Source organism: Gopherus evgoodei, chromosome 10 (genome assembly GCF_007399415.2).
Source record: "Gopherus evgoodei ecotype Sinaloan lineage chromosome 10, rGopEvg1_v1.p, whole genome shotgun sequence".
NCBI classification, from domain to species: Eukaryota; Metazoa; Chordata; order Testudines; family Testudinidae; genus Gopherus; species Gopherus evgoodei.
In genome coordinates this window covers 22,472,849-22,723,043 of record NC_044331.1, presented here as the reverse complement: position 1 = coordinate 22,723,043, position 250,195 = coordinate 22,472,849, and the positions used below count along the sequence as shown (strand labels likewise).

At 41.7% G+C, this 250,195-nt stretch overlaps 2 protein-coding genes and 1 long non-coding RNA gene across 10 annotated transcripts; 2 read left to right on the top strand and 1 right to left on the bottom strand.

The window, feature by feature from the left end:
- Nucleotides 1-37,218: 37,218 nt before the first annotated feature.
- Nucleotides 37,219-79,780, top strand: GLDN (gliomedin). Of its 2 annotated transcripts, none has more exons than XM_030576942.1 (10): nt 37,219-37,291; nt 46,745-46,796; nt 49,449-49,466; nt 54,188-54,295; nt 58,285-58,440; nt 59,506-59,625; nt 68,279-68,362; nt 68,451-68,576; nt 69,775-69,925; nt 75,607-79,780. In XM_030576942.1, the coding sequence occupies exons 2-10, from the start codon at nt 46,754-46,756 to the stop codon at nt 76,064-76,066; spliced, it is 1,266 nt and encodes a 421-aa protein (XP_030432802.1). In that variant the 5' UTR covers nt 37,219-37,291; nt 46,745-46,753; the 3' UTR covers nt 76,067-79,780. The 2 variants fall into 2 exon arrangements, with proteins under 2 accessions (XP_030432802.1, XP_030432801.1); XM_030576941.1 differs by lacking the exon at nt 37,219-37,291 and adding an exon at nt 40,734-41,054.
- DMXL2 (Dmx like 2) lies at nt 44,405-199,284 on the bottom strand. 7 transcript variants are annotated; one of them, XM_030576933.1, is made up of 45 exons: nt 198,978-199,284; nt 182,173-182,298; nt 175,529-175,600; nt 174,775-174,853; nt 173,580-173,742; nt 170,486-170,552; nt 161,994-162,172; nt 160,066-160,249; nt 158,072-158,246; nt 155,825-156,064; nt 147,129-147,406; nt 146,230-146,926; nt 143,273-143,394; nt 140,660-140,749; nt 138,704-138,821; nt 133,828-133,947; nt 132,857-133,084; nt 130,579-132,261; nt 130,120-130,230; nt 128,613-128,782; nt 121,009-121,106; nt 119,063-119,228; nt 118,225-118,489; nt 116,113-117,221; nt 114,738-114,929; nt 113,225-113,301; nt 111,535-111,665; nt 109,978-110,226; nt 105,194-105,375; nt 104,567-104,697; nt 103,399-103,484; nt 102,754-102,955; nt 97,258-97,375; nt 96,344-96,406; nt 95,862-95,948; nt 95,633-95,754; nt 94,163-94,301; nt 93,386-93,446; nt 93,131-93,258; nt 87,915-87,992; nt 87,117-87,208; nt 85,749-85,801; nt 82,877-83,094; nt 81,683-81,872; nt 44,405-44,609 (listed from the first exon to the last, which is right to left on the bottom strand). In XM_030576933.1, the coding sequence occupies exons 1-45, from the start codon at nt 199,062-199,064 to the stop codon at nt 44,500-44,502; spliced, it is 9,336 nt and encodes a 3,111-aa protein (XP_030432793.1). In that variant the 5' UTR covers nt 199,065-199,284; the 3' UTR covers nt 44,405-44,499. The 7 variants fall into 7 exon arrangements, with proteins under 7 accessions (XP_030432793.1, XP_030432794.1, XP_030432800.1 ...); XM_030576934.1 differs by lacking the exon at nt 96,344-96,406; XM_030576935.1 differs by lacking the exon at nt 44,405-44,609 and having other exon boundaries at nt 80,425-81,872.
- Nucleotides 199,285-201,565: 2,281 nt separating this feature from the next.
- On the top strand, nt 201,566-202,644 carry LOC115658292. Its single transcript, XR_004002231.1, has 2 exons — nt 201,566-201,606; nt 202,591-202,644. It is a non-coding gene; the product is annotated as an uncharacterized LOC115658292 (long non-coding RNA).
- Nucleotides 202,645-250,195: the final 47,551 nt, after the last annotated feature.

The window sequence follows — 250,195 nt, the reverse complement described above, 5'->3', positions numbered from 1 at the left end:
TTCCTCACACTGAGATGTATTAAGCAATCAAATAATTTCCTGCATAAATGCGAAGAAATGGAAGCTGCAGTACTTTGGATATTTAAAACTGGAATGGACAAGACAATATAAAATGTGTTGTATGGAGCAATCCTGAACTGGCAGTTGGATAACTAATGGGTCTTTTAAAGATCTATCCTGTTTCTGACTGTACACAGATACAATACACATAACAACACACACGGGTTACGCTGTCATAATGATTCTTTTGAGGAATTGCATACACTGCTTGTTTCTTTTAACTTCTGTTTTATAGTGCTCCTAGTTACCTGTATAGCTACGGCCAACTTTGTAACTCTAATTTACCCTATGGAAATACAAATGAGTTATTTTGCAGTTGCTTAAGATGTTGCTACAAGACACATAGAATGCCCAATTTGCTTTGGAAAAAGATTTGCAGCTTTGTTAGAGGGCAAGATTAAAAATAATACCTGAGGATAATATACCTACAGCAATTAATTATTCTCAAATCCAACGCAGAGGTCATCCTCCCAACTTCTACTCAGACTGTATAAGAATGGCAAATCCTTAGTCAATTAGTGGCAGCTGCCAGTAATCTATATAAGAAGACTCCAGGATTGTCACTTTGTGTAGTTTATCACTATGAAGCCTAGAGTGTCTGTATAGTCAGTGTGAAGTAATGGAAACAACTACAAGCATGATTCTTTTTGTTCAAAATATCACCAGGTTCAATCATCACTGGGATTTGTGCTCTGTGACTGCCCAGTCTTTGCTGTGAGCCATTTTCAACTCATTGGTTTTTCTTATTACTGACAAGGGGACTGAAGCCAGCAAGATGGCAGCCATTTCCCTATAGTCTATCTCCATGTAGAAGTGAGGCTGCCCTTAATAAAGTTGGCTGCCACCTCCCACTGTTTTCAGTAAGATTGAAGCCGTGCCCACTGTCCTGTTATGGTTCAGGGATCTAGACAGAACACAGGGACTTGATGAGCAGCAGCGACACTGTGAAAGGTGGAAGAGTGAGGGGGAGCAGACAGTGGAGGGAGCAGAAGACAGATTTAGGGGCTGGAGGGGGACGTGGGGAACAAGGGGAGCCTGAGGAAGGAGGGAGGTTTTGGGAATGTGGGAGCAGGAATCCGAGTTAGGAGTTCCAGGGAGTTATGGGGGCAGGGGAGGCTGAAAGCTAGGAAGGAGGCTGGGGGAGTACAGGGAGATAAGGGAGCAAGGGAGAGGCTGAGGTGGGTGCAGATGATGTGGGGACAGGAGGGAGGCTGAGGGGGATGCAGAGGACAGTTATGGGGGTAGGATGTGGAGGGAATAAAATGGCAGCTCCCCCCAGCCTGGGTAAGGGGAGTCAGCACGAAACAGCTACAGGAATCAGTGTTGCCAGCTCTCATAAGCTGATCATAAGTGGTGGGATTTTGGTGTCTTCAGGGGGGAGCTGTTTGATGATGCAAGAAGTGCCTTCAAACTCACGAGATTCAGAGCTGTGTGAGAGAGCGTCAGGGCTGAGGACCTAGATCTGCCCTGCTACTGCTCCCTCCCTTCATCCGTGACCCTATAACAGAGAGAGGGTCCTGGGGCAGTGGGAAGCAGGGGAGGGTGAATATGGGGAAGTGGGATCCAGGCAGAAGAGAAGTCCTTGGGCAGCAGGAGGTAGGTGAGTTGGGGAGTGGGGCTGCTAGGTATCGGGCAGAGAAGTGCTGAGGCGGTAAAAAGTAGGCAAGTGTTTCTGCTGAGTCAAGACTGTAATAGGTAGTTTCCCTATCACTGGGGTGAGGGAGAGGGTAAGTAAAGTCTCCAGGGAGAGGCATGCACTTTTTGTGTGCATTAAAGGTTGACATTTCAACCTGAAATTATCACACATACATTCAGAGAGGAATAGAGGGCAGTTAAAAATAGGGTGAACAGACAGTAAGTGTGAAAAATCGGGATGGGGATGGGGGGTAATAGGATCCTATATAAGAAAAAGACCCCAAAAACGGGACTATCCCTATAAGATTGAGACATCTGGTCACCCTAGTTAAAAAGTCCAGAGACAGGCGATGGTGAAAACATACTTGAGTACGTCATCAGTACAGTGGTATACTAAGACTGGCAAAATGTACCTTGGTAATAAATACATTTCATATTCAAATCAAAGAACTGGGAGGAGGGTGGGCCTGTTTTGGGTTAGGTTGTATGAAATAATGTTGTCACATGTACATTGCAATTTGACAATGTGCATATTTTCTTTCTGTTTGTTGCATAATATTTTCTTCCAGCAGACACTGTTGCTTCACATGACTTGGCTTTCAGCCAGTTTACCTATAACCTCTCCAGATTAATTTAGAGCAGGTTAGACAAACACCTGTTAGGGATGGTCTAGATAATACTTAGTCCTGCCTTGAGTGCAGGGGGCTGGACTAGATGACTTCTCGCGGTCCCTTTCAGTCCTACTATGTTATTACATACAATGGGCCAATTTACTCTGTTCCACAGTGGGAGCTTCTAGTGTTCAAAACCTCTGAAAATCAAGCCACTAGAGCCCATTTTCAGATGTGCTGGGTGTCTCCAGTTGGATCAATGAAGGGCAAGTGTGTTTGGCAACTTAGAGTCAGGCTATAAACATCATAGGTTGGACACCTAAACATGGTGACACCCAAAGTAAGGCCAATTTTGAAAATGCAGCCCTTAAACTTTCTCCACCTAGTTTTATCCATCTAGGAAGATATGAAAACATAACCATCTTTATAATGCTGTTTCAGAACATAAGAACTTCAACATTGGTCACAACCGATGGTCCATCTAGCCCAGTATCCTGTCTCTGACAGTGGCCAGTACCAGAGCTTCAGGGGGAGCGTGTAGAACAGGACATTTAGAATACCACAGTTGTCTTCCTCTCCCAGTGTCTGGCAGTTGGAGGCTTGGGGTCACCCTGAGCAAGTGGTTGTGTCCCTGACCACCTTGGCTAATAGCCATTGATAGACCTATCCTCCATGAATTTATCTATTTTTTTTCATCCAGTTATATGTCTGGCCATCACAACATCCCAAAGCAATAAATTCCGCAGGTGAATTATACTCTGGGTGAAAAGGTACTTCCTCTTCTTTGTATTAAACCTACTGCCTATTAATTTCATCAGGTGACTCCCCGATATTTGTATTGTGGGAAAAAGTAAATAATGTTTCTCTATTCACTTTTTCCACACCATTTGTGATTTTATAGATCTCCATCATATCCCCCCTTTGTAATTTCTTTTCTAAGATGAACAGCCCTAATCTTTTTAATCTTCCTTGTATGGAAGCTGTTTCGTAACCTTGATCTTCTTAGTTTCCCTTCTGCGAACCTTTTCCAGTTCTACTATACCTTTTCAGAGAAGAGGCAACCACAGTGTTCAAAATATGGGATTACTATGGTTTATGTAGTGACATTATGATATTTTCTGTCTTATTTTCTGTCCCTTTACTTATAGTTCCTAACATTCTGTTAGCCTTTTTGATCGCTGCTGTGCAGTGAGTGGAAGTTTTCAGAGAACTATCCATGGTGATTCCAAGATCTTTTTCTTAAATGGTAACAGCTAATTTAGAAACCATCACTGTATTTGTGTAGTTGATATTATTTTTTTCCAATGTGCATTACTTTGCACTTATCAGTGTTGAATCTCTTCTGCCATTTTGTTGCTCAGTCACCCTTGAGATCTCCCTTGTAACTCTTCTCAGTCAGCTTTGGACTTAACTATCTTGAATAATAATCATCTGCAAACTTTGCCACTGCTGTTCATGCCACTTTACAGGATGCTCCATTTTCCAGATCATTAATGAATAAAGTAGAACCTCAGAATTATGAACACCAGAGTTATGAAGTGATCAATCAACCACCCACCTCATTTGGAACTGGAAGTATGCAATCAGGCAGCAGCAGAGACCAAAAAGCAAATACAATGCAGTACTGTATTAAATGTAAACTACTACAAAAATGAAGGGAAAACAGCATTTTTCTTCTGCATAGCAAAGTTTCAAAGCTGTATTAAGTCAATGTTCAGTTAAAAGAACAACCGTAACATTTTGTTCAGAGTTATGAATGTTTCAGAGTTATGAACAACCTCCATTGTTGTGGTTCTACTGTATGTTGAACACCACTGATACCAGTGCAGATCCCTGAAGGACCCTGCTGTTTTACCTCTCTCCATTGTGAAAGCTGATCATTTATTCCTACCCTTTGTTTCCTATCTTTTAACCAGTTACCAGTCCATCAGAGGACCTTCCCTGTTATTCCATGACTATTCCGTTTCCTGAACAGTGTTTGCTGAGGGACCTTGTCAAAGGCCTTTTGAAAATCCAGGTGCACTATATCAACTGGATTACCCTTATCCAATTGCTTGTTGACACCTGCAAATAATTTTAATTGACTAATGAGGCATGGTAGTACTAGTTTCTACCAGCTTGCCCGGTACTGAATTTAGGTTCACTGCCCTGAAATTGCCAGGATTACCCCAGAGTCCTTTTTAAAAACTAACGGTCTGTTAGCTACTTTACAGTCATCTGGTACAGAGGCTTGTTTCAGCAACAGTTACATATGACAGTTAGTAGTTCTTCAATTTTTTAGTTGAGTTCCTTTCAGAACTCTTGGTGAATACCATCTGATGCTGAGGACTTATTATAGTTTAATTTATCAATTTGTTCTAAAAACCCTTTTCTACTGACATATCAATGTGGTACAGTACTTCAGCTCTGTTGCCTACATCAGAGCTATCTTTTTTGGGCATCTCTCCCACATCCCCTGAAGTGAAGACTGATACAAGGAATTCATTTAGCTTCTCTGCAATAGCATTGTCTGCCTTGAGTTCTCCTTTAAAACATTTGTCATCTAGTGCCCCCACTGCCTGTCTGGCAGGCTTTCTGCTTCAGATTCTTGGAAAGAAGTGGGCATCTATATGCAGAATATCATTACAGTTATAAACCAGCTTCTAAAAATAAGGGTAGAACTATGTTCCTTATACTGTGATGGGTAAAGGGGGAAATTGTCAGGGGCCCGGGTGATTTAAAAGGGCCTGGTGGCTGGGAACCCCAGGCCCTTTTAAATTGCTCAATTGGGCCACAGGGCCCACTCTGCAGAAACAGCAGGCTGAGGATGTCGGTAGCTGCCCCAGCCCTGCAAGGAAACACCTCCTCCAGTGCCAGGCAGGTAGCGATGGGTGGGGCCCTGGGGGATGGGACTGCTCTTTGCTCCCAAGCTTCAGCTGTTCTGCCCCTTAGGACTGTGCTGGGAGGGGGGATCCCTGCTCTGCGCTGGCTCAGCAGGGCCGGTGAGTGCAGCCGGGGGGCAAGGCATGGGGGAATGGGTTTGTGTGTTTGGGGGTGCTGGGCTGTGAGGCGGTGGGGGCTCTGGGCAGTGCGGGAGGTTTGTGTGTTGGGGTGCTGGGCAGTGGGGGGGTCCATGTGGAGTGCTGTGTAGTTGTAGTGGTGGGGCTTTGGGGAAGGGCATTGGGTAGTGCAGGGTGGGGGAGATCTGTGTGTGTTGGGTGCTGGGCAGTGGGGGGTCTGTGTGGAGTGCTATGTAGTGGTAGTGGTGGGGCTGTGAGTGGGGGGAGTGCTGGGCAGGGATGGTGATGTGTAGGGTGCTGGGCAGTTGTGGTGGGGTTGTGAGCAGGGGGGCACTCAGCATAGCAGGTCTGGGGGCGACTGGGCATAGGGAGTTGGGGGGTGTTGGGTGGGGAGGCTGTGTGGTGTGGCATGGGCCACCCCAGAGGGCAAGGGGCATGCTGGCAGCACACATCTAGGTGGGCCTGCGTGCATCTGGTGGCTGCCAGTTTATAAACAGTGCCCTTGCACTGGGCTGGGCACAGCAGAGTGCCCCCTCCATGCCATGCCCCATTGCCCCTTAGTGGCTCCTCGCTCCGGGTACTGATCTCCCCGCACCATGCTCAATTGCCCCTAGGGGGGCCCACAAAATGTTTGGCGCCAGGCCCAGAAAAGGTTAATCCGGCCCTGGCTCCTAGGCACATATGGGGTGGTACCGGCAGCGAAGGCAGCCGAATGGACACATACCTTTCTAGGGGGCCAGTGCTTGTTCTGCCCTGGGGCCTGGAATTGTTGTCAGCAGGACTATGTAGTTTTAATATATTTTATCTTGGACTTTGTCAGCTGCTAGTTCTCTCTTTTTCCATTTTCTTCTTCTTCTCTGAATGTTCCATATGTCATAATCACCATGAAAAAGTCACCATTTGCTGATAGGTAATACACATTTATTATGGTTATTTTCTATTCTGAGTGTAGGGGGAAATTACATGATCTCAGATACCATTGTGTGGTTACTATTGGCAATTGCTGACTTTTTAAGAGTGACTACATTATTTTATCGATCCTGGAGCAATCTCTAATATTTTGTAAGTATAATAGTACTTATTAGAAAGGGGAACACTGTGAAGTATCAGCTTCTCTATTGTTGAATCTTAGGGTACGACTTCACTACCCGCTGTATCGGCGGGTAGCAATCAATTGCTCGGGGATCAATATATCGCGTCTAGATGAGACGCGATATAATCGATCCCCTAACGCGCTTATATCCATTCCGTAACTCCACCAACCCGAACGGAGTTGCGGAATCAACAGGGGGAGCCACGGACATTGATGGACGGTGACATGAGGACGATGAGTAATTCAATCTTAGATACTTCGACTTCAGCTACGTTATTCACGTAGCTGAAGTTGCGTATCTAAGATCGATTTTCCCCCGTAGTGTAGACCAGCCCTTAAAAGACACCATGATTGTCTTAACATACAAACAAGTATAATAATAGTAATAATGGATGGGGTTTTAACTTCCAGTATACCAGAATGGTAAGCATTTGGAAATAAGCTACTTAGCTATTCTTGCTACATGAACAACATCAAAATGAAAAGCTATTGGGCCAAATCCAGAGGTGAATGCAAGAGAGACTAAACTGGTGGCGTTCCCCCTTCTTTTGTTCCCCTCGGCATATAATTTACACCCATAGCGAGTTCCAGAGACTATGATTCAATTACACATCAACAAGTGGGTATGAGTGTAAATGAAACCTCTTAAAACTCACCTCAGTTTTCCCCACTGAATCTAAGGGACTTTCCCTTGGTATAAGTATATTTCAAGGGAGCAGAAGTAGAAGAGTGTAATAGGAAAAGCAAATGTTGTACATTGGGGAACAGGACTAGTTAGTACACAGTTGGCTCAGGATTAGGGAAATCCAAGAGTAACTCCAAGTCACTTTTGCATACATGCAGACCTATCTGATTTTTAAGTGCCCTATGGCCACATCTCTTCCTAAACATACTCCCAGGCACAACCCTGCAGCTGCTTTTATGCATAACACTTACATGAACTAGCCTATTATCTTCATGTGCCCTCTTGGGACTTGAGTTTGAAAAGGCTGCTAAAAATGACAATGTCTTTCAGGCTGTGGCAGAATCCATGAATACTGCTAAGAACACATTACTGTCATCTTGAGTAAGTGAATATCAATAGTGATTTACTGAGAATTGCTTGATTGAAAGGATAGTGTCACAGATGTCAAATTATTTTCTAAAAATGGACAGTCCAACAGTCTTTTAAACAGGACATAGAACTTTTTGGTGACATAAATAATGTTGATTTTTCTTTCCATATTATCTGAGCCCTGTATTTACTAATTGATGAAAAGTATTTTATATATGAACTGTGATGACACAGGGGACAAGAACCGCTATGAATTAGTTGTAAAAGGTCAGCATAGAAGAGGTTAAATAATGTGAAAATACATGTTTCTTAATGCAACTAGGTTTAGGCAAGAGTTACTTGTGTGGGATATATCTTGAAATCAAATGTTGTTACGATGTGCAAGAGAAAATGTATTGTAGCTCTTTCATGCCAAAGAATTCCGGGAACTTTGTATAATGCAACCAGAATAATTGGACTTGTTGTTCACTACAAAACTCTCTGGCTGAACACTAAAAATTCTTCAGCCTGAGTAGGCATTCAGTGAATTAACAAAGTTCTTTTTATAACATTAAAAATAATGCAGATCACTTCTAAATATTTGACAATAGACTTTTGTGAAAACAAGATGCAAAAGGTTTTCTGTAATTGTAGCAGGAGGACATTTTCCTCCCTGACAGTATGCCTCAAAATAATGATAAAATAGAAACCTAACTTTTGATGCACGGGGGTTTGTTTTAACAGCAGAGTCCTAGTTTTCATCTCACTCCAGTGTAGATCAGGAGTAACTTGATTCAAATCAGTGGAGTTAAAACTCCTGCGGATTAGACTCATTAGTGTGAGATTAGAACCCAGCGTTGATGTTTTATGGACCTGATACAAAGTTCATTGAGGTCAATAGGAGTCTTTCTTTTGATGCATTGTCCTCTTTGCCCCATGCTTTTCTAGAGTGGAATCTTCTAGAGCTGAGATAGCTCTATGGTGTAACCATTGCTTGACCGAGCATCTCCTATTCTTCTCTCCATGTCTACATTCACTTTAGCCTGCTTCTTTCACGCACCTTTTGGTAAGAAGCATTATGTCTTTGATCAGGTGTTCAATCACTTCATTTCTGCTTCTTTATCTTGGAGGTACCTGGCTGTGATAGTCCCTCACTGACTGATCCTACAAAATCTTAATCACACAAGTAGTCACATTGGCGTCAGTTTGAAGTTCCTTTTATGAGGAATGTTTTGCAAAATCAGGGCCTAACTGTATATGACAGAACTCCAGGGAGAGTATCTTAAATACAAAGAAAGTTTATTTGAGGAAAATATAAAATTAGAGGCAGCTAAATAAAAAATAATATTGCTAGGCAGAAAGTATTGGGTGAAATCCTGAACCCACTGAAGTCAATGGCAAAACTCCCACTAACTTCAGTACGTCAGACTTTCACCTGCTATTTCTGGTGTGTCTGGAAAAAAGTACCTTAAGTTACTCAGCTCAACAGCTGTCTCTCTATTCCAACTGTGTTCCTCTGAAAGCTTCTGCCAGGGTGCATCTCTGAGCTTTATAGGACAATCAAGTTTCTTGTTCTCTTGAAAGCACTCTGTCTTGTATCAATGGAGTCCAGTTACTCATGGAGGACCTAATGCAAAGCCCAATGCAATGTCTAATACAAGTTTAAGACATTTATGTCCAGATGGAGCCATCAGTGTGTGTAAAATAAGCCCCACTGCCATCCTATTTTAAGTGAGATAGGCCCCATCTATAACATACAGTATGTATAAGGGATGGAATTAGCAAAGAACCTTCATACCTTCTTCAAAAAGGAGATATTATTCATGTACTATTCAGCCTAAAAACTAGCCTCAGACATCTTATAAAAGATATGAGGAAAGCACCTCAGTGCTAAGAGCTGTGGAAATGAATTCAGTGAAATTGGCCTTCTAGATAATTTTTTCACATATATCAAAATCAAACATTTCCTTTAAATTACTTTCAGCAGTAAAATGAATAAATTATACCATTATTGACTTCCATCTCAAATGTCTGGGACCGATATTTTACTGTTACGCTAAAGTTATTAGGTGTCAGATACCATTAGAAAAATGTAAACTGCTTCTCGTATCTCTATGCTTAAATACTGTCTGTTTTGTAATTTAACAGTAAATTTATATTGCTCATGGAAAGTGCCAACACTTGGAAATAAAGTTCTCTATTTATCCATTCGTGAGGTACAACACTCAGATAAAAGCTCCATTGTTGTAATCTGTAGCATATGCAATTTCCTTACAGTTATTCTAAGAGCACCACTTATGTGAAGATGTCTTCTTCTGACTCCAAGCCATATACAATAAATCCAGTTTAGCGTTTGCAGAAAATCCACTTGTACCCATCTCCTCCCATCTTTATTCAATACTTGGGATGGATATCTTTCATATGGCTTCTATTTTGCATAAAATCAGCCTTTCTGGTTCCTGAGTGCTAGTTCTGAACAACTATTTTAATTCGGTATCCATTATGTTTTTCAACCTGCACTGTTTCCTCTTTCCAGTAAGTCTTTACACCTCCACCTCACTTTTTTAAATGATTAGCATGTGCATGCACTGTCAGACATTTAGGGTGACCAGATGTCCTGATTTTATAGGGACAGTCCCAATTTTTGGGTCTTTTTCTTATATAGGCTCCTATTACACCCCCACCCCCTGTCTCGATTTTTCACATTTGCTGTCTGGCCACCATACGGACATTTATACTCCAGAAGAGTAATCTGCAAATATCTGTTTTCTCAGACAAAATTTCAGAAGTATTTTGGTGGACTTTTCTTGCTTTGACTTGTCCAAGATGGTAGTTGCAAGGACAAAGATCTAAACATTGGGTCTGAAATAACTAAAGCTTAGTCCTTGGATGAAGAAGTGAGACACTTTTCTGCCTTCCCGGTCCTGGAGTTTGCTAGGAGCCAAACTGTCTATGGGCACAAGTTAGAGCAATTTAAGATCTATGTCAGTTTGTAATGGCCCCAAGGGGTGATAAGGATTGGCTGGAGTGCATTACACTCTGGCATCTCAGCCTCCTGCCCTCCTTTTCAATGAGAAAACTCTGTTTGGTTTTCAGACAATCTATGAACATAAACAGGGCAACATTTGTGTCAAATTATTTATTCTATTTCACATGTGAGTTATAGTTGTTATGAAATCTTGCCTCCCTAAATCTACACAATATCTTCCTTGTCTCTAATGTACTTCTCAGTATTTCAGAACAAATTACAGCTCACTTCCAGATTAGATATCTTCTTCTGAATTTATATACAAACAGCTTAGAAAATAGACGAACCCTCAAAAGATAAAAGAAAATTCAGAGCCTCCTCTTTCCCCATAAAACAAGAACAACTTAGGAAGCAGCTGTGTAAATTTGCCTGCACCACTCTTCCGATCTACCTCAATTCTGATGTGGAAAGACAACCTGCAGGGGAGAGAAGGCAGGATTTTGACTCTGTGCCTATTCATTCCTTGGTTTCTCTGGTGAAACTGCCAACAGAGATGCTAATCAGTGCCAATTACAGTAGTGCATTTTGTCATGTGGACACCTGTCTATTGAACTGGACTGGAGCTGCCAACTCATTTTACATAGGTCGCTGAACAAATGTTAGGCTGTAAGAACTTTTGGCCTCAGTCTAAGCTGCACCAGCTCTACAGTCATGACCTAGAAGTGACAGGTTCTGTATCCCATTGTCATCCCCTGAACCATCATCCAGTTCTCTTCTCATCCAAGAATCTTGACATTTTGATTTTTCATCTCCTGCTTTTGTCTCCTCCATGCTTAATTGACTTGTAGATAGAATTTCATTATAGTTATTTCAATGCAACTTCAAAGTCTAGTTATTAAGTATGTCCTTGCAGTTTCTTTTCTTTTTTCTAAACAAAAGAGAAATTGAATTCAGAAAAAGAAAAGATGTCAATGCAACAGAAGTGGTGCACGTTTAAAATAAGAAAAAGTCAGGAAGTGCAAAGGTTAAGTCCTGCTGCAATGTTAACTTGATCACTCAAATTTAAGTTGAAATGTAGGGTATTCTAGACCAGTGAGTCCCAAACTTGTTTTGCCACTTGTGCAGGGAAAGCCGATTGCGGCTCCCAGCGGCCGAGGTTTGCTGCTCCAGGCCAATGGGAGGCTCTCATTGGAGCAGCGAACCATGGCCACTGGGAGCTGCAATTGGCCGAACCTGCGGACGTGGCAGGTAAACAAACCGGCCCAGCCCGCCAGGGGCTTTCCCTGCACAAGCGATAGAACAAGTTTGGGAACCACTGGTCAGACTAGAGGTTCTGCTCTCATTTTAACTCAAGTTATCTGATTGCTGTTTAACATGAGTTAGTGAACAGGTTTGTAAATGCTCATTAGACACCCTCCACTCATTTATCCCAGCGCACAAATGTGTGTGGTTTTCCTAGGGTTCAGCCTGGAACAAATGTTTGTGGAGCGTCTAGTGGCTTGTCTTCATTGCAACAGCTAGCTCAAGTACGGCCACACCGTGAAGCATTTCAGATACACACAGAGATTGGCTTGGCAAAGTGATTAGCTAAGTAGCTGATGAGTTGTGCTGACTCAAACTGTAGTCTGTAACTGCAGCCCCACTGCACTATTAGCTTGAGGATCGGCAGCTCTCAAGCTTCAACACACGTCCCCTGATGGGAAAATTAGCTTGAGTTTAAAGCACCACTTTACCTAAGCTAGATATTGTAGTGTTATAGACAAGTCAGGTTAGGGGCCATACTCAAGTTCTACCTTGGGCTAACAATGCAATGAAGACAAGCCTTAGGCCGGAACAAAGAACACAGGCCATTCTTACCAGATGGGGAACTCTATCCTAGAAAGCAGTGAATCTAAATAAGCTTGGGGGTCATAGTGGATACTCAGCTGAATATGAGCTACCACTATGATGTGGTGGCCAAAAGAGTTAATGTGATCCTGGCATGCATGAGCAAGGAAATCTTGAGTAGGAGTAGAGAGGTTATTTTACTGATGTGTCCAGTTCTGGTGTCCATAATTCAAGAAGGATGTTGATAATTTGGAGAGGTTTCATAGAAGCATCACGAGAATGTTTAAAAGATTAGAAAACATGCCTTATAGTGATAGATTCAAAGAGCTCAATTTATTTAGCTTAACAAAGAGAAGATTAAGCGGTGACTTGATTATTGTGTATAGGTATCTACACAGGGAACAAATATTTAATAGTGAGCTCTTCAATCTAGCAGAGAATGGTATAACATGATGCAGGGGCTGTAAATGGAAGCTAGAAAAATCCAGACTTGAAACAAGGTGTACATTTTTAATGGTAAGAGTCATTAACCATTGGAAAAAATTACCAAGGGTCATGGTGGTTTCTCCATCACTGACAATTTTTAACTCAAGATTGGATGTTTTTATAAAAATCTGATCTAGGAATTAATTTGGGGAATTTCTTTGGCCTGTGTCCCACAGAAGGTCAGACTAGAATGGCAGTGGTCTCTTCTGGCCTTAAAATCTATGAATCAGCATTCACCAAAATGTTCACTAACTCGTGTTAACTGGCAACCAACTAACTCAAGTTAAAACACTGGTTAGAAACTCTAGTCCAGACATACCCTAAAAGAGAAATGTTTCCTGAAATGAAGACAAAAGGAATGAGTGAACAATGCAAACTCATGTCAAAATCTGATTGAATATATGAGAAAAAAATGCCATTGTGACACAATATAAGGGTCACAATGCAAAGGAATTATGATTTTTAAATTTTGTGATTAGCAATGCTTTATGCAATCATATCTGCAACTTCTATGACTAACATTCATTACAAGTATCCTTATATTTTGTTTAAAATATTAGTTAAATCTTCATGTGAAGTCTGCTTAGCATTCAGTCAGTTGTATAAATGTGATACTTGAAAAACTTGTTAAATTCATTCTAGCTGAGCAGTGGAAGAGCTGTCATCCTTTTACACCAAGAGTTGTGTTTCATTTTAACAGCAATTTTATTACTTATAGCTATCAACAGCTGGCACTCGAGTGTATGTATTAGTGTCTCTCCGGGAAATGTGATCAGGGCATGATGTACTTGTATGGAAGAGAACATGGGGCACAATTAGAAACCATTGCATTTAATCCCAGCCTAATCTAAAATGATTATGGGCATTATTGCTCAGGAATTACTTTATAGAATTGACTCTCAGGAAACTTTAAATCAGTTAGAAATTTTGTCTTTCTCAAGCATCATTGACTTGGCAATCACTGTCATGACATTGTACCCAGCTTCAGAGTACAAAATACCTTTGGAATGCTAAATTGTCACTACTGTTAATGTAGCCATTTAGGTGCGTAGGAGTGCGCCCCACGCCTTCCTCTATGTGGCTGCATTAGTGCCCCTGTGGAGTGCAAATCTTGCTTTCTTCTAGGTAAGAGGTGAGAGAATGGAGCCATGACTCTACCTTCTCATCTTCACCAGCTACCAGAACTGAGTGTGAAGGAAACTGCTCCCTTTTCAGAACTGTAATAAATTATATCCTGCACCTGTTCTAGACAGGGCTGGCTCCAGGCACCAGTTTAGCAAGCAGCGGCTTGGGGCGGCCACTCTGGAGTGGGGTGGCACGTTCAGGTATTCTGCGGCAATTTGGCGGAGGGTCCCTCACTCCCACTCAGAGAGAAGTACTTGCTGCAGATCAGGATCACAGCTTTTTTTTTTTTTTTTTTTTTGGCTGCTTGGGGCGGCAAAACCCCTGGAGCCGGCCCTGGCTCTAGAGCAAGAGGGGAGCAGGGGAGGAATTGTGACTCTCTGAATCAAGATCCTTCCTGGGGCGGTTCAACTCTGCACTAGTCCATTCTCAGAGCTGAGTTTAAAGGCTCATTCTGGGCATTCATAACAAAACCTACCAGTATAGTATGTGAAGTTCTTTTTTGAGTGACTTGCATATATTTGGAATATAAACCAACGGCTTAGTAGGTTTCTGTAATTCTCTTGGGGAAAATCTACATTGGGTATAAGGCACTAGCTAATTAGAAATTAAAAATACATAGGAACATCATAGTCCCTTATGAAAAATAACAGGCATTTATTTTAGATGTTTTACATGTGGACTAAGACAATATGTACAACTATCAGAATCTGACTCTTAATGCTCTGTTTCTTTAAACATGTTTCTTGCAGTGACTGAAGGAGCCTTTCTTTTGCCAATGTTACACTCTTCGGCAGATAAAACTTACTGAGTGAAACAAGATGTCTTCCCATGTGACTAAATTGACCCATAAGAAATTAGTAATTTCAAATTACCCTCTGTTTAGGACAACATATATCTGTTCAAAATAAAACAAATCACTTTTACAAGTGTAAGAGGTGCTAGTTTGTTAGAACATGATCCAAAAGAAAGAGGGTTTTCAAATAGATTTTATATCTAGTTATATATTTAAGACTAGCAAGATAGACAGTTCAGTGTAGCAGCTAGTTTTAATGGTAATGAGAGATGCACAGTTAGGTTAATTAGCTATCACCCTGGCTTACTTCATACAAGGAAATCTACCTCAGCTAAGCAGATCCAAAGAGAAAAGAAAGATTTCATTTAGCTCAATAGACACAGAAAAGTAAGGAGCTTTCAGTAGCTAAGTATCAGTCATCCCATCCAGCTGTCCAGCAACCTTTACTCTGCTGCTGGATTGTAATATATTCTTCTTCCGGGGAATCAGGTGACTGTTACAAATTTAGGGTCCAGTCCTGCAAATAATTTTTTCCCAGGTAAAATACTTATTTCTGTAAGTAGTACCCTTATTTGTCCGCAGCAGTAAGCATTTCAGGCCATATTTTTTTAAAAGGTATTTATATGCCTAAACATACAGCTTGGTGCCTAGTGAAGGGAGTAGACTCCCTGAAGGGAGTTAAATACCTAGGCATTTTTGAAAATCCCCCAAGACACCTAATGTTTGTTAAAGGTTGGGATCTCTCTGCCTCCCTAGTGCCCCAACATGGAGTCTGTCTCACAAAATGGAGAGAGTGAATTCTCTACTAATGAGTTTTACCCTTGCAATTGCCCCTGACTTTCCATTTGACCTTGAGAAATCACAACACCTCTGTATGCCACTTACCCAATGTACCTAATACAAATTTATTATTCCATAATGGACCTTTGTGTTATGAGGTTTAATTAGCGCTTGCAGTGTGCTTTGAGATCCTTCAAGCAAAGCCAAAATACTGCAAATTATTTATTTCAGGGCTTTGGTGCAAAGCCCAGAGCTGGAGTGCAGAGCAGTAGGTTTTTGCCTGGAGCTGGAGCAGAGACGAAGTGGAGCAATTCAAACATTTGATTGCTCCAAATCCCTGATTTATTTAATTATTCGTTTTATTGCTGCCTTAGAGACTGACATTTGTTTACGGGCATTATGCAATAAAATTGCCTCTGAAGGATAACTTCACAAGTCAGGGATTGTAAAATAAGGCATGTCTTTCTGATGATTTAAAGGAAGAAACCTCACTTCACATTGCACCTGCTAGATTAGAGAAAAATGGGATTTTTTTTTTTTTAAAATGCAAACAGTGAAATGCAAAAAGCAGTATCTGGAGCTGGCAATCTGGATATTTTTCCTTCTGCTAGGCTGCTTGTACAAGTTTAGCTTTTCCGACCATTTCAACTGACTACACACAGTAACTCAAGAGCAGTGTTTATTTCAGAGTTGGGGACAGGGTGTTCTTTTGGAGAGCTGAATCACATGTGTGCCGCACAACAGGGACAGGCTATGTATATTGTACAAAACAAATTCCATCCTGCCTATCTAGTGTTGGATTTGTGAGACTGAGCTGGTAAATGAAGGAAACTGTTAATATGCAAAACGGATCCAATGTATTGTAGCAAGGCAAAAGATGGGGGTGGGGGAAATCTGGAATAGGTTTGACTCTGTCTTACCGAGCGCATAGGAAGTATGCAGACTTCTGAGCCTCTTTAATTAAATGCCTTACAATATAATTAGTCTGGGCATTATTTCTACCCAAGTTACACATTTAATATCTTTAATATCTCACTTATTGGCCCTTTTGTCTATTCTATCAAGATTATCCTGTAAAAGAGTTGCATTTCACTGGAGCTGCCAGTATGAAGAAGCCTTTTTGAGGTAGCATTCATCTCCCAATTGCCCCTCTAAAGATCTCCAGGTTACTCAGGCTAATAGCTGGAGACAGTTGGGGGGCTTTTATGAAATGCTTTGATGTCTAAAATCAGCCTATATTGTTAGAATGCTAGATAGTAGCCCACCAAGACATCTCAGGGTCTCATGGAACAACATGTAATCTTGCACAGCTTTATTTTACACAATGATTGTAAATAGGAAGAGAAAACATTTATTCTGACAGTGCAGATACAGAGACTGGGGGGTACACTTCATTGAGTCAAACCTACAAATTAATTTTCATTCTCTCAAATTAATGCATGCACTCCACAAGCATTGTATATTATGTTATTCAAAAGAAGCTAACATATTGAATATTCTATCCAACTAGGGTGACCAGATGTCCCGATTTTATAGGGACAGTCCTGATTTTTGGATCTTTTTCTTTTATAGGCTCCTATTACTCCCCACCCCCTGTCCCGATTTTTCACATTTGCTGTCTTGTCACCCTATATCCAACTGATTCAGTGTCCAAGTTGCCTGTTTTTCATTACAGCTATGACATACTTGTGAGCAATTCACTCCATTTTTTCCTAAACAACTAACCCGTTTAATCTTTTATGGAGCACAGGAATCTTTTAAGCTCGTGTCGTTGTGTTACAAAGGTTTTATGTATACAGATGCAAAATGCAACCTTGTTCAGAATCTCCGCTTCTTGCTTTCAAGGTTTTCTGTGACTCTTTTCCTTTAAAAAAATCTTTTTTTCCCTATGGAATGTAGTGCATCTCTTTAAACAAGGGTGATATCTTTCTCTGATACATTTTCAGATTTATGCTTTGAATTATCCACCTCTCATTTGCAAAACATTATGAAGGATCTATTCCACCAGAAAATGCAGACCCCTTGCACAATCCAGCTCCATCCACTTTTCCCCTGATTCATTCACTGCACAGATTCACTTTTCCAGTGGCAGCTGACCCCACCCCCTTTCATACATGTACAGAGGCACCCTTCTGTGTGCTGATCAAGCATTCCTTGTACTGTTGTGCTTGAAATGTTAAATCATATTTGTTCACCCAATAATATTTGAATAAAGTCATGCAGGGCAAGATTTTGAAAACTGCACACACACAAGTGTGAAAATATTTGCTCGCCTGCATTAGCAATTGCATACATATGCTCATTAGGCATACAAATGCATGGTGTTTGCAGTGGCCATACTCAGTTCTATTTTGCCCAAACTCAATCAGCCATAACACTCTATTAACGAAAAGTGAGCTATGTCTACTCAACATCAGAAATACCTTTCAGAGCAGCAGTTTTTAAAAGAGCCAGTGCAACTCCCATATAAATAACTATTTGCTTAATAGTATGCAGGGTGGGGCAGCTACTTGGAATCCTTTCTAATCCCCTCCAGTACAAATGTTAGGTACCTGATAAGTAAGTGTATTAGCAGCACTGATGACAACCACCAACACAATTTGAAATGTCTCAGAAGAAGAGATCTGTGCTTGATACGTCCTATCTATTAAGGAACACTACTTGTCTTGAACATGGCAGGAAGGTGGTTGATGCTGCTTCTGGATTGAGGCCTTGTTTTCACGGCTAAAAAGGTGCATTTTTCCTTGGGATCATCAACGAGTGAGCTGTTCTGAGGTAAATACACAGTGACATCTAGTTGACCTTGCCTTGTTGAGGTCAACACTGATCTCACCTAGTTGACCTCACCTAATTTACCACACAGGAAAATTAAAGTGCCTTGTCTTCACTGTTTTTTGGTTTTGTTTTTTTGGTCTTATGATAGCTCTTATGTTAATTACTCCAAGGTAAAAAAATGTACTTTTTTCAGCAGTAAAGACAAGGCCTACAAATGATAGACACAATAGTTTGATGTGTTGTAAGGCAGGGGTTCTCAACCTTTCTTTCCGAGGCCTTCAATGTGCTATAAAAATTTCTCAGCCCACCTGTGCCACAACAAATGTTTTTCTGCATATCCAGGAGCTTAAAAGCCAGGGCTGGCATTAGGGGATAGCAAGCAGGGCCAGGGGCGGCTCTAGGCATTTTGCTGCCCCAAGCACAGCAGGCAGGCTGCCTTCAGTGGCTTGCCTGCAGAGGGTCCGCTGATCCCGCAGCTTTGGCGGTGTGCCTGCGGGAGGTCCTCCGAAGCCGCGGGACCAGCGGACCCTCCTCAGGCATGCTGCCTAAGGCAGCCTGCCTGCCGCCCTCGTGGCGATCAGCAGAGCACCCCCCGCGGCTTGCCGCCCCAAGCATGCACTGGGCGTGCTGGGGCCTGGAACCGCCCCTCAGCAGGGCAGTTGTCCAGGGCCCCACCCCACAGGGTGCCCTGTGACACTTTGTTGCTCAGGCTGTGGCTTCAGCCCCATATGGTGGAGTTTGGTTTTCAGCTTTCTGCCCCGGGCCTCATCGAGTCCAGCGCTGGCCCGGCTCTCTGGTTTATTTTGGCAGGCCCTCTGAAACCTGCTCTCAGCCCCCAGGGGACCCTGGACCTCTGATTAAGAACCACTGTTGTAAGGGTCACAATAGCAAAAATGAGAGACTTTGTAGTCACTATGGAATCCTGCCTTGACTTGGACTCAGGGAAGAGAGTAAAACTTTGCAACAACAGATAAAGCAATCTTCATGTCATTTGCTCAAAACAGTGGCAAAGTTACAAAAATAGTAACAAATCAGGTATCTGATTTGTTACTATTAGGACAAATAGCTATTGTAATAGTGGCCAGAACCAAGCTGAACAGGTGCCTCCAATCCCCACCTAATTCCCAGGGGCAAAGCTCTTTTGTTTAGTCTTTGCTTGTAAGATCAAGATTTGATTGCTGTTTTTATCTGCCTGTGTGATGGTTTCACCTGATTGTTATGTAAACAGAAAAGTAGAGCTAGTTGAAAAACTTACAATCTTTTCTATAGAAAAGTAAATCTGAGATTCCAGTGCATATAAATTCCAGGGTTGGAAAGGAGTGATTTTTAAATGGGTTGTGTATGCTTTTGACCAATATAAGTAAAATATGCACGACTCAAATTAGGGAGTTAGGGCACATGGATACATTATAATAAAATGAAAATGTAAACAACTTTTACCAATTGTTTTAATCCTCCTAATGCAGGAGTGGGCAAACTTTTTGGCCTGAGGGCCACATCTGAGTATGGAAATTGTATGGCGGGCTCTGTGGGTCCAGAAATGAGTAATTCTCTGTGCAGGAAGGGGCTCTGGGCTGGGGCACAGGGTTGGGACGCAGGGCAGGAGGGGAAGGGAGAGGTATGTGAGGGCTCTGGCTGGGGAAATGGGCTCTGGGGATGGGTATTTGGGGTGCAGAAGAGTGCTCTGGGCTGGGACCAAAGAGGTTCGGAGGGCTGGAGGAGGATCAGGGCTGGGGCAGGAGGTTGGGGCATGGGAGGGCGTCAGGGGTTCAGGCTTCAAGTGGCGCTTACCTCAAGCAGCTTCCAGAAGCAGCGGCATGTCCCTCTCCGGCTCCTCTGCAGAGGCATGGGCAGGCAGCTCTGCATGCTGCCCCGTCAGCAGGCGCTGCCCATACAGCTCCTATTAGGCATGGTTCCCTGCTAATGGGAGCTGTGGGGGTGTGCTTGGGGCGGGAGCAGCGTGCGGAGCCTCTTGGCTGCCCCTACATGTAGGAGCCGGAAGGGGGACATATTACTGCTTCCAGGAGCCACATGGAGCAACAATACGCATGAAGCAGGGCAAGCCCCCGACCACACTCCCCGACTGGAGCGCCGGAGTGGGGCAAGCCCCGGACCCTGCTTCCTGGTGGGTGCTCGAGGGTCGTATTAAAATGTCTGAAGGGCCGGATGCGGCCCCCGGACTGTAGTTTGCCCACCACTGTCCTAATGGGTTTTTAGAGTAATGCTAGTAGTGATGTATCTGTCTGTTATATACAGCAGCCATGGCTGCATAAGTCTGAAGTGGGACAAAGTTCAGGAGAACTTCTCTAGATTTGCTTTCTTATTACAGTGAAGCCTGAAGGCAGAGTGGGTCTACAAAAGCATTTTCTGAACTTAAGACTGACTGATCATAATAACCTCATTTATAATGTCAGATTTACATTATAAAAATGTGTCTGTGTGTCAATCAAGTTTGTAAAGTATTCGGCTACATAGCAGTTTTCTTAAAATAAATAAATAATTACAGATTTTTATGGTTCAGACAAATACAAGAAACAAGTACTCTCGGAGGCAGCCCTAAATAAATAAACCCATAAACCACAATAAATCTAAATTAGATTAATTTAAGATGGAAATACCACCACAAAATAATTTGCTTGTGCACTTTTAGATATTAGGAATGGCAATATAGAAACCTATAGGAGAACACTTCAACCTCCCTGGACACACAATAGCAGATTTAAAGGTAGCCATCTTACAGCAAAAAAACTTCAGGACCAGACTTTGAAGAGAAACTGCTGAGCTTCAGTTCATTTTCAGATCTGACACCATCAGCTCAGGATTAAACAAAGACTGTGACTGGCTAGCCAACTACAAAAGCAGTTTCTCCTCCCTTGGTGTTCAGACCCCAGCTGCTAGAAGAGGGCCTCATCCTTCCTGATTGAACTAACCTTGTTATCTCTGGTCTGATTCTTGCCTGCATATTTATACCTGCCTCTGGAAATTTCCATTACATGCGTCTGACGAAGTGGGTATTCACCCATGAAAGCTTATGCTCCAGTACATCTGTTAGCAGGGCCGGCTCTAGCCGTTTCGCCGCCCCAAGTACGGCGGCACTCCGTGGGGGGCGCTCTGCCGCTCACCGGTGCCATGGCTCTGGTGGACCTCCCGCAGGCATCTTTGTGGAGGGTCCGCTGGTCCCGCGGTTCCGGTGGACCTCCCACAGGGATGCCTGCGGGAGGTCCACTGGAGCCGCGGGACCAGTGGACCCTCCACAGGTACGGCTGCGGGAGGTCCACCGGAGCCATCTGCCACCCTCCCAGCAACCGGCAGAGCGCCCCCTGCGGCATGCCACCCCGAGCACGCGCTTGGTGTGCTGTGGCCTGGAGCCGGCCCTGTCTGTTAGTCTATAAGGTGCCACAGGACTCTGTTGCTTTTTACATATCCAGACTAACACGGCTACCCCTCTGATACCAAAAATTTCAGGTTGTCTACTATTCACTAGAGGTGTAATCCAGGCTGCACTGAAGTTGACAGACTCCCACTGGCTTCAGTTAGGTCAGGATTTGACTGTAAATGCATATGTGTTATCTAATTTACCAGGTACAGGTTTCATTATTCCTCCCATGTACATTTTCAATGGAATGTTGGTACCACTTGAAACTGTACCACATTCTATAATTTCACCATCTCTGCAGCAGAAGCCAATGGCAGAAGCAAATGGTTCAGATCATACATTTAACAGTCACATTTGGTGAGGGGTTCAAATCAAAACTCCTGGTGTGAACAACCCCAGACTTTGAGGGAAGTCAGAATCTGAACCTAGATCCAGTCCAGTTCTCAATTTTGTATCTGGCAAAAAGGTATTTTTGATATCAAGGTACTATGAAATAAGCATGCATAAGGAAATGTGAAGCCAGCAATGCTGAGTTTACCACATGCAGAACTGGGTCCTTTGAAATGAACCACAGAAAGGTCAGACTTCAGCATGAGCTACCAACAGATCAGATTTTGGCATAATCTGCACAGGTCGAACTTCATTCTGTCAGATGCAGCCAGGTCTATCAGTTTCTCTTGCAATGGAACAGACATTTTGCCTGCAAACAGAACCATACACATTTGCTGTAAAAAGATCAAGAAGCCAGTCGCTGCAAGTTAAATCCAGATTTGAGAAGTGGTGCTGAAATTTCGGTCTGTGATGGCAACGCTGTCTAATAAATAATCTCTAGAAGATCCCTCCCACTGTATCCTCTTCCAAAATTCAGAGGAATGGAAACATTTTGGTTGATTTTAATGTCCATTTTATATCATTACAGTTTTCAGATCTATAACCTTTAGGACCATTTCTGTGGAATTCAGAATGGTGTTATTATGATCATTCTGTGGTAACAGTAGTACTGATTTGCACAGGATTAGAGTGCGGAGCGCTCTCAACACCCATTGTACTCAATACCTTACAGGATCCAATTCCAAATCATGCCAAACCAACCTAATTCCCTTCTTTTACAGGTTGACTGGCCTAGTGGATAAAAGGAGGATGCAATAGACATGATACATCTTCATTTTTAATATGATTTTTGACACAGTCTTACAAGGCATCCTCATAAAATTGAAATGAATATAAGGTGGGTGCACAACTGGTTGAAAGATCGTACCCAAAGAGTAGTTATCAGTGGTTTGCTGTCAAATTGGGAGGGCATATCTAGTGGAGACCCACAGGAGTCTGTTCTGGGTCTGGTACTGTTCTATATTTTCATTAAAAGATTGGATAGTGGAGTGGAGAGTATGCTTATAAAATTTGCAGATGAAACAAGCTGGGAGGGGTTGCAAGCACTTTGAAGGACAGGATTAGAATTCAAAAGGACCTGGACAAACTGGAGAATTGTTCTGAATTCAACAAGATGAAATTCAGTAAAGATAAGTGTAAAATACTTCACTTAATTAGGATAGGTGGCAGAACAGCTGAAAAGAGTCTGAGGGTTATAGAGGATCACAAATTGAATATGAGTCAACAATGTGATGAAGTTGTAAATAAGGCCAATATTCTGCAGTATGTTAACAGGAGTGTTGTACGTAAGATGCAGGCGGTAATTGTCTTGCTCTGCTTGGCACTGGTGAGGCCTCCTCTGGAGTACTGTGTCCAGTTCTGGGTGCCACATTTGAGGAAAGATGTGGAGAGCGTCCAGTGGAGAGCGAAAAAATGATAAAAGATTTAGAAAACCTGACCTGTGAGGAAAGACTAAGAAACCCCGTCTTGTTTGGTCTCGAGAAAAGAAGGCCGGGAGGGGAGGGACGCAGAAAGAACCTGATAATAGGCAGTTAAGGGCTGTTATAAAGAGGACTGTGCTCAGTTGTTCTCCAGGTCCATTGAAGGTAGGACAGGAAGAGTGGGCTTAATCTGAAAGAAGGGAGATTTAGGTTAGACATTGGGAAAATTTTTCTAACTGTAAGGTTGCTTAAGCACGGGAATAGGCTTCAAAGGAAGGTTGTGGAATCCTCATCATTGGAGATTTTTAAGACCAGGTTGGACAACCACCTGTCGGGTATGGTCTAGGTTTACTTGGTCATGCCTCAGCACAGGGGCTGGTCCCTTGCAGCCCTACATTTCTATGATTCTATTAAATTCTTTGTTACTCACTACATAGCCAAGGCTTCTGCATCAGGACCCAGATTCTCAGCCGATATAAATCAGCATAGCTCAAATGATGTCAGTAGATCTATGCCGATTTAAGCCAGCTGAAAATCTGACCACAGGTGTCTGTTTTAATAGTATCATGCTGTTCTATACTTCAATCTCTCGGCCCACAAAGCACTGGGGAATACTTTGTCCTGAGCATTAAGCGGATGTGAATCAGAAAATTTATGGCTATATAGAGTTGTTAATTTCCTGCAGAATTCCCATTGATATAAATTGGAGCGCTGTGTATGGATTGAGATATTTGAAATGATTCTTGAATGGAGAGGGAGTTATAGTTTTGTATTTCAACTCCTGTCACCACCACTTCAGAAGACTGTCCGCTATGATTAATCATAGGGGAAAAAATAAAGTGACTGCTGGCTTCACAATCCAAGATGAAAGGTTTGTCTGAGTGATAAAGATAAAATCAAAGCACCTGAATGGTTTCTCTCGTCAACTTAAATTACATTTTGTTTACCAGCTTGTGAGCCTAAAACTTGCCAAACATTATTTTTAATCAATAAGGCCTACTTACCAGATGGATTTTACTACCTTCCTCCACATTTCACTATGGTATGAGGCATACCATAGTTAATGCAGCAGCTGATGGTTCAAGGCAATGAATATAAGGCATTAAATTCTGAAATGTATGTTGCACATTGAATTGTATCTAAGTTGGATTTCTGTGGAGTCGTAGTAGGAAAGTAAAAGAACCAAATGACTGACTGAAGGTATGAGTGGAATCAGGGTTATTAATGGTTCTAGCTTATTAATTGTTTTCATAAGCAAGTACATCTGGATCATTATATATAGTCTCTGTTGCTTTTGCTCCATATGAAATTGATAAGTTTAGTAACTCTGTTCTTGGGTTGGGAGCAGGCTCCCTGCTTAACTATAATAGACTCTGATCTAGTTCTCTAAATAAAGTCGGCCACGCACACAAGAGCATTCCATTTAAAATTAATATTTAATAAAGTAAAACACAGAGCTCCTCATAGTCAATTTACTGGTTTTTAAAAAACCTTCCTAATTGGGTCATTTAAAGGAATATAAAGATACCATAAGGCCACTGACTACAACAGACCTCTGTTGGGATGGTGATGTATCATTAGGATCAGTCTGGCAGAGCTGAACAAACAAGGATTCCCAAACAGCCCATTTGCTTGCTCCACTAAAATTTTTCTATGCTACTAACCTCCCCTTTCTTCCACCGTCCCCCATTAAACTATACATTTATTTAGGGAAAAAAATAGAAGCAAATACTTAATCACCCGAACAAATCAGTTAATCTAATTGATGCAAATGTTAGACTCATATCAACATAATAACAGTTCTAAACAGTTGAAATCATGTATCTGAGAGGGAAGAACCCATTAGCGATCACTACATTCTGATTCTCTTACTGGTGATAAAACTCCAGCATAGTAAGAACTTTCAAAAAAAATTCATGAAAAAAGAGAAAGGTGTTGCAATAGGTAACAAGAAAAATAAAGATTTCACTAAAACAAATGAGAAAAGAGCCTAGAAAACACTATCTGTCTCTGTGTCACTGATTCCCCCATATACCTAACACAGGTAAAACTTCCATTTCCTTCAACTATAGCCAAACAAGTTGGTAGGGTGCAGGGAAAAAGCTGCATGCCCTATGGGGGAGCAGCTCCAAGGCAGAGGGCAGGAGCAGCACATGGCAGTGTGGGGAGGGACAGCTGAACTGCTGGCAATTGATAGCCTGCTGGACGGTTGCTGCACAGGGATCTTAGGGGAGCAGGGAGCTGATGGGGGCTGCCAGTCCACCCTGATTCCAAGCCCCCACCAGCCAGCTCCCAAGGGCTGCTCTTCCTGCAAGCAGTTGATAATCAGGCGGCTGCCAAACAACGTTATAAGGGAGCATTGCACAACTTTAAACGAGCATGTTCCCTAATTGATCACCAGCAAAACAATGTTAACCAGGACGACTTTAAGTGAGGAGTTACTGTATAATGCAGAACCTCCTACCGGTCTGTTGATATCTATCAACTTACTTACACCACGACGTTTGCTTTTAAGAACTGCTGACCTCAAAAAGGGCATGTGACTTGAAAAAATAGGGATTGAGTCAAAGCTAAATGAGTACATTTGCTATCCTGGAAATATGTCAAATTACTATAGAAAAATGCCAAATTTCATAATGCCATTGTAGAAATCAAAGGTATGTGCTTATCTGGAATATTGTGTTCAGTTCCAATTAACCTATTTCAAAAAATATAAAGAGAGATTGAGGGCTCAGAGGTAAGTGCCCAACATAATTAGAGGCTTGGAAGGATTTCCATAGGAAGAGTGACTGAAAAGATTGGGCCTGTTTTGTTTAGAAGGGAGATGAACTGGAGAGGACATAAGAGGTATTCAAAATAACAGTTTAGAGAAGGGAAATCATACACTTCTGTTTTCCATTTCTCATAACACAAGAACAAGAGGCCACTCAATGAAACTCAAAGGCAGCATATTTGAAACTGGTAAAAGAAAATACCTTTTTCATAGAGCATCATTAGCCCATGGACCTTATTGCCACAAGGTATCACTGAAGCTGAGAACTTGGCAGAGGAACTGGGCATTTAAATCAGTAAAGAGAACAATCCACAGTTACATTAGATAGGACTGAAGAAATTAGAAGGGAAAAAAGCGCGTGAGCTAAAGCCTATTGAATTCATTGGGAAGACTTCTGTCAATTTAAATGAGCTTTGGATCAGTCCCTACACCAGGGTAGGCAAACTATGGCACACATGCCGAAGGTGGCACGCAAGCTGATTTTCAGTGGCACTCATGCTGCCTGGGTCCTGGCTACCGGTGCGGGGGGCTCTGTATTTTAATTTAATTTTAAATGAAGCTTCTTAAACATTTTAAAAACCTAATTTACTTTACATACAACAATAGTTTAGCTATATATTATAGACTTAGAGAAAGAGACCTTCTAAAAACATTAAAATGTCTGACTGGCACATGAAACCTTAAATTAGAGTGACTAAATGAAGACTTGGCACACCACTTCTGAAAGGTTGCCGACTCCTGCCTAAACCCTCATTCTTCAGGGCATAAGCCAACAACTAATTGTAGGGAGCTAAGCTTAAACTTTCCATGTGGGAAGGTTATTCTATAGTTTTCCTCTGTGGTGTTTCTTACACCTTCCCCATTCCTTGAATCCGTAACAGGGTACTTAACTAAATGACTCCTTGTGTGATCCAAAATTGCAATCTCTGGGTTTCTGTTAATGCTGCTTTGACCAGAAAGAACATGCTCTGGGTAAAAAAACTGCACTTTGGTGCAGCAACATGTAAATTTTATGGCTGATGTTTAAGCACATAGGAATCATCTGCCAAAAAGGACTGTTAACAAAAATGAGATTTAATCAGGTCGTGTGAGTGCAGTAAATCACATAAAAGGAGTAATAAATCTAGTAGTAATAAGAACAGAAGCAAATAAACAGAAATAAGGAATTTCATATAAACCTTCCTACGTTGTTGGAATATTATCACAAACGATGAAGGCTGAATAAGAATAAAGGTGCCAAATTTCATAAGCCCTATTATGAGGCCATACACAAAAGATATTTTACGGTGGCTATTTCTTGTACAGATCCAGTTCCTTTAATTGACAGACTAGGAAATTACAAAATCTGCTGTCAGGATTAAATATCTTTTTAGAATTGAGACCAAAAAAAGGAAACAAAAATGAAAAACAAAACCAATCAAGAATCAGATATTAGATTGCATCAACAATACAGAATTGTATGTAATTAGAGGCAGAAATCTGTAAAGAGAAAAAGGCATGAGATCATATATATCCGAGAATCATAGAAGTAATCTGCCTTTAACAATGTTCTCTGTTAAACATGTGATTTGAATGTCTTACATTTAACTTATCCAAATATTAACATTTGGAAAGAGTAGTGGGTAGGTAGAAATCATCTTAATTCATCTTGTTGCTGTGTCACCAGCTGTGTATATTTCTCCTGTGATGTTCTTCTTGATTACACCTTTTTGAAAATTTTAAATGTATCCATTTAAAATTTTGGTTGCTGGGATACCAGACTGAAGTTGGCAACGGTGCGGATCGACACTTCACATTTTGTGAAAACTTGCAGGGGATTGAATAGACATGGAATAAGTCTAAGTATATATCCAGATATCTGTGGAATAAAGGGAGTAATCAACAGTGATTACAATTGTTCCAAAATAATTGGGTGCAGCATCTTCCAGAAAGTGATTGTCACGTTGAAAGTTGGATGCCCTCTTCCTCTTGCACTGGCAGAAGAGAGCTAACACCTGCAGAACTAGGTAGTGAAGCATGGAAGTGGGGATCCATAGCTCATATGAATGCTTCCCCTGGAGCCTGCTGAAGTTCCTTCTCTGTACTGAATAGTTGGGCCTGTGTGGATCAGAAGGGGCATGTCTAGGTGAGGAAAGGTGGCACTAGATCTGCATGTGGCATACTCCCTTCTGACTGCAATTCCCCATCACACTATGCTTTTGGAGAGAGAGGGGGCTTAGGTGCAAGAGGAGGGGATAGTCAAAGATAGCCTGGACTCCTGAGGGTGATGTAGTGACAGCCTCCATGGGAACTCTGAGGTTCAAGCCAAGTATCTCTGCAGATAGGCCATATCTCCCTCTACTCCCATCCTTTTCCCCCCCTTGCAAGGTTAGAAATTCCTCCCTCCTGAGGGGAGAATGGGAAGGAAACTGGGAATTAAACCTTTTTGCCTGTGTAAAGACTGCAGGCAGGGCCTATTGTTGGTAAAGTGCATATTGCATATGAAAGGTGCTACAAAATTGATATTCCAATACACATCTCTACATTTTCAAAAGAGGAAGGTGTCACAAGTCAGGAAGCCAGAAATGTGTTTTTACCATGTGTGACAAAGTTCCTCCTTTACCTTGGTGGGTCCTGCGCTTATTGGCGGATTTGCTCACCTCAGTGATCTTCCCCTCTGGTGGAACCCACAGTCTGGGTCAACTCCTCCTGTGTCTGATCAGGAGTTGTGAGGTTTGGGGGGAACCCGGGCCCACCCTCTACTCCGGGTTCCAGCCCAGGGCACTGTAGATTGCAGCTGTCTATAGTGCCTCCTGTAACAGCTGCTTGACAGCTACAACCCCTGGGCTACTTCCCCATGACCTCCTCCAAACACCTTCTTTATCCTCACCACAGGACCTTCCTCCTGGTGTCTGACAATGCTTGATTGTCTGATAATTCCTCAATCCTCCAGCAGCACACCCTCTCAGTCTCAGCTCCTTGCGCCTCTTGCTCCCAGCTCCTCACACGCGCTTCCTCTCCTCTGGCTCCTCCCCGCCTGGCTGGAGTGACCTCCTTTTTAAACCCAGGTGCCCTGATTAGCCTGCCTTGATTGGCTGCAGGTGTTCTATTAATGTAGCTATCTCCATTGCCTTCTAGAAAGATCTTAATTGGCCCCAGGTGCCTTGATTAACCTGGAGCAACTGCCATTTGGTTACCATGGTACTAGGGATTTGTTTAGCCTGGGGCTAACATACCTGTTCCTCAGTACTTTACTGTAGCCATCTGGCCTTGCCCCATCACACATGTTACAGAAAGTTAGGGTATGTCCAGACTAGTGATTGATTTTTCGGGGATCAATATGTTGTGTCTCATATAGACTGTCGACTCTGGAACTCCGCCGGAGCGAGCGGCGGTAGCGGAGTCGACATGGGGAGCTGCAGACATTGATCCTGCGCCGTGAGGACCCGAGGTAAATCGATCTGAGATACTTCGACTTCAGCTACGCTATTCACGTAGCTGAAGTTGCATATCTTAGATCGATACCCCCCCCCAGTGTAGACCAGCCCTCAGTCAGGAATAATTGAGGTGTCCTTGCGTAAGAAAAGAAGTGGTTGCCAAATGGAGGACATAAAGGAGGAATAAAATGTAAAAGGAAATAAATAACAGATTGTTTGTTTGTAGGGCAGCATTACCTTGATACCATACACAAGGAGGGGGTTAGGATTCAGGACTGTGATATGGTTCACTGAGTAGTATTGATTAATCACCTTTGTTTCCAAAGATGTTACATTAATAGCAGCCAAAACACCACACAGCATTAATGCTGCCTTTTAAAGAAAATGTTTGTGACACAGTGCACACTTCCAGATTGAGGCTAGCATGGACTGAAACTTTCTTACATAAAAAATTACCACTGCAAAAATGTTTTATTTGTCTTTCTATAGTACTCCACACCACCATATCTGAGCATCTCCAAACATTAATGAATGTAACCTCACAGCACTCTGCAAGATAGGGAAGTGGTGAGCTATATATTTTCTTAAAGCATCTAGAAGCCTTCAGGCATGTGCATCCATACATTAGCATTTATTTATAATAGTGTTTTTAAAATTTCCTCCTTAGTGTTTGAGTACTCACATTCTTTAGCATGCGGATAAGAGACCAAGTCATAGGAGCATTTTGAGAAATGCTATGACTTAGGTATTTGGGGTTTGTATACGCTCTGTAGTAGACATAATACTTCAGTTGTATGAACATCGAGGTTATTGTTGCAGAAATGTCTTAACCTTTGCTGCTGTCAAAAACCATCCAGACTTGGGTGCTGTTTTAAGGAAATGTTTTCAGAAATGCTGAGCACCTGCATCTCCAAATAAAGTCAGTGAAAGTCATGGGTGCTCAGGACTTTTGATAAACAGACCCATTGTGGTTATAATTTCTGGTTCCTGGCGCGTACATCTTCTTATGACTCTCTCCACAGTCACACACACTAGCTCTTTGTAAGTCTTTTTGAACTGTGGTGAAAGTAAATCAATTTGCTTACAAAACCAATAGTATTCAAATCATGATTCATGACATTTCTTTTCCCTCTTAGGGCTCCTTCAGATCCCTTTTTTCATGTAGGCAAGGAACAGAAACACTGACAACATAGCTCTGAAACAGTGCTTTCCAGAGTTGGAATATGCCAAATTATTCACTGTTGATGTGGGCAGTATCCACAGTGCCTGGATGGGAATTGAATATTCTGCCAAAGGTGGCCCCCTACATCCTGTATTCCCAGAAGATTTTGAATGTTGTGTCCTACCCATGTGCCATTTTGAGATCTGCACAGATGTGTCTACTTCCTCATCTGAAAATGAAGACGTGACCAAGAAACAAATTTTTTTCCCCTAAAACATTTACTTAATACAGCACCCAAGTCGTGACTTTTTCAGGGATACTCAGTAGAGAATCCTGGCTCTTTAAAAGTAATGTTAGGAATGTGCTTTCTTTGGTGGAGAAACCCAAGAGGCAGGTTTGCCTACAAATTTTGCACACATCTGCTCTATGCAAAAACATATTGAAATGACCATTATCCTCCCACCCCTCCATGCCGGTTTATTTGCTTCACCCACCTGTTGCATCTTATCTTAAACGAAGACTGTAAGCTCTTTGGAGCAGAGACTGTCTTGTATTTTATGTGTCTGTACAGTGTCTAGTTCAATGGGGATTGGTTAGGGGCTATGTAGTAGTAATATTAACAACAAGTTATATTATTAGCAATCTGGTGATATAATTTTCTGGTCTGGTGATTCCAAGAGGCACGTTAGTAGTGATCTGTTAACAAGCACTGTGGATACATCCAATTATATACCAGCTCAAGTCTACCATTCAGTTAATGTAGCATACAAGTCCATGATGACTTTACCCTGAATGTGACTACATTAGCTGTCAACTATTATTTGATTGGTTATCAAAGAAAACTATAACTTTTCTGAGGATATGAAAAGATCAACTTCCAGGGTATTCAAAATAGATATTGAAGACAAAAACAGGACCGGTTCATCAAGAAGCTCTTTAGATTGTTCTTAAATGGATCTTCTCAATTTAGGATATTACTATTGTCTTTAATAATATTACCAGCATTATAGTCTGTCTGTCCTCCAATTATATTTTTGCATCATTATCCTTCATTTTATTTGGATGGTGCTTTTTATTATGAAATAACTTCATAGGATATCTACTGAGGTCAAACTTGAGCTGATTGAATTATCTGGCATATATTATAACAATAAAATAATTTGTCTAATGACACTATTTTTCTCTTTGTGGACATTCTATGATCAAACTGCAATTTTCACTTATTTATACATCATCTTAATTTAACTGACTCACTTCTTTTGCAATTTTTTTAAGGCTCTGTATTGATTGTGATCAGTTCACTTTCTAGTACTTAGTACTCAATGAACTCCTAGCGTTGTGCTAGTAAAATTTTACTGCTTGAATGTCCGGGAAAAGTGAACACACAGCAACTCTCTGATTGATGGAAATACCTTGATTGTTGCCAAACCATACCTCTGGAATGAAAACTGGGTATAATTCATTATTTGTTGATTTGTTTAGTACCTGCTTGATTAAATAGTTATAAGGGCCAAAATCCTGGGCTGCATTCAAGGTGGGTTCTGCACAGCTCAAAGAGTACTTAATACCCAAGTGCCTATTGCTGCAAGGGACTCTCCTGATAGTTTGGGATCTATGGGGCATAGAGATGTTCTGGCCACAGCCCCTTTCCTTTCGTCATATCCTTACACTGGTGTCTAGTAGAATTGACACAGTGGTTTTACACCACTAAGGAATTTTCCTATGCTGCAGGAATCCTCCACTGTCAAAACTAGCTTTAAGGCTGCTTTATGCCACCTTCCACACATCAGAGAATCTGGGCCAGTATTAATTAAAAATATTAAATATTTATTCCTGCCTTGTGGTTTTGATAAGGATTCTCCCAGAATCTCCTAACACCTTCTGAACTCCTAATTGCAAGGATACGTCGTAAGAAGCAGTGACCTTTCTTGATAGTTGTTATAAAACTCACATCTTTGACATTGTTTTTTTCAGTTGTTAATGCTATTATAATGATGTGGTGAGGTAATCTTGGCAGATTTATCATGTGTCATAGGCTTTTATCAATTGCTTTTATTTCCCTGGCCTGGATTATGAATAGGCTGTTACAGGGATTCTGTTTGAATTGGTTTTGTTTTTATTTTTCCCTTTGGATCAGCTTTCCTCTCTGATTCATCTTTGCTTTTACTAACAAGTGTGTGTTTGGGGGAATTCTGTGTAATCTTCTGGGAAAGTATCCTTTAGCTGCCAGTGTACTGATTCTGTTTTTCAGTGATTCTTAGCCATGGTCCTCATCAAACATCATTTAATGACTTGGTTAGGACAGTGAGACATGGGGATGGTGTTGAGTAATTTTCTTTGTGCAGTGTAAGTTGTGCCTGTTTATAGACATTAAGCATTTTTATTTTAGAAGAAGCTGTTTATCACTCTGGTTATTAATTTATGACCTACCATTAAAACCAGCTATTCCAAAATAGCATATGGATGAGCCTTTACTCTGTATTAATTTACTCTTGCAACTCTTACATTAGGTAGGACTCACTTTACTTCAATGGAATTACATTATAGCAAGGGTCGGCAACCTTTCAGAAGTGCTGTGCCGAGTCTTCATTTATTCACTCTAAATGTATTACCGGCACGCGAAACCTTAAATTAAACATTTTTAGAAGGTCTCTTTCTATAAGTCTATAATATATAACTAAACTATTGTTGTATATAAAGCAAATAAGGTTTTAAAAATGTTTAAGAAGCTTCATTTAAAATTAAATTAAAATGCAGAGCCCTCCAGACCGGTGGCCAGGACCTGCGCAGTGTGACTGCCACTTAAAATCAGCTTGTGTGCTGCCTTCAGCACACATGCCATAGGTTGCTTACCCCTGCATTACAGGAATCCCTAGCTGTTTTTTTAAGGTAGCTTTTAAGTCCACTTATGCTGCTGTAGTGGCACAAAGGGAACTTTAGAGAGGCCAAGGATCTGGCCCCTTGTTTTTACCTACAACTTGCTTAGCTAAAGAATTACTTCATGTTCTGTAGGCAAATTTTAGTTTTTTCCCACAGCAGGTTTATCTTTATGTAAAAATTGCTGCTTTTTAGATGTTATCCTATATAGTGAAACATTTGGATGTTTGTTCCTGCCATGTCCTTCTGTACTTTATTTCACTTATCCCAGTAATGTGTAATGTACAATTTGTGATACTGATTTCTTTGTTTTCTGTTGGTTGCTGTTTTGGTAAAAGTATGCATTTCTTATGTTTCTATTGACATAGTTTCATTTGAATTGAATTTCTTATTGTTTGAGTCTTTTTGCCAACATGTCTGGATATTTATTTCACTGCTCTCTCCAGTAACCACCTTCCCACTAAAGTCTTGTATCATGGGATACATATTTATAAATACTAATCTTATGAATCTTTCTAGTGTATTTTAAATGGCTATGTGTGGTTTCTTCCCATGAAAAGACTGATCTCTCCTGAATGTAAACAAGACCAAAATTGTCCTTTTTCTGTCTATAATTTAAACAGCTCAGTTCCAATATGCAGAAATGGAATGGGCCAGATTCTGACATCAGTTTTATTCATTGATATAAACTCTGGAATTACTTCATATTTGTGTAGGTTTGTACAGAATTTGATGCATTTATTGCTGGAGCTGTCCCATAAAAATTGCAAAGACATTTCAAACATGCATGAGCGATTCTTTCTAAGGTGAATAGAACAGGACTTAATATGATTCAAAACTCAGAATCTCCTTCTCATATGCTGAAGGGGGTCTTTTAACATTTTAAAATAAAGTAACAGCCACAGTAAGACAATGATGGTATCAGACCAGTAGTCTATCTAGTCTAGTGTCCTGTCACCAACAATAGCCAGGACCAGATTCTCCAAAGAAAAGTACAAGAAACCATGCTTCAAGCAGTGTTTGGTGAGGTGCTGATCCATCTGGCTGAACAGTTCATCTGTTCTTCACCATCTGTCAGAATCCAAAGGATGTTCTTGTCTAATCCACATAAACAGCTTCCAGCCGGTGGTAGAATCCTAAAATAGGTATGTTCAATCCACATGTTGAATCCCCATCTTGGCAGAGAATAATATAGTCAAATCTATTGGTTTTCACGGAAGGACACAGCAGTCTTTTTTTCTTTCCCTTAATGAGTACAGTGAAAAGGTCTATATTCTATATTTCTAAGAATTCACACAGAGAGCAACATTTGATTAGCTTAAAAATCAGGCTCATTTTTCCCTTTAATAACATCATGAGAGGAAGATTGATCCTTTATCTTACACACAGCTCATCCTCAGTTGTCTCAGCACTCAATTCAGCTTTCAGCATTGTTTATGTCAGACAAAGCCTGCTCCATTTTTCCAGTGTATGCCACTGAGAGTAGAATGAATTGAAATATACAATTACATTTTCGCACAATAATTTTAAAAAATCTGTATGAGAGGATTATTTAAGCAAGATGGTGTGCCTTGCTCTGTCTGCATCCATCCTCTGCCTCAATAACTGAGCAATCAAGAGTATTTTTGAGGGGAATAGGATAGCCTGGGAATGATCATTAGGATACTGAGGCTTTCATCTCGTTGCTGTTAGTTTGAACTATGGCTGCACTGGAAGATTTTGACCAGATACGACAGCTGATCTGTGGCTTGTATGAATTAAATTGACCGTCTCAACCTAATTTTCCATTGCAATCAATCTACCATGGATTAAGTTAGTTACATTTTAAAAAGCTGTTTACAGATGTTGCAATACAGTGGGCCAATTTTTGTTCCTATTCCCCAAGCTTTCTTTAGATTATCAACTCTTCAGACCAGGATTGTTTCTTTTCTGTTTGTACATCACCCAGCATGATGGGGCCACAGTCCTGATCCATGCACTATCGTAATATAAATATTTACTACTATTGGTGGAAAGGCTATGGGAATCCGTGCAGAGGTTTCATACTCTTCTATGTGCTGTAGCTTTGTGTTCTGTAGGGGCTCCTTGCACTCCACCAGGTGAGGTTTCTAGGCAAGGTGTAGCAACTGTATCCATGACAATGCAAGTCCCCTGTGATGTGAGTGGTACAGCAACCACTGAGGCCTTTGCAAATTCCATGTTATGCTGGCAGCTGTGGAACAGATCCAATGCAGCCTTGTGGCCTGGGACTGAAGGGGAAGATTCAGCACCTCTGACAACCAAGGAATTTCCTTGCTCATAGCCTTACTTGGGATGTTCACAGGGAGCAGGATGTATCCCAGTGTTTAACTATAATTAAGATAAAACCCAAATTCCCTTCAAGATTGGACAGATGGATAAACAGAATGCTGTATCACTTCCACTATTCCCCAAATAGTGGCTCATGATTATTATGCTCTTCAGTCAGTCACTGTACTCTGAAATGGACAATAAAAGATGAAGAATCATTGTATGTTACATTATACAATCTGTGGAGTGCAGTTCCACGTAGGGCCATTTATGGCCTTAAAAGGAGACAAGTTCTAATTGGTTTGCTGTTATGATGGATGTTTAGTGGTTTTATTGCATCAATGTAATTATAAATTATGTTTCTTTAGGACAGGGTCTGTTTTATGTATTTTCATTCATGGTTGTATTGTCTTTTTCACAAGGCTAATGCCATAAGCAAAATAAAGCTCAACTGTACATTTTTATAATCGGTGAGGCTATCAGTTGACAGAGTAAACAAGTCTACTTGCTATCTTCATTATCACAAAAAACTATTCAAATGTAAATAAAATTTTATGATAATTTCAGTGTAGTTAATTCAAGTTGAATGGCTTCATTTAGGTTTTTTTTGTCACGATTGCCGTGAATGTTACTATTTTACATTCTATCATCAGAAGACACTCTGAGATCCCATTCATTCATTCCACAAAAAGATATCTGCTGCACATGACATTATCTGTACAATGACATCATTAATGGTTTATCTGCGGTGGCCTTGCGGGAGCTCAGACAATACTGTATCATAACGTGATCAAAATTTTAATGATTGTCCTTATTGTTATGTCTTTTGTTCACGTTTCTACTGCCACTTTCCCCCATAGAGGTGTGAAGAGATTTAGCATCTGTGGTTGCAGTTTTCCTTCTATCCTGACATTTTGCACAGTTTACTGTATACTGTTCATGTGGGTTCTCTTAAAAAATAAAATCAGCTAATTTGAGGTGTGTGGAGTCCTGATACATTTAAGGGCTCCAAAAAAAAAAAAGGGATTTAATGTGGTTGTCTGACACATCATGAGCACAACTGAAGGATTTGTGATAGTGTAACTGGTCCACAATCCATAAAGTAGAAGGGATTTATACAATATATTGAAACAGATTTTCCAAATCTACTTTCTAAACAGGCATAAACAGCATTTTTCAAACTATCAGAAATATGTCTGAGCTACTTGCAAGACTGCCTCCCTCTTCATGATCACAGCATCCTACAACAGCTGTGTTCCATGGAACAACAGAATTGTCAAGCACAAGAATGGATTTGTAAACTTGGGATATGGAGCCTGCTTGGCATCAGGTCCTTGTCTATGGAATTCACTCATGAAAGAGAACAGTATGATCCTGAATCTCTCTGCCTTCAAAATGAAATGTAAGTCTCATTCTTTGTCTTAGCTTTCACTTAGAGATGGGTGTGGAATGAGGAGGGAGAGAGAAGGTGGCAAACTCCTGCTAATTGAGAAAGGTGAGGAAGAGAAACAGAAGACCTCATTTTTAAGTACTTTTTTGAAAGCTGCCTGGACACTGTGGATGTGACCCTGGTGTAGACAGATGGATATTCAGATAGATATAATAAGCCACTATTACTAATGTAAATTCTAAACTAGTCTACTGTAGCTAACTTAGAAGAAACAACAGTTGTATAAAAGAGCCACATTAAAAAGTCATTCTAATGGTCAAGTAAACAAGGCCCAGGATCTATCCCTGCTCCCACCGAAGCCAATGGAAATTTTATCACTCAGGGCCTCAGTTAAGTTCCTTTGCCCCCATCCTGCCTACAGGGTTCCTATACTCACATATGTGAACAATGAATTTAGGAAATTATCCCTGCTTTTGTATTCTTTAACTTAACTTTTGAAGTGACCAACTGTTTTTCATGTTGGGTCTTTTTATACATAATGAGGCTTTAGTACGGTGGAGCTGTATTTTTGTGTCCCCTCTCCCCAACTTGGCTCCTTTACAATATGTGAAATGTTTTGGATCAGAACTGCCTTTAGCAGAGAGAAGCCAAAATCAGAAGCATTTGAGGGTTGTTTCAAATTCTAGGTCAGATCTGAAGCTGCAGCTTTCTGGTTCTGGTTGAGAGGTGGCTGAAATTTCTAGAAAATGGCCATTCTGGTAAGATTTCTGCCCAAGAATATGGAACCCCTCTTGTAAGGTTTCTCCCATTTAAAATGGTGGAAAGTTCTTAAGATCAATTGATTTAAAGAACAGCTTATAGATTTCAGCATCATCAAACCCTAAACCCTGATTTGGTTTTGAACCAAACATTCCAGCTCTGGATCCATAACCTCACCTCTGACCATTTCCAAGCTGTAACCTAATATATAATCAGTTAACTTTATTTAATATTCCTGCATGGCAAGATTATCCACACAATACTAGCTAAACTTCCAGTGCGCTGGCAAAGCAAGCACAAGGCTTGGTATAAAATCTGGGGTGAATGCTCTGGATAGTCTCTGCTATGGTTCTCTAATCAGAAAGTGGGAGGGGAAATTTTTCCAGCCCATCAGTTATGACTATAAATTAACATTTTATAACCATCCATTAATAATTTTAATCTCTTTGTGTTGTGTGTGTGTGATATAGCCAAATTCAGCTTGCAGGTACATTGATGTAAATTTGGAGTAATGCCACTGAAATCAATGGAGTGTAAATGAAAGTAAATTCGGCCTGTAAATTGTCTTACAAACCTCCAAAAGCTATCAAACTCTTAAGAAGGGTTAACCTGCATAATTGTTACATGGGAAAAAGCAGTGGTTTTGGCACTGACCTTGAATTTGTGTGTGTGCTCTCGTGTATTTATACATATACACATTTCTCTTTAGTAATTAGATGTTTTAACCCTTCTTTCAAGGGTTAAAGTCTTTTGGAGATTTGTATGAAAATTGTAACATTTATGGGCCAAATTCTGCTCTGATTTACACCGTTGATAAATTCTGAGTAACTCCATTGATTTCTATGGAGATACCCTGGGATTTAGATTGATAACTGGGAGCAGAATTTGGTTCATATCTCCCACACAGCACATTGGGGTAAAATAATTCATTTATGATCATAAAAAGTGAATTCTCATAAGGCTTTTGGAGGTGTGCCCAGTTCTACAGCCATAACACTATTTAAATGGTTATTAGTGAATTAAATGGTACCTTTTTGAAAACATCAAGTTGCTTTTCTAAATTACAAAATTATATTGTAGATATACAAAAATCATTTTAACAAGCAGCAAAATGGGATGTCATACAGCTATCCTTATAATATGGCCAGAAGCACAATAGTACTGTGTCCAATAGACAGTGGAAGTAGTGATGTCTACTTAAGCACCTAAATGTCTATCATTGTTGGAGGCAACAAGGAGTAAAGGTTGTCTTCCCCCTTGGCTGTCCTGCAATTTCCCATAACAATATCCTGAGTAATTTCAATTTTCAGGGGCAAAGGTCAAGGCAAACAATTTCAAAGTGGATGCTTAACTTTAGGTACCTAAACAAATCAATGTAAATAGGGATTTTGGGTTCATAATTTTACATGCCCACTATGAATATTTCAGCCAGAGGCTGTAATGAGTGTCATAACCTATATCTTCTGCCCCTCTTTCCCTATCCCTTGGCACTGTGCCCATCTTCCACATCTTTTTCCATCATCCTCATTCCCTTGACTTTTCCCATGCTGCTGCTCCCTGCCCCAATCTCTGATTGTATTTGTCCTAAGCCTCTGTCCCATACTCTGGTACCTGTTCTCCTTCATCTCCCAACTGCATCCACCCTTCTCTGTACCCCGTACCCCTAACCCCTGTGCCTGATTCACTGACCCTTGTCAACTCAGCTGTATCCCGGACACCGTCCTCTTTCGACCCTTATACTCACTTCTCAGTCGCTGACCCTCCACTCCTGTGTGCCTGTACTTGCCCTATCCTCTGGGCCTTGGATCCTAGTGTGCCTAGAACTGCTCTTTCGGATCCTGTGTCCTGATCCCATATGTGCCAGAAACATGTCCCTCCTCTTTGTCCCCTGCCTAGTCCATATACCAGATCTCCTGCGTCCTTGTCCCCCCCACCTCGTGTCCCTACCCCTGCACTCCCGGTGCCAGGTCCCCCATGTCCCTCACCCCAGTGCCAGGTCCTCTATGTCCCTGCCCCAGTGCCAGGTCTCCTGTGTCCCTGCCCTGCCCAGGGCAAGGTCCCCCGTGTCCCTGCCCCCATGTCCCCTGCCCTGCCCTGGGGCCAGGTCTCCCATGTCCCTGTCCCCATGTCCCCCGCTCTGCCTCGGGGCCAGGTCTCCTGTGTCCTTGCCCCCGTGTCTCCCACCCTGCCCTGGGGCCAGGTCCCCTGTGTCCCTGCCCCCATGTCCCCGCCCTGCCCCAGGGCTGGGTCCCCTGTGTCTCTGCCCTTTCCTGAGCCAGGTCCCCCATGTCTCTGCCCTCTTGTCCCCTGCCCTGCCCCAGGTCCCCTGTGTCCCTGCTCACATGTCCCCGCCCTGCCTCGGGGCCAGGTCCCCGTGTCCTCTGTCCTGCCCAGGTCCAGGTCCCCCGCGTCTCTGCTCCCTTGTCCCCCGCCCTGCCCCGGGCCAGGCCCCCCGTGTCCCTCCCCCGTGCCCGTTGCTGCCCGTCCCGCGGTGCCAGCCTCTCCCATTCATTCCGCCTCGTCATCCCGGTGGCTCTGTGGCTGGCGGTGGGAGCAGCCCACGATGCCCGGGGCCATAAAGCCAGTCCCGGAGCCGCAGGCAGCGAGTCCCCTGGCCACAGCGCCGCTCCGCCCCCGCCTGCCCGCTAGCACTGGGGAGCCGCAGCCGCTCGGCCTCGCAGGATCCGGGCCGGGGATGCCGGGGGACGGCGGCTGGGCGCTGCGCTGCTCGCTGGCCGCGGTGGGGCTGCTCTCGGCGCTCAGCGCCGCGGGGACGCTCTTCCTGCTGGGCCAGTGGAGGGAGCTGAGCGCGGCGCTGCGGGAGCTGGAGGCTGCGCGGCCGCAGGGGGGAGACACTGACAGCATCCTGCGGTCCCTCCTGGGCCCCACCGCCCCGGGGGCAGCGGCCCCGGGGGCCGCCCGGCACAAGAGGAGCCACCGCAGAGCGCGCGCCAGGGGCCACGTTCGGGCCGAGAACGAGGAGTTGCTGATGATGATGACCTACTCCATGGTGCCGGTAGGGTGCGCCCTAGGGGAAGGGGCTGGGCCCTGAAAGCATCTCCAAGGAGCTGGGGTCCATAAGAGGGTCCCCCAAGAGCCAGAGCCTGTGGCGCACGCTGGAGTCCCAAGGACATGTCTGTTTCCCTCCCACAAGGGAACGGCTGAGTCACCAGCACCTGGGTCAAGTGCTCGCCTGGGCAGGCACTGCCCGGAGAACTTTACTGGTGAAATTCGCCAGCGTACTGGAGGGTGTTTTGAGAAATAAATGTTAACATGAAACTTAAATGAAGAGTGGTGGGACTTTCTCACGTCTCAGGAAAAGTGTCCGTTTGTGCATGTGAGTGAGGAGAAACAGTGACCCCTGCACTAGGGCCAGATCACACAGGTAGCCTAAGCCACCCTACCTCGAGCACCTATGGCCTTTGTAGTAGTTGGTTTCATGTTCCTTTAATGATCCCTCTAATATTCCACTGCCTTTTGCGGGTCCCTTGGACAGTCCTTTAAAATCTTTCTCCATCTTTGTTCCCAAATCTGAAAAAGCAGGTAAAATTTACAGAATTGCAGAGCAAATCTCATCTGTTTCCCATATCAGGGAAGTCAGAGATGAGAAAAGACTGTTTGGTCAGCCCCTGCCCTTGCAGGGATTGTGTTCCCTACGGGATATTTCCCAATGTTTTGTTCAGTCTAGTTTCCATGAAAAACTAACACTGGTTATAGGCTTCAAATATTAAGGCAGAGAAATCCATAAAACAGACTATATTGTTTTACAGATTGTAACTAAAGTTTTTTGAGATGATTATTTTGCAGACAAAATAAGAGCAACAGCTCTTAACAGGATCTGAAAGGATTCCCAATTTTTCCTGAAAGAGGCGGCTATTTTAATTATTTATTTAAAAAGTGCAATATTGGATTTAGTTAAACTACTACAAGAAGCTGTCAAACTAGTTATAAAAAAGAGACCTTAACAAATAAATTAAAATAAAATGACGATTTTCAGGAATTTAAAATTCTAAATACTCCCCTGTATTACACCACTAGTTTGAATCTCATTGTATAATTCAGAACAATTAACTACAGTCACATACATTTCTACTTTTTTACTATTAGGCATATTAGTCATCCCTTTAGCAGCCCATTCCTTCAAAACCTTATTCACTGAGCAAGCTTTAAAATCAGTGGGATTAGTGATATGAGTAAGGAAAGCAGGATTTAGCCCTTTGTTACTGTTGGGCCAGATTCTGAAGTCTTTTCTCAGGCAAAATGGCACTGAATTTCTCACACTTTAATGGGAATTTTTCCTGAATATGGGGTTCCATTCATGTGCATGAGTGTTTCTAGGAAAGGGGCTCTAGGGCCTGATTCTACTGTATCTACTCAGTAAAAAATCCCATCAACGTGTGGGAAACTCATTGTAAGTTTTGCCTGAGTAAGGACTGTAGGCCCTGGCTCAAAAATAACAAGAACACGCAAATCTGAGACCCCCTCTCACTTACTGATGTAAATACTCCCAATGACTTTAAGGATTACTTGTGGAAGTAAGGTTTTTCAGTATTGCCACACTAAATGAGGTCACTGTTATGCTTAATAAACTATTGGTCTTTGTATATATGTATATGTTATCACTATAACAACTGAATTTAATGAGATTACTTGCATAAAGTGATTTGTGTGTAATTATGATAATATTGAAGTTTATTGGCTTGACATTTTAAACAGAAGTACTTTTGATGTTTCTTTTGCATCAGAAAGTTGTGTGGCAAGTTCTTGATTAAAAGTCCAAAACACAAAGACTTGCACAGTTAAGCAGCTTATGTTTTATTTTCTCATATTTCAGAACAAATGTTAGGAAGATCAGGTTTGCATACATTGTTTTCAACTCCTTTTATTGAAGAAGAAATCCTTTTCATAAGATCATATGGTTTTTACTAGAACATTTTACTTTCTGTAGCCTTAAAACCATTTTGGAAATATCTTATATTGTTATTTAGTGATGTACAAATGAAAGAATTGAATGAATCTACTTTGCATGTTTGCCAGTTAAGAACATTTTTGTTCTGTCTGGTCTGAAATGCAGCTTGGAATCTGAAAGATCCTCAGAAAAAATTAACGCATGCTAATTGTCAACACAGGTCTACAAGAGGGCCTGATCCTGCTAGGTGTTGAGCACCCACTGATGTTAGTGGAATTTTAAGGTGTTTTGATCCTTGCAAAAGTACTCAGCACCTTGCAGGATTGGCCTTCAGAAAGCCCCTTTCTTATTTAAAAAATAAACAAAGAACTCAAAATCTGCATACCTGTTAGATAGCTGTAAATAAATACACTACAACTAAGCATCACATAATACATGAATCATTAGAACACATATACTCAGAAGGATCTTTTGATTTGTTTCTCTGGGATCCATTCTTGCAAAATTTCCACTGTCCCCACTCCCCCATCTCGAAGTACTGAAGCATGCATAGTCCCATTTACTCAGGGCAGACAGTCCTTATGAAGAGTTCTCCAGCAAAGACAAGGAAGTTGAAATCTGATATTTCTAGGTAAAAACAATCAAGAAAAATACTTTAAAAGATGTTTGAGTCATATGCTTAAAGTTAAACATGTACTTTAGGGCCTGATCCAAAGCCCATTGAAGTCATTAGAAGGATTTCCATTAACTTAAATAGACTTTGGAACAAGCCCTTAGTACTTTGCTGAATCAGAGCCTCTACTGGAAATTTTGTCTCAGTAGAAAGTGTCATATGATGTTGTACACCTGGTGTTTGTTGGCACTTCAGGCAGTTGTGCCCTTTGCCTTGATTGTGTGAGTAACAGTGGCAATATCAAGTAGATAGACCAGTGGTTCTCAAACCCTTTTTTGCAGACCACTTGAAAATTGCTGAGGGTCTTAGTAGACCACTAAATGATCATTCCAAATGTTGTTTGTACTGTTAGCTAACTATTGTAAAGCACTTTGGATAAAAGCACTATATATATAAAAACCTTTTTTTGTCCTACAAATAAAAGCACACAACTCATATTTTAATAGCCTTACCTTTGTAATGCCCTCTCTCCGTGCCATGGCAGCCCCTGGGATGGGGCTGGGAAAGAGGTGAGGTCTCTCCCTCTCTCCCTCACCACGGCAGCCCCCATGCTGGGGCTGGGGAGGAGGAGGGTCTCCCCCTCTTTCCCCCGCCACAGTAGCCATAGAGCTGAGGCTGGGAAGGAGGCCATCTCTCCCCGGCAGCTTAAGCCCTGGAGCTGGGGAAAGTCATCTATTCCTCTGGCTGCTGCAGCCCTGCACATCCCAAATTCCTCCCACCCCCTCTTCTCACTCCACCATCCTCTCCCACCTGTCCCCTACTCCTCCCAAGGCCACCACCTCACCTTACATGTGCGTCTTCTCCAGGGTCCAGGCACCTAATTAGAGGAACCATGCCTGCACCTTTGTTCTCTCGTGTGCGGCTGTGCAGGTGTGCACCTTAGAGGGAACTATCCGCGGACCACCTGAATGGACCTTGCAGTCCACTGGTGGGCCACGGACCACCGTTTGAGAACCTCTGAGATAGACCATCACCTTGAGCAGCAACATCTATGGGGCAGTAAAACGTTCAGTTAGTGTTCTGTGTGGATGACAGAGAGCTAGTAGGGTTGGTGTTTTACTAGTTTGAATCCCTAGACCTGCTCCAGTGACAAAAAATCAGAAGGCAGTGGTTCTGATAGGTGAATAGCATAGCAAAAGAAAAGAAAAAACAAAACAAACACAAAAAAACCACACCACCAAACCACCTTTGTGTCCCAGATTGTTTTGTTTTTGTAGCCTGAATTTTTATTTTAAATTATTTATAAAGACAGCCTCAGACTTTTTTTTTTAAAATTGACTTGACTTATCTTTTTTACATTAGAAATATCAGGTCTTGATTTCCTTGTTTTTGTTGAAGAACTCTTTGAAGCCTGGTATCTCTCTCACTTTCTGTGTTTGGCGTTCTCTTCTTTTTCTTTTTAAACCAAGTTTAAAGTGAGCCTAGAGCTGATGAAAAGGGTTGTATTGACAGCCATGGCGACAGAAATTCTCCATCCACAGCAGAAGTTCAGCAGGGAAGATGGTGGTATAAACTTCTCCATGCTCCTCAGCTAAAAAGAGCTTTGACTCTGACTTATTGGTGGTATGAGGAAATTTACTCTCCATAGCCATTGAATTCTTGGTCTCCTTGCTTGAGTTTACCAACAAAGATTCTGATAAACAATAAATTTATTGGTTGTTTTTTATAACCTGGACAGCTGTCTAGTAGGCGCTACATGGAGGCCACCAATCACACAAGACTCAGAACTGTCGCCAAGTAGCAACAGCTTTTAGTCAATATCATTGTGGGCTGGATTTGAAACAATAACCAACAGAACAAAAGCTGCAGTAAATATCCCATTACTGATCCCAAGACACATGCATTTTCTACCCCCTAACTTCAGTAACTTTTGAGATTGAAGAAGAGATTAAATGACAGTTGGTTGACAATGGGTTTTTCAGGTGCAAATGATAAACGTTGCATGTCCTCAGATTATTTAAAGGACACACACAAGGTTATGCAAAAACAAATGCATGCACGTGTGCTGAGTGGAGGCACAGTTTTACTCAAGCACAATTGAAGGCTGGAAATTTGATCCTTTGTATCTTTTGATTTATAAAAATAAACTTAGCTACAACAGCGACAATGTATACTTAAAAGAGAATGCCGTGGTTTTTATATTACCCTGAAAAGATACTTGTGACATCTGAAGATAGATGTTGTGTAAGTATAGTGAATGATGAGATAAAGCATATTTTAGATCAGAAATCTTGGCTAGCACTTACATAAGGACTCTTTGATTCTGCAAGGCACTGAACATTGCCAGCTGCCATTCAAATCCCTGGGAGTTGAGAGTACTCATCATCTCATAGTGCTGAGCCCTGTATTAGTACAATGTTCACTCTTAGGAAGTAAATAAAAAATAAAGAAATGTAGACAAAAATACAGTACCAGAATTTATCGGTAGGCATACCTACTACAACTTAAGGACATTGTTATAAAGATGGTCTTGTTGAGATGGTGAATTGTGGCTCTCTCAATTACAAGTATCAGAACAAATGCCCCAGTTATTGTAGTGCCACAAATGGATGAGGTTCCAATAATCTAATTTCAAATTCACATGCTGCTCTGTACTATGTCAAGTAAAGAAATTAGTAGGGATCACCTTATATATCCGGGAAGCAAGTTGAGTTATGTTGCATGATAGAAAATGACCCATAAATGGACATATGTATGAGTTAAACACTGATCATATTTGGCTGCTGCCGGCCTTGATAATCTTTGATAACCTATCTCAGATAGAGAGCCATGAAAACCTAAGTGAACTAAGGTGTAAGTCTTTCTACTTTGACTGCATCCAGAGATGTGCCCATGCAGTATTTTAAAAAATGTTGTTTAAAATGTTATAGTGCACAGATTCCTAAAGATAGAATCATTTACAAATACATATGCTGGTCTTCAGAAGGCCAAAATTAAGGCCTAAATAGTTTGCTCACATTCTACTAGGTGGTGTGGTTGTAAAAGAGAGAATTTTCCCAACTGCTTTTTGCACAGCAATCACACAGAAGAATAAAGTGAACCAGAGAGAGGTTTTATTTGTCCTTTCTGTAGAAACTGAAACTCAGAGCATTGTTGTGAATTTTACATTCTTTTGTGATGTTAGGTCCGTGTGATGGTGGATTTATGTAACAGCACAAAAGGGATATGCTTAACAGGTATGTTTTCAAATACTACTATCGCATTATGCTGAATGCTGTATGGTTGGTGATGAAATAATTTTTGGAGGAAAAATTGGCTTGAGATAATTATAGGCTGTAGGACTATAATTTTTATGGGACTGATACTATTGATCTGATTAAAAATGTACAGTATCATTGGTTTATGTTCCTTTGAAAAAAGTAAAGATGCAATCCTGTAGTAGTAATACCAAGCCTATTCTAATAATACAAGAATATACAAAGTCTCCAGAATAACATTGTTACCTGGGGATGTTTATTCCCACATAGTTTTCTTATACAGGAGTCCATCCTTGCAGAGCTCATTACAGAATTGGAATCTTTATAATGGTACTTAATAGCTCTTGGTATCTTCAGGGTGCCATACAACCATTAAAGACTGGAGCTCAGCCTCTTGATTCTAGATCAGCATGGCATGGACAACCCAACAGGAGGGCAGGCCTTGTATCGCTGTAGAAAATGCCATGGCTAAAGTAGGAGTGGAGGTAGTGGACTCTGAAGGATGATGATGGTCATAGCATGAGACTCTCAGGTTGGTTTCTCAGAAATCCAAAGGAATTTCAAAATACTTGATGGCTGGGGCAGGCTGAAGGCATGAAAAGTTTGCATGTGATCTGGGAAAACCAGAAAATGTAAAGCTTTAGCTACTCCAAGGGCTCTTTCTTGGCTTTGCTAGCCAAAGTATATAGTAGACTGAGCTGCTGGAGCTGAGATACATACTTGAAATGAGGTAAACCACTTAGTTTTGGAAACCAGTTCACTAAAACAGTTCAGGCCATTTGCAGTTGATATGAACTACTGATCCAACAGGGTTTAATGTTAGTTTAACTGACCTGAATTCAAAATGAGTTAGAATTTTGTGGGATATTTCCCCTGTATGGATCCAGCTTTGATATATTGGAGACAAAACACAAAAACTCCTTTTGAAAGCACAGGTGAAATTTGACTGAAACAAAGACAGCTCCACTGTCAAGTACAGCTTAAAGTACAGCTTGTGTTGGGTTCCAGAGTTCTGACTTCACGCTACTCCATGCCTGCTAAATCCCTTTCTGTGCACTCCCTGAATCTTCATCTCGGTTAAGCCCCACTCCAACGGTGGCTTTAACAATAGCTCATTATACAATAGACATTAGTTGTCTTCCTTACATTTGCTACATTTCAAGTACTTTTCCTATTTATCTATGTGATAAAAGGACATCTAGCATATTCAGTGAGTTCAGGATGACAAAGTAATTGAGAGTACTAAATAAATAATATGTCCATTGTGAAAAAATCAGGCATTTCTTGGAAAATTAACTGAAAAAAGTATTAACTGGCAGTGCAGGTTTAGAGCTGTTCCAAACTGTGCTTCACTTTTCCTGTAATGAATGCCTTAAATTGTCAGGTTTAGTGTCAGAGATCTGTTTATTTCTTTAATTTCTAAGTAAAGTTGTATATTTTAAAATTTTCTTTGTAGCCCTGGTAAAAATGTTAGTACAGAGAATTCAGTTTTTTAATCTCAGCAGTAATCTCTCTTCTTATCTTCCAGCTTTCCCCAGTTTTTGCCAATAGTATGTTTTACCAGAAGTTGCATAGAACAGATAATTTGCCACTTCTTATTATGCCCCATATTAATTATTTACTTCTGCCTCATAAGAATTATAGGCATGGAAGTCATGTACGGTATGGCCTCTTTATATTACTCTGGCAGGGCAAAGGGGTCTTAGCATACATCGTAAAAGCTACCCTAATTTATGGGCTTTAAGATTATCTTCCATGGAAAATGAATGATAATATTTTGCATACACTAATGGAGGTTTGTTTTCAATGTAGTTGAAGTCACATACAGAATAGACTTTGACAGCTTCCACTGGAATGTCCTATATTACACATATCCCTTGAATTACTAGAGTGAATCCAATTTCTAGTGTTACCACATAATGAACTTTCACAGGCACCCAGATCCAATCCCGAACAGAGAACAATTACAAGTAAAAGTTATTTAGCCGTAGTTACTGAGGATTAGAAAAAAAGAAAATATTTAACCATCCTATTTCAAACCTCTGAATTCTTGCTGATTACCCAGGAAGGTGTGTATTTTGGAATGGATATTCACTAAAACACTTTCTCATGACATTTGCAATGTTTAACCTGAGACATTGTAGACCTGTTCTTCCATTACCACAACCAAGACTTTAGAGAACTCCTTATAAGGCACTAAGTAATGTAAACATAATAATTAATGGATGACTTAGGTGCATATTAGTGAAAAGGCACATAAACACCTGTCTCCTGATTAATTCATTCAATAGCATTGAGAATTCAGAGGCCATTCTTTCTCAAATTGTTATCAGTGGAAATTAAGAATGACTGGGCTTGACACATAAAGTGGGTGTTTTGAAAGATTATCCTCACAAGCAATTAATTATACAGCAAGTCTGGCTGGATCTGCACTAATGCTTCAGTACTTACTTTTAATACAAAATAGTTAACCCATTAGTGCCTCTGCAGAAGTTTGAAAGTTCTTTTCTGTCTTGTTTTGGTCTAATGCTAATCAGCTGAGTTTAGTGTTGATTTTATGTGCGCTGCCAAGTTACATTCACCATTTTTTTCTCTTTGTTTCCCGTGTTCTTTTGCTTGTTTTTGGTTTAGGCCCTCCAGGCTCCCCAGGTAAGATACCTTTTCAGTTTTAATACTGTAGGTATGATGTTGATTCACTTGGTGGTTTAAAAAATATTTGTATAAAGACATACCCCTGACAAAGCGATCTCCAGGTTAGTGTGAGAGAGGGGTGAACCAAAAAACATGTTTCCTGAAGAGTAGCCCTGATTCTATGAACCAATGTTTCCTAGGACTAATAAGGAAATATTTGGATGCTGAACATCTAGAAGTGCTTGTAGCCTGACTGTATTATGTGACCTGGGGTGTAATTCTTATGCCAAAGAGAAAAAAAGACTTTGCTCTCCTCTCTGCCTATTATGATATTTCTGTTCCGCATCTAATCATTCCCATTCATTCTTGTTTTGGCTGAGTGTGGTGAGCTCATGGTAAACAGGCCTGCCTACCAATCCACTGCTACCCATCTGTTAGCTGTTCCAGGAGAATGAAAATAAGAGTAATGTTAGCAGTTCTACAGCATCTATAAGAAGATCTCAAAATGCTTTGCAAACATTCACAACTTTAGCTTCTCAATGATCATGTGAGGTATATAGTGTCGTTATCCTTCCAGTGATCAGATAGCCTGTTGTTGTACTCCCTCCCCCAGACAGTCCCAATTTTCAGTAAAATTCAGCCTGTCCTCAACATTTTGAGTTTTAAAATGAAACACCTATGCTATTGTATAGTTAGACTTGAAGGATTTGATTTTTATTGGTAAATGTTAGTAAACGTTGATTTCACCATAATAAACACGCAATGACAAAAAATATTTCCATCAGTGATAATATAAATTTACAGATAGAGAAAGTAAGAAAAATGCAGCTTCAGAACTTATTAGAGTTTGACTTAAAGATATTTACACTTTGATATATTGGACATATATTGACAATTTATGCTTTAGTGGTTTTAAAACTTTAATTTTTTGAATTTCAGCATCTACTGTTATAAATAATTATTGTCTGAACCCTGCATTGGTTATCCGCCAATAATTTCCTGCAACTCTGAAAAATTAACAAGATAAAATAGGAAAATGCTTAAAAATAACATCAATATTGTCTGTTGAAATGATAACAAATGGAATTCTGCCCAAACCAATTTTTGATCAACAGCAGCATTCACCATTCCTTCCCAGCAGGGGGTGCCGCTGTAGGCTCGGCAAAGCCATTCTCGCCCCTGGGGAAAACCGCCACAGTAGCACTTCTGAAAGGAAGCTGATGGTAGAATTGCGGGGTGCCACTCCCTCACTGCTATAAGTGGAGCCTGGTGGATTGTTTCAGCACCACCAGATGTAGGTCCCAGCCCAGGAGCTGTGGGAAGGGGGTCAGTGAGAGAACAGGCTTATCGTTGGGGAAAGAGTGTCAGGTATAATTTTCATTTTGATGATCTGGTCACCTCAGTTGTCTCCATTGTACAGATAAGAACGCTGGGGAACACCAGGCTTAAGGTCACACGCAGTCTGTGGCAGAGCCATGAAGAATCAGAGAATATCCTGGTTGGAAGGAACCTCAGGAAGTCATCTAGTCCAACCCCAAGCTCAAAGCAGGACCAATCCCCAGACAGATTTTTACCCCAGTTCCCTAAATGGTCCCCTCAAGGATTAACCTCACAAGCCTGGGTTTAGCAGGCCAGTGCTCAAACCACTGAGCTATCCCTCCCCAGATATCTTGATTTTCAATGCTATACTTGAACTACAGGATTGCTTTTCTTCCTTTGCTTTGCTACAACCATCCAGAGTTACCGGTGTCCCTGTTGTGACTGTCTCAGAGTAGCAAGAAGGATTATAAATCTGAGATCGTCTCCCCTGCCTGCCTAGCTACACTTGTGCTGCTACAGCTGTCTCTCATTCCTGTCCTATTAGGCCAGGTTCCCCAGGAAGTTCCATCTGCTTTGTTCCATTTTGGTGATGCAAAGCAGCTGTAAACCCAACTTAACTGGCTAACTAAAATAAGTTTATGGCAGGTTAGCATCACCAGAGTGTCACAAAGCTGCTGGAGCATGCTGGTGTCTCTGGCTCTTTAAATTTATTATACCATTTTCTTTATATGAATGTTTCTGAATAGGATCCACATTGCAGAATCTTCCAAACTTTATTAGCAAACTGACCCACATTAAATCAGGAAACTAATTCCATAATATCTGTTTTCCATCATGAGCATTTTTTCTGCATACAATGATCTTTCCCTTCATAAGGCATCAATTGAATACTAAAGATTATGAAACACATAGTGTAAACAATAGCTGCATTGTGTGTTTTCACACAACAATTAATACATATGCATGTTTATTTAATAATTTTAATATTTGCCTGATGCCTTATTACTTTCAGATCATATTTTTGCACTGAATTGATCTCATAAATCAGTGTTTCCCAAACTTGGGACGCCGCTTGTGTAGGGAAAGCCCCTGGGAGGCTGGGCTGGTTTGTTTACCTGCCACGTCCGGCGGTTCGGCCGATTGCGGCTCCACTGGCAGCAGTTCGCTGCTCCAGGCCAATGGGAGCTGCTGGAAGTGGCGGCCAGTACGTCCCTCGGCCCATGCTGCTTCCAGCAGCTCCCCACTTTTCTGGACCAGTGAACCGTGGCCAGTGGGAGCTGCGATCTGCTGAATCTGTGGATGTGGCAGGTAAACAAATCGTCCTGGCCTGGCAGGGGCTTTCCCTAAACAAGCGGCATCCAAGTTTGGAAACACTGTAATAAATAAACAAACATGTAACATGCTGTAGTGCATGTGTCATGTAGTCAGATCAAATGGCTGAATGTATTTCGATCATACATCTCCTTTGGCTCCTAGCACTGAGCTATCCCTTTACACAGTGAGTGGTGCTGAGGAGCCTTAGTTTGTAGGACAAGCAGTTTATAAAGAAACTGCAGCCGTTACAGTCTCACCAGTTCCAAAGTTTAGGCTCAAACTGCACACACTTACATACGTGAGGATCTCATGTAAATTAAACATCTTTGCAGGATTGAGGCCTGGGAAAGTACTCAAAAAACGTAGCTTTTAGAACAAATTTGAAATCTTTGACATTCACATTCTGTTTGGCTCCATCCAAGTACAAGTCGTGCACTGCTACATGTTTTCCATTTTATTCCTCTGCTGGTCCTACAGGCAGGGATGATTTTCAGCGTAGTGTGGTTATTAATTGCGTAGTGCAGGCTTCCATTTATCTGGAAATACATGACGTATAATTCAATTTCCTTTTTAAACAATGGTTTAAATTGACAAGGACAATATTTTGTGAAAGTTGGAGAAGTTTCATAAAATCCTAAATGTAATGAAAAGTAGTAAAGTTTCACAAACTGCTGGGGTCTTGCTTTCCTAGTTAAAAGCCAAATGCTGATCTTCACACCAAATTAGATTAAATGGGGCTTGGGCATGGGAACAACGCAGTGTTTGCTGTATGGAATCTTTTAACTCCAACGCAGTAATATGGCAGTGGATACTTGAACAGATGCATCTATGTCCCTCGGACTGTAGTAGTGATCATAGCCCCCGTTGCTGCATGTGCCCCATGCAGGGTTTTTGGCTGGTGGGATTTGACCCACTGGCCACTCCTCTAGCCTCAAATCCCCTGCCCTATGTGTGCACTGTCCTATGCCACGTAAGGGTTACGCAGTTGTGTTTGTGCTTCATCCACCACTCAGCAGAACTGTACTAATTTGATTGTATTTTGGGTCTTGTACGTCCATATAAGGGGATGGTTCAGATTTAGCCCTTAAATGCTATCACTAAGCACTTATTAAACACATGAAATAGACAGGGTTTAAGCAGTGTTTGCTTAAGGAGATAAGCATGTAGAACTGAACTGCTCTGTTTTAATTGTCCACATTGAAAATTTTTCCTTTTTAAAATTTTGGCTGGTGATTTTTGTGTTTATATTTTTCCTTGTCCTTATCTCTACTCATTTTATTTCTGATTTCTTTCCCCCTCAAGCGGCTGCCAGGCTGCAAGAATGATTACTTGCTTCTTTCCCTGCTTTTGTAACTGCAGTTTTTCCTAGAAGTATTTTCTGCTAAGTATCTGGCTCTCTTCCCTCCTGTGTAAGGGGTCCAAAGGCTGATGGAGGGGGGACAGACCACTCTTCGTGCTCTCCCATCATTACATCAGGCAACCACAGTCTGGCATTACTTAATCCTTACAGTAGGTAGGCAAGTGTTATTTTTATTTGACAGGTAGGCTGAGAGGTTATGGTTACAACACACATGACTTGTCTAAGATCGCACAGTCAGGAGAGAGCAGACAGTAGAACTCTTAGTCCCTTCTTAGTGGTTCTCAACTTTTCCATTAATGACCCCAGAAAAAACAACAGAAAAAAGGTTTGGGGACCCCCTTCCATAACGTTGGTTTCATTGTCCCAGCTAGCCATAGAGAAAGGGAGTGTGGTCATGATCCCATTGGGCCTCTTCAGGACCCTCATTTTAAAAGCTCATGAACAAGACCCAAACTGCTTCTCTGTACTGGTCTGGAGGCAAAAGGTGCAGCACCAACTGTCGTCAGTCACAGTTTTGCTCAAAGAGCATGAGGAAAATATTACCCTTTACTTTTAAGCTAGGACTCATGCTTGGTTATCAGAAATTGAAGGCCATTGCACTGGAATGTAGGACATGCTACAGTCTGAATCCAAATAATTGCAGGTTCTGAGAACTGCGGATATACAGTAAATGTAGTGGATTTGAGAATGAAGTGTAAATAGTATTTGGTTAATGTAAATTCCACTTTCCTGTTGGTTTGTTCAGGGCCTCCTGGACTTGATGGATTACCTGGCTACAATGGATCAGATGGCATCCCTGGCATTCCAGGGCCAAAGGGGGAACCAGGAGTAAATGGAAGAAGAGGAAAAATAGGTATTTTCTAGATATATCCTATTTTACCCAAGTGTTCATTAATATTATACACGAGTACAGTTACTTATAGACTCTGAGCAGAGGAAATAAGTTTCAGTAAATGTATTATTATTGCCAGCCCCGTCTTTTCAGGAAACCAGGAAAGGTTTACACGTTATAGACTCCCAGTAAGACATATAGTACCCAGTTCTGCTCTCTCTTCTACAGGCATAACTCCTGTTGACTTCACCAGCTTTAGGCCAGTGTCACTCCATTGACTTCTATGGATTTACTCCTGATTTACCCTATACTGAGAGGAGAATTTGGCCATAGCAGATATGCTCTAGAGATTATAGTACGCTCCTAATTAGAGAGAGATCTAATGCAGTTTAATTAAATCTTAGTATTTTCCACATGCAAATAACTATTATTAATGGGAGTTGTGTTCTGTCAATGTAAGAGTTTCTCATTCCCCCACCAGTCTATGGCCCTGAGACCCCAGCTAGCCTTTGAAAAGGTTTCAGCAATTTGAGGAGACCCTGTCTTTATTATATATCACTGTGACCACAGGCAGGTGTGCACTCAATGTGTGAGTGGAATGGAGTGGTGGAAAGAATGCTGCTTTACTTCCACTCTTTCTGTCATGCGTATTTATACTGTAAGTTCTTTGGGTCAGTGACTGTCTCTTACTAGGTGGGGGGTTACAGTGCCTAACACAGTGGGTCCAGAGCTTGGTTGGGGCCTCTGGGCACGAATACAAACACTTTGAAAACTTGGGGCTGGCCATAATAATAATACTTTGCACTACTGTAGAATCCCAGAATGCCTCACAAAACAGATGTGTTCTTAAACACACAGGATAGAAGCTAGATTCACAAAGGAACATAGGCATGGCAACACTCAGTGTCACCACACCTGCCTTCTAGGTGCTTAGGAAATCATTGAGATTCACAGCCTAGCATGCTGGCTTTTGTGAATCCCATTCTCAGGCACCTATCTCTCCCCAATCATTATATAAGGAGCCTAGGCTCCTGAGAATGGAATTCACAAAAACCAACATGCTAGGCTGCTCTGTGCTAAGCTAGGTAATGGGAAATGCTGAGTAGAGGAGTGTATCCTAAGCCCTGCCCTTCTCAGGGAGTTCAGCGCCAATGCCATTTGTGCAAGGAGGAGGAGGACCTCCCTCATAACTTTTAGTACAGTGGGTAGGGAATATATGAGACTGCATGGGCAAGAGAGGGAAAGAGAGAATAAAGCTGTGTAGCCTGGTGGTTGGAGCACCCACTTTGGAGGTGGGGGATCAAGGATCCAGTCCCCATGCTCCAATGACTTTCAGTTATTTAGCCACAGTGGAAAAGCTCCAACTGGAGACACTGAAAGAGTCACAGATCAGAATATCCCATAGCCCCATCGTTAGGATCTCTGTTCAAACCCTTTCTCCCCCTCAGGTGGAAGAGGGACTTGAACCTGGGTCTCCCATATCCCAGGTGAGTGCCTAAACCAGCAGGCTAAAAGTTATTAGAGAGGTTGGAGTCCTTCTTTCCTCAGTTCTTTTGTGTGAGGTTGCCAGAGGGGGCCTGATCCAGTAGGCAAGCGTGCTTACTGGATTGGGCCTAGCAGGCAAGTTAGATGGTGGAATGCCTGGATTCCCCCCTGTCCGTGCATCATGCTGGGGTTGAGGCATCCAGACACTTAGAGTGAGGCAGCATTGCGCACATGCAAAGGCACAAACATAGATGCCTAGGGAACTTTTACTGCAAACATTTAGGCGCCAGGTGAGTTTAGGCATTTACAAGGTTTGGCGGTAGTTGTGCGGGGATTTTGTGCATTCCAGTGGGCCCTGATTCTGTGGTTTAGGCTCCAAAAGTGGCAGGTAGACACCAAGTCCTTTTGTGACTCTAACCCTGACTGACTTGCTCAAGGTCACACCCATGTCTGTGGCAGAGCTGGAATAGAGCCCAAGAGTCCCAGTCAGTTCTGTGACCGCTGGACACGTTGGCCTTGATTCTCCATTATGGCAACTGGCACAAGTCTAGATGGTGGGCTGCAAAGGTGGCTGAAAATCATGCTGTGCCCACCTGAGGGAGTGTTAAAGAGTGGCTGTTATCAGCCTGCCTCCTGCCCACTCACTGCAGCAGTGTCTACTGTTAGAAGGCCAGTTTTTGGTTTTTAATCTCAGTTAGCAGCATCGGCATGTGACTGGCAACACTTGAGATGTGAGTTAAAAATTGTGACAGCAACCAAGGGGTGCATTCCTCAGCAACCATGTGTCTCATTCACAAACAGTACCAAGGGAGCTGGCACGACTGCCTTCCTTGTTGGCAGTTTCTGCGAAGTGGACGTTGATTGAATAGGCATGGAGGCTGAAGTGTCTTTGTTCTCCACCCCTTAGAAGCTATTGTTAGGTTGGTATGGGGAAGCTTGCCCTGACACTGCCTGTGTGTTACCAGTTCCATGGATAAGCAGAAGACTTCAGTCTCCAGGGCTGAGATTTTAGCACTTTTCATCAACACATTTTGCAAGTTAGAAACCAGGGGTGAAATCTGGGCCCCATTGTATCCAGGGGTAGTTTTACTATTGACTTCAGTGGAGGCAGGAACTTTAAGTATATTCCCCATTTCACTGAATCATTTTAAAAAGTAGAGTTACATGTAAAAAACCCGAGGTTCTCTACAATCAGTAGCCACCACCAACCCACATGATCCATTTCCAACTGATGGTGATTTACACATTTACAGCTCCAGTGCTAGTACAGTTGTTAGCTCTTCTGCGGGTGCTAATGTCTTCATTCTTTGGGTAAGAGGAAGAGAAGCAGACAGGACAAAATTTTGGCACATGAATTGTACAAACCCATCTTGTTCGTTTTCCCCCCCTTACTGCAAAACATGCTGATGAGGTTGCTGGTAGTCATAAGACTCAACAATACAATGTGTTGTTGAATATTTTACTCAGTGGTAATCAGCTGCATAAAGTATGTGGACTGATCATGCTTGTAGCTAGTGTGGAGGCAGGATGAGGAGGCAGCATGAGGACATTACTAGGAAATGAAGGCTGTGCTCTGTCTTGATGTCAGATAAATAAAATGTGAAGAACACAATAAAGGCAATTTTAGTAGAAAGGGAGAGGTTTTGTTTTTGTTGGCACAAGTTATTCCACCAACGAGTGCAGTGTTGTGTTAAAAGAAAGGCAAGCAGAGCTGTGTAGATGACTGTTTAATGCCCTACAAATCATGGTCAACATATGTGAGATAAAAGAAGCATTCGGATAAGTTGTTTTCCTAAATGCTAGAAAAAAGTTAGGGATCAGGAAGGCTTCATTGGCTGACTAGCAAAGAGAAATGAAAGACTGAAAACATAGTTGTGTGTGTGTGTGTGTGCGCGTGCGTGTATACATATATCCATATAGGAAATGTGTACTAAAAATAATGATGAAAGAAGGAACTGTGGACTAGGGGCTAGAGCAGCCAGTTAGAGGTTAGTACTCCTGGGTTATATTCCAGTTCTGAGTGGGTTTTTTGTCAAGAGATTTCCCTCTTTCCTCCCCGATAACAAACTTATGCTAGTGGACTTCAAGATAAAATAATACTTTTTTTTTTTTTTTTTTACCGAACCACTCCCTCCTCACTCAGACACACTCAGGTCAGTGAGTGCTGTGGATGCTTAGCACTTCAGAAAATCAGAACTGTGGTATCCCAAGCCAGGCATGCAATATTAGTGAACACTTCTGAAAAATGTAACCTTTGGGCTTTATGCATCGTACAACATGTATCCTAACATGTTTTATGGATAGTGTATTATTGGCTACAAAGCTATGTTAAATCATAAAGAATGGCTCAAAGCCACACAACAGGAAATTCAGAGTGAGAAAACAACTGGGCTGGTACGGCATAAATAATACATGATGTGAGTTTCAAAAATAAACAACAGAGAGAAAGGTACATTGACCTTAGGAATGATAGTCTTATAAATGTATGTATTCACAGTCACGGCTAACAAGCTTCTCATGCCTAGGTTTACCAGGACCAAAAGGCGATCCAGGAGAGAAAGGAGAAAAAGGAGACCCTGGTGAACTGGGCTTACCTGGCAAAGATGGGATGCCAGGAGGGAAAGGGTCAAGAGGAGCAAAGGGGGACAAAGGGGATGCAAACAATGACGTGATATCAGAAGGTAGGAGGAAGCACCCTTAAGATCTCTCCTACAGGACAGAAATATACAACACAGTAAAATAGACTGCCCTTCTCTAGTGCTGTGGTGTTCTGCAGGCCAGTGCCACACACTACCATGCAGTGCTACCACAGTATTTTTACAGTAACTGCATTTGCGCTTTTGTTGTCTCAAACATGGTCATCACATGCAGTGACATTCCCACAGGCCTGCTGGGGCTTCAGGAGGTTCCCAGTAAAGAGGAACTATGACAGTTCTGCTGCACGGGGAATGGCAAGCAGGTGCACAGGGAGACTCTGCACACACTGTGTTCAGCAGGGCGGGGCTGCATCCCACCTCTGGACAGCCCAGCGTGTAGGAGGGTTTTGAAGCAGGCTGATAGAGCTGTCCATGGGATTATGCTCCCCAGCCTAGTGTAGTTCCCCACAAAAACCTTTTTACTCAGGCTTTGGGCTGAGAGATGTGTCAATTTCATCCTTGTCCAGTACATTTTCACATGGTAAATTTCCTCCTACTCTCTCACAGTGCAGTTTTTTCCTTTTAGACTATGACAGGCAGATTTCCTCCCAGGAATGCATACAGGAAGCCCATTGGCAGCCACAAAGAAATGCTGCCTAAAATGATAGCGCTGTAGCCTCTGATGCTGAGAGCTCAGAAAACAGTGATGTAAGGCAGTTCTGCTTTAAATTAAAGCTCAGTGTTCTCTTGCTTGTTGCTGTGCCCCAGACACTGAAAGGACCTGGAAACCCAGTTTATTTGTGACAGTGGGACAAGCACCAGTCTTCTTTAAAAAACTGGGTGCTATTAAAATCAGTGTCTGTCCAGAGCGGACAGGACACGTAATGCTGCTCTGTCACTGCAAAGCCGTTTGCTCCCTTGTAAACACAAACGGGAGGAGGTCTCTGTTTGGGAATAGACAAGCTGGGGTCATTTCCAGGCACGGGTAGGAGCTTTAGTTCCTGCAAGCCTCTCTCAATACATCAGATCCAATGCATACAGTGCCCCCTGCTGAGAGGAGGTCTATTCACCTGCAGCTAACTGTAATCCTCTATTCTGCTTTCTACCTAGGTGCAAAGGGGGAGCCAGGGGCCCCAGGACCCCCAGGGCCACAAGGTCCTCCCGGGCCACCAGGGAAGCGCAAAGCAAAATCCCAGGTTCAGGAGAATATGCATAGCAGCAAGTGCACAGGTCAGTGTTGGTGTCCAGGGTATCCTCCATTATTCTCATGCTTTCTGTTATAGCAGGTGCAGGGTTACACCTGTTATAGGGATCCATTTCCACTAAGCACTTAAGCACGTGCTTAACTCTGCTATCTCCAGTGAGACTACACACATGCTTAAAGTTAAGAAAATACTTAAGTGCCCTGGCCAAAATGAGGTTGTAATCAGTCTCTCTGACCACCCCCTACTTTCTCATGCTCACTCCTTTCTCGCTGTGGGGCTACACATTTCCATATGGTGTTCTCTGCTGGATGGAATAAGGGTGGAAAGTAAGTGATATCTCCGCATTACAAGAGCATGTGGATTCAAGAGTTACCCCCCTTGGACAATATGGGAACTACTTTCCATCCTCACCCCCATGGGAGCTAATTCAAAAAAACCCATGTGAAATATCAATAGTGTGTGCTCTGGAAAGGAAAGGCCCTCGGAAAACTGGCTGAAAAAAACAGTAAAATTATGCAAATATTTAAAAAAAAAATTTATTGTTTCTTTTGTAATTTGCAATTTTTTGCAAAATTGGCATTTAAAAGACAAACAATCTTAAATATTCACGTGGTGAATGTATATGTGCAGATATTAACTGTGTAGTGAAATGCCTACTCAGCTGCTGAATTGAGTTAGACTTGAAGGACTTTTGATATTGGAGGAGAAGAAGGTAGTGTTTGTAATTCTTTAAAGCTTGCAAAAAGCAGTGTATAAATGAGAAATGTGTGACAATGGTACTTCGTGCTGTTCGTTTATGTAATACACTCCTGGCCATTGTTCTCTGTCCTTAGTCACAGTAGCATATGGTAAACAAAGCATTTATCCATAACTCTTTTCTTAATCAAAATAGATTGAAATTATGCCTCATAGCTGAAGTATTTTGAAATCTCTGGAAAAGTTCCTCTTCACTATGTTAGAGCAGTGTCTTATCAATTAGCATTCTTCCATTTATCCTCTTCTCCACCAGAAGACTAATGGTAAACAACTTGCTCTCTACACAGCAGGAGTATTTCATAAGAAAGCTGATGCTGAGCATCTTGCCTTCCCACCAGAGTTTAATTCAGGAATAAGATGATATTTCAGCTAAACACTTTTGTGGGAAGGAAGGGTTGGTGTAAACATGTTATGAAAGAATGTATTACTCCATGTCTAAACTAATGCTTCCTTCTGTGCTTGGCATTTTCTATGCTTGATTTTTAAACTGGCTTTCTGGGTATATTTGAGTGTCTTCTTTTTGTATATTAGGAAGGGGATGGTTTTTAATAAACAGAATGAGGGGTTTATTGGGTCTTAGCATTTTCCGTGGGCCTTGGAAAATAATCACTGTTTAAGTACTGAGTGTTGTTGTATTGAGGGACCAAAGTTTTTTCAAAAGTGACTACTGATTTTAGATATTTCAATTTTTGGGTGCCCAACTTGAGACATGGAAAAGGAGCATGTTGCTCAGAAAGTCCTAAACACCCACCCTCTGGAAATCAGGCCTTTTAAGGTGTCTCCAGTTGCAATCACTCATTATTTTTTAAAATCTCAGCCAGGATCATCACAGGACCCTCCTGTGGAAAAAGTGGCAGAAAATGAAATTTTTAGGGCCCAGTCCTAGTCATTTCCATGAACCAGTTTTTGCCAGTGGAGAGTTGGCACAATTAGAAGAGCTGGAGCTGGTGACTAGGAGACTCAAGCAGATGGGTGCTGGAAGCAAGACAATGTACTGTGATAATCCTAAAAGATCTCAGCTCAGACTAGCAGCAGGATAAGGAAAGCAGAGAGAATATGCTACAAAACCATCACATTTGTCTTGTTAGTTGCTTTTGGGAATGCAAGCAAACTTTTTCTCTTGGATCCTCATAATGAATCCTACCCTGCTGTCCTGTTTTCCGTACATGCATGGAAACCAATGAATATTTCAGGCTTATAGTGGCTTCCTAGTGGATCTGGGAACAATTTTGCTGAGCAGATGACGTCCCTGTTTAACAAGGTCAAAGTAGTCCAACCCAAAGTCCATCCGAAGATAAATGCTGTAATTGCTATGTGGAGATGCAGAAGAAGGTGAACTGAGTAATGACTAATGGAAATAATCTGAGAACATACTTAGTAAAGTGGGTTTTCTTTTGTAGTTTTGTAGTTTAGCTCAAAGGTGAATGTCACAATAACTTGATGCTGTCGTTAATGTTGAAGCATGTGGAGTTATCATTAGATCTCACCATTAATACTGGATTTCACATTCTAGTAATTAGTGTTGCAGTGGGAACATGGTGTTTTTTCAGCATTCAGGACAGAGCTCTTGATAGTTGCTGGGAGTTATGCTCTCAGTTTCATCTTGTGCCATTTCAGCTGCTGTAGCCCTTTACCTTGCTTTGTCTGCTGTGTCTAGCATATAATTTATCTAGCAAAAGGAAGATAACTGGGGAAGTGGATATTAACAGCCGTCAGCAATGTTAGCCTTAGGTTAAAGGACCTTAGGTGAACCAAGGCTAGTGTTTGCTTTAGAAATATATATGTAGTTTTTCTCACTGTGATTCTGCAGCGTTTGCTAGGATGAAAATGCAGTTCTTATTACGAGCTCTCCCTGTAAGTAGTTAATGGAGTTAGTACCAAACAGAGTATGTTTCAATCTCTTCTTTTCTTTTTTCTTTATTATCCATGTTCTGATAGTACCCATCAAGGAGTAGAGTCCCATTGTGCTAGGCATTGTACCGAGAAATGACAAAGACAGTCCCTGCCTCTAATAACTTCAGGTATAGGTATCAAACAGGAGACAACAGGTGGACTATACAGACAGATGGGATCGGAGGATTAGGTAACAATAAGATGAACAGTTTAGCAGAAGTCTGATTCTACTTGAAATATAGAAACACAGGTATAAAAAGATCAGAATAATGGGCAGTCTAATCTGGTATCCTGTCACCAAACTGATGCTCAATCCAGGGTCCTTTGGAGAAAGGTGTAATACCGTCCCAATGTGCAGTTTTGCAGTGTCATGCGTACAGAGTTTATTTTTAACCATGGTAATTAATGGTTAGTTTATGTCCTGAAACATCAGGGTTATATCAAGATACTAAACATTTTTATTCTAGCTAATGAATATTTTTTAATCTGTCCATTCTTTTTTGAATCCTTAACAGCTCTTGGCCTCTATAATATCTTGTGGCAGTGAGTTCCACATATTAATTCTGCATTTTTATATACAGTGTAAGCATTACTTCACTAACTCTTGACACAATAATCACAGATTCCCTGTCTTGTTTTTATTAGCACAATGTGAATACAACATTGCAATTTAGAGAAACTGCCACCTTTCAATCCACACAGTGTTTCTGGTAGAACACTGATAGTTTTGATCAATTTTGCAAAACACTTCATGTTAGATGAGGTAGGATCTGAGTTACTACAGAGAATTCTTTCTTGGGTGTCTGGTTGGTGAGTCTTGCCCACATGCTCAGGTTTTAGCTGATCACCATATTTGGGGTTGGGAAGGAATTTTCCTCCAGAGCAGATTGGCAGAGGCCCTGAAGGATTTTTGCCTCCCTCATCAGTGGGGGGCACGGGTCACTTGCTGGAGGATTCTCTGCACCTTGAAGTCTTTAAACCATGATTTGAGGACTTTAGTAGCTCAGACATAGGTTAGGGGTTTATTACAGGAGTGGGTGGGTGAGATTCTGTGGCCTGCATTGTGCAGGAGATTAGACTAGATCATAATGGTCCCTTCTGACCTTAAAGTCTTAACGTCTATGACTCTATGACTATCACTAGCTGTCCACAGGTCTCTTACCCTGCCAGCACATCTGTCTAGTAAACATATATGTGTGCTAATTTAATAGTTTAACTAACTAAACTAACTTGTTACACTTACTTTCCCAAAAAGGAACCAAAAAAAGACAACTTGAAATGCATCTCCTAGCATGTTTTGTATTAATAGTGCTGCTGTCATTAACTGTTTTTTTTTAAAAACAAACACCAAACGCACAACTCCCCACACTCCAAAAACAGTGGTTTTAGTGTCATATAAACTTTATTAACATTAGACAGAATATTTTATGTCAGAATATACAGGCTGCTAATCTTTTTTGGACAAGGTAAGCAATGAAAATTCCATATGGCAGATTCTTAAGCTGTGGTTTATCTCAAAGTGAAAAATATCTTTAAGTCTTAGCTGCTTTTGGTTTCTTTCAGCTAAAAGTTCATGGAGAATATTATAGCTATTCTCAAACCCAAATACTGCACTCAACTTCATCAGGAACACTGACCTGGTCCTTGACTGTTCCAGTCACAGATAAACTGCCGTCTAGGAGAGCTGCTAGTACAGTTAACTACATTAATTAGAATTAGTCTGGGAAGCATAAACTTCAGGGGTATAATTTCTTAGCTCTGGGGAGTTTTTGCTATGAGAATTTCAAAAGATGATCAAATCCTATGTATCTGGCTCTCAGTGACTGGCAAATATAAGATACAATATTATTCAAAACTAGCCATTCTGCTTCTTGCGAAGGGTTCAGCAAAGACAAACATCTGTGTTGAGATCTTAAAACTCTTTATTAGAATATTCAAGACATGGAGGAGGCTGAGATGTTGTGCTGTCCTGGTTAATATGGTAGCGTAGGAGACAGAAATGTTCTATTCTCACTTTTCTACTGATTTTCTGTATGATCTTGGCCAAGTCATTGAACCTCTATCTTAGGGGTGGGCAAACTATGGCTCAGGGGCCACACCCGGCCCTTCAGATGTTTTAATCTGGTCCTCGAGCTCCCGCCAGGGAGCGGGGTCTGGGACTTGCCCCGCTTCAGTGCTTCAGCCGGAGAGCAGGGTTAGGGTCTTGCCCCTGCTCGGCACATGCCGTGGCTACGTGTGGCTCCAGGAAGCAGCAGCATATTCCCCCTCCGACTCCTATGCATAGGGGCAGCCAGGGGGCTCCACACGCTGCCCCCGCCCCAAGTGCCGCCTCCACAGCTCCTATTGGCTGGGAACCATGGCCAACGGGAGCTGCAGGGTTGGCGCATGTGGACAGGGAAGCACACAGAGCCACCTGGCCACGCCTCCACATAGGAGACGGAGGGGGGACATGCCGCTGCTTCCAGGAGCTGCTTGAGGTAAGCGCCATCTGGCGCCTCCACCCCTGAGCCCCTCCCATGCCCTAACCCCTGTCCCAGCCCTGATCCCCCTCCTGTTCTCTGAACCCCTCTTCCCAGCCTGGACCCCTCACACACAGGACCCCTCTGGACCCAAGAGCCTACACTCCCAGCTGGAGCCCTCACACACCCACACCCCAATCCACTGCCCCAGCCCAGAACCCCTTCCCATATCCTGAACTCCTCATTTCTGGCCCCACCCCAGAGTCTGCACTCCCAGCCGGAGCCCTCACTTCCTCCTGCACTCCAACACCCAGTTTCATGAGCATTCATGGCCCCACATACAATTTTCAGACTCAGATGTGTCCCTCAGGCAAAAAGTTTGCCTGCCCTGCTCTATCCTTCCTCCCTCTCTACAATGAAGGTAACTCTAGTTACCCTTTTTGCCACAGGACTTTGACATCGTGGGATGAAAAGGGCTGTAGAAGGATTACTAGAGTCTGGCTGTGGACACCAATTTCCAAAAGTCACATCCGGATTGTGGTGTTGGATCTTTTTTGAGATGGGATGTCTGTGCATCTGCTCTCAGGTGGGGGCGGCTCTAGCTTTTTTGCCACCCCAAGCACGGCAGGCAGGCTGCCTTCGGTGGCTTGCCTGTGAGAGGTCCCCGGTCCCGCAGATTCGGCAGCTTGCCTGTGGGAGGTCCGCCGGTCCTGCAGCTTCGGCATATCCGTTGCCGAAGTGCCACCGAATCTGCGGGACTGGCAGACCTCCCATAAGCAAGCTGACGAAGGCTGCCTGACTGCTGCCCTCGCAGGGACCAGCAGGGCGCCCCCGCGGCTTGCTGCCCCAGGCACGCGCTTGGAGCACTGGTGCCTGGAGCCGCTGCTGCTCTCAAGGGTGGACAGCTCAGACCTCATGACCCAAAACCAGAATTCCTATGCCCTTTTTTAAAAGGGATGGGGTAAAGTATGATTTCATTTGCTCATTTTGTATCGGAAATCCTCCATTTTGTGCTGCACAAGAGGTGGGATTAAGGGGTATGCCAGAGGAAAGAGGGAGCAGGACTGCAGGAGATTGGATCAGTTAATCTATTTCTTCCTTTCTGAGCATCAAGCTGCAGTTCAGTGCAGTTCAGCAACTGTTTTAATGTCATTTAATATTTGTATTGCCTTAAAGCCTAGGAACCTCGATCAAGGCCCATTGTGCTGGGTACTGTATGAACAACTAACAAAAAAGACTGTCCCTCCCCCAAAGAGCTTGCAGCTGACACATCAGACAGGATAAAAGAGGTGGACTAAACAGATCAACAGGATGGCGTGGGTTAGGAGAATGGCGTTACGAAAAGCTTTGGTTACCTCCAGCCACGCTAAAGTAAAAACAGAACTGAGAACTGTTCCTTGGAGAGGCTCTCTGTAAGTGAATCAAAAATGGATCATAAATTGCTGCTGAAAAGGCTGCTGTGGCTTTCAGAGAATAAGTAAAGGTGCCTAAATAGTTTAGGGAATGTTACAAAAGAATGTTTAAAAACAACAACAAAAAATTTCTTTCAAATAGGAAATGTTTCCAGCTTTGTCTCTATTGTTTTCTTTCCATGAACTGCTTTCCAGAGGGGCAAGATACAGTGCATAAGTTCCCTTCCTCTTCCACATTGTTTACAATTAAAAAAAGAAGCAGTGTAAGACAGCTGCCCTGTGTTCTGTCAGCATGAAGCCAAGCTCTGGTGTGCATTAGTAGAGGTACAGTAAAGGCAGGAGTGGGACTGCACCCACTACCCGCTGAGAATACCCCCTCTTGTGGGTTGTAGGAGTTTTACACATGAGTTTCAGTCGTTTATCTGCCTCTAGTGTTCCCAAACAAACATTCTTCATCGTATCAAAGGACAAGTTGGACAGCTGTCTGCCATCTGATCTGCCTCACGTGTTAAGAAAAGGTGCCGCACGTGCTCCCTAGCAACTCACAGCAAGGCATTTCTGTTTCTGTTGTTTAACAAAATTACTTAGTCCCAAAGTAGACTGATAGTCTGAAAACTTTAAGGAGGGAAACAAAACCAGCCCAGCCTTCATATCAGGATAACGAAGAAAATAAAGGCTGCGGTGGTAGTGAACACTCATATGAGTTCCTAGATAAGTCAAGATGTATATTTCACTGCATAGTCCAAGGCAGACAGAAAGGTAGAGTGTGAAGGTTTTAGAAATAGAACCCTCCTCTTCTTCCGTAGGGAGTGGAATCCGCACTTCTCCCTCAGAATTCTATTCCTTTTCACTCCAAATCCAGAGATTTTCCACTATAGGGACAGATCTGGCTCAGAGAGACCAATCAATATAAACAAATGCGGTAGGAACTGGCTCAGAAGTGTATGGCTTCAAAGTGCTACACAAACACGTTATATCCACTCCATGAGCTAGATAAGGCGGAGACCATTATCTTGTTCTTTGATTCCCGTCTGTCAGCTCAGTAGAGACAATGGGACTGAATGAAGTCTTTCCACCACTTTCTGTCTTGTGCCAGGGTCACTGCTTCATCTGGAGACAGCTGTAGAGAAGCCAAGTAACTTAGACAAGGCCATCGAGTGAACCAGTGGCAGAAAGAGGATTAGAATTCATGGATTCCTAGCGCCAGTCCTATGCTCAGTCTACTAGATTGTGCTGCTTCTCATTACACTACCCTAGTGTCAGCAAGATTATAATTCTATGTGGAGGAAGAGTTTGGGACTCTCTTTGGGTTTGTCTACATGGTGCTTTAGTCTGCCCCAGAAAGGTGTAAATTTTAGTCTGCACTAGTATGTTTCTCTCTAACTGGCCCATGTAGACCATGCTGGCATCCACGAAAAGTTCCGTAGTGTGTGTTAATGTAGTCCTGTTTCAATCGGTACTATGTTAGCATGCATTAGTGAACGTTTAGTGTGCGTCAGCAGGGTCCACACGGGCCAGTTAGTGCGTGACATGCTAGCATGGACTAAAATTTACACCCCTCTGGTGTGCACTAAAGCATAGTGCAGACAAGCCCTCTGACTCCGGGCTCCCACGAAGGCTGAGGAAGACTTTCTCATTTGTAAAAGGGAGAGACTGCATATAAAATGTTGCTGCATGAGATATGAGACTTTCCCCATGTCTGGCCTCTACGCCTGTTTTATTATTGGATGCATTACTAGCCACTTATGTGCATTTTTAAATGTAAAGATTTATTTGACAAGTGCAAAAAGTATTTTAATTTGGTTAACTGACATGTTTAGCTTAAAGAAAACCAGAATTATTGTTTCAAAGTGTGATAAACATGGAAGCCACACCGCATATGTTAGTTTTGTTATCCCCATACTTGCCTTTATAGCCAACTTTATAAAATTGCAATTCTGAATTTTGACACAACCTTAACTGGTGACAGATGCATATGCTGAACAATGTTGGATAAGTATTAAAGTGAATTATCTGTATTTCATAAGAAACACGAGGGCAGCTGGTATAAATTGTCACAGTCCATGCACTTCAGTGGAGCAGTTTACATCAACTGACAATGTGCCCCAGATCTGTGAAACATATTCAAAAGTTTTGTTTTCTGTCCCCCCAATTTTAGGTGAGACATGTGTCATACCAAATGATGACACGCTGGTAGGAAAAGCTGATGAGAAAACCAATGGATACCATCCAAAAAAAGCTGGTAACTTATTTTAAATATGATGCATTATTAAAGTGTTTACTTGTGGAGGTCGGGGATGATGCAAATTTGTTTCTCTCTTTGCTATTAGAATGCATCATTAAATCAATAGGAATTCCCACTGAGATGGGTAAGATACAGCAAACATTTGGAACATGGATGAGGGAACCTGCAAACAGAAGTGATGAAAGAATTTGGCTTACGATGCATTTTTCAGGTACTGTGGATATAATTGTGGCTAGGTTGATCCTATATTGCTTTTTCATTTTTTCAACCAAATCAGTGTTGTTAGAAATATAGTGTGTAAAATACTGTGATGAGTGAAAGTGAGCTTTAGTCGGGAGGTCTGTTGCCCCACAGGTTGAAAAGCCAGGGGCAGTATTGCACAGTGGAGGTTATTTTTAAACCCAGGTAGCATCATTTTTTCTTCTTATAAACTAGAACTGGAACAGTCCACATTGTCTCCCTAATAAGTTATTATTATAACCTTTTAAAAGGCCTTTGTGCCTTAAATCTGCCACAGCATCAATGACCTTTTCCTGTGACTTCTCTACTTTGGCTCACAGGGTCATGTGACCCTGCCTTAGCCAACAGAAGAATTCTGGAAGAATAGCAACAAACTTGAATCAATGTAAGTGGAGGGAGGCCTCAGTTTTTCCAGGTCTCAGTCACATTTATTTGAAAACTTCATCTACTTTCATAATATATCTGGACATACCTCTTGAAGCCTCGGAGAAGATATTAACTAGTGCTGCTTGGAAAATGTGGAAGGGGTTTCTGAAGAAAATTTCAACTTTACAGTGGAAAGCTGAAAAATTTTGGCTGCAAACCAAACCTTTTCAGCTGAAGTGCTTTTGGGTTTTGACCAAAGAAAATTTCACCAAAAAAAAAAATGTGGAAAGAAAACACATTTTGGAAAACAATTCCTTTATTTGAAAAATCCAGTTTTCTGTCAAAAGTTTCAGAGGAAAGTTTTCAGACAAGCCTAATTTTAAAGTGTCTTATTTATGTTCATTTTTACATCAATCCTACCATTTCCCTGTGACTTCAGTTTCCTGAACCGTGGCTCGCAAGTTTAAGAGTTTAGAAAAATGGGGGGGGGGAACGCGGGGAGAGCGAGAACAGGAAAAACGTGGAAATGGGCTGGATTCTGGGTGACTTGGGCCCAGTCCCCTGTTGGAGAATCTAGATGCTACCAAAATACAAACATTGAATAATAAAGACAATAATTTGGGCTTAGCTGGAGCTTTGTCTCTTGGTTTTTATGTTCCAGCACTCTGAGAAATGTTAAAAAATGTGGCTATGATTGGCAGGAAGTTGATTCTGATAGAATTGTATCTGGATGAGAGTAGAGATGTCAGATAGTTCAGTAAACCAACTGGCGTGATTTTCTTTCACGTTTTCTCTCCCCTAAGGGAACTTCATAAAAGAATATGAGAATGCAAATGCATTGCTGAATGACAGCTACAGGATCATTAACCTCACGGGGATCTTTTATGGATGTGGCCATGTGATATACAACAACTGTCTATACTATCAAAAAGGAGGAACCAGTATCATTGTGAAGTAAGTCAAAAATTAGCCTGATGGCGGCTTTGCACTCCACTGGGTGGAAGGCACAAGAAGTAATGAGAACAGGGAACATGAATGGAGGTTAAAAGGGCAAATATGAACTTCACTGGGAAGACCTCCAACATTTTTGGTAATACACTCTGTTCTCTGTGTCTACATGTTCTGTAGTATCTTTGGGTTTCTTTGGGGATTGCGGGTGGAAAGAGAGGGTGGACAGGAATGGTAGGTGATTGGATAGTGGTATCTAACTCCATGGATAACTAGTTCTCCATTAGGTGCTACTTGAAATGGCCACCAAATGCAGAGGTGGAGTCCACAACATGCGACAGGCGAATCAGTTGTCAACAGGCTCACATCTTATAACTTGTGTTGTTCTGACAAATTTAGGCCCTGATCTTGCCTGGGTAGAATCCCGGTGAAGTTAATGGTGCTCTAACTGGGGTGGGGAGGTCTAATGGTGGGATCAGGGCAGAAAAAGCATGTGAGAAACAAAGAAAGGAAATGAATCAGTCTTTACAAATATTAACTATTTTGAGCTAGCTATATCTTCATCCCAGGGGAAAACCCTGCTGCTTCAGCAGTGCAGAAATGTATCAAAGCTGTGTGCTGAAGGCAGAGCCAGAGTGCTGTGTGCTCTGGTGATCCTGGGCCAGTGGAATGGCTCTTCCAGCCATGTAAATTAGAGCAATCATATGGAAACCCTATCTTACGCTAGGAACTGGTTCAGCTCCAGGACTGGGGAGGTGGAAAGGTAGCTTACAGCCACCCCTTCCTACTCAGCTGGCACCGAGAAAGTTCAGCCCACTGTATTGATCGTCTGTTGTTTCAGAAACCTCCCTGGATCATCAGTCATGCCACGTAATTATGAAAGGTAGGATACAGTGGAACTTGCCTTTGGCACAGGAGCTTCTTGGCATGCCAGGCCTTCTTGCTGAGCTGGCATGCATGTATCAGTCACAAAGTCACATGTAATCTAGTGCTGCTAGTAGTGGTCTCTAACTTGTGCTGTGCATGGACTGCAATATACCAGTACTCAGGCATCAGGTGATTACAAGGCAACGTGGTGAGCCTGCAGGCTCCCTTGTAGAGTGCCAACTTCACAATATGATTGCACATAACTAGACATTTCCTATGGCTTTCCCACCCCGCATCTGCTGGGTCTGAACCTGGAACTGCTCATGCCACCACATCTGTATCTTGTTAGCTTTTACTGAGGAGTCGGGCAGACAGTGTTAATCAAAAACAAAATTCAGCTTTGTGAGAAGAGCCAAGCAAATGGACTTCAAGGACAAGTTAAAGATTCCAACTGCTTTCAAGTTTCCAGCTGCATCTCTGACATCTGAGCCAAGAACACCATTGTGTTTTGAAGTTTCTCCCCAGGCAGGTATGCATCTCTGGCACCCAAAGGCAGTGAGAAAAGAATGTGAGCTCGTTGCTGGGATCTCGTTGCTGGGATCATACACTGTTTGTTCTACCAAAGACCCTTCCAATTCCTTGCACCTTAAATGTTCTCAGACTTTGAACCACCTTGACTTATCTTGACAATGTAATATGATAGGGTACCTATTGCTAAGAGGTGGCCTTTTTATTGTCAACCGCACTTTTCAGTTATTAATACCTCAGGCAGAAATTCTATTTCCATGCAGAATAGATTGGCAGTCTTCAGTGGACTTCATAGAGTCTCTAGCTCATCTCCCTTTTGGGTTATCGAAAGTTCTACTTGGGGAGTTATAGTTGTTTTATGTGAAGGACTCAGTATAGGGGGAGCTGGCTGGTGGATGTTGTAAATGTTGCTTTGTTGAAAAAACTTTTATCAAAGAACAAGGTTTTGCAGCATTTCCAAAAGTTATCAGACTCTGGATTTGTCTGATCTCCCCAGGAAGCCTTCTCCAGGGGCAGATCTCCTCTAATGAGAACGCTTTGCCCCTTTCTCTCATGTGCTTCGTTCAATAAAAGATCTGCAGTTTGATCTTCCTTCTCTCACACTAGTGAAATAGTTCACTATGCCATACCCAAAGCAGCTGTTGGTGGTGGTGAGTGAAGGAACTATCTTGGTTGTATCTGGTTACTCTAGAGTAGATCACTCCCAACAAGGACCAAGCCCAGGTTTTCTTTCATCATGCTGTGTGGGTGGTGTGCAGGTAGGAGGCAGGAAAGGGAAGAGGCTCAGCCCTGCAGAATACACGTATCTTAGATCAGTAGAGGTTGGCTGTTTTCATATTCTTTGTATCTCCCTCAGCCCTCTATGGATACACAACTCCTGCAGAACTGCGCTTCCCGGGGGCTATCCCCTTACAGGCCTGTCCCCTTCCTCCCTCCCCCAGAGGTAAGGCTGTTTATACAGAGGAGGAGAGTAAGTTGATGTTGACTGGCTCAGCATCAGTGAAGCCTTCTCCTGCCATGAAGCTGTTGCTCTGTGGAGCTCTCACATTGGTGGAGTAAGGAGATGCTGCAGAGGTACTGCTGCACCTCCACTCCAGATTGACATGGTGGGTGGGTGAGCCACGCTTGCTGCTGCTGCTGGAGCGGCCCCAGGGTCAGCCACACCGGCCACTGCTTGATCGGCCCCAGGCAGCTGGCCCCGAGGGCTGCCGTAGCAGCAGCGGTCTGGGTGCTGCCCCAGAGTAGCGGTCCTGGAACAGCAGTGGTGGCCCTGGCCGCCTCTCTCCCCGCGAGCAGCAGCAGCATCCAGGTGCCCCCCCGGAGCAGCAGTGGCACCTGGAAGCCCCCAGAGCACCTAAGTTTTAGTCCGGGGTATTTTTAGTACAAGTCATGGACAGGTCACGGGCCGTGAATTTTTGTTTATTGCCTGTCACCAGTCCATGGCTTTTACTAAAAATACCCAGAAGTAAATCTTAGCCTTACTGATGGGCCCACCTCTTTTCCTTAGAGCTCGTGGATCTGCTGCAGGTTTTTGTGTTGAATGTGCTTTCCTCCTGGGTCTTGGGAGACTTGGTGGGTGGCATTCTTAGGTAATAGCCAGCCCACCAAATATGCTCCTATTATGTGAATTTATCAATCCAAAGGATAAAGCGTGCTCTCTCCAAAACACTGCATCATTCAGTGGTTATATACAAACTAAAAATATGCCTGAGTAGTAGCTGATTAGCCTCTTGAACTAGCAGAGAAACTTGCATTTAGTAGCTTGCTGAGCACTGTTGTTCTCAGATTATCATTCTATCATCTAGGAATTTCAAGGAATAAAAACACTTTTATATTTCAGATGAGACATTCAGACTTCCTTTACGGAGGCCAATGTGAGGTCAGAATGTTGGCAGGATGTTTTTATTTGGTATTTGAATGGCTTTTAGAAGTATCTCTGATTAATTAATGTGTTGTGGAGCTATATAACTAGGTGAACAGGCCCAAACTCAGCCCACAAAATTTCCTCTTCTCTTCAATTTGCTGCTTCTCCCAGTGTTACTTGCAGGAGCTTGAAAAATGGAACCATCATTTCATTCCTTCTGCAAACCCATTCCTCCCCTTAGTTGACTGACCTTCTCCTAGTGACGAGAGATTTCATAGGCTAAATATAGTGAAACCCACCAAGATTATTTGGTTTTTTTTGGATCTGGATATTTTCTTTGCGCCTACTGTCCGAGTAGGTAGTCCAAAAGTGTGGAACTTGCTCCCAGAGGACATTAGAATGACTGCTAATCTCACACAACCCTCAGCCAAGCTTCCCCTCAATAACCACACTCTCACTGTTGCTGTCATATTTTCCTCCACTGTGAGGATGCAGAGGAGGAGAAAGTAGGGCTAGAGCCACAAAGGGAATGAAGGCTCAGCATTGCAATGCCCTAGCTGTAGGCGCCTTGCCACCTAGTGGAATCCTTGGCCCTGAGTTAGACGCCTGGGCTCCCTGTACAATGCATGGGGAAAGGTAAGTGCCTAAGAATCAAGTTTACAGAAGCCAGCACGATGAGAGAGGAGCTCTCCAAGTAGCCAGTAGGAAATGCCAAAAGCGGGGGGTTTAACCCCTGCCCCTCAGAGGGAGTCAGGTGCCTATCCTCTGGGCCAGAGCGAGTCACCTCCCTCCATTTGAGATTCACAGTCATGAACCTAGCTCAGGTCAGTCCTTTCTCACAAAAGAAGGTGATGGTGCTGCTGCCTCCCTAACACCTCAGTGGTCTCCCAGATGTCCCACTAAGCAGAGGGCTACAGAGGATTCTATAGGGCAGGAGTAGGCAACCTATGGCATGTGTGCCAAAGGCGGCACACAACCTGATTTTCAGCGGCGCTCACACTGCCCGGGTCCTGGCCTCCGTTCCGGAGGGGCTCTGCATTTTAATTTAATTTTAAATTAAGCTTCTTAAACATTTAAAAAAACCTTATTTACTTTACATACAACTATAGTTTAGTTATATATTATAGACTTATAGAAAGAGACCTAAAAACGTTAAAATGTATTACTGGCACACGGAACCTTAAATGAGAGTGACTAAATGAAGACTTGGCACACCACTTCTGAAAGGTTGCTAACCTCTTCTATAGGGGATATGTGTGTGTGTGTGTGTGTATCGGGGGGTGTGTGGTTCTCTCATTCTCTCCTGTTGAAGCTGTTCCATTTTGAATGAAATACTTAAATCTTCATTAGACCATTAGAGGAATGAGTGAGTCTATAGCCTAGGGCATTCACCTGGGAGGTAGGAGACCTGGGCTCAGATCATTGCTCTGAATCTGGCAGAGTGGGCATTTGAAACCAGGTCTCCTGCAACCTGGGTGAGTGCTCTAACCACCGGACTGTTGGGCACAAGTGGGGCACCTCCTCAGGCAATCTGGTAGGCATTCTTTTAGGCAGCTTCTGGAAACACCTACTGAATTATCAGAGGTGAGATAGGTAGGGAACACCTAGTTTGTGAATCCCACTGAGGCTTAGACATTAAGGTGGTTGGCAGCACCAGAACTTCAGTGGCCTTGTGCATGACCACCAGTGGCAATGTAGGTGCTTAGGGATTTTAGGTGCCTATAGGGCTAGGTGGGTTTTGAGGATCTAAATTTTGATCTCAGGTATCAAAATCCCTTTTTTGAATCTAGCCCTGAGAGCCTGAATATTTGTAAACTGCTCAGTTAATATGGTGATGATTTTGGTACAAAGCCTAGATAGCTAGAGACTCATTCATTGGGTACCTGGGGCCAGATTTGAATGGTCTTTAGAAGCTTATTGAGCTTTTCAAAAGCACCTTAGGCTTTTCAAAATCTGGTGCAAGGTCTAGTTGACCTCACTTTAACCACCATATTCACCTCCCCCAGAAAAGGTGAAAGACCAAACCAGAACTGGGGGCGGCAGCTCACGGGGCACAAATCTAAAGGACAGAGATGGGAGTTTTGGATGCCTGGTTTGTTACGATGCTCTTACAAGACATATCTCCATGGAAGACAGATGAAGGATTATTGACTGTTTCGATGGAATTATCATAGTATTTTTTTAAACACGGAGAGGCTGCTTTCCCCCTAGCAAGCACAAGCAATGTGACACAAACACACATGATTATTTTTGTCAGGAAATCCTAAACCCTCCGAGTAAAGGTTTTGTCCTGTTTTTAAAAAATTGTAAAGGCAAGACAATCCTTCCTGAGAGACCTCTTCATTACTAAGAATTTACCCAAATTATGTATGTATGAAAAGCAAATTCTTAAACCAGCATTTTAAATATTTATCTTGTTTCCTTTCAGATTTGAGCTTGATACAGCATCATTCAGAACCCTGACAATTGAAAATGCCTTACACGATGGTCGCCACTACCTCTTTTCTAACGCCAAGACGTACTTCAACGTGGCAGTGGATGAAAAGGGTCTTTGGATTATCTATGCCTCAAGTATTGATGAAAATATCAATGTAGCACATATTGACGAAGAGACATTTTCAGTCGTTCAACATATCAACACTACATACCCCAAGTCCAAAGCTGGCAATGCATTCATAGCATGTGGAGTGCTATATGTTACTGATACTAAGGATATGAGGGTAACTTTTGCTTTTGATTTGCTGAGAGAAAAGCAAATTGATGCAAGCTTTGAGTTAAGATCGGCACACTCTGTTCTTGCTATGCTTTCATATAGTCTAAGAGATAGAGACTTGTATACATGGGAAAATGGCTATTTAATGCAATACTCTGTACATTTTGACAGCTGAATGCTATTTTAAAATGACACATCCTGCTGGCTTTATTGGGCTAAGTAGGTTATTTAAAGCTATGTCCTATACATCTCCTCCCTGCAGTATACACACACATTTTCTGTTGAAGGTTAGTGGTTGTTTGTGTGTGCATAAAGGGGAGACCAGACTCCTTTGTGTCATTTAAATATACTTAAATTCTGTAGGCAATTCTTAGCTTTATAGAGAAAGAGCTGTGTGTTAGAAACTTATTTTTGTTTTTTCCCTACCATGCAGGCCATAATTATATCTACTGTATACTGATTATTCTACAATACTATGTTCAATAGGGTCTGTTTTTACTCTTAATTGCAGACAGTAATTGCAAATTATCTTCTAGTCAGTGATTATAGCTTAGTATAAATGTCTAAACAGTGTCTACAAATAAGCTTCTTTGTATCATTTCCATTTAATTCTTTGCATCAACTCTGAATTCTGCTGAGTTGTGATATTTTTTTAAAAATTGATGATCAGGGAGAGTAATTTTTGTACTAAAGTAAATACCGTAAAGACCAAAGTAATAGTTTATTAAAAACTCATTCTATGTTTATAAGTCAAAATAGAATAGAAAAAAGCAAGAATCCTGAAATTTGAAAAATCTGGCTAGCTACTAAATAACCAAAAAGCAAATAGAGAGGTGATGCTAGTGAAATGTGAACTTAGGTACTCAGGGGGAGGAGGCGTTACAACAGGAAATGTAGTCAGAGCAGGTGAAGCTCCTTTTAGTTAACATTTTTTTTGATTGCTTATCTTGAGCTAACCTCATCTTTCTCACATTTTAATGGAAGTGTAAATTGGGCCCAAATTTACACAAAACTCCTAGTCACAAATGAAGACTGTACTGTCATATTATTAAAAAAACCCAACAACCTACAACTTTGAATGAGAGTGGAATGTACTGGTCAAAGCGCTTGATGATGAAATTGGTTTCCTGCTTGACTTTAGTCTTGGATTACATGTGTTGTGGAAAATTGACCACACTGTTGATTTTGGATCAGACAGCCTGAGGCTCCTTTATTTCATACAAGCATATATGCAGGGAAAGTCAGCATGGCCTCGTGCAAGAAGCGAACTGCTCTGCTCTCCACAAATTTTACCAAGCTTATAAGGCTAAAAACTTGCAAGTATGTAACACGCTCGATACATTTTCAATTGCCTTATTTGGAATACAACTTAATCAAGAGCAAGCTTAATAATTAGTTTTCCATATACGTTTTTCCTGTTATTGTTATCCCTAGCCAAGTTTTGGTTTGCCTGTTCTAACATCTTTTCTGTAGTCCTGAAAGCAAGCTCAGCTGTTGTAACTTAACAGGTCTTCTGGTTCCCCTTTATCCAATTCCAGTTCCTCTTTTTGGGGCCCTGACCACATCTTTCTGCCCCCGCATGCCCTTTGTACAGAAAAGCAAGCCTAGCTGAAGCTCTTAAGTTTCATAGCCTTGTAAAAAGGCCTAAAGCATTGGAGGGGGGAGGGTCATCACTTTTCCCTAACACATGATAGTTGCAGCTAAGAAAATACAGCCAGGAACTTTTGATCTCGATCACTAGGAAAAATGACATTTTAGAGGCGTGACGGGATTAAGTTTGTTTGGCCTTCAAGAATAACATATTTAGTAGTTTGCCTACTAGCAACTAGGCCATGTAGCTTTTTGTTTAAATTGCTAGGTTTGAAACTCTGCTCCATTTCATATTGCTTGAGCCTGATTTGTCACGGGCTTGAGACCTGCATAGTCATGTAGTTGCACTTGCACAAAGCAGGTGTAATATGTTACCAGTTAGAAAGGTAGCATTTAACACCTACTTTTAAATGGGTGTATATGACAGCACAATGCAGAGGCGAATCAGGCCTTTGTGTTTAAGGCAAATAGGCCGGAGTTTCAACATCCATGTGTTCAACAGCACTGTGTGAAGGAATTTAATTAACTTCAGATCCATTGGTATCTTTACAAGCTGATAAAAACAAATCAACAGTTCCGAGGAATGGCTGTAACGGCCAGCTGCTAGTGCATATCTCATTTGAAAAAAGAAAAACACATAGTATAGGTCTGATAATCATATCCAACGTTAAACTGAGAGTTTGGCCTAAAAAGCATCACAGGATGGAAACCTCCCCCATCAATGCAGGGCTAACACTAGCAATTTGCCCCTGCCCATCTCAAGGCCCACAAGAAGTCAGCACCATCCTTTCAAATTAAACACCAGGCAAAGGAACATTGTTGAATGGGTTATGTTCTCAGTGTCATTCATATTTTTTAAAGTTGTCACAAAATAGTGATGTGCCATCTACAATGTATCTTACTGTCTATAGAAAAAGGTAGGGTATTTATGAGAAACAGCTTTTTGTGATGATTTGGGAAATTTTCTGTGGACAACAAATGAATTCTGTTGAAATTATGGACATCTATATCAGCCTGGAGCTGCCATGCTGAATGTGGGAGTTGGCTACCTTCTCTGATGGTTTACCTCTTGGAGAACCACCAAGGGGGGTAGTAGCACAGGGCTAACAATGTAAAGTTGTTAAATCTTGATAGTTCTCTAGTCAAATAGGAGGCTCCTAAACAAAAGGCTGACTTCTCCCAGAAGTTAGTTTATCAGGGGAATCACCTGGTGAGAGGGCTGTGTTCACCTGTTGTGGATGATCAGGTGGTCACATGACAGAGGAGACTGGTAGTTTATAAAAGGACAGGAGGGCAGTCCTCTGGTTTTTTGGTCATTTTTCATCACCTCAAGCTGTTGGAAGCTGTTTCAGGAGCTTGAGGAGGACAAGGCTTACTGATCACAGTTGAACCCCACCAAAGACTTCCAAGGTAAGGATGAACTAGAGCGAAAGGCACTGCAGGTGAAGTACTTGTTTTCTCTGTGTGATCCTCTACTTTGTCTCTTAAGAACTGAATTGTGACTATGTAAACAACTGACTTATTTTAAAAGGGAGCATAAAAATATATAGAAGTAGGCAGAGTAATGAGCATTCCTACTCACAAATAACACCCTCAATTCCATATAAGTACATTCTTCCCATTTCTAATCTATTATATTAGCATGGCTACCACAATGCTTCCTCCTTAACTGCATCAATGACTGATTTCCAAATGGTGGGAGGAACAGAGCTCTATAGTTTAAAGCACATTTTAAGCTTTTTGAATGAACTCTATATATACTGTGTGTGTACGTGTATATACATATGTTAATAAACTTCTGAACCCAAGTTCCTTTGCCTTTATGGGTTTCAGCTGAAAGTTCATCTTCACATAACCATAGTAAAAATCATTATCCAGACAAAGCATGGGGGGATCTTACATATAACATCTCTCCCTCCATCCCAACAAAAAGAAGTGCTCTCTTAATGGGAAGGTTGCTCAATGATTTGCTGTAAACATAATCACTAAAACAGGCAGTGAAAACAAAAAAAAGTAGGTGTACTAAGGATGCATTTCTGCCTGAAGTTTGCTTTTCCTTGATAATTATAAGTTGAAGTCAGATTCTTTAATAGTGTTTGAACGTGTTCTTTGTGTAACAAGTGCCCGGGTACATAACAACCCTACTTTGAGTTATGTTAAAGCTTTTCAAAATATGCAGTGGTTAGATGAAGCAGGAACTGCTGCCAGTAACCAATATCAGAAGCATTAAATATCATTGTCATTTGCTGCACTATATTTTAAGTCATTTTTGTGAGTAACATCCTCAAGTTGCAAGTTCAATATATTAAAAGAATCACATATACTGAATCTACTTAATTTAGCTTTAGGATGTTAAACTAGAAATAATTTAGAATGTTTTTGTTTTGCTCATTTTGACTACATAAAATACGGGTACTCATTTTAAATTTCACATTTTAGAGCTGGATATTTATTACTGCTATTACTGTAATTAAACTGACTGAGGACACTCTGGCTAGGAAAAATAGCAGTAGGATTTGGAAACCTTTCACCTTTAGGGCAAATTTAATGCAGGCTGGAAAGGGAAACTTTTCTGATGTGATGCATGTCAAATGAACTAGTGGTCTCGGACCAATTACTGTTTCCATCAAATTGACACCACTGTGGGTAACCTTATCAGCGAGTCCAAGGACTGAACAAGCAGGAGGGAGAATGAATTCACCCAAGTGAACTATACTGGCAGGATGGTGTAAGCTGCCTGTGCTGTAGAAAGTGAACATCAGTTCTGTTAATCTTGCACCCCTTGGGAGCAGTGAAAAACACAAGAGTTAAGTCCGGCTGCAAACCTCTTTTCTTGCCAGTGACAATTTTAGCTCTAATGGTAACTACAGAGCTAATCGTGATACTGAAGTTTCAACAAGCCTGTTTAAGTGCAAGACAAAAGACTGCAGAGGAGCTAACCTGTTCCATGAAATAAAAGGAATTTATTTAACTTACAAAGGTAAAACTAACAAATGACACTTCCTTTTCTTTCATATCCATACTTCACAACCTTTGGAGAAAGGTGCATTTTATCCCATTATATTTTACATTGCTGCACAGACACCAAAATTCTCATTGAAGAAGTAGGACAACTAGTTAACATTTAAATACACAGACATCCATTCCAATATCTTATTAAGAACATGGTTTTTGTTTACACAGAAAAATACACCTAAATATGACAACAGTGGCTAGTATATTACAAGCAAACAATATTGAACTCTGTATAGTTAGTTTATACAATATGCTCTGGTAATAACTTAAATTACCATTACTATTTATTAGCTGGCCACATAAAGCCTGACATTCATCTGAAATGTGGCATTGTATGTTACATTGATATTCTCTTACATAGCTTCATTTAAGGAAGTCTTACTTTTCCCTGGACAAAACATAAGAGTTTCAAAACTAAAAGCTAACTAAAAACAGGTTTCTCTTTACTACAAACATTTTAAGGTTCACACTACATTCCTAATGTAAAGGCAGATCTCCAAAATATAAAACACAGCCATCAAAGAAAAAGTAATGTGCAAATTAAGAAAACACCGCATTTTAAAAATGTGTTCATGTACAATGTATAGTATCAATGGTGTATTAATACTACTTGGTAAAAATATCAGCATAAAATGATACATGTTTCTCATAGAACATTCTTCATTGCACATTATTCCACAGCTTTTGCATCTATTACACTTTCCTGGCCTACAAATTCTTCCATACACTGAATACCCTTCATTACAACAGTCTATTTTTTTTTACATGAATAGTTGTAGACATGCTTCAATTAGTAGCAAGAACTGGAAGAGAAAAAAAACCCTGAATCACATTACAAACTGCTTATTGACTTTATTTAGCACCATGGTGCTTGTATATGTCTATGGCTACTGTTAGAATCTGTGTAATATGCTTGCTGTAGGTTGAGCAAGAAGGCTTGCTGTAGGTTGAGCACTAACCTACCTATGACTTTAATGGGTTTTATTCTACAATGCACTACATGCATTTCCATTCCCACCAATCTATGTACGCAGTGCTCAAGAACCCTGCTTTAAAAGTCAGTCTTTTTTCTGTTTGCAATGTACGATAATTCCTTTCATGAATGCATTACTGCATTGTAGCTATTTAAACAGAACTGTATAGAAACAGGACTAAACAGCATAAAGCTATAGAATGTGAAAAATACCTGTAGGGATGCTGAAAGCATTAGGTAGAACTCTCATTTTCAGTGTGCCATCTGCTCCACAGGAGAAGATGCGATTGTCTTGCACAGTTTCAATCTGCAAGACTCCAGCACCAATATTTCTGAATATGGACTGTTTGGCATGTTCGTTTTTAAAGGAATGAATTAAACCGTAGCCTGCCAGTCCCCAGACCTATATTAAGAGAATGACACACAAGACAAAATGAGGTTAAAACGTGCCCTTTCTATTGAGAATCTGGACCAAACCTTTCCTGCATCAAGACCCATTCAGCACAGAAGAAGGGAGAGAAAATATGGATGGTCAGAGAGGAAGTTGTACAGCTCCAGGATTCTCAAGATGCTCTTTTACTGGTATAAGTTAGAGCAGCCTAGGGGCTGCTTTAATGGATGACAGCTGGCCAGTCTCTTAAGCGACCATACACCAGCTGTGAATTCATATAGTGAAGCTGTGTTCCTCTTCACCTCATCCTGGCCTTCTCTGTTACCTGCATGCCCCCACTCCTGACTTATCCCATAAGATGGGGGTGGCAGCTGGCATACAAACTGCTTTTATGCCAGGTAAGAATCCCCCTCTGCTGGAACACGGGCAGAGAATCTGGCTCAAATTTCATTAACACTGGTGCATAATGAGAGTTTCTGACTTGGGACTCAGTTCTCGGAAGTGTGGAGAGTCCTTAAGCTCAGTGATGTAGGTCCAGGCCATTAGGAGGCTGGGGTTCTCCTATCTGACTATAAAACATACTGCACCTCTATAGCATGGTTTAGCTAAGGGCAAAACGTCTGTGCTCTCTCTGTCTTTTGCCTTTACCTGTTGTCTTTCCTCTTGTATTCAGATTGCAAACACTGTGGGACAGGGAGTGTGCTTTTTCAATATCTAAGCAAAGTTGGGTACTGGCCCATGATTGGAGTTCCTAGACACTACCCCAATACAACTAGTTAAAATTCTTATTTAGAATTTGATATCATACAGTTACTGAGACTACCCTATAGATAAACTGGCTATCTATTTATTTTAATAATTACTTTAGCACTGCTGCAGGAAAATGAAATACAAAGGAAAACAAGAACATATTCAGAAAGAGACAGTAATAAATTAAGATAAATAATTCAGCATAATGCACTGTGCTTTCTCCATGTAAAATTCATATCACAACTCAGTCACTTCAATAATCTTACCTTCATGTTACCTTCTGCTGAGCCTGTTGCAAAGTATTCTTCAGAAGGATCCAGTGAAAGAGCCTTAATAGCAGAGTCATGCGCTTGGAAGGTATGAAGGATTTGTCTCTGTCTGATGTCAAAGATGCAGACACATCCTTTCCTGCCTCCAGAAATCAACAGTTGCTGCTTAGGTGCATACTGAAGTACTGTGGCACCATGATCGTGACAAGTGAAGGCTGAGAGACATATTGTAAGATTGTTACAGATTTGTAGTCTTGTGTAGTTTTCAAAGTACAGTTCTATTCTGAAAGGTGACTTGCACTTTTTTACTCCATAGATATGCTCCCTTGGAGTGTATACAGTCATATCCGCTACATAAATGACACACTTTTTTGTATTACTCTTTACACTCCTTAGAGCTGCCAAACCAGCAGAAGTAAGGTGAGATGGATTCTATTATTCCTTTAATCAGTTAATTTTGATTTATAGTTTAAGCACACATCTCCGCTTGAAATTTTTAAAATTGAGAAAATATAAAAATCATTCTGAATGTTAAATTACATTAAAAACTATAATAAAAGAATATGAAAGTTTTAAAGTTGAGCACTCAAAAATTAGAAAATGCCAAAAATAAGGTTGTGCAAACTTAATTTGGCCATCTTGTATGTACGCATTATGGTGATGGTCAGTTATGTGATCAAATTCTATTTTCTCCTCAGGACCTCTGCTTCATTCATTTTTCTCTTAAAACTGAGATCCCATACTACTGTGACATCGTAAAGAAACTAACTATATTCTACAGCCCATATTTTTAAAAATGTGCATACAAAAATTTGCCTATAACTAGAGTAACCATATGTCCCATTTTGGCTGGGAGAGTCCCTTTTTTAAGCCCTGTCCCAGCCATCCTGACTTTTTCCCAAAAGGAGGCATTTGTCCCATTTGCCCTTGATGACTTGATCAGAAGAGCAAACAGGACAAATGCCCACTTTTGGGGAAAAAAGTGTGGTGTGGTGTGGTGAGTGTGAGCAGAGATGCCAGACCCCCACAGGGGGGAGGCAGGGCTATGGGGGAAGCAGCGTTCCAGCATGTGTGGGGGACCCTTCATTGTGTAGGGGGGCCCTTCAAGGTTCCAGCGACTGGACAACAGCCTGGCATGTGGCTGGTGGGGGAGGGGAAGGGGACAGTATTATAGCAACAGGCAACAGCCTGGGGGTGCCCTCGGGCAAGCAACGGGGTATCCTGTTTTTTCTTTAGGAAATATGGTCACCCTACCTGTAACGTGCATGTATAGTTGCTACAGTTGCTTGAGCAAATGCAGTGATTACTAGCTACATGCATACTTTTAAAACAATTAATTTTATGACAAGAAAATTCAAGCACAAACTCAATTCTGAGTTGTTGAAGTAAAAGATGAAAGTACTGGACAGAGGCAAATACGTTCATGAAACAAACAAAAACCATCTGTTAAAAAACAGTTAACCGCAAATGCTAAATTAGAATTGCTTTGTTTAGATAATCAGGAGTGGGGCAATTTGTTGTACTAATATACACTCAGTAATCTCAGGAATGCTTCATGATATTCTGAGATGGCAGTCTAGGAGCACAATACTCAGAGCTGTCCTTCACAATCACAGCTGGCTTGCTTATGTGGCACCAGAAGGTGACTCTACAGTGTCTGGCAGCCAATAACATAATTCCTTTCTAAGAGGTCCCTTCTTGACTAACCTTGGACCCAACCTGGGTTATAAGATGGCTAAGCACTCACCATATCAGGCACAGTCAGGTGTATCCACCTCTTTCTACTGTATGTGGCATATAAAAAGACTCCAGCCCCAAAGGTCTTCATTCCTCAACAAGCAGAATAAAGAAAAGGTGGCGAGTCCAAGGCTGCCTAGTTTCCTTGTCTTTACTGGTCATGTGGATAAGAACACCAATGGAGGAGCTAATGATGGTCTAAAACAAGGTGCCACTCTGAGCCCTTCGCTCTCCAGCTGATCAACATCAAGCAGCACAGGGAGCAATATCCTGACATTATCAGAGTCTGAGTTTTGAAAGGGGACAATTACATTTTCTCTTGGCTGTGTCTCCTTCCCTCACACTGCTCCTTTCCCACAATCACAACTCCTCTGTTGCTGGACTTCCCCACCCTCCCTTCTCACCTTAATCACTTCATCTAATCTTTCTCAGCCGTGCAGCTTCTCTCACTCCCAAGACCTCAAATAAATCATCCTCCGTCACAATTTTTATTAACATGAAGAGGAAAAAATCCATCATTGAACATTCTATACCATCAAGATAGATGCACACACAACCTCCCCACCACACCATCTTTTTCCTGTAACCCTTGTGTCTACCCTCGACCTTGTTTGTTAAACTTAAGTGGGCATCATGCTTGAATTAGAATGCAAAGCTCTTTGGGACAGGCCCTGTATCTTCTTAGTCACAACCCCCAACATACCACTCCCCTGTTCCAAGGCAGTGCTGAAAGCTGTAATTAAGTGCCAGTTTCAGGAGAGGTCTACATGCAGACTTATGGACCTGTTACTAATGATGACTAAAAAGTTTAGACATACGGTGTCAAAACCAAACCGCTATATTTGAATATTTAACCCTTTATAAACACCTTCACAAGACAGCCCTGCATGTGACCTTTTCTGATGTTCCTTTTTTTTACATTTTGGTATGTACAAAAGTAGACTGTCATGTTGGAGGCCATAAAATCTACTGTTTCAAGACACTCATTAGTACTGGTAATGCACTGATTAACTTGTAATACAGATGTTTAGCCTAGCCCCACCTGAACTTTTTCCTCTCAAAATCCATGCACAAATCCCACTTGATTCTTTAACCATTAAGAAACTGAAATGTGTTTTACTGCAGTACTTACTGTGAATGAGACTGTTACCGGGGGATACCAAAGTGTCCCACAAGCATACGTTTCTGGTGGAAAAACAAAACAAGTCATGATGGCAATTTGCTAAATGATTCCTGGGATAATATGGGTCACTTACAATCAGCCAGTACGTCTGTTCAGTGCTGCAGGCCAATGGGAGCTGCTGGAAGTGGTGGCCAGTACGTCCCTCGGCCTGTGCCGCTTCCAGCAGCTCCCATTGGCCTGGAGCAGCGAACCGCGGCCAGTGGTAGCTGCGATTGGCTGGACTTGCAGACGCGGCAGGTAAACAAACTGACCCGGCCCGCCACGGGCTTTCCCTGTACAACCAGTGGAACAAGTTTGGCAAACACTGACTTAGAAGATGAGGAGGGCTTGTGCAGGACCTTTGCAGTCACGGGGAAGACATGTAAAAGCACAAATGACAGTTAAGAGCCTAACTCCAGTTGATTCAGTCATTCAAGACTTTGAAAAACTTTGAAGTCCCCAGTGGGGACTATGTTTGACTCTGCTTCCTTGAAGGCTAAGGGCTTGTCTACACAGTGCTTTAGTCTGCACAGGAGAGGTTTAAATTTTAGTTAACATTACCGTGTTGTGCACTAACTGGCCCATGTGGATCCTGATCCTCCACACTAAAAGTTCCCTAGTGCACATCAACATAGTACAGTGTGAAACAGCCAAGACTACATTAATATGCAACAGGGAACTTTTAGTGTGAACCAGTTGTTCGTGTACAACATGCTAGTGTGGACTAAAGCACATGTAGACTAGTCCTTGATGTTAGCCTTACAGGAAGGCTGGGAAACATACACTCCATTCAATAGAACAACCAGGATCACCGCCAGCATTTACTAAATAAGCTCCTCCCCAACCCAGTACAAATATATCATCAGAACAAGTTGCGGTTGGGATGTCTGGAAACCACTGAGTAATAATAAAGACAGCCACATTAGAAACGAAGAACACTACCAAAGTGAAATAATTTTAAAACCAGAAGAGATAATAAAACAGAGGTGCTTAGTCAAAAACCCTTGATTCCAGGCTGTCAGACCATAATAATTCATATTTAATTAAATAAAGGGGGAAAAGGATAATTTAGCACTTAATGATAAGGAGCTTTGAGAAGCCAACAGAATACAGGGAACTAGTCTGCAGAAAGAAAGTTACTGAAGGAGTGACACATAAGCAGGCAGCCATGCACATACAGCTGGTAGGGGAATTCAACAGCTTTTAGAACATTGGGCTTCAAAATTCTGGCTTCAAGATCCAAAGATCTGTTACGACAGGTAGCTTTGGTGAAAGCCTTTAACCTCTCAGCCTAGATATTTTTATCTATTTTTGACTGCACACACTCTTTTACCACACCTGTTATCGTTGGACTGCCCGGATGTAGCCACTAGACTTGAAGAGGTAATGAATGCAAAGTCACTTGTGGTTTTACTGTGACATTGCCAACTCTATAAAATGAAACAAAAACCATCACCAAGATGCAATCTTATCACCTATACGTCAAAGTTTCTAATAACTTAAAATATATTTAGTCATATGTATTTCTACTAATGGCATATCACATGTAAGGACTTTAAACACAAACCCTGTTTACTTTGATTCATTACTAAAATCCCTATAGGAAGCGACACTGAAAGTGCAGAGAACAAAAAGATAAATTAACTATTTTTATTAGAAATTCTAGTATTAAGAAAAATCCCCAAACAATTTACTATATAATTAAACTGTGACAAATACAAAGTATAGTATGTTTTATCAATTTGAATTCACAATTAAGTGCTGGCTTTGTGTGCTATATAATTAACAGCAAAGAATTGAGAGGAGTGAAGTTATTTATTTTTTTTGAAAAAGCTTGTCGTACACTACAATAGATTTCAGTCAAAGTAAATTCAAGGACAATGCTTAGGTTATATCTGTAATCACATTACAGCTTGTTATTTACTCTGAAATGAATTCTTCAAAGCTGTGTCCATCAAACGCTATAATTGTTTGATAAAGTCTGCCAATTAGCACAGCAGAGAAAAACATTAATCAAGAATTCACATTATCTGAACCTGCTCTTGACCTGTTTGAAACTTTGTAAAGTAAGAGACACTCAAGTCTTGGTTCCTAAACATTTCTCCCATAAAAAGAGAGAATGATTTTGTTACATACCAGATACGGTTTAGGATTAGATACAATTTGGTTGACTTGCCAAATACTTAAAAATCCCTCTCCATCAGCCACGCCACACTGCAAGAAACAAAATTCCATTTATTCTGTAAACCGCTGAAAAGGTCTCCAGTGGTCAGTCTTATCTTTTCTTCACTTTTGTTATATTTAACAAGAAGCTGACAGAGCTGCATGTGTATTAAATACAATGGGTAAAAATCTGAAGGGCACCTACGTGATTCAAGAGTCTAAGTTCCATTTTCAAAAGTGACGGCATTTAGGCCTAAAGCCACAAAAGGATTTAAGTGTCTAAGCCCAAAATTTAGAACCTCAAAAACTCTGTTCAGCTGGTGCCTAACCTTCCATCAGTGAGCATGCACAAAGCCAATTACATCCTCATGATGCTGAGTGGCTCAATGCTTAAATCCTAGAGGGATCCGTAAACTAGGCTTTTCTTCCCCGCCACCCAATCCAGGTTCAAATCCTCGCTCTGCCTGATTTGACGTAGGGATTTGAACCCAGATTTCCAATCGCTCAGATGAATGCCCTGCCACTGAGCTAGAGGACATTCTGGATAACCCTGTCCCTCAATCTCTCCTTTTGAAGCTGTTCCACTTTGTATAAACACTTACATAGTCATTGGGCCAGAGTGAGTGTGAAAATAAGGCTATAGCCAAGTCATTAGCACATTCACTGGGAATCTGGTTCGAGTCCCAGCGCTAGCCAAAGCACTCTATGGAGCTACTAGTGTGTGGTGGCAAGGTCCACGCAGCCATTTACTGCGCAGCAGGCTAGAGCTCTATACGTCCAAATTCCGGCTTGCCACACGCCACCAGGCAAGCCCTAAGCCTCTTTGAAATGCCCCTACACGATGAAGCCCTCTTTTGGAACTGGGACTCGCATGCTTTTGAAAATACTGTCCTATAAATTTGAAGTAGATTTTATTTTTAAATGTTTAATTTGAAATACCTAAGCTTATGTTAGACCTGATACCCCACACTAATGAAACAAGTTTAATTAAAAAACCAAACACACATGATGTCCTATAAAAATGACTTAGGAATGATTATGGAATAACTGCATTGTATTATGATGTGTGGCAAAGCCACAGGAAGCTCTGCAGATCAACACAAATGAGTAGCAATTAACCCTTTAGACCACACTCAGGTATGCTGTATATGCTATGTGCTTCACAGACAACATATTTTAAACGTTCTTTAAAACACTTCACTGATACTATTCAAATCCCTGTACCTGTAAAGTCAGGCTTCAGTAGTTCCATGATGTGGTTTAATGTTTCCAGCTGTCCCTAAATGGGGGGGATTGTCCGGGATTCTGGGATGACCCTTTTTGTTGTCCTGTAACTGGCTTAGAGGGATGTCAAAACATCTCTAACTCACAGCAAGTCACTTTTATTCCCTTAAGATTGTAATGTTAATCAAAATCAAACAAAATTAGTTTGTATATTTTACTGTGTATGTGAAGATAGAACCAGTCCTGAAAAATCAGATGATATGGCTATTGAGGGAAACAAAACTGAGGGGTTGGCAAATTCCTCCTCATAACTGGGCATCTGTTTCCTGCTGAGTCACTCCCTCCCTCCTGAGCTGAATCCTCTGGAGCCTCTCCACTCCCACAGACTTGCTTCCAGGGGAGCTCCATTTACATTGCTCTCCTCCCATCCCTTCCCCTGTTCCTCATTGTATGGTGGGGCCAGACAGGACTCCTATTCCCTGAATGGCTCCACAGTGGGCTCAACCCCAAGCATATTCCTCCTTTGAAAAGGAGGGTTTAATACATTTGTTAGGTATTATGGGTGCTTCAAAGCCTTAAGCACATCCAGGAAGCAGAGCAGGAGATGCCAGATGGCAATTACTCTAGTCTGAATCAATCCCACTTCTGCAAGATGGCTGGCAGGAAAGAATCAGTGGATGAACACTTACTCTTTTTTAAACCTTACATTAAAATGATGGCAAAAAGGAATCCACCTACTCCAGAACGGGGAGACAGGCAGAAATTGATGTGTGTAATAAACATAAATGGGTCAGATAAATGAAGAATTATGGCTGAATTTTGGAGGTTGCTCAAAAGAAATACGCAGGACTTCTAATCTAGCCCTATGCTCATGGGGAGATCACACAAGCTGGAGGGACTCCAGTGAGGTCCATTTTCAGGCAGGGGATTCTTTGGCCAGACTTAGTCCTGGCTAAGGGGAAGGAGCTCTAGCTATTCACTAGCATCAACATCTTTCCAGCTGTCCCTCTGCCATTCCAGCTGTCCAACCAGGACCAAATATAAATCTACAGTTCTCTCCATTAACCTAACCCCCACACTGGGCACGATTGTGGTCATTCACCCACATAGTCCTTGTCCTAAAATCTGCCACCATCTGTCACTGGTTCAAGACTGGGTGCTGCTATCTTGCATGTTAACCCAATTAAATTTTAGAACAATAGAATGATTCTGCTTTTGAGATGAAGAAAAGGAAATGTCTCTGTCTGTCGAGTGGCTTAAAAGAATGACTGCTTTTTTGAAGTTGCTTACAGATTTGCAATGGAACTGGTAGTCCCAGTGGCAATGGATTTGTGGGAAGAATATACAGATGAGGCAGTCAAGAGTGCACAACAACTATCCCACCTGCATATCATTATCACTTCAGAGTAGAGTTGACTATGACTTTGACTAAATGGGGCTGTGTTTTATTTTTTATGGAAAATGCCAAGTTCTTGACACTTTTTGCAGGAACATGTCAGTTTTGGGAAGGCGTCTAAGGTCCAGAATGGAATTTCTGGTCAGAACCAGAGAGACACCCACTCCAGAACAGCCAATAGAATGGTATTTAGGACACTCACCTGGGTTGTGAGAGACCAGGTTCAAGTTGGGGCAAGTCTGTTTCAGAGCAGGGACTTTCAACTGGGTCTCCCACATCCATGCTAAGTGCCCTAACAATGAGGCTACTGGCTGTTCTGGGTTGGGTGTCACTGGTGTGTGAGTGTGAGAGAGAGAGCTGTTTTGTCCTGATACACAATGGGAAAATTTGAGATTTCAAAACATTTTTATGGGACATTTTCTCAATGAGCTCTACTTGGGTGTATAATCAGTTACCATCACTTTGTAGTTTCTATTAAATGATTCCTTAGGATCATTGTCACCTCAAAGGAAAAACTTTCAAAACCAGTTCTGTTAGTACAGTATATCTCCTGTTTTCTCTTCCCTTTTTTTATTAGTACAGATATTTGAATGAAAACCAGAATGTGTCTTCTGTCTAGAGGCTCCTCTGCTCTTTATGTTCTTTCCCTACCTGAAGTACTAATCCTCTGTCTGTATCATCATCTCTTCCACAACAATCAATTGCAATGGCACAAAGGGGGGATTATTTCTTTGTGTGAGGACAAACAGAAGACACATTCTTCAATAAAATCCTGTTTTTATTCTTACCTATGAAACACACGGGAAGAGAGTACAGAAGCTATAAGATATATAAACAGAATTGATTTCTATTAATTTCTCTAGCTTTATGCCAGTATGATTCCACAGGAATCAATGGCATTACATGGTCAGAAATAAATAAACCAGAGAGGAGAATCCGTCTCAATGTTTATTCAAAGTCTTCTATAAAGAACAAAAATTAGTTGCTCTGGTAATGGTTAGGTCAGCAAAAGCACTTTGACTTGAAGCAGTAAGACACAGCAGATGAACACTTCAGAAACAAATCATGTACCAGATTCACTGGCACACTACAGCTACCTTGCACTGCAGATGCAAATCTAATTTAAATAAATAGCTAGGTAAGTGTGGTTTACAGCTGTTTTACATTGTCAGGGTGCCACAAAGCAAGTGGAGAGTATGAATAAATCTGGGCCCTAGTTTTCACAAAAATGTCTATTAGTAAGAATGAAGGGAAAATCCAGAAATTATATAATGATTTCAAAACTGAAGGCCAGATTTCTTGGTCCAGACTCAGTGCAAGACCAGTGGGAGTGACAAGGAAGTGGGGGAGGAGGAGACTTTAAAGCCACTGTTATGCTCCCTATTTCTTGGGCTGTCTGGGCAGGACTGAGTCCACCAATATAAGTTACAGCAGCCTGAAGTCTGCTCTAAGTAATGTCTGGTGGCTCATGGGACCCACAGAGCCATTCTGGTAGCTGGGCAGCCTAACACCACATACCAGTACAGGAAATAAAGTATGTGTCACAATGGTGGCTCTGTGCATTGTAGGAGGAGAACTAAAGGATGTTTACAACTTTTGTTCCACTGGTGCAGCACAAAGCAGCCAGATAGCACTAGATGATTTTCAAAGTTTGAGCCATCTGCATCTCTATCACAGAAATAACAAAAATATATTTATAATCATACTCCAGCTTTTCTGCTGAGGCTTTTGCAAAATGTACTCACTATAAAAAGAAAATACAAATCTAGTATTGTATTTATGCCACTCACCTAAAATATCTTATTCTAAATTGAACACTTTAATATTAGTGCTAATATCTCTCTGCACTTAAACTGCAAGGTGGAATATCCTCAATATTGAGCTTGACTGTACAGTGGAGGTATAAATCAGATAATTTTTTTGTACAACCAGTTTCTGCACAGTACTATGAGGATATATGCTGCCATAATATTCCATGTTTGTCAATGATTGAGTACTACAAAACAATGTAGCCATCTCCCAGGTTGGTTGCCCTTCATCAAAATCCTATTTAAAGTCAAAATGTTGAACCCATTACTCATTTTTATATTTAGATGAGTAATTGTTCACCACTGAGAGCAAGGGGTTGACAACCTGGCTCCAGCTAAATGAGGCTTTATGCAATCAAAATAAGGGCCTGTTTCTGCAAAAAATGACCACTGACTCCAGTCAGCTCCACTGACTTAAAGTTGGATTACTCATGGAAATAACTGTTTCCAGGACTAGTCATAATGTAGGTAGTCTCTACAGTGATCATTAATATGAATATTGAAAGTTGCTTATTCAATACAAGAGCAGATGTAGATTTGAAGAGTGTCTGAATTTAAATATCCACATGTAGCTTTAACAATCTGTTTGCTAGATTGTATTCTTTGTTTTATATGTGTTGGAACAAATCACGTCTACATTCTAACACATTCTAGATATTTTTGTGCTCCCCTAGATAAAAGCTGGCTAAGGTGTCCACAGTACAATCAAATGTTCATTTAAAAAGAAGAGGCAGAAAAACCCGTATTTTGGGAGCACTAACCTTATTGCCCTGGGAATTGAAATACATTCTAGTAACCCTTGCGTTGCCAGCTTGTCGGAAGCATATCAGCTGCTGTGGCCTTGTCCATTCAAACATTCGAACGCTACCATCTTGGGCTCCTGTGAGATCTGGGGAAAACGGAAAATATAGTTGATTTATTAATCAACAGGAAAATATCATAACATTTGTTCTATATTACGTTTTGAAAAACAAATACATTTTTCACGTTCACATTGTTAAATAGAAATTACTTACAATACTGATGGACTGGATGTGAAGCCATTCTCTTGACATTATTCAGATTTCTTTTAATGAGCTTCATATAAAAGAAATATCGTATTCAATTTGTGAACTTCAAAGATTTCCAAACTTGTTCAAAAGTAGTTAAACATTATTGAACTCAGGATATTGTATATATTACTACACAATGAACTGTCTTTTTCGTCCCCTACCTATAGATTGTTAATTGTTAACCATATTCTGATCCCATTACTTTTAGTTGCAACACAACAACTAAGGCCTGAATTCAGGAAAGGATTCCTAGTCAGGACAGCACTTAAGTATGTGCTCACCTTTAGGCATGTCCCATTGAAGGACACTGTACTTAAATGCTTTTCAGATTTGGGGTCTGAAACAAAAAGTTACGTATTACCTTTCAATTGGCATTTAAAAAAAAGAAATCTGTCATGGAGAAAGATAATAATGGTAGGGTATTAACTTAAACAATCAAAATAAATTTAGGAATACAGTACATCAATCAACTGTGTAAGAAAAAAAATCTTTTGGAGATTTATTTTCTAATAAGTGTTGGGAACACAGTTTATACTATTCACTGATTGATGGAACAAGTTAATTATAGGCATGCCAATCCAAAATTATTCATGTAAGAGAATATTTAATTAGTGTGGCATTTTTTGCCAGCTGATAGTTATCCTATGACCATCCAAATGTAATAAAATGAAAGCATGCTTCTGAGTGTAGATCTTTTGTATTAACTAACTATATAAATAGCAAACAAAACAAACTGCATACCACACCAGCTCCAGTGCTAGTTTGTCCACTACCTAACCATGGCATAGGTGAAGATGGCTGCATCTGATTCACTCCAAATGATGGTGCACTTGACTGAGTGAGTGTTGTGGTAGAACCACGAAAGTCAAGGTCATCTGAACTGTAAAAACATACCAGTGTAACGCTTTATTACTGTTACATTTTGCTGTTCATCTTTTTTTTTTTTTTTTTTTTAAGTAATAGTGGCTGTGACAGATTGCAACTGCACGCTATGTCTTTGGAGATCATATTACATTAAGTTTACGAATGGCTTATGTATCATTGTGGGCCAGGGATCGTATGCCACTCCAGAGGGGAGGGGTACCACAGTGCCTCTAGGGTATGGTGGGGAGGGAGGTGGTGATTAATCATTCAGGTTGTAAACTCATCCAGAGAGGCTTGCGTATACTGGTTCAAATGGGATTTTCAGAGATCAGCAGTCAAAGAAAGCCTTTTGGTGTAAAAAGGCTGAGTTTAAATTGTCATAGGGCCTTCATTTTGATTCAGCAAATGGACAGACCTTCTGTCCAAAGGGGGCCCCAAAGAGTTGGAAGGACTTCAGCTTACTAAGACCCCTAAAGCCTGATAGGTGACCATTGGTAGACATTTAGCACGTGTATAGGAACTTATTGTGTTTAGATGTTTTCTCTGTAAGGCTTTTACCCTAAAAATAAATGTATTTTGCTTTAAGGGTAGTTGGTAATTGATGTACACCACTGTAACCCCTGGAAAAAAGTTAACCATAGATGCTGGGCCCTAGTCAAGCCTGCTGGGGAAATCACATGCCACAAGGGACTGCAAGCTTAAATACTCTGTTTGGAAGGGGAGAGATGTAGGTCACCACTATGTGTTGATGTGACAGATGGCACCCTGAAATCATGAGTGCCCTCCAGGAAGACCAAGAGTGGGGAAGTCCAAAGGTGTAGTTAATCTTGACACTGTGACAGCCAATTCCAGGCCTCAGAGCCAGCGCTGTCCCTATGGGGGTGCAGGGCCCGGGGCGGATGTGATGCATCTGTCATGGGATCGACTGTGCTGGCCAATTGTGCTGGGCCTCCCCAAAGTGTGGGGCCCAGAGCAGTAGCATGCGCCTAGAAGCCCTGTGGCCTGCCCAGGCAATTTAAAAGGGCCCAGGGCTTCTGGCCGACATGGGACCCTGGGCCTTTTTAAATTGCCTGCCCCCTTTGCCCGTCAGCAGGCCTGCTGCTGACCTTCTGTGACCAAACTCTGTGATCTTAGGCAAGTCACTCAAAACTTTGTGTCTCCATTTCCCCATCTGTAAAATGAGGATAATGATACTTAACTGCTTTTGTAAAGTGCTTTGAGATCTATGGAAGAAGAATGTATATGTTTTATTATTAACAACAACAAAAATGTGAACTATCTGCATATGTCTGTACTTTCAAAGTAAAAAGTTACCTTAAATACAATTACAAAGAAAGAAAAACTAACCTTTTAGATTCTCTGTCATATTCTTCCCCAATCCATATAAATGACTGAGCAGCCAATAGAGCTGAAACATCAAGTTCTTGCACATCGTGTGTAGACGCTAAAACAATTTCACTGCTGTTTGCCTGCAGAGTACAAACAGATAACTTACGCTAGTTTTAATTAAGACCTTAGAGCAACACAAACACAACAATTTAATAACACAATTAGTAATAATGTTGTTGGCTTTTACCTTATTAACTGCAAATGCCATTATCATATCAGACTCTTTGTGAATTATTTTTGCTTTTCCCCCTGGGTAGCCGAGATCTGCTTCAACCTACAAAACATTTACAGGTAATTTTAATTGGTATATAAATTTTTTTTTTTGTAGTGGTATGGACAGACTGCAATATCTATAGAAATTCATGCAAGAAAAGTTCAGTGGCCTCAGCATTGGTTAGGAAGCTAAACTTCAGACTTTTTGCATTCACTAAAAGCCAAAAATTGTATGTTTGAAAGTTTAAAAAACCCCCACAAGTTGTGTGAGTAACACAATTTACAAGGTGTTCACTTATCCCAATCATAGGACATCCAAAGTAAATGCACTGATTAAGAGTCTGTCACACAGAGACTACATAGAACATTTAGCTTCTGTCAGTCATATTAGAAAAGAAAAGCCAGTCCCACAGAACTTTTAAGAATGTGCTAAAGGTTTGGGAGAACGGATACTACCTTGTTTTTGTGATCTTCTGCTACGCAGTTTTGTTTGACCTGCTCCACACGATCTTCTACAGACTACATAACACCACACAGTCACAAACACAAAACACATGCACAAACAAATATAAAAAAAGAATGAAACATTCCAAACTAGATTTAAAAGGCCTCCCCTCTCAGTAAATGACGACAAATGTTCGTAATTTTTTTTTATAAAAGGCACAGAAATTAAGACAAGAATCTAAACAAACTCACTTAAAATGTAATGCCTCCTAGATGAACACAAAATGTATGGTATAAAAAGTACTTGTCCCACAATTTTATTAGACTTGCAAATAAAATTTAGATATCCTTTTCTTTTTAAATGTGTGACATAATAAATAAAAGAAGGAGCAACACACACACAAACTTCATACTTACAGAAAGTTTTAAGATAGTAAGTAGTACGCTTGTTTCCAGTTCGTTACACAAAGTTTAAATTTAATTGCAACTCATTTCAGTTGTAATTATGATAGCCATAAAAATCAGTATTATATATATCACTATATATAATATGTATATGTATATATTACACATGCATATATACATATATTTAAACAAAGTAATTCTCATTTCAATATATTATATAGGACAAGCCATAGAGATTCAAGAATATTCAATTAATTTATGACCATTATCCTATGTAAAATGTTTTTAAATATATATACTGCATTTTAAACTCAGCTATGCCTTGTCTAAGAATACACATTTTAGTTTGATATGTACTTTAATAAACAGCATGCTATCATGTTGATTTTAAAACACTACTGAAGTGAAAAACAGGAAACTGAAATGCCAGCCAAAATGAAAATATTAAAACAAAATTAGAATGGAGACACTTAAAGATTGAGGAAATGTAAAAAAGCCTCTTAATTATTAGTTTTGTTTACCTCACTTTGCTTTCTTTTCTTAGTGAATATATATCTTATGAAGGTCTCCTGAAGAAGTTCTTGTTTCACAAGAAAATGCCATAGTCTTTTAACTGGAAGTGCTGAATAATCCCTTGATCTGAAAGAAAAAGTGTGTGTTTTACATAATTTTCAATATAAAATTAATCATGGTCATAATACAGTTAAATGTGGACAAATAAATGTGAACAGACTCCAAACCATTTTAGATGCAATTCAGCGTGAAACAAAATGATGGATTTGTATGCTCTGTGTTCTATCCAAGAGACGTCATAAGGAATAAAAGCTTTCCTGGACTTCCTCTGTGATACCACTTACAGAGTTACTGAATTCAAAGTGATTGTGGGCCACAACTTGTTTCCTTGATTCACATACACTAATATATTTAGAGTGTGCTGAAGTTACTCTCATATTACAATTATGGCATCAGAATTACACATATAAACCATATAAAATGCTTTTACATTTTTCTGCTAATATTCAAAAGGTGTTTGGCAATTCTCCAAAACGGGCCATATTTTTGGAGTGTAATGTACCCACCCTCTGCACGTGCACACACATACACATCATATATCATTTGAAACCTTACTTTTATGTACATTTAGATGAGGTACACTGTGGAGCTGTTAAGTGGTGCTATAAGACTGTACATAAGCCTGTGAAACTACAGTACCCAAAATGAGTTTGTGGATGACACAAAGCTGGGAGGTATTGCTAACACAGAGAAGGACCTGGATATCATACAGGAAGATCTGAATGACCTTGTAAACTGGAGTAATAGTAATAGGATGAAATTTAATAGTAAAAAGTGGGGATTAATAACAAGAATTTTGGTTATAAATTGGGGACACATCAGTTGGATGTAACAGAGGAGGAGAAGGACCCTGACCCTGGAGTACTGGTTGATCACAGGATGACTATGAGCCGCCAATGTGATATGGCCATTAAAAAAGCTAATGCGGTTTTAGGATGCATCAGGTGAGGCACGTCCAGTAAAAATTAGGAGGTGTTAGTATCGTTATACAAGGCACTGGTGAGACCTCATCTGGAATACTGTGTGCAGTTCTGGTCTCCCATGTTTAAGAAGGATGAAGTCAAACTGGAACAGGTACAGAGAAGGGCTACTAAGATGATCCGAGGAATGGAAAACCTGTTTTATGAAAGGAGACTGAAAAAGCTCAGCTTGTTTAGCCTAACCAAAAGAAGGCTGAGGGGAGATATGATTGCTCTTTATAAATATATCAGAGGGATAAATATTAGGGACGGAGAGGAATTATTTAAGCTTAGTACCAATGTGGACACAAGAGCAAATGGATATAAACTGGATAGTAGGAAGTTTAGACTTGAAATTAGACAAAGGTTTCTAACCATTAGAGGAGTGAAGTTCTGGAACAGCCTTCCAAGGGGAGTAGTGGGGGCATAAAACATATCTGGCTTCAAGACTAAGCTTGATAAGTTTATGGATGGGATGGTATGATGGGACAGCCTAATTTTGGCAATTAATTCATCTCTGATTATTAGCAAGTAAATATGCCCAATGGTCTGTGATGAGATGTAAGATGGGGTGGGATCTGAGTTACTACAGATAATTCTTTCCTGAGTGCTCGCTGGTGAGTCTTGCCCACATGCTCAGGGTTTCACTGATCGCCATATTTGGGGTTGGGAAGGAATTTTCCCCCAGGGAAGATTGGCAGACCCTGGAGGTTTTTCGCCTTCCTCTGCAGCATGGGGCACGGGTCACTTGCTGGAGGATTCTCTGCATTATGAGGTCTTTAAACCACAATTTGAGGACTTCAATAACTCAGACATAGGTTAGGGGTTTGTTACAGGAGTCGGTGGGTGAGACTCTGTGGCCTGCATTGTGCAGGAGGTCAGACTAGATGACCATAATGGTCCCTTCTGACCTTAAGTCTATGAAATAATTTTTCCCTGACCACCAGATTAGCCTAGGTGGAGTAGGAGGCTAGAGTTTGTCTTCCCCACAGTGGGTTCAGGGAGAACTTTTTTACGGCAATACTCTCTCTCAGGGATTGCTTCCAGAAATACCCAAGTTGAATTTGGGACATGTCAGGAAAGAAAACAGAAACTGAATCTGATCAAAGTGCATCATGTTCACCTCCTATAGCTACCAGAGCAAGCATATCTTCTAGAGCTGGTCCCACTGATTTTGTTTGCTTGAGAAAAACATAAGAGACTAGAAACTTCATAAAATAGAAACATTTGAGAGAGCAAGCAATCTAAATGAGGCAGCACTTCAAGGAGATGACATGTTGCGCAGAATATTTGTGAAAGACTTGATTGCTAAGGATGAAGTTTATCATTCAACATACCTTTCTCCCTACTTGAGTAAAATGAATTTTAAAGCAAAACCACTTAGTTACACTGCAACAGTCACCTTACAACATCACATTTTATCAGCTGATTGAAGAGACAATGACCTAATGCAAAGATATAAAGCTCTACTTACCCCAGATGTAGAAACTATAAACTATTCCTGGCAAGATTAGAAAAATGCTATGGTTCTGCAATTTCATTCCATGCAGGGCATGGACAAGGAAAGCCTACCATCGTTGTATGCAGTGCAATAACAATAGCTGATGCTATCCAAACTGCTAGTAATCTGTGGCAGGAATTTAAGTCATCTAAATGTTTTGTGGATCTACTTCTCGAGTGAGCCTGATTAAATGCTTTCAAATGAACATTGTATAATGCTGCTTCAATCCTTTGCCAAAATAAAAGCCTCAGGTTATTATCCAAAGCAAGGTGATTGTAGTTTACAGAGGTCAGCTACTTCTGTGCCTTAAATGGTGCAGGAGTTTGTCCTTTCCTTGATACATAAAGAAGCATACTCATTGCTGGCTGAATTGTATCATCATTCAGAACATATTCAAAGAAGGTGCCTCTCGATTGTGGAGTGAATAGTATTAAACAGTTCCAAAATGATTATACCACCACACAAGCTTTGCTGCACAGCTATACCTTGATTTTTGTGTCTCACAATTTAGTTGACATACTAAACCTTCATGGATTCTGCATTAATTTTGATGAGCTGGGGGGATTCATCACTAGTGCTGCAAAAACTGAAGTAGAAATACTCCAGGGAGGTGTGTTCATTCCAGTTTTGAAGAGCATGTCAAGAGCATCTTGGCAAACAAATATTTGGATGTCTTCATTCATAGGTAAACAGGATATTGGATCGCTATTGCAATACGGACGTAAAACTGCGCATGATGAACCACTTGCTTTATTTTTCAAGGGCGCCCAGTGTCGTCTGAACTTCTACAAGACCTTTTTTGTGCCTGTTCCAGTAGGAGTCACTGAATAATCAACTGTCTGTAGTCAGAACAATCTTCTCTGCACAGAACTGTCATGGCAATGAAGATTGTGGTAATTCACACACTCTTCACTGAGATCATAATGATGAACAAGACTACGATAACGATATTGACTAGAAGTGTCATCAGTGCTATTACATTTTAGTGATATCTATACAAATTTATTATTAGATTGTTGTTGTGATGCTTTCAGGTCACAAAGAAATTCAATTTTATGTCTTGAAAGAAGACACAGAAATGTATTAAACTAACAGAAATGAATGCAAATATTTCCTAGTGGTCCATGCACCATGTTGATGGTATCGCTGTTTATCCCCATTTCTATGGTAATGGCATCACTTGACAGTTCCACATCAAACTTTGACTTGAAGTACACACAATAAGCCTTCAAATGAGCATGTGTGTAGAGAAGGTACATTAAGTTGACCAAATTGGTGGGTCTGCTGCTTGTCTATAACAGTTTAATTAGATCACATAAGAACCGAAATGAAATACAGTGCATCACATTTCTGAACAAGTGTCACTTAATGCATGTTTGTAATCGTAGAAAGGAAATTGTGAACAAAAATCTGTAGCAGTATCAACTACACAATTGTTCTACTAAATGGTGCATGAAAAAGCAGACAAACAAAATGTGTAGAATAAAAATGCAAGTAAAACTGTGGGAAGAAGTTATCCAAAGATTAATAAAAGGATTTAATCACCTGAATACCACTTAAAGCACCTAAATCCCAGAATCAGGAGTTTACAAAACCACTGCTCAGCTGCCCTGAACCATTTAGGTACTGGGCTCTGGGATACTCTGATGTGGGGCTCCCTCAGTCTTTGCTGAAGCTGTTCCACTTTGGATAAACAGTGAAAGAATCATTGGCCTAGTGAGAGAGAGTGCGCACAAACATGAATGACTTCATAGCTTGATGGTTGGAGCACTCACCTGAGAGTTGAGAGACCCAGGATCCTGCTCCAATGACTTTTTTTTTTTTATTATCCACAGATGATAAACTGGCAGTTAACTGGCAGTTCAAATCCTCTCTCCTCCTCAGGTGTAGGGCAGACTTGAATTAGGGTACTCACCTGGGATGTAGGATACCTTAACTATTGGCCTACAAGTTATGAGGGAGAGCCTTCCACTTTCTCTCACCCCCTGGCTTCTTGCTAAAAAAGTGCAGTTGCCTAATGCCAAGGGAGGGCTGGCAGCTGAGAACCAAGCTGAGGGAATGACCTCTTGCCAGCCTCAATGCAGGCACCTATCTTTGAGAAGGGCAAGGCTTAGCACACACCCTTTGGTTTGGCATCTCCCAGTGGGTAGCTTAGGCAAGGAGCCACCTAGTGTGCTTACTTTTATGAATCTCATTCTGAGGCATTGCTATCTCTCCATTCATTGCATAGGGCGCCTAGGCACTGAACTCAGGCTTTGTGAAGCCAGCGATTTTCTAGGCACCTACAATTTATGCAATGGCAATGCTCAGCGTCACTGTGTACAAGTTTCTTTGTGACTCTAGCCTGGAAGGGTATAAAATATTTCCCAGACTGAAAATGAAAGTTACTATTGCAATTCATTTTTGAAAAAATAGGGTAAAAAATAAAATGAACTGCCAGAATGAACTGGGAACAAAAACCTGTAGCAGCATCAACTATGCAAATCATGGGCAAACGAGTGGATAAACCATATATCAGTTTTGCAAACTTCTCAAACTCTCTTAAGTTCATTAATTTACACCCAGATCCTGCAAACACTTATTTAACTAGCTTAACTTTAAGCACATGACTAGGTTAGTTAGCAAGATCTAAGCCTTAAGTAAGCATTAACAGTTCAAAGGGACTTCAATTCTCATCCCAACCTCTCCTTATTTTTTCCCCTTTGCTTCTCATTAACTGGCACTAATAAATTTTAGTTAATTTTGTCATTTTTATTTATTTGTAATAATTAAACATAAGCATCAGTAAAAATAGGCACTGTATTATGCTGCATTCATTAAGGTTCAACTGTAAAGCCACTGTAGGTTAGGTTTTATTTGGCTTAGCTACCTCACTGTTTTCTTTTAACTAAAATCCACTAGATAATTATGACCATTTCTGCCCTAAATGTGCATTTGCCAAGTTATAATAGTCTGGATAGCCGTTTCCTGAAAGCTTTTCTTACTTGAATGGTGTGTTTTCAGGTTCAAGCATTGCTTTGTTGCGGAGAACAGCTGATCCAGCTCCCACTCCAAGGTCACTGGGATAAGTATTGATGTAGTTCGGTGGTGGGCCTTCAAACTGATCCATTCTTTCTTGAAGGATCTGTTCCCAGTTTTCCAAATTTTTAATCACAGCAATACCCAATGGTGATGTTACAGGCAGATCTAAAGTGGAACACAAAGGTTTAATACCAATATAAAACCCCTATACTATTAATAGCAATAAATGAGTCCTGCAGTAAAGTGCAGAGACAATATTATGAAGAAATTTTTTTTGATAGTAACAGCTCAGGGCAGATTTTATTCAGATACCAAAAACAACTAAGTAAACTAAAAACAAAACAAAAATCCACAACCATAGTCTGACATTGTATTCTACTGTTTATGTTTAATAAGCATAGGGAAGGGTTGTGTGTGTGTGCTTCCACAGAACTTACAGAAAAAATTAAAAAAAAAAAAATTGGATGGGTGCATTTAAAAAAACCTGAAATAAAACACACAATTCCATCTGTTAACAATTGGGCAAAACAACTTTTCATATATAAATGCCAATACTTCTCTAACTTATATCTAGAGCAAGGTAAAACAGAATTCAGAATTTAACTCACCAAAGAATTCCAAACCAGCAATGGGAAAAAAGTTCTTAATGTTGTACAGAGCTAGTTTTACTATCGCCAAATGTATAAGAGCCCAGCTGTAGAAAAAGAACAGTTTTGTTTTCATTTTGTAAAGTACAATTTAAATTCAGTTACCTGCAGGACACAATTTAGTTTCTCTCACCAAACCATGTAGATATATGAGAAAAGCATTTATAACAAATAATGAATAGTGCTTACTTAGTGAGTTTTGAGGGTCCATAGGAACCCCCTACTGCAAAGCAAGGTAAGATCTTTGTATCTTAAACATGTTAAGTCTCTCTCCTTGGAGCCCAGAAGATTTCCTTCCCTCTTTTCCAAACCCCAAATCATCCTCTTCCCTCTAGCAGAGGGCACCTGGACATAGTTCCCTGTATGTGTACGAGGGAAGCATATGTAAAGTCAGAGATCCAGTATTAATCTCATGGCAATGCCAATGAAAGTCCACATTTCAGAACTTTCCATGACATCAAAATGAATGGAAAGAAACCAGTGGTATGGTATAAATCAAAGATTTTTTTCCCCACTCTCTCATATAGTACAAAGCCATAGTTCCATTTATAGTCTACTGGATTTGAAAAGACTTGATACAATGTAGATGGAAGACATTTAATTTTCATCCACTTTCATGATGGATGTGACTCATTCATTTATGCCATCCTATGCTTGTGACACTTTTTAAAGTGTTTTTTCTAACCCACACAAAAATGGAAATTAACATAGAAAAATCAAATTACACTTAAAAGTGGTCTCTACTCTGAAAAGTACTACTAAACCTGGCATCAAGGGATGTTCATTGTGTCTCAGTGACTGAAATCAAATGTGCCCAGTTTATTTCCTCAGGTGACTGCAGAAGGGAAAAAAACGTAGGTACTTGCAAACTCAATCAGAACTGAAAATCAAGGTGAATTCTTTCCTTTTTGCACATTAGTGTCAGTAATTAAGATTATTCAGGCCAGTTTCTTATCTCAGTAATGCCTCTGTAAACCCATGGCGTTGAATAAATAGATACTGTAAAACATGCTTCACAACAGAAAAGAGGCCCAATTATATCATCTTTTGCTTTGGACGAAAAGCTGAACACACAACACTTTCATAAGGATTTTTTTTTGTTTTAAATTATTGTACAGTTTCCACTAACCTGTAAGAACTGGCATCTTTGTGTTCCTGGATCTGTATGTCAGAAAGGAAAGCACTATCATCCTCTTCATCACTGTGAATGCTTTCATCAGAATCATATATAACACCACTATCTGATAAAGGAAGAAATGGCTGCAATGTAAGATAAAAACCTGTTGTTATAATAACTTTTCAGAGCTGTCACCATTTTAAATATTTAATGTTCTCCTAGTTATTTAGATGTCACTTAAATAACTTAGTAGTGAAACAGGGCATCTTGATACGTAAATCTATTAATATACCTAAATTGTAAGTTAGATGCTGCCTTCAAAAATAAGTGTGTAGCAAGGATACAAATGCTCATTTTTTGCTTGCAGAAGAGTGCTAGACTGATAAGTAGATTGATATTTTGGAAGTTATATAGTAGATATATAACTTCTTCATCTTTTCTGTGGGGAAAGCAACCTGCAAACATTTTTTTACAGGTTGTGAGGCACATTAATGAAAACACTTCTTGAAATGTTTTTGCCCTTTAAAATAGGGGGAGAAAGGTGCAAGTCTTCTCTACAAAGTATTTAATTTTATATTTTCAATTTTTAAAAGTCAGACAATCTTGTGATACCAGTATGTTCAACACAGAATGCCCTACCTTTGCCATAAAATAGTCCCACATGCTGAGTTCTGGAGGAATGAATTTTTCTTTGTAAGAAGGCCTTTCTGCAGGCACAGGTGGAGGTACAACACTATCTTTTACTGGTCTCCCTGGTACAAGCATTCTCATATTAAATCGACGACGATGCTTATCCATTTCTTCTGAAGGAACGGGAGGTGCTAAATTGAAAGAATTTAGATAGCTAAAATCATAGTAAGAAACAAATGCTATCCATAGTTTATTTTTAGAAACAGATTAATTTTAGAATTTAAATGAAGTTACCAAAACCATGAATTTTGGTTAAAGTGTTTAGATAACAAAATCTGATAGGTTTAAAACAAAATCAAAGCTAAACTACTTTTCTGGTACTATTTCTTAAATATGTCTCTAAATAAAGTAAGTGTAATCATATAAATAGTCCAACCACAATAAATCCAAGCAGAGTTACCATGCATTAGGAAAACAAATTGTAATAAATTTTCAGGAGCTATGGGTTTTAAAATAGGTTTTAGACCAATTCCTGCTTGAACCCATATAGAGAAGGATTTTTCTAAAGGAGAAAACAATGAATATAATTTCACTACTGATACATTATTGATATAAACTGGGACCATACAGAACATGGGTTGCAACCAAAGTCCTGTAGTGGCACCAGATCTTATGTAAACAGGGTCATGTAAGGTGTCTAAGACCAGGTTATGGGTTGCTGGTTATGATTATGCTGTCTGTATGTCTCTATCATTTTGCAGTTGAAGTTATAAGTACTGGCTGTATGCTGTCTATATTTCAAACTTGTGCTGTGTTACTGGGAAAGATCCCAGACAAGTGGGTGTTAGCTCTGCTTAACCTGCTTGATGGCCCATTAAGGACCATCAGCTACACAACTGACTCATTAAGAGGAGGCAGATATACCTTGTGACTCAGCAGGTGTGCAGAAACTGGCCCACGTGACTGCAGACTCCATTTTGCTGTAATTTTCCACAGTAAGAACAAAGAAGTGTTCTTACACCTGGAAGTGCCTATATAAGGCTGATGCCTCATCTCCATCTTGTCTTCAATCCTGCTTCTTACCTCTGGAGGGACTTTGCTACAAACAGAAGCTCTGCACAAAGGACTGAATGACCCATCCCAGATGGGGATGTTCTCCAGAGACTTGATTTGAACTTGTAGTTTACTCCATCACTGCTACAAGCCTGAACTAAGAACTTTGCCATTACTGTATGTAATTGATTCCATTTAACCAATTCTAGCTCTCATCTCTATCTTTTTCCCTTTATGAATAAACCTTTAGATTTTAGATTCTAAAGGATTGGCAACAGCGTGATTTGTGGGCTGTGACTGCCCTGTTTGAGCAATTGGTCCTGAATTGGCACTCTCAGTTGGGTCCCGCCTACGCCACTGTGATGATGCGGTTCTGGCGAGACCCAGCTGAGAGTGCCAATTCAGGACCAATTGCTCAAACAGGGCAGTCACAGCCCAAGGCTGGGGTTTTTCCACCTCTAAGGCAAACCAAACCAGCCAAACAACAATGACTTCAGTTTCACCCCACTGGCTAACCACAAGTCACACAAGCAATTTCCTTAGACACTCCAGTCTCCCAGTGTCACTACCAGTGCCACCCGTCCTGGGGATGAATGATTATGAAAACCAACACCCCAGTAAAAGAAAAAGGTTCTCTCGATCCCAAAGGACCAAGTCCCAGACCCAGGTCAATATACACATCAGATCTTACCCACAAATCACGCTGTTGCCCTGCTCTGGGAGAGTTTGCGGTTCTCAGTGGCCCTGAAGGACAAGCTTCGCTGGCTTTTGCAAAAGTTGGGGGCTGGGCCTTTCTGTACCACACGGCGTGTTTGAGTGGGGAATTTCCCTAGTCTGGGGCAGAAAAATTCCTCAGCGAACAATGGTTCTTGGGCTGTGAATGACCCTTCTTTACACAGGTTTTGGATTCCGAATTTCCTGATTTCATGAAGCTCTCCGGGCTGAGATCTTCCTTCGCTCACCAAGTTTTCCGGGCTGAGAATTCCCTTGGTTTACACAGATCTGAGGCTGAACATTTCCTTCCTTCACAAAAGTTTTTTTTGGGCTGAAAATGATCCTTGTTTACACGGGTTTGAGGCTGCGAATTAATTAGTTTGCACAGGAAAATACCCTTAATTCACAAAGTGTTTTGGTCTGAAAATGTCCTTAATTGACAAAAAAAAAAAAAGTGTACTAAGACGGGAAAAAAAAAAAAATCACAGCCAGCAGCAATGCATGGCTATTTGGTGCGATGAGTGGTGACTTGTTAAAAGTATTACATTCTCTGTCTTGCTGTCTGAGCATTTTGTTCTACCAGAATTAGGTTGAGTAGGAGACTGATTATTCATTGCCTGTTCCAGTGTACTTTTAGAGTGATTTTCAAGGAAAAGTGCATCTTTTTGAGAGGATAATTACACGTATGTATCCAAAGTACATCATCAAAAGCGATCACCTTTAGGGCTCCAGTAGAGTTCGGCTCCAACTCTAGTAGTTCTTGTTATATTTTACCAATAGTAAAATATCTATCAGTTGACAGGTGACATTTTAAGTTACATTGTTGATTTCCATGATTTATTAAGAACCTAACTTGTGTCATATAAAACATTTTTAAAATTCAACTACAAAAGCTTCAAAACTGGGGTTCCATCTTAACTAAAGGACTCTCTTCTTTTAAACATGTTGAATTCAGTACAGCATAAAAATAAAAATTAAATGTGTAGACTTCCAGATTCCGCTTGCCAATATCCTCAAACTGGGTTTATTTGCTGTAGATGTCCATTGTGCCATTAAAATTTTATAAAGCTAGATTTGTTTAACGTTTACATAATTATACCAGAGCAGTTCTAAAATTGATGTCACACACAAAATGACTTCCTGCTTAATTCAACACCAGTTAAATACATTTTTCATTCCTCTGATTTTTCTCAAAATGAATTTGCAATTAATTAAAAGCTGGAGAAGAGCATAGATGAGTAAGGGGCAGTGTTTGCCAAAATAAAACTAACAACACTTCCCCACTTACTAGCTGAGACACAAAATCACAAATTCATTGGAATGGTATATATACTATAGCACATGTCACCTCTCATACCTGGTACTGATGTCTACAATCTACTTAAACTGTATGATCGTGAGGTAGGTACTGACTTGTCATAATAATTACGTGCAGTGTTTAGCACAATGTGGCCCAACAGTATTTCCACAACACATAAATTAATAACTATCTTTCAGAGCTCCAACAAATGGAAACTATCCATGTTACAGCTCAGAGTAGTCAGAACCTTTATGAACGATAAATTGTGTTCTCTTCCTGTTCAAAAATCAGATTAAGAGTCTGCTTCTGAATCCATCATACATGCAGGGCAGAGACTGGGGAGCAAGAGGATTATTAGGACAAGGGTAGTGTCTGAGTTAACGCTAAAAGAGTGTGTCTACCCTTCAGGACCAGTGCTAGTGTTTTTAGCGCCCTAGGCGCACAGCCATTTCGCCGCCCCGCGCGCTGGTCCCGCGGCTCCAGTGGATCTGCCACAGTCGTGCCTGCGGAGGGTCCCCTGGTCTGTGGCTCCGGTGGAGCTGCCGCAGGCGTGCCTGCGGGAGATCCACCGGAGCTGTGGGACCAGGGGATCCTCCGCAGGCACGACTGCGGCAGATCCACCGAGGTCGCCTGCTGCCGCCCCCCCAATAATCCTGGTGCCCTAGGCGATTGCCTATGCGGCCTAAATGGAAGCACCGGCCCTGCTGCCCTTTGTCAAAACCAGTATCTCATACTCTATACAAAGATTTCGGACACTCCAAAAAGAAAGCGCTATGTAGAATCAAATTATATTCTACAGCTGAGAACTGCTTCATTCATGAGCATACATAATTGCTTATTTCGCTCATTCTTTCTTGCTTAGCTCTAAATGAAGGAAAACTGGATCGCTGTTCTATTTTAAATCAATGATGAGGTGTCCATACTTAAGCTAAGCAGACACAACATAACATACGTAACAATTAGAAAACTGATCAGACTAGGACACACACCTGATGATCAGTAATGATGGAAAACAGAGCGGCAGATACTGGTGAGCCTTTAATATGTACTAAACTAGCAGTGATAACTGGTTGAAAACCATTAGCCAAGAATTACTCTTCCACTGCAAAATGTACTTTTCCCTAGAAGGCTGTATTAGGAGTCCTGTAAGTCCACAGATAAATTCATCTAGAAGAATTAAAATTAAGTTTTGGGAGATCCAAAACCCCATGTCTCATCAAACTTACTATTTTTCATGAAAACAAAAGGATAAAAAAAGCCAGAGAGCAGTAAAGAACTTAGACTTTACTATGCCAGTTGCTCAACTGCTTTTTTCATTAAGTCAATAACTAATATTTGTGTCATATTTTAGGACCCACAATGTGATATGTGGAATATATGAAGACAATGCCAACCTCCAAGAGCTAACCATCTTTTCCCTCCCCTCTTCTAAATGAAATAACCTTGGCTAAAAGTTGTATTCTTGCCAATCCATACCAATCAAGAATTCTAAGATTCTCATTAATTCCTTCAGTATGATTATGTAGTCTTAAAAATACCTTTACCTCGGAGGAGGTTAAGAACTGATGATATCAGACACATACTATCAAACATTATGAATTTTAAAGTTCATTTTTAAACCATGTGCCTGGAACCTTAAAAAAAAGGAAATTAAACTCTACTCTTTCCCCAAAATTATACGAATGCACATTATTGGTCTGAAATTTAATCAACACAAATAAAGTACCTGGAATATTTTCAGATTGTCTTCGGGGTTTCATAACAAGTTTCACACCTCCCCCAAAGACAGCAGCCCACATTCGGCTGTTCAGAGGATGGGCTGCTAGCCGAAACAATTCATTGCAAGAATTAGTAGCAAGGGCATGTATCAGGAGACTTAGGTAAACAGCTATGACAGCTTCACAAAGTAAAATGTTTAACTTTGGTTGGTCCTCATCCTGGGCTGAATTTAAGAGATTTATAAGTGAGCTCACACCTGCACGAATAAAAAAGAAAAGATGTAACTTAAAGAAGTTTGTAGAAGTACAAAAAACAAGTCAGTATTTTTCTTATATTCATTTCATGCTAAACAAAGAATTCTGAGTGGCCATTTAGTACTTTGATCTAAACTAAGTTTATTACCCCTATCTCTGAATAGATTATAAAATTTGTTTCCTGATGATTTTCCTTTCCAAGACAGATCTTTGCCCGAGAGCATTTTCTGTATCAGGTGTATGGCTGGATGGTTCTTGCTCAGATATTCAAGGTTTAACTGAGCTCCATATGTGGGGTCAGGAAGAAATCTTTCCCCAGGTCAGCTTGGCCTGGGGTTTTTTCCATCTTCCTCTGTAGCATGTGACTGTGGGTCACTTGCCAGAATTATCTGGGTATATCTCACTTAAGCATATCTCTGCTATTGCAGTGGCCTGGGGCACTAGTGCACCTCGGTCCCTCCTCTCTGCTTGTGGCAGATAATAGTCTAATCTCCAGTAGGCTGTAATACTTTGGTCTAATTTAATTTGTTGAGTTTAGTGTGTGGATGCTGGAGGAGTTGGTGGCCTGTGATCTACAGGAGGTCAGATTAGATGGATGTTGCGGTCACTTCTGGCGTTAAACTCTATGGCATTATAACACCATCTGAGACTTTTTTGCAACTGTGCCTCTTTTCCTGCAAATACTACAGGCAGTTCAGATTTATCCATGAGGCTCTAGGAGCAGGTCTCATCCCCTTTACTCTTGAACCATATCAGTATTTTCAAAATTGTATGTAAACACTAAATTCTTAATAGATTCATTGTAATGCCTTGTGCAACTTTACAAAATACAAACATAAAACCTAAGGAGGCCATGGCCAAAATACCTGAAGAACTTCTCTTGGATGAGACAGTTTAGGGGAATGGTTATTCTCAGAAAAGAAATAATCAGGGAACCAAGTTTACATTCTGGAGCCTGATCTTTCTCTCATTGAAGATATCTGGGGCACAGTGAGCATCTTTTTGTTCCCATAGGGGAGCCATAAGTTAAGTGCTGATGGAATTCACCCACGAGTTGAAAAGAAGCAAGAATGCAAAATATATTTTTTAATAAGGGAAGCACAGCTGATAATAGCTGCATCTTCAGACTAATGTATGCTATCAAGATTCTTGTTGGCTTGAACACTAAGCCCGGTGTGCATTTGTAGATGTCCCTGCATGTTCTGAGTCACAAGAAAAATCAAGACATTAAGTGAGAAACAGCTTAGAGTGGGGCACAGATGAAAAAGTGGTGTTGGCATGCTGTTGTGAAAAATAACTTTTTTTCTCACCTGGCCATTGAGCAGGAGTTGAATTTGGTGTTGCATGTTCTTCGATGCTTTCTGTCCTCAGTCTGCGTCGATCACTCAAAAGCAGTCCTTGATAAACCATTCCTGTAAACTGATTTGTTTCTGTTTGACTGCTAAACACAAATCAATTTTTTCTAATGAGAAAGGATTTTAGAATATTCTTGTAATGAAGTATAACGCATATATGGCAAGTCATTTTCATTTTAATCTTTAATTTTCCAGAAAATAACATTTGAAATTCTGTATAGCATGTAGGAGCAGTTTTAGAAGACCGAATAAAGTAATATTTTTGCAATGTAAATAATAGTTAACTTTTAGTGCTAAAAATCTTAGGCCTTGTCTACACTACAAAGTTGCAGCGCTGGTGAGGGGGTTACAGTGCTGCAACTTAGGATGTGTACACACCTGCAGGGCATTACCAGCGCTGCAACTCCCTGTTTGCAGCGCTGGCCGTACACCCGGTCGTGCCTCGGGTGTAGAGGATCCAGCGCTGGATCACCAGCGCTGGTCATCAGGTGTAGACACTCACCAGCGTTTTTGTTGACCTCCGTGGAATAAGCAGGTATCCCAGCATACCTGAGGAAGCCTCTCTGGTAATTAAGCAAACTCCACTGCCCTCCAAGCAGATCTCCTTCCCCGCGGTGTGCTCTGGCGTTCCCCGACCCCCCCTCCAAGCAGGTCTCCTTCCCCGCGGTGTGCTCTGGCGTTCCCCGACCCCCCCTCCAAGCAGGTCTCCTTCCCCGCGGTGTGCTCTGGCGTTCCCTGACCCCCCTGCAAGCAGGTCTCCTTCCCCGCGGCGTGCTCTGGCGTTCCCCGACCCCCACTCCAAGCAGGTCTCCTTCCCCGCGGTGTGCAACAGCGCTGCAGCGTGGCCACATCTAACACCACTTGCAGCGCTGGTTGCTGTAAGTGTGGCCACTCTGCAGCGCTGGCCCTATACAGCTGTACTAACACAGCTGTAACAACCAGCGCTGCAAAATTGTAGATGTAGACATACCCTTAGTCTGCATGCAATGTTTTACATTTCAGTCTCTCTGTCTGTATGTTTGGGCATGAGAAAAAGATTCATTTTCAAAGATTTTAGTAATCAGAAAAAGTGTTGTGAAAAGTGCAAAATGCCCTCGCATCTGTAGGTGAATTTATTCTTTACTCTTTGCCAAGATGGCCATATAATTATCTGAAACTTGTTCATCTGTCAGGTATAAGAAGAAATTGCTCCTATGCATCAATGTGTCCACTGTGGAAAATTGCCTTTTAAGAATTCTCCTTCTAACAGAGCCTCAAACATAGACTGAGTGCCTAGATATTTTTATTCTTTATTCCGTGCTATAAAATCTACTAAGCAATTTTTGGTATTAAATTTAATTCATCTAAAATTGTCTGGGCAAAGGCACCTATATAGTTTATCTTGAAAATGTTACAAGAATGTAATAAAAACTGTGGCTTCATTCACACCACAATTTCTTCATAATGTATTAACTGCACTATATACATGTGTGCACAAAGTCTTGCACATTGAACTTAGGCCTGGTTGTGTATACACACGAGTATATACATGCCTAATTCACATTTTTAAATAAATGCATAAAGAATCAACATTTTGAAAGTTTACTCTTACATGAAAACCAAAAACACATTTTAAACGTAACTGTAAGAAGAGCTCAATTTTTACCTATAGCTGTGGCTGTCACATAAAGCTTGGTAAATAGATGCAGAAAGTGAAGCTGCTAACGAATGAAGTGTATGCACCTAAAAAAAAATCATCCAATAATAAATTTTATATGAAAAGTTGTAAAACTGCAATTTTTTTCTTAAAATCACAATTAACAAATTAAGTGAGATGGACTACTGAGAAAATCTGAATGTTAAACACAAATATTGAGTTAACTAGTTATACATCGCATGAAGAAAGGAATTGTTAACTATGATTTATTTTATTCATACAATCTACTAATTTAAAAATTACATCCCAACTGTTTTAACTAAATTAAAATTTAGCTAGACACATGATTCTGTTGCATTTAATGCTGCAATCAAAACCCTTCTCCCCAACATGCCCAAGATTGATGCTCTATTTATATAAATGTCAAAATAATTTAGATTACACTGAAATAGAATTACCACCATCAGTGAGTGCAGATTAAATAACTACAATTTTCTGTTATGCAATATCCTTCCCATTCTGATTGGTTCTAGGCATCTTATCTACATAATCAATCATATACAGTCATTTCTCAATATTCTGATATGCTAACTGGCTAGTATGAAGAGCTGTATAATCACCATATGGTTATTTTGCTATTCTGCAATAATTGTACTGTGTATATGTACTTCTCTACTCACAACTATAATCATCCTTCTCTAACAGTTCTCTTGCATAATTTTCTAGTAGTCTGCCAGCAAGGACAATACTTGAGCTTCTCGTTGCCTTCAATCGAGGCAGAAATCTTCCAATATTTACAGAAATGAATTAAAAATGGAGTCCAAAAAGCAAAGAAAATGGTGCTGTTAAAGCACCGGAGATTTTATTTTATTTTATTTTTTTTTTAAAAATCCTTTAACTTATTTCCATCTCCCCTTCCATCATTCCTCTTGGTCAGCAAGGTGCTTGTCCTCAGAATAACTGTTGTAGCCAGATTTTCAGTGGGTATAAGTCAACACAGCTTCATTAAAACCAACAATTTATGGCAATTTTATTAGGGCCAGGGTTTATACTTGGGTTAAGAGGATTCACTTCTAAGTCAGAATACATAATTGTTGTTTAATTCCACTCCAGGCATTGGTGGTGGTCAGTTCTGCAACAATGTATTTCATTGATCAACATAAACACTGGGATTCAATGATGCAGCGAAGGCTCAGATTTGGGACTGGCTTTTTGGTCACTCATGCTCTGGGTTAAAAGGCTTTTGTACTAGTCAATGGATGGAAGGAAACAGCTAAGTGCCAAGATATCAAGATTTATCCAGATTATGGGAGAACAGATATATTGCCACAAAGTCTGAAAGAGTGAGTTTGATTTTTCTTGAGACTACCTGTATTGCTCAATTTAAAAGTCATCACTTGTGAGCAATGTGGCCATCTGAAACGCATATTCCATGCTGTCACACATTCCCTTCTCACCATATATAAACATACAAATAGCTATATCTCATTTTCAAATTCAGAGAGAACTTCTTTTGCCTTACCTTTACATCTTCGATATTAGGATGGGGTGGAAATTTCATCTGTACTATGGTGTAAAGAATGTCATGGATGTGGTTATTTAAGTACAGCACAGGGTTGGCTATTACAGTTTTTGTTGAAGCAATACTTGCAGAAAGCAGTGGAAGTGTTGTGGGTAATGGAAGAGGAGACTGAAGTTGCTTTACTGTAGTTTCCTGTTAAAAAGAAAATACAGTAGGTAAGGTGGTCACATAGCTGAGAACAGAAGTACAGCATATAGTTACAATCTTAACAATTAAACAGAATAATCTTCCTTCATCTCTATCTACACAATATGGATGTGATTTTATGCACACTGAGGTCAATGGCAAATCTCTCATTGACTTTAAGGGTCCAGGACCAGAGACTAACATACACCCAACTTTTCTAGAATACTTTTTGATTCCTAGAAGGAAAATAAAACCACTAGCCCTAAGTAACAAGTGTTAGAACTATTTAATACCAAACATTACTATAATAAAAAATTCATTAGCACTAACATGAGCTGAGCTCCTAGGCTACTCAGTAGTCTGAGTTTAATAACAAGTAAAATATTCACATATACAGTATCTTCTATGTGAGGAACTCAAAAGTATTTTACAAACATATTAAAACACCACACTCATGTAATCTTAGTTTTATTCCTATGTTAAATGTAGAAAAAACTGAAGCAAAGTTATTAAAATGACTTGTTCATCATCACACAAGATCTCCACTGCTAAACAGGAAATAAATCCCACTTGCAGTCCTCTGATTTAGTTCTAGATACTTTCTCTAGCATGAAATAAATACAGAGGATGCCAGACAGTGCTTGGGGACACTATATTGTTTGATTTTGTCTTTTGGATCACACACAAATTAAGCCCAATCACTTGTAGTTCCATGGCATTATTCGCAAGAATTGGTGATATTAGGGCCTTTCAAATTCCAGTTGGAACAATATAGGTGGACAAGGTGTAATTACCAAAAATGGAATGTGCATAGAATACTGAGTCTTAACACTCAGATACCAGCTTAACTTGAAAATAGTGAAATAGGATCTTTAATAATCAAATCTGGATCCTGGCCATCTAAGATTTATGCAAAAGCAGCATCCCAAAATACCAGACTGTGCCCCCTAATTCCACCTGGGGAGTTAGAACTCTATAAACTTAGAGGGAAGAGTACCACGTACTGACTTACCAACCCGACTGCAGTACCCTAGAAATGTCTGATCTAAGTACTACTCTGGCCTGACCTTGTTAAGATGAGTGATTTGACAAAAATCACAGTCTGAGCTGTGGTTGCAAGACAACGACAAATTCCTAAACTACTTAAAATGAACTAAACTCAATTTAAAGTGATTTAAAAGATTCTTACCTGCTGTGACTCTTGCAACAAAAACTTGAGTTCCATTCTTACAGACGCTAGACCACCACCTTGTGCCCCATGAAGGCTACAGTAACTTAGGAAAACTCTCAGGAGAGCTTGATTCTTTTGCAGCCACCACTTTCGTCTTTCAGCATGCTCTCGTTTCGCCTGCAACCTACGTCTTTCTATCTGGTGACGTTCATATGAGCCAATATCTGGCTTATCCACAATTTCTTCATGATCAAGTAGGTCACCATCTACTTTAGTATATGTTTCACAATAGTCTTTGCTACCTGCTTCATGGTTACATATTTCGTGCATAGCAGCAATTTCTTTTTCCAGCCAATTGTACAGTTGAAATCTAAGCTTCCCTCCATCTACCTCATACCCCGTAGCCAAAGTCCGAAGTTCGGTCATGAGGATCTTCAAACAGGCTCTGAACTTGAGTTGTTCAGCAATTACATCAACCTCAGTGTCACCTCCATCAGAATCCTCCCCTTGAGGTGTCTGTAGTACATCAGTGTGCATACTCTTCTCATCTAGTTTTCCATTTTTAGAGTCCAATTTTGAACCTTTCATTGTTAAACCAACATCATCTTTCTCTTCCTCTGAGCCATCTTTGTCTTCACCCCAGTCAAGAGTAAGAGACTCTTCACTGAATTTTACTGCTGGCTGACTCCAGTCAAATTGTGCTGAAGAACCAGTGCTACTTTCCACAGCAGATGAAGCTGAAAATGGCTTTGACCAGTCTAGATTACTACTTTCAACACCAATACTCACAGAGTTTGACTCTAGAATCACATCAGTTTTTCTAGTGGGACTTAAACTGGATTGATCTTTTTTGGTAGAAGTGCTGGACGACTTACTTATTTTTGGAATTTTGGAAAGAACTTCAAGAGCCAAAACAGGGCATCCCACTTTAAAATGAGCATTTGCAGTGGTGAAGAATAATTTTCTCTCTACAAGATTAATTTTATCAACAAAACTTTTCTCAGTTTTTATACCTAAAGTGGCCAGAGTCCCTTCTGGTGAGCTGAAATGTCTTCGGAGGAGCAAAGGGTGAGTCCGAAGGTAGTTGTAAAAACTAAACACCACAGGATTGCAGGACTTGATGATAACTAGAGGAATTAAACAAATATAACCTCTACTGAAACACATATACAAATGAATATTATTTTAAGGTTGTTTTGCAAACCTATATTTGCCACTTTACAAAACCTTACCAAAACAGTCTAGCATATTTGCAGAAATAAAAAATAATCACATATTCCACAAGAAAAGTGATAACATGAACTGATTATGGAAAGAATAAAAAGTTGTCAGATACTGACACCCTGTTCCTTCTGCTTTATGGCACTCAGGCAACTCAAATAAAGTGGAAAGCTGGCTTGGTCGGTCAGCTTGGATTGCCACAGTATAGGGGAATTCCTTGGTGGCATAAAATCAGCCTAGCTCACTGTCACCCAGCAGTTGGCCCTGGTCTAGCATCTTTTTCAGGTAATGGCTAGGCTAGGGGATCTGGCTGCATCACTGCTGAGCTCTGGTAATCTCTGGTACAGAAACGGCTGCCTGAAGGTTACTACAGCTGGGCACAAATTAGAGCAGTCTCAAGGATGCTATAACCAGCAATGTAGATTGAGCCTGCCCCCAGGATAAGGGAAGAGGATGTAAAGTGGCACCTTTGTTTCCACCCTTTCTGGTCTTACAAAGATTGGCTTGTGGATCCAGGAATGAGCCCAACATTTATTAATAGAAAAAACATAAATTGAGTTATATACATTACTCTTACACGTTTTTAAAAATCAGCTCTCTTTTATTAAAAAGACATACTCCTAAAAAACAGATAACGTAATGATACCAGGCAACTACTCCTTAGTTCCCCATTTTGTTTAAAACTATTAAAAAATCACTCTCTACATATCCCTTCCACCTCCAGAGAGCCCGTTCCTGAAGTTTCCAATCAAGAACTATAGGATTTGGAGTGAGGAATCCAATCAGTGACTCCCACAGGACAACATGGATTACAAATTCTTCCTAAAAGTTGAATTGAAATGTTTGTTTAGAAATAAACATCCTTTTTTTTTTAACCAGAATAAACTACAACACTGATATTTCTCCTACCTGGATTTTCATCATCTTCCTTAGGTGTTTGTTCCAATAAAGTGTCAAGTGCTCTAGTGTAGTCTTTCGTTATCCAATAGGCAAGATTTCGCAGGAAGGGATCAGGATGTAATTTAGTACATCTGAATCCAGTTCCATCTTTCTGGCAACCCAAAATTTTTTCATAAAGAATGGATGTATAGGTGAGGGAGGTCTCAAATTCTGATTCATATAAACGAGCAATAACCATGGCCAGCTGAATATCATCCATTTTTTCAAGACACACCTGTGCATAAAGCGTGAAAAGCAAGCTGCTGCATTAGGGTAGCCTAGCTCTCATAAAGAAAGAATGAATTAAATAACCACCTACATTTAGAAAAAAGAGTAATTTTCCCATCATGTAAAACGTTTAAAAGGTACATCAAACTTCGGGGGCAGAAACTTGGATCCAAGTATATTTTTTTCCCCTCTGTTTGGTCCGAAGTGTGCTGATTTTTTTTTTTCAGATTTTTATAAAATTCTGGTTTATTTAGTAGTGTATCAATGGATCAATAATCTAATAGACTTTTTTCCTTCAGGCTTAAGCACAAATTTTCAGCCTTAATTACATGAACATTAGTTTTTTAGGAGGGGTTGGTACTGAACCATATGCAGAATTATAGCCGACATCCTGTAATAAAGACTCCTGTAATATGTACACATACAGAGGCAGCATTAATGTTGCATAACCCTGACTTTTCATTGCTCCACTGTATAATTTTCTCCTGCCATAGCTTTTGTGAAAAGATTAACAAACAACAATGTTCATCGCAGTGTAATTCTCAAGTTCAGTTATGAAATTCCACAGTACTTTATATACCTCTATAGCATCTTTCAGGGAACCAGCTAGTAAGAAAAAAGCAGCAGACTGTTCAAAGCGTTGTTTCCCCAACAAAGCAAAAGCATTCTTCAAAGCTGCTTTGCGCCACCTATCTTCACTGAAATTATGGCTGAAAAATGTGGTCATCTTTTCATTGTACTGAGACCTGTGTTAAAAACAAACAAACAAACTCAACACATACAGTACTTAGTTATAACTTGGGGCTGTCAAGCGATTAAAAAAGTAATTGTGATTAATCACGCTGTTAAACAACAATTGAATATCATTATTTTAAGTATTTTTGGATGTTTACTACTTTTTCAAATATATTGATTTCAATTACAACATAGAATACAAAGTACAGTGCTCACTTTATACTTATATTTTATTACAAATATTTGCGTTGTAAAACAAAAAAAATGTATTTTTCAATTCACCTCATACAAGTATTGTAGTGCAATCTCTATCATGAATGTTGAACTTACAAATGTAGAATTATGTACAAAAAAAGCATTAAAAAATAAACAATGTAAAACTTTAGAGTCTACATGTCCACTCAGTTCTACTTCTTGGTTAGCCTATGACTCAGACAAACAAGGTTGGTTACAATTTGCAGGAGATAATGCTGCCTGCTTCTTGTTTACAATGTCACCTGAAAGTCAGAACAGGTGTTTGCACGGCACTGTTGTAGCTGGCATTGCAAGATATTTATGTGCCAAATGCACTAAAAAGTCATGTGTCCCTTCATGCTTTAACCACCATTCCAGAGGACATGCATCCATGCTGCTGACGGGTTCTGCTCAATAACTATCCAAAGCACTGCGGACTGACGCATGTTCATTTTCATCATCTGAGTCAGATGCCACCAGCAGAAGGTTGATTTTCTTTTGTTGGTTTGGGTTCTATAGTTTCCACGTCAGAGTGTTGCTCTTTTAAGATTTCTGAAAGCATGTTCCACACCTCGTCTCTCTCAGATTTTGGACAGCACTTCAGATTTTTAAACTGTAGTGCTGTAGCTATTTTTAGAAATCTCACGTCGGTACCTTCTTTGCATTTTGCCAAATCTGCTGTGAAAGTGTTCTTAAAACAAACATGAGCTGGGTCATCATCAGAAACTGCTATAACATGAAATATATGCATAATGCGGGTAAAACAGAGCAGGAGACATACAATTCTTCCCACAAGGAGTACAGTCACAAAGTTAATTGATGCATTTTTTTTTTTTAAACGAGCATCATCAGCATGGAAGCATGTCCTCTGGAATGGTGGCCAAAGCATGAAGGAGCATACCAATGTTTAGCATATCTGGCATATTCTTCCATGTAAATACTAATGCTAGCTACAAAAGTGCCATGCAAATGACTGTTCTCACTTTCAGATGACATTGTAAATAAGAAGCAGGCAGCAGTATCTCCTGTCAATGTAAACAAACTTATTTGTCTTAGCAATTGGCAGAATAAGCTGTAGGACTGAGTGGACTTGTAGTCTCTAAAGTTTTACACAGTTTTGGTTTTGAGTGCAGTTATGTAACCAAAAAAAACCTGCAATTGTAAATTGCAATTTCATGATAGAGATTGTACTTCAGTATTTGTATGAGGTGAATTGAAAAATACTATTTTTTGTTTCATATTTTTGTAATAAAATATAATATAAAGTGAGCACTGTGCACTTTGTATTCTGTGTTGTAACTGAAATCAATACTGAAAAGTAGAAAAAATCCATAAATATTTAATAAATTTCAATTAGTATTCTATTGTTTAAGCGTGATTAAGCGTGATTAATTTTTTTGAGTTAACTGTGAGTTAACTGCGATTGACAGCCCTACTTAAATTATATCTTTTAATCTTTTGATCCAAGATCAGCTAAAATGAATTTCTAATCTGAAAGAGTTCTTTACACTATTAGTTTTATACTTACTTTTAAAGTCAAAGGCTAATGGAACTCACCTAAACAGACCCCACACCACTGCTTTTTTCTTCATAGCAAGGTAAAAAATTGCAGCATCCAAGGCATCATTGTTCCTCTGAAAAGCAGCTTTTGCAACCTACAGTAGTATATGGAGAGCAAATAGAATTATTTCAAAAAAGCAGCTTTCAGCTAAAAAATGCACAAACTCTGCTGGGAAGGATAGCATGGAGTTTGTGTGTGTTTCTATAAAGCTATATAACTGGTTTCTAAATATTTTGCAGAAGACACTTTTTATACAGTTTGAGCAGATTACACTGTAAATGCAAATAAAAATCTTTCATTCCTCAAACCTGATGAGGTACTCTTCACCTGGCAACACATATTGTTGTGGTATTCCCTCGCACTGAGATTACCTCTCTGGGGGAGGGAACTCCAGTTATTAGGAAGACACAGGTATTAGTAATGGGAGAGTCGATCACTAGAAACATAGATAGCTGGGTTTGCAATGACTGGGAGAACTGCATGGTGACGTGCCTGTCTGGTGCAGATCTCTCAAGACATCTAGACAGATTTATGTGTAGTGCTGGGCAGGAGACAGTGGTTGTAGTACACATAGGTACCAATGACATAGGGAAGGGTAGGTGAGAGATCCTGGAGGACAGATGTAGACTGCTAGGTAAGAGACTGAAGTCCAGGACCTCTATAGTAGCATTTTCTGAAATTTTTCCAGTTCCACGTGCAGGACCACGTGCAGAGAGACAGGCAGAACAGCAGGGTCTTAATGCATGGATGAGACAATGGTGTAGGGAGGAGGGGTTGAGATTTATTAGGAACTGGGAAAACTTTTGGTAAAAGGGGAGCTTATACAAGAAAGATGGGGTCCACCTAAATCAAAATGGAACCAGATTTCTGGCACTAAACATTAAAAAGGTTGTAGAGCAGTTTTTAAACTAAGGGCTGGGGGAGAGCCAACAGGTGCAGAGGAACATGTGGTTCGGACAGAGACATCCCTTAGGGGAGGATCTACTAATGGAGATTCTCTATGTCCTAGTAAGGAGGAGAGGATGGAAGATGCTAAAATACAGGTAGGATCTGATGAAAAACAATGAAATGAAAAAAGTCCCATTCAATTACATCATGGAATGGCAGACAGCTAAAAAGTGACAATTTTTTAAATTGCTTAAATACAAATGTTAGAAGTCTAAATAATAAGATAGGTGAACAAGAGTGCCTTGTATTAAAATGAGGATATTGATATAATAGGTGTGACGTTGCACCCCATAATGCTTTATAGAAATATACTTATGAGTGTAAATAGGACATAACTGGAATGTGTTTTATGCTAGATATGCCATGTAACATATCTTTGCAAAGGGTATGATCTACTGAATATATTCACCCTATTTGTATGCATGTATCATTTTTATATCTGAAGTTATGAGCGTTGGCTCTGTTTGTGTTTAAAGTGTTTGATGTAAGAAGCACATAAGGCCGACTTGTTCAACGTAGTGTGAAGGGTTTATTCAAGTAACTGGGAGAACTTAACTAACAATGGACTTTGGGAGGTGCCAATCCACATCTGAGCTTTCCTGGGAATGTTCAAACTAACATGTAAACAATGGCGTCAGCCTGCAAAAAGCTGAATCATCCATAGACATGTGACTTGCCCAGGTGGCTACAGACTCCATCTTGAAATTGCATAGGAGAACAAAGGCGTTTCCACCCATAAGAGAGAATATAAAAGGACCTGGAAACCCTTCTATTTTGTTTTCAGCTGGCTCAAAAGATAGCCTCTCCACCCCCAAAGACATGCTTAAAAACAAATGACAGTAACTACGAGGGTGTGAGTGATTGCTGGGTCCAGACTAGGAAGGAGTCTAGTTTGTGAAAGAAGCTTATTGGAACATCTCTGAGGGTGAGATTTACTTGCATTTTGTTTCCTACTGTATTAGGCTTAGACTTGTATGTTTTTGTTTTATTTTGCTTGGTAATTTACGTTTTTCTGTCTATTACTTGGAGCCACTTAAATCCTACTTTTTATATTTAATAAAATCACTTTTTACTTATTAATTAATCCAGAGCAAGTAATTAATACCTGGGGGAGCAAACAGCTGTGCAAATCTCTCTATCAGTGTTACAGAGGACAAACAATTTGAGTTTACCCTGTACAGTAACTCCTCACTTAACGTTGTAGTTATGTTCCTGAAAAATGCGACTTTAAGTGAAACAATGTTAAGCGAATCCAATTTCCCCCATAAGAGTTAATGTAAATAGAGGAGGTTAGGTTCCAGGGCAGCTTCCCCTACTCTGCAAGCAGCAGAGGTGGGGGGTTCAACCTTCAGCCCGCCCATTCCACTCCTTCCCCCCCACCGCCTCCCCTTTTACTTCTCTTGCAGCATCCTGGCTCCTCCCCTCTCCCTCCCCTCCCTTCTAAATGCCAAGCCAGCTGATTGCTGCCAGCAGAAGAGGGAGTGGAAGTGCACCAAGTCCTCACTCCTCCCTCATCCCTTCTGCCCAGGGCAATGAGCGACTTGTGGCGTTTTGGAAGCAGGAGGGAGGGGGAAGGAGCAAGGACTTGGCATGCAGCTCCCCCTCCCTCCCGAACGTGGCAAGCCAGCTGACTGCCCCGGGCAGAAGGGAGGGGGGAGGAGTGAGGACTCGGCGCACTTCCTCTCCCTCCCCTGCCTCCTGCCAGTGGCAATTAGCTGGCTTGCGGTGTTTTGGAGGCAGGAGGGAGGGGGAGAAGCGAGGACTGGCACGCCCCCCCCCCCTCCGTCCACTGCCTCCTGAACACCACAAGCCAACTGATTGCTGCCGGCAGGAGGGAGGGGGAGCCTGCGTGCCGAGTCCTCACTCCTCTCCCCTCCCTCCCGCCGGCGGCAATCAGCTGGCTTGCGGCATTTGGGAGGCAGCGGACGGAGGGGGAGGCATGCCAGTCCTCGCTCCTCCCCGCTCCCTTCTGCCTCCAAAACACCACAAGCCAGCTGATTGCTATGGGGAGGGGGAAGGAGGGGGAAGGCACTGATCCACAGGGTCTGCTGGCAGGTGGGAAGCACTGGGGGAGGGGCATAGGGAGGCTGCCAACTGTGGAAAAAGCAGGCAGCCAAACAACGTAAGAGTGCAGCATTGCACAACTATAAATGAGTATGCTCTAATTGATCAGCAACGAAACAACGTTAAGCGGGACGACTTTAAGTGAGGAGTCACTGTATAAGCTTTATACAGAGTAAAATGGATTTATTTGGGATTTGGATCCCATAGGGAACTGGGTATCTGGGTGCTAGAGCCAGGAGCACTTCTTAAGCTGTTTTCAGTTAAGTCTGCAGCTTGTGGGGGATGTGGTTCAGATCTGAGTCTGTGTTTGTAGCAGGCTAGCATGTCTGACTCAACAAGACAGGGTACTGAAGTCCCAAGCTGCCAGGGAAAACTGGCTCAGAAATAGTCTCAGCACATCAGGTGGCAGTCCCAAGGGGGTTTCTGTAACCCAACCCATCACAATAGGCACCACAGAAATTCTGTGGAATTAGGATAATTAATGGGACACAGTAATACCGGGTGTAAAATATATGGGAAAGACAGAACAAGTCGTGCTGGTGGGGGAGTGGCACTATATGTGAAAGAAAGCAGAGAGTCAAATGAAGTAAAAATTTTAAATGAACCAAACCGTACCACAGAATCTTTATGGATAGTAATTCCTTGCTTGAATAATAAGAATATAGCAGTAGGGATATATTACCAACCACGTGACCAGGATGGTGATAATGAACTTTGAAATGTTCAGGAAGATTAGAGAGGCTATAAAAATAAAAAACTCAGTAATAATGGGGGACTTCAACTATTCCCATATTGACTGGGTATATGTCAAGTCAGGACGAGATGCAGAGAGAGTTTCTTGACACCTTAAATGACTGCTTCTTGGAGCAGCTAGTCCTGGAACCCACAAGAGGAGAGGCAATTCTTGATTTGGCCCTAAGCGGAGCACAGGATCAGGCCCAAGAGGTAAATATAGCTGGACCGCTTGGTAACAGTGACCACAATATAATTAAATTATAACATCCTTGTGGTGGGGAAAACTCAAGAGCAACCCAACATTGTAGCATTTAATTTCAGAAAGGGGGACTACACAAAAACGAATAAGTTAGTGAAACAGAAATCAAAAGATATAATGACAAAAGTGAAATCCCTGCAAGCTACATGGAAACTTTTTAAAGACATCATTGTAGAGGCTCAACTTAAACATATATCCCAATTAAAAAACATATGAAGAGAACCAAAAAACATAAGAAGAGAACCACCGTGGCTAAACAACAAAGTAAAAGAAGCAGAGAGAGGTAGAAAGGAATCCTTTAAAAGGTAGAAGTTAAACCCTTGTGAGGAAAATAGAAAGGAGCATAAACTCTGGCAAATGAAGAATAAAAATATAATTAGGAAGGCCAAAACATAATTTGAGAAACAGCTAGCCAAAGACTCAAAAAGTAATAGCAATTTTTTTTTAAAGTACATCAGAAGCAGGAAACCTGCTAAACAACCAGTGGGGCCACTGGATGATCAAGATGCTAAAGGAGCACTCAAGGAAGATAAGGCCATTGCAGAGAAACTAAATTGAATTCTCTACATCAATCTTCACTGTTGAGGATGTGAAGGACATCCCCAAAGCTGAGCCGTTCTTTTTTAGGTGACAAATCTGAGGAACTGTCCTAGATTGAGGTGTCATTAGAGGAGGTTTTGGAACAAATTGATAAACTAAACAGTAATAAATCACCAGGACCAGACAGCATTCACCCAAGAGTTCTGAAGGAACTCAAATGTGAAATTGCAGAACTACTAACTGTAGTCTGCAACCTATCATTTAAATCAGCTTCTGTAACAAATGACTGGAGGATAGCTAATGTGATGCCAATTCTTAAAAAGGACTCCAGAGGTGATCCGCGCAATTACAGGCTGGTAAGCCTGACTTCAGTTAAGGGCAAACTGGTTGAAACTACAGTATTGAACAAAATCATCTGGCACCTAGATGAACATAATTTGTTGGAGAAGAGTGAATATGTTTTTTTGTAAAGGGAAATCATGCCTTACCAGACTACGACAATTCTTTGAAGGAGTCAACAAGCATGTGGACAAGGGGATCCAGTGGATATAGTGTACTCAAATATTCAGAAAGCCTTTGACAAGCCTCATCAAAAGCTCTTAAACAAAGTAAGCTTTAATAGGATAAGAGGGAGGTCCTCTTAGGATGGGTAACTGGTTAAAAGATAGGCAACAAAGTAGGAAAAAATGGTCAGCTTTCAGAATGGAGAGAGGTAAATAGTGGTGTCCCCCAGGCGTCTGCACTGGCCCAGTCCTATTCAACATATACATAAATGTTCTGGAAAAAGGGGGTAAACAATGAGATGGCAAATTTTGCAGATTTTACAAAATTACTCAAGATAGTCAAGTCCCAGGCAGACTGTGAAGAGCTGTGAAAGGATCTCTCAAAACTGGGTGACTGGGCAACAAAATGGCAGATGAAATTCAGTGTTGATATACGCAAAGTAATGCACATTGGAAAACAATCCTAACTATACATATAAAATGATGGGGTCTAAATTAGCTGTTACCACTTAAGAAAGAGATCTTGGAGTCATTGTGGATTGTTCTCTGAAAACACCCACTCAATGTGCACCGGCAGTCAAAAAAGCAAACAATGTTGAGAATCATTAAGAAAGGGATAGATAAGACAAAATATCATATTGCCTCTATAAATCCATGGTACACCCACATCTTGAACTGCATGCAGATGTGGCCACCCCATCTCAAAAAAGGTGTATTGAAATTGGAAAAGGTTCAGAAAAGGCTATGGAATGGGTATGGAATGGCTGCCACATGAGAGAATAATAAGACTGGGACTTTTCAGCTTGGAAAAGGGATGACTAAGGGGGGATATGATAGAGGTCTATAAAATCATGACTGGTGTGGAGAAAGTAAATAAGGAAGTGTTTTTACTCCTCCTTGTAACACAAGAATTAGGTGTCACCAAACAGAATTAATAGGCAGTAGATTTAAAACAAACAAAAGGAAGTGTTTTTTTTTTTCTTCACACAACGCACAGTCAACCTGTGGAACTCCTTGCCAGGGCATGTTGTAAAGACCAAGACTATAACGGAGGTCATAAAAGAACTAGATAAGTTCATGGAGGCTAGGTCCATCAATAGCTATTAGCCAGGTGTAGCAGGGTGATCACTCCCTCCTGCCCTGAGAGGTTTAAAAACAGCCCGGGGACAGGGCTTTGGCAGGGGAAAAGCTACCAGGCTGATTGGGGAAGCAGCTGCAGCTGGGCCACGCCGTAATCAGACCTCAGCTGGCCCTAAATAAGAGGCTGGGAGCCAGGAGCCCAGCAGTCTCTCTAGCTGTAGAGGGAGACAGGTCTGGCTGCAGAGAGCTAGAGACAGGGTACCTGAGTGGAGCAGGGCTGGGGAAAGGCAGAGGAGCCGGGGAGCTCCAGCCTGGAAAGCCCCAGGCTGCAGTCTAGCATAAGGCAAACAGGTACTGAGGGTTGCAGAGGGCAGACCAGGGGTAGGCAAAGGCAGCAGGTCTAAACCCAACCTTGCTGATGATGAGTAGGCTGATATTGCTGTCTGACCTAGGGCGTGGGGGCTAGACAATGACTGGCAGTAGCCTTATACTGAGGTGAGGTGGCAATAATGGGTGGGGGTTCCCCTGGGTGGGGAGGCCCAGAGAAACAGTGGGGGTACTGTCAGGGGGCAACACCCAGTGAAAGGGTCATCCAGGGTCCGGGAGGGACACGGAGCAGGGTGAGACATCGGCCGACAGAGGGTGCTCCAGAGGCAGGAGGCTAATTCCCTGAGACGACCAGCAGGAGGTGCCGCCAGGTGAGTCTGCACATGGTTACTCCAGGATGGACAGAGATGGTGGCCCTAGCCTCTGTTTGCCAGAGGCTGGAAATGGTCAACAGAGGATGGATCACTTGATTACCTGTTCTGTTCATTCCCTCTGGGACACTTAGCATTGGCTACTGTCAGAAGACAGGATACTGGGCTAGATGGACCTTTGGTCTGACCCAGTATGGCTATTTTATGTTGTCATGAGGTCCCTATCAGCCTTACACTTCTATGAATCTATGAACTTGGGCTCCACTGGTGCTCCATTACAATTCACAACCATTTGCTCACTACCATATCACATACTATTTAAAATAAGAGTGTTAGAATGTTGGGAGTGGGTTTTCATTTAGATCCAAAGATCTGTCCACATGGATCTAATTCTAGGATCAGGGACTTAAGTTACAAAGCTGGGAGATTCAATGGGTAAAATTCTGATCCCACTGAAGTCAATGCAAGTTTTGTCATTTGTTTGAGATGAGAAAAATCAGTATTTAATAGACTTAAGAAAAAGATTAAGAAAAAAGTATTTCCTAAAATGAGAAAATCAGCAACTTCTTTTAACTTATTGTTGACCTTAAAGTACTTTTTAAATCCATCTTTTGAGTTACTGACAAGAGATGTAATACATGCTGCAGATCTTAACACTAATCTTCATCATGGATTTCTGTTATGAATGGCATATCTAATACATATCTTGCTATAATTTATTTATTAAATTATACAAAACAGAGCAAAGTTTTAATGTAAGTGATTCAAACTACCTTCTCAATGCATCTTCGGAGTGTGTTAATATTCCTGACCCACCAACCTATACCCATTGCTCTTAGTTCCGACCACTGTGGATCTCCTCTCTGGATAGCAGGAATCATGTTGATCAACTCTTCCTCAGCCTCAGAATGAAAAGCCCAGGCAAAATGGCAGGTAGATACACCTAAATAGTGGCATGGGACAATTAATCTTCAGAAAATAAAAGGTTGTTAATAAACAAACGAAAAATAGGAGGAAGACTGCATATGGGCCATATCGCATGAATTTATCATTTTGATTCTAATTTTTTACTTATAATAAAGTGTTTATAATGTTGCATCGTGGGGCAAATTTTTTCTTTTTTAAATCACGAATGCTAATTAGCAGAACAGAGGTAGGACTCCCAGCCGAAGAGTGGGGTTCTCTTAGATGCATCATTCCCAACAGAAGGAAGTGGTGCTGCTAACCAGGTTACTAATGGTGGTGCACCCTCCATGTAGAGAGCATCCTGCTTTGAACACACATTGCTATGTGTGTACAAAATTTTATTATGTCACTACATGTAGTGATTGTAGACTGCAATTATTTCAGTAAATCCCCAAAAGATTCTAACTAGTATCTTTCTTTAAAGGTTTAATTCATAATCTAAATCCTATTTCAGACTTTGCCTGAACTTTCTGGATGAAGCAGGGATTTGAAGGGTAGCAATGTGATGCAGGACTGCAAAGCAACGCCCAGGGAGCAAACAGGTAGTGGACTCATCTCTGCTGGGAACTCACCTGAGATGAGGCATTTTTTCTGCCCTTCTTTCTCCCCCCCACCCAAAGCTCTTGAAATGACTGATGGCAAACTGTGTACAAAACAGCATTCCTTCCTACTCTTGCCTCTAATTGCAGCCTGAAGATTTTGGTGCTCAGTGGAGCAGCTTTAGTGCTTTCAACATTCCTTTCCCACACATGCTGTAATACTATGGTGAGAAACAGAGGCAAAGGGAAAATACCCTGTTATCACAAGTCCCTTCAGAGGATGGGAATCTGTCCACTCCTCAGGTGCTGCCTGCTCTCCTACCCCAGATTTCAGAGCAGCAGCACTCAGCCCCTGCTTCAACCAGGAAGCAGATAGCTGGGATAAAAATTACAAAGTTATAGCTTAGGAAAAACAAAGTCTTATTTTTTTTCTTCTGCAAAGCAGATTTAAAAAAAAAAAACAAACTTATTTTGTTGGGGAAAATATCCAAACTTCAAACTGACAAGCCATAATCTCTTTACCACACTTTCCAACTCATGACTTTTCTATAGCTCTCCTTCCATTACCCTGGTCATAGACTGTATCAAAGAACTTATGAAGCCAATGGTCCTATTCACAGTGGATGAAGGTAAACATACGCGTAAGTCTTTGCATGATCATGGCTTAAATGAACACGTATCATAAAAGTTCCTAAATGGGATAATACAAATATTGAAGATAATGCTGAAACATTTTCTGTCTGCGCATGCAAACATAAAACATTGCAAGGCTTACCTTGATGAAGCAGCTGACCTCGATATAAAGGTGGGAGTGATGTCAGAAGGCATGTATGCAAGCGCATAGCCAACAAATACCGCAAGCCACATTCATCTAATGTGTCTCTCCCTGCAAAATAAAAAATTGATTTGAGTACTTGTGAACACATACGATTTACACCCCATTGATATTTTCATACGGGAGGACAAGAATTCAACAGATATGGAGACTGAATTCATCCCTCTACTTACTAACAGATCAGGACTGGGGCACACTCAGCATGAGGGGAAAGCCTACCCTACCATTTCTTCTGCTGTATCTTGTCTGAATCAATGGCTTTAGATACCAGCTCTGTCAATCCAACACCTTTTTATGAGTACTAAATTCACCTAAACACTATGATTAGTCATTATGCACAATTCTATTTTTATCAGTTGAAATACATGGGTGTTAATAGAATTCACACTCACTACTAACCTGAGTAAGTCTTATCTCTGTTCTCATCAAGTTCAGTGCTTGTTGTAGCCACAGTGTCTGCCAAAGCAACCAGGAACATCTGCTCCAAACGAGTGAGGCCTGGCAAACTTGAGTGCATAAGATGACTTGAGAGGACACTAGCGTGTTCTCGGCCAAAGTAGGATGGCCCATACTGAGATAGGTTAATTACTTTGGATTTACTCTCTCTCTTTTCCATCTCAAAATCAATGAAGTCATCAGTTGTAACAGGCTGCATCTGGAATAAATTTGAGTATTGATCCTCTGTTTTTCTTTTAGTGTGATCTTCAAACCCCTTAGGTACTTTAGAAGTTTCTTCAGAAATTTTGTATGTGGTATCTTGATCTGCAGCAAGCAATGCATACAATGGCAGTGGTGGAATAGAATCTATCTCAGTATAGTCTCGAGTACCATCTTTTCCAGCAGTGATTGTGTCCTTTGCGGTACTACCGCTTACACTAATGGTACGAGAAAGATGACGTTTAGGTCCACCACATTCCCCAGCCTCTGCATCTCTAACTATTGCAACTTCTCCTGCAATACATTTAACTAAATGGGACAGAATGGCTTTAGCTCGGCGAACTTTACCTAAGTCCATCAATTCTAATAGCTGGGTTGGATGATACTGTGGAAGAGTAGGGGAAAGCACATGAGCAGCTTCAAAAAGGCCTCCATCTTGAATTACAGTTGGAGTGCCAAATACATCATCTACGATACCTGCTCCATCAATTACACTGGTCTTCTTTGCTAGCAAACTTGTTTTTAGTAGATCTTGAGTTATTGAGTCTTCAGTAGTAAAAACATCACTTTTGCCATCACCAAATTTAACAGCATGTTTCCATTGTGCATACACATGCATTTCACAGTCCATTCCCACTACCAGTATACCATCTCGTACCCAAGACAGAGAAACTGGCAATGAAGGAGTGCCATCTACAGAGGACACCAAATCAATAGATCTCAGCAGTACCCATTTGGACTTTATACCTTGTTTTATGCTACCACCTAGTGGTAAAGTAATAATAGCTACTCCATCCTTACTGCTTGTTTGCTCTGTTAGAATTCCTGATAGTCGTCCATACATAAATATATTGGCACCCACTCCAACTGTAAGTATATGTGAGCCATCTTCTTTTGATACCCAGTCCAAATGTACCAAATGCTTGATATTGGGCATAAGGTATTTGTCTTTGTTTAAAAATACATCTGATTTACTATATACAAACAAATTACTATCTACACTGACCCTTGAATCAAGTACACTCCCAACCTTAACTAAGTCATCCAGATGAACTGTCTGTTCCAAAACCCATTCCGATCCTCCTGTAGACTCACATTCAAATATACAAACATGCATAGAAAATTCTTTGGAAACAAAACCGTTATTCTGTACAGGTTGTTTGTATGCCACAGCAAGACGTCCTGTGTAAGAACAGCTAACAGCAACTGGCCTTCCTATTACGTGTACTGTACTGCTGTTGTCCTCCCCCTCATCATTCATTAAAGGCCATTTTCTCCAATGATACGTCTCCCTCACTTCATTTCCATTACTTAGATCCGTCTCTACAGTGCATTTCCAGAACCGCACTGTGTTGTCTGAACAGGACGTTACTATCAAATAAGGCGCAAGGCAGACTGGGTATATTGATGATGAGCTCAGGTGACCTGAAGTAAGATCAAACAGAATTCACTATTAGTAATATAAAATATATCATCATTTGCTGTGGTTTAGGTTAGGAATATTAAAACAGATTTTCAAATTATTGGGATTTTCTTAACTTGATTAAACATGGGGTGAAATGATACCAAAGCAATTACGGGGCTTAGGCATTATGTTAGACTACTAGACAGTTTTTTCCTCATTCTTTCAGAAATACACACAGCATGTACTATTCCAGTCTTCTGAAGGTCCCAGCGAACATTTGAAACTATCAGCGTGGGGAAAGTGTTTGGGTAAAGTTGGCAATTTGACCTACTGACTAACCCAACTTTATCAAATAGTTTTATAAATCAGCATTAAAGGAGTCATAAAAACTAGTGTAGTCTTTTGAAAAAGTCAACTGCCACTCTTTCTAATCTACTGGGGTTAAGAGACCTAGAGTGCAGCTCCTCAAATTCAGAACATAATTTATCATGGAAGGACATAAATGTCAGTTAGCCAGAACTTCGGCAGAATGGAGTTGTACAACACAGTACTACTAACTAGAAGTCAATTTGTTGCCAAAAACTTGGTAGACTGCATAGAGCAGTATTATTTTACCTGCTGAAGGGGTTGCTCTTATTACTTCTACACCAGTTGGAAGATCTAGTGGATAGCTATATACAAGTCTAGAACTCAAAATGAGTTTACTGGCAGTCTGAAGATTAGCAATTGATGAAGAACGTGGCATAGGAGTTGAGCCAGGTGAGGTATCCGGAGAAGACTCCACAGTCTTTTGTTCAGGTACACAAAGTTGATTCTCTGATGAAGTAACTTCAGGTTTTTTTGCTTGAAAGAAGCATTAGAAACAGTATTATAAATAATTGTGTGTACAGCCAAAGTTTAGATATCCTATAGACAAAGAATTGTTTTCTTAGGAGTGCATTAGTCACACAGAACAGGCACATAGCATACTTCTGGGTTGCTCTTGTTCTACTTGGAAATAGTTTAGATTATTAGTTCTTGTTTTCACATGATCATAACTTTCTCAAACATTTACATTTTAAGATAAAACACGCTTGAAAACGTCACTTGTCCCTGTAGCAATAATGCTATTTTATGACTGGCACAGAGTGGATTTAATTTTCCTCAAAACTTTGATAAGCAGCCATCATTCAGCTGCATCAAACTTTTCCATTGATCTTACAAGTTAGTCTAAAATTTCCAGTGTTCTGTTTGTAGTAGAATTCAACCATCTGATCAACACTGTGATATAACTGAAACTGAGCTGTGCAAGTATAGTGGTCTTCTATGTTTTGTACATTTATATATTTTTATATATATATATAAAAATTGAAGTTATTGTGTAACAGAAATAGTCATGTGATAACTTCCACTAATGTTACTTAAATGTCCCCCAGTATTTAAAGTGAAAATCTAAAAATGTAGTAAAACTGAATTGATTGCTTGGATGCTGCTCATCTGTTTACTAATGAGGAAATCTATTTTTAAAAAAAAACTAACTAGCTTAAAATCAACCGTGCAACATTTAAGGTAAATACATATTCATCTCTGAGAAAATACTCACTCACCTAAAAATGCTTGCACAGATTTAAGATGAAGATGCCACATATGAAGAACTGAGCAGCCATTCCTATCTTTTTCAATTACTACAAGATAGAATTTTTCTGAGAAAGGTGGTGGACGATAACCTGTTGTTTAAACCAAACACATAATTAGGAAGTTAATGGTTCAATAAAAATGGTTTAAATAATAAATATAATTTTTTGTGAAAATCTCTGATACCTAAAAAATTATGTAGTTGGTGGGGTGTGTGTTTCGTTTTCCAAAATGTTGCTTTGGTTGATTATTAATTTATACAAATACAAAAACTAAATACAAACACACCACACAAAAAAGTGTTTTTTAGTAAGGTTACATAGTCTACCCTCGTTTAATGTAAGAAATACATTCTTCTTAGTTTGAAGTGTATGTCAGGGTGACAATATCAAAGATTACTGAAAAACATTAAAGTTGATGCCACTGAAGTTGGGAGAGCAGTGGGGAAGTGATGAGCAAGAGGTCATCACTTCTTCCCAAAGGGTCTTCTGATTCTCTGCCCAAGCCCCACCCAAGCACAAATTAAAGAAGCATGGGGGTTACTCTAACTTTCACCAGCTGGTTATGTTCACCAAAGGTCCATACACCAGCTGGGGAAAGGAGGAGCAGAATGCATTCCATCCATTTCAGCTCCCCACTCCTTCCCCTGTATCATGATCAGCGACAAGGGAGGCATAGGAGGTACACGTGCCAACTGTTCACCGCCAGGGGACTCGCCAGGGCTTGCACATGGCTTCTGCTCCATTTGTACTACCTGAGAGGCACAAAGGGAACAAAACCAAGGCAAAGAGCTGCCCAATGTACTGATTGTGGCCCTGGGACCTTTCTGAAACATTGCGTGAAACATTGGAGTCAATAGCAAAATTCCCATTCACTTCAGTGGGGCCTCTAGGAGGACACTGATGTCAAGGTTGGACCACTGTTTTTGGTTTTACTTATACATATCAGAAATGCTTAACCATTCCAGTTTTGTGATCAAAAAGTCTGACTGTAGGAGAATTTTATTTTTATTAAAGAAATGAATGCGCTGCAATGTACATTTTCCTGCAGTTTTATTTTTGTGTCCTTGTGGCAAAACAGCTGTTGCACCACACCCCTGGTGACTGTTTGTGACATTGTGATAGCTGTACCTCAGCTTCCCCCAGGCCTTCCCTGGCCTGTTTCAGCCTCCAGCCATGGCAGGTAACAGAATCCCATCATTCTGCAGAACCTCGAAGTCCTGCTCTTAAAGTCCAACAGAAAATAGCAAAAGAAGAGAATTTTCAGGCCGGATGGGCTCAGTTGGTAGCCGCTGCTTTTGCAGACTAGCCCCAGCTTCAAATCATCCCAATACCAACCCAAGCTCCTAAGTTTCTCTCCCACTGTTTAGTGACTGTCCTATTCCCTCTAACCAGGGTTTCAGGCCAGCTGCAGTCCCTGGCTAGCCCATCTCCAGTCAGACTTCCAGCTCAAGGCTCAGACTCCCAGGTTTCTTTCAGCCCTCAGCTCAAGAAAGCAAACTCCCAGCTACCTCTCTCCTGGGTGTCCTCCCTAGGCCCTCCCACAGCAGCCCTTTGCACCTTCCTTAATAAAGACCCAGCCCCTTCCTAGCTGGATTTGATCACAGTTATGCCTAACGCCCCTCCAGGAGAAGCCCAATAGTTTAACTAGCTTCTCAAGCCACTTTAACCCTTCCATCATCTGTGGGGAGTATACACCCCATCACATACCCTCCCACTCAAGACAGTATCCCACTCAGTTGCTAGGGTCTTGCCACAGTGGGGGCAGGAAGGTGTTGACCTTGTCCAGCTTCTCACCCTTGTTATATCGTAATGTTAATAATCTCTCTTTCCCCAGCCCAGAGGGCTCCCAGCCAGCTGTCCAATGAACTTCTCATATCATCTAGGTCAGGAGCTTCATCTGGCATTCTACCCCCCTTTTTCTTTTTCTAGGTTTGTCTATTCTCAATAGGTCTCCTGCAAAGTCTGATTCATCTTCATCAGCTTTTCTTGCAGCCTTGCTGCTGTTACCGTTTACTCCATTTGCTGCTGCTCCACTGCAGAGGGGGGAGGGAGAGGATGGTCTGCATCTCCACAGTATATTGTTCTGGCTCAACTTCGGGCCCTTGTTTTGTGGAATTTTTTGCCACCTGAAGCATAGACAGTTCTGTTGCTTTTCTGTTCCAATTCCACTTTTATCTGGACCCTGTCCTGTTCTAACTTTTCTACCCATCTTAAAATTTTCTACTGGGAAGTATTTACTTCTGCCAAGTCCCACTGAGCTTCCTGTAATTATTCCTGCAAGCTGTGAAGCTGTCTCATTTTCCTCTTTAGTTCTGTCAGTGGTCTCCAGATCTAACAAGTACTTCCAATCCTCTTATGTGTGCCCATAAGGCCCAAGCAACCCTGAGTGTAGTTCTGGAACATGGGTAGGGTTCTCTGGTACTGGCTTAGGCACTGTCCCATACCCCATCAGGGCTGTGAAACTTTGTCAGCCTCTGTCCAGGATCACAGGCAACAGAAGGTGCCTCAACACTCCGACTCTCACTTGGCCACATTGGCTCTGTATCTCTAACTCCACCAATGCCATTGGGAATATTCTATTCTCTCCATGCAAACAAGATATGTGCACCGGAATGTGCTGGTCTATCTTGCCAGATAGACGTCTGTTTCCCCTAATAAGAATTTGCCTGCAAACTTGAGTCCATCAGGCCCTTCTCTCCCTATTTCCCTTACTTGATGGACACCACATATGGTGGCATCTGATTCCGGCATAAGGAGCCACCCAAACCACAACTTTTATATCATCTCAGGTTGTCACACTCCATCAGGAACGGCCATAACTAAAACACATGTCTGGGTTTCCCTGGCTATCGCCCAGGGTATTCCTCTTGATCTGCGGAAATGACTGGAGAGGGGATTGAATGTGAACGTAGGTCTGCCCAGACCTCTTCCTCCTAGTGTGTTTTCTCCAACCTCTGAAGATCGGGGTTTGACTTCTTCCCACCTTTCTTTTCTTGGGTGGTGATCTTGACCTGGCCCACTGTTCAGATCATCTGCTTCCAAAGAGGTCTCTCTTCTTTCCACTGCACTGCTGCTGTAAACTGGATGAAATTGCCACACCCAACTTTGGGCCCCAGCTGGTAGAACCTGCAGACATTGTTCTAAGATGATCTGTTCCAAAATTCTCTCTATAGACCTCATCTCTGGACACAGGATGATGCCATGTCTCAGAACTACTGAACCAGGCCTGGGCCATGCTTCTTGGGCGAACTGTTCCATTGTAAAACAATATCAATAGTCTTCAGGTGTCAGCCCCATGAGATACAATTTTGCTTGTTCATTAGATAGGGCCCTGTGTGCTACTTGGGCCTCTCCTGACAGAAATGAGGTCACTCAGAATGATTGTCCATCCTGCTTAAAAGTACATAAAAGAGCCTCTGGGTCATTGTCTGGCCCCCACTTTCTAAAGCCTGGGACTGACCTGCTGGGACCTTCTTCCCCAAGAGATGCTTGATTCCCTGAAGTTCATTTCTCCACCCACTACAGCAAAAGCTCCTGCTGCAGCTGAAGGGTTTCGTATTGAATCTGCTGTTCTTGCAGCAGCTGCAGGAAGACAGACTGGGTCTGATCCTTCTGTTCCCACCAACATGTGAACTACTGCCACCATTTTGCAGCTTTTCTGTTATTCCTCCCTTTTCAGAGGGAGTAGCTGTAGATCCTGGATGAGCTCCCATGTGGCAAACCCCTGGCAGCTGTTGTGGCCACATAAAGCTGTGCTTCAGTTTTCCCGTGCCTTCTTTGGCCATTGGCATGATCTGGCTCTCCAGCCAAGCCAGGTACAGCCCAATAGGTTAACTGGCTTTTCAGGCCACTTTACTCCTTTCAGGGCCTGTGTGGGATACATACGCCATCATAGTGCTCTATTGTGAATCTGTGTCAAACACTGTTCCCCATATTTAGGTTTTGGTAGCTTGAAAGTTATTTTCCACTAAAATTCTCTTTGACAATCCAAAGGACAAAACACTTGGCCTTTCTGTGCTTTATCAAACTGTGAAAGAAGGACATGTAAGTAGTACCCATGCCATCTCCACCAACAACAGAGGCTATAATTTTTAAAATTTCACAGTCAATTCTCATGATTTTAAAACTTTTTATACCTTAAAGAGGTTATAAAGAATTGATTTTTTACTGAGAATACTGTTAGGTATTGAACACCCAAAGGGGATTTTCAGAATATTTCAGTATTGTACTTGTTTTACTTCTATACCTGAGTACAAGGAGATGGAGTGATCTGAATGCACCCCAAAGCACAACCAGTAAGTCTAATTTTCAGGCTTTTTTGTCTTCACAGTATCTCTTTAAAAAGCTCCGCTGAGTCTTATATTCTATTCTCTCCCCCCCATCCCCCCCTTTTTTTTTTACTAGCAAACTCTTAAGTCATGTTCTAGTGAAATAGCTGGCAAGTCAGAAACACTCACCCTATGGGCCAGACCTAATTATTGCTAATTCTTAGATTTTTACCATTCCACTTTACAAATTAAATACAAAATGTACCCGTAAAATTTTCTATACAAACAAGTTCATATATGACATCAGAACCTGTTCTATTTTTCATACAAATGATAAAAAATTGAACAAATGAACTGGAGTGTATAGCTCATTATGCAAATTGGAAATGGTTCTACTTTGTGCAAATTACAGCACATTTAATGTTACTATAGTAAAAATGTTTAAAATATACCTATATTGCATTTCACCTTAAAGAGCCTATATTTAAAACTGTTCAATTTATGCCTGAGAGGTTTCAGTGTTCTTCATGAACACTTTAGACACCTATTTCATATTGCTTACTATTTTTATACTATACCTTGTGATGGTTTGAAAAATGTTTCTGTTTCCTTCCCTTCCACATCTTCCTTATGTGGTTTGTATCCCAAAATGAAATCTTCTTGAAAGACATGAAGCAACTGTGTATTTGAGCCACACTGGAAACATTGTAGAACAGTAGTTACAATTTCAAAATAGTTATACAAAACAGCATTCAATACTAGTATAATTCCTTTTCTGTTAGTATTGTTATAGACCAGGGTCACTCACTGTCATTCTTTAATAAGTAATGTCAGGACATTTATATACTTAAAAGATGTGGAAAAACAAATAATCTTTGTGAGATCTACTATGCTAGACTAATTCTCTAGCACAAATGACATTTGCAAAAGTAAACTGGCAAATCGGCACTATCAAAATGATCCTTTATGGGCTGGCAAATTTTTAATGGATGCCTGGTGGAGACCTAAGATTATTTTTTTTTAAGACGATAAATTTCTAGCGCTCTCTTCTTTGGAAAGACAATCTCCAGAATGTAGTAAACAAATTGTTAGGAAAGGCTGTTAAGACAGGAAGAAATCGGATTTTCCTCCTTCCAGACACATTTAATGCTATGCTCTCCAACCAGCAACAGATCCTTCTGAAATACCACCCCATAGGAGGAAGGCCATTGTTAACTGACAGAAAATTCTCAAACCATCCCCCCACACAGTTAAAATTCAGGTTACAGATTAGTAATAAAATGACAAAAACTACAACCCCCCTGCGAAGATATGGAATCTTACTAAAGAGTGCCAAAAGACTTCCTTCATTATGCTGTATGTCTAATCAGAAATTGGTAAAATACATCTTTTTTCTGGATGGGACACTGCTGTAAAGAGCACAGGAATTGACGTAGTCATGGTAAAAAGTACGATTAAGACCAACGGATTCTAATGTTTATACTCAGGATAAGATAAAATTTATGGATAGATAATTTATCTCCAGTTTTTTGGTCTGTTCTATAAAGGCAGAGTTAGTCATTTGAGTACCTTTTGCTATGCATGTCTACAATTTTGAATGTTTGGGTTAATTTTAAGTTAAAGTTAAACTGAATTCCCTGCTATTCTAACAGTGGGGTTTTTTTTCGACAACTACAATGTTCTTGAAAATTATTCTTAATCTTAATTTCATTTTTACTAAAATTTATGTCTAGGAATAAAGGTTACAGGATATGTTTAATTACACAATTCCCATTAAATAAGGTGAGATGAATGGCTAAAGTGTTCAACATACTGCTAAATTAGCAAACAGTCAATGGGGAAAAATGAAACCCAATTAGCCCAGGTTAATTCCTTGAAATTCTGTTACAAATTCTCTACAAAAACAGACAGATTTTCAGATTTCCTTTAATTACACAGGCATAGAAAAAAATGGTTAATTGATTAGTCAAATGGTTAATTGATTAGTCTCTAATTGATTAGTCTCAGCACCACCTCAGCTAGAACATTATAGTTGTAAGTAAATTATCTCAAAGGGTGCCTTTCTTAAAAGATTTTGGAGTACCAGTAATAGAAAAACCTTCTCAATTTTTTTTAAAGACTCAAGGAAATAAGCATCCGGTTATTACTAAAAACACAGAAAAATTCAAAAATTACATTGCTATTACTTTTATTTTAAACATCAAGCTATTTTAGAGCTACGTAAAACACTGTAGCTACATAATCAATATACATGGAAAATGTAGTATACCTTTAACTTTTCTTTGAAACATGGTATATTCATGTTAACATGTTAAGATTAAAAGGAGTTCTCTCAAGATAATTTAATAATGTGGAAACAGAAATAAAGTAATCTTTAATGGGCTTATTAGGATTGGAGAGAGGTCCTCTGTTTTACCTGTTAATTAGCATTACTTTGAAAAAATATTTTATCTTTTCAGTAGATTAGGTTAATTATCAGCCAAAACCATTAAACACTTTTATATGACACCATTAATGGTCAGCCAGTTATTTACTTGGTTAGTTATTGCATCAAGTTCAATAATGCATCCTGGTCGAGCAGTAGATTGTTGGCTCACAATGTTAAACACTTCCTCAATGAGTTTCTGAAACAGAGCAAAAGGAGGTAATGATTAGTATATTATACATTCAAAGAGTAGCAGCTGCAATTAGCTGAAAATATAATCATGTTAGTTGGATGCTTCTAGTTTTCCTTGTAGGCATAAATAGTCATGCTTTTCTTACTGGTTTCATTCTGATATTTTTGAACAATGCAGTATTAAGCATGAAATTAACATTGTTGTGGTACTAGATCTATCCATGTGTATGCCTTAACACTTCTTCGTACATTAATTTTTATGGATACTTTGTGTTCATTGTTCAAGGATTTCTTCTTTCATTATGCCCATTTTTACAATGAGTTATCTTGTTTTATAACACAATGCTGTCCAATCCATTGCTTCATTCTTGCTTAATTTCAGATTTTGTCACTGTGCAGAAAAACTGTAATCTACTGCAAGGCCTGTTTTTGATACATGACTCTGTTCTATGCACAACCTAAACTTCGGTAGGTGGAAAGGAGGGACCTACATTCGAGGCATGTAGAGAGAAGAAAAGGCTGTGAATGGTGGTTCACAGGCTGTCTGGTTTACTGTTTTCAGATCTGACCTATCTTATACCTTTGAAAGGCAAGGAGAGATATGCATTTAGGACAAGTGCCACAGAAATTGTGTTAGCGTGTAGTCTGTGTAGCAGAAAAAAAATAGAAGCTGAACAGAGAGTTTCTCAAGCAGGATAGGAAAGAGCCTGTTTATGGTATTAAAAAGGGGGGATGTGACTCTGGTGGAGATGAGGATGTTCATTCTCAACCAAACACGAGAGAACATTTTGGAGTCCAGCGTTTCTGTAGAAAAATTAGAGGAGCCAGGGGATAGGTATATGTTGATGCAGCAGTAGCAAACCCAGTCTAGCAATGAGACACCCAGTAAATCCTAAAAGTGGCGAGACTGTGTTTGTTGAGAGACCTAGTGAATCCTGCAGGTGGTAGTATAGTTGCCAATTTTGGCTGGATATATTCCTGGAGATTGCATTTTATGACAATCTTTAATTAAAGATTAGTCTTTAATTCCTGGAGACTCCAGGACAACTCTGGATGGTTGGCAACCCCCAAGTGATAAGATTGTACATCCTGGGGTAGGGGACCACTAACCCACTCCCTTAATATTTAGGCTCCAAATCCTAAAAATAGGCACATTAGTATGGACAGCTGATCATGCACAGAATCCTAGTCAATGGTATGTGATGTGGCAACAATTGTCCATATTAGCACATCTGAACTAGGGTGTAGTTTGTAAAGATCTTCTCATTTGGGGCAGGGGATTTTATTTTTGGAGTTTCAACACAATGCCTCCCTTCTGCCACCCCCTACCCCTCCCAATTACAACTTACAAGAGTGTCCATATGCTCCTTTGTACATCAATGGGGAAAAAGTTTTCATTGCTACATAGGATTTCAATAAAACAAACTTGTCAAGCATACAGGGTGCCCTTTCCGCATTCCCACAGCCAAGTCACAGTATTACACATCCAGTAGAGCTCCAGGAAAGGATAGGGCTTTGTCTACAGTGCAGGGTTGACCGCCAAACAGCATCTCTCTCCCTGCCATTCCCAGCCACATGGCATGCAGGAGAAAGAAGGCAGTGGGTGCTGTGGCAGTGTCAATGCCTTAGCAGGGGGAGTCCTGGGTATAGTGGGGAATCAAGAGCTATTGAGAGGGAAGCAGAGGAGAAGAGAGGAACTACAGGGTGAAGGGAAGAGGTGCCAGGAACTAGTGAGGAAAGAGGGGACAGGACTACTGGAGGAAGCTAAAGAGGAGCAGGAGCTAAGCGAAGAACAGGGGGACAGAATGGGAATGACAGAAGCCAGTGGAAGCACAGGATAGGTCAGGAGCTGGGAGTTGAGGAAGCCAGTGGTGACCCTTAGCACTGCCTATTCCCCTTTTCAGGTTCGTCCTGCCCAACAACCCCACTCTGCTCTCCTTTGAAAGCTCATTTTCCCATGCCAAGCTGCTGGCTTGTTACATGCCTTTGCCTCCCACTTTAGGCGTAAGGCACAACTGCTGCTACTGTCTGGGGAACCCGGTTGCAGAAATCTAGTCTTAGCCTTTCACTAATACTAAATCCAGTGTTTTCAAAACTAATGATTATGGACACATGCAAATCTTTAAAAATATGCAAACTAAGTCCTGGTCTACACTGGGGGGTGGGGGCAGCATCGACCTAACATACACAATTTCAGCTACACAAATAGCCCTGAGGACGGCGGCGAATTGACTGCTACTGCTCCCCTGTTGACTTCGCTGGAGTTCTGGAGTCGACAGGGAGTGCAATCGGGGATCGATTTATCCGTATCTAGATGAGATGCGATAAATCAATCCCCGATAGGTCAATCTCTACCCGCTAATCTAGCGGGTAGTGAAGACCTGCCCTAAGTAAAAATTACATGACGTCACATGGAGCTGCACAAAATTTGGCAGCTATGAGTAAAGTGAAGCTTTTGGAACAAAACTAATATGTTAAACTTTTGCCTTTTACATTTCAAGTCTCTCAAATAAGCTCTATGTAAACTTACAGAACATTCGGGGTCAGACAATTCATCTAGCAGTTTTCGTGCATCTACCACTGCTTGATACAGCCTCAGGTTTTTGCCATCAGATGCTACAAAGCAAGCACTAGCAGAATTGCAGTATGTACCTGAATCAAAAAACCAAATACACATTTTAGAATATAAACAGATTATGATACCATTTCCCCTGAATTACTGGCTGAAGTGACATTATGTAGTCAATTACAATCTATTTTATTGCATGAAACTATATTTAATTTTCAGAGAAGAATTGTTGAAATATTGGCAAAAGTTATGAAAATATTTAAGTTAAAATACGATACTTCAATATTACATTAATCTCACTTCTTAATCTACATTTTATAATAAATGTTAGTTATATAAAACAATCTAAGTAGACACAAAATCCAGGAGCATAATTAACACAAATGAATGTTTATAAATAAACAAATCTTTGCAATGAGCAAAGATCAATATGTATTATCTAGCTGAATTATATCTTCCTATTATGTCCATGACCTGGAAAATATGAACTCCTAATGTTAAAAGCAGCAACAAAGGGGAAGAGGAGAAACTATCCACACAGTACAAATGTATACATTCAAACAACCTGTAATAGTCTGTGTCCTTTTGGCTTCTCTACAATGTATAAAATAGGTCTGCTGCAATGGATTTAGTTTTGTTTTTCAATTAATTTTTTGCTTAGCTTCCTACATTAGAAATATCAGGTCATGACTCAACTCTTTTTGGCTGGAGAATGCCTTAAAGAACTGAAGAACTTAATGAGATTATGACAGCACAGAAGACTGAAACCTGATCAGGAAGGGCTATTTAATCAGAGCATTAAACATTTGGGGAGGGGCTTGTTGTTTTTGTTAAACTCTATTTAACTTGAACTTTTGAAAAACTCTTTTTCTTGAGTCCTCTAGCAAAAATATGAAGGAAGCTTTTGCCGTTTACTTTGCAGTTCATTTTTAAGGTCTAGGAAGCTGAGAAGAAAAAAAAACAACAAAAAACTCAGCTACCAAATGATCCAATATTCTTTAATTACAGTTTTAAGAAATATGCTTACGCATATCAGTGTTGTGATTCAGTAATTAGTGTTTAGCATTTTAAAGCTTAGTCTGAACACTGTTATTGAATTTAATAAGTACATAGTTAAATACTATACATTTGCTATGCAGAAGAAACTTTCCAGCACAGTATGCGAAGACTACAGATATGGCACAGTAAAGTTGTTTATGATATTTTGGAAGGTAAAAACTGAGTGACTGAAAAGGTTTACAAATATTTATATGGAAGATTTTCTTGGTCGTAATATCAGAAAACACTAAAATTAAATCCAAGAATTAAAGAATTTATTAAATCTGATGCTCTAGTGCAGCGTTTCCCAAACTTGGGACACCGCTTGTGTAGGGAAAGCTCCTGGCGGGCCGGACCGGTTTGTTTATCTGCTGCATCCGCAGGTATGGCTGATCGCGGCTCCCAGTGGCCGTGGTTTGCTGCTCCAAGCCAATGGGAGCTGCTGGAAGTGGCGCGGGATGAGGGACATATTGGCTGTCGCTTCAAGCAGCTCCCATTGGCCTGGAGTAGCGAACCGCGGCCAATGGGAGCCGCAATCAGCCAGACCTGCAGACAGAGCAGGTAAACAAACTGGCCCGGCCCGCCAGGGGCATTCCGTACATAAGCAGCGTCCCAAGTTTGGGAAACACTCCTCTAGTGTCATAGCATAAAACTATGACCTACCATAATGGTGTGTGTCCCCCCCTAACCTCCAACATCAATCCTCTGCCCCCTCCAAAACTTTGTCTTCAGCATTAAAAAGTCAATGTACCTGATTATTAAAACTTATTCAGCTTTAGAAACAGGCTTCTTCAAAACAAAGAAAAGTGCAAAGAAGTCTGTTATATATGAAAGCTCCCAACATGGAGGACATTAAGTAGTTTATGGAAAGGTTGAGCAGGTTTAAGTCTCAGTTTAAAAATATTCCCTATACAGGAGGATACAATTATGATAAAGATGTCGGCACTGTCAGAGACATTTTGCCATTTATATGGACCCTGTCACTGCACATTCATAGTTTGTTAGTTCGCTTTCATCTAGTCCCATGTCAGAGGACTATATCTAAGCAAACTAATGAACTGTTAATGCACAGCAGTGGATCAAATTCAACAAATCCTTTGTGAGGACCCTGTGCATGTTAACAGTTTATTTTGCTTTGATCTAGTCTCATTTCAAAGAGAACAAGCTGTTAATGCGTGGTAGCTGCCAATTTTTGTTGCTGTGATCACGATGAAATTATCTATATTTTACCTTGGCTGTGCCATGAATTGTGGCACAATTTTACCATGACAAAAATCTTATCCATACCTATATATTATAAAAGTGATGATTTAAAACAATTTGATTGCTGGAGTATATTGTAAATCAATTTTTCAACTACGTTCTTAAATCAAAAAAGTTAAGTGTTATTTTTCTTCCCTAATAGGTTAGCTGAAGTCAGCACTTTGAAGGATGCTCCCAGAAGCTGGACAGATCAGGTCTCATCTCTTTCATGAATTCATTCCACTCAAAGCCCGAAGTTTTGAGTTAGTTTACAATAAAGATAACCTTTTTCCAAAGGACAGTGGGAGATATTACATCAACTGTTCTAACAATGTGTTACTATCTATACAACATTTTAAGTTTCCTATTTTAGTACAAGGTATGCTTCGATAACACAAGTCAAACAATTAACCAAAAAAATTTGTTTTACTTTAATGATGTGTTCAAAGCAATGGGAGTTTCTTGAAAAAAAAACAAGGAAAGATAAAGAAATTATATAATGTATAATGAAACAGATAATGCCTAGAATAATGTAATAATTAGTATACACTACTAAAATAAATTATAAATATTTGGTTCGAACAGATTACATTTCATTGTTATGTAAAAAAAAAAAAAAAAAAGTACAACACTCTCACCAAGACAATAGCTGGGAATAAGAGTTGGAAGCCAGGCCACGTTAGAGAAGGCAGAGGTGTGAAGTGAGTTAATTCGAGCCAATTCAGATACTCCTCCAGTGTATGACAAAGGTCCAATGGGGTCTACACGCCACAGAATCAGCTCACTGTAGATTGCATTTGGGTCATGGAACGTACAAGTTGCTGCATTTCTCAGATGTTGCCTAGAAGAACCTTTTAAATGTTTAATAGGATCCATTAGTTTGCTTAATCTATCAGAGTCCCATGGATGATCTGATTCGGGAGTTAATAGAGCATTATGATGAGACGATGTTAATAACAAAGGTAAAACAGAATGGCAAGCCAGGTCATTGAGATGAAATCGGTGACCACAGTACCTAAATTTATGTGATACAGTAAGCACAGTGGTAAAAGCAGATTTATCAGCAAAAGTAACTGCCCACTGGTTTAGGGATCCATCTATATGTTTGGAAACCATCATTACGATAGGAGCCAATATATTCACATTTGGGCTACCCTGGGAAGAGCTTGGTCCACTAATTCCTAGAGTGCTATCTGGAATGTTAGTTGTCTTCTGATGCACAGCGCTACTGCCATCTTTTGTAGAGGTACTGCAAGCATACATCATAATGTTTTTACTAAGAGAGCTGGCATCTCCTGATGGAAATGCAACAGGAATCCGAGAAGAAAATGAAACCTAAAAAAAAAAAAAGCACAAAATAATGAAAAGTTTAGTTAAAATATAACATTTTAAACTCAAGCCCACCATAAACATTAATGTGTTTTGTTTTAGATTACATTTGTTTAAAGATTAAATGAATATTTACATACATTTCAATAACAAGTGTACTGTGAATATCTGTTAAAATAAGAAATAATTAAGTTTTCCAGTACTGTACCTGAACTTGTCTAAAGACTCCTGGATTGTACTCATCCAAATATTTCACATGCCACACTAAAAAGGTACCATCAATGGGGTGGATAGTAAAAAGCATGTCTGGATTCCTATTCCATTCAGTAAGAAGCATTTCAATTTTCCGATCTAACAGAACTGTAGGAAGTGGCATACACAGGCTGGCTGATGGAGATGTTTTGGGGCTCCCCTCTCTGCCTCCATCTTCATGTTCTGAAGAGCCTGTACCTGTTCCTGTCTCAGATTCTCTATCTATAGATAATTCTGAAACAGATAAACACAAAACTACCTTATACTACAGCAGAAACTTCCTTGCCATAATTTATAAACAAAACAAAAAACTTTATTTAAAAAAATCAACTAAGGTGCTAAATAACAATGTTTATCACACTGAATGCCTTTTCTGAGGTAGAAACTGTTTTTTGTTCTTTGTTTGTACAATGCCTAGCACAACAGGGTAATGGGTTTATGACTGAGTTTGCTAGGCATTAATGAAAAATCATCATCTACAAAACCCACACACACAGAGGTCCCAAATTAATATGATCCCTTCAGATAAGGTGATTGTGATGAGATGTGCAGTATTTTACCATTGATAGGGAAAAGGTATTGTGTGCATATAGTAAGAATTGTAATGCCCTTAACTACTTATTTCCTTGTGTGTAAGCACCTGGGTTTTATAAATATGACGTGATAGGTCAGGCTGCTGTCACAAATTAACCTTACTTGGTTTTTGAAACAAAGATTTTTGTTTTTAGAGTTTCCCAGGTGATTTTCCTCCTTTAGCTTGTGCAGCTAAAAAGAGATACTTTTTTTGAAATTTTAAATAAATGGAAGTAGCACCAGACAACTAAATTAAAGGTGCTGACCAAACTAATAATGGCTCCTTCCTTAATTCACAGTGCACCTGACCAAATACACTTTCTTATTATGTGTCTAAGTTAACTACAGCACAGATGAACAGTGCAGCCTTCATTCATTTGGAATAGTGATAAAAAGCATAAGAAGTCTAAAGACTTTAATTGGTAAATGTTAGGAAATATCAATTTTACCATCTCCCCCCTCACTCTGCCCCCCACAACCAATGAAAAAATATTTCCACTGAAACTAACAAATTTCGATAGGCAAAGTTAAGAAAAATGCTGTTTGAGAAATTTAGAGTCCAACCTTAATGTGCATAAAACATGTTGTAGCACTAGCATTAACAGACCCAGAAGAGTGACACCATTTAGGTAGTTTAATTTTTTGAATCTCAACCTCTCTCTCATGCCTCTATTCCATGTTGGAATATAGGGTCTTCACCACAGCCTTCCACCTTTAGCCGGTCTCCTGCTGCAGTCTTAGGCCTGGTCTACACTACGAGGTAAGGTCGAAATGAGCCGCGTTAGGTCAATTTTATACTGAATGCATCTACACAACCAACCCCGTTCCATCGACCTAAAGGGCCCTTAAAACCTACCGCTGTACTTCTCCCCGACAAGGGGAGTAGCGCTAAAATCGATCTTCCTGGGTCTAATTTGGGGTAGTGTACACGCGGCACTGATGCCCACATGTGATACTTCTCACAATAGATTGTGCGGATACTCAAAATATGGCCATGCCTTCTCTGCTGGGCTCTTCAGGCTTTGCTTCCCCTCAGAGAGGTTCAAAAATGCATCCAGAGACAGGGCCATATTACAACCCAGGTCATCTGCATAGGGTCCCAGCTAGCTGAGTCATGTGATGCCATCAGAATTGCAGTTTTTTTTTTTAATGTTTCAAGCCTTCATTGTTGCAAAGAATAGCTGGAAAAGTGAACTGTGTATAACTGATGTACTGATGTCTGTCTGAGCCTGCATATGGCCTCCAGCAAATGGAAGAGCCAAGAAGTCAACTGACTCTCGCAGCTTTGAGGGGGTTGGTCTGAATGGGATGTTTGGTCTGCATGCACTGCTGGGTCTGAAAGAGTTGGCTCCATGTGATGGGGTGTATCAACCTCAAATTGGACAAAAAGTGTTAATTGAAGCCTGAGAGCTTATTAGCCCCACCTTGTTACACCTAACAGCTGTGCCAGGCTCAGGGAGTAATTAAAAGGAAGGAGTTTGGTGCAATTTGGGTGGAAGGGAGAATTTAGGAGAGATATGGTTTGGAGTCCCCTCTCTGCAGGAAGGGCCTGACAGAAACCAGGCAGATGAAGAACTGTGAGACAAGCTAAGGAACAGAGTTAGGTCCTGTGGTAGGCCTTGAAAAAGGCTCAAGATGCCTGGGAGGGAGCCCTGTTGGTTGGTGTTTTGGAGAAGGACAGAGAACTGAGGAGAACCTAAGGCTATGTCTACACTTCAGTTTATGCCAGCATAATTTGTGTCCCTCAGGGGTGGTAATAAACCACCCCCGAGGGACATAAATTATGCTGATATAAGCACTTGTGTGCATAGCGCTATGCTGGCAGGAGACCTTCTCCCACCGACGTAGCTTTTGCCACTCGCAGAGTTCATTCTCCCGTCAGCATAGAGTGTGTCTACACCACACGCACTGCAGCTGCACGGATGTATCAGTACAGCTACGCTGCTATACATATAGACATGGCTGAAAACTGACTAAAAGTTTAACTGGGAGGGGCAGAGGTTGCTTAGATTGTATGCCCATTTCATTTTGTTGTTCGTTTGTTTTAATTTTGCTGAAGGACTCCAGGAAAAGCCCTGTGAGCCACTACTGTTCTGGAAGAGGAGAAACTGAAGAGGAGTCTAGGAGGGGTGTAAGACGTTGTGCTGATTGCCATTATTTTGTTGGACACTATTTGTTTTGGACACTGAAACCCCCAAAGGGGTATAACTATAGTGTGGCATGGCTGGAGGGCCCAGTCACCCTGGTACCCAACTGCTGAAGTCTTGAAGAAGATGGCGAGAGAGTTGCTGAAATGCCATCCAATGTAACAAGGGGGTGCTCTGGAATGGTAGGTTGATGATGCTCCCTCTTGGTGGGGTTCAGATGTACCGCTGGGCTTTGGTCCTTTCCTAGCTGGCTTTTTAGCTCCATGAGGGGAAGAAGTGATGGTGTTCTCAAGCATCATCCATTCATGGCAGCAAAATGAAATGTTACTTACAGAACATTAGGCAGAAATTCATAATATGCTTGTCCCTCTCCTCTCTGACAATGGTGAAACCACCTTCTTTTTCCCCTTTTCCAAGCTAATTGGGGTTAGGTCACCAGATCAGTCCTTTTCTTGCTCCTAGTCCAACGCTCACTCCATATCCACTCCGTCCTGCTGTACAGTCTATCCACTATTTTCTTAGCTGTCCTTCTCTGACCACAAACTTAAATCTCAATTGCCTTCTGTACAGAATTCCCTTTGTTCATCATTCACACGTCTAAACCATCTCAGCTTCCTATTTTGCAGCTTCTCTCTTATACCACAAACCTTTGTCTCACTTCTTATAACATCATTCTGCATTTGGTCCAGCAACATCACCCCTTCACTGCCCTCAAACATCTCATTTCCATGGTTTCAGGTTTTCTCAAGTGCCTCTCTTTGGCTGCCCACCTCTCTGATTCATGTTGCCATGGCTTTGTATAATTGTCCCTTAAGTAGTCTGGGTATCCATTTATCATAAAACATTCCACATATCTTGTGCCATTACATCAGTGGTGGAACAAGGAACAATATTAAGATATGAAATCCCACTGGGCATCGGAGTTAACGCCAGTGGTGTTAACATGGGTCAGTTCACACCTCCCAGAGATACTCTTACAGGGTGTGTGCATCTGCACACTCAGGTAGACATTGCTGCACTGCCCTTACTTCACATTTTCAAGATTGTCTTCACAACTATATGGGGGATAGCCTTAGTATTTTATTTATGAAAGCTGAGATTCTGAGAAACTAGATGGGATGGCCCTACTGACCCAATGTGAAGCAGTCCATTTCATATCTTAGGCCTGGTCTACACTACGCGTTCAAACCGATTTTAGCAGCGTTAAACCAATTTAACCCTGCACCCGTCCACATAACGAGGCCCTTTATATCGATGTAAAGGGCTCTTTAAACTGATTTCTGTACTCCTCCCAGACGAGAGGAGTAGCACTGAAATCGGTATTGCCATGTCGGATTAGGGTTAGCGTGGCCGCAAATTGACAGTATTGGCCTCCAAGTGGTATCCCACAGTGCACCATTGTGACTGCTCTGGAAATCCATCTGAACTCGGATGCACTGGCCAGGTAGACAGGAAAAACCCTGCGAACTCTTGAATTTCATTTCCTGTTTGGCCAGCGTGGAGAGCTCACCAGCACAGGTGACCACGCAGAGCTCATCAGCACAGGTAACAATGCAGTCTCCTGAGAATTGAAAAAGAGCTCCAGCATGGATCGCACGGGAGATACTGGATCTGATCACCGTATGGGGAGACGATTCCGTGCTAACAGAACTCCGTTCCAAAAGACGAAATGAAAAAAACATTTGAAAAAATTTCCAAGGCCATGATGCAGAGAGGCCACACCAGGGACTCAGTACAGTGCCGTGTGAAAGTTAAGAAGCTCAGACAAGCCTACCAGAAAACCAAAGAAGCAGATGGAAGGTCCGGGGCTTCTATGCTGCTTCTATGCTGCGCTGTATGCAATTCTAGGGGGGTCCGCCACCAGTACCCCACCCCCATCTGTGGATTCCAAGGTGGGGGTGGTAATCTCAGCCATGGCTGAGGATTCTGCGGACGGGGAAGATGAGGAGGAGGAAGAGGAGGCCGAGCTTGCAGAGACCACACAGCACTCCATTCTCCCCAACAGCCAGGAGCTTTTTCTCACCCTGACGGAATTACCCTCCCAAGCCACTATCCCACACAATGAAGCCATGGTAGGGACCTCTGGTGAGTGTCCCTTTTGAAAATATAAAACATAGTTTAAAAGCAAGCGTTTTTTAATGATTAATTTGCCCTGAGGACTTGGGATGCATTCGCGGCCAGTACAGTTATTGGAAAAGTCTGTTAACATGTCTGGGGATGGAGCGGAAATCCCCCTGGGACATCTCCATGAAGCTCTCCTGGAGGTACCCCAAAAGCCTTTGCAGAAGGTTTCTGGGCAGGGCAGCCTTATTCCGTCCTCCATGGTAGGACACTTGACCATGCCATGCATGTAGCAAGTAATCTGGTATCATTGCATGACAAAGCCTAGCTGCGTATGGTTCTGGTGTTTGCTGGCATTCAAGCAACATCCGTTCTTTATCTCACTGTTTCATCCTCAGGAGAGTGATATCGTTCATGGTAACCTAGTTGAAATTCAGGAATTTAATTAAGGGGACAGAGATGGTTGGGCTGTTGGCCTGTGGCTTAAAAGAAATCTTTCCCTGCATTTAGACAAGCAGGGGGTAGAGGGGGCGTGATTGGCGCTGAGCTTTTTCGCGTTTGGCTAGCAGGTGGGGGGAGGGGTAAAGCATTTGGCTAGCGGTGGGGGGAGGGTAAAGCGATCATCCCAAAGAATTGGATGGGGGGGTGGTTTCTGCTGCTGCATATTAACAGGAAAGAAGCAGCACTGAACGGGCTTTGCTTGGTATTTGGGAAAGGAGGGCACTGTGTATACGAAGGCTGCAGAAGCTGAAAGACAATGGCTTACCATGGACGCATGCAAGCTGAATTCTGCTGCCCGGACCTGCGTCTGTGATCTGTAACACCAGAGCCGCAGGCACTCAACATTAAGATGCAAAATGTGACCTTGTAGTGAAATCTCATGTGCTATGTAAGGTGAATAGTGTTGTTCACCATGAAAGAGTATAAGCACTGTTCTGTAAAATGTATCTTTTAAAATATTTCTCTCCCTTTTTCCCTCCCTCATGCAGCTGGAAATTTTTCAAGCCTCCTTACTCCATCCTGAAGGCAGCGGAAAAAAAAGACGCGAGATGAAATGTTCTTGGAAATCATTGAAGTGACCCGCCATGAAAGAGCTCATCTGAATGAGTGGAAGGACGTGGTATCAAATTACAGGAAAGATGCCAGTGAACATGAGGACAGGAGGGACGCTTGAGATGAGAGGTGGTGGCAAGAAGATCAGAGGAGGCATGACGCAATGCTGGGGCTGCTGTGTGATCAAACTGACATGCTCCAGCGTCTGGTGGAGCTTCAGGAACAGCAGCAGGATCACAGAGTGCCGCTGCAGCCCCTGTGTAACCACCCTCACCATGTTCCATATCCTCCTCACCCAGAGATGTAAGAACGCGTGGGGGAAGGCTTCGTGCATCCGCCCTCTCCACCAATAAGGCTGTCATTATTTTGAAATTTTTTTAGTGAGCTTTTCCTTCCCTCCTATCCTCCTCCCAAACCACGCTCAGGCTACCTTGTCAGTTCTCTCCCTCTTTTTAAAATTAAGTAATAAGGAATACATGGTTTTTAAAAGAGAGAGACTTTATTTCCTTAAGCAAGCTGTAATCAAAGGGGGAGGGTGGGTGGTTTACAGGGAATGAGTCAATCAAGGGGCGGGGGGGGGGCGTTCATCAGGGAGAAACAAACACAACAATCACACTGTACCCTGGCCAGTGATGAAACTCGTTTTCAAAGCTTCTCTGATGCGCACCGCTTCCTGGTGTGCTCTTCTAATCGCCCTGGTGTCTGGCTGCGCGTAATCAGCGGCCAGGTGATTTGCCTCAGCCTCCCACCCCGCCATAAAGGTCTCCCCCTTACTCTCACAGAGATTGGGGAGCACATAGCAAGCAGCAATAATAAAGGGGACATTGGTTTGGCTGAGGTCTGAGCGAGTCAGTAATGTGTGCCAGCGGGCCTTTAAACAGCCAGATGCACAGTCTACCACCATTCTGCACTTGCTCAGCCTGTAGTTGAACAACTCCTGACTACTGTCCATGCTGCCTGTGTATGGCTTCATGAGCCATGGCATCAAGGGGTAGGCTGGGTCCCCCAGGACAACGACAGGCATTTCAACATCCCAAACTCTTATTCTCTTCTCTGGGAAGTAATTCCCTTGCTGCAGCCATTTAAACAGAGTAGTGTTCCTGAAGACGTGAGCATCATGAACGCTTCCCGGCCATCCCATGTGGATGTTGGTGAAACGTCCCTTGCGATCCACCAGTGCTTGCAGCACCAGGGAAAAGTACCCTTTGTGGTTTATGTACTGGATCCCCTGGTGCTCCGGTGCCAAGACGGGGATATGGGTTCCATCTATCGCCCCACCACAGTTAGGGAATCCCATTGCAGCAAAGCCATCCACTATGACCTGCACATTTCCCAGAGTCACTATCTTTCGTAGCAGCAGCTTAATGATCGCTATGGCTACTTGCATCATAGCAGCCCCCACAGTAGATTTTCCCACTTCAAATTGATTCCCGACTGATCGGTAGCTGTCTGGCATTGCAAGCTTCCAGAGGGCTATTGCCACTCGCTTCTCAACTGTGAAGGCTACTCTCATCTTGGTATTCTGGCGTTTTAGGGCAGGGGAGAGCAAGTCACAAAGTTCCACGAAAGTGCCCTTAATGCATGCGAAAGTTTCGCAGCCACTGGGAATCATCCCAAATCTGCAAAACTATGCGGTCCCACCAGTCTGTGCTTGTTTCCCGGGCCAAAAATCGGCGTTCAATGGCTAGAACCTTCCCCAATACCATCAGGATCTCCAAAGCGCAGGGGCCGCGGTTTGAGAGAATTCTGTGTCCATGTCCTCATCACTCTCGTCGCCGCGCTGCCATAGCCGCCTCCTCCTCGTCTGGTTTTGCAGGTTCCAGTTCAGCACAGACTGCACGATAATGCATGAGGTGTTTACAACGTCCATGATTGCTGTCTTGAGCTGAGCAGGGTCCATGCTTGCTGTGCTATGGTGTTTGGACAGTTCACCCAGGAAAAAAGGCGTGAAACGGTTGTCTGCTGCTTTCACGGAGGGAGGGGTGAGGCTGTACCCAGAACCACCCGCGACAATGTTTTTTGCCCCATCAGACACTGGGATCTCAACCCAGAATTCCAAGGGGCGAGGGAGACTGCGGGAACTATGGGATAGCTATGGGATAGCTACCCACAGTGCAACACTCTGGAAATCAACACTAGCCTCGGTACATGGACGCACACTGCCCAATTAATGTGCTTAGTATGGCCGCATGCACTCGACTTTATACAATCTCTTTTAAAAAACGGTTTCTGTAAAATCAGAAATAATCCTGTAGTGTAGACATACCCTTGGTTACCATTACCAACTTACTTCCATTTTGCTTGCTCACATTTGGCTATAATTTGTACTTATCTTCTCTTTTGCATATAGTAAAAGGAATGATCCAAAATTAGCAACCTTTTATTATTGTTTGTAAATGCCACTCTCTCTAGGCTAAGGAAAGAGATTATTATACATTAATAACAAGCAGACATTTTAACAGAAAAGCATATTTGAAGTTAAATATATAATTTTCTCAGTGAGAATCTAAATGGATGTAAGAGAATAATCAACCACTGATATGCAAACAGACATACAATAATGTTCAGTATAAATCCCTTAATATAAAATCTAGGTTTTTCATTATAATCTATAAAAAATGGAGTCTTCACAATCTTCTGAAAGAGAGACTGTTAAACCTTTCATGCAAGAGATTATTGTGCCCACTAGTGGTTGCAGCTACAGCACATGAAATCTAAACTATAAATGCCTATATTTGTGATGTGTGACATCATATATGCACTATGTTTGCCAGAGTAATTCTAATGTAGACATTATAAAATAACCTGGATTACCAACCATGATCTAGTTTCATATGTAAGCCTCTCTCTTTCTCCTCCATTTCCTCGTCCTCCTCTTCACCATCAGCATCAACAGCATCTTGTTCTGGTTGTTGTTCAGCAAGTTTTCTTAACTGCTGCAGAAATACTTCAATTGAGGATGTAAAATTAAATTCTTTATTATTCAGCCAATGAACCACAAAGCCTCCATTTCCTTCGTCTACATTAAAAGCTGTCCCAGCTAACACTGACGGAATATCTGTGGAAATAAAATTTAATTTAAAAAATCCCCACCAAAACCACAACATAAGTAAATGTAAATTAGCTATCTAAAATACAGAACTTCATAAATTTACACCTGTAAGCTAAAACAAGTTATACACACAAGACAGCGGATAATTTTCAGATACTAATGGAAATGGGTTGTTATAAGCTGAAGAATGAAAATTAGCTTCATTCCATAAACAAAAACCAGTTGCAATAACAAAAGTTAAGGTTCTCTACATGAAAAACATTGGAGTTATGTATAAAATTATTCACAAAACCAAACCATTTAAAGACAAATGTAATAAATCTTATGCTGCACACATTCTTACCAAATATTAATCATAACATAGCCCTAACTCTGATCAATTATTCTTAAAACGTATTTTTGTTATTTTGTTTTCATATCTACATATTTCTTTTAGGGATACTGTCAAATGGAAAATATTCAGTTAATATATTTATCAACTGACAATTTTTCAGTATCATACTTATGTGCTCTCTGAAATTAATGGAATAATGCTGTATGTGTAGTTTAGTAAAAAAGCATATAATATTAATTGGTAAAATTATACATATATTGCTGACTTGCATTTGAGACTCAATGTGCTACATTAACTTTTATAATTTCTTTTTCAAAATGCTTTTGTTTTGTATTTATAGTTTGAGATTATGGGTGTAAGAATATACTGTATTTTGGGTCAGAGTAAAGGTTGTTGTGGTTGAGATTAAATATGCATTTCTTTACACTTGACAAGAACAATCTCTTTGTTTATTATGTGGACAGTGTATAATTTATGGCCTTAGCTATTTATATCCTTTAAGTGCTACGGTTTTGTAAATATGATAAGTGACTACATTGCTATTAGTTAACAACTTCTTTAATTAAAAAAAGCTTGTTTTGGAAATTTCATGGGGTTTTGTTAATGCTTTATTTTTAAAATTGTGTGTAGTTAGAGACTCCTATTTTACAAATTTTTAAATAGGATAAGACGTATCACCAGATGGAAGGAGGGAGTGGTGGCTGGCTAAAGACTTGTTCAGAACTCTCTCATTCAATGTACACCACTGAGGATGCACATGTTCCATGGGTACCTATGTTAGGCTGCATTTGTGTGTGGTCATGGCTATCTTCAGAAGTGCTCAAAAACTATAGTAAATTGAAGTATCAGACCTAAAGACCAGAACCAATGTCACTTTATTCCACTGCTAAAGACAAACTCGATAGGCCACAGTGCCTCCCAGGCAGGTCCCTAAACCTCTGTGCATGTTTCTCCCAAAGCACCTATCATTATCATACCTAAAGGTACATCTGCACTGGAGCTGGAGGTGAAATTCCCAGCTTGGGTAGACATACCTGCACTAGCTCTGATTGAACAGGGGAGCTAAACATAGCAGTGTAGCCAAGGGTGCACAGTCGGCAGGACAGGTTTGCCACCCCAAGTATGCACCTAGGGTTGCAGACAGGATTGTACACAGGGCGGCTAGCTTGTCCTGCTACCCATGTGGCTGTATCTACACTTCTATTTTTAGCACGCTAGCTCGATCACAATTAGCAAACGTACATCTACCTGAGCTGGAAATTACACTCCAGTGTCAGTGTGAACATACTCTAAGTGTAACTTATTGCTTATTAAAATGTTAAGAGATCTGCAAAGGACCCTCTCCACCAAACCTAAGAACAAACCAAACTTGAGTTTGTGCCTTTTTTTGGTTCTTTATTATGTACAAAGATGACCCAAAAGTTTTGTTTTTCAACCTTAAAAAAAGGATGGGGGGAGAGTGTTTAGTTTTTACATTAGAATTTCAGGTGCTGTCTGTCCTGCAAGACTCTATGATGATTAGAGACTAGTGAAATGACATCTTTGCTATGGACAGTACTCAAGAAAGCAGATCAAATCAGGAGCACTATGCAAACACCATCTCCCTACCATTTCCATTTTGGATAAATTATTATTGGGCATCTAAAAAAAAAAAAAAAAAAAAAAAAAAGTATTTTCACCTGTGGTAGGGTTGATGCTTGCTGCTATATGAAAGTGACAGAGTGCATTAGCATGATGTGAAATATGACGACGAACTTCATGCGAGCCCTGTTGATCAGGCAATAAATCTGTGTGGGTAATAAGAACTGAAGATCTTCTTTGTCCTTTTCTCATATTTTTCAAGTGGTGAAGTGTCTGAAGTAAACAGAAAAATCACATTTAAATCTAAAAGAAAACAATGCATTGTGAAGTTGATTCATGAGAATATATCTATGTAAATCCTGAAACTTTTATGGTTTCCTAAAACCTAAGATGTGACGATTCTGCATGCAGATTGTTTGACGTTGTTAAACTGTGCACTTTTTTTTCTGATCAAAGCCACATTTGAAAGCCTTGAAGTCTCTGCTCCAGTTAAAGTATTTTGTGACAGCATTTGTATAGAGACAGAGCAGTAACAACTTTTGTTTACCAGCAGAGTAAGCATGTCTTAGTATGAAAGCAGCTGTCATTCCAAAAGTTGTCACAGCTATTAGTCTGATAAAGCAATGGATCTCATCCTTTTCAGACTACTGTACCCCTTTCAGGAGTCTGATTTGTCTTGTGTACCCCAAGTTTCACCTCACTTAAAAACTCAGGTTTTGGCTTCAGCCCCACACAGTGGGACTTGCACTTCACCCCCATGTGGCTTCAGCTTTCTGCTCTGGGCCCCAGCGAGTCTAATGCTGGCCCTTGTGACCCCATTAAAACAAACTCACAATCCTCTTTAGGGTTGCAACCCACCGTTTGAGAACTGCTGAAAATATAGAATAGTATAAACAAGTTATTGGCTGAATGAAATTTTATAGTTTCTACTTATTTCACTAGTGCTTTTTATGCAGCTTATTGTAAAACTAGGCAAAACTTCTGGATGAGTTGATGTATCCCTTGGAAGACCTCTGAGTACCCTTATGGATACATGTACCCCTGGTTGAGAACCACTGTGATAATGGATCCTTGAGGCAATGACCTTCCAGAGGCATCATACTTTGTAACACACTTTGGATTTGTATTATTTTTGTATTACTGTACATAATCTTCACACTTGTCTTGATTAATTCATAAAATCCTTCAGCTTTCAGGAGTTGCACAAATATAACTGAGACCATAATTTAAAGACAATGGCTTCTAAAAGTTCAACTGAGGGCATAATTTGTCCTGCTACATATTTGCTACTGGTGATATGCCAGAAGGGAAGAGCCCAGTATGATTTTCATAGCCCAGGATGAGTTTTCAAAACTGGTAGTTTATTCCCTCTAAACTAAAAATTTGATACAGGTAACACTGAGACTCAAACATGAAACGCCACAATGCCATCTTTGCAAAGACATTTTTCAAAGCAGAACAGCCCTTTAAAGACATTAACGTAGAGACCAAAAGAAAAGGTTTGTATTCATGGCATACATTTTACCTGGAGAAAGCTGAAAAATCTCCCCAGTACTGAAACTGTCTTCTTATTAAGCAACGCAATGAAAACCAAATGAGCTGGAAATTTTATATTTTTTAAAGAATAAATCTCAATTATATGCTACTATTTAACCTTATTAAGGGGTAAATAATATTTTCCCTACATGCATCCAAGAGAATGTTTCAATGCTCGGTTTCCATGGATGTTTTCACAACTATGTAATCTCATTCTCCAACCAGAATGAAACCACTAATTACTGTGCAGTATTTAACATCATCTGCTCCTAACAACTCTACACTCAGCTGAGGAGGAAGCAGATTCATTCAATTTCTCATCTGAGTCTTAAGGGTTTTATTCTCAGGCCTACAAATATAAATTGTCTCTCTTCTTGAGTTATCTGTTGTAAACTGTGTATGTGAAAGAACTCTGACTGTTACATTCTGATCTACTGTATACTAAAAGCTAGACTGCATGCGGTTTCAGTTTTCCAAATCCCTGAAAAATTTTACATACCCAAAATGTTAACTACTGAAATAAAAATTAATTAGCAACATAAATATTTAACAGTACCTCTAGAGCATGCTGTATTCTGTCTTTTCGCCTTCCAGAATGCAACAGGCTGCTGCTACTGCTGGAAGTGCTAGTCTCACAGATCTGCTCACCCAGAAGACTATCCTCTGGTAATAAAGTCTCTGCCCACAGCCGACAGATACCATCATGGCATGAAGTAAGTAACACATTACAGACAGACCCCCTGAAAATAAACACGTCAGGGTTACCTCATGTAACTAAACGAAGTACAGTTACACAACTGAAAATACAAAAACATACAAGTGTTAGGGAGCTATGTTCTGCTTCTTGGAAGGTTCTTGGAACTGAAACGTGTTTATAATAGTGGTAACAATTTAAATATCCTAGCTAACAGCAAATTATAGATAGTAACATTAATTCAGATGAATTAACTGAACACGACTGTAAGCAAGTTTATAGTTACAGTTATAATTATCTGGTTTGTTGGGTTGTGTAAAGTATGAGCATGTACATTGCACCACTACAGGAGTGAAAATGAAATCCTAAGCTACTATATTTACCATGTCTGCTTTAGAAAGGAGTTAGTTAATTAACAACAATTTACACGGATTTTCCTTCCAATGCCATAGTAACATTTCCTGAAGAAAAGATTTATACTTGTGCTTCCTACACTTAACAATGTACTAAAGTTTAAATCAGATTTTATAGCACTACTGATGTCAACAGACTTCTTGCTTGAGTAAGTATTCACCAATGTAATAAGGGTTGCATAACTTCACCCTTCAAAATACCATCCTCCCTCTGTAATAGTTGATAACATTTTAACACATACAGTAGTTACCATAAAAAAAAAAAAGCAACCTTTTTAATGGTGACCACTCTAAAACAAGTCAAGGAGCTATATTCCCCATCCCTCTTGGCTGCAATGTCAACTTAATATTTAGGGCCCTGAATTCAGGTCCTAGAAAGTAAGTGAAGAAATTCATTCTAAAATATTTTGAAATGTAATTTAAGATCCACATTTAAAATCTATATATAGTTTCTTATAATTTTATAAGGGTTATAAAATACCATGACTTCAGCTCTGGCTACTTTGTGCCCTTTTGGTCCCCAGGTGGTCCAGGACTGGCAGAACAAAAGGTGGCTTGATGTTAATATTGCACATCTTCGCAACACCCTTCCTCCCCTGCCCCCACACACAATAGATGCAGCTAAGGAGCTAGCCTGACAGCTTTTCATCTCTCTTTATTAGATCTTCTTACATTTGTATGCAATTCTGTGACTGACAGTGGTTGTCTAAACAGTCGGAAACCTACAATCATGGTTCGCTACTATTTGAAATGTATAGAAAAGTTGATACTTTTCAAATAGTAGTAAGAGGTTGCTAAAGGGTGACCTATGCCCCAGTCCTGCCAATACTTATACACATGCTTATCTTGAAGCATACAAGTAGTCTCAATGAAGTCAATGGGACTACGCACATGTTTAAAGTGCAGAGAGAGACCACAGTAACTTGAACTCAGGTCTTGTCATCTTTTAATAAATTACAGGTGAGATGTACATAAGTATTTGCAGAATTGGGGCCCTACAATTCAATGAAAATGTGTGTTAGTTTCAAAAAAAGTAGGGAAAATACTAGATGATTGAATTAAATAACTATCGTAACAGACAGAAGCTGAAATTATATGTGCACATCCTTAAGCATTACATCTTCAGTATAATACATAAATATATTTAAACTATCAAAGAAAAGGCCAAAATTTAAACTTGGATGTCTAAAATTAAGGTGCCTAAATTTAGATGCAGGTACAATAATGGACATGGTCTAATTTAGAAATGTGCCCAAAAAGTGAATGAGAAACCACTGAAAATGAAGCTATTTTCATTCATATACCTATTTAAGAGTCTAACTTGAAGCACCGAGGCTTGAAAATTTTGATCAAAATTCCTCACAGGAACTTTCTAACCTGGGCATGTACTTGCTAGTGTTACGCCATGAAAATCCTGTCACCGCTCGAGGATGTGCCAAATAAACAAAGGAAAAGTGAACAAGTGCTGAGCTTTTTTTCTTTTCTTCACTCTCCCGTGGTAGAAGAGATGACTTCCACCCAGTCATTGGATACCATACCTTTAAGAGACAATCATCCTGGGAAAATAAACAAAAACATACATAGGATGAATGGGTTACAAGTACAAATGTCACAAAAAGTATGGATGAAGTTATGTTGGTGGTGTACATCTAATGACATAGTTAATTAAAACCAAGTTGAAATGTTGATATAGCATCACCACCAATACCTAGAGGAAACTTATTAAAAATGTATATTTTTAATGTGTGTGGAGAATTAATTTACAGTAGCCTATTCAATTTCATTTTTTTAAAATTACCAAACGTTATACAACACAGTACGATGATATGGTGGACAGCATATATCAAAACTGCATGAGCAAAAAAATGACTGCTAGCTTATTTGTGATCAATCATTTGAATGTGCACAGGAAACTAATGTAATGTCTAACAGAAGGAAAGATCTAGTTGGTGTAATTCACCAATTTTACACCAACTAAGAATCAGATCCTTCATACATAGCACTATACATTCAGAGTTCCTTACCTAGTAAGAAATACTCTAAGACAGACAAAATAAGATGTGGCACACAATTAAGGTAAGAGGGAGAGAGAACAAAGGAAAACTAATTTCTATTAGATGTTAATTTTATAAAGGGTTTGGAGGACAGTGAAGGCAGTTGTAGCACAAACAGAAGAAGACAGCCAAATATAGGTATAGTATGAATGAAGGTCTAAAAATGACAATGAAAGAAACATGAAGAGAGCAGTAAAAAGATGATTAAAGAGAATGAAGGAAAAAGTGTGGAAGCCACTTATGCATGGTCTGGAGAAACACAGATAAGTCTGCATAGTGTCTTTCAGGTAAGGACATGGTGGATGAATTGGAAGGGATAAAAAACTGGAAGCCAATGAAGAGGCAGGCATGGAAATGTGTTAAAAGTAGCATGAGAAAGAATTTAAACAGTAGCCTTTTTGCCTTTCCAATAGACGGAAGAACATTATTCTTCCATGCTACCTTACTCTCTTTGTCCAAATCTTTCTTAAATTCTCCTAGAAATTCTCTCTCTCACATTCTCCTCATTAATCTGTCCTCACTGCTGTTTAGAATCTCTGCTTCATAACTGAAGCAGATAGTATCAGAAATAAAACTACAAGCCAATTTCTTCCTCTCCTCCCCTTTTGACCCTGTTCAGGTTCCTTTCACCAGATTTTCAGTAGGTTAGACTGACCTACACCTGCATTGGTGTGTGTTAAGAGATGCCTAGGTGCCTAATAATTATCAGTGTAAATACAATTACACAATGATAGGAGAATAGCTCTCTCAGTTGCAGGATTGACTGAGGAAGGGAGAAGAAAATGGAAGGAAATCAAATTTAAAAAAAAATCTATTACAGACCTCACAGCCTCGCTAAAAAATAAAATTCCCACAAAAAGAGATCACAAGATATGCTTGACCACAGATCCTGCAAGCAGGACTAACAGAAATGCTTGGCAGGCGGCAATGTTAAGAGTTATGATTAAAGCTATACATCCAATAGAGCTATATGTTGCAACCTAAATGGAAGCCTCTTCTGACACAGAGGCAGAGAATGGGTTTCTGGTACCATCTGCTGCAATTATGTAGTCAGGAAATCTTGTCTGTATAAATGTATATGCACAGCAGATGGAGATATACTAAGAATAAGACTTTCAAAGCCTAGCCTTTGGTCACTTTCTAATCACAAGGATAAGACGGTTACTCACCTTTGTAACTGTTGTTCTTCGAGATGTGTTGCTCACATCCATTCCAGTTAGGTGTGCGCGCCGTGCGTGCACGTTCGTCGGAAACTTTTTACCCTAGCAACTCCAGTGGGCCGGCAGGTCGCCCCCTGGAGTGGCGCCGCCATGGCGCCCAATATATATCCCTGCCGGCCCGCCCGCTCCTCAGTTCCTTCTTGCCGGCTACTCCGACAGTGGGGAAGGAGGGCGGGTGTGGAATGGATGTGAGCAACACATCTCGAAGAACAACAGTTACAAAGGTGAGTAACCGTCTTTTCTTCTTCGAGTGATTGCTCACATCCATTCCAGTTAGGTGACTCCCAAGCCATACCTAGGCGGTGGGGTCGGAGTGAGAAGTCGCGGCACGGAGCACTGCAGTTCCGAAGGCCGCATCCTCCCTTGACTGCTGGACCAGGGCGTAGTGGGAAGCAAAGGTGTGGACCGATGACCAGGTCGCTGCCCGACAGATTTCCTGGATGGGCACACGGGCGAGGAAAGCAAGCGATGACGCCTGCGCCCTGGTAGAATGCGCAGTCACACGGCCCGTAGGGACATGGGCCAAGTCATAACAGGTCCTGATACAGGACGTAACCCAAGAGGATACCCTCTGGGAGGAGATAGGAAGCCCTTTCATACGGTCCGCTACCGCCACGAAAAGCTGGGGGGATTTTCGGAAGGGTTTGGTCCTCTCTATGTAGAAAGTGAGAGCCCTACGGACATCCAGCGAGTGGAGCTGCTGCTCCCTGCCTGAGGAGTGAGGTTTTGGGAAAAAAACCGGGAGGAAAATCTCTTGGTTGACGTGGAAGGCTGAGACCACCTTGGGCAGAAATGCAGGGTGTGGTCTCAGCTGCACCTTGTCTTTGTGGAAGACCGTATATGGGGGGTCTACCACAAGAGCTCGGAGTTCCGACACCCGTCTAGCTGAGGTGATAGCTACTAGAAAGGCAGTCTTCCAAGAGAGGTAGAGCAGGGAGCAAGTAGCTAACGGCTCAAAGGGGGGCCCCATGAGCCGGGACAACACCAGGTTAAGATCCCAGGTCGGAGCAGGGGGACGGACGTTAGGGAATAAACGATCCAGCCCTTTAAGGAAACTCGACACCGTCGGGTGAGAAAAAACGGAGCGACCGTCCGCACCCGGGTGAAAGGTGGAGATAGCTGCTAGGTGGACTCGCAACGACGATAAGGCCAGACCTTGCCCTTTGAGGGACCAAACATAGTCTAAGATTTCGGTCACCGAAACTTCCATAGGGCGGAGATTTCTCTCTACACACCAACAGGAGAAGCGTTTCCATTTCGCCGAATATGTGGCTCTTGTGGACGGTTTCCTGCTGCTCAAGAGCACCTCCCTCATAGGCGTGGAGCAGCGCAGCTCGGAACCAGTCAGCCACGCAGGAGCCACGCCACCAGGTGCAGCGACTGCAGGTCTGGGTGACAGAGGGTCCCGTGGTCCTGGGTAATCAGGTCCGGATGAAGGGGCAGGGGAACTGGGTCGGCTACGGCCAAGTCCAGCAGCATGGTGTACCAGTGCTGCCTGGGCCATGCCGGGGCCACCATGATCACGAGAGCCCTGTCCCTGCGCACCTTCAGGAGGACCTTGTGGACCAGAGGGAACGGGGGAAACGCATAGTACAGGTGGGTCGACCACTGGATGAGGAAGGCATCCGCTATCGACCCCGGCTCCCTGCCCTGAAAGGAGCAGAACGCTTGGCACTTCCTGTTCCCCTTGGACGTGAAGAGGTCCACCCGGGGATAACCCCACCTCCGGAAAATGGAGAGAGCGACGTCCGGGCGAAGGGACCACTCGTGTGACAGGAAGGATCTGCTCAATCGATCCGCCAGCGTGTTCCGTACTCCAGGGAGGAAAGAAGCCCTGAGGTGAATGGAGTGGGCTACACAAAAGTCCCAGAGTCGTATCGCCTCGTGGCACAGGGAGGAGGACCTGGTGCCGCCCTGCTTGTTGATATAGTACATGGTCGTCGTGTTGTCCGTGAACACGGCGACACAACGCCCCTGAAGCTGATGACAGAACGCTTGACAAGCAAGGCGGACCGCTCTCAACTCCCGCATGTTGATGTGTAGCCCCACCTCCTCCTGAGACCACAGGCCCTGTGTCCGCAGGGTCCCTAGGTGGGCACCCCAGCCTAGATCTGAGGCATCCGTCGTCAGGGATACCGAGGGCTGAGAGGGGTGGAAGGGAAGACCCGCACATAATACGGACTGGTCTAGCCACCAGCCGAGAGAATCTAAGACCTTCTGGGGGATTGTGACTAACATGTCTAACGGTTGCCTTGCCGGCCTGTAATGACTGATAAGCCACAGCTGGAGAGGCCTCATGCGGAGCCGAGCGTAATCGGTCACAAAGGTGCAAGCCGCCATGTGGCCTAACAGGGTTAGACATGTCCTCACTGACGTCAATGGGGCTGACCGCAAACGTTGAACGATTGCCGCCATGGTCTGGAACCGTTGCAGAGGCAGCAAGGCCCTGCCCACAGTGGCGTCCAGGACGGCCCCGATAAATTCCACCTTCTGAGTGGGCCTCAGGGTGGACTTGTCTGTGTTTATCAAGAGGCCCAGACTTGCAAACATGCCGGTGATCACGCGGACATGGCTGTTGACTTGTTGTTCCGACGTGCCCCGAATCAACCAATCGTCCAGATAAGGGAACACGTGGACACGGTTGCGTCGAAGATGCGCCACGACAACTGCCATGCATTTTGTAAACACCCTCGAGGCCGTGGACAGGCCAAATGGGAGGACTGCAAATTGATAATGAAGAGCCCCCACCACGAAGCGGAGGAAGCGTCTGTGGCGCGGCCAAATGGCAATGTGGAAATACGCGTCCTGCATGTCGAGGGCGGCGTACCAGTCTCCCGGATCCAGGGATGGAATAATGGTCCCCAGGGATACCATGCGGAACTTCAACTTCACCAGGTATTTGTTGAGCTCTCGCAGGTCGAGGATAGGCCTGAGGTCCCCCTTGGCCTTGGGGATCAGAAAGTAGCGGGAATAAAACCCCTTGCCTTTCTCGCTTTCCGGAACCGCCTCTATAGCTCCTTTGCTGAGGAGCGTCTGCACCTCCTGCCGAAGGAATTGCTCGTGAGAGGGGTCCCTGAAGAGGGACGAGGGAGGGCGGGAAGGAGGAAATGAAACAAACTGTAGGCGGTATCCCGTCTGCACCGTGCTTAAGACCCAGCGGTCCGATGTTATTTGGGACCACGCCGGGAGGAAAAACGAAAGGCGGTTGGAAAACGGGGGGGAAGGATCCATAGGGGAAACTGTTACTGCGCCCTCGGGCGCACCTTCAAAATGAAGGCTTAGGTCCAGGCGGGGGTTTTGAGGAGCCTTGGTTCTGCCCCCCTTGGTTCCCCGAATGCCTGCGCCTTCCGTTCCTGCCGCGGCGCCTGTTAAGGTCCTGCCGCTGGTGGAACTGGGAAAACGGCCTGCGCTGTTGTTGTTGCTGCGACCTGAAGGGTCTACGCTGCGTCACGGGGGTGTGCATCCCGAGGGACCGCATAATGACCCGGTTGTCTTTCAGACTCTTGAGTCTGGGGTCTGTCTTGTCAGAGAACAAGCCCTGGCCTTCGAAAGGAAGGTCCTGTATAGTATGCTGGCGCTCCGGCGGAAGGCCGGAAACCTGCAGCCAGGAGATGCGACGCATCGTAACTCCTGACGCGAGGGTACGGGCAGCCGAGTCCGCAGCGTCCAAGGAGGCTTGCAAGGACGTGCGTGCGACCTTCTTGCCTTCGTCCAAGATGGCCGCAAACTCTTGGCGAGCATCTTGTGGCAGCAGCTCCTTAAATTTGTCCACTGCCACCCAGGAATTAAAGGCATATCTGCTCAGCAGGGCTTGCTGGTTGGAGACCCTGAGCTGCAGCGCCCCAGCCGAATACACCTTACGGCCAAGGAGGTCCATCCGCCTGGCTTCTCTGGATTTGGGGGCTGGAGCCTCCTGGCCATGACGCTCCCTATCGTTCACTGATTGCACCACCAGTGAACACGGAGTCGGGTGTACATGGAGATATTCGTATCCCCTAGAAGGGGCCATGTACTTCCTCTCGATGCCTTTCGCTGTCGGAGGGATGGAAGCCGGAGACTGCCAGATGGTGTTGGCGTTGGCCTGGATGGTCCGTATGAAGGGCAGGGCGACCCTGGTGGGAGCATCAGAAGAGAGGATGGTTACAATTGGATCCTCTATCTCTGAGACCTCCTCTGCCTGCAGACTCAGATTTTGAGCCAATCGCCTGAGGAGGTCTTGGTGCGCCCTGAGATCCAGCGGGGGGGGACTGTTGGAGGAGGTACCCGCCACCGCCTCATCCGGGGAGGAGGATGAGGAGACCCCAGGCACGAGAGTGTCTAACTGAGGGTCTTCCTCAGCCCTCGCCTCTGCCTCAGGAGCCACAGCGGAGTCTTGCTGCTTGGACCCTTCCTCCCCTTCCGGCTCCGCAGTCGCCGGCCTAGCAGGGAGCTGCTGGGGGCCCTGGGCCTGATGGTATGCCCAGGGTGTCCAGAATCCCCACTGTTGTGGGCCTTGGTCCTGCAGCGGCGGATCACCGAACAGCGCCGCCTGCCGGTCGGTGCCCAGCGCATACCCGCTGTCCGTTTGGGAGGATACGGACGGCTGTCTAGAGGGCCATGGTGGGGCCGACCCTGGATGGTAAGGGTCTGCGCGGGTCGGCACGGAGGATCGTCTCGGTGCCGGGGACCGGTGCCGGGAGTCATATCGGTGCCGGGATCGGGATCGGGACCGGGTTCTGTCACGGTGCCGGGATCCTGATCGGTACCGGGCGCTGCTTCGGTGCCTGGACCTGCCACCGGCTCGGTGCCGGGAGGTCGACCGGGACCTACCACCAGCTCGGTGCCGGGAGGTCGACCGAGACCGGGACCTGCCACCAGCTCGGTGCCGGGAGGTCGAACGGTGCGGCGAGTAGCGTCGGGACCTGCTCCTGGAATCGCGGTGCCGGTCTCTGCGACTGGAACCTGACCGCGATCGTCTCGATGTCGACCGGTGCCGCGAGTGCGACCGGTACCGCTGAGGGGAGCGGTGCCGGGACTGCGAGCGGCGGCGGGACCTGGAGCGCCCAAGACGTCGGGACCTGGATCGTGAACGAGAGTTTCTGGGCGGTGCCAACATCATGGGCTTGCCTCTGGACACAACCCGCACCGGAGGTACTGGGGGTGGCAGCCGAGTGGGCTCAGTCAGGGCTATGAGGTCCCGAGCCAAGGCGAAGGTCTCCGGTGTGGATGGGACCATTATCTCAACCCCAGATCTCATGGGGGAGCTCGGCGGTACCGGACTCGACGGACCCGCCGGGCCCGGAGTCGACGGTGCCGGCGGCGCCGCGGCCGATGTCGAGGCCGGGCGCTCTAGCCGGGTCTGCCTGGCCGGAGTATTGGACTTCGACGGCCTTGGTTCTGACTCCGGTGCCGGAGAGGGTCGGTGCCGGGGAGTCTTCTCTGTGCCGGTGCGATCTGGTGCTGGCACCGAGATCACGGCCTGCGAAGCCGTCGGGTCAAGTGCCGCCTCCATGAGGAGAGTCCGGAGCCTTTGATCCCTCTCCTTCTTTGTCCTTGGCTTAAAAGCCTTACAGATGCGGCACTTGTCGGATCTGTGCGATTCCCCGAGGCACTTCAGGCACGCTTCGTGGGGATCGCTGGTAGGGCATGGGCTTCTTGCAGGCCGCACACTGTTTGAAGCCCGGCGAAACAGGCATGAGCCTGGCGCCGGGTGCCGGGAAGGGCTAAGCCCCCGGCGAAGAACTACTTAACAACTATTTAACTTAACTATCTACTTAACCAACTAATTAACAACTATAATGGACTAGAGATGAATGATAGATAAACGATAGATAACTAGGAGAGCTAGGGACGTGGAGGACAGCTATGCCGCGCTCCACAGTTCCAACGACCGACACAGCGGTAAGAAGGAACTGAGGAGCGGGCGGGCCGGCAGGGATATATATTGGGCGCCATGGCGGCGCCACTCCAGGGGGCGACCTGCCGGCCCACTGGAGTTGCTAGGGTAAAAAGTTTCCGACGAACGTGCACGCACGGCGCGCACACCTAACTGGAATGGATGTGAGCAATCACTCGAAGAAGAACTTAAGATGTAGTACCTAGCCAAGATACTACAGTGGGCACATTCCTAGTGAAATCACACACACACAGAGGTCTATAACAGCAACATAACCACCATGCTGGTGACTCAAGGTAACCATTAAGGAGAAGAGTTAAGAGTTGAAGTAAATAAAAAAATTTGTTCCTCAAACTCATCTTTTCCCTTAGTGGAATTAGTGATATGACTAACAAATGCTGAACTATCAGAATGTAAACTGAAGAATATCACTCAAGTGACAGGACTTCAGATAAACCAAAAATGTATACTTACTTGAAAATTTAATCCCAAAAGCAGTTTGAGAAAGATATAAAAAACTGAAATGGAGGGTAAGAATGGAAGTTGAAACTCAATCTTCACTATACATTTGAAACTGTTTGGTTATTTAGATATTGGGATTAGTTTTGCTTAACTATGGCTACATAACTGCACACAGTCCATCATTTTTGCATATTAATCATCATCAAGCTTGTGATGAATCCACACCCGCAGATTTAGCTAGTTGTTATTTGTCCTTACCTTTCCAGCTGTTGCAAAGTATTCACCATCAGGAGACCACTCCATCAGATGTACAGATACTGCAGTCCTAGGGAAGAAAGATAGTTTAGCTTTAAACCTTGACTGACTACTGTGTATGTATTTTTATAATATTATTGCTCTAACTATACAATTAATCAAATATCATTATGTAATATTTAAGTGAAGCATGTTGATAATTTATAGTCATTCCAATGTGTCTCAGCTGCTATGTGCTGCATCCAGCTAAAAATAGCTATAGCAGTTTAGGATTATTTTTGCACAAAAATATCTGACACATTGAGAAAGAGAATGGGAAGAAAATAACTTTTTTTTTTTTTTTTTGCCAGAGCAAATGCACATAAGCTCTTGATCCAAGTGCAAAAGAAAAGCATCTCCTAGTTAGTCTGGGACTCTTTCTCAACAAAATTTGAGGCACTTGGCATTGCCTGAAGAAGCAAAGACACCTAATTTCAAGGAACCCCCATCTGGAAAGGAGAGGGCTTAGCACAGCATTTTTCAAGAATCAGTTGTGCTGTCCTAAAACTGGTAGAATAAGTCACCCACCTGGAAAATCTCCTTGTCTGCCAAGTAAAGAACAGAAGAATATATTGTTTTGGTCATACCAGTCCCTCAGAGCACCTTCTAAGTCGGGACTGAAGAACAGATCAGTTCTCATTTAATCTAGAACATGGCAGCCACTCAGTCCATGATAGTTTGAATGACCTCTCATGGCAGGAAAGTTCAGATGGCAATTTTATAGCCCAAAATTCCAAGTTACTGATGCTTAGGCTGGCTTCTTTTGGCTTTCAGAGCCAAGACACACACAAGTGCATAAATGAACACTCCTCTCTAGAACAGCAGTCATCTGTTATCACACAAGTTAGGGACATCTGGATGAATGGTGACCCTCTGAAAATATTCTGGAGTAGTGACTACCAAATCACTGATTTTTCTGACAAAGCCAGAGAACTATAACAGTAAGCGGAGAATATTCAAGCCTGAGTGATATAAAATGCTCAACCAGGATGGAAGGGGCTTCCATCCACAGCTTGGTGAATTGAGCTCATTCAAACGACACAAGAATGCAAGATCAGACATAAGAACAAAGAACGTCAGTCACGTTTTCAGGATGGTCCGCTGTATCCCAGCAGAGACTCTGAGAAGGACTTATAAGTCATAGTGGATAACCAACTTTACATGTGTTCCCAGTGGATACTGTTATTAAGACAGCTAAATGCAATCTTTGGATGTATAATATTGATTAAGCGTACAGAGGGGATACGTCTATATACAGCACTGATCCATTACTGGAATATGGCAGTCCAGCTCTGATGTCCACAATTTAAAAAGGGTGTTGAGAAATTGGGGGGGTGGTCAGAAAAGTGCCACAAGAATGATTTGCGGTCTGGAAAACCTGTCTTACAATGATTTAATAAGGTCAGCCTATTTAGTTTACCCAAGAAAAGGTTAATAGTTGACTTGATCACAATCTAACTCTAATCTAGGAGAAAAAGGGATCACAAGAGCCAATGGCTGGAAGTAGAAGTTACATAAATTCAAACTGGAAATAAGGTGCAAATTTTTCACAATGACGTAATTAACTGTTATAATTTTTCAAAGAACATGGTGAATTCTCTATCACTTGAAGTCTATAAAGTAAGATTGGACGTCTTTCTAAAAATACATTCTAGGTCAACTATAAGATATGGACAGGATGCTGTAATTACTGAGTGAAATTCTATGGCCTTTGTTATACAACAGGTCAGACTATGTGATCATTATAGTCCCTTCTGGCCTTAAAAATCTATGTAACAAATACAATAATAATTAAAACAGAAATGTAAATTACACTAAATGAACAGTCAAGATGAGAGCAAAGGCAAAAGTAGCATGACAGGAACTAAGGGTATGGAGGGAACCTTGTTAAATGCAGCTGGAATATTAGATTTACAGGCTGACATGCACATCCCTCCTAACAGACTTTGGAATGCTTCTGGGAAAGCAACACAAAGTACTGCTAGAATGGGAGCTGAAGAGGAAATATTGTACAGCTACTTGTTGTTTAAAGAAAAAATTCTTAACATTATTCAAATATACAATTCGAGTGGTTGAAAATTTCTTTAAAGGTAAATCTCTCTTCAATTGGGTGGTTGACACCTGGACAGAGTGGGGCCCACATGGAAAGAATATTTGTCTGATTATACCTCATAAAAATATAAGTATGGAAAAGTTACTAGGTTATAATGATGTATTTCTTTTAACACACTAAAATTCTGGTGACAGTTCTCCCCTCTAATTGCATTAAATGATTCAGTCAGTCAATATTTAATAATTTTTCTGGGTACTTGAACTTGTATATCCTTCTGAAATATATATCTGAAACTCTTTTGTAATTCTGTAAACTCTAAAGAAAATTCCATTGCTCAGTGGTTCACTGCCCTTTTTTGGTTAGAGTGTCCTTCACTTTAAATTACCATATTAGCATTCTACCCAGGTCCCCATGCACCATATCTTGGCTTAAGGGCCTGTCTACTTTTTTGTCATCTCCTGCCCCCACCCGCCCCACCCACCTTTTTTCTTTTGACTCCATTCTTTTTCCTCTTCCCATTTTTCTTCTTTCAATTCTTTGTTGTTTTTTTTAATCTCCTCACTTATTCCATCACTATATTCAAAACCAGCATTATTATTATTAATCATGCAGCAGTGTGTGTCTCCTGTCTGGGAGTGTGCAAGCCTCTTGCACATACTAGCATAACCAGGGACAGCTGCCGATGAGCCTGGTGCCCGCTCCAGTAGGCAGGGCTGGGGGCGGTTCAGCCACACTGGAAGAGCTGCCTGGGCTGGGCGCTGGCTCCTGCAACACATGCTGCTGCTTTTGCCATGGCGGTTCCTGACCCAGTTACTGGCCATGGCCCTGCTGGTCTCGCTTGTTGTCGCTAGAACTCTGTGACACCATGGATATCCGCTTTATATCTGCAGATATACATTTTGTATCTGTGCAGCGCTCTACATATTTAAATGCTTTTAATGGCACATGTTTAAAATGTGGTCTTTTACATCTAGTTAACACATCTTAGTTTACAGATTCACTTACTTGCACTGCCAGACACATTTCCAGTCATTTAGAACTGGGAGAACTTTATCATCTTTGATCTGACTGTCAGGATCATCATCTTCTTCCTCCTCTTCTTCTAGAATGTCACTACATGGAGGGGCCCACAACTGCAAGTTGTCAGTTGCTGTCAGGAGCCTGTTACCTAAAAGTGAGTAATATTAATTAAAGTTGTAGAACACAATGAGGAACTCTGGATGTATTTATATTGGAAGATTATGTAGAGTATCATATTTGACAAGTTATTAAAAATAGCCAAGGAACACAACTTTATGAAGTCCATTTTGATTACAGTAGATTATTCAGACATGGCACACTCAGCTCCAGTTGGTTTTATTAAATTTTTTAGATTTTTACCATCTATTTTAAGCAAGAGTGCTTTTTTCCCCTGATATTATGAATACAGTAATATGAAAATAATTGATATTGTTTTGGATATTAAACCTTCTGAATTAAAAATAAACCCCAATAATTTTATGAATAACAATATTGATTTTGTATTTCCAAAAGACACAGCTACTGATTCATATTACATTTAAACGTGCAAACATTTAGTACACATTACTTAAGCATTTGTAATGGCAGATGATAAACATTTGTTCTTCCACTGTCCAGATTTATTTCCCTTTATATCAGTAAGCCAATCCACTATTTGGAGCTATTTAAATTAAAATATGTCTTGTTACTCTCTGTGATAAGCCCTTGTTATTCAGTCCATCCATTAGAAAATTTATTTTGTAGGCTATGGGGAATCTTTTCTGCCAAAAACTAATTACACTACCAAAAATGTAGATGAAAGACATGCAGAATTTCACAAATATCACCACTGTATCAGAAACCAAGATATTTACAAATCTCCCTCTTACAAATTTTTCAATGTGCAAGCTGAAGAAAACAAAAAGGAGACTACACAGACAAGTTTAGTCTCATACTATGTCTAAAATTCAAAAGTACTTGGCGTAGCCCCTTCATAAATAGAAACTGCTATGGATTTTTAGTGGATACTAAAGTTTATATCAACCTGTGTACCACATGAAATGTACCTACCACAGTTGGAGAATTGCTTATCTAATATACATATATTCACACTCCAATTTTATTTAAATAAAAAATATTTGTAACTAGAATCATTCTACAGTTATAAATTTTGAACAAACACTAATCAATTTCATATTACCTTGAGGATCCCATGCTAAGTTGTAAGTCATAGAACTAAGGAAAAATTGCCCCGATTTAAGCCACTGACACTTCAGTTGCTGTTGTATAAAAACATTAGGAATAAAAGGTTAGTTCTTAACAGCAAAAAAGCAATAAAGTAACAGCATTTTTTACTTTCTATATGAATTTACAAATGTAAATTTCAGATTTCTATTAATTCTTTTGAAAATAAATTCAGATTGTAATAGATTGTAAATCAGTTGAATGCAATTATTAAATACTCGATTCAGCAATGATGAAATGCAGCACTGAAATTCTTTTAACAGCAGAAAACTGAACATTCACCATTTTGGTATGATGTTCCGAACAAATATTGCTAGCATCATCCAGAATACTAGGGACTCGCTATATACCGTATCCCTGGTTAGGGAAGGAGGAATATAAACAAAAAACAAAAAAATCACCCATGTTCCATTTAATAAAATACTCCTACAGAATAGGTGAAAACTAAGGAATATAATATTTTCTAACCTTCATTTTCAAAGGAGAGCTTTTTATTTTAAGGGATATATGCTAGACAGTATTGTTTAGAATAAGAAATTAATTCTGATTTCTCACTATACAAATATTTGAACTATATATATGTCTAACATGAACATATTTCTCAGTTAATCTCCCTTGTTCCAGTCTAATGGGGCTTTAACAAGTGGTAGGCATATTTTTATCTGCTTCAACAACACAAGACATAGTTTAATCATGTAATACATACTTACACAATTTCTTTTGTGAGAATTTATACCAAGAGGTTCAAAAATACAAATAGCATTTCCATATGATGCTGCAATCTGGAACAGATTGAATGAGTAAAATGTTAAGACTCAGGAAAAAAGCATATTAAAATTCTCTAGAATTCACAGATACTCACTGAATTTCCAATAAACATGTAAGTGTAGGTGGTAAAGGAAAGCAAAATTCGTACAAACATCACTTAGTAGTGTTGTACATAGAATTGACTGCTTTTAAAAACATTGAAAAATACATAATTTGTTTATTTTGAGTAATCCCAGGTTAAAGATCTAAATGTAAACAAGAGAGACCCTGAGTACAAAAGGACATGTGATAACTCCTGTTAATCTGCTATTACTTCAGGGTAGCTACTGTTAATGCACAATGAAAAGCTGATGCCTTTGCTCTTTCTGCTCTCGCTCTACTTCACAGAAAACTTGTAAATTAGTGATCAGTGTTTGGGTCCTCAGTGTGATTTCAAGTTCCATTTCCTATCACTAAATACTAAGTACAAGAATACAGGAGCAAATGTTATTCTGTTGCTGCTGGGTTCAAAAATTTTTGAGGAAAAGTCTGGCATATGGAAACAGAATACTGAACATACAAGTGGAAACTTACTAGCATACCAACTAGAACTCCCTAGTTTCTCCAGTCCATTTCTTTCACAGAAAATCCACATCTACAAAAGACCTTTTTTTTTTGTTGGGAATATGTCTGATCATTGTGCTTAACTGCACTTCAAAAATGGCTGGACTTTTTTTTTTAAGTCTACATTTTACTTAAGATGATACATTAAGAGCTCTTTAAATACTTTCAGTTTAGGACTCTAGTCTCCCCTGCACAGAAATAACCTGCAAGTTTTAACCCATCTTCCTAACAACTCCTATCAAACCCTCAAGTTTCATCTCACTTAAAACCTACAAAATCAGACAAAAAATACAAGTGTGTCACAGCACACTATTACTGAAAAATCAGATACTTTCTTATTTTTACCATACAATTATAAAATAAATCAACAAATATAAATATTGTACTTATATTTCAGTGTATACTACATAGAGCAATATACACAAGTCATTGTCTGTCTGTATTAAATTTTAGTTTGTACTGACTTTGTTAGTGCTTTTCATGTAGCCTATTGTAAAACTAGGCAAACATCTAGTTAAGTTAATATAACCCCTTGAAGATCTCTGTGTACCCCCAGAGGTACAGACACCCCTGGTTGAGAACCACTGCCTCAAAGCACACAGAAGAGGCAAGGAGTTCAAACCCCCTGGACCTAGAATACCACAGAATCCACATGGGATTCTTAATTTTTCCTTTCCCTGGGTATTGCGGCTCTAATGGAGCTGCAACGTCAGGGATTCCCTAGCAGCAGCTGCCCTGCAACACTGCCTAAGGCAGGGGTGGGCAAAAAGACGGTTACTCACCTTTGTAACTGTTGTTCTTCGAGATGTGTTGCTCATATCCATTCCAGTTAGGTGTGCGCGCCGTGCGTGCACATTCGTCGGAAGACTTTTTACCCTAGCAACTCCAGTGGGCCAGCAGGTCGCCCCCTAGAGTGGCGCCGCCATGGCGCTTGATATATACCCCTGCCGGCCCACCCGCTCCTCAGTTCCTTCTTGCCGGCTATTCCGACAGTGGGGAAGGAGGGCGGGTGTGGAATGGATATGAGCAACACATCTCGAAGAACAACAGTTACGAAGGTGAGTAACCGTCTTTTCTTCTTCGAGTGATTGCTCATATCCATTCCAGTTAGGTGAATCCCAAGTCTTACCTAGGCAGTGGGGTCGGAGTGAGAAGTCGCGGCATGAAGCACTGCAGAGCCGAAGGCCGCGTCATCTCTGGACTGCTGGACCAGGGCATAATGGGAAGCGAAGGTGTGGACGGAGGACCAGGTCGCCGCCCTACAAATCTCCTGGATGGGCATGCGGGCGAGGAAAGCCATCGATGATGCTTGTGCCCTGGTGGAGTGCGCAGTCACATGGCCCGTAGGGGTGTGAGCCAAGTCATAACAAGTCCTGATACAGGACGTCACCCACGAGGAGATCCTCTGTGAGGAAATGGGTAGTCCTTTGATTCGGTCTGCTACTGCCACGAAGAGCTGGGGGGATTTGCGGAACGGTTTGGTCCTTTCCACATAAAACGCGAGTGCCTGGCGGACATCAAGCGAGTGGAGTTGTTGCTCCCTGCGGGACGAATGGGGCTTTGGGAAGAAGACGGGGAGAAAGATCTCCTGGTTGACGTGAAAGGCTGAGACCACCTTGGGGAGAAAGGCAGGGTGTGGCCTCAGGTGCACTTTGTCTTTATGGAAGACCATATACGGGGGATCTACCGTGAGGGCCCGGAGTTCCGACACCGATCTGGCTGAGGTGATGGCCACCCGGAAAGCAGTCTTCCAGGAGAGATAGAGCAGGGAGCAAGTCGCTAACGGCTCAAATGGAGGGCCCATGAGCCGAGTCAGAACCAGGTTGAGATCCCAGGTAGGGGCAGGGAGTCGAACCTGGGGGTAGAGACGTTCTAGTCCTTTCAGGAATCTAGTCACTGTAGGGTGAGAGAAAACCGAACGGCCATCTCCCCCCAGATGAAAGGTGGAGATAGCTTCCAGGTGAACCCGAAGGGACGATATCGCCAGGCCCTGCTGCTTGAGGGACCAGATGTAATTGAGAATACTGGCGATAGAAACCTCCATAGGGAGGGAACCCCTCTCCGTGCACCAACAGGAGAAACGCTTCCACTTGGCCGAGTACGTCGCTCTAGTGGAAGGTTTCCTGCTGCCCAGTAGTACTTGACGTACATGGGTAGAGCACCATAGTTCCGACCTGGTCACCCACTCAGGAGCCACGCCGTGAGGGGTGTAGTGACTGGAGGTCCGGGTGATGGAGCCTGCCGTGGTCCTGGGTGATCAGGTCCGGGTGAAGGGGCAGGGGGACTGGGTCGGCCAGAGACAGGTCCAGCAACATCGGATACCAATGTTGTCTGGGCCACGCTGGAGCTATCATAATCAAGCGGGCCCTGTCCCTGCGCACCTTCAGAAGGACCTTGTGGATAAGCGGGAACGGAGGGAACGCATAGAACAGGTGCGTCATCCATGGGATAAGGAAGGCATCCGCTACCGACTCTGGTTCCCGCCCTTGAAAAAGAGCAGAACATCTGGCATTTCCTGTTCCCTCTGGACGCGAAGAGGTCCATCCGGGGACAACCCCACCTCTGGAAGAGTGAGAGGGCGACGTCCGGGACAAGGGACCATTCGTGCGAAAGGAAGGATCTCCTCAGACGGTCTGCCAGCGTGTTCCGTACTCCGGGGAGAAAGGAAGCCATGGGGTGAATGGTGTGGGCTATACAAAAGTCCCAGAGCCGCGCTGCCTCCTGACATAGGGGAGAGGATCTCGTGCCGCCCTGATTGTTGATATAGTACATGGTCATCGTGTTGTCGGTGAATACCGCGACACAGCGACCTTGAAACTGATGGGAGAACGCTTGGCAAGCAAGGCGGACCACTCTCAACTCCCGTATGTTGATGTGGAGGGCCACTTCCTGAGGAGACCACTGGCCCTGTGTCCTCAGGGTTCCGAGGTGGGCCCCCCAACCCAGGTCTGAGGCATCCGTTGTTAGGGATACCAAGGGTTGGGGTGGATGAAACGGGAGCCCCGCACACACTACGAACTGGTCTAGCCACCACCGGACGGAATCCAATACCTCCTGGGGGATGGTGATAACCGCATCCAGCAGATGTCTGGCTGGACGGTATTGTCTGATAAGCCAGGACTGGAGGGGCCTCATGCGAAGCCGGGCATAACCCGTAACAAAGGTGCAGGCCGCCATGTGGCCTAAGAGGATTAGGCACGTCCTTATAGAGGTCAAGGGAGCCGCCTGTAGACGCTGAATGATGGCCGACAGCGACTGGAACCTGGACAGCGGCAGAATGGCCCTGGCCAAGGTGGAGTCCAGAATGGCCCCGATGAACTCTATCCTCTGCGTGGGGCTACAACTATCTACAACTATGAGAACAGTGAAACAAAGGAGAGCTAGGGACGTGGAGGACAGCTATGCCGCGCTCCACAGTTCCAACGACCGACACGGCGGTAAGAAGGAACTGAGGAGCGGGTGGGCTGGCAGGGGTATATATCGAGCGCCACGGCGGCGCCACTCTAGGGGGCGACCTGCCGGCCCACTGGAGTTGCTAGGGTAAAAAGTCTTCCGACGAACGTGCATGTGCGGCGCGCACACCTAACTGGAATGGATATGAGCAATCACTCGAAGAAGAACTACACCCTGTGGGCCACATCTGGCTCGCCAGGCGATTTAATCTGGCCCACTCCCAGAAGCAGTGGCACGTCCCATCTCTGGCTCCTACGTGTAGGGGCAGCCAGGGGGCTCTGCGTGCTGACCTTGCAGCTCCCATTGGCTGGGAACTGCAGACAATGGGAGCTGCAGGGGTGGCACATGCGGACGGGACAGTGCATGGAGCCACTTGGCCACGCCTCTGTGTAGGAGCCAGAGGGGGGACATGCTGCTGCTTCTGGGAGCTGTTTGTGGTAAGCACCGCCCAGAGCCTACACACTTGAGCCCGTCCTGTGCCCCAACCCCCTGCCCCAGCCCTGATCCCCGTCCCGCTCTCCGAACCCCTCAATCCCAGCGTGGAGCACCCTCCTGCATCCCAAACCTTTCATCCCCAGCCCCACCCCAGAGCCTGCACCCCCAACCAGAGCCCCCAACTCCCCCACCGCACCCCAACCCCATACCCCATCCTGGAGCCCCCTCCCACATCCTGAACTCCTCATTTCTGGCCCCATCCCAGAGCCCGCATCCCCAGCCAGAGCCTTTACCCCCTCCTGCACCCCAACCCCAATTTTGTGAGCATTCATGACCCACCATATAAATTTCCATGCCCAGATGTGGCCCTCAGGCCCACCTCTGGCCTAAGGCCTTGTCTGTCTATATTACAACCAAATTTGTAATATGGTCAGTTGTGTCCACATAAAACTTGGTCAATACTCAGTTGTAACTATGCTGGAAATCATACAGGGACTGCACAGTTATCAGGATTCACTATGCTAGTACACACATTGAACATTTCTAGATACTTTTAAAAAACATGTACACTTGTATCACTTCCCAGGACACAGACATAAATGGTTTTATTGTTCCTTAGCTAGAAATGTAGCTTTTCTTCTAGCCACTTTAGACAGTACAGCAGGCATGGCCAGTAATAATACGTAATTTATAATCAGTTGTGCTACATTTAAACTATGTCATTAAAAGGGAACCTAAGCCATGGAATTCTTCTAATGTTTCAAAGCACATGCTATTTTAACTGCACACTTCCAAGAGAAGTGCTTTCTATCTCTTGTATTAGATTTTAAAACTTTTACTAGAAAGTGCTTTTTTGGCAGCAGTCTGTCATAAGCAGTGGCTCACATACACATATCGGGTGCACTACAACCACATTTATTGAAATAATTTATTTATAAGTGTTCTTTTTTCAGTGTTGTTTGAGAAATAAATATGATTATATACGCTGAAATAAATGAAATTGTATTCAAGGCAAACAAATTGTTATGGAAAAATTTGCATGCACAGTACTCTACTTTTAATCGTTTTCAATTCCTTGAGCCACATGGTCCAATGATTTGAGCACCAAAAATACAGCCACTTTTGGTGAAAATCTGGAAACTATAAAAAGGGGCATAATCTGAATAAATGTGTGTTGAGGAGTAGGAGAAGAGGAATACTATATACATCTCTACCCCATTAAAATGCCACTTGATATAACACGAATTCGGATATAATGCAGTAAAGCAGCGCTCTGGGGGGTCGGGGCTGCGCGCTCCCGCGAATCAAATCAAGTTCAATACAAACGCGGTTTCACCTATAATGCAGTAAGATTTTTTGGCTCCCGAGGACAGCGTTATATCAAAGTAGAGGTGTATGTTACCCTACAAAACGAAGTAGTGTAAATTACCACAGAAAACTAGTATCCATTTAATTCTGTTTTAAGTAACATTTAACTTGCTGTTCAAAGAAATACACATTTTGGTGCAGCAAAATATAAAGGTTTTAGTTGATGTCTAAAGTATCCAAGAACCATCTACGAACAAATTGGAGAGTATGATCTTCATCCCAGAATATATTATGTTCAGAAAAGCTTGCTGTACCTTTTCACATTTTGTGAGACCCCTTATAAAATTGGGTCTGAACCTTTTTACTACAAAAGAAAACATGTGGCTTTCAGAATTTCTTACTTTCGGAATTAGCCGTTGATGCATCCCTTGCTGATATGCAAACACATACAAATCTTAAACTTTTTTTAAAAGTGACATAAATTATCTGAACATGAAGAGCTTTATTTCTATTTTTAAATAGTGGAAAAAATTAAAAAATAGAAACATATTCAGGTAGTTGAAAAAAGGCCAAATTCAGTTTTATCAAACTTTCAAAAAATACATCACCATTAGGCTGAAACAAGGATCATTACTTTTAACCAAAAAGGGTTATTAAGAAAGTTAAGTATCTAAAAATAGGTCCTTAGTATGAAATTACCACCTCAGCAATAGCATCAACATGTCAAACAATTTCTGTTTATACATTTCACTTTTAAAACTTTATTCAGACTCATCAAAGACCTTACCCTGCCTTGCTGTTGGGAGCACTCCACACAGCTGACTTGGATGTTTCCATGTTTAGCCCCAGGAATAATCTGCACACATTCAAAGTCGTTTGCCAGAATAACAATATCACAGCCTGAGCCATATGCCTGTAATAGTTTTAAAAATATATATAATCTAATGTTGATCCACAATGGTTACATTTTAGTAAATTAGTTTTAGAATTATTACATTTTTTTCAAAGTGCATTATGAATACACACTTAAATGTCTACCTCAATGCACACTAGTAAAGTACATGAGGTTAACACACGCAGTTTACTCCTGAGAGCATTCTGAGCCCAAAACTTAAACATTCTGAACCAAAAAATTTAAAATTCTGCACACAAACTTTTAAAATTCTACAAAATTTTGCAAATTTTATATGTTAAATAAATGTGGAGGTTCCAGCCTGGCATTGAGGAGCACAGGCCACTGGCTGCACAGAGGTGGGAGATCACTGTGCAGCTCCCCCAGGACACAGACTCAGTGGTGAAGCTTCACCCAACCGTGACATAGTGCAAAGGTCGGGCCTGCCCCAGAAACACCTCAGGGTCCTTCCTCTCCGTGCCAGGTGCAGCATGTGTGGGCAGCAGGCAGGATCAGCAAGGCAGGATCCAAATGTGGAGGGGCTTAGTGTGGGAGGGAGGGATCCAAGTGTGGGTTGAGAGGGTTCTGTGTGGGACAATCAGGACGTGGGAGGCTCAGCAGAGGATCTGGATGCACAGGAGCTCTGGAGGGTTCGGGGTGCAACGCTAATCGGACTCTGCAGGGGGGTCCAGGTGAAGCTGATTGGGGCTTTGTGGGGGGGGGGAATAGAACTTGGTAGGGGGGTCTTAATGCTGGGGGAGTGGGGCTCAGTAGGGTGGGGATCCAGGTGTAGGTGGCTCATTGGGGTGGTCCAGGTGCAAGGAGAGTCGGACTTGTCGAGGGGGGGAAGTTCTGGGTGCGGGGGGAGTGAGGCACAGCTGGAGGGTATGAGGGGGTCTGGATGCACAGGGGTTGGGTGGATGGAGAAGCAGCTCTCTGTACAGTGATCCTTTTCTCTGCAGCTGAGGAGTGATGGGCACAGTAAGCGTGGGGGGGGGAGGGGCGGGGAGAGGAAGCTTTCAGAGTTTCCTGCTGCTGGGGAAGAAATTTGGGGATGGGTCTGACACAGCCCTGGATGTTGCAGAGCATCCAGGGCCATGTCAGACCCATCCCTAGATTTCTCCCCAAGCTGTAGGAAGAATTAGGAAGAGACTGTTGGAAGAGGACTAGCAACTGAGCCTGGTGCAGAGTAAGAGCCACCAGGTGGGCCTTCCCCTGTCCCACAGTGTTTTACCTCTCTGCTGGCTGCCCCAGACACCCAAAACATACTGCTGGGGAGGGTCTCATGACCGCTCTTGTGGCTTCCCTTTGCTTCGCTGTCAGAACGTCATTTTTCTGCGGGGAAACAAAAATCTGTGGGGGACATACATTCTGTGCATGTGTAGTGGTGCAGAATTCCCCCAGGAGTAACAGTTTGCTCCTCATCCTTACCACAGATGCTTTGTGCTGATCCAGCTGGCTCAACCAGCCACCTGAATATTCTCTCAGCCAAGATGGTATAGAGTCACAGTAACTGTTATTATGCAACCCCTCCACATTGGTGCAGGAAGCATGGAAGAGCAAAGGGAGGTGGTGAGGGTATGCCTACACCACAGTAATCCTCAACTGCAGGAATGTCCAGTAGAGGGTGGGCAAAGAAAACCATTTGTAAATCAGAGCCATCAGACCTACAACTGAGTACAGCTCAGCAGTACGGGTTGATCTGGGATGGTTCAATTAGGCTCTGATTCTGCACCACAGAATTCAATGGGAGTTTTGCCATTGACTTCAATGGAAGCAGTATCAAGACTACTTTTAAAATAGTACTCCTTCAGACCCAACCAATGAAGTCATACTGTATGACAAATGTAAATTAAACTAATGGTATATTTCATCTTTCTTGCTTTCTTCCTGTTTAATACATAAACATGCATCTGAATAAAATTAAATATTAGAATTGAACATAGTATAGAAACCTCTTAATTCCTTTCTCACTGAAACTATAATAACAAGCAACAGTAATATATTTGTACTTTCTAAACAGGGGCATACACACACCACTTCCTGTTTTGTAATTATGTCAATGATTTTGCATCTTCTATACTACAGATGTAAAAAAAAAAAGTACAAGAATACTGAACTATAACATCCTGTACCTTGCTACATCATTTCATAACCAATGTTCATTGTTTTATACCAAATTACATTGTATAAGTAAAACTGGCAAAATAGACAAGTGATTTGCATTCAACAATTTAATATGGCCCCTTTATAGGCTAAGTATAATCATAAACAACTAATTGTGAATTACATAACTGCAAGTCTATCATTTTGGTGATGTCAAACTACAAACAGCCACTCGAATTTTTCTTCTTGTGTGGTCACCAAACTCCTTAGGATGAAATTACAGACCGTCCCACATTCTCTCAATTCAAAATGTGTCTTATTTTACATCAATTCTTCCCCCCTTTACTTCTCCAGCAGGACTAGCCCCAGAACACTTATCAGCAGAATATGCCTGATATCATGCCTGTGAATTATCAGAACACGTCAGTGAGAGGAATGGAAGTGCCTCCACACCTGTGAATTATATAGCTTTGTATTATAAGTGTGAAATACAGATGCCTGTGTATAAATTAAGTCTAATATAAAAATGGATAAAATTAATCTTATTAAAGCAGAATTTTCTATTCTGTTTTCAAGGGAAAATAATGGTATTCTTCTCTTGCATGATTTTTTAAAAGAAGCTTCCATTAATTGTTTACCATTTCCCTCTAAGACCATATCCAAAGATTTGTGCTCTGTTTCTAAAATGGCAGTGTGGTCACTGTAGATAGGACTACCCACGGTTCTTTTTAGAAATGAAAGTAGTGCATCAAGACAGTCAAAAAATTTATCCTTCATTACATAATTCTACTACTGTTGATTTTTTAAAGCAAACACAGACACTAAAATGTACAGCTGATCTCCATTCTTTTCAGAGAGTTACAGTTATGGGGGGGACAGACAAAAGAATAGCTAATTGAAAAGCTGTAAATTTCCTTGGATTAAAAAAAAATGGAGTAACAACAAATACTGCAAAATAATTACCGCAAGAATTCAATTCTGAATTGATTTCTCCTTTCAATTTTTTTAATGTCTCAGATGACTTTTGGACAAAGGCCAACAATTGTTTTTATTCAGATTTGTTTATTATTTAATTTGTATGGGGGTAAGTATAGATTATTTTCTTTTACTGTTTTTAAAAGTGAAGCTTCTATTGATTACATACTCCAAGTATCTGACTTTTGGGATTTTCTGAGTTCAAATAAGTATAGTTTATTAGCATAGTGTAAAACAACAAACAAAAGCTTACTTCAAGGATCTTGTATAATACATTGCACAACACAGAACGCACATGCCACATGGTCTGTCCAAGAAAATGTTATCAGAAAATAGCTTGCTTGTCTCTGGTAGGAAATGACTATCTTTATGTCTGCCAGCTTTTCACCTGTTATGGAGCCCTAGTCACTCTGAATGATCTGTTTACTTAACACCCACATTTGTGGGCTTGGCTACACTAGAGAGTTGCAGCGCTGGTGAGGGGGTTACAGCGCTGCAACTTAGGATGTGGCCACACTTGCAAAGCACGGCCAGCGCTGCAACTCCCTGGTTGCAGCGCTGGCTGTACACCCGCTCGAGCCTCGGGTGTAGGGATTCCAGCGCTGGTGATCCAGCACTGGTCAGCAAGTGTGGACGCCCACCAGCGCTTTTATTGACCTCCGGGGTATAAGGAGGTATCCCAGAATTCCTGTCCACAACAAACCAGAAGAAAGGGAGAGCTCGGAGTTCAGCCAAACTGCTTATTTAAAAAACAAACACAGCTCCTGTTTGCTGAGCGAGCTGAGGCAGGCAAGGGAATTACTTTGGAATGTTCACAGCTGTTTGCTTGAAGAGAGAAACAGCACTCTCACACGGCAGGGGGGGAGGTGGAAGTCCGTGTTCAGCAGTTGCTGATCGGGTCTGACGGGTATTTAGCAGTACATAATTTGCATTTAGTGAATGAGAGAGGAGTGGGGGAAGGGAGTTAGAACTTTTAAAATGATTGAAGGTAGGCACTGTGTGTCTTCCAGTCCTTAGAACTTGCAAGGCAGGGAGCTGAGAACAGTGTCAACTCCAAAAATCCATTCTGTCTGTCTCCTCCACGCTCCCTGTCACATTCCACCCCCCCCCTCTTTTGAAAAGCACGTTGCAGCCACTTGAATGCTGGGATAGCTGCCCACAATGTACTACTCCCAACAGCGCTGCAAGTGCTGCAAATGTGGCCACACTGCAGCGCTGGTAGCTGTCAGTGTGGCCACACTGCAGCGCTGGCCCTACACAGCTGTACGAACACAGCTGTAACTACCAGCGCTGCAAAACCGTAAGTGTAGCCATACCCAGTGTCATACAATGTCAGTTCCTCACATCCACTTAAACTAAATAGTTTTTTATACATACAAACTAACCACAAGTTCCATTTCCTGAAAATAAATGAGTTTTCTATTGACTCCACTACAGTATCTAGCCAATTAGTTTAAAATTTGCAATACTCTAGCCCTTATTAATTATTTTCTAACCATGTGTCTATATTTATCCATGTATCTTTTGAAGTTGTATCTTTACAAACATAGCTTATTTTACAGCCCAGATTTAAACTGTTTTATCAAGTTAACTTTCCTCTTGCTTCTTTCATATTAGAAGTCAACGACTGATGAATTCCAACTTAATTCTAATGGTGTACAAAGCAGATTAAATTCTGGCCCCACTAACACCAATGGGAGCGCAAAGAATGTGAAGATTCTGGAGCTCATCTCATATCTGCAGAAACACAGACCAATGGCCTTAGATAACTTGATCACCAGCACTTAAGGTGACAATACAGATGTCAAGGCCTCTAACCAGGTTGGAAGAGGGTCTTCAGATGGGGAAATCTGAAACAAAAGATTGGAAACTGTTAAAAGCATTGTCCCTAATGAACATGAACAGAGGTAATGTCTGCAAGGAAACAGACTCGAACTCTGGCCCCGAGAAGTAAAAGTATTTGGAATGTGTTGGATCAGCCAAACTTTGAGGTATATGCTAATGTAAGACATAAGCATGGAAGCCTTTTGTTGTTTAACCGTCTTCTCTGAAATTATGTTCCTGTGGTTAACTACAATTTACTTTTGTTTTGAAGAAGCTGTAACAAGTCACTGCACAAAGCTCTTGGTCACAGCACCTGAAAGGAAAACTCTTGAAGATGCCAAACCCAGTTGAACCTGCTGAGGAAAAATGGATCTTAAATAGAGGTACTGTACCCTGTGGATCAGGTCTGCAAGTGGGAGAATTGTGGGATTCCACCCCAGGGATGTAAAGGCCTAAGACCTGGAGGAGGTGCACTCAAAGAGAGACTTAAGTGGGGCCACTGGTGTAGCTAACACTGACCGTGACAGGAAGTTTTGCCACTAACTTCCATGAAGCCAAGATTTGACCCAGTGTCTGTAAAAGGCCCTCTGCTACCAAAAGACAAGGCCATATATTCCCAATTGTCTCTATTTCAAACAAAGAATACTCCTGCCTCCCTCCTCTTTTCCCCTCAAGTCGCCAGATAGTGCATCTGCAACTTGTTATACCAATGGATGCCCAATGGCACATTAGATATCCAAGAACATTACCTAATACATTTGAAGAGCACAGATATGATCATGAATAGGTTTTGGTAGCCTAAACACAAAGCTAGACTCTTAATTAGCTAAGAAATTTGGACCCTTTAAAATTGTATTAGTTATTCAGAATTTCAGGAGTGAAGTTACAGGAACTTAGAAACAAGGTCTGCATACATTTTTGTGCATGCAACTTCTCCCCTGCTTTGTAAGTATATCTGTTGCAACTGGGTACACAAACTAGAGATGTGGTTACATACATGGCACTAAATATCCATGGCACACAAAAATGTCCAATTTGTATCTGTAGCAATAATTAGAAATGCAAGGTAGGCATACAATTGCATACACAAAAAGTAGATTTTCAAAACTTTACAAATTAATTGTTGCAGGTATGCCTGTCCCTTTAAGGGGAAAGTGGTGCAGCGTGACTAATTAGTCACCACCTCATCAGGCAAAATGAGGGATAGCTGGCCTCTCTAAAGGCCAGCAGCAAAGCTTAATAAAGAGGAAAGGCTAGGAGTGAGCTTGCAAAGGCTCTGGCAGGAGCCAGAAAAGGCTGGAGAGAAAAGTCCCTGAAGGACAGAATGGAGAAGGAATTGCAGGAGATAGTGAACACTCTTGCAAGGGTTCCATGGAAGAAAGGTAAGAACAAAGATGAAAGACTGATTGAGAGTCCTGGATAACACAGTAGCAAGCCCAGATAGGCAAAAGGCTTTCTGTTTGTTCTGAGAGTGTATAAAGCTGTACAAAGTCCAAGGTGTGGGGAGAATGTTCTGTGTCTCATAACTCTGATGGAAAAAATAAAAAGCAAAGGTGGGAAGAGTGGGAGCTAGACCATACCTTGGTTGGGAAAGAACAGACCAGTGCCAGGAGAGGCTACTTGGGAGGTGGTGACCCCATGACAACAATCTTCCAAATGTAAATTTACAGTGTTGTGTTCCTGAGTCAATAGCACACAACTCGTATGCTTCTATTGCGATTCTAGAAAAGTTATAAGGAGCAGAAAGTAGAGTCACTGGAGCTATTCATTGAGATATCATCACAAAAAGAGGCTGGACAGGGCTAGATGAGCAGACATACCCTTACCCAATGGCAGAGTAGAACACCTCCTGTTAGGAGGCTTTTGTGTAGGAAGAATAAAAAAAGCATCTCTTCTTCTAGTGCTTTTTCCAATACAGTTTTGATCTTTTCAAGTATGTGGTAAAAGCCTCATTGCTTGGAAGTGTTGGTACATTACTGGACAACAAAAATATTGAGAGAGCTTGTCCATGCTCAGTTAGAATTCATTCCAATGGTCAACCTTTACATTAAATTATGTCTTTGGGGCATTTGTCCTATTTGAGTCTGTAAAACTGGCACTGAAGGGTTGCCAGGCAGTACTCCCAAAGCCCTTCATCTCAAATCTACCATTTACATGTACAAAGATGTTTTCTTTTTCTAATTGTCAGCCCTGCTAATTTAACCTGGGATCTGAAAGTCAAGCTGTGTTCTGATGTATCAATAACAGCAACCCTAACCAAGTGAAGAGTATTATACAAACGTGTTCCTGTGCATCTTGAGGTAAAGATTTCTCAATTTTAACTTAATTATGCTTATTGTATCTCTAATAGCATTTATACATTTTGTTAAGATTTTCTGGCTCTTGTATTATCTCATATTCCCATCATGCTACTGGCTCTGTAATTCTAACCAAAGTAAATACCCTCCTTTTTTTAAAATGCCTTCCCTTCTCATTATTCCCTGTGCCAACAAACTAATACTTTTGGGCTAGACGTATTGCATTTCACCATGCTTTGACAAAGTAGGGAGAAAGGAGAAGACAAGAAAAAACAGTTTTTGAACAGAATTGTCAAGTTGAAGGCATCTTACTGAGTTACTTATCATCTTAGTCTCACTCCTTTTCTCCCCTTCCCCTCTTTGGCAACAGTCCTACAACGATTGCATGGATGGACACCTATATCTACAGAGGGCCCTTGGTTTGTAAATGATCCTGTTGAAGTTGGGCTTTAAAGTGCAGGACTGGGGCCTTAAACTGTAAACTCTTTTGGGACAGGTATTGTTTTTCTTGGTTTTCATGAGGTGCATTTTTACTTTTGAAAAAAAAAGTTTTTTAAAAGCACAAGTAGACTTAATACCAATTGTTATTAAAATGCCAGTAGCACGCATGTCTGCCTTTGTTTTTAAAGCAATCTTCCCTTCTTAGCAGGTGTACTCTGCAAAATTAAAACAAAGCTTTTACACAAATAAGGGTTACATATTTTTCTTGACTGCAAGACATTTCCACATTCTATACACCTGAACACAAGTATCTGTGACTTTTGTGCTACATTCAATATGCTGATCGTTAGAAATTCCTAAAATATGGCCTAGTTATACTTAAAATAAATCCAATAAAAACCCATCAATCAAGATTTTAATTCTGGCCTTTTGCTCCTTGAGTTAGATTACTGCAGAAGCAGCTCACTCTACTCTGCGGAAGAGGAAATGTCTTGTAATATTTAACAGTACCCTATCCATCTTATTTAGGAGCACAGTTGACTGTCTCCTTTGAGTCAGTCATAGAATCACAGAATATCAGGGCTGGAAGGGATCTCAGGAGGTCATCTAGTCCAACCCCCTGCTCAAAGCAGGACCAATCCCCAGACAGATTTTTGCCCCAGGTCCCTGTTGTTTGCCAATGTTCTTGCTAAGGGGCAAGACCTGAGTCTACTGAAGTGAATGATGACAGGGCTGTAATTGAGTTCAGTGGCAACAGACTTGACCCAGTAGGATTTCTGACCCAAACTGTAAGAGTTAATGGATTAACTGTTTTTAAGTAATTACCTACATTCATCATGGCCTGATGAAATACATCCTAGAATACTGAGGGAACTGACTGAGGAGATATCTGAGCCATTGGCGATTATCTTTGAAAAGTCATAGAAGATGAGAGCGATTCCAGAGGAATGGAAAAAATGCAAATATACTGCCATTTTATAAAAGGGAAATAAGGACAACCTGGGGAAATATAGACCAGTTAGCTTAACTTCAGTACCTGGAAAGATAATGTAGCAAATAATTAAGCAAACAATTTGCAAAAGTCTAGAAGATAATAAGGAGATAAGTAACAGTCAGCATGGATTTTTCAAGAACAAACCATGTAAAACCAACCTAATAGCTTTCTTTGACAGGATAACAAGCCTTACAGACAGAGAAGAAAGCAGTAAATGTTGTATATCTTGACTTTAGTAAGGTTTCTGATACTGTCTCACATGACCTCATAAATAAACTAGGGAAATACAGTAACTCCATCTCCGTTGTAAGGTGGGTGCATTACTGGTTGGAAAACTGTTCCCAGAGAGTAATAATCAGTAGTTCACTGATCAGTCAACCTGAATGGGCATATCGAGTAGGGTTCTGCAGGGATCAGTTCTGGGCCTGGTTCTGTTCAATATCTTCATCAATGACTTACATCATGGCATAGAGAGTACACTTATAAAGTTTGAGGACGATACCAAGCTGGGAGAGGTGGCAAGTGCTTTAGAGAATAGGATTAAAATTCAAAATGATCTGGAGAAATGGTCTGAAGTAAATAGGATAAAACGTCAATAAGGACAAATGTACTGTAATCCACTTAAAAAGGAACAATCAGTTACACACACACACAATATGGGAAAGGACTGCCTAGGAAAAAGTTCCGTGGAAAGGGATGGGGGCTTATAGTTAGCAACCTCCGTGACTACAGACCCAGAGGCCAGGAGCTGCGGGGTTCCCCCAGAGCTCAGAGCGAGCCCCTACAGCTGCCCAGCCACTGCAACCAGTTTGGGGACCCCGAAGCTGAGCTCCCCATTTTCCCACAGATACTTTTAGTAAAAGTCACGGACAGGTCACAGGCTTCCAGGAATTTTTCTTTATTGCCCATGACCTGTCCGTGACTTTTACTAAAAATATCCCTGACAAAATCTTAGCCTTAGTCATAGTGGATCACACGTTAAATATGAGTCAACAGTGTAACATTCTTAAAAAAAAAAGCGAACATAATTCTGGGACGTATTAGCAGGAGTACTATAAACAAGAAACGAGAAGTAATTCTTCCACTCTACTCCATGCTGATTAGGTCTCAACTAGAGTATTGTGTCCAGTTCTGGGCACCACATTTCAGGAAAGATGTGGACAAACTGGAGAAAGTCCAGAGAAGAGCAACAAAAATGATCAAGGTCTAGACAACATGACCTAATGAGGGAAGATTGAAAAAAATGGATTTGTTTAGTTTAGAGAAGAGAAGACTGGGGGAAGGAGGGGTGGGGGGGCAGACAAGTTTTTAAGTACATAAAAGGTTGTTACAAGGAGGAGGGAGGTAAATTGTTCCCTTTAACCTCTGAGGATAGGATAAGGAGCAACAGGCATAATTTGCTGCAAGGGCAGTTTAGGTTGGACATTAAGAAAAACTTCCTAATGGTTAGGATAGTTAAGCACTGTAATAAATAAATAGGGAGGTTATGGAATCTCCATGATTGTCTAACCTGCTCTTAATAGTTTCCAAACACCAGTCAGATAATACCAGGTTTAGATAATACTTAGTCTTGCCATGAGTACAGGGGACTGGACTAGATGACTTCTGGAGGTCTCTTCCAGTCCTACAATTCTATTTTAATAATTTTTATTCACCTTGGCTGCTTTGGTGGGCAGAGGGGCCACATTAATATACAGCCATCAGCCTCTGACAAATCATCAAGTTAGACAGCAGCCAGAAGATTTAATCTACTTGCCAACAGTGCCTGATGCTTGCGCAAAGTTAAGGGTACAAACTTATGGGACACTTTCCCAGTATTTTGAGGCCTGGGTTACACTTAAAAGCTTTGCTGACGTAGCTATGTTGGATTAGGAATGTGGAAAAAACCATGACTCTAATCAACAACCTATGCCAGTAAAAGAACTGGTGAAGATGCAGTTATTCTGGCAAAAAAATCCATGTTTGGGAAACTGATATAAGCTATACATGTAAAAGGACTCTTTTGCTGGTATAAGCTGCATCTCCACTTGGAGGGTTTGCTGGTATAGCTATATGCTACAAAGGATTAGAGGGTAAACAGGCCTCATACGCATAGAAAAGTTTGAGGAATAAGAGACCGATTTCAGAATTCACAACCTAATGAGATGAATAGAAGAGTTCACACAAATATGAGAGCCCCCTTTTTCATGGGAAGTGTGGATGGGGGAAGCCTCTTGCAGCAAGACCACCACAGTTCTACTGTGCATGGGGTGAAGCAGTATTTCAGCAGGCTATGCAAAGAAGCCACTACCCTAGCACCTGTTGAGCTCAGCTGCACTGGGACTCTCTGAACAGCACTATACAACAGGTATTTGGGGAGAAGGACAGGGGTTCCACTAGCCAACTCCCCTCCTATGTGGAAGGATCACAAGCAGAGTAAAGGCTACTCCTATCTTCATGAGTGGAGTAGGAGTACCAAGCATGAAACAGTTGGGGTTGGACAAGGGGCAGGAGGGGAGACATTATTTCTCATAACCCAGGACTAATTCTCAGTTCACAACTTGGCACTGTTATCTGTATGCTATGCTGAGGGGACAAGTTGTGGGCCACCAGGCTGTTCCCACCTCTCTTCTGTTTCAGACTGTCTGCAGACATATTTTAAATACAGCTTGTTCAAAAATTTTCAGCCAAATAATTCTATCAAAAATATAGCTCAACTGAAATCAGTGTTATGAAAAGAGTTTGATTTTGATAAAAAATGAGTGTTTCATTCTCTGAACGCAACAAAATGACCAAACGCTGCTTAGACTTTAAAAAAAATTGCCTTTGGGTAGAGGCCAGCTTGTAGTCAAAAGTACAGAACTAAAATCATCTATGGGGCTTTTGTTTAGCTTGCGTGTACATATTATGGTATTGTCTTACCAAATGTTACATAAGGATCGATTGATACATTACAATGAGTAAGGGGCAGCATAGAATTGAGGTGCTTCAGCAGCAGAGCAACGACTGAACTATGACTTAGCCCTGTCTAAACAACAAAAAAAGGTGCTGCTTTAAACAGTATTAGCTAAATAATTTGAGCAAATGTAGTTTGAAACATCTTATGCAGACAGTTTAACACCTTCTAAAATCACGTTAGTTACCCATGTTATAACCTTGGGGGAACCTAGGCTGCAAAAGACAAGTAACATGAGTGAAGTCACCTCTGCTTTTTCCAACTGGGCTGTTTCTTCTGAGAGGTCCAACACAAAAATCTATCCCCTTGATTCTATCCTCACCTATGCAGAAGATACACTGTCTACCCCAGGGGAATTCTGCTCAAAAAATTAAAAATTCTGCGCACAATATTTAAAATTCTGCATATTTTATTTCTCAAAATATCATGCCAATTTCAATTATTTTGGTAATTTCAAAATACCTGTTAGCAAACATGTCTGTAACAACACAGATAACAAAAAAGATCCAGGAAATGTTTTTTGACAAAAAGATTCCTTACCAAGTATATTAATACAGACCTTGATGTATCTTTGTTGACAGTTATCTTCTGTTTAGGTGATACTAAACATTTCATTTAAACAAAGTCATTATACAAAAGTATGTTATACAAAAGTATTGTAATGACCTAGTTTAAAAGGGCACTAGGATCCTTAAGGACTGATTTGTGTCTGTCTGCCAGGTCTTGTCCAAGTTCAATCTATGTGTATTGTAAGGTTTTTGAGTCATGCCACTGTAGCAGAAAGGGGTTTGGTGAGCTAGCGGTAGTTTAGTTGGAAGCTAGAGGGTGGTTAGCATGGGGAAGGGAAGCCCAGGGTAGAGTGTATGTATGTGTTTGTGTGGGTTGTGTTGTGTACATGGTTCACCAGCCAATACACCTTCTCTGGAAGTCGTATGAATGTGCCCATGTAAGGTGGAGGTGCTGGGGAAGGGCTGCAGTGATAGGTGAAAGTGGAGGGGGGCGGGTTCAGGCTGAAAGGGAATATAAGAGGGCAGTGCCAATAGGGTCAGACATGCACAGAGTGGAATTCAGGGTGAAGAGTGCTCATGTATATGCAGACATTACGTGTATACCTAACTAAAACGTTTGAAACATGCAAAACCAGAAAAAGGAGGCATTTTGGTGGAAATCACCAATTGTGTGAAAAAATAAAATTCTGCGGGGAACATTAATTCTGCACAAATACTATATTGCACAGTGGCACAGAATTCCAGCAGCAGTAACTGTCCAACCTCTCCTGTTACCCATCTGTAAGATGTGGGGACTGATACTTCCTACCTCCTGATGAAGGAGCTGTGAGGTACATAAAATTATTAGAACCAGTCAGCAGAGGAGCTGAAATGGGAACTCATGGGCCATGTCTACGCTACAAAATTATGTTGACCTAATTTATGTCGTTATACAGTCACCGCAGTTATTTAATCAGTTGTGTGTGTGCACACTTGGCTCCTCGCGTTAGCGGTGCACACCCTCACCAGGAACGCTTGACAATTGTATTGTCAGTGGAGAGCATTGTGGGACAGCTCTTGAAAGCCAGTAACAGTCAATATAAACAATGTGGTGTCCAAGATCAACACAGTGCCAGTAAATTACATTCTGAGACTCTACCCCACCCAAGGAGGTGGCGTTATTAAAGTGGTGTAGAGAGGTACTTATGTCAGCAGGAGCCAAATTTTAAGTGAAGGCCCTTTCACAGATAGCTCGACATAAGATGCCATGTGTTGATCTAACCGTGTAATGTAGATCAGGCCATGGTCTACAACTGTCTCTCAGGCCACGTCTATACTATGGCACTAAACAGCAGAACTATGGTGCAATTGCTGTGCCACTGTAATCTCATAGTGTAGATGCAGACTACCGTGACACAAGGGTTTTTCTCGCTGCTATAGGAACTCCACCTCTGAGCAATTGTAGATAGGTCAACAGAAGCATTCATTCTAACTGCATCAACCAACAGTTAGGTTTGCATAGCGATGGTGCTCTGGGGCACAGCAGCTATGTCAACTTGAGTTTTAAGTGTAGAGTAGACTTCAGCCCAGTACTCTGAGTCTTTCCCTGAGATAACGGTCAAGTTGCTATCTGGAGCTAAGCGAGTCTAAGGAAAATGTATGGTATAGATGATTGCTGGGGGACGGGATTATGCTCTATTCAGATTAGAACATTTGGATATTTTAGCAGCCGTCCTCTAACAAGCTCTGAGTATGAGCAAATGGCATTTTCCCAGTATATAATTAATCCAAATAGGGTTACAGGACTCTACCAATGGGAAATTTCAAATTTCTGCAGCATATCTTGGCAGCACTAGAGCTCTTCAAAGAAACAGGTGTAAAAACAATACCACCATTAAAACTACCTATTTTCTGTAACCTCATTCTGAAAAAAAGCTGCACAATTTTTGCTAAAACTTAAAAAAAAAAAAAAAAAAAAAAAAAAAATCAGATGAAGGCAGAAAACAACAATGGAATATTTCAGCCCAAACTATTATAGTTTCACAACGCTTTCGGCAATTGAAGACAGGAGTTGGCTTAACTATAAGCATCACTATCAGCTAGGCCTATAACTAGGGCCCTACCAAATTCAGGATCCATTTTGGTAAATTTCACAGCCGGGGTGTGGGGAGGTGGTCTTAAAATTAGTCATTTTCATATTTTCAGATATTTACATCTGAAATTTCATGGTAGTGTAACCCAAAAGGCAGTCGGTGGGAGGGTCACAAGGCTATTATTGGGAGGTTATGGGATGACACACTTACTTCTGCCCTGCTGCTGGCAGGGACGCTGCCTTTAGATATGGGCAGCCAGGGAGGAAGGCTGCTGGCTTGGCGCCCAGCTCTAAAGCCAGCACTACTGCCCACAGCAATGCAGAAGTGAAGGTCACAGGGTCTGAGGGCAGGGTGGTGGAGTCGTTTACATATATTTGGTTTTTCTGGTAGTCTCCTATCCTAGTGGGGAACTGACAGCTGGAGCTGCAGCATCTCCATGCGGGGAGGTGACAACTGGAGCCGCCGAGCTTCCAGCAGCCAGGGGAGATGCCAGAGATGCATCTGGCCTGCTACACGAGCAGCCCCTGCAGGAGAGAAGAAAGTATTGTCCCTCCCCATCCCAAGCCGGGAGTAGCAGCTGGAACCCTGCATAGGGTAGATGCGCTGCGTGCCAGATTTCACAGGGGAGATCAGGTTTCAAGGTCCATGCTGCGTTTTTCACAGCTGTGAATTTGGTAGGGCCCTACCTATAATAATACAGTACTATAGGTGTGCATAGTGCTTAACAAAAGAAATCAACATTGTAAATCTCCTGTGGCAGACATGTTAATCTATGTTAGGCATTAAGGCCCTGATCCTGGAATGAGTTCTGCACAGGAAGACCTTTGCACTTGCACAGCTTACTGCAGGCTCAGGGCTTAAAACAAGAAATAATAAGCCAAGAGTGAAAAAAGACAGAATGGGAAGCAGACAGTTACAACAGAGCAAGATCATGTGATACGTTTTCTCTTACATATATCACTTGCTAGTTCCTTTTTAATTTAATTTAACATCATAAAGTTGCAGACAATAGCCAGAGGAGAGGCTGAGGTGTTTTATATAGAATTCTACAATTAAAGTGAACCACGTAATGATTCTGCATTTTTCTAAAACATGACTTTGGTAGTCTTGTATTGCAAAAGGATATCATTCTTTGTGAGTGTTGTAAAACTAACAGGTATTAACAAAAATAAATTTTATATTACAAAGGCAGCATATTATGAACTGACTCTCCAGGCCATTATAATGGAAAGAATACTACAATATATTATTTTTTATGACTGTCAAAAGTAACAGCAGCCATACAATGAATGCCCTTAGATCTCAGTAGCCCTGCATAGCAGCACAACAGGGAAAATGCTCAGTCTTAGTCCCCTTTATATCTTGGAGCTTTTTAACCATCTGTTATTAAAAAGAGAGTTATGATAAGACGAAGCAGGGTTTGAAATGCTCTACTAGTCTGCCCACAGTTCTTTTAGAATGAAAACGATGCTTTATATCACTTAACCAAGAACTAGTTCAGGCCTGGAATGATGGCTGGTAAAAGTTATCACAAAACCTAGTAAGACACAATTCCTCTTCAAATAGTCAAATACGGATTAAATTAAACACTGCAGAAGCTGATCCTTCATTGAAATCAGTCACATCATAAACCAAATCAGTGATAATTATGTTTACATTAAAATGGGGGAAAGAGAGGCCAATGGATCGTAAATAAATCAACTCCAACTATACATTATTAGGCTCTACCAAACTGTTTTGAATGTCTTATCCGTTTTCACTTATATTAAGGGAAGCTTTTGTAAAGGAATTAATATTTAATTTCTCAGTGCCACATAGTAACAGAAGACCAATTGTTCACCAACAGCGGATGGGGTATTTAAGAAGATTGTTCCAACTGAATTTTTCTTTTCATTGCAAATAGCCATACTATTAGCTATTTTATTCCTTGCACACAAAAAAACCAGGGACATGTAGCTGATTGGTCTCCCTCCCTCTTCCATCTTCACAATGTCAGGTAGGCCCTCAACACCAGCTAGAGGTGACAAGTGCATCCTCAAATCCCAAGCCCCATCTGCTGCTGTGTTCTGGGAGTGTAAAACAGCAGATCCTGCCCCCATCCCCCAGTGGGAGCTAGGGGAATCGCTGCACGGGAAACAGACACCAAAGGACTGAATGGGTGGGTTATTTCCCCCCTCTCCCCAGTCATTTTCTGTACTGGAGCATCTCAATATGAAATTCCTAGCCCACCATGAGATCATAACTACCCACCACCATGCACCTAGTCATCACCCCACCATCACCTTCCTGATCCCATGCCACTGCCCCAGCTATAATTACCCCCACACTAGTACCCCCAGCTAATTACCCCACCCTTCATTACCCCATCCCACTGCCCCACCCTTAATTATCCCCAGCTAATTACCCCACCCTTCATTACTCCCACCCTACTACCCCCAGCTAACTACCCCATCCCACTGCCCCAGCTATAATTACCCAGCATCCTTAATTACCCCCAAGCCCCGCCCAGCGATCCTGCTACCTCACCCGGCCCCGCACCGCCCTCACCGTGAAGGGGATGTCCCCGACGCTGCCCACCGAGTAGCAGTTGTCCCCTGGGTTGACGGCACCGGTGAGCACCTGGTGCAGATGCATGGCGGCCCCGCAGACCTACAGGGTGCGACGGGGCCAGGCGGCCTGGCTCCCCGCTCTCCGGGGCCGGCAGTGCGGCGCGGCGGGAGCCAGCACCGAGCAGGACCCGGATGGCTCTGCGTTCCCTCCCTCCCGCCGCACCGAACGGGAAGTCACCGGCCCGCGCGAGCACAGCTCGCGCCCGAGAGACTACCCGAGGGTGATAGATGGGGCGCGCGAACCAGGTGAGCTGGCGCGCGCGCAGTGCAGTCGCCTGCGGCGCTCAGGGCCGCGGCGCGCGTGCGCGCTGGGTGGGGACTGGGGAGCGGGGAGCAGCAGCGTGCGTGGGACCGCACCCAAGGTGTGTGTACGCGCGGTGCGGCGTGTGCACGGAGCCATCTACTGGCCGTGCGCCAGGGATCTCCCCTCTGCGGCGGGGCGCGGACTGGGATCCACACGTACCAGCCCCCAGGGGATGGCGCTGAGGCTTTGCTTGCCCCTGGGGCAGATAGTGACCGCATAAAAAGAGTGGCTGTCACCAGATACCGAATCAGGGACCCTAAACTAGGGCTGCAAAGTGCAGTGGCAGAGTTAGGGAGCAACATCTGTGCAACCACTGGCTGAGAGGAGAAATTGAATGAGATGCAGCCTGAGCTCCCCACCCCCACCCCAGTGTTCAAAACAGTAGGAAGTGGTGGAAGAATTATTATTATTTTATTTTGCAAATTATCAGAAGTGCTGAGTCCATTAAAAGGGAAAACTGCCTGAGACTGGAAGAAAAGTGAGACAATCTACTGCAAAATTATTTTAGAAGGGCAATTTAACAAAGGGGCATGAGCTACAACCTCAAACACACTGTGAGGCCTTGTCCTGGGCAGAGCTTTGATTTGAGGTGCTTGTGATCTCTTGTTTATTTGCACTACTGTAAGTCATATACAGCTTGTGATGCCACTAAAATATATTGTGCATAGTGCGTTGGGGAATTTGCTTCCACCAGCTTCCCCCACAAGTGTATGCAGTCCTCTGGAAACTGAGCACTTGGGATGTGAGCTCTTGCACTGTCCCTTGGAATTTGTGCATTGGTACTTGTTTGTGCTGAACCCTTGGGGTGGGAATACCTACAGAGTGCATGGAAAAACTGAGCATCAGCTTCAGATTTCCAATACTTGTGTGCAGCATGCATTTAATCCTTGAGCGGTTTAATTGTGACTAGATATTATTGACCTCAAGAATGGGGCCAGTGATAATAGGAAAGGTTGTCATTGCTTTCTGTATCAGTGAGAAACATGTAAAATGGTGTAGCTATAGCAGGGGATAGAGGGCTCCATGATTCACTTTTAAGTGCTCAAACTGTATATCTCTATTAATTGGAACGAGAGAGGAAAGTGGTGTTTTGGGGTGGCATTTTTTCGAGTATCAGAGGGGAATCAGTTTCTATTAAACAAGGAAGAATTGATTTGCATTAATTTCAGAAAGGTATAAGAGACAATAATTCCACTGGTTCCTTAGGCTCTTGTAGGTCTGTTTCTATTCAGTGTATTTGTAATGACTCAGAGGATTGCCTTGTTTACAAAAGACTTTGCAGAGTAAAGTAGTCCAATGTTGAAACACCTTTAAGAATGTGAAGAATGCTGTGTCTTAGGCCTGGTCTATATGCGTTTATACCGAAGTTAGCAGCATTGAACCAATTTTACGCTGCACCCGTCCACACAATGAAGCCCTTTATATCGATATAAAAAGCTCTTAAAACTGATTTCTGTACTCCTCCCCGACGAGGGGAGTAGTGCTGAAATCGATATTGCCATGTCAGATTAGGATTAGTATGGCCGCAATTCGACGGTATTGGCCTTCGGGAGCTATCCCATAGTGCACCATTGTGACCGCTCTAGAAAGCCATCTGAACTCGGATGCACTGGCCAGGTAGACGGGAAAAGCCCTGAGAACTTTTTGAATTTCATTTCCTGTTTGGCCAGCGTGGAGAGCTCACCAGCATAGGTGACCACGCAGAGCTCATCAGCACAGGTAACAATGCTGTCTCCTGAGAATCGAAAAAGAGCTCCAGCATGGACCACACAGGAGGTACTGGATCTGATCGCTGTATGGGGAGAGGATTCCATGCTAACAGAACTCCATTCCAAAAGACGAAATGAAAAAACATTTGAAAAAATTACCAAGGACATGGTGCAAAAAGGCCACACCAGAGACTCAGTACAGTGCTGTGTGAAAGTTAAGGCGCTCAGACAAGCCTACCAGAAAACCAAAGAAGCAAATGGAAAGTCCGGGGCAGGGCCAAAAACATGCCGCTTCTATGCTGAGCTGCATGCAATTCTTGGGGGGTCCGCCACCAGTACCCCACCCCTGTCTGTGGATTCCGAGGTGGAGGTGGTAATAGCAGCCATGGCTGAGAATTCTGCGGATGGGGAAGATGAGGAGGACGAGCTTGTAGAGAGCACACAGCACTCCATTCTCCCCAACAGCCAGGAGCTTTTTCTCACCCTGACGGAATTACCCTCCCAGCCCTCCCAAGCAACTATCCCAGACAATGAAGCCATGGAAGGGACCTCTGGTGAGTGTACCTTGTAAATATAAGACATGGTTTAAAAGCAAGCGTTTTTTAATGATTAATTTGCCCTGAGGACTTGGGATACATTTGCGGCCAGTACAGTTATTGGAAAAGTCTGTTAACATGTCTAGGGATGGAGCGGAAATCCTCCAGGGACATCTCCATGAACCTCTCCTGGAGGTACTCCAAAAGCCTTTGCAGAAGGTTTCTGGGCAGTGCTGCTTTATTCCTTCCTCCATGACAGGACACTTGACTACACTATGCATGTAGCAAGTAATCTGGTATCATTGCATGACAAAGCCTAGCTGCGTATGGTCCCGGTGATTGCTGGCATTCAAGCAACATCCGTTCTTTATCTCACTGTGTTATCCTCAAGAGAGTGGTATCGTTCATGGTAACCTGGTTGAAATTCAAGAATTTAATTAAGGGGACAGACATGGCCATTCCTACTGGGTTGTTTGCCAGTGGCTTAAAAGAACTCCTTCCCTGCAGGTAGCCAAGCAGGAGAAAGGAGGGAGGCGCGATTGGCGCTGAGCTTTTCCGCGTTTGGCTGGCAGGGATATTTCCTGCTACCAGCCACGCGGTTGTGGGAGGTGGAAAGGTGGGTGTTTAGCAGTGATCTTCCACGATACGAGCCACAGGGTGGTTTCTGCTGCTGCACATTAACAGGAAAGAAGCAGCACTCAACAGGCTTTGCTTGCTATTTGAGAAAGGAGGGTGCTGGATAGATGAAGGCTGCAGAAGACGAAAGACAATGGCTTACCATGGCCACATGCAAGCTGAATTCTGCTGCCTGGACCTGCATCTGGATCTGTAACACCAAAGCTGCAGGCACTCAATATTAAGATGCAAAATGCAACCTTGTAGTGAAAACACATGCGCTATGTAAGATGAATAGTGGTGTTCACCGTGAAAGAGTATGACCATTGTTCTGTAAAATGTATCTTTTTAAATACTTCTCTCCCTTTTTTCCCCTCCCTTATGCAGCTGGACATTTTTCAAGCCTCCCTACTCCACCCCAAAGGTTATCTCAGATAAGGCTGCGGAAAAAAAAAACGCGAGACGAAATGTTCTCGGAAATCATGGAAGTGACCCGCAATGAAAGAGCTCATCTGAATGAGTGGAAGGACATGGTAGCAAAGTACAGGAAAGATGCCAGTGAACGTGAGGACAGGAGGGACGCTCGAGATGAGAGGTGGCGGCAGGAAGATCAGCGGTGGTGGGATACAACTCTGGGGCTGCTGCGTGATCAAACTGACATGCTCCAGCATATGATGGAGCTTCAGGAATGGCAGCAGGATCACACAGGGGCTGCAGCGGCACTCTATAACCACCATCCCCCCTCATCATGTTCCTTAGCCTCATTACCCGCCAGATGAATAAGAACTCGTGGGGTAGGCTCTGTGCACTCACCCACTCCACCCCAGTGGACAGCCCAACCAAATGGCTCTTATTATTATGAAATTTTTTCAGTGGCCTTTTCCTTCCCTACTCCCAAACCACAGTCAGGCTACCTTGTCAGTTCTCTCCCTCTTTTTAAAATTAAGTAATAAAGAATACATGATTTTTAAATGAGTGACTTTATTTCCTTAGAAAGCAAGCTGTGATTGAAGGTGGGTGGGTGGCTTACAGGGAATGAGTCAATCAAGGGGGAGGGGAGTTCATCAAGGAGAAACAAGCAAAACAGTCACACTGTACCCTGGCCAGTGATGAAACTAGTTTTCAAAGCTTCTGATGTGCGCCGCTTCCTGGTGTGCTCTTCTAATCGCCCTGGTGTCTGGCTGTGCGTAATCAGCGGCTAGGTGATTTGCCTCAGCCTCCCACCCCGCCATAAAGGTCTCCCCCTTACTCTAATAGAGATTGGGGAGCACACAGCAAGCAGCAATAACAAAGGGGACATTGGTTTGGCTGAGGTCTGAGCGAGTCAGTAATGTGTGCCAGCGGGCCTTTAAATGGCCAGATGCACATTCTACCACCATTCTGCACTTGCTCAGCCTGTAGTTGAACAACTCCTGACTACTGTCCAGGCTGCCTGTGTATGGCTTCATGAGCCATGGCATCAAGGGGTAGGCTGGGTCCCCCAGGATAACGACAGGCATTTGAACATCCCCAACTATTGTTCTCTGGTCTGGGAAGTAATTCCCTTCCTGCAGCCGTCTAAACAGAGTAGTGTTCCTGAAGACACGAGCGTCATGAACCTTTCCCGGCCATCCCATGTGGATGTTGGTGAAACGTCCCTTGTGATCCACCAGTGCTTGCAGCACCAGGGAAAAGTACCCTTTGCGGTTTATGTAGTGGATGCCCTGGTGCTCCGGTGTCAAGATAGGGATATGGGTTCCATCTATCGCTCCCCCCGCCCCCACAGTTAGGGAATCCCATTGCAGCAAAGCCATCCACTATGACCTGCACATTTCCCAGAGTCACAACCTTTCGTAGCAGCAGTTTACATCACAGCAGCCCCCAGAGTAGATTTTCCCACTCCAAATTGATTCCCGACTGACCGCTAGCTGTCTGGCATTGCAAGCTTCTCAACTGTGAGGGCTGCTCTCATCTTTGTATTCTGGCGCTTCAGGGCAGGGGAAAGCAAGTCACAAAGTTCCATGAAAGTACCCTTACGCATGCGAAAGTTTCGCAGCCACTGGGAATCGTCCCACACATGCAACACTATGTGGTTCCACCAGTCTGTGCTTGTTTCCCGGGCCCAAAATCGGCGTTCAATGGCTTGAACCTGCCCCATTACCAACTGGATCTCCAAAGCGCAGGGGCCCACAGTTTGACAGAATTCTGTGTCCATGTCCTCATCACTCTTGTCACTGCTCTGCCGTAGCTGCCGCCTCCTCGCCTGGCTTTACAGGTCCTGGTTCAGCACTGACTGCACGAGAATGCATGTTTAAAACGTCCATGATTGCTGTCTTGAGCTCAGCAGGGTCCATGCTTGCCATGGAATGGCATCTGCACAGTTCACCCAGTAAAAAAAAGTGCAAAACGGTTGGCTGCTGCTGCTTTCATGGAGGGAAGGGTGAGGCTGTACCCAGAAGCACCGGTGGCAATGTTTTTTGCCCCATCAGGCACTGGGGTCTCAACCCAGCATTCCAATGGGCGGGGGAGACTGTGGGAACTATGGGATAGCTACCCACAGTGCAATGCTCAGGAAATGGAGGCTAGCCTCGGTACATGGATGCACACTGCTGAATTAATGTGCTTAGTGTGGCCGTGTGCACTTGACCTGATACAATCTGTTTTAAAAAAGCAGTTTCTGTAAAATCAGAATAATCCCGTAGTGTAGACATACCCACAGAAGAAGAAAAATAACCACTGAAGATCCCTAATCTGTTTAGGGGAATAACCATTGCATAATCCCCCGAGATTTAAGAAAACACTGTAAGGTTGTCTTTACACTGATCAAAAATAGATCTGCGCTACACAGCCAGTACAACTCCACCGTTGATAGCAACAGTGGGACCTGTAGCGTAGTTACGTCTCAGGCATTTTTTGCCACCATATTATTGTCCAATCCTGAGGTGCTTATAAAATGTCTATTTAAGTAAATGTGTGTTTTCCTGAGCAAGGACTTCAGGATTGCACCCTTGTACTTTGTTGCGTCTTCTGAAGAGATTTTATTTGCCCTAATTGAACATATAACCTTAATCATGTTTATACAGATAAAGCAAGCTCGTGTTTCCAGTGACTTACCAGCAAAGCAAATTCAGATTGAAAAACATTGTCATTAATCACTCTTGGCACTTCAAGTGCTCAGGACCCAAGTCTACTGCTAGTGAAGTCAAGGGACGTTTTGTCAGATTTCAAAAGAAACTGGATCATGCCCTTATCTATGCTGGATAAATTTGGTGTGATAGCATGCTAGGAGAGCCAGAGAGTAGTTATCTGAATGTAAAATTGCTACCACTGGTGCACAGATGATTCTATCACTGTTGTATTGCATTTCCTCTTATCAAGGCTCTCTCCTACTGTATAGATGCCATTATAATTGATGTACTTTATTTTATTTTAGGTAAGTGCTAAAATAAATGAGATATTTGGGGCCAGATTCTCAGGTAGTGTTACCTGGCGTTTCTACGTGGAAGTCAATGGAACTGTCATCTGACACCAGCTGAGGATCTGACCCTTGAATGTATAATTACCACACTTAGCCATGGCATTAAGTGGAATTGTATGTAAACAGTGTAACCTAAAGAACATTAGAAATTCAGTAAAGCCAGAAGTCCAGCTTTTGATGGAAAATATCCTTCAGTTTAAGAGGGCACCTCCAGAGTTAGTCATACCATCCTATACAATTAGATGCAATTAGTGAGAATTTTGGTTTGGAACCCAGTCTTCTATTATTTATTTTATTAATTATACTAAGACTGCCAGTAATTCTTGCTTGCAAGCCAAATGTGAGATAGACATCAGGGTAGTAGGCTAGATGGACCTTTGGTCTGACCCACTATGGCCGTTTATTATGTAACTTTTTTGCTTCATCTTCTCTCAATGTTTTATTGGCCAACTTGGTGAGAAACACTCTTCAGAATATTTGATCTTTTGGAAGTTTTCACGTACCCTTTTTTAGATGACATCTTGTTGAAAGGCACTTTGTGGTTTTTTGTTTTTTGGTTTTTGTTTAAATTCTGGTTCCTGACCCTCCCTCACCTTTCTAAAGAAGCTTCTGTTATCTCAAAAGTCAAGATAAAATAAGCCTTAATCCAGAATCTCTTTGTACCTTTGCGTTCCTGGGAGCTTTACTCTGTAATTTCTGCCGTATGCAAGATTTTGATAGATGATTCAAAACTACCCTCCACCAAGTTGCATAATGATAAGGCTGAAATAATCCACAAAATATGTCCTGCTACATTGAAAAGATAACTAGTGCTTTCTCTAAGACAATCCAAAGAGACAAAACCACTAGGCTTTCAGTTAGTTTAAGGCATTTCTTTTTTGGAATCTTGATTTGAGGCTGTTTGTTCAGATCAGTCCTTTTTAGACTCAGTAAACTAGGTGAGGTCAATCACAGATGGGAGTATATTGCTATTTTCAGCTAGGTTACCTTGCATTAAAACAAAAGTGCATGTAGCTGTGGAAGACTACAGATGTGATCAGTTTCTTCTGTGAACAAGAAATCTTTTGCAAGTATCTAGGAACTGAAACATTCAGATCCTGACTAAAAACCAGTCTCTTTTGGCTAGTATTCTGCCACTAGCCTAAGCTCTGAGCAGTGTCCTTTGCCACTCCACTGCTGGCAATTTATATATAGTAACTCAAGTGATTGTTTTGCATTTCTAAGTTACAATAAAACATCTAAATAATGCATACTTGCATCTTTCCAAAGATCTTTATTCTTCACAACTTGATCAATTTCTCCCCCACTCTCTCATCAGCTCTACTATAGTCTACTCATTGTGTAACAGATTCTCTGCATTGTGCCATTCCCATGAGTGGTACAAAGTGAGTGGAAACTGCCTGCAGGGGCATCACATCCTTTGGCACAGTGTCAACTCTCCACTTCCCACCATGCAGCTCCTGGAGTTGGAGGGAAGGGACTGGAGTATGATGCACTCTGGCAGTGCCCAGCTGACACATGTCCCTAAGATTCCAGTTAGTTCAAGTTAGAGCAGCCCCCGAGTTTATCGTCTTAAATGTTCCTGGGAATAATGGGTATTGCTGTCCATTCCTAAACAAATCTCTGAGACTCCATTAATCTAATTATGGCTCCCAAACATCTTGCTTCTTTATTAAGAAAGAATACACAAGCCCAAGTATCTCACTCTGTGTTATAAATAGATTTTTAAACTGAATATCCTAAGAATATCTATGCTTAATACTTTTGGAAATCTGGAAGGGGTTGATTCTGGTCAATCTCTGTAAGTGGCCTTCCGTTGTGCCTGTTTGTGTTTTGCAGGATTTATCTTTAATCTTCTAGAATCCTGGCCTAATTATCAGTTGGAAGAAAAAAGAACCATAGCTGAGAGTTAAAATCCTATTTGGGAAGAAACCAAAATATACTTCAGAGTCTTCAGCACTGCATTGAGTTTTACCATTCTTCAAAGGGTTAGGGTGATTTATAGTACTGTACTCTGAACTATACTAGAAATATAGTGAGTGTGTCTCTCTGGAATGTTTAGCTTCTTTGGGAGGTCCATCTAGATTGTTGACTGCTCTGTATTTTCAACTGTAAATAAAATATTCTCTTCTCACCCCATCCCACCCTTCTAGCACAGTTTAAATGCTTTTACATGCCTGCCCTTCACTAAACAGTCAGGTTCCAGTCTTACAGTCTGGATTAAGACTATTTTACCTGAAATAAGATTTCTTGCATGAGTAAATATTAATCACCTGAGTAAAGGTAGCAGCAAGATTTGGCCTAACTCTGCTCCTATTGAAGTCAAGCTCATATTTAAAGGAAAACCATTTGTCAGTTGATTTTTGATAGGAACAGAGGGCGATGTTGAGTGCTTTTGAAAATCCTTCCCTTAGTGAATAAATGACCAATTATTATTCCGATATTTTCCAATCGTAGTTTCCAAGAGTGTATATTGTTACGATTCCCAATCAAACTCCTCTTTTTTTGAGTTACTTGTCCAGTGTTGCTTATCTTTTATCAGGATGTCGGATGATAACATCTATTTATTCCCTAGAAGTGAGAGAAGACTATCGGCACTTTTACTGCTATTATTGATTATTAGTGACCTTTCCTCTGGAACTCCACTTAATCCCCAAAACATTTATTCTTAAAAATGTAGAACTTACTTTAACCATGAAAGTATTCTGTCCCATCATACATTCAAATGACAGCTGCATTCACTGTCTTAATCTACAGTACATCACTAGTCTTGAGCTTCTGGGAAGTATCCCTTAAACAGAAGCTTTCACAAAGAGAGCAATCATCACTACAATAAGAAGACAGTTAAGCAGTGACAGGTTTTTCCATAACCTGCTTAGAAAAAAATCTACAAAATATGGACACATTCTTTAGCAAATATGTATTTAATTAACTGAAGTATTATACTACAGTTTTCCTTTCCATATAAAAATAGAATATACCTGTGTTCTAAAATGTATAAATCTTATGTTAAAGAGGTAAATGACACACTGCTTAGAATTCGTTGGGTTTGTTGTGGTTCAAAACTCTTCCAAGATATTGTCATATTTTAAATTATTCACAAGTGTTCTGGGCCAAATTCATTACTGCCGTTACCCAACTGAATTATATGAAGATACACCGGAAATTCTTAGTCATTTTATTTCTAAAAGTTCAGGGAATGAGACAAAAATTGACTTCAGTGGTGTTCTGCTAATTAATTATTATTTGCATTGCGGTAGCGTCCAGGAGTCCATTGTGCAAGAGTGTACAAACACAGAACAAAAGATGGCCATCAAAACAACCTTTTAAGGTTATTTTATAATTGCTCTGTGTTGCCAATGTTCTTTTCACCAAGGAAGACCCAGTCCCTGATCTTAGGAGGATACACACCTGCAGGGACAGTTATTTCTTTCATGTTCCTGAAAACTTTTTGTTCAGGTTATTTCCTACCTTTCATGAGCGTTTTTTTTCAATATTCTGTTCAGTGTATTGGGTGAAATACTTCTGATCACTTGAAACAAATGTAGTATCATGTAAACAGCCTTAGATGAATGTTTGTTTTCCTCATTTCAAAACAAGAAAGGTAATTTGAAAAATATTTTGTGTTTTGATGTCATGCTCACCTCTTAGAGGCAGATACTTATGAACAACAACCTGTTTTTTATTAAATAAACTGAGGGGGAGTGGAAATATTGGCAAACATGAGTTCTGTGTTTAAAAACAAAAGAATTTGGGTGGATGTTCATCCTTTCTCACCTTCTTTTATAACATAGTTAAACATCACCGAAGGATGGTGTGGGTGCTTAGATCTTTAGCACTAACTGATTGGTCTCCTCTCTAAAAGGATTTAAGGCACTTAATCCAAAGAATGTTTGCATAATGTGCTTTAATTACTATTTAATTTACAAAAGTGTTTTCCCTTCTGTTGTGTGCAGTTAAGGATGGCCCTGTAGGTTGCCACCAGTGGCATTTGTTTTCTCCACACATCAGCCTCTCTATAAAACTTGAGGTTTTCATTTTTCCTGGGCAGAAGATGATATTCCTTCATTCTCAGAAATGCACATGGAGCATATAACGACTGGGTCACTCCACAACTGAGTGTTTTCAAGGAATGACATCACTAATTAGAATGCAGTGATGTAACCATGTCAGTCCCAAGATATTAGAGAGACGAAGTGGGTGAAGTGATATCTTTGGCTGGACCAACTTCTGTTGGTGAGAGAGACAGAAGTTGGCCCAGCCAAAGATACTACCTCACCCATCTTGTCTCTCTCCTATCACTACAATTTAGTGATTTTTAGTGATTCTCCAGTTGTAACTATAGCTGGGTGGTAAGAGAACAAGGCCAAAGTAAACCTAATTCTGGAGTCTTAGTGTTATGCAGCAAGACCTTGGACCTTGATAGGACTAGTTAATTTTTAATACTATGCTACTGCATGGATTGATCCTGTGTTCTTTCTCTGGATTGAATGCTTGTGTTGCACGTAAGTGTAGTGAAACTGAAAGAATGTGTGCTTTTAAACACATTTTAAGAGAGCCCACGTACAATAGGAAGAGCCACTGTTTTAATACCAAAACCACAAATAGGAGAGTCCTACTTGTTGGGAGTGCTGTTCATCTGTGGATCTCATCTCAACTTTGTCAAGCACTTTGAACCTGGAAATACATTCACACCATCACATGCATGTAAAAATGAAGGGATTTGGAGTAAAATTGCTTTCATGTTTTTCTTGACTGACTAGTCTAAATTATGACTTAATAGAATTTGTATGCAAATAGTAATAATTCACTGACAAATGAATCTCTCCATATAATTTAATTTAAAATGGGACTCTGTGTCTTGGAGACATTAGATGTACAGGGGAAAATGTTTCAAGAATAGACCCTAAAAAGATCTTTTAAAAAGAAATACTGAATGTATGTTTTTTAAAAAGGTAAAATGAAACCATCTCCTCATCCTGTAGTAAGGATTTAAATTCTACATCTCCGAACGGCAGGCATCTTCTGTCCTTAAGAGATAAAGAAAGCTGTTGCAAGGGTTTATTTATAGCTTAGGCTTATGTCCAAGAACTAAAGGAGACCAGAAGGATCCTCGTCATCAACTTACTATAACAGCATTTTCAGGCCTAGGCTAGAGATTCAGTCCTGATAGCCCTATTTTAAGTGTGAATGTAGCAACAGTGGTAGTGATGGTTGAGGAGGCAGTTGCGTCACAAGCCCCGATTTTCAGAGACTTGTAACATGCCAGATACTCGGGGTTAATGTTTCAGCTGAGACCAAACACCAGAAAGGTGAAATTGATGAATAAACTTGTCTTTGCTTTTCAAATAACTCTCAAATTGCTTTGTTTTAAAACTTCGTTTGCTATAGATTTGTTAGTTCCTGATCTCATTTGCACTGGTGTAAATGTGGAATATCTCCATTACAGTCCAGTGAATTTGCACTGGAGTATATGAAATTCTAGTCTGCAGTGAGGGAGATATTACTGAAGAAATTGGATTTGGACGTAATCAGTCATGTATTGCTTCTCCTGGAGCTCAGTGTTTTTTTTTTTCACATTAGCCAGAGTATGTCATGAGAGGAAAAGGAATGCAAGGTGCACCACCCACAGGACAGCACATATTCAGCTTGGTCTCCTTGCCTTATACCTACTATGGATTTACACCAGTGCATGGTTAGTCAGAACAAAATGTCATCTTTACACCTGCTTTTGCACAGGTGTAAATGACTACACAAACCACAAGGCTGTAGAGAGTTAGCCCTGTATTCTGAGTGGAATCCCAGCAAATATGCCATGGAGACTATGCTCATATGCTGTGCACACACTTTATTTTACAGGAGGAGCAGAAATTTGCCCAGTGCCAGCCTCCACCTGCTAATTGTTACAAAAAGAGGGCAGTGCCCTAAGCGAGAGGTTCTCAAACCGTGGTCTGTAAGCTCCATTCAGGTGGTCTGCCGATAGTTCCCTCTAGGGTGCACGCCCAGATGGCCGCATGTGAGAGAATGAAAGGCCAACCACCTAGTTAGTGGAGGTGCACAAGCGTGGCTTTGTTAATTAGGTGCTCAGACCCTGGAGAAGACACACATGTAAGGTGAGGTGATAGTCCTGGGGGTAATAGTGGGTAACTGGGAGGGGGCAGTGGGGTGAAAAGAGGAGGTCGGGGGAATTTGGGATGTACATGAGAATCTCTGCATTCATTTTAAAAAAAAATTATTTCTCATGAAAATGTGAACCCTACCAGTTGAAAATCCAAAAGGTACTCCCCAAAAAATTTTTATCTCCTGACTTTTTAACTCTGACCTTTTTTTTTTCTTTTGAGGGAAGTACCTGACTCTTTTTCAACACTTGGTATTGGCAATGCTACTCTGAATTCTGGGAGCAGCAGTGGCATTTTCCCTTGGAGTAGGTGTGTCAGAGGAAAAGGGGTCCTCTAGCCCATAATATAGACCTTCCTCACAGGTGATTGATAGTGACTAGCATAACTGCATCCCCCTTCCCTTGTGTTTAATCTAATTTTAAATAGATATACAGGTACCACTTGCATGAAATTATACCATGAATAAATTAGCTAAACAGTCAATGGGCACCTAGCAAATACTAGGAAATTAGAACCTGCAATTCATCACTGTTGGAGATCTAATGATGATGGCAACAGCGGACTTTGTAGCTTAGACAAACTAGGCATTTTAAATCTGGCTGTAAAACTTTCAAAAGCAGCTGTGGGCCCTTTTTAAAAGTATTTAGGTGTTGAAGATGTAGATAGTTGCTTAGTGGCACTTTCAAAAGTTTTTAGGTGCCTAATTCCTTAGGCTCCTAGACACTTTAAAAATCCCACTAAGCATCTAATGACAAAAGCAATTTTAGTCATCTAGGAGCCTAAGTCTCATTGATTTTCAATGAGACTTAGGGCTTGTCTCCCCTTACTGGGGGATCGACAAGTGGTGATCAATCCACTAGGGGTCGACTTAGTAGGTCTAGTGAAGACCTGCCAAATTGACCACCGATCACTCTCCCGTCAAGTCCAGTACTCCACCAGAATGAGATGCATAAGGTAAGTCAACCAGAGAGTTTCTCCTGTCAACTCAGTGCAGTGTAGACACCACAATAAGTTGACCTAAAATACGTCAACTCCAGCTATGTTATTCGCAAAGCTGGAGTTGCGTAACTTAGGTTGACTTAGCGCCATAGTGTAGACCTGCCCTAAGTGACCTTTCAAAAGTAACTTAGCCCCTTAAAGGTGGGTCTACACTACGGGGCCAAGTCTACCTAAGTGACGCAATTCCAGCTACATGAGTAACGTAGCTGGAGTTGACGTACCTTAGGTTGACCTATTGCGGTGTCCATACTGCGCTGGGTCGACAGGAGAATCTCTCCGGTCAATTTGCCTTATGCATCTCTTTCTGGTGGAGTACTGGAGTTGATGTGGGAGTGATCAGTGGTCGATTTAGCAGGTCTTCACTAGATCCACTAACTCGACCCCTGGTAGCTCGATCCCTATGGGTCAATCCCCCAGTAAGTGAAAACAAGCCCAAAGAGTGTGCAGTTACTTAGCCACTTTTGAAAACTTTTCCCTGTGCTCATTAAGCTGTTGGCAGTAAAGTCTGAGCCCTGTTTTTATGCTATGGCTTTAATTTTTGCTATCACTGGGAGCTACAGATGCAGATCCAGTATGAAAGTATTTATGGATTTAGTTCATTATTTTGATTTCCAAAAAATGGATCATTACATGCCCTTTACATTTACATTTGTTTTTACCTTGTTTCTCACATGCTTTGCAACACTTTAAAAAAAAATTGCTCTCATTAAACAAAAACTTCTACAACACTGTTTAACTCTAGTAGTAATCTTTCCTCCTCCTCCTCCTCCTCCCCCCTCTCTTTGTTCTTCAGTCACCATGTTTGAAGTAGGATTAAAAAAACCCACCAAAGGCTGAAAAGTAAGACAGCACACAATCTTGCACTTGTGAGGACTTGTGTTTTTCAAACAAATGCCCTTTCTTATCCCTACCTGGGTATAACCTTACTCCGGCAGCTGGCTCGGAAGCATCTCCTGGACAGTGAAACATACGAATTGCCAGACTGGATCAGACCTGTGATCTGTCGGAGAGGATTCTGGACTAGAGGCCAGTGCTAGTTGCTTCTGAAGTACAAGAAATCCCCCCAATAATTGTATTCCCCCACCCCCATCACTCCAACCAGCAAAGGCTTCCTTCTAATCCCTAGCATGGGTTCTCAAACTGGAGGTCGGGACCCCTTAAGGGGTCATGATGTTATTATATGGGGGGGAGTCGCGAGCTGTTTGCCTCCACCCCAAACTCTACTTTGTCTCTAGCATTTATAATGGTGTTAAATATGTAAAGAAGTGTTTTTAATTTAAAAGAGGGGTCGCACACAGAGGCTTGCTATGTGAAAGGGGTCACCAGTACTAACTACCCTAGCAGTTAGTTTGGTTTAAACCCTGAAGCATTAGGTTTTATATTCTTTCCAATACTTTTTTTTTTTTTGCATTCACTATTATAACTCTGGCTCTTCTTGTTCATATAAACATCCAATTTCTCTTTAAATCTTTATAAATTCCTGGCCCTCAAAGACTTCTTGTAACAGTGGTCTAGTTATGCATTGTGTGAAAGCGGGGGTTTGGTTTGGTTTATTTGTTTTTTCAGTTCATTTTAAATTTGCTGCCTTTTTGGTTTCATTGAATTTCCCTCACAACACAAGAGTAAGGGGACAGCAGATGTTCCTGTACCACTGTGTGTGTGTTCCATAAGCAACGTAAATTGCTTCAATCTCTTTTTTATGAGAATTTTTTCCCATCCCCTCTACTCATTCTCCTTGCCCTTCTCTGAACTGTCTCTGATTCTTCAGTATTGTTTGAGTTGGGGTAACCAGTAATGCACACAGTACATGTAGTATACATCGATATTTTCTTAACTGACCAGTAATGCTGTGTGCCAACTGCTACGCCACAAGATTGGTTCATTTGGTAATTCTTTGAGGGACTAATTAACTCTGCTAATGTGAAAGTACTGAAGTGCTAACCCTCCAGCCCTGCCAAGATTGAAGAATCGAACCATTGGTAGCCCCAGTGTAGAAAACAGTTAATCATGCTGTGCTGCTTCAGTGGCATTTGAGGTGTCAGTTCTTCTCTTCTGTAGAAGAAACAGACTGCCTTTCTGTGAGGGAGGATAACTTTAGCGAGTTAATAACTAATGAATCCCTCATGAAACAAACAGTTTACATGTGCAAATATAAATAATTTGGCAATTCTATTGATTCGTTTCAATGTTCTCTCTCACAAATATGCCTCTGTATAAGAAATCAATATGTATCAATTACTAATGCTAGCAAATGATAGAATAGTTTTATTTTTAAAAGCATGAGGGAAGCTCTTATAATTAAAAAAAAAAACTACATAAAATTAGAACTAGAGCTGTGCATGATCCAGAGTTTTCCTCCCACAGAAAATGTGCATTTCTGAGAATATTTGTTCCAAACTGGAACGAAAAGTCAGAAATGTAAAATTTTGAGTTTAATGGAAAATTGCAAAAAAAATCCCATTTCGGAGGAACCAGAATGGAATCTTTCTAAAACTTCTGGGTTAGCTGAAGTAAGCCAGGCTGCCAAGGAGGTGGGGATCCCAGGGAGCCAGGCTGGCTGGCCGGCCAGGTTTCAGTTAAAAGTTTCAATGTAATCAACTTATTTTTGAAGGAAAATTTCAGTCATCAGCATTTTCTGAGGGGAAAATTTTTCCATTGAAAATTGTTTGACCAGCTCTAGTAATAACCTTTATTGCAACAAACATTGGCTGTATGTGGATGAACACCAACCAACTTTTAGAGTAATGAGCTATATTTTGTATTTAATAAAAGTACTGGAAAGTTAGCTTGAGCTGCTTCTCATTTTACAAGTTTTTGGAGGCTTTGAAATCATCAAGAATACTTCAGTAGTGAAATTACACTATGGAGAGAAAAGTAGTTGACATAACTTGCTCCTCAGGGAATGGATAGTTCTTTTGTATAGGACCTAGCACAATGGGCCCTAGTCTGTTACTGGGGGTTCCTAGGTGCAACTGCAATACATATAATGATGAATAGCTTAAGTAATAAAGGGAGAGGCTTACTTTCTCAAATGTGACTGTACAAGTGAAGGAAAAAGTGTGCCTTCTTTGCTTCCTTATTGCTGTGAATGGGCTGAGTCCCCACCCTGTCCCCTTAGAGGTCTCAATCTGAGTTAGTGTCCAGACTTGCATTCTTCCTGGAGTCTGGCTTTATTGGTAACTCATTAACAGTAGCATAACATAACCCTCAGCTTATGCCTCCTCCCTGGTGTCAGCTGTTCCCCATCCAGGACTGCTCCCATCCTAGTTCCCTCTCCTCTGGGAGAGAAACTTCCACCTGTCCTAGATCACCAGGGAGAGTTAATGAGCCCCACCTGCCACAGTGAGCCTGCAGGAGACTTTGTGCTTGATGTTCTAATATCCGCTCAACGGAAGAGCTCTTAAGCAACTATGGAAAAAGAGGGACATTAATTGGCAGTTTTAGAGCCCCTGTGCTGCAATCATTTGCCTACCTTTGCCTGAAGCTGATGCATTGGGAACATATTTGATGAGCAAAGTGTTGTCTATATATTCATTTTGCTAGACTAAGCCATGCTTGTGAGGTTCCTTGGAGGTAAGGTAAAGGAGGCTGTCCAGCCGCATGTGATATTCTCTGTGAGCTTTCAGTTCCTAAATCAATCCAATAAAATGTGTTCTCTGCCTCATGCATAGTTTATTAATTTGTGACATTTATTGTTATGTGTGTAATAAGTAATCAAAGTTCTAGTCCATGAAAGTGACTATTACACAATACATTAAAACATTCTTTTTCATATCTAACTCAGAACACTACATAAGGGAGAGTGCAACTAACTGGAAATTGCTTAAATAAAATGAGAGGTCTGCAGCATTTGGTGACATGTGGAGCCTTCTTGTGTAAGGAAAGGTATGGCATGTTGATTCCCAAGCCTAGCACTTCAGTGAGACGCATGTTAGATGTTATCAAATTCTGCTAACCTAACGGGAAATTCTGCACTGCAAGATGAAGTGAAATTTGTGTGTGCATCTTTCTGGTATTGCAGAGAGACAGTTATTCTGTAGGATTATTCAGGGATGTTGGAGAACTTTTTGTTCTCATCTAGGTTCCAGTTTTGAGATTGTAATAAAGATGGTTAAAAGAAACTTGCACTTGCCACATGCACAAACAGGATATGAGAAATGGAGCGAATATTGCTCTTATTCATATTAAACATATTTACTGGCTTATCTAGTTAATCTTTAATTTGAACGAGAAATTGAGGGTGACATGCTGGCCCTATTGAAGTCAAAGGGAGTTCTAGCTATTGAGTTCAATGGAGCCAGAATTTTATGCTCTCTGAGTGCTATTGGCTTGCTGAATGACTGCAGACAGGTCAATTGGAAAAACTGAATCATAGAAAAGTAATCTGTTAAATTGGGATGATGATACTTTGGTGTCCACATGGAAACTTAATGCATGTTGTGAATCCTGACTGGCAATGTGGACCCTGTTACCGCACACTAAAAGTTCTGTGTACACAGGTCCACGCAACCAGTCAGTGTGTGGTTAGCTGGGTGCAGATTGACACCACAGCTTGAGGCGCTATAAGTCTGTGCAGACTCCCTCTAAGTATCACATCCCAATTTAACAGATGGAAAATGGAAGCCAGAGACTCAGTGTAGAGAAGTCCTTACTCTCCTTTGTAAAGTGCCTTGAGATCTGTGGATGAAAAGTACTGCGTAAGAGCTATTGATTTATACTTATTTCTACTATAATAAAAGAATAATTAGGGAGCCAGTTGGACAGTGTGTAGTCAAGAAGAGGCATACTATGAATATATGTGGCCAGATTTTCAGACATACCAAGCACTCACAACTAAAGTTGAATTAATTGGAGCGGTATGCGCTCAGCCTCTCTGAAAATCAGACCAGTAAAGTAAAATGTGTGTGTGTGTGTGTGTGTGTGTGTGTGTGTATCTAATCCATATATAATATGAGTTAAACACTGATCATATTTGTCAAAAACATATGGAAACCCTGCCCACTGCATCACACAGATCTGCTACCATCTGTTCACAAAGAACTACACTGAAAAGAGAAGCTTATAGTGTAATTCTGTTTCCATTAAAGCTTGCAGAGAATCTGATTTATTATAGATATTTCTTTTGAACAAAGACTTGATCTGAGTCCATTATTTTTAAATTCTTGTGACTATTAACAATTGAAAGAGCCCATTTCTGTGTAAACATCCAGTTACCCTCTAGCTACTGAGAAAGCAGACTTTGGTTGGTTGGTTTTTGTTTAAGATTATATTCCCAGAGAGTATATCTAATAAAACCAGTAATTAAAACAGCAGGGCAAGCTGTCTCTTTTTGGACCATACAGCAGTGCCATAATTAAATGATTACCTAGCAAAAAGGCCTGGTTTCAGCATAACCATTTAGTCCTGACTGACTTTTTGTCAATCTCTTGATTCCTTTGTGTTCCCGCAGGCATTATCAGATTAAGTACTACAATCAAAACATCCACACTCTGTCTTTCATGAGTCTTCACCATAATTTTTATCTAGCCAAATAACTTGTTTTTTTGTTTGTTTTTAAAAAGCACTTATTAATTCCAGAGCTGCCTAAGCTTACTAATTAAAACCAAGGTTATGTGACAATCTAGCTATGTTGGGGCCCATCAGCCTAAAGCTACTCGGCCATCAGTATATCCAATGCTGCGGGTTTGAGAAGATATGGGAAATTGACCTTAAACATGAACTATCCCAAAACCAATGACAACATTTGATCCAATGTGCAGAGAGTCTCGTGTTCAGCATCCACTACACAACCCTTATTCTCTCTATTACATATTAAAAGGTAACATTTGTGTTGGATCTGTAGTCAGTCATGGCACTCTGCTGCTCAAAACACCTCCCATTTTGTCTGTTCCCAACATGACTTGTGATCTATGAACTTAATAATGCTTTAAATCCTCAACTCTGCACTTGGCAAGGGGATAGCTACGATGTTACACCCCATGTTCTTCCTAGAAATATTATAATTTTTAATGCAAGATGGGTCATGAGGTATCATTGAAAAGGTTATGATTTACTGAGTGTGATTATCATATTTGTATGCATGTATCATTGCTATATCTGAAGTTAGGAATATAGATTCTGTATCAATTGCAAAAGTGCATCTGGGAAATGCCCATCAGACACTAGGCAATCAGCCTCAATGGGCCATTAGGAAGAAGAACAACAACACTTGGAAGATACTAATCTTCTGCCTTCCTGGGTGTTGCTTTGACACGTCAGGGTAAGGTGATGTCACCTGGTATGGAGTACCACCTTGGACACTGTTGGTATTTTTCCACTGGAAACAAAGGATTCATGCCTTATATAAATTCTGTTTAAGGCTGGGAAGTGAGTCAACTAGGGCTCTTCTGCATTGCCTCCCTGCTCAAGAAGGAAGACTCTGAAAGCACCTGAAGAGACAGAGAAACTAAACTGGGGAAAGGCCAGGGCTGAGTCAGGGGTCTAGTCTGTAAAGAAAAATAACTTGAACTCTAAGCTGCAGAAACTCTGCAACCTACTCGAAACAATATTTAAGCTGAGAAATTACATTTTGTAACCTGTTTCTTTAATTAAGCCTAGGTTGCATATTTTGTTTTATTTGCTCAGTAATCTGCCTTGTTCTGTTTGCTATCCCTTATAATCACTTAAAATTTACCTTTTGTAATTAATAAACCTTATTAGTTGTTTATTCCAAAACCCAGTTTATGCAATTCATATCTTGCAGGCGGGGGTGGGGGAGAGAGGAGGGAGAAGCTGTGCATATCTCCCTCCCTGTTGAGGAAGCGGGGGACTTTTATGAGCTTGCGTTGAACGTATCTCTCTGTACAGCACAAGACAATACTATTTTGGGGGTTTACACTCTGGATGGTGTGTGCACCAGGGTGCTGGTCTTTCCCCTACCTGAATCTTCCTACACAGAGCTGATTTCAGTCTGAGTCTACAGCTGGATGTGGCCTTGCCTGGGTGTGTCCTGGAAAGGGGCTTGAGAGCTTGGCACAGCAACCCAGTACAAGGGGAACCCAGGTTGGTAGGATGGATGGGCTCAGTGCAACCCCAGCATATCCAGAGGCACCGCAAAAGGGGGAGTCCAACCCATCACAATAGTGATGACAAATATTCTCTGTTGCTGGCTGGTGTAGCTGGTGCTACAGCTGCCCCTAGTAGCTCTGGAAGGAGGGAAGCATACTGGGGACAGGCAGGTGTGTGGCTGCATTGTTCCCATGCTTCCCCAGTAACACAATGGAGCACTGGAGCTGTCAGAGCCAGAGGGTTAAGCCAACTCTTGCTTGGAAGAAATGTTCCTGCATTACAAATGCCTACATGTGGTGTAACTATATAATCACTTACTGCAGTATATATAAATTCAAGCTGATACATAGTTACTCATACACCTATGAAAAAACTCCATCTGTGCAATTGTTGTGATATTATGAGCCACTCAACTTAATTTCTAGAGCTGGCAAGAAACAAATTTCTGGGGAATGTGATGGGAATGGTGATATTTCACTTCAACCTTTTGTAAATGTTTCTGAGCTTCCTGAAGCCCTGGCAGCCTACGAGGTAGGGAGCTGAAGAGCTGGGAACTCTCTGATTCCTGGGCAGTCTGCCTAGAAGCTGCTGAGGGACCAAGGAAGCCCAGGAAGCCTGGAACTCCAGTCTCCCAAGCAGCCAGGGACCCAGGTAGGCAAGCTGGCAGGTAACCATGCAGGTTTCTGACAGAACCCGGCCTACTTTCTATCAGAATTCCCCTAAAATCACCACAGTCCCACAGAATGCTTTGATTTTTGGCAAGTTGGCATCTTTCGAACCAAAAAAAAAATCCATTGGGAAAATTTCTGACCAGCTTTATTAATTTCCCTCTTTGAAGGACAAAAGTTGCAACCTTTATCCAATATAGAACAAAGCATAGTAAGAGAATTACAATTCACGGTTGACACAATGCACTAATATTGGAGAAAAACATGGCTTAAATTTGGCAAATCAAGTTTATCAACATCCATCTCCAGCACGTTTAGAAAAGCCTGGTCTCCATCCGACACCAGTTCCCAAACCAGAGTGAGTCTGTTGACCACACAGCAGCCCCCAGAGAGAGGAGTGGTTGCATTGTGCTGGTTGTCCTTGTTTCCAGCTGAGATGAACAGATGGGAGTGGGTGATGAAATGATGAGCTGTGCAGACTGACTATTTTTATTGTCAGAAAGGGCAAAACACTTACTGTACTAAAGGCAGCTAAAAATACAGAAATACATTTCTAGTGTTACTTGTGAGCAATGTCTGCCGTTGCCCTACGGGTCTCACGTGAATGAGATCAGGGAAGCAGGGCCAGTGCTACCATTTAGGCCAACTAGGCAGTTGACGAGGGTGCCAAGATTTGGGGGCACCAAAAGCGGCGCCCCAATTTTTTTTAAAGCATTTCAGCGGCTGCTGCGCTGGAAAGGAGAGGGAGTCTGAGCCCCTGGCAGACAGCCCAGGGGTTCCCCTGGGTCAGCGTGCTGTCCCCGGCAGCCCAGGGATTCAGGCTGCCTGTGGCACGCGGACCCAGGGGAACACCTGGGCTGCCTGCCGGCAGCTCAGACTCCCTCCCAGCACAGCGGCTGCTCCATCTCATGTGATTCTTCTCATTGCCGGCAGTGGCGCCGGTGGCTGGGCAGAGCTCCGCAGCTCTGCTTAGAGCGCGTGGCATGAGCCCCTCAACAGCGCGACAGCAGGGCTTCTTGAGCAGAGGTGAGCTGGGGTGGGGAGGTGCTGCATGGCTCCCCAGGCAGGGGGGCACTTCAGGGCAGAGGGGGAGCTGCCACGGGGAGGGTGCCTCAGGGCGGAGCTGCTGCAGGGCTGGTGGGGGGGGGCGCAAGGTGAAAGTTTTGCGTAGGGCGCGAAACTTCCTTGCACCAGCCCTGCAGGGAAGAGGTGGTCTGTGTGATTGCAGATGGGAGGGGTGGTATCCATGGGATAATATCAAGATGCTGTTCGCATGATGAAGTCTGAGAACCCCTCCCATAAAGTTTTAACTACATGGAAGTCTCATGACATAAAAAGATGATCAGGGCAGTTAAGGGAGCTTAATCCTCCATGCAGTGTAGTCAGTGGTAAAGTTACCGTTGGCTTCAACAGATGCATGACTGGATATAAAGAAAATTGGAACCTGTAATGGCCTGATTTTCTGCCTGGCCTCTGCATTTGTTCCCCAAGTGCAAAGTTGGTCTGTAGGTACATCTCAGGGAGGTAGGAAAGTCCGATTTCACTTTTCATTAGAATTGGTCAACATTTTCTGAAACGTCAAGATGTCTACAGGGGAGAAAGAAAACTTCAATGTTTTTAAGCTCATTCTCCATCCCCCCATCTCTATATTGGCCAAAAAATTAATGGAAAAACATTCATGATACTTACTCTACCCGCCTTTTTTTGTTGTTTTCTCCCCCAACAACACAACCCTCTGCCTTTTACAGAGGGTCACAATGAGGCAAAGAGATGAGACCCTCACCCTCTCTGGCCCCTTTACAGCAGGTGCTATAAGACCCTGGATCCTGCTGTGGGGGTGATTCCGCTGGAGCAGAAACTATTCCAAAGCTCCCCTTCTATGGTGCCCAAGGTAATGTAAACTTAACATCACTTTATTCTCTCATTCTCACTATTTCTTAACTAATGAGCACCAATTTACCATTCAGTTTCAGTTTCCATTTAGTGTCCCCAAGTTCACAGCTGTCCCCCATGGCTAGTTAGAAGTAATATCCTCTCATCCTTCGCTATACTGCCTCATGGAATATTCCTCTAGTAGCTGGGAAAGGGTGGGGGGGGGGAAGGAATGACTAAGCATCTGCAAGGCATGTTGCATGCTACAAAAGGCACGTGCTGCTGGAATAGATGTCCAAAGAGGCACAACTGGAGTTTTTCAGACTTAATAATCTATTACAGACCAAACAAAATATCTCCAGGAAGAAACTGAGAAAAAAACACAACAAATTGGAAAAACTGCAGGGCAACCTTAACATCTCTCTGGCTAGTGTCAAGTTATCTGCTTCTATAATCAAATGAACCCATTCAGGAATATTTTCAGAAGAGTCATTCACTGTTCCCATGATCACAAGAGCTAGGTAAAACCTCTAGCTTCCTCTACATGAAAATTATGTATCTGAATCTAAACCGTCACTGTAAATGAAACTTTAGAACTTCAGGTTCTTGGTGTCACTACCACACCTTTCTATGGAACAGTTCAAGCCTTGCTTCTGCGGATGCTTGTTACAGAAATATTTTGCCTATTATTTTGGGGGAGTTGATAGACCCCAAAGCACTGTCAGCTATAAGGATCCTTAATTTGATTGCAGAAGACCTTTCTTTAGAACAGTCATTATTAGTGTATTTAGAAAGGGCCCCTGTCATGGAGATATATTGGACCAGATCTCAGCTGGTATAAATAAGTGTAGCTTCAGTGACTTTAATGAAGCTATATCAATTTGCATCAAGAGCATCTGGCCCATCACCTTGTTACAAGGTTATAGCCATGTGATGTAGTATCCCACTTTGGGGGAAAACTCATCAGACAATTTTGCTTGTATTTCTGTACTATTTTGACCTGATTGTTGTTGGTTTCTTTCTGTCAGCTCTCTTGGGCTGAATGCCACATTGCATGCATGCCAAGTGGTGCTTGATGATAAAGCAAAGTCATAGAGCAAGAGGAGAAAGAAAAGCAGCAATACTACATACATGAGTGATCCTATATAGATGCACACCACATGATAGCTGATGCTAAAATTAGATCAGTGGTAGAGGAAAGGAAAACAGGGATTTAATTATCTCTGAGTGGGAATGAGCAACATAATGAAGAAAATCACCTATTTTAAATTTTAAAAAGTTTTGGACTTTATCAAGAAATGCTGTGCCAGTGTTTGTATGAAACCAGGACTTTGCAATCAGATTTTACTGTAATTTAAATAGTGTCATGATGTTGGCTGCACTCTACCCTTGAAAAAGGGACACACAATTGCAAAGGACAAGAGAACAGAATCTTTTCCCTCTCACCAATTAGAATATCAAACAGAAAAGAACTGGATTTCTTATCAGTAATTTTAAGGAAGTATTTGAGACCCTAAATTGCAGAGCTAATTTTGATCTTAATGATTTTTTTTTTAGATTTAAAATGGTGTTCTTTGCAGTTAATCCTTCAACACTGAATTAAAGGAGTTGGTTAGGTCTTGCACCTAGAAAGTTGCCTACCTGCGCACATGAATGTCACTTTACCATAGCAGATGCTGCATTGCATATGTCATAATGAAATACTGGAAAGGCCACCTGCAGCCTCTGATTTTAGTAATTGAAAATGCAGCAGTAAAATATGTTTTGGAAAAATCTAGAATCTACCTTGGCCCTGCCCTCACCCCTTCTAGCTAGGTTCTGCAATCTATTTGGGACTGCCACATGCTTCTGAGTTCCCTGGTGGAGCATGGTAACAGACCCCTTAGTCACTGGTCTCCACTACTAGCAGACTTTCCTCATCCTGGGTTCAAAATAACCAATATATTACATTTCTTGAAAATTGGTTCTAGCTTCCCAGAAAATCATCTTGTCGGCAACTTCTGCTTTATGTGCGTCTATAGAAAGGAACCTAAGCAGCAGTTAAGCAATATCTGCAACAGGATATGCCCTAGAAGGCTGTTTGTTTGGTACATATCTTTGGGGCAGTTTGAGTCATGAGTCCAAAGGACCAGTGGCTTCACTCACTCTGATGTGGCTTGTTGCTACATAAAACAGATTTTTAAAGCGTGCACAAAGTCACTGTGGAGCAATGACTGTCGAGTGTTGAAAGCTAAATAACTTTTGTCCATATTACTGTGCTTGAAACTCTAGTTCATAGAGAAAGAAAGCAACTTAAAACTTTTAAGAATGGAGAGCAGTTGCTATGGTATACAATAGATAAGAAATGATTACTCAACTTTTTGTAACTGTTGTTCTTTGAGATGTGTTGTTCATGTCTATTCCAATCAGGTGTGTGTGCATGCTGCTTGCATGGTCATCAGAAAGTTTTCCCTTATTAGCTTCTGTTGGGTTGGCTGTGGAGTCCCCTAGAGTGGCTCATTCATAATCATAGAATATCAGGGTTGAGAAGGGACCTCAGGAGGTCATGTAGTCCAACCTCCTGCTCAAAGCAGGACTAATCCCCCGATAGATTTTTGCCTCAGATCCCTAAATGTCCCCCTCAAGGATTGAGCTTGCCACCCTGAGTTTAGCAGGCTAGTGCTCAAACCACTGCGCTCTCCCATCCCCCTTTGGGTTCTTCAAGCTGGATATGACAGAGGGGAAGGAGGGTAGGTTTTGGAATGGACATGAAGAACAACAATTATGAGAAGGTGAGTAACTGTTGTTTCTTCTTTGAGTGCTTGTTCACGTTGATTCCAATCAGATGACTCCAAAGCTCCACACTGGAGGTGAGGTCGGAATTAAGGAATAGCTGATTGGAACATCATCTCAGCATGGGTGGCGAGTTCTATGGGCCCATGGTGCTTGGGTACTAGGAATATTCCTGGCCCAGGACCTGGCTCCAGCAATGTTTGAGGCCCGGTCTCTCCCTCGGTCCCTCCTTCTGTCCCCGGGTGCTCCCCGCCCCCGGTGCATCCTCCAGACAATTTAAAACAGCCTGGGCCCCTCCCCCCAGCAGTGCAGTAGAGCTGGGCATCTTCCTGACTGCTCACTCCATGCGGTCGCTGGCCCCTCCCTGCAGCCCCTGGGTGGGATGGGTCTGTGTCTGTCTGCGCACTCTGCTCCCGCCCCAAGCACCTTATGGCCAATAGGAAGCTATGAGGGAAGTGCCTGGGGGAAGCAGTGCATGGAGAACCCCGGCCTGCCCTGCCTAGGAGCCCCAGGTAAGAGCTGCACCCCCCACCCACTCCTAGAGCCTGCACCCCACTCCTTTCCCACCCCCCCACCCCTCTGCTGCATCTGCTAGCAGTTTACAAGCTGTCTGATATGGTAGCTGAAAAAGAGAAGAAGCAAATGCACAGGTTTGTGCCCATCTATGTTGCCCAACTGAACTGGAATGAGGGCAAACTCCAGACTAAAATGAGCTCTACCCATTGGTAAGACAAAGTTGCAATTGTGTGGACTGACTGTCGCTAGCTGTGACCAAATCCACTGTGGTCCATGACAGAGGGCTCTTCATGTATGTAAGGTTTATAATACGAGAATAATTAAAAGGTATAATCTGTGTAGGAAAATATAGGTAGGATGTGATGCATGACCAGAAAAGGTGAAGCATCCTGCAGGATCTGTTACTTAAATTCAACCTTTAAAAACATATGGGTAGATAATGTTTGTACTTTTGAGTATTTACATATATATTGGTAGATGTCAACAATGTAATCAAACAGTCTCTGTCTATGCTGTATTCTGTTAATTCAGAGGTCAAAGAGCTATTTTAGCATTTAAATGAACTGTAAACATAGGACATCGCTGTATTCATCTCTCTTTGAAATGTATAGCAAATCATCTGCGAATGGTGGAAAAACAGGCAATTGCCGTATGTTGATCTGTGTGAATAATTACCAGCAATGCTTAGGAAATGGGTCCACTTCAACGTTCCCATGAGTGTCTATTGTTCACCAAGGGACTCTGAGCTGTTGAAGAAGGCCTGAAACTGTATAAAAAATGATTTGGGTCCTGATCCTGTCATCTCAGATCTGTTTGAGGTTTCATGCAGGGGAAGCCTAAGCCACAAGGACTGAGATCTCAGTTCTGAATGGACCACCCTGAATACCACCATTGGACTGTAACCTGTGAACTATTTCTGAGAGAACTCTTTGCATCTACAAAACTCATCATCTCTGCTATAACAAAAACAACGAGGAGTCCTTGTGGCACCTTAGAGACTAACAAATTTGTTTGGGCATAAACTTTTGTGAGATAGAGCCCACGTCATCAGATGCATGAAGTGAAAAATACAGAATTGCCACTTTTAGGTCTGTGATTGAGTGACCAAAGAGATTGAAGTGTTCTCCTACTGGTTTTTGAATGTTAAGATTCCTGATATCATATTTGTGTCCATTTATTCTTCTGCGTAGAGACTGTCTGGTTTGTACATGGCAGAGAGGCATTGCTGGCACATGATGGCATATATCACATTGGTATATGTGCAGGTGAACGAGCCCTGGATGGTGTGGCTGATGTGGTTAGGTCCTATGATGGTGTGTCTTGAATAGATATGTGGACAGAGTTGGTACTGGAGTTTGTAGCAGGGTTTGATTCCTGGGTTGGTGTTTTTGTTGTGTGGTGTGTAGTTGTTGGTGAGCATTTGTTTCAGGTTGGGGGGCTGTCTGTAAGTGAGGACTAGCCTGTCTCCCAAGTCTTGTGAGAATGAGGGATCGTTCTTCAGGATAGGTTGTAGATCCTTGATGATGCATGTGCTGGAGAGGTTTTAGTTGGGGGCTGTAGGTGACGGTTAGTAGTGTTCTGTTACTTTCTTTGTTGGGCCTGTCTTGTAGTAGGTGACTGGTCGGTACCCTTCTGGCTCTGTCAGTCTGTTTCTTCTCTTCACCAGCTGGGTATTGCAGTTTTAAGAACATTTGATAGAGATTCTGTAGGTGTTTGTCTCTGTCTGAGGGATCAGAGCAAATGCGGTTGTGTCTTAGAGCTTGGCTGTAGACAATAGATCATGTGATGTGGTCTGGATGGAAGCTGGAGGCATGTAGGCAAGTGTAGCGGTCAGTAGATTTCCGGTATAGGGTAGTGTTTGTGACCATTGCTTATTAGCACTGTAGTATCTAGGAAGTGGACTTCTTGTGTGGACTGGTCCAGGCTGAGGTTGATGGCAGGGGCGGCTTTAGGGATTTTGCCGCCCCAAGCATGGCAGGCAGGCTGCCTCCGGCGGCTTGCCTGCGGAGGGTCCGCTGGTCCTGTGGCTTCGTTAACCTGCCTGCCACCCTCACGGCGCTGGCAGAGAGCCCTCCGCGGCTTGCCGCTCCAAGCACGCACTTGGCATGCTGGGGCCTGGAGCCGCCCTTGGTTGATGGTAGGGTGGAAATCGTTGAAATCTTGGTGGAAGATTGTACTTACGTCTGTATGTATACTTACTTTTTAACCTATACTCTCTCTTCTTTTTAAATACATTTTAGTTTAGTTAATAAGAATTGGCTGTAAGTGTGCATTTGGGTTAGATCTGGAATATTCATTAACCTGGGAAGTAATGTGTCTGATCCTTTGGGATTGGTAGAACTTTTTTAATAAGATTTTTCAGTAATCCTCATCATAAGTAACTTGGGTATCTGGGTGGAGGCCTGAGGCAGAGTTACTTTAAAGGAACTGTGTTGGCTTCTGAGTAACCAGTAAAGTATTATGGAAGCTGTTTTGTGCTGGCTTGGTAAATCTAAGTATTGGATTAGCCTATCCACTAGCTTCAGGGATTGTCTGCCCCATTCTTTGCAGTTCACCCTAATTGAGTGACTTCAGTTGGCTGCACTGGGACTCCAGTCATATAGGGGTACTATTCCCACCACCCAGCAGAGATGTCAACGGTGTTTCTGTGCCAAATATGGAACTTTGCATAACTTTGAATATAATTATTTCCTTGGGCTTTACTCCCTGTCCGGCTCCTCAAGACAGTTGTCCAGTTGGTAGGGGCCTTGTTTGAATCCCTCTGTCCGCTATATTACACTTTTATGGACTTACTTTTCCCCTGCATTGCACAGTAGTCCCCTGGATCCTTGTATCTTCAGAATTATCAAAGATCTACCGATGCATCCTCTGGTTGCATTTGGCAGAGTTCAGATTCCTGTATGCTTTCCGCGCTCCAGAAAGTCAGCTAGGTCTTGATCTCCCCTTCCCAAAAGTTATGTTTCAACTTCACCATTGCAGACATGCAGCTGATCATTGTCTTTTTGTTGTTGTTTGTTTTCTAAGCCCAACAAAACAAGCTATATGTATTTTAAACCTACTCCTGCCTTCTGCATGAGGTAGGCTAGTGAACTGTGGGAGATAGCTTACACCCAGAGGATAGGGTTCCCTGGGGTCAGACACAGAGTAGTGCTGCTAAGATGTGGGAAAATGTACTGTGGGAAGTCTAGTTGTATGGGAGAGTTTATCCATTATAGTGGCATTGTTAGGGGTATCCATCCACACAGAAGAATGCCCAGTTATAGGAATGGAAGTCTGTGCCATCACAGGCTGCCAGTAGGAGCATCAAATAGTTAAGATTCAGCAGGAATAAATATTGACAACTGACTTCTGTATGGAAAAACCTGTACTAACTGGTATGGTAAAATTAGCTGAGTGCAGAAGGTCTCAATTTTGCTTGTGCAAACTGTGTCATAGGCACACACAATTCGGGTAGTTAGACTGGCCTGCTGGGAGACCTTTGGGCAAAAAATGGAGGCACTCAAAATCTGTTTATATCAGGGGTTGGCAAACTTTTTGGCCTGAGGGCTGCATTGGGTTTTGTAAATTGTATGGAGGGCCAGTTAGGGGAGTGGGTCGTGGCCCAGCCCCCACCTCCTATCCTCTCCCCTTGGGACTCCTGCCCCATCCAACCCCCCTTGTACCCTGACAGCCATCCCGGGACCCCTGCTCCATCCACATACCCTTGCTCCCTGTCTCCTGACTGCTCCTGGACCCCCACTGCCTCAACCAACCCCTCCTCTCATTCCTGATGTCCCTCATGGGACCCCTGCCCCATCCAACCACCCCTTCTCCCTGTTTCCTGACTGCCTCCTGCTGTGCCATTCAATCTCCCCTCCTTCCTGACTGCCCTCCCAGGACTCCTACCTCAATTCAAACCCCTGTTCCCCCGCCAACCACCCCGACCCCTATCCACACCCCCATCCCCTGACCACCACCCCAAACTCCCCTGCCCCCAATCGAACCCCCCCCACTCCCTGCTCCCTTACCGCGCTGCCTGGAGCACCGGTGGCTGGCAGCACTACAGCTGCACTGCCCGGCTGGGGTCGGGCCACGTTGCCGCCACCACACAGCACAGAGCACCGGGTCAGACCGCGGCTCTGCAGCTGCACTGCCTCAGGAGCTCTCAGCCCCACCACCCAGAGCATTGCGCCGGCAGCAGAGCAAGCGAGCTGAGGCTGCGGGGGAGGGGGACCAGCAGGAGAGGGGCCAGGGGTGAGCCTCCCAGGCAGTGATTTCCCTACACCCCCCAAAAAGGGGTGTACGCCTGCCCTGAATTTCCCCAACACCCCTCCCAGTTTTGTGAACTAGTTACATGCCAAACCTGGCAGCTGAACTTTGGGACTTTGTCCTCATCCACAACTATTTCACATTTGGGGACAACATATCCACAGAAATTATCCAGAGGGCATAAGCATGTTGTGACAGTCAGCAGCACTGCTATGGGTACCCGCATGGCCCCACAGTATGTCAACATTTTTATGGCTGACTTAGAACAACGCTTCCTTAGCTCCCGTCCCCTAATGCCCGTACTCTACACTGATGACATCTTCATCATCTGGACCCATGGAAAAGAGGAATTCCACCATGAATTCAACAATTTCCATCCCACCATCAACCTCAGCCTAGATCAATCCACACAAGCAATTGATTTCCTTGATACTACTATGCTGATAAGCGATGGTTACGTAAACACTACCCTATACTGGAAACCTACTCACCACTGTACTTACCTACATCCCTCCAGCTTCCACCCAGGACACCCCACATGATCTGTTGTCTATAGCCAAGCTCTAAGATACAACCACATTTGCCCCAATCCCTCAGACAGAGACAAACACTACAAGATCTCTATCAAGCATTCTTAAAACTACAATACCCACCTGCTGAAGGGAAAAAAACGGATTGACAGAGCCAGAAGAGTACCCAGAAGTCACCTACTACAAGACAGGCCCAACACAGAAAATAACAGAACACCACTAGCCATTACCGTCAGCCCTCAACTAACATCTCTCCAGTGCATCATCAAAGATCTACAACCTATCCTGAAAGATGATCCCCTCACTTTCACAAATCTTGGGAGACAGACATGTTCTCGCTTACAGACAGCCCCCGACAACCTGAAGCAAATACTCACCAGCAACCATGCGCCACACAACAAAAACACTAACCCATCATGTGCCAGCAATGCCCCTCTGCCATGTACATTGGCCAAACTGGACAGTCTCTATGCAAAAGAATAAATGGGACACAAATCAGACGTCAAGAATTATAACATTCAAACACCAGTAGGAGAACACTTCAACCTCTCTGGCCATTCAGTAACAGATTTAAAGGTGGCAATTTTGCAACAGAAAAGCTTTAAAAACAAACTCCAACGAGAAACAGCTGAACTTGAATTAATATGCAAACTAGATACAATCATTTAGGCTTGAATAGAGACTGGGAATGGCTGAGCCATTACACACATTGAATCTATTTCCCCATGTTAAGTATCCTCACACCTTCTTGTCAAACTATCTTAAATGGGTCATCTTGATTATCACTACAAAAGTGTTTTTTCTCCTGCTGAGAATAGCTTATCTTAATTAATTAGCCTCTTAGAGTTGGTTGGGCAACTCCCACCTTTTCATGTTCTCTGTATGTCTATATATATCTCCTCACTATATATTCCATTCTATGCATCCGATGAAGTGGGCTGTAGCCCACAAAAGCTTATGCTCAAATAAATGTGTTAGTCTCTAAGATGCCACAAGTACTCCTGTTCTTTTTGCGGATACAGACTAACACCGCTGCTACTCTGAAACATGCCAATTTAGTGACTGTTTGGAAATTTGAATTGAAATTGAAACATTAATACACACTTTAAAAGCATATAGAGTGTATGATAAAATACATATATCTGAAAAAGTATAATAGATTTCAAAAGTATGAACATAGACTAGCTTTCTTATACAGCTGTTTTTCATGACAATGTCAGTGCATTCATTTCAGTGATGTTGGCCAACTTAATAATTTCAAATGATGATTTGTAAGCAAAGTCTAAATGAGCTCTCCCTGACAGCTAGTAATGAGCTGGAGGCTACGGTGAAAGGCTTCAGGACCAGATTGTATTTACATTCATACCTAATCTACCTAGGTATCCAGCAAACAGAGCTGTGTTGCCCAAGTGATAGATTTTGGCTGGGGTTGAGTTACAAATCACTTGAATGCGGGGGAGTGGGGGTGGGTAGGAAATGAAATGTTGTTCTTATAGTATGAGTAAAGGGCAATAGAACTGTACTTAGCCTGTGCTGATTGACCTCTGTCGTATTCCCCCTTCATCGTCTCTTTTCTAAGCTGAAAATTTCCAGTCATTTTAAATTTCTCCTCCTGTTTCATACCCTTAATCATTTCAGTTGCCCATCTCTGTACTTTTCCCATTTCCAATATATCTCTTTTGGGATGGAGTGACCAGATCTGCACACAGTATTCAAGGTGTACACGTACTGTAGATTTATATAGAGGCAATATGATATTTTCTGTCTTATTATCTATCCCTTTCTTAATAATTCCCAACATTCTGTTCGCTTTTTTGGCTGCCGCTGCACATTGAGTGGATGTTTTCAGAGAACTACCCACAACGATGCCAAGATCTCTTTCTTGAGTGGTAACAGCTAATTCAGAGTCCTTCATTTTGTATGTATAGTTGAGATTGTTTTCCAATGTGCATTACTTTGCATTTATCAACATTAAATTTCATCTGCCATGTTGTTGCCCAGTCACCCAGTTTTATGAGATCCCTTTGTAACTCTTCGCAGTCTGCCTAGGACTTAACTATCTTGAATAGTTTTGTATCATCTGAAAATTTTGTCACCTCACTGTTTACCCATTTTTCCAGATCATTTATGAGTATGTTGATAAGTTATAGTCCCAGTACCGACCCCTCTGGGATACCACTATTTATCTCTCTACATTCTGAAAACTGATAATTTATTCCTACCCTTTGTTTCCCATATTTTAACCAGTTACTGATTCCATGATGGCTTACTTTTCATAAGTCAATTTAAATTAAATACATTTTAAAAAAAAAATATGTATTTTTTAGAAATCTAGACCTGTTACATGTAACTTGCATTATCCTTTATGTTAAATTTGCATTATCCTAACAAAACATTTACTTTATTCATATGTCTTTTATAGATCTCATTGGCCCTGCCACCCCCTCTGTAAATTCAAACACCCCCCCTAATTTCAATTCCTGGGGAAACTACTGTTCCCGAGCCAGAAGCTCAGGGGCCGGGCAGGATTCCTGCAGGCTGGGTGTGGTCCATAGGCTGTAGTTTGCCCACCTCTGGTTTTTACACACACACACACACACACACACACACACACACACACACACACACACACACACACACACACACACACACACACACACACACACATTGTGTTTTAATAGTCTAGTTTACAAACAAGAGGTTGACAACACCCTGCCCAAAACCTAAGGAAAGAAAATCCTTTTCAGCCATTTGATTTACCCAAGATGAAGTAGAGTATTGTTCACAGGAAGTTAATTTAGTAGAGAAAGAACTGGTTTATAGACTCCTGCCTCTAAACTCCGCTTACATATCAACCAGATGCATGGACAAAGCACACTGAAAAGTTCTTGTCAACATGTTGGATTTTAGTATCACTGATAAAAATGATGATAAAGATTCTCTTGATTTATATCACAAGAGCATATTGGCTTTTTTGTTCCATTTGACACCAGCTAATTAGGTTAGTCTGTTCTCAGAATGACTGCATGGAAACAGTTGCTTTCATGTATTGTTACTCTTTGGCAGGATTTCCTTGAATGCCAAATTGAATCCCATTCAGTCAGAACTGGGGCAGAGATGGTATTGATTCTTGGGGAAACACAGTGAGGTCTTGACATTCAGGACTCCCATTTATTAATCTGTTTACATTCATACTGGCCTTAAATTAGGGGGACATTTACTGTAAACTTTGAGAGTGCCAAAAACACCCCAAAATGCTTTCATCTGAAAATATATAGAAAACAATTAATAACCTGTTGCTAGGGATGCATCTTTTGTGTGGAACAGCAGTGACATCCAGTGGCCACCTTGGGTTATGGTCAGAGATACATTTTCCTGGAATTAATTCTATGATTTATTTCCTTATTAAAATTGGAGATGAAAGAACACGGTAGGAAACACTGCATGAGGTCAAACTGGCTTTGTAAGGCACATTTTCTCCTAGTTCTTTAGACTCACAAGTCAGAACAAGCTTAATTAAAGTGAGTGAAGAAAAACGTACTTAAAAATAATGTTTTGGAACAGCTCCCGCTTCCTCTGTTCATCTTAGAATTAATGACAATGGGGAAAGAGCTTTTCTTGTGATCTAACTGATGTTCTTCTTTTCTTTGTTCTCTTGATTTTTCTCTTACATTGTAGCTTTTACAGTGTGAATTGGCATATAATTTATTCTTTTCTGCTCTGGCTCAGATAGTTCTAGAGAAAAGGCTGGTTGTAGTATTTTGATTTCTTTTACAATGTCCTTCCTTTCCCCTCTCCTCCCCATTCTTCCCCCCCCAAAATCTCTCTCACTCACACCAGTTTGGCTACAATATTGACTCACTGGTCTTGTAAACAAATCATTAAGTGAATTAGTTCCTCATTTTGAACAAATCTCATGTTAATTAGTTAACATTTGCAAATCACTTTGAAGACAAGTGCTAAATGTTGTTTATGATTTTATCAGGCAAATCCTGCAGTCCTTATTCATTCCTTAGTCGGATCTCCCTGTGAAGTCAATGGGAGTTTTGTCTGGATACGGATGCAGGATTTGGCTCTGGGTTATTTTTTTGTTTAGATTATTGGATGGAATTAATCAAATCACAGGACTCACTCAAGGCTCTCTGGCAACACCACTTGAGCCCTAATGTTACACTGTGCAGCGAACTGTGTGCAGAGCAGCAATACTAGGCTATTTGCACTCCATGTGCACCAGGTGTGAGCGTGGAGGACCAAGGAGCAAGTCACTGGATCCATGCTCCCACAGATCTAGGAACCCCCTTGCAACAGAAATTCTATCCAATACTTCCTTAGTTTTCCCCATGCAGGGGGGGTCAATTTCACCCTCGGTTAATAGTTCTGTTGTACAGTGTATTTTCTTCCAACTTATTCTTACTTGCAAGCCTGATGGAGGCTTGTCGAGAATGCCAAGTTCTACCCCCCACCTAGCAGTAAGTTTATAAGTATTAGAGAAGTTGTTGCCTGAGTGGCTGGTGCTGGTATAATGGATTGGTATAAATCACAAAAACGTGGGGTTTAACATTTCATAAGACTGGGTGCTCCTATGGTTATCTAGGGACTCTGGAACTGTATGAGCCCTCAGTGGCTGACTGCCTAACGTTGGGCAAGTCACTCAGGCTGGGATCCATGCAGGGTCTTAGATGATGAAATGCTTAGCATCACGGCGACTAGCTTTTGGGCACCTGGAAAATCACAGGAACAATGTGATTTTTTTGATAATTGTGCTTTTAAGACTTGTTTTGCCAGAAGCTTGAGCAACGTGCATGTGTCAGAAAAATACATGGTCAAATACTTCAGTCTGATTCAGGGCCAAATCCTATCTCTCCCATGCCTCCCCTGCCCCCCGCAAGTGTGCAGAAGGCTCTAAGTGCAAGTGCATGTCTGGCAGGCCACGAAGAGGATATGCAGGAACAATCCCTATCCCATCTGCAGCATGGTGCTGTGCTCTGCAGTGTCTTTTTGTGGCAAATAAGAGGAGAAGGAAGGGTGAGCTGGGACAGGGCGCGGAGTGACCAGTGGATCTATCATTACATTATGTGAGGGAGAATGGTCCAGAACTTAGGGTGCTAGGCTTGGATCGGGGTCAGCAGGAGTTCTGTGGATCACGGTGGAGCCAAGACAGGGACTTAAACACCTTAGGTGCCCAAGTCTGGGGCTTGGGTGCCTCAGTACCTTCATGGATCCCACTCTTTGTCTCTGTGTGTCCCTTACACATCTGTAGAATGGGAGGTAGGGAAGTGCTATTATACCCAGAGTGTTGTGAAGATAAATATGTTAAAAATTATGAGATTCTCAGATACTACAGTGGTGGGAGGCACATAAGTACCATAGACACACACATGAATTGACAGCCCTTCCCCCTATGCATTTTTCTCTCATATACTTACACAGAGCTCCTATGCCCCGTGCCAAACCTCTCTAGTCTCCTGCATAAAACCCACTTGCTAGGTCTTTGTGCAGAGAAAACTTGGCTCTCAGCCCTGGCTTGGGAAAAACTCCTATTGATGTAAATTGCCTGTGGAAAGACTACAGGGCTTCACTCACAGACATAACTAACTTAAAACCCAGCAATTCCCAGCAGGCCTTTTACTGGTAGCAAAGCCTAAAGAGGTGGTGGTGGTGGTGGTGGGGGGTTCTGTGATCTTGTTTCAATGTCCTATGTAGAGGCCCACTCAGAGAATTGCCCAATCTCCCAAAATATTAGTTCGATGAATTAAAGCATTTCCATGTTGCTGCAATTTCAGATGTTCAGGGTACTTTGGCAAAGTATGGTTGCCATTATATCAATAACCGCTTCACAGGAGATGGCGTTGTTGACTCTAGTCTGTGCCTTAGAAATGAACAACAAGTGAAATGGCAAAGTAGTGCATAAACCCGAAAATAAGCACTCTGCCCTCAAAGTTTGTTGCATCAGCAAGTAGTCATTACAATCTGCACTGTCCGTTTCTGGGTAATACTAATCAATTTAGGACAGGCAGTATTTCCAATCAGATTGCCAGCGTCCCTCACTTATGAATGCAGAAGAGAATCCATGAAATTAAAATGAGGCTGGTTTGGAATTGATATTCTTATATCTGTCCTACTTTGTCAAGTTATGAGCTGAAATATTCAGATACCATGTTTTTTTTTCAGATGCATCCCTTTAACTAAGGAATATATCTATCATATCCGCCAGTGAAATGAATAACAGCACAAGGAGGTATTTAATCATAAGCATGGAGATTGCACTGCAGATTGCTATGCCCTGACAGTGCCAGTCAAGATTGAATAAGAAAAATAATGCTGAGAAACAAGGTGTCCAACTGATAGTTACTTATGGAGGAGTAAACAGAGTCTGCATTTTTAATTTGTGTTATGGACAATATGTTCAAGGAATGCAACAGGATCTGCTCTTATTAACTTAGCTCAGCAACCTATAGATGGTCTATTGTTGGGAGTGGACTACATGTGCCCATGTTTCTGCCTCTGCATGTGTGCACTGCAGCCCCATGCTGGGTGTCTGGACTCATGAGCCCCAGACCAATACACTAACTAGGGGCAGATAGATGTTCCTCCACCTAACTCACATTTATACATTGAAACACTTTTATATGGGGTATTTTGAGCAGCTGTTGGTGGGGAGTTGTTTAGGTTCATGGGAACCTAAAAAGGTCACCAAGACTCATAAGACTCCTTTAAAACTCTGAATAGCTGCCTAATGAAAATTCAGAATTTATTCTTTTAAAAAAAAACTGATTTTTTTCTATGAACCAAGCAAAGGCACCTAGCCCTCAGTGAGGATTGTGTTGCACTGACACGTATCCAGTTTCCAAGTAGCCATTTTTGCTGCAGCCCTGCTTAGAAAAATAAGAAATTCAAGTACAGTTGGGATTTCTTTGCACTGGAAAAAATGGCATAAGCTATTTTAATCTTACTTTTCAAAATACTGGCCTTTGGGCAGAGGTTAAGCCTGGAAAATTTTAGTCCCAGAGTGAATGTTTCAGAAAGCTGTGAACATGTGAAAATGAGATTGTAAATAAAGCCAGCTGATTACTGTGTAACACCACTGTCATCAATAGGACCAAACCCAATGAGCCACACTAGCTGTGAAAGTTCATGTGAGTTCTGAACAGTTTTTTATTTGTTATTCACAAACAACTCACCCGAGCTTCTATTCATATAGATGTTTGGGGAATGGCTATTTGAATATTGCTATTTGCATATGGAAAAGGGAATTTGTGCACCGGACTCATTTTGGTTATTTGCTATTTATCATTCTCCTATTTAAAAATGATCCATTTGTCCAGTCAGGGAATGGAAACATAATATGTGATTTATGTGACCAATCACGCCACTGAAAAACAAAATGAAAAGCATGCAGTTCTTGAGTAACCTGTTCTGAAGTATATTTGTATCAACTGCTGATTGAACAACTATGAATTTATGAAAATTCATAAAGATCAGCAAGAACAATTCATGAACAGAAGAAAGGGTTCAATTAATCAGAACATTTGTTACAAATAATACCAGCTCCAGATGAATGGAAACTGCAAACCTAACCATCACTTTTAGGGATGGTGATATTTCTTTTCACCAATCTCTCTCTCAAAATCCACATGCAACATAATGTAAAGCACGGGGGTGGGAGAGTTGTGAGCAAATGTTCAAATTTACAAAATATTAAATTCCAAACTGCATATGAGTGGGATAATTTTTTAAAAAAAAATGTTAACCTCAGAATTACACGACCAAGTAGTAGAAAAAGCATTCACGCATGTGAAATCTCCTACTGGAATTAAGTTCTGCTTTGAGTTCTGCTGCTTCTGTAAATGATACAAAAAAAAACAAAGTGAAAAAGACTTACACAGTAGTATAATTCAAGATTTACCCAGGAACAGGGCAGGAGCTGAGTGCAGAGGCAATTAAGTGTAGAAAATATTTCCTGGTTTCAAGATGCATCATAGAAAGCAGGATGATGACACTTGCAATTAATGTAACATTTATAAATATTTGAATTATTAAATAATGAAATGGGAGTCTGCGTTCAACAGATTGTGACATTATACAAATGAGATACATACAAGTGATTTTAAAATACTTACATTGTAATAGTTCCACTAGTATTTATAGATTGTACTACATCAATTACTTTACATTTTGCAAAATATTCTAATTTATTTTACAATAGATTAGTGGGCAAGATTTTTTTTTTATTTGAGGCTTGATGCAAAGCCTATTGAAATCAGTTAAAAGACTCAAATTGACTTCAAGGGTGTTTGGGTAGGACCTTGTCTTATGTACTTTAATTTCTGGCATTGCTCAGGTAATAAAAAGCTCCATATTATGGTGAGCCCTTGCCTCAAGAATGCCCCCTTGCATCATGTTGCAGGAGTCTTCCTCTCTCTATCACCCTGTGAGGAACATCTGCCTCTGAGTAATTCAGCCCTCAGGCTGAGAAGCATCTAAATCATCCCTTTCAGGGTAACAAAAGCTCAAACTAATATCCAAAGTGTCTCAACAAATCAGCCCTCTGTCTAGGCTCTGGTCTTTAGTCTCCTTATTCTAATACTCTAGAATCTTCTCTCCTCCCCCACCCGTATTGAGCACTGATCCCTCAGGCATGTGTCCTCTTGCAGACTTCTTCTGCTCTCCATGGTTCCTCCCTTCAAACTGAACTCTCTCCTCTTTTATGAGGTCCAGATGTTCATTATATTATCACCTGATGCCTCCCTCCCCGCTAGCTGAGAAGCAATATCTGTTGCACCTGTGCTGTAAATAATTGGCTATTAACCCTTTCCAGCCCGTGATGGGATTTCACCCCATCACACTCCAATAGTGACTTCAATGCAAATTGTAACTGACATAAGATATTTGAATCAAGTATTAATTATTGGAGTGGCAGGCTTATTAATGAGATCTGCTATCAAAAGGATTCTCACATGTCCAGAATAAAGAACCTAAATACCAGCTTAAAAGTGGTCAGGAAAGAGTTAGCTAATAACTGATGGCCTCTGAGAAATAGAGATATTGCCTCAGAGAACAGCTAATCAACAGACATTAGTGGTCTATCTTCTTGGCAGTCTCAGCAGAGGCCAACCACCACAACTTAGCATGGAGACGAGGGTGATCAGACAGCAAGTGTAAAACATCAAGACAGGGGATGGGGGGTATTAGGTGCCTATATAAGAAAAAGCCCCCAAAATCAGGACTGTCCCTATACAGTTGGGACCTCTGGTCATCCTAATGAAGACTGAGGTGCCCTCCTCCCATTTCATGCCTAGAGGCAATACCTCCAGGTCAGGGCTGAAACACAATACAGAATCTCACAGGGGCCAGACTCCTGCTACTCCCCTGGATGTTCCACTGAAGCTAGATGGTCTTTCTTAAAGAATGGGATTGAAATGAAAGAATGTGAGACTTAACCTGTAAAGGCAAAGAGTCCAATACTGATGGTTTGAAGAAGTTTGCTTTTCCTTGTGAAAAATGGATTGATCAATATTGCTGACAGACTTTTTCTATTAAACTTTTCTTTTAAACGGGAATCTAGACACCTCTTAGAAATCAGCTCCTTTGTCACAATTACAGCAGTGAGATTCCTTTTTTGTGCGCATATTGGGTTTTATTTGCATTCTAGCCACAGATGTACAGTAGTTCTCCGATTCATAGCACCAAGGTACTTAAAATGTTTAATGAGTTCTGATTCCCAATACAATATCTTAACTTGAACAAAGTTGCAATAATTCTAATAGCTCACTAGAAAAATGTGATGGCTTTGAAAATAAACTTCAGCAAAGATTTGGGATTACATCAGGCAACAGAAAATATCCAGCTTTCTTATTTTTTTATTTCAAAAATATATGTAAAAATGTTTTAAAAACACAGCTACACAGGAGTACCTTGTGGCCAGTGCAATAGGTTGTCATTGTCTGATGATTTGCCTTCCCATTGGTTGGGCCGCTGATCATAGTACTCAGATGGCACTCATGCAAGACCACATGGACAATACCATACTTTGAATTTAACATGCCTCCTTGACTTGGCTTCTCCAGCCCATTTCTGTTGACGTCATCCCCATTATATATATGTAACTTTAGAGTCTTCTGCAGCATTTAAGTTAGCGTGATACCAGACTGGGTTTTTCTGCTGGATCAGGTAAATCCTTGAATCCATTTATTTGTTGTCATTAAGTAACAAAGACTTCATTAACTTTAAACTTTATACTTAAGCGTTTGAGCAGCTTCAATAAGCAGCTATGGCAAAGACACTGTTTCACATTTCTTCCAACTTTAGAAGAATTTATATTCTATCCAGTATATTTGGTACCTAAACTATATTGGGTGAAATTGGCCACTGGACAAAGGGCCCATACAAGTCCTGTTCACCACCTATCTCCAACTAAAACCTGCACAAATAGAATTTAAGTGAGACTTACATGGTGAATTGTCCTTGTGTGAGCCAGCTTTCTTTATAGGTATGACTTTCACCCACTATGAACTGATGCTGATTTAAACAAAATAAAAATCATTTGAAATTATCAGCATGTTGCAGGGATAGGTTAAAGTTATCGTGCAGTGGTCTATGTGGGGTTGGTGAGTGGTCTCTGTCCTAGTTTCTGTACTGGAGAGGTATCCTCATACAAACTGCCATGCTTAGCACTGAATTGCTTTCTGCAGAAAGGTCAATGGGTGACTATGCATGGAGGCTGCACTGTACAGGTGGTCCTTCCAGGTTTGTGGTGCAAGCTTCCCCACACAGCTCCACCAATGTTCATGCTGTAACTTTTTACTGTGCAAAGAGAGGACTTCACTTCCTAGAGCTGTCAATTTGGTTCCTTGCTTCTAGCACTGAAGTCACGTAAAAAATGTAAATGGCTATTTAAAAAAACAACTAAAATTCAAACCCCTTCAATAGGCGGAGAGCTGGCAGCAACCTGAAGTGCTTACATGCAACCAGTCACGTTACTGATGTTGCTCTCACTTAGAACCAAATTCACCTCTGCCATAAACTCCGAAACACTATTGATACCAATGGATTGGTTGGTTCTGATATCAACAGAGTTGAGCCTGCTTAGGTCAGCAGTGCAATTGGTCCTCAAAGTACATTTGATCCAGATTAGCATTTCTGAGTGGTTAGGATTGTTCAAGATATATACTGTCTGGACCTTCAACAACACTTGTGCTTTATCCTGCTTGAATTCTTCACTGGCTCCCAACAAAGACTGACCTACCGTGTGAAAAATTTACTGTGGAATATATGTTTCCAGAAAACCTTCTGCTCTCAGGGCCACAGGAGTGGACAAGTTGCAGCAAAAAGTGCTCCTGCCCTTTTAACCTCCCAGCAACAAGCTTAACAGATGGTGCCCTTTTTCTCAGTTGGCTGAATAGCAGTCACGTACAGGTGGCAAATGACAGAATTTAAATAAAGTACTGTAGAGTTGTAAAGATAATGTATAATTTCTCCAGCAAGGGACACAGTGCAAGAGATCCCTGGTTTGGGCCTCTTTAATTCAGACAGCAATTCTCTGGATTTTTTTACAGTGCTGCCGTTCTATTTAATAACACTTTAAATTATTGTATAATTTTCAAGTAACAGTTCCCATTTTTTTACCACAATCAATTACAGTTGAATCTCTTTCTGAAGAGAATAGTGATGATGGCATTAAATCAAAATGACTGAAGTAAAAAAACAAAACTATCACCCCACCCCCAACCATAATGTGGCCATTACAACAGTGTGAACACTCAGTATAAGAAAATGTTTGACGTCTGATATATGTTTTGCTTTTGAAATGTTCTTGGCATAAGATGAGCGAACTGGGTGTGGTGTGAAGCAGGAATTAAAGAAAAGATAGTTGGAATGTGGTGCTGTGTTTTGGTCCATAGAAGCACTGGGTAGATGTCGAAGTCATAATCAGCATCCAACCCAAATTCATCGGTTGATAATTTCACAGTCTTTTGGTTTTAAGAAGTAAACATGTCCAGCACCATAGTCCATGTGGCTAAAAACTCTTCTTTCTCTCTGGATCTGTATGCCCAACCTTTTCATACTCCAATTCCCTTTTGTGTCATTTCTTTGCAATGTTACTGATAGGCAGTATAAATCTATGTGTTTTATTAGTTTGCTCCCCAACCTGTGCAATATTGCTAGAAAGCAACTAATTCCACCACTTATTGCCCTTAATCCAATCAAATAGCTCACTCAATATTAGCTCCATCATTCAATGTACTCACTGCTAGCTCTAGCTATCAGTGCACCGCTGAACATTAATTTCAGTAACTTTGATATCATTAACTGAATTCAGGTATCAAAAGGAATCAGAATTGGTCATCTAAACTGGGAAGTTCTTACCAAGCAATTGCAGATAATCCCCTTCCCCCCATTCCTTTTCCCTTTCTTCCCCCATTTAGGAAACAGGAGATCTTTTAGAATTGCATCCATAATAAATTGGGGGGAAATATATGGCACTCTGTGGAAAATGTATCTGAAGCATACACATTCAAAACTGACCTTTTTAGAAAATTAGGATCAATTCAGAGATTTTTAACTTGTAACCGTTATAATCCCTTGACTTCAACTTGTAAGTCACCTGCAAAAATGAAGCTCCAATCCAAAGAGAAATTTAATAAACTGTTGAGAGAGAGCAACATTCATTATAAAAGCATTCAGCTATGGTTAGGTTAAAAAAGTCCTGACCTCACAGCAGGAGCAGTCAGGAAAGTGTGTTGCAAAAATACTTCATCGTCTTTATGCATCTTTGAATTGTGTAGTATGGGACATTCTCCAACAGAGGGAGAAATGTACTGAAACATAAAATGAGCTATAATTTTGCAGCAGAAGGTGGTGCAAGGCTATGGGCAAAACTGAAGATTATTTTGAATGACTTAAATTAAAAGATATTACTTCTCATTGATGTTCATATGAAATGGCAATATATATCTCTGCCACTTTTGTTACCCATAATTATTGTTTTGGTAATTTTCTTTGAAACTTAATCAAATAGTTGAGAGCTTGGTTTATAGTTTTTTGTTTTGTTTTGTTTTAACATCCATAATAATCTGGTCTAATGAGTTGCACTTTTCATTGATTGCATTGGTAGCTGTTCCTTAATTCAACTAAAGCTACAGTGAAATATGCTTTAAGGGAGATATGTGATAACATTGCATGTCTAGTCATTATCACAATAATCGGTACATAAAAGCTGTAAAATAAAAAACGTACACATTGCTAAAACAAGGCAGTCTTTGATTAGAACTCTGAATGCAGAATACAGTGTACTACATGTGGAGAAAAATGTCTCTGTGAGCTGAACTTCATAAACTATATAGCATGGAGACACATTTTGGCATAACAGCTGTTCTTTTGTAAGGGCCCAATTCAGTTTTCCATCCCTGTTTACCAAAGTGCTTAAATATACGCTTAACTTTAGGCATCAGTGGGACTTGAGCAAGTGCTTACATTTTAACACATGCTTAAGTGATTTGTTGATTTAGGGAGGGACTTAAGCATGGGCTTACAGTGTTTGGCTGAATTGGGACTATAGTGCAGAGGTTTTCAGATGCTGTTGGATGAAAATGTCATGTCAACCCAAAGGCTTTGGAGCACTAGAGCTCTCACTGCAAAACTCTAGGAAGTCGATCACTGCTATGTCAGCAGTTTGATTTATTTTTAAGAGACCCTGCCAAAGGGAGAGAGGCTCCTTAAACTTTGGTGAGGCCACTTTTACTCTCAGCAGCAAAATTAACCAATATGGAAATAATTATTCTACAATAACCAAATCTTCTGTCCAGCTAGCTGCAAATGGCTGTACTCAGCAATGAAACTAACTGCACTGGGAATATTACAAAATGACTCTTCCTGAGAGAGCAATTCATGTAACATTGTCAAATTACACAATGTCAGAGCAAGGTACTGAAGAACATATTGCAATTACAAATAATGTGCAAAGTCCTGTGACTAATTTAGTTGGTGAAGGTGGGGACTCATCTTTCAGAGCAACTTGTGGGACATTTGACAGCTATCTGAGGCTATGAATGTGGCAGGTGTTATGCTTTCCACCTCTGAGATGGGAAGTGAACAGCCTGAGCTGGGCTCTTGTCCCGTATTCTACTGGCAATGAGCCAGTTGTGTGTACAGTAGAGGTAGTTATATTTCTAAGCTCATAGAGGAACTTGAGCTTTGCTCAGTTGGCATTGATGGCATGCTTGGGCAGACTGGCAGTTCTTGGAAAAGGATAGAAAAAATGTTTTCACATCAGAATTGTACTGGTTCCTGGAACTGAGTTTCAAAGGAAAAAAGGCTAGATCACCACATGGGCCATTAGTCAGGATGGGAGTGGCCCTATCTGGGGAGCAGTGGCCAAAAGTCACTCAACCCTAAAAGACCTTGGGGAAGTCTCCTTGATATCTCTTTCCAAGGACTAGTAAGTAGAAAATGATACTGCAAGACGTGTTGGGAAAAATCGCAGGTGATACCAATGATTCAGAAGAGATGGCAGAGGCAAGGAAAGTGATCTGGGGCCAGCTAAATGAACCATAATTATTTGTAATCCAGTGATAAAGTTCAGCATCAAGTGGTGATTATACTGGTGTAAAACTTGCTGCTTTACATTTCCAGGGGTTAGATGATGAGTGTTTAAAGCCCAGATGCTGCAGTGATGGGTGCTTGATAGACTCATTTTCATGGGGTAGGAACCCAGCTGTATCAAAAGCAAAGTATCACCAAATTCTGCAAGTGGAACTCAGTTAAAACTCCAGACTTTCACATGGCATCCACTGAAGTCATGTGAAACTGCCAATTGCTCACAATTTTAATGCAAAACTATAACTCAGTCCAGGATGAGTTGAAAAGGGGCCCAAGGTCACTCAAAAGCTTTAGACTCACATAACCTGAGTTTAAAATTTGTTACAAAACCTAAAAATAGGCAAGTTTGCATGGTTTTGTTATGAATCTTTCACACAGCTCTGGTCGTGGGTCACTAGTTAGGCAGGCAAGTGGGCTGACAGCCATTAAGATGGTTTTAGATCAAATGGGTTCATTACTCTGATATCTGCAGTGTGTTTAAAAAAAAAAATTCAAGCTTATTTGCTGACAACAGACATGTTTGTGCATTTTGAACTGCTAATGCTTTAATAATAGGAGAAAATCAAGACACATTATTTTTTTGACTTGATCTCTTGATGGCCTCTTAATGAGCAGAAGTGCTAACTAAATTTTCTAGTTAGGAGACCTGCTGAACTATATAGATCTCATCAAGGTGGCAGTAAAAAAACCTTTGCCACTAACATTGGAAATTATATTGGATAATAACATGTAAAGTAAAATATAACTGAACTACCTTAAGTAAAAAGGATGAAAGTAGAAGATTAGACTGTCTAGAGTGCAAACCCTGAATTAGTACCAGACCAGCAACAACACAATCTCCATCTCTAAATGTGTGCCATAGCAATGAAGATGGAAATCCTCTCCACCCTCGTCTCAGTAGTATCCATCAGCTCTCACCCATTGAGCTAGTCCACATAGTGAATCAGCTGACAGCCCCGTCCTACACAAAGTCTTTTAGATGTGAAGAGCTTTCACTTATTTAACCAATAAGAGCAACAAAAGCATGGCCTTGCAAGGAGTATGAGAGCTGAGCTTATTGCAAGAGGACAACTAACCCAGCTGCCTTTTTAAGGTTTAACATTCTCTGCAACAGGACCCTGATTATGTATTACCTTATCAGGAGGAGACTAGACCAGGCTTGACCATATTAAGGTCTAAATGCAGAACTCACCTCTTCAACTGTCTTTCTCCAGAACTTGGCCTGAGTAGTGAGACTTGGAGGAAAAGTGAAAACAAGAGAAGGAGAAATGAGCAAAACAACATGAGAAGAGTAAAAGGAGGATAAGGGAGAGAAGAGCCAATAGAGACCTTTTGAACCAGTGCTGCCTTTAAATTGTGCTGTCCATTGCTCAGAAACCAGCAGTGTGACAAGCAGCTTCGAAAGACCTGAAGAAGATAGGAACGCTATTGTCCTGTCTTTCTGAATTGTCAGAATCCCATCCAAGCTTCCATGCAATCCAATACCAAGGCCCACAGGTGACCTCACTCTCCGTTCCACTTCCACTACGCCATAGTCTCACTAAAATGAGAATAAAATCCACAGCAACATGTTCAATGTAAAGATATTATTATATTGTCCCTTTATTACAAAGGCATGAAGGAGGGGAGATAGGTGTTGAGCTCATGTGAAGGATTCCATGGCAGAGGTCATTGGACTTGCATGGAAATCATGAGGATGACTGGAAATTCAATTAGGATGGTATAATTTGGTTACTACTTTTTTTTTTGGTGTTACTAAAAGTGGTGTATTGAACAAATGAAGTTGCTCTTGGAAAAATGAGCAGTGCTTTCATTTTGCATTTGTTTCCTTTAATGCATTTTTTGTCTTCACCACTTTTCTTTCCTGTACAGCATAGCAGAGTTTGGCAAATATTTTTCCTATAATCCTATTGACTGCTAACCAAGATATCTGATAATTGGAGTCCATTTAGCATCTACTACTCAGCTTCATGTTTTGCGTACTCTATCTGTGCGCTTGAAACAAATAAATATTTGTACTGCAAAAGTATTCCAGCAAACATTGAGTTTCCCTGAAAGTTCGACTTTAATAGGTAGAAGCCCTCATAATGAAACAGGGCCAGAGAGATTAAGTAAGGCAGGATTTTCAATTCCAAAATAAAAAAAATCCTCTTTGCTTAATATTTTATACATCAAAAGTCCAAGAAAAGTAACTTAATGAGATATCTTAGGCTAAAAGCCACTAGAGACAGAGACCGAAGTACTTGTCTCACCCACGTGATTCCCGTGCTCCTCATACTGTACAGTACAGCAGAAATCACATGTAATCTAAATCTATTTTAAAATTTAACCAAGAAAAGTCCAGTAGTATTTATCTAATTAATAAATGTAGACTATAATATGCAGTTAATGCTGTTCACCCTGATCCACTGTGATTTACAATATCTGGCATGTACATTGAAGGCTTGGCTAAAAAGACATGATGAGCATTTAACTAAATGTACAGCAGTCACATCAGATACCATTAGGAGTTTTTACCTTCAGATCTTCATTTCTCCCTTATCAAGAAACACTATGATCTTCAACATTAACAGTTTGTCTGACTGCCAACTTGCCAACTTTCCCCTCCAGTCAAAGATTTCAGTATGCTTCTTAATACTCTTTTCCTTCCATTTTATTCGAGCAGCTATATGATCAATTTTAAACACTGGTAATTGGGAACTATAAAATGCACTGACAGGGAATTAATTCTACAAATATAAATTATCAAATAATTCCATAAATTTTCTCATGTCCCTTTGGGAAAAGTGTCTATGTACTAGTAACAACTGCTATTTTTAAAAAAAACAACATACAATTATATTAGCTATCAAACAATTTGTTTTTCGTGCAACACAAGTCCACAACTAAAGCTATACATTAAAGAGATAGTTGTCCTTATTCTTCTGGCTCAGTTATGGCATTTCTTAGCATAATTTATCCCTATTATGAGACAAATATAAGTAGTACGTAAAACACCAGCATAGAATTACATCTAATAATTGTCTAAATCATGCCAGCTTTATCAAGTTATTGGTGTGAGATGTATTTTGACTATGCAGAATAGCTAACCATTCAGAGTAGGTCTTGATAATTTGTTCAGTATCAAAATAATTCAGACTATGTAACAATTACTCAAATTTCTACATATTTGGATGCCCAAAATAAGTTATCTTTCATCCAGAAGAATCCTGTAATGTATAAATTACAGTACACACACACAGGCCCTAGTTCCCTGAACTGACCTACGTGTGCTCTGGGCAGGACTAAATAGGGCTGCAAACAGATTTCACCTCTTTGTGTTCTCCCAAAGCCTGGAGCAGCCACAGGCTGGTCTGGCTCTGACATAAGTTAGAATAGCCTCCAGGCTGCTCTAACTTATTTCTGGCTGCACGCAATCCAAAGGTGCAGTCTTGGCAGTGGGAAATTGCTGGAGTATAAATATACTCTGACCATGTATTTGTTCCTCCTGAAGCACTCCCTGTTCTGCAGGCTTGCAGGTTGTGTGGGCTCATACCTTTTCTACCCCATCCATAGATTGCCTCTGTCCAGGGGGAATTCTGCCATGGTGGATCCACCAGGTCTCTAGCTGCTTTCTGACATCAGTGTCTTGCAAAGCAGTTGGAGCAGACCCAAGGCTTTGGCCCGTATGTTTTTCCATGCTGCTACTGGTGAGCAAGGTAACTGTCTTTGAGAAGTTAGAAGAGAATGCAAACTAAGCAATGAGGAATAGTAATTGGAAATAGAATTGCTTGTTCCAAGTTTCAATGGGATATTTCACATTCTTACTCTTGCATAGAGCTGATTAGATATTAAAAGCTGGAAGGTATTAAACTATAAACAAAGTCATTTTGATCATAAGAGCCACTTCAGAAACAGGCTATTAAGTTGTGTTTCTCAAGAAAAGGAGAAGTCATTGAGCAAGGACGCTAATGATAAAGCTGTGTTTACCATGACCAAACAATTCTTTACAATCTTGTTGCTACTGCTGGCCTCCCTCCTCTTGTGCACTCTCCTGTACCTACAAGTACCTGTGCATACCACATAAAAAGGAACTGTTCTCAGTATTCCTACCAGCTGACCTAACAAACACTAATTTGCTACCTGACAAAGGTTGCTTATCACAATTATCCATGTAGGGGACTGGACTAGATGACCTCTTGAGGATTCCTTCCAGTCCTATGATTCTATCTTACTAATAAACACATGTCTGGCCACACATTGGGGATGTGTGGTGCAGATGAGAGCAACTTTTTTTTTAATCTGGCACAATTGCTAGTAAATTGAAGTCAGATGGGGAGCATCTCAGTGGCAGAAGCTGATACCTCGGCAGTCATCGTGCATAAAACTCTAGCCTCGTATTTTTGAGGGTACCTAAGTGAGTCTTTGTTCAGAGCAAAAGAAATATGTGAACCCAGTTTTATTGTCTTTGGCCATTGCCCTCACATATAGCTAGAGCAAGAGAGAAGGAGCTGGTGAAGCAAAGAAGGGAGAAAAAGAAAGGGTGGAAAAGGGAAGAATGCTCATTTGATAAATACATGATATAGATAAGAAGATGATTCAGCTAGTTTCTCAAAGACACTGTGGAAGGAATGGATCCTTAGGAAAACTTTGTGGCCTTGATTTTGTACTCATACTGGTGTAACAGTAGTGGACCAGATCCTAAACTGCTGTAAATCAGTATAGGTCCATTGAAGACTGTAGAATGACACCAATTTACACAAGCTGAGGATCTGACCCAGGTGGAAATTTCCCTGAAGCAAAGCTGGTGAAAGGGAGATGAGAATTAGACCCTGTATCTTTACTTAGCTCAAGTCCTTGAGCAAAGAGATGGCCATATATGCATAATGTTGAAGCACTGCATTTAGCATTCCTTGGCCTAAAGGATGACCACAGTGATGAAAAGACATGAAGAAGGAAATGGGTGGGGCAGACCCTCTAAGCTAGTAAGACTAAGGAATTTTTTCAATTGCTGAAGGCAAATAAGGGTTGATGGAAAGGGCTTTGATCTAGGGAAAGCTGAACAATATCTTATAATTTTGCTACTATTTTAAAATAATGAATCTGTTAGGAATTGTCATACAATCCAGGGCATTGTTTCCTTAGTGAGACAACTTGTATTTCAGTTAAACCATACAATCTGTAACA

Coding starts and splice junctions, on each gene's coding strand:
- DMXL2 (XM_030576933.1), bottom strand. CDS start 199,064: ATGCATCTGCACCAGGTGCTCACCGGTGCCGTCAACCCAGGGGACAAC. Junction 174,854..175,528: donor ATTCTCACAAAAGAAATTGT/GTAAGTATGTAT, acceptor TTTATACAACAG/CAACTGAAGTGTCAGTGGCT. Junction 104,698..105,193: donor GGGACTATTTTATGGCAAAG/GTAGGGCATTCT, acceptor CTTACATTGCAG/CCATTTCTTCCTTTATCAGA.
- GLDN (XM_030576941.1), top strand. CDS start 40,734: ATGCCGGGGGACGGCGGCTGGGCGCTGCGCTGCTCGCTGGCCGCGGTG. Junction 59,626..68,278: donor GCATAGCAGCAAGTGCACAG/GTCAGTGTTGGT, acceptor CCCCAATTTTAG/GTGAGACATGTGTCATACCA. Junction 68,363..68,450: donor ATACCATCCAAAAAAAGCTG/GTAACTTATTTT, acceptor CTTTGCTATTAG/AATGCATCATTAAATCAATA.